This window comes from Patiria miniata, unplaced genomic scaffold, assembly GCF_015706575.1.
Source record: "Patiria miniata isolate m_02_andy unplaced genomic scaffold, ASM1570657v1 HiC_scaffold_25, whole genome shotgun sequence".
Classification (NCBI taxonomy): domain Eukaryota; kingdom Metazoa; phylum Echinodermata; class Asteroidea; order Valvatida; family Asterinidae; genus Patiria; species Patiria miniata.
Window position 1 is genome coordinate 2582878 of NW_024037064.1, and position 272274 is coordinate 2855151.

Below are 272274 nucleotides of genomic sequence, written 5' to 3' on the forward strand. Positions count from 1 at the left end.
CGAGCCATCTGATCATGGTATTTTCTGCCTCTTTCGGTAGACTTGGATGCATGCTGAGCTGCAATGGAGTAGGCCTCTTCCATTTGCACCTTCCATTTCCTCACAAAGTGGTTGTGGTCTTCAGCACCTGGTGGTCCAAGTTGTGGGTTCAACCCAAAGGCAGTGTCAACTGGTAAACGGGGAGATCGTGCATACAGGAGGAAAAATGGGGAGAACCCTGTAGCTGCATTTGTTGTGCAATCGTATGCATGAATGGCTTTCTGGAGAGAAATTAGCCTTCTATTCCATGGTAAGGGTCCTCAACATGGCCAGTAGTGTCCTGTTCAGTCTTTCGCACTGTCCATTTCCCTGGGGGTGGTATGGTGTTGTTCTCGACCTTGCCACACCGGTGAGTTGATGAAGGCGTCTGAAAAGTCGGTTCCCAAACTCTTCCCCCTGGTCATGATGAATGCGACGTGGATAGCCAAAGCGAAGGACAAAATCGTGGAAAATTTTGTCAGCTGCAGTTCTGGCAGATTTGTCTTTGGTTGCATATGCCTGGGCGAATCTTGTGAAGTTGTCAACAACCACCAGGATGTATTCAAATCCACCCTTACTCCTCTCGAGATGAACAAAGTCAATGGAGATGACCTCGAATGGTGCCGTGGTGACAATCGTACCCAAGGGTTCTCTGGTGTGTTGTGCAGGCTTTCGGTCTTTGAGGCATGGACACACTTTCATGCAGCAATGTTCAATGTCATGCTGCATAATGGGGCCAGTAAAAACGATCTCTGGCAAGGTCGATGACACGTCTTGCACCAAGATGTCCCATGTTGTCATGGAGCTCTCTGTATGCAACTGGTCGCAGTTTTTCTGGAAGGATCATCTGGGCCCGCATTCCCTTCTTCCTAAAGGGGAGTCCAACTTCAAGGCCGAGATGTTTCCAGTCGCGGAGTAACGCAACCACATCTGGAGGGTCCTTGGCCAGTTCCTTCTGCATTGGGCGTGTTCCTCTCTGGAGGTACCGGATGTGGCCTTTGTCCATCACTTGGCCACTGGTAGTAGGAGTTGACAAATCAGGGTTCACATTGATTGCTGCAGCCCAGGTGACTTCATCCATGTTGACAGCTTAAAGAGCATTGACGGTGGTCCCAATCTCATCCCGGGAGACTTCACTTGTGCATGCTTTGATGTAGCTATCTATGTCAAGGCATTCTGGACAAGGTGTCTGCATCCGCCTTGCTTTTCCCAGGGTGGTAGTATCTGCTGATACAAGTCGTCCAAGGTAGCGTACCTCTGATGTAAGTCGTCCAAGGTAGCGTACCTCACTCTGGAACAGCTCGCACTTGTTTGGTCGTAGCTTGACACCATGGATCTGCATACGCTGCAGCACCTTCTGTAGATGTTCCAGATGATGTTTGAAGTCGTCACTGAAGACCAATACATCATCTAGATATGTCATGGCAATACAGAAATCTTTGAAAGACTGCAGGTGCATTGGTGAGACCAAAGGGTGTTCTGACCCACTCATAAAGCCCCCAAGGAGTGATGAAAGCTGTGAGGGGGCGACTCTCTTCAGACATGAAACCCTGGTGGTAGGCTTTCTCTTGGCCAAGGGTTGAGAACCAGCGGTTGCCCCCAAGGCTGTCCAGCTCATCCTTGACCCTGGGAATTGGTTGGCGATCGGGATAGTTTTCCTATTCAGCTCCCTGTAGTCAACCCACAGTCTCAGGCTTCCGTCCTTCTTATGGACACAAAACACCAGCCATGAGTAGGGTGAAGTAGATTTGGCGATGCAGTTACAGCTGATCAGGTTAGACAAGTATGTGCGCACCTCTTGGTACAGGGGGCGGGGCGTGGACATGTAAGTCTTTCGGACTGGCATTGTATTGTTTAAGTCGATCTTCATCTTTAGTTCAGGAACACTACCCAGGTCGGAGTCATGCTTTGCAAAAGCTGCTGAATTTTCTTTAAGGAGGTTTTCCACTGCAGCCTTCTGGGGAGGTGGTACATGTAGGTGAGTCAGGTCCACTGGTGGTATCCATTGGTCATCTATACTCGAAACTGTAGCTTTTCCGCTGTTGGTGGGGCAGTTGCGGTGGGATGTTGTCCACTCCTTGAAAGTGGATGGCTCTATCGGGTATTATTATTATTATTATGATTAATATTATTTTACTAACAGCTAGGATAGGGCGACAGATTTTGCTAACTCCGTCCACAATAGGGCGACACACCTTATTAAGGCGACATATAACTGTCGCCCTTTTGTGAAAACGACCCTTAGGACAAGGAATGTTGCTGTCGCAAACCATCTAGATCGATTCCTCGTGGTCCAATTAGTATAAATACTAAATTTCATGGAAAAAGGATAAGGTAAACTTGGGTTAGGTGACAGTTTAGGTTTGTGCACACGTCTATGGGAAAGTCGCCCTAGTGTAGCAAAAAGAGTAATTATTATTATTATTATTATTATTATTATAAGATTTGAGGCTTTGCATGGTGGGGTATCGGTATCGTTTCGGTTTTGCGGTAACACCATGTGGTAATAACTACTGCTTAGAAGATATTAGTTCTGAGAAGAACTTGTCCTGCTTATTATCAACTTGCTAAAGGGTTTTTGTTTTCCTGACGATTTTGTTTTCCTGACAGTCTCCTGACGATGACTAGAGCAGGCTAGTCGAAACGTTGAGACCAAAGACAAGTTCTTTTAGAACTTAAAGCAGGACTGTTCTAAACAAAACAAAAACCAATTAGCAAGTTGATAATAAGCAGGACAAGTTCTTCTCAGAACTAATATCTTCTAAGCAGTAGTTATTACCACATGGTGTTACGGCAAAACCGAAACGATTATTATTATTATTAATGGTTTATTTTATTAAACTTTCACGGCCATAAGGCCGAATTGCAGTTTAATTTACACACATTAAAAATCGTTACATATTAAAATTACACAGAATTACATCGTGTAAAAGATACAATAAAAAGGTAAATCACAACAAAATGCAAACAAGTAATAAAAATTAAAATCATTCAAATCCGACTGCGTAAAATACGCAGTCGCAGTCCCCCCACAGAGATGGCCGTCATTGAGTGAGCTCTATACGTTCATATACGTATATTCATTCGGTAGACAGAATGGACCAGCTGAATATGGCCACAGGCTCCGTCGTCTCAGGGTGATGTCTCTGTCAGTGGTGTTCATCACTCCAATGATGACGGCACAACCGGTACCTGGAGTTAGACTGACTACTGACTCTTCAACTTGAAGACCTTTAGGCCACTGACGTTCATCATCTAGCTCGAGCAGTCCTGTAATCTTGCAGTCTAGTGGTCCTGCACGGGTCCGACACTGCACACCGACACTGCTCTGTTGGGGTATTACGATGTCTTGTCGTCCCGATTTGACACTGCACACTTCTTCCGGGTCATTTGTCTGGATGAGTTAAACTAACTTTTCGGCTCTACTCTGCTGCAAGTTCTTCATTGCACCACCAAGAATACAGCTCGCATCTTTGCCGGAATGCTGCACAACCATCTCGATCACATGGTAGCCTTTAATGGGATGCTGTAGCTGGTTCTTGGTAACGAGAGCGGGGAAAGCTACTGGAGGGCACATCTGTAGTGTCTTCATCTTTAACTCAATTTCTACCCATCCTTCAAACGGGATCTGTGTGCCATTAGCAGCTCGTAGGTCAAGCTTGCTCTCATGTTCCAGAAGTTTGGAAAGTGGATGGACAGATGTACCGGGTAGGTTGTCCTGAAGCCAATCAGTACTTATCAGTGAAACTTGGGCTCCAGTATCCCATAATACTGTTGTGGGCAAACGGTTCAGGAGGCAATCAACGGTACATCTGGGACCGATAAGGTTTGTCACTTTCTGATGTTGTCTTGGGGTAATGTGACAGATGAAAGTTCTGTTATGGTCAGGATTCTGTGAGATTGGTTGGGACATTGTTACAGACCTGGTAACACCCTGTCCCGTGATTGCAACCCATCATCATTTCCCTTGCGACGCTGTGTGTTTCCTTGACGACAGCCACGTACGAAATGGTCTGGCGATCCACACTTTAAGCAGTGGTCACAGGATGAGCCAGTGCCATCTTCTTGGCACTTGGCACTTCCTGCAACCGCGACTAGTGGAGGGTCGGAGTGAGGGGGCTCGTCGTTGGGGATGTCTTGTCGGGGCCGTCTGTAGCGTTTCATTCAGGGCCGCGACGTGTGTTTTCAAGGCCGTGAGCTCTGCCATCCCAGCCTGTAACTCTGCTATCTGTGATGTCAGTAGGCTTCGGTTGAGATTTTGGTGCAGGCTCGTTCTCCTGAAGCTGGTTGACAGCGACGGGCCTTTTGGGATGAAGTTTCTTTCACCTTTCTGCTTCGAAACTCGAGCTAACGTTCAACTTTTCAAAGAGAGTTTCATCAGTCAAATCTGGATTATCTAGATAAGGGCGTAGCTCAGCTTTGATACTGACGCTCCTGACGAGGGTGGGGTCGTAACACAGCCCATACTCTGCCTCTTGACTGGCAAAGACCTTCTGTCTTAGGTCAAGCGCCTTTAAGAGAAATGCCTGAGATGACTCCTTTGGGTCCTGGGCAAGTTGTGCCAGCTCTTTGTACAATGCCGTGGCGTCCCTCTCTAGGTAATGGCATCTCAGAATGCAGCGAAGACTCGGCAATGTGATTTGTCTGTGTCCCTCCAGGTAACTCAGCAGCGCCGGTCCCGGCACAATAGCTCGGATTACACCTTGGACGACGTAATTGTCCCGGTACCCCTTCTCACAACCAACCTCAATTTGGTGCGCCAGCCTGTCATTCTGGCCGGGTTCTCTGATCTGTCCAGAAATTTTGAATTCATGACGCATTAGACTCAGGACTTCTGGTCCCATGGTTGGTTGCTCGGATTTAGCGGGGACCAACTTCAAAGGGGCTGGCTGGGCTTGCAAAGGTTCGTCTGAAGAGTCGGGCTTTGCACTTTTGGCTGAGACAGCAGCCTCATGTGGAACAACCTTGGGGCCAGCAATTCCATCAATGAATTCGTCCAGTCCTTGGAGCAGCTCAATTCCTCCATCAGCGCGATCTAGGACTTCATCACCGTATGTGTGACTAATCACTTTCTGCACCAGCCTCTGATGACCGTTGACTTACTCCGCTGTATATCCGGTCTCCAGCCACAGGTGCTCGCAGACTGTTGGAGCTGTTGAGTGGAAAGGCCACGTATTCTGGCATTGAGCTTATCGACATCTTCCACGATATCCATGTTGTTCACTTGATAGACAGCACGATGGTCGTGGTCACGTCACTGGGGGCTGAGTCGTGTCAGCGGCTTGAGGCGATCCCTCCTCTCGCTGGTGGTACACCCTGGTCTCGCACACCCAGTCAACTTGCCAGTCCCGTCGGCTGTCTAGATGCTGTTTACTGTCGCAACTGGTTTCGGTTTGTTTCACTGGATAGACGCATTTCGTCTACTGCAATTCTCGTCCGACACGCCTATCCCTCTCGTGCCTCCAAATGTTACACCCGTGTAATTGACAGAGGTGGCACTTACGAAAGTTACATTAAAATGATGAAGTTGGTGACCCTGTAAGAAATAATGGAGAGTCGTCAGCCAAAAATACAGCAATACATCAGGACAACTTTATTGCAGATGTTGGCAGTGGCAGGGTCATTGCTTGTAAGAACAACGAAGCCAACTCCCTATCCCTTGCTGATGTGGCAACTCTTGGATCAGTCCATTAGTTTAAGAGGTAAAGCAAAGTCTGGACCATTACATTATAAAAGGGGAGGGGGCAAAATTGAAAAAGGGGTTGACCAATTTCCATGGCCTCTACAATAAGACCAAAACAAGACGTCATAATTTTACGTCCAAAAATTGACATCTTTAAGTAATCAGAAAAAAATATCTTTTTGGTGTCAGAAAAAGACGTTTTGTAGTCAGAAATAGACATATTTTTATCGTCAGAAAAAGATTTCTTTTTGTCGTCGGAAAAAGATGTCTTTTTGGAGTAAAAAAAAGGTGTCATTTAGGAGTAAATAAGACATTTTGTCGTCAGAAAGAGACGACCTTTTAGTTGTCAGAAAAAGATGTCTTTTGGTGTTGCATTTAAGCACAAAATAAATACAAAAAACAAGACTTAAAAAGCAGGGAGTGGTGGGGCGGATTCTGCGCCCCCAAGATCTCGGCCATCAAAAGACAAAAAATTATGAAACTCGGTACATGCATCGAACAACTAAACATAAACAAACCCAAGACATTCCATTACCAGAGGTCAAAGGGTTTAGGAATTACGGCCAATTAATTATGCATATGCAACAATGGTAATTTTGCTTTGTGTACACTACATATACGAGAAAATTCAGTTTTCACGGCGCGACAACACCTGTTCCGAATTTTATGTTTTGGTATCAAAAGATGTACAAGACCCTAGGCTAAAAAGTCAGGACAGCTCGGAACACGAAAAAAAGTTGAGGGGGGGCGGATCTGCCCTCGGCCCTTTTTGGGTTAAAGACGTCGTGTGCCCACTGGGTTACAACAGCTTGGTCAGAGTATTTTCAAATGTTGCACTACTTCAGCTTTGGAACCGTTGGTCACATGAAAGCATAAAACCTTTTACACAGAAACTTAAAACAAATCTTTTTATGCTGGCTTTTTCAAACAACTGAGGTTTTTTCTTTACATCTACACCAGCACCTTTGATTGCTTCCAGGGGATGTGCATGTTACAAAATTTGTGCTTTTATAACTGTTATTATTATTATTGTTATTACCCACAGATCCACGGTCAGTTGCAGCCATCCACTATCCTGAGGAACGCTTGCTTGTGTTGGAGTATGGAAGCAAGTATGTGAAGTCGTTTAACATGAAGGACAACACTCTTGTTATGCAGATCCCAACAGTGGAAAAGAGTCGTATTGACAATACACAAGTGGACCTCCGTAGTGTAGTTGTCAAAGACAAGTACAATAATAGTACAATCTTAGTGGGTGATTTCAAGAGGATGGTGTGGACTGAACACATACCCAATGGTGAGATCCTACGGACCATATCTGTGCAAAATCCACCTTGCTACCTGGCTCCTGATAATGACACTGATAGAGTTGTGGTCAGTGGACTTGGCACAAAGAAAGTAGACGTTGCTGATAGCAAAGGTACAACAATCTTCACCATCAAGCCAACCATTAATGGCTACCCAGTGAAGTACTGTATGGGTGTATGCTGTGACAGCACAGGCATCTACCTTGCAGTGGACCAAGATACGTTTCTGCAGTATTGCACTGGTCATATTCACCACTATGACCTAGATGGCAGGTTTCTTGATTGCCTGGCTCAGGGTCTACATGACCCACGTGCAATAACTCTTACATCAGATGGGCAGCTGGCAGTGGCTGACGGCTATTCAATCAAAATGTACCACAAGGTGTGATTTCATTCAACGTGACATTGACTAGCAATCATCATTCCAACAGCAAAGGACGAAATTGTCCAGTCATGACAGAAAACAACTTCCTGTCCCACTTTAGTACAGGCGAACCTCAAACAAATTGCAACAGATTTTTTTTACCACAGTGCATTTCTATAATGTCCCTAAAATGACATACTAAAAGTCTCAAGAAATCCAGGTGGTGGAAATATGCCTAATTTGCATAAATCCAAAGTGGCCGGATATTTTAGGACTTTCGCACTGATTTGGTCGTATTTCATATACTAGGTAGCTTTTGAGATATTTTAAACAACAATTTTAATCCTTTTACATTGATTTACTCATTATTCTAGACCGTGGTAACTTTCAATATCCTTGTTTCCCAAATATGCGTTATGCCGATAATTTGCGTAAATGCCATTTATTAATTTGCATGGATTAAAGTTAAAATTATGGCTGTCACGTGTGGACATGTCACAATTAAATTTTCCCTGATAATCTAAGTCATGTACATAGAAAAATTTCACACCATGGTGTATTGCTATAATAAGGTTCCTTAAAAAAGGGAAGAAATCCAAGTGGTGGAAATATGCCTAATTTGCATAAATTCAATATGGCAACTAATTACATGATTTCTGATTTGGCCATAACTCTCGTCCTGAATTGCTTTTTGGGGAACTTTGAACAACCATTTGTCCTTTGGCATTGATTTCATCATCATTCCAGTCCTGGGTACCTTTTGAGATCCTATGTTCCTTTGGGGTATAATATTTTTTGTTAGGTTTCTAGCTCTTGTCAAAGTTGATATAAGTGTTGGAAAATGTGATATCCCTGTGTTGCAGAGCGAACCCTTGCGCCGCTCTACTCAGACTTAAAATCAAAGAATAACTCAAGAGAACAGATGATTCAACACAGGATTTATCAATCACAAAAACCAATTATATATTACGGGAAAGACATAACCAAAACCACAAAACTCAATTCGAAAATACGTGGGCGAGGGTTTTATACCCATCCCACATGGGTGCAAGCCCGGATTTGGTATGCAAAGGGAAGGAATTATGATTAGCATAATTCACCTAGCATCTACCTCCGAAGTTACATAACACTTTACAGTCGTACAAATTTAGTGATTAATAAATCAAATCAGAAATGAAAAGGAATAATTTCAGCAGTCTTGTGACACCCTGTGCATGAACTCATTTCAGGGACAAAAATCCCTACTTTAAATCCACTAGTACACTGCATAGGGAAATCACATTTTGCAACACGTTTGCCAACTTTGAGATGAGCCAAAACCAAACAAAAAATATTGTACCCTACTTTTTGATATTTTGTAGAAAACATATGTTGGGGTTTAATTTTCATCCAAGTTTGTCTCAATGTCGGGTGATCCACTAGATCAAATTCAAGGTCAAAGCAAAGGTCAAAATGTCATTATACTTCAAATAACCCCGACATGAAAAGCAATGGTAAATTTGGATTTCTCATGATGTAACCTTTCAAAAGAAATCAAGATTAACAAATTTGGCTCACAAATTATAGAGATATGGTCATTTAAAAAATGGCAGTGCCATTTTGACCAAAATTGCCTAGGCGGTAGCTCAAAAACTGTTTGTCGATGGCGCTAAAACTAACAATTTCGGCTTTTCAGCTGAAATTTCCCCATAAAATAAATATGAACCAATATGAACCAATTTTTGGCCATTGCACTTTTCTTTGATAAAGAAGGAATTTTCTCATATTTGGATAGAGTTTACCTTCCTAAGCTGGAAATCCATTAGTAGCATTTTTTTTTCCATCTACCATGTGGCAGCCGTGTTGGAATTTATAATGGCCGCCATTTCGGGCCTAATTTGTATCTAACTTCGGATCTGATTGTCATATGAAGTTCATTTTGATGGCAAACCCTATGTTTTTGATACCAAGGAACCCGAGAAAATCATTGTTGATGGGGTATACTCCCAGTGGAGTACCCCATCAACAATGATTATAACTTGGCATCTTTGGTATCAAGAACATGCAGTTTGCCACCAAATGGACTTCATACGACATTCAGATGCCACCTTATTATTTAAATGAAATCCAAGATGGCCGCTATTTTTGAATATCCAATATGGCTGCCATCCATTTGGGATACCTTAATGTGTTAATTGGATTCCTTGGTATCAAATTTATGGGGTTTGCCACCATTAGTGATTTCATACAACATTCAAGTTAGTTCAAAATGGCGGCAATTATGAAATATCCAAGATGTCTGCCATCCATTTGGAGTACATCGTAAACAATAAAGTACTCGGGTTCCTTTGTATCAAAAACATGGGGTTTGCCATCAAAATGAACTTTATGTGACAATCAGGTCCGAAGTTACATGATACAAATTAGGCTCGAAATGGCGGCCATTTTTAAATCCAAGATAGCTGCCAATGGTAGCTGGGAAAAATGTCTCCAATGCACATCCGATCGACTAAGGGAGGTAAACTCTTTCCAAGTATGGCAAAAATTCCTTCTTAAAGCCAAAAAAATGCAAAAGTACATAACAGCCTATACTATATGGCCAAATCATATGAAAATAATGTAATTAGCGGCCTTTTGAATTTATGCAAATTAGGCATATTTCCATCACTTGGATTTTTAACAACTTTTAAGGGACCTTATAGCAATGCACACTGTGTTGTGAAATTTGACTTGGATTATCAGGGAAAATTCAATTGGTAGATGTCCACATATGGCATCCATTATTTTAACTTTAATGTAGGCAAGTTGACATAAGGCATTTATGCAAATTATACTGAATTTGGAAAATTTCGGAAACATAGGGATCTTGAAATTTACATAGGACTAGAATAATGAGTAAATCAATGTATAAGGACTAAAACTGTCGTCTAAATTACCTCCAAAATCTACCTAGTATGAGAAATATGACCAAATCAATGCAAAAGTCCTAACATATGCGGCCATTTTGAATTGATGCAAATTATGCATATTTCCACCACCTGGATTTCTTAAGACTTTTAGTATGTCATTTTAGGGACATTATAGAAATGCACTGTGGTGAAAAAAATGTTGTTTGTTTGAGGTCAAACCTTATATTTCCTGTACTACAATGTACTTATTCAAAATCTCCATTCAAAACTGTCGATCCCTCGAGAGCCATTTTGATCCGTATCAGCAAATTTTTAATTTTATGATTGGAAACTATATTTGAGTGAGCGAGTACAATTTTGACATGTGCTAGTACGAGTACTTTGCTGCTCCAATTTGAGTACCGTCATATCGAGTACGAGTATTTTGACATACGAGTATGAGTACGAGTACAAATACGGTACTCCAAATAAAAGTACTCATACGACTACTGAGTACGAGTACTACAAGCAACACTGCTTGTACCATATAACAAAGATGTTATAAATTTTGTTACGTCATCAAGATGTCATTAGGTATCAAATTACGGTACAAGCGATTTCAGGGCACAATTTGACGAAATAGTTTGAGCTATATAAGGGACTTTAGCGGGTGCTGAGCTGTTTAAAGTTAGTGAACCCCCGTCTCTCCACCCCAACACATTTTCCCCACCCAGTACGAGCTATCCAATACTTAACAACTTTTTGTGGTGTTTATGAAACCCTGGCTTCACATATGGCTTCCACTTCATCTCCAGCCCCAAATTTGATGTGTAGCACATTCAAACCCAGTGAAAATACACCAACCATCCCTTGGCCTTGTGTGATAGGGTTTGGTGTCTTGAACCAGTATCGTACTGGACTGAGTGGCATGGGACAGAGGCCTGAAGCCTGAAACTAGGGACAAAGCCAGGTTTTCATAAACTCACTAAAGATTCTTTGTTCCTTATTTGGAACTTGCTGTACATGGTGTATATATGCGGCCTCCTTTTATAACAAAGATTTGAGAAACATTTTAAGATAATTCATTCTTGAAATGCATTATTCCTTAATGGGACAACTGAATAATTTTAACTTTACCAATGAATTACTGTTAAATTGAGTTTTACAATAAGGCCAAAAAAAAAAGTCTCCGGTTTCTGGTATGGAGCTTGCCCCAAAAGTGGTGCGGCGACGCGGCTTTTTTTTTTTTTTTACCTGTTTTTTTGTTTGTTTTCGGCTTCAAATGTCGGCTGATGACTGCAAATGGTGCCCGACTAAACTTAGTGCAAATATATGGGAGTCCAGAGAGGCCACATAAATCTTATTCTCGATCATAACCCCATCTAAAAACACGTTAAAATTGTGCAGCAGCAGAATTCCAGTCAAACCAGTGAGTTTGGCGGTTTTGAAACATCATCTTGTATTGAAAAAAAAACTTTTTCATTTTGCCGACGCGCATGGCTACAGCGACGCGCACGCATACCAGAAACCGGAAACTTTTTTTTTTTGGCCTAAGGGTCCCAGACAATCCTTTAATATTTACTCAGTTCCTTTTCAGTAACTTTTCTTGCAGTTTGCATTTACACATTACAATTGATGAAACTTTAATCTTCAAGAAAATGCACTTGTCCAAATGCATCCTAAAGATGAGTAACAAAGCTCATTCTATTAATGTGGTTTAAAATGTTCATTGACAGAATGGAGAATTGTGTGGACAGTGTTCGTAAGGTTTATATCTTGAACTCATAGCCAAAGCTGGAGACAACACCAAGATTTTCTAAACTCCCTGAGATTTTGTAATTTGCTCCTTATGAAATGTACATGTAATTCATTATATGGAACTTTTGGTAAAAGCACCTTTGAGAAAGTTTTGCAACCACTTCATCCTTGAGATGTAACCATACTACAAGTATTTTGTGAAATAATATTGTTTAAATTCATTTTGAGCATACGCATAGTTACATGTAGTACTCAGATTACTGTTCAATATAAGCCTTTGTTTACTGAGTTTTTACTTTTGACAGTTTCAGTTTACACATTTGATTTTATGATACACTAATACATGTATACTGAAGATAATTTACTCACTGAAATGTTTGCCAAAGATGAGAGAAAATTAATTTGGTTTCTGTCTTAATTCACAGAATGAGACTCATGTTAAAAAGAATGAAGACTCATAATTAAGATTCATGTTTATAAGAATGATTACTTCAAGAAAACTTGAAAATGAAAAAAAATATCATCACTTTAGTTTGGGTTGCAGCAAAATTAATTAATTTGTTTGTAAAGTATCAATGTTAATGTAAAAGATTAAATGTTCAAGTAGAATTTTAAGTATTCAACAATTTACTACTGTATCTGGATCTTAGTAGTCACAACTAGACTTTGTAAACTCTCATTATGCATATTCTTAAATGTGTTCCTAATAGAACATATGCCCTACATCTACTCAATGAGTGAGTTCGATTACTTACCCCAATTTACTAGCGCCTGGCGTCTCGTCTTATGACTGACATGCGCAGTAGAGCTAACTCAATGAACGATTTCAGGTAAAGTTTCCTGCAAGAGCTAGAAAGTTGAACTTTGACATGACAAACCTGCATCCGAATCAACTGTATAGAGCTAGGTCTAGGTCAACGCCCATTGAAAATATACAAGGACGCGCTGACAATAGACCCGTAGCCGAAGCTCTGGAAGCCCTTTTCAGTCACGTTGGCAGCCATGTATATTGCATGGCCTTATGGGATACTTACCCAAGTAACCAGCTCAGCGAGTCGGTTACTTGGGCCAGGCTAGAGTAAGCGCAATAAGTCACAAAAGAGGTAAATGGAATGCTTTCGAACTTGCATGAGTAAGCCCGGGGGAAGTAATCGAACGTACTCATTATACAGGGTGTATCAAAAAAAGTATACACTTAGAGAAATGTGTCAGAAACGAATGTTTTATAATTTTCCAAAAATCTGTTGCTAATGATTGATGGACCAAGGTCTTATGCTTTAATTGCCACCATGTCATACCTCAGATGTTCCGCATGAGTGAATACTAGCTATTTACTTTTGCCAGATTTGAATTGGCTTGTGCACAAAAGTGAAAGGGTTAAAACAGAATCAAACACCGCGGTAGGCAAGTTTAGGCATGTGATTTGTTGCTCACAAATTTTCAAGGAAAATGGATAACCCTGAGTCCTCCACAAGCCTACCAAGTTTGGACTCAGGTTGCGCCTTCCTGAAAAAATTAACAACAGCATGACCTAATAAGTCAATGATTGGGCCTATTGGTAATCGTCATGAGGGAATGCAACGTTTGCACTTCATGCATGCACGATTCAGTCTTCGACGTGGCCACCATTTCTTTGCACACAGACTTCTGCCCTCCTCAGCATGTCATAAACAGCGCGCCTATTTTCATTGCGGCATCCTGCCTCACAACAGCAACCTCAGCAGTAACAAGGGAGTATCAGCCACGTGGACAAAAACCTGTTGATTTTGACTACCAACGAAATAACGACAGGCACAAACTGACAGTCTGGATTTCTTCTTCAGGAACAACATCAGTGGTGATCAATACCTGCACATGATTAATGAAGATGACGTGCCAGCCATCAATGATTTTCGTCGTTATCGTCCTGTCAGAAGAAATGGACAGTTTAGGCGTGTCTGGTGGGTGCAAGATGGGGTACCACCGCACAGGAGAAGGATCGTGACTGAACTGTTGGCAATCGCATCATCGCATTGAACCGGCCCGTCGAGTGGCCCTCAAAATCGCCCGATCTTACCCACTGGACTTTTTATTGTGGGGCCATCGTAAGTCTAAGGTGTACACCACTCCACCAAGAGACCTGGATGACCTGCAAGAATGTACTGCCGAGGTTGCTGTTGTGAGGCAGGATGCCGCAATGAAAATAGGCGCGCTGTTTATGACATGCTGAGGAGGGCAATAGTCTGTGTGCAAAGAAATGGTGGCCACGTCGAAGACTGAATCGTGCATGCATGAAGTGCAAACGTTGCATTCCCTCATGACGATTACCAATACAATAGGCCTAATCATTGACTTGTAAGGTCATGCTGTTGTTAATGTTTTGAGGGAGGCGCAACCTGAGTCCAAACTTGGTAGGCTTGTGGAGGACTGAGGGTTAGTCCAATTTCCTTGAAAATTCGTGAGCAACAAGCACATGCCTAAACTTCCCTACCACAGTGTTTGATTCTTTTTTAACCCTTTCATTTTTGTGCGCAAGCCAATTCAAATCTGATGAAAATGAATAGCTAGTGTTCACTCATGCGGAACATCTGAGGTATGACATGGTGGCAATTAAAGCATAAGACCTTGGTCCATCAATACTTAGCGACAGATTTTTGAAAAATTATAAAACCGTTTTTGATACATTTCTCTAAGTGTATACTTTTTTTTGATACACACTGTATACTGTGGTATCTCTTAATTACACTTTCTGATAAAAGAAATTACCAGTTTTGGAGGTCTTAAGACCACCGTGGGTCTCAAGGCCGGCCCAGTACTGAACTGAAGTTGCATCAGAGGACAAAAATCATGCAGCCTGACACAAAAGCCAGGGACAAAGCCAAAATTTTGTAAACATAATTAAGATTCTTAAATTGTTCCTTATGGAGCTTGCTGTACATGCTGCTATCTCTTCTACCAAAGATAAAAAACTTTCAGGATCATTTAGTTCTTGAGATACAACAGTCTTAAAATTTAATTTGAATAATTATAACTTTACAAATGCATTACTCAGTTCAATTTAGTGTTACGATTAGTGTTCAAGATATTCCTTTATTCACTCAGTAAATTTTTTGTTACTTTTTACTCTTCAAGCAATGGACTTGTCCAACTGTATCCTAAAGATAAGTGACAAAGCTAATGTTTTTAATGTGGTTTCAGATCTTCATTCACATAATGGAGAATTGTTTTGACAGTGTTCATGAGGTTTATTTCTTGATCTCATCAGAGGCTTTAAATAGTAGAAGCCAAAGCTGGAGACAAAGCCAAGATTTTGTAAACTCCCTGAGATTTGAAATTTGTTCCTATTGAAATCTACATGTTATATATTATATTATATATTGTACTTTTTATATTAGAAATTTTGAGTTTTACAAACACTTCATCCTTGACATGTAACCATACTACAAGTATCTTGTGAAATAATATTGTTTAAATTCATTTTAAGCATACGCATAGTTAGTACTCAGATTACCATTCAATATATATTTACTCAGTTTTTGTATTACTCTTTGCAGTTTCTGTTTACACATTTGGAATTACTTAAATGTATATTGAAGATAATTTACTCATTGAAATGTTTGCTAAAGATGAGTGAAAATTAATTTGGTTTCCTGTCTTAAGTCACAGGAAGACTCATGTTTTTAAGAATGTTTTATTTTGATTTTATCTTTTTTTATAGACTATCAAATATCCTTCAATTTGAATAATTAGAAGTCAATTTGACCGAAGCTGAATTTCAGAAAGCTATACGGCCTGAGTGGCCTTGATTTTGGCCCGACTGCCACCTTGAAAAGGTCCCACACGTACAAATAACAACTTTCTAATTCAATTTTTTCCTCAGCAAACCCAAAAGATTACCTCATCTTTTCACGAATTTAATTGCAAACCCTTGTTTTCAAATTCATTGATTTGCATTTTTGGTTGCACATTTCAGAAAACTTGAAAATGAAAAACAAAATCACTTCAGTTTGGGTTTCAGCAAAACATATGAATTTGTTTGCAAAGTATCAATCTTATTGTAAAAATTAAATGTTCGGTAGACTTTTAAGTGTTTAACAATTCACCACTGTATGTAGATCTTAGTAGTCACAACAAGACTTTGTGAACTCCCAAATGTATATTTTTCAATTTGTTCCTAATGGAAAATACATCCACTCATTGTATTCTGTGCTATCTCTACATTACATTTTCTGATAATAGAAATTGAAGCCTGTACAATTTTAGTTATTCTGTATTTCTATTAACTTCACTTTTTAAAGCCACAAGGAATCATCTGCAATTACCCGGATAAGTACCTACCGATTTAATGACAGAAAACTCAAAAGCAAGATAGGACTGGTAACAAATACCCTGCAAAATAATTCCACCTGAAATTGTTATTGTCAGAAAACAAACATTGAAGGTGGTTTCAAAATGGGGTGCCCACAGATTCCAGTTAGGAGATCCAAAGATGTGTGTATTCTGTTTTCTCTATTTCCTCCAAAATGTATAGTAGCTACTCAGCTAAGACCAGAAAAGAATGCTTGTTTTGCACCGTACTTAAAATATTGAGCACTTCTGTTGCTTCGGGAAAAACCTGCAAAAAGCAAATGATCCTATGTACAATGCACCTTTACTGAAGTAAACACATCAGTCTAAAAGTTAATCAAGATTACTGTAAAAATTAGTCTTTTAATATTCACTCAGTGTCTTTTAAAAACAGAAAAGCTTTTTGTAACTTTGTTCACTTTGCGGTGTTTAATAGAAATCATCTTTATTGTTATTATTTACAAGCTTTGTACATTTGCATTCATATCAATGAAACTATAATGTTGACTGTAGTTTAATCACCAAAATGTCTGCTAAAGATCAGCCACAATACTTTTCCTGTTAAGTTGGTTTCCTGTCTGAATTCACAGAATACAAACATATTTTAACTGTAATCATCAGCTTTTATCTTAATTCTAATTTCAGAAGAACATTACTGTCAATTTCCGAAACCAAAATGCAAAGTGTGACTTTTTAGATACCCTGGTTACTCAAAAATACCCCCAAAATCCATTTCCACATGATTTTTCACTTATATATGAAACTGCAGGCACTGATTTCTGAAAACAAGGTTTTGGGAGACATCCCTCATTTAGCCTCAGCAGGTCACATTTTGTCTCCAAAGGTTAAGAATTTGTTCAAGTGTAAAATTGTAACAAATGTTCAAAATCAATTGTATTGAATTTCAGGAAGCCATGGCCTCTGTTGCCTTGATTTTGGCCTGACTGCCGCTTGAAAATGTCCTTGCCTTTCAAAGAATTAAATTCCATACCTCTGTTTTCATTGTTTTACAAGTTTGGTTGCAATTTTAGAAGACTTGATAATAATTTAAAAATTATACCCCTCACAACAGTTTGAGTTTCAACAAAAATTTGTTAATTTGTTCATGAAACATTTCAAATATATTCACACAGACTTTTAAAATTATATGTTTTGAAATGAGCAGAAATAAATTTATTCATTTATGATTTGGAAAAAGAATAACTCTGTTTGTAGTTCTTTGTTGTCGCTCTTTTCTTCAGCTAAAAATGATGCCTCAAAAAAACTATAATTGTTATTCCACTAGGACTAACAATATACACTGAAGTTATAACTGAACATAAATGGTCAATGTGTGACTAATTAAATTTTCTACACTGAGTTTTGGCAATTGCAAAATTCATCACTTTATTATTTTTTGGATTACCTTTGCTGGATACATACAGATGACGACAATTTTATGAGTGGATTCCAGCCGGCCAAATAAATTCCAGATTTCTTGGACCAGTCTGCAAGTCTTCATAGCCCCATGACAAAGTTAATGGTTTCACCTTTACATCAGACCCCCAACAATAAAAGTTGCACAGCGCCCTCTATTGACAATGACTCTCACTCCCTTCATTATTGAGTGTCTGTTATGTTGCTCACAATTAGTATATTAAATACTGTCAAGGGCGGATCCAGAACACAATTTTCTTGGGGGGCCAAAAACAAATTTGGTCCCCCCAAAAAATCAGAAGTGGGGTTCAGGGCCCGGTTAACGCCCTGAAAAAAATTTGGATTCTAAATGATCTGTGGTGCGATCTGAGGCATTTTCTGACCACTTTAACCAAATCTTTTTTAAGGAAAAGATGGTGTGTATGCAGTGCCTGCCTTTTTGAGATGTCACTTAAAAAAAAATTGTCTGTTTTCTTTGGGGGGGGGGGGGGGTTGGAGGTGGGGGCATGGCCTCGGTTGGCCTCGCCCTGGTCCGCCCTTGAATACTGAAATGAAAAAAAAAACAAGTGGTCCGCGGACCACATGTGTTGCCCTTCTCCACGGTCAATCCCTATAATTATGATTTGTGTTCTTAAAAAAAATGTTACAATTTGGGCATTTTTAAACGATGTGAAATTACCCCTAGATGACCTTTGACCTCCAATTTTGAAAGACTTGTGATAAACCCCCACCCAAGGTACACTCCATCAAAGTTACATTAAAATCCATCAAATTATGTAGAAATAGAAACATTTGAAGCATATTTGAACAATACGGATGTCAGTCATATGGACATTACGCTCACACAGAAAAGTTAGGACTGGTGATACGAGTGTCTCCTGATTTATTCGGTTAGACAACACAAACATTGCCAATATTTTGTTTGTCTTGTATCATAGAAATTAGAACAAGTTTCTTGAAGGGCTGATATTTTATTTCCTTACAAATTATTAAATATGGTTTAGGAGGTAGGGATGACTATTATTCTAAATTTGCCTACAACTTTGGCTGTAACATGCAATTTGCCAGCTGGAACCCTGACCATGCAATAATGACTTATGTAGCGGCAAGTTGTGAAATTTAATTTGGGTTTAATCATAGTTGTTATTTCAAAGTGTTTTCTAAACTTTAATTCATGATCACGCATACCTTTGAATGGAAATAAGTTTGTTGCGGTAAAACTGTTCATTAATTGTTCCCGTACTTTCGTAATAGCGCCCTCTTGTGATATGGTGCATTTTGTAAGGTGAAAGTTTAAACTCCTCATGAGTCCGATGATTCGTATTAATAAACATGCACCAAATTCATCTCCCCAAATAAATGTAAAATTATCAGGTTTTCTAAGTCCCAAATGTTGTAGTTTTGGATCCAACACAATCGGTAAGCCTTGTTGATTTATTCAGGATTATAATTTATCGTATTTTGAGTGATTTATTAAGATTGTTTGCAGCTTTTCAAAGTGAAGATTTATATGTTTTGGGGTGTGTTTACTTACACGTACAGGGATAATGTACGCACTATGTCAAGTGAAGGCTCAAGCTCAATCGCATATATTTGACTAATTAATCTAAATGGTTTATTATGTTTTTCTGTAATTGTTAATACTAAAGTTAAGTATTGTAATTTGTCTAATTGCAGTGAACCACCACCACCGTAAGCACCAAAGCACCAAATACAACAGCACTGAAGTACTACTGCCTCAGGGTGTGTTCAGAAAGGGACCGAATACTTTAAAATAAAAACACTTGTGTGGCAAATGTCGTTTCCAAGGCTACAACTTATATCCAACTTCAAAAGATTGGGCATGCTGTACGTAGGCCTATATCAGCAATACATTTAAAGTGGACTTCAAACGTTTTACAGTAGTTATTAAAGGTACACGTATAGAGAAAATATGGAAGATTTTAAGACCGTCTCGCAATGGCTACAGCCAGGGATGTAGTTAAGTCCCTCCTAAGTCTTTCACAAGTCCAGTCACAAGTTACGAGATGAACAATGACAAATAAATGCTTTTGCAACGGTACATTTGAAAAGCTTGTGATTTGACTCGAGACTGAGGGACTTGTTAAGGACTTGACAATGAAAGCAGCTGAATCCGCATCCCATAGACAACTGTTACTGTCTATGACTAGCAATAACACATGTGTCTATGAAATTAGCTGAATCTGCATCACATAGACACGTGTTACGCGGCCAGAAATAACACGTGCCCCTATGAAAGCAGTTCAATCCGCATCCCATACACACGTTACTGGCTACGGCTAGCAATAACACATTTGTCAATGAAAGCAGTTGCATCTGCATACCATATATGTGTTACTGCTAATCATAGCCCAATTATTGACACGGACTCCAGATTCAAGACAAGACCTACCTTTGGATCGGTGCAATGAAGTTGCATGGTGTCTACAGGGTTTCAGAACGTTCCTGCCATTCCATGAGCTGTCACCCCTCCCACATCTCCCATGGCCATGTTATGATGCATGCCAGACATTGGCTCATTGCTCAGCAAACTGGCTGACAGGTGTCTGTAGGAAATAACCAGGGGAATAAAGTTATAGCTCGCAAGCATGATGATGTTTCAATAGTGTCTTGAGATACACAATTAAGGTACCTCTTTATGAGGTGTTGATTTCTCTTTTGATTTTCTCAATGATCGCTGTTCAGTTTTTGCTGGTCCCAGAGGGCCAGCCTACAGTCCTCTGTACCTCACGGATCAACTCACTGTCACTTGTGAGCTGGGCAGTGCTGTTGTATAGGATTACCCTGTAACACCAATGAATGGGCTAAATCAATTGAATGGGACTGTGTGTACTCTGGAACCAACTTGAATTGCCTTGTGTTATTGTAAACTGTTTTCAAGTCCTGAACTCATGCTGATTGAGTGTAGTGGGGGTGGTGGAGGGGTGAGATGCTTACTTGTTCATTTGGAAGCCATCCTCTCTTGACAGTGTCTTGATGGGGGAAGTTAGGCATCCTGTTAGCTGCTGTGCCTGGTATGTCCTCTGAGTTGCTACTTGGGATCCAGTCACCGCTGCTCCCGGGGGGAAATTTCAGAAGAAGCAAGAAGTTTGTTTTAAATCTGCCATTTATAGGAAAATATATTCTCTTGAATGGATGACACCTAATATTTTGCTAATCCGCATGTCCTGTATGTCCACTGGGTATCTTAAAAATCACAGTTGTCTATTTTTAAATTTCATTTTCATGCCTGAACTGAAATGTTATATCCTTCTGAGTTGATTTTTTCAGCATGTTTTAATCAACAAGGATCTTTTAGCTAAGTTCTTCAATTAGGATCTTAAAGTACCGAGCCGAGAAAATATGAGACTATTTCACACTCCTATTATCTTGATGCTCCAGATATAGTCAGTTTCCATGCATCTAATGAAAGTGTGTGGTAAATGAAAACTGAGCTTACCTGGTGTATAAGCCCAGATGCTACTCCCTGGTGAACCAACAGGGTAACCCAGATCACTGACAGGTACAACAACAAAGCTGACAGGTGTCTTGCGTTGCCCTCGACTATGCTCATTGCTGATTGGAATTGGTAAGCGACGATCTTGACCAATGGCTGCTGGAGGCCGGGCCGGGGCTGTTCAGTTGCCATGGTGACCAGACTGGACGTGATGGTTGATCAACAAAGTGAGCCTCCATGAACTGCTCAAAATTAAATTGAAATGAAAACAATCATGAGAAACAACACATTAATACAATGTCTTTTTTTCATAATTTTGAAGGCTTTTGTAATTGAGTACAACTTGCAAGTACACACAAGGAGACAGTTTACAAGGCACACCGTTGTTCCAAGGTTTATGTTCAAGTTTTTCTTTATTTTGTTGCCGGATTTTCTGTACACCGAGTGAAGTGACTGTCTAATAATAAGGGAATAAATATGTGCTTGTCTGGTTTTAAACAAGTCCGTTTAAGACCAGCTGGAGGCTTGGGCACTGATAATGGCGATGCGAAAAGTCCAGCATATTTTTATTCCCATTCATAAATAGGTTTTCAGTCAAAAAGTCAAATAAGTAAAAAATACATATATTCCCTACGATTTTGGTCAACAATTTAAATTAACTTCATGTTTTTTAAACACCCCTCTAGCTTTGTCATGGTATGTGCCTCTCGCAAGTTAGTGGTAAACAACATCTTAGATGGAGATTGGCGCGTGATGCGTGTACTGCGTGATATGGTGCAGGATGCGCAGTGTTGGTGTAGTGTGAATTTAGTACTGTGATAAATACGGACTCATTGGTAGTATTGCGCATTCCTAAGGGAAAATTGTGAACGTTTTACAATAAAAGGTTCAAAAGTGCAGACCACATTTCATGGGAGTTACAATTTCATGCGACACCAGATAAGTATTTAAAACCAGCCAGCCGGTAATTAAGACCGGGCTCTCAGAATGGGTAAACTGTTGTAATTAGGTACATGTATTTATTCGTTAAAAAAACACACTTTTAATCCATGATTTTTATTTTTCTTTAAAATATCTGAACCGTACTAGACATATCAAAAATGACCAAATTCAATAAATCTAAAAAAAAAAACTCCCTTCATCGTTATATTTTTTTGGGGGGGGGGGCGCCATTTTTCTCCACTACAGTCTGTGCCCACTTCTGTCTCATTTTGCCAGAACAGCCATGTCAAAAGACATTTTACGTTAAAACTAGGCCTGCATCAACAATTTGTGAAATTCTCGGGGGGGGGGGGGCAAAAGTTTGTACTCACAGTCTGGATGCGGCCTCTGTCATGCTCTCATCCCCTTCAATTCTGTACACAATGCCATACATGACGTACTCAAGCTGTCTGTCATAGTGGTTGTGCTGTCGTCAAGGGGTGTGTACTCCCCATCGTCAGGGTAACCATACCGTTGTTGCCAGAACAGGGCGGAATTTATCACCTGTTTTTTAAGAGAAAAAAATACAAAGAAATTAATGAACTGCCTTGGGCGTCGCCAAGATTTTTTCCAGGGGGGGCGGGGAAAGCAAATTTTCCCCAAAAATTCTTTAACTTTTTCATTATATTCTCAATTTATCATTTTTCCAAACATGAGCAGGGGAGCATTTGCCCTCCCCCCATCAAATAAACAGCAATATGGCTTCGCACTTCTTTTTCCTTTTTTCCCTCTTTTTTTACTTTTCTTCTTGTTTTCCAGGGGGGGGGTGGTGGGGCCCAAGCGTCCACCCTTGCCACGCCCCCTTGCGACGCCCATGTGAACTCCCCTTGACTTACAAGTGCTGGTGGTGATGTACATTCAGATTATTCCATGCGCACATTTTGTACATCAGTACAGTCGAGTCTCGTTAATACAAACTCGTTAGGACCTAGCCAAATGGTCTGTTATATCAGAATTTTGTATTAAGAGGAACATCAGTCCCATTCATTGTGCACATAAATGCACAGTCGGACCAAGGCTTTATGTTTGTTATAACCAGAATTTAATTGTATTAACTCTGAGTTTGTAATAACGAGATTTGACTGTATGTTTGAATCCTCTTGTCTGAGAAGGAACTTGGGTCTTACAAAACAGCTGTGTGAAGGAACACTAAAAAGTTCCACCTGAAACACCAGAATAAATATACTGACATTCAAAGCAAGACATGCTTACATCCATGTACATGTACATGTATGTACCAAGTTTCTCAAATATCTTTTGAAATAATTAAAACATTGCAAATGATTCCAGATACTGGCCATAACCTTAACCCTCCTCAATCCTTCAAAATCTTCCGGTGGTTTTGGAGAATTGGGGAGGATTGAGGCTTAATTGCAACAAAATGTCGGTTGATTTTGGAGCAACATTGTGTTGAATTTGTAGGCTGTATTGCTGATGTTCAGTCATGCATATTTGAGCCCTGCATTATGCTCCATATCATCCTCAATGCTATGTCTTCGGCACTGCCTCAACCCATTATCAGTAAATTGTGGGAAGATTTTGAAGGATTGAGGCAATGGTTACCCCTCCACTGAACAAATTTAAAAAAAATAAAGGATGATTTTGGAGGATTGGGGCTGCATCTAATTTTACATGGTGGCAATTGGAGGATTTTGAAGGATTGAGGATGGATCCTAGCCAAAAAGGCCGGGGGGGGGGGGGTGTTAATGCAGTCATCCTCCAAGAGTGATTATGAATAGCAAAGTTTAACCTACCCCCCCCCCAAAAAAAAATTGTTTGAAGTCATTCATAATGATATGTGGTGATCTAGCAAGGTAACGGGGACAGGGAAAATGTCACACTTTACCTAAATGTATTGAATGACACACATACATGCACCAGTACATATAAAGTGGGTAGGGGTTGGGCTCGCATTGTTGTAATTAAATAAAAAAAATACCACCCCCCCAAAAAAAAAAAATCCCCCCCCCAAAAAAAAAAGGGAGAGAGAAAAAGCAAAGGAAACTTTGGGTAATGAAACACTTTGGTGGATCATGTTTTTCCACAAAAGTTAACAAAAAAACAAGATACATGTACAGACATATAAACGCATAGACCGCCAGTCGTGCGCGTTAAACCGTGATTTACAAAAAAGTGTAGACAAAACGCTTGTTGACAGCGCACGTAACCGTGCGACGCGCGTTCAATGCAGATACGCGCTTAGGACAGCACACATTTACATACAGAACATAAATTTTTGAGTTAAAAAAACCTGTTTTACTCACAATCCGAGTGAGAAAAGTTGTGCACATTATTGTTTTTAATTTACCTGAAACATAAGTACACAAGGGATTTTTTTTTACAATCAAAAAATAACTTCAAAGATTTTTTTTACTGGAATAGTTCAACTGTGTGTAAAAGCCCTATACTGAGAGGTGAATTTGCCCATAGTTTAGTTAAGTTTTGAATAGGACCTGGTGGTCTACGTGTTTATAATGTCTGTGGATACATGTACATGTACATTGACCAAAAAAAATCCATCACGCCACTTTCCAAGGTGAAAAACTACATAAGCCAAGAGAAAGATAAGCTACATCTGACGTGGAGGTTTGGAAAGTGAATTACTTCCTACAAGGAAATTATAATATTAATTAAAATATACAAAGGGTTTTTCAAAATGAAAGTGTTTAAACACTCATTCATGTACTTTCCTGTACATGTGCACTTTCATTTCTACTTTTGCACATTTAAAAATCTTGTTTTTAGTCAGATGATGTTCAGACCCCCCCCCCACTCAAATAATATTCAACATTGTTCACATTGAACATTTCCCCAATAGTCAGATGGTGTTCAGACCCGCCCCCCCCCCACTCAAATAATATTCAACATTGTTCACATTGAACATTTCCCCAATAGTCAGATTGTGTTCAGCCTTCCTCCCCCAAACATCAGCATAAAAGTGAGATTTCACAAGTTCAAACTTGAAGCAAATTATTCTTTTTTTTCATTGTTTGGTCCAAGTTTCAGTATTTGTATTTCAATGTCTTGCGCTCAGAATTGGAGATCTGGACTATATCGCTGCGTAGAGATCATGGAAAATGCTACCCCTTTTTAATTTTTGCCCCTGCCCTTTTATAATGTATTAGTCCAGACTTGTTTTACCTTTGAAAAAAAATAATGGACTGACCCAGAGCCAGTGAGTTGCAAGGAGGAAGTTGGTCTCATTGTTCTCCAAGCAATGACCCTGCCAATGCATGTATTAAAGTTGTGCTATATTCCTGTATTTTTGCCTGACAACTCTCCAGTATTTCTTACAGGTATGTTTATTTGGACTTTCATTTCTTATAACTAACATTCATAGATTTCCTTTGATTGACGCAAATTTGTATTGTGTTAAGTTATTTGAATACTTTATACTGTTGAGACTTGAGGAAATAAGTTGTTTAGTCCAATATACATTCACAAACAAAGTAATGCTTCAAATGAAGCAGATATTTCAGGTCAATGCTCTTCCAGCTTTGGAGTTTTCAATGGCTTTTCCAGGCTTCCAGCATGCAAGTTTGTAGTTGAAACAGAAGAGGAAATTGCCAAGCACATAAAACTTTTGTATTTAAAATGTCTCAAAAGTGGTGTAAAGACCTTGGGGAAATACCCGACAAATGCAACAATCACTGTCAAGCAAAGTCACTTACATGTACTGGCTGACAGTCAGGCATTGACTGGCTTGTTCATCAGGCTATAGTTCCAAACCACTCAGTTGGGTTTCACATTCAGTTGGCTTGTAGGACTGCACTGGCTGGCCAACTGACTGACAGACTGACAGACAGGTAGTCATCAATGGTCAGAAAAGATGAACGTCTGATGTTGCTCAACTGACATCTATTCAATTCTGAAAAACAAAACTCAACCCACAAACTTATCATTGGCGGTTTTGGAAGTTTATAGTTTGGAAATGATGATTTGGCTGGTACTTCGGCACATTGCTGGCTGTGACTTAGCCTGTACATGTACATGTACATTTCATCTTCACTTCTGCTGAGAACTGCTTGCTCATCCAAACTCAAAATTTCCAACCAATTAAATATAAAAATTCTGGTTTGTCTGGCCTGGGAAATCTGAATCCTATTCAGTAAAAGAAATGGAAAAGCACCTTGCATACAGTTTTGTCCATTTCAATATCTGAAGACATTTCAGAAGAGAATTAAAGATGTACTCTCAGTGCTCTTCAAAACCTGAACAGGAATTCCAAAGAGATTATTTTATTTGATGTCTCGTTCAAAAGTGGATATCTTTTGTCTGGCAACAAAATATCAATTCACAAGAAACGTTATACATGTACTTTTTATCCAGATGAAACACCAACGGACAGTGCATCTTTAATGTATAAGAGTCACATCTTTTGGTCAAGCTTTTTTAATGCTCTTACAGTAACCCTTCCATTTTATTTTTAAATACTATTTGAATACAGATAAAAATGGCTACAGCTTTGAAAAAGATAAGCCCCCATCTAGAGTGTGACATTTGTCAGGAGAAATACAAACGGCCCAAGGTGCTGGACTGCCAACACAGTTTTTGCGAGACATGTCTGGAGAAATACTACACCAGCAGGTATGCAGGTCAGCCTAAGATTCCTTGCCCTGTATGTCGTCGGGAGATGGTACTTCCAGAGACACGCATTCAAGGCCTGAAAGCAAATTTCCATTTGATGGGAATAGTTGAGGAGGTCTCACTCCAAGAAAAGGTGGCTTGTTCAGAAAACACAAAGGTCATCTGTGAGATTTGTGATGAGGGAAATGAGGCCATGCATCGTTGTCTGGACTGTGCCCAGAATATCTGCCCAAACTGTCGCAAGACACACTTGCGATTTGCTGCTACATCAAACCACACAGTGGTTACTTTGGAGGACATTCGTCAGGGGAAGGTAACGGTGAAAAAAACACCAGAAGAAGATGAGTCTAAATGCCAGAAACACAAGGGTGAAGTGAAACGGTTTTACTGTGAGACATGTGAAGAGTTAATCTGTCGAGATTGTACTGTAGTAGACCACTGTAAACCAAAACATCACTACATTGAGTCTGGAGAGGCTTCTCGTAAATACAAACAGTCACTGAAAGATACGTTTCCAGATTTCACCACAGGCATCAAAAGACTTCAAAAAGCTTTGGCCACTTCATCACAAGCTAAGCAGAAGTTCACACAGAACGTCACAAAGACTGTGAAAGCTGTAAAAAACAAAGCGGATAAAATGAGAGCTGAGATAACAACTCAAGAGACAAAGATGATTGCAGAAATCAAACAACTCCAGCAGGATCGCAACAAAACATACGATAAGCATCAGGAAACAGTGACAATGATGCTACAAAGTAAACAACATTCCTTCAGTACAGCTCAGGATGTCATAAACACTGCATCAGACACTGATTTGCTTTCCCTCTATCCTATCATCAGCAAAGACTTGAAATCACTCAAGAGTCAAAATCCTCCCCAGATTGATCCCAAGCTTTCATATCTGAGCTTCACCCCGGGTCAGAGGATTGGTGACATCAATCTGGGCAAGCTGGCAGTCAAAGGCAAGTGGGAGACGTTGCGTGAGTTTGGTAAAGTGGGAAGTGGTCCAGGAGAGTTCAATGGGGCTGTAGGTGTTACTGCCACTCAACCTGGTGAGATTGGTGTGGCAGACTGGATGAACAACCGAGTGGTCATCTGCAGCAATGAGGGACAACACAAGGGAACCATTCCCCTACGACGTAAGTTTCTTTCATGCACATGTTCATCAACACAAACTTTCATAATTGTGTGGAAATTATAAGTAAGTCTTCCATGTGCACATGCAGATCTGGGAACTGATGAGAAATCCCACACAAACACACTCAATTCTGTTCCGTAGTTGTGGGGACATACACGTCTCTAGCTCTACGCCGTACTGGTGGGGACCGAAAGCGCTATGGGGACAGCAAAAAGTCCCCACAACTTGGTCCTAATTAACTTAACAATGAGAAACCTCCCAATAATGTGGTGTGGGCCAGAGCACGTACACACACAAAAAATTAAAACAAAACTACAACAAAACTTATATTTATTTCACAACTGATTTCAGTTGGTATAATATGGAAGAATTGTTTTTATTTTGGGGTCGTAACTTTTAGAAAAGAGCAAATTTGCTTTTAGGTTGTTTTGCAAACAAACCAACCTGTCCTGTGCGTAGAATGTTCTACACCTGATCCCTATATTAGTGGGTGAGGGGGCTGCATGAGCCCCCATCAAGATCGACCTTTGGTTTTGTGATTGTTCTTCTGTATGTAGTGTTCCTGTTTTGCTTTTTTTTCTGGACAATAAAGCTCCATGGCTTATATTTTTAAAGATACAACGCAGGAACTTTATAATTGGTATGAACATATAGCCCTGACACTGAGGTGTGCATTCAAATCTGAAGTCATGATGACATCAGCAGGTATCAAATTACAACAAATTCTAGTTCAAAAAGTGACCATTTTGTTTCATTCATAACTTCTGAACAAAGCAAATATTCTTGTTCACATTTTGTGATCTGATGGACCATCCGTTGATGAACCATTTTTTTTTGTCCTGTGTACACGTGAAGTTGCTTGACCTGCTGGGGTTGACGGTCAAATTAAAGTTAGGTGAATTCAAAATACTTAAAGCAGTATGAATAAAACAAAATGGATTTACTCCGTAACGGGTCAAGGTATGAAGAAAAAACCTTGTACAAACATGCACTGTTGTACAAAGATGTGACAAAAATGGTTACATCATACATGACACCACCATAATCAAATTACAAGTGATTTAAAGGGACACTACATCCTGAAAAGCACCCAATTGGGCTACAAAGAGCATTTAAATGTAGGATATAAACGTCTACACAACCATCCTTGACAAATTGCCTGTTTGTGTTATTCTTGCAAGAACAAATTTTGGGAGTCAAAATTTTGACTCTCAAAAATGTGTCATTCCGTGTCAATTCAACACGATTTTGGACTTGACCCTCACAGATTGAAACGATTTGGTGTGATGATTGGCCTGTATGAGAAACCCCCAGAACTGATTTTTTTGTAGTTTGTTAGATTCTGAGATACGGGTCAACAAACTTTTGACTCATTAGCATGACCTCCGAACTTTAATTACTTGTATCTCCAAAACTATAGCAAATACAAAGCCAAATTGTACATCATATTAAAGCTCTTTGAATGGCCTCCAATTCATAAAATAAAACAAAAAAATCATACCATGAAGCACAGAGAAAATGTGCTACAAAATTACCTTTGACCTTAAATTACAAAAAAAAAACAATGCTAGTTTATGATGTAAGCACCAATCTTGGAACATTTTGTGAAAGGTGTCTTAAAGTTTGTAAGAACTAAATTGTTATTATACAGTTTGTTATTATACAATTATTTGATGACTAAAAATGGGGTTTATGTCACTTAATGCTTCATTTGAAAATTGAACAACCTTATTATTGCTTTAAAAAAAAGCAACACGATTAAATATAAGACTAATCTATTTTGATGTTTGAACAATGAGAATAGCACAGAGAGTGCATCAACTTTATAAAAGACTTTGCAAAACTGTATCTCCAAGACATTGCAGTTATTCACAATTAAACATGTATATGGTGCCTGAAGACTGCACAATGTTCATGTATAGCCCTATTAATTCTACATGAACAGGCTTTAAGGCAGGCCATGTTTTCATTAATATAGGTAGGTTATCATAGGTATTTATATTTCATGAGGACTCAGAATAGTGACAGTGCATTTATATACTGTGCATATGTTACATTTGAGTTCTTCTTTACCCACAGATCCACAGGCAGTTGCAGCCATTCACATTCCTGAGCAACGCTTGTTTGTGTTGGAAGAGGGAAGCAAGTATGTCAAGGTGTTCAACATGAAAGACAACACTCTTGTAAAGCAGTTCCCAACGGTGCACAAACATCAGGTAGACAAGACAGAAATGAACCTACAGAGTCTAGCTGCAACAAAGAATAGCATCTTAGTAGGCGACACCAAAAATATGGTGTGGACTGAACACAAAGCCACTGATGGTGAGATCCTACACACCATACCAGTGCAGACTCCACCTTGCTACCTGGCTGTTGATGACGACACTGATATAGTTGTGGTCAGTGGAGGTGACACAAAGAAAGTGGATATAGCAGATAGCAAAGGTACAACAAATGGCACTATCAATCCGACCATTAATGGTAAGCCAGTGAAGTGCCGTGGTGTATGCTGTGACAGCTCAGGCATCTACCTTGTAGTGTACCAAGGTGTGACTGGCACTGGTCATATTCACCACTATGACCTAGATGGCATGTTTCTTGATTGCCTGGCTCAGGGTCTGTATATCCCACGTGGAATCACATTCACATCCGATGGCCAGCTTGCAGTGACTAACTGGAACAAAGTCAAGATGTATCACAAGGTGTGATGTCATCCAACATGACATTGACTAGCAATCATCATCATCCCAACAGCAAATTTTGAGGATGAAATTGTCTAGTCATTACAGCACCAATCAACATTCATGTCCCACTCATATCACATCTCTCCTCAAAAAGCCAAACTGCCAGATCCCTCTTAAAAATTCATACAAATTCTTAAATAAACAGTGCATCAATTACATTTTGTTACTACAAAAACTGTATAGAAAGTCGTATATACAGTGTATTGACTGCAGTTGCATTTTGATTTGATTGGGGGGACAATTTGTTTTAATCTTACTTGTACAATGACTGGAATCTGAATTAAATGGTAAATTTGAAAGGAGAGGAGAGTTTAGTGGGTGTTGAGGTGTTTGAATGTAATGACCCCCGCCTCCTCAACCCAACACCCCTCCCTCACCCAGTACATGGACTGCCATCAGTCTATCCAATACTTACCAACTTTTTGTGGTGCTTATGAAACCCTGGCTTCATTGTTGCTTCCGCTTCATCTCTGGCACTAGATTCCTAAGAATCCTATCACATTCAAACTCAGTGAAAATGCACCAACCATCCATTGGCCTTGTGTGACAGGATTTGGTGTCTCTAAAGAAGAAAATGGACCAATATTGCACTGGAGTTACATCAGGGGACAAAAATCATGCAGCCTGAGGCCAAAGCCAGGGACGAAGCCAAGATTTCAAAAACACAATTAAGACTGTTAAATTGTTCCTAGTGGAACTTGCTGTATATATGCTGCTATCTTTTATAACAAAAACTTGAGAAATGTTTAGGATCATTTCGTTCTTGAGATGCAACATTCTTAAAATTTATTTTGAGTAATTACAACTTTACAAATGCATTACTCAGTTCAATTTAGTGTTAGGATTAGTGTTCAAGATAAGCCTTTATTCACTCAGTTAAATTTTTGTTCCTTTTTTTGCTGTTTGCATCTGCCTATTTAATTAATAAAACACTACTCTTCAAGTAAATTGACTTGTCCAAATGCATCCTAAAGATAAGTGACAAAGCTCATTCTATTAATGTGGTATCAGATCTTCATTCACAGAATGGAGAATTGTGTTGACAGTGTTCATGAGGTTTATATCTTGACCTCATCAGAGGCTTGCAATAGTAGAAGCCAAAGCTGGAGACAAGCCAATATTTGGTAAACTCCCTGAGATTCTGACATTTGTTCCTAATGGAATCTACACGTAATCCAGTATATATTGCACATGTACTTTTGTTAATTGCACTTTTGAGACAGTAAATCCACTTCATCCTTGAGATGTTACCATACTACAAGTAGTTTGTAAAATAATATTTTTAAATTTATTTTAAGCATACGCATCACCACGCTAGGTAGAACTCATTACTGTTCAATATAAGCATTAACAATGTACATGTAATTGCTCAGTTTTTATATCACTTTTTTCAGTTTCTGTTTACACATCTGAACTAACGATGCACTTACATGTAAATTGAAGATAATTCACTCATTGAAATGTTTGGTAAATATGAGTAAATATTAATTTGGTTTTCTGTCTTAATTCACAGAATTAAGACTTATAAATGTTAATTGGAAAGTTTTAATCTTGATTTGAAATTTTGTTTACATTTTTTTTCAGACTGTCAAATATTTCCCTTTAGTTTGAATGATTAGGAATCAATTCGACTGAAGCTGAATTTCAGAAAGCTATACGGCCTCAGTTGCCTTGATTTGGGCCTGACTGCCACCTTGAAAAGGTCCCACACAAATAGCACATTTCTAATTCAATTATTTTCCGTACAAAACAAATAGATTTCTTTGTCTTTTCAAGAATTTAATTGCACATCTCTGTTTTCATTGTTTTGGATTTTTTGGTTGCCATTTCAGAAAACTGGAAGATGAAAAAAAACCAAATCATCACTTCAGTTTGGGTTTTAGCAAAAATCAAGAACTATGCATTTGTTTGCAAAGTATCAATCTTATTGTAAAAATTAAATGTTCAAGTAGACTTTTTAGTGTTAAACAATTTACCACTGTATGTAGATCTTAGTAGTCACAACAAGACTTTGTAAACTCCCTTTATTGTATATTCTTCAATTTGTTCCTAATAGAAAAAAAAATCTATTCTGTGCTATCTCTACATTACATTTTTTGATGATAGAAATTACAGCCTGTACAATTTTAATTATTGTTTTTCTGTTAACTTCACTTTTTAAAGCCATGTAAGATCATTTGCAATTACCCAGATAAGCACCTACCGATATAATGACAGAAACCTCAAAGTGAAGATAGGACTGGTAACAAATACCCTGTGAAATAATTCCACCTGAAATGGTATTGTCAGAAAACAAACATTGAAGGTGGTTTCAAAATGGCGTGCCTACAGAATCCAGTTACGAGATCCAAAGACTTGTGCATTATGTTTTCTTTGTTTTCTCCAAAATGTATAGTAGCCACTCAGCTAAGGCCTGAACAGAATACTTGCTATCACCGCACTTAAAATTTGAGCACTTCTGTTGCTTCGGAAAAAATCTGCTAAAAGCAAATGATCCTATGCACAATGCACCTTTACTGAAGCATACACATCACTATAAGAATTAATCCAGATTACTGTAGAAATTAGTCTTTTAATATTCACTCAGTGTCTTTTAAAAACCAAAAATAGCTTTTTTTGTAGTTTTTTTTCACTTTTGTAGTTATAGAAATCATCTTTATTGTTAATGTAGGGAGACCAAGTGCGCCCTCGGTTGTTGTTCGTCCAAAGTTTGGCAAGGTGAATTGCATAGTGTGACCTTTGTGCTTCCCGCGCGAAGGCAACTCCTGTGGGCTTCGAACAGAGAAGACCAACATATATTTTCTCTAGAAAATTCTCTCGTTTTGTAGGGAGCATGGATCCTGCCATGCTCCTGAGATATATCACTGTGGTAGGTTAATTTCATAGAAGATTCCCTGTGAGTATTGCTCTATTTTATCATCATTTTGTGAGAGAAATTGTGTATTTTCGGGCTGAGAGTTGAGACATGATTCATTGCATTTTAGTTTTGTACTTTGATGTGTAGCATATATACCTATACAGACATGTGTTGAACTCTGACACACACTTTGTATTGACATTTTATTGTGCACACGGGCTTGAATGCTTGAAGTGTTGTAATGTAAGAATAAATGTATTGTAGTTAGGAAATCATAGTCGTCACATCATCATAATGGTATATTTTGTTTGAACACTTGTCCACTTTAGTTAGAGGACCGTTCCTCCTTCCTTAATTGACATGGGAGCTGGTTCACTTCATTAATATTTACAAGCTTTGTACATGTGCATTTATATCAATGAAACTATAATGTTGACTGCAGTTTAATTATCAGAATGTCTACTAAAGATCAGCCCGGAATACTTTTCCTGTTAAGGCAAAAAAAAAAAAAACCACTCGGTCTCTGGTAAGCGTGCCCGTGGATTTTAATCATGCATGTCAACCATTCTTTTATGTTGAAATTAACACGGAAGCTACAACAGCGCCCTCTATTGCCACGCCTCCTCAAATTTTTGTACCAAGGAGCACCAAGGAATGGGGAAATTGCACTAAGGCAAATGATAAAGGGCACCAAGGCAAATTATGGAGGACACCAAATCATCACTTCAGTTTGGGTTTCAGCAAAAATCAAGAACTATGCATTTGTTTGCAAAGTATCAATCTTATTGTAAAAATTAAATGTTCAAGTAGACTCATTATAATGGTATATTTTGTTTGAACACTTGTCCGCTTTAGTTAGAGGACCGTTCCTCCTTCCTTAATTGACATGGGAGCTGGTTCACTTCATTAATATTTACAAGCTTTGTACATGTGCATTTATATCAATGAAACTATAATGTTGACTGCAGTTTAATCATCAGAATGTCTACTAAAGATCAGCCCGGAATACTTTTCCTGTTAAGCCAAAAAAAAAAAACCACTCGGTCTCTGGTAAGCGTGCCTGTGGATTTTAATCATGCATGTCAACCTTTCTTTTTTGTTGAAATTAACACGGAAGCTACAACAGCGCCCTCTATTGCCACGCCTCCTCAAATTTTTGTACCAAGGAGCACCAAGGAATGGGGAAATTGCACTAAGGCAAATGATAAAGGGCACCAAGGCAAATTATGGAGGACACCAATGTGTAATGAGGACACAAAAAAGCAAAAATAGTGCCCACCTTGTCTGTACAATACAAGCTTGGAAAAAAAAAAAAAAAAAAACCAAAAAACCCCAAAAAACCGCGTTGCTGCGTCAATTACGGAACTTCGGTCTGACCAGAGACCGACTAATTTTTTTTTTGGCCTTAAGATGGTTTCCTGTCTGAATTCACAGAATACAAACTCGTTTTTACTGTAATCATCAGCTTTTGTCTTGATTCTAATTTCAGAAGAACATTACTGTCAATTTTCGAAACCAAAATGCAAATGGTGAATCTTTAGATACCCTGGTTACTCAAAAATACCCCCCCAAAAACCAATCCATTTTGACATGATTTTTCACTTATATATGAAACTTCAGGCGCTGATTTCTGAAAACAAGGTTTTGGGAGACATCCCTCATTTAGCCTCAGCAGGTCACATTTTGTCTTTGAAGGTTAAAAACTTATTCAAGTGTAAAAGGATGCCAGTCATTTTAACAAATGTTCAAAATCAATTGTATTGAATTTCAAGAAGCTATGGCCTCTGTTGCCTTGATTTTGGCCTGACTGCCTCTTTAAAATTTCCTTACCTTTTAAAGAATTAAAATTCCATACCCCTGTTTTCATTGTTTTACATATTTGGTTGCCATTTTAGAAAACTTGATAATTATTTAAAAATTATCCCCCTCACTACAGTTTGAGTTTCAACAAAAATTTGTTAATTTGTTCATGAAACATTTCAAACTCTATTCCAGCAATAAAATATTCACACAGAATTGTAAAATTATAAGTTTTGAAATGAGGAGAAATAAATTTATTCATTCATTATTTGGAAAAAAATTAACTCTCTTTGTAGTTCTTTGTAGTCGCTCTTTACTTCAGCTAAAAACTATGCCTCAAAATAACTATTATTGTTTTTCCACAAGGACTAACAATATACACTGAAGTTATAACTGACCATAAGAGTTCAAATGTGTGACTACTTAAATTTTCTACAAGTTTTGGCAATTACGAAATTCATCACTTTATTTTTTTGATTACCTTTGCTCGATACATAAAGATGAAGACAATTTTATGAGTGGATTCCAGCCGGTTAAATAAATTCCAGATTTCTTGGAGCAGTCTGCAAGTCTTCATAGCCGCATGACAAGGTCAATGGTTTCACCTTTTATCAGACCCCCAACAATAAAAGTTGCACAGCGCCCTCTATTGACAATGACTCTCCCTCCCTTTATTATTGAGTGTCTGTGATTTTGCTCATGCTTTATTGTTGTATTAAATACTGACAAGGACGGATCCAGAACACAATTGTTTTGGGGGGGAGCCAAACAAAAATTAAGTCCCCAAAAAGTGGGTCCCAAAAATTCTGACGTGGGGTCCAGGCCCCGGTTAAGGGCCTGAACATTTTTTTGATTCTAGATGATCTGTGGTGCGATCTGAGGCAATTTCTGACCACTGTAATCAAATCCTTTTTAAGGAAAAGATGGTGTGTACGCAGTGCCTGCCTTTTTGTGATGTTACTTTTAAAAAAAAAATCTGGTTTTTTTTGGGGGGGGGGGGGTTGGGGGCATGGTCCCGGTTGGCCTTGCCTTGCATACTGAAATTAATAAAAAATAAGTGGTCCGCGGACCACACGTGTCGCCCGTTTCCACGGTCAACCCCTATAATATATTTTGTGCATTTTTAAACGATGTGAAATTACCCCTAGATGACCTTCGACCTCCAATTTTGAATGACATGTGATAAGGTACACTCTATCAAAGTTACATTAAAATCCATCAAATTATGTAGACATAGAAATATTTGAAGCAAGTTGAACAATACGGATGTCAGTCATATGAACATTATGCTCACACAGAAAAGTTAGGACTAGTGATATAAGTGTCTCCTGATTTCTTCGGTTAGAGAACACAACCATTGCCATTATTTTGTTTGTCTTGTATCATAGAAATCAGAACAAGTTTCTCGAAGGGCTGATATCTTATTTCCTTACAAACTATCAAATATGGCTTTTGAAGGTGGATGACTATTATTCTAAATTTGCCTACAACTTTGGCTGTAACTTGCAATTTGCCAGCTGGAACCCCGACCATGCAATACAGGCCTTGTTATCATCTACAATGGATTCGCAAGAGAAGATTCTCCATTTTTAAAACATCAAAAACTACTAGTTTGGAAAAACTTTATGCAATAAGGAATGTCACAATCGTTTTTAATTCGCTTCGTTTCTGTTACGTAATTGTATTTATTACGCGCGCTACGGCTATCGCGCCACCCCCGTATTGTAAAGTAGATCATGCCAAAAGTTTTTCACCAATCGTGTACGCACATTTTCCCGGTAGTTTCTTTTCCAGCCACTAAAAATTAAGGCATTGATTTGGTCAACCTGCTAAAACGCCGTGCGTCGGGTTACGTAATTATTATTGTCCGTGTGGCCATGGTTATTGATGTCCGTTTGTTTCTGTGAATGTGAGTATTGTGTGAAAGAATGTTGGTTGTTGTCAAGTAGAGTTGTGTGCGTTTTCTGAGGAGTGCATTCTCTGATCGAGAGAGAAGAGACACCAACAAATTTGAGAGATCTGAGCTGAGTGTGACAGAGACCGGTACCATCTTGCTAGGAGACGCCTGATACAGCAGGTTTTCGTCAGAAAATCGGTGAAATCTGCCACCGATCTTGTCTGATCCGCCAGTTTGGCAAAATCAGTGCCAAAATAGTCTCGGCAAGGCTAAAAGCCACCTTCCCGGTCCTGTAGACCACGCTCATAGCAACACTCAGCCTTCACAAGCATCATAATGAAGAAATAACCGTAAGTGTTGTATTTAATATTATTTCTCAACTTCCAACAATTAGAATCTGTAGTTTATACCAATTGATTGTGATTGTTAAGAATAATAATTTTCTTGGTAAAAAGTGCTTGAAATGATACCTTGAGATGAAGTGCAACCCTTGACACGAAGTCTAACTATATACTTGACATCTTGAGATTTATGGATATACTGTAATTTTAGAACAAAATACTGGATGGGTTTCGGTAACTGTTTTATATTGTAGATGGCCGGAAACCTCAAAGTACGAGTTGGGTTCATGCATGATGAATAGTAACGACTGCAGAACGACTACGATGTCAGTCTGTACATAGTGTGTCCCGTGCCGATTGACCCGTCAGCTGGAAAGGTGCACGGAGACGAGACCCTCTACTAAGGAAAGTGCCTCGGTTAAAATTGTAAAGTTTTAAATTTGCAGAAAGCTGTGATTTTGTTTTTGGAATAATCATAAGAAATATAACCGAAGTTGATATAGCTGTTTGAAGGAATTAAGTGTGAACAAAATTGTGATTGAATTGTCGAATTGAGCGTTCTAATCCGAAAGGTTGATTACTTTGATTTAACCAGTTTTATCAGAACCAAACAGAAGTATTGATATTTGATTGAAGTGAATTTTAAATTGTGGTATAGTCACGGTGGGATTCTAGATCCAAAGTAGTTATATTTGATTGGACTGAATTTTGAATTGAATTTTGGAGCTAAGGCTGAATTTAAACAAGAGTTACGGCTGAATTTTAGAGCCATATTCTACAGTTGGATTTGATTTTGAATTGTGTCGTTGTACACTCAGTAAGAGATTTGTGATTTTTAGAAATTTACGAGTTAAGCTTAAGAAAATTAAATTTGTAGACTAAGTTGTTGAAGTAGAAAGTAAAACTCCTAACTGAGATTGATTATGAGAAGTTTGATCCACGAGTCCGGATCTTTGTAAATATTGTAAATAGTTTGAGTTTATGAATATAATTAATTGGTGAATTATTTCCTTGTTTCTCGTCGTCAGTTCTTTCTGTCTTTGTACTTTAGTTTCTTTTTGACCGGGGTCATCACTTTAAAAGTCAAGTTTCATAGTTAGTGGTGACAAGGAAACCTTGATGTAATTCTTTGACAGGTTAGCTTTAATTTGAACCCAGTTATTATAATTAATACAGTGGTTAATTACCCACAATTAATTAGTGAAGATGCCCGTCCCTTCATTAAAACGAAAATTCAACTGTTCCACATTTACGCCCTTCTTGTTTAATGTGCTTTTCCATAGGCAAAGGTGTGCGTGTTCGATAACGCACGCACAGCTGAGAATGTAACAAAGATGCCCGGCCTTTCCTTCATGAAAATGAAAATTTCTATTTACCTACTTTTACCGACTTTCTGTGCGTTTGGTACGTGTTTAAGGTGCAGGCATGTTCGCGTCTCTTCGTGAAATTGCAAAATGCAATAATCGAGATGCCTGCCCCTGACGTCATTAATGTTATTCAGGAATTAATGATGTTTTGCTTACGGTAACATGTGAGAATGCTTAAGTACCATGTTTTAAAGCAAAATAGCGAAAAAAACTTGAAATCGAAAAATGTCAATTTTGACATGCCCGTCCCAACGGTGACGTTATACATATGCAACTTCAAAAGATTGGGCATGCTGTACGTAGGCCTATATAACATTTAAAGTGGACTCACAATGGCTACAGCCGGGGATGAACTTAAAGGGAAGATACAACATTTGCAAACATCAAAACACAAAATTATCACGAAATACCTTACTGAACTGTTAGGGACTGACAGTCCAAATCATCCTTAAAAATGGCTCCTGGTGTGCTGACATTTTCAAGAAAAACTGTATTTTTCCAACGCTGGTTGGCTGACCAGCGTTGGAAAAAACTGGGGTTTTTTTTCATAAACTGTCCCTAAGTTTTCATATTTAGTTATTCTGACTTTTCTTTGCAAATTGATTACACACCTGTGAAGGGGTACAAGCCTGCTAGACTGATTCTCTGAGCCTACAATTCTTTAAGTGTATTAATTGCTCTGTGTCATTTTAAGTGGGGTCAGGGAACCAGACTACAAGAACATGATAAGTTTTCTTGGTTTTTCCAGCGTCTACAAGCCCAAAACGTGAAACAAGTCAGTTTAACAATATTTTCTATAGCATACTAATCCTCCAAATCCATTTATTTCTGAAAATTACAGCAAAAGCAAATGTTGTACATTCCGTTTAAGTCCCTCCTTAGTCTTTCACAAGTCCAGTCACAAGTTACGAGATTCGAACAATGACAAATAAATTGCTTTGCAACGGTACATTTGAAAAGCTTGTGATTTGACTTGAGACCGAGGGACTTGTGAAGGACTTGACAATGAAAGCAGCTGAATCCGCATCCCAAAGACAACTGTTACTTGCTATGACTAGCAATAACACATGTGTCTATGAAATTAGCTGAATCTGCATCACATAGACACGTGTTACGCTGCCAGCAATAACACGTGCACCTATGAAAGCAGTTCAATCTGCATCCCATACACACGTTTCAGCTGGGCTCGGCACATCATTCCTGCAACAGCACGGCGAATCACCTCCCTGTCTTGTCTGAGAATGTCAATTTCACGAGTTATTCTTTCCTAGAGGTCATCCAGATTTGCCTAATGAAACTCTTGCAAGCAAGATCCACAAATTTGAACTGATTATGCATTCCGTGACCAGAACTAAGACAATGGTTGTGTTTTCTTTTAAATTGTCTCATTCTTATCCAGCCCTGAACAGTTGGCGCAAGTCAGATTTCACCTGACCCGTTTAATTTTCTCCTGTGCAGTCATGCATGAAAACTAATCCTGTGAAAATGTCACCAAAAGAAGCAGAAAGAGAAAAATGGCCATCTCTAGCCCTCACAGGTACCAATTTACTCCAGGGTGGGGTGAAGCAATTAGTGACAAAGTGCCTTGCCCAAGGGCACACGCACCATAATCCCAGGCTGGACTCGAACCCATAACCCGCAGAATTACATGCACACCATGAATTCAATGACCCCAGACCACGAGGCCATGGCACTCCACAATAACACATGCGTCTATATGAAAGCAGCTGAGCCGCATCCCATAGACATGTGTTACTGCAGGTCGTAACCCAATAATATTGACAAGTATACTTAAGCTTTGAGACAGGACTCACCTTTGGATTGGTGCCAGGAAGTTGCATGGTGGCTACAAGGTTCCAGACCATTCCTGCCATTCCATGAGCTGTCACCCCTCCCCATCTCCAAAGGCCATGTTATGATGCATACCAGACATTGGCTCATGTTGCTCACCAAACCGGCTGACAGGTGTCTGTAGGAAATAAGCAGCGGAATAAAGTTAGAGCTGAAGCATGATGGCATTTCAGCAGGTACATCTTGATGAGGTTTTGATTTCTCTAATTGATTTTCTAAATGATCGCTGTTCAGTCTTTCCTGGTCCCAGAGGGCCAGCCTACAGTCCTCTTTGTACCTCATGGATCGACTGTCACTTGTTAGCTGGGCAATGCTGTTGTAAAGGATTACATTGTAACACCAATGAATGGGCTAAATCAATTGAATAGGACTGTATGTACCCTGGAACCAACTCTAATTGTCTTGTGTTGTTGTAAACTGTTTTCAAGTCCTGAACTCATGCTGATTGAGTGAGATGCTTACTTGTTTAGTTGGAAGCTATCCTCTCTTGACAGTGTCTTGATGGGGGAATTAGTTAGGCATCCTGTTAGCTGCTGTGCCTGGTACGTCCTCTAAGTTGCTACTTCAGATCCAGTCAATACTGATCCGGGGAAAAATTCAGAAGTAACAAGAACTTTATTAAAAATCTGCCATATATAAGGAAACAAATATTCTTTTAAGTGGATGACAACTAATATTTTGCTAATTCGCATGTCCTGTAAGCCCTTGTGATAGACTTGCAATGACTTGCAATGGACTTGCGATGGACTTGCAATGGACTTGCGATGGACTTGCGATGGATTGCAGTGACTTGTGATGGACTGCTGCTAGGCAGAGGTCGTAATGAGGGTTTGCTGGTATTAGGAAAGAGAGTAAAACTCTTCCTACAATACTGTTTGTTGCATCTCCATCAGACATTCCATTGACAATTTATGGCTGCTTAAAGTTTGCATTTATCGACATGTCAAAACAGTATACATTGTACTGACAAAACAGCCTTTAAAGTTTCGGGGTTTGTACAAGTCATCAAAATGAACATGCAAATATAGTTTTTTCATTAAAAAACAACACTTTTAGTCAACGATTTTTACATTTCTTTCAAACATCCTAACCGTACTAGACACGTCAAAGATTACACATTTCAATAAATCTGGAAATCGAGACAAATAACGTCCTTTCCTTTTTATATTATTTTGGAATTGTTTTCCACTGCGGCCTGCATGTGCCAACTTCTATCATTTTGCCAGAACTCCTCACATATATGTGAAGAAACTTCACTTCTCTTCCCATAAAAAATATGCCTACATGAACAATTTGTAAAACTCTTGGGGGAAGAAGCAACAGTTTGTACTTACAGTCTGGATGCGGCATCTGTCGTGCTCTTGATCCCCTTCAATTCTGTACACGATGCCATACATGACATACTCAGGTCCGCCTTGGTGGGTGTGCCGTCATCAAGGGGCATGTACTACCCATCGTCAGGGTAACCATTAACATTGTTGCAAGAACAAGGTGGAATTCATCACCTGTTTTTACAGAAAAAAAATTAATAAAAGAAATTAATAAACCCTAGATTTATAAGTGCTGGTGTGATGTAAATTCCACGCACAAATTTTATACATCAGTTTATTTTAATCCTGTCTGAAAAAGAGCCAAGAATTTGGGTCCTTTCAAAACGACTGTGTGAAGGGAACATTTGAAAGTAATTCCAGCTGATTACCAGAATAAATATCTTGTGAACACAATGCAACATTACTGCCATTCAAAGCAAGAAAGGCGCATATACATGTACAGGTATATAAGATTTCTCAAATATCTTTTAGTTAAATATTAGTCAAGATACTGACGATTAATTAACCCTAACCCTCCTGAATCGTCCAAAATACTCCAGGTAGTTTTGGAGGATTTGGGAGGACTGAGGCTGAATGGCAAAAAAGAATCCAGAATTCAGTTAAATTCGAGATCCAAAGAAATGCATAAGATGATAACCACTCAGCTAAGACTTGAACAGAATGCTTGTTATGCACCATACTAAATATTGAGCACTTTTGTTGCTTTCAAGAAAAAGAATAGTTATGTACAATGTACCTTTAAGCTGACATTGGAAAATATTACTTTTCAAAATAGGCCTATGCCTTTTAGTTTCTTTTAAAACATTTCTTTGGGTACTCTGCATAATATTACAAACTTTGTACAAAGTATTTGCATTTTTATCAGCGTAGCACTAATGTTGATGCTAATCATCAAAGTTTCTGCTAAAGATGAGCTACAATTAATACTTCAGCTTATTTGGTTTCCTGTCTGAATTCACAGAATAAAGACTTGCATTGATTGTACTCATCTGATATTGATATTATGTTTTATACATTTCCCATAAAAAAAGTTTTTAAACTTCTTCAAATGTGAAAGCTAGGTTGCAAATCATTTTAACAAACGTTAAAATGTACTGTATTGACTTTCAGGAAGCTATATGGCTTCCGTTTCCTTGATGTCAGCCTTGAGTCTTGATCCTTGACATTTCCCGCTTTTCAAGAGTTAAATTCCATACCATCTGTATATGTATTGCTTTACCTATTTGGTTGCCAGTTCAACAAACTTGAAAATTAAAGAAAAAGGAGCTTCACTGCAGTTTGTTTTTCAACAAAGAATTATACAATTTTCATGAGACTTTTCTAATTCTATTGTTGCAATTAAATACAGTGTATTCAAATGGACTTGTAAAACCTGGTTTGGAAAGGAGTAGAAATAAATTCATTCATTTATTCAGAATAAGAATTAACTCACCACTCTTTGTAGTTCTTTGTAGTTGCTCTTTTCTTGAGCTAAAATTAAACACAAAAAAGATATGCCCGGAAATAACTGTATTGTAAGACCACTTGGAATGCAAGTACTTGTCCTGCTGGCCTATCCACTCCGTTCACAAGTTCCCCCTCACCGGCAAAGGAAGTGTGACCGACCGACGCCATCTTGGGCCAAGTTCGGGCAAGGACCATTAGTCGACTAGTGGTTGATTTGTGACGTACCTTATGCCTGCGCATAATAGCAAATAGTGCAAACGTCTCTAGTCGAACGCTGGTCAAAATGTCATTGCAAAATGTCTGGATCCTGGCTCCCTGCTGTACGTTATGAACGCGCGCGGCTATGGTTACCAGCGAAGCAACCAACCCCAGTAGGTTGGTTCCAAATAGTCGACTAGCGTAGTTAACCATCGTCGACTAGACAGAGTTCGGGCAAGCGTTAGTCGACCAATGGTTAACTATAGTCCTTGCGCGAACTTGCCCTTGCCTGACTGCAATTCATTTGCTGCATAAGCGCGGCCACTGCGTGTACATAGAACAATTAAATCCCCTGGTGTACGCGCGTCACATACAAGGAACGGTGCGCATCAACCAGCGAAATGTCCCGCCCATGGGACGTCGTTGCTAGGTAAAAGGGCGCCCTCTTTTGGTAGCGCACGGAGCTCATAACCATGTGAGTTGAAATGTGTCAATAACTGTGTCAATCATACCATAGTTGTGCAATGTGCCCAAGATCATCCTTTATTATTGATCATGAGTGATCAGTGCCCCCAATAGTCAAATGGTAGATACCCCATTTCCCCAATACATTGTAGCCAGATTGTGTTCAGCTCTCCTCCCCCAAACATTATCACAAAAGTGAGATTTCACAACTTCAAACTTGAAGCAAATCATTCTTTTTTTTCATTGTTTGGTCCAAGTTTTGGTATTTGTACAATGTCTTGGTCGCAGAGTTGGACTACGTCACTGCATACACTGTGTAAAAATCTTGGAAAACGGTCACCCTAGCTCTTTTTCATTTCCCCCCTGCCCTTTTGAAATGTGTTAGTCCAGACGTTGTTTACCTTTAAAAAATAATGGACTGGCCCAGAGCCACATCAACAAGGAAGCAGGAAGTTGCATGGTCTCACTGTTCTCCAAGCAATGACCCTGCCAACACATCTTGTAAAGTTGTGCTTTATTCTTGCCTGGCAACTCTCGATTATTTCTTACAGGTATGTAGATTTTATATTTCATTTCTTATATTATAATTCACATTCATTGATTCCCTTCAGTTTACGCAATTGTATTGTTTGGAGTATAAGCCTACTGTTAATACTTGAGAATAAGTTGTTTAGTCTTGACACTTTCGTTTCTCTGAGTTTGTGAAGATGTTCCGCATTAATAGTACCCTCCTATGCAAACATGCATTCGGTGCCAAGTAATTTTTTCAGTCAAATAAAACAAGTGACTGTTTCAACAATTCCCAGGTCACATAAAGCAGGTTTGACTGGCTGGGACTGTTTAAGTGACTTGATATGCTTTGACTCCGGGTGAGTGATAAAACAGCTGTGACCACAACTTGCCTGTTTTGTCTGTTTAGTCACAGTGCTTGCTTGACATGATCTGACTGCTGGTCACGTACGGCTAGCCTTTTATGATATCTGACGAAGACTAAATGAATTATAAATATCGGAGCCGAAATGAATGGACAAGGGAGACACGATGTGCAGTATTGATACCTCGTGTGAGAGTGTGTAATTTAGTACATACCATTCAGGTCAAGGGTCATAAGCATATACTGCTCTAGAACACATGCAGTAGAAGATGACTATACTAATGCACTGCAATAATGTAAACATTACACCTTTGTTAAAGGTAAAGCAGGGGAAAAGGGAAGTGAAGATTGACTGTATGTGACTGTTTAAATAGCAAAAGGGTTAAGATGCCATTCAGAATAACAGTCAGAATTTCAATTTCTAAATGTTGAATGATGTCCTATACACTTAAGAAAGTAATGTCTCAAATGAAGTGCATAGTTAAGCTCATTGCTGTGCCAGCTCTGGAGTTATGGCATTTCCAGAGCTATACAGGCATGCAACTTTGCAGTTTGCAGTTGAAACAGTAAAGAAAGTTTCCAAGCACACAAAACTTTGTACAATGTTTTCCAGTTTTGTATGACACTATAGAATATGTTTTTAACTAGAAAACCAAATCACCTTATAGCTGGAAAGTTGCATGCCTGTATAGCTCTGTTTTTTTTCTGCTGGCATTTTGCTTTTTTTATTTGCCATTCATAAATACCTGAGACAGTTTACCCATTCCCATTTGTCGAGAGCTTGTCACATGGCCGGTCTTAAAGGAATGATAAAGACATATGCATATGGCTGCATGGCTGCAGTCTTAAACACTTTTCCAGTGTCACATGACATTTGGACTCCTATGAAATGTTCACAATCCTCACATAGGCATGTGCAACACTACCAGTGAGCCAGTGTTTAGTCCTAAATTCACCAAAGCTGCATCTCTGTGTCATCGTGCAGAAGGCGCGATGTGCGAGCCATAAAAGGATTGTCTACAATGTATGTCTTACTTGTGAGCTGGACACTCCATTATATAGCTAGAGGGGTGTTTCGAGGAAAAAAAACTTTTACTTGTTTTGACTTTTGGTCCGAGAAGTTTTGATTTTCTGACCGAAATTTAAGATTGGGAATAAATGTGCTTGGTTGGTATTGAACACTATGTTCAAGACTGGTTGGATCGGTCTGGAATGCTTCGCCTTGGGTCAATGGCGAAGCCAGGAATTTTTCAGTGGGGGGGGGGGGGCGCTGGGGGGGGGGGCTGGAATATTTCATGGGGGGCGTCATGTAGATCAATGATCAATCAATATTTGTTTTAGAAACTAAAAATCTCAGTGGGGGGGGGGGGGGGCTGTCGCACCCCCCCCCACGCCCCCCCCCCCCCCCCCCCAGTTGAATCAAGGCAGTGTGTAATATACATGTATGTACAATGTACCAGTATAATATATGCATTACGGGCTTCATGCGTACGATCAGATCGAGGTTTGCCGTGTGCAACCGATTGCACGCAAGTTGATAAAGCACGTAGTCACATCCTTGTATTCAAGGCCAGTAAGAGAGCAAGGCTTAAACAAAAAGTCTTCTTTTTTCATTGTTTGGTCTGACTTTTAATCTCGGTATTTTAAATGCCTATAGAATGTGGTGCAAAGATCTTTGGAATATGAGGCATCAGATAAAATCATATGCAATGATCACCGTCAGGCAAAGTCACTTACATGTACTGGCTGACAGTCAGGCATTCACTGGCTTGTTCATCAGGCTTTGGTTCAAAATGATTCAGTTGAGTTACACATACAGTTGGCTTGTAGGACTGCACTGGCTGGCCAACTGACTGACAGACTGACAGACAGGTAGTCATCAATGGTCAGAAGAGATGAAAGTCTGATGTTGCTCAACTGACATCCATTCAATTCTGAAAAACAACAATCAACCCCATAAAATTATCAAACACTTACGTTAAATGGACACCGTAACTAACGTTAAACTTACTTAAATTTTCTCCAAAACTGCAGGCAGCTTGATAATATCAAACATTACTTGACAATTAAGAACAGCCCATTAAGACAATTCTGTAGCCCGATATGATGCTTTGCATTTTTTTTACTCTCTTAAACATCACAGCATGCCAGTTTAACGTTAGTTACGGCGTCCACTTATTGTTAGTTGCGGTGTCCACTTATAACAACAAACCTAGTTCTCCTGAAGCTTTTTTTCGCAATTTGATTTGAATAAGAAATGGATACCATGACAAGATAGCCCACAATTGCCTTGTTTGATACTTGCAGAAGAATGCACAAACTGTGGAGGGTGGACACCGTGTAATTACATTAACTGTCCAAACATTATAATCTGCCTTGCAGTGAAAATATTTGGCCTATCGTCTTTTCAATGTTGTTTGCCACTCAGTGGGATGCTTCTCCCAACAATATAAGAGAAAAGTAACAGCATGCAGTTTTCAGATTAATGTCCCACTTTTGGTTGCATGGGCGTCGCCAGGATTATTCCAGAGGGGGCAAAGCACATTTTTCCCCCAAAATCCATGTCTTTTGCCAGCGTATTCTCGATTTATCATTTTTCAAGGCTGGACAGGGACATTTGCCCCCCCCCTATAAACTTAATAGAAATACGACTTTTATTTGCACCTCTTTTTCTTTCCTCTCCCTTTTTTCTCCCTTTGTGTGTGTATGTGTGTGTTGCTTTTACAGGTGGGGGAGGGGGAGGGGGCAAGCGCACCTCTTCCCCCCTCGCATCACCCATGTTTGGTTGCCAGTATTGTGTCCCTACACATTTATTGAATTTCTGGACTCAACAGCCGTGTGGTTGCGAAGGCCGATTTCTAAAGATTACGTAATACTTCATTTTGAATGGAACAACATGCACAAAAACATGTTCACGTTGGCGGGCGAACTCTTTGAATATCAATTTATCCCGTTTAAAAGACCCTATCTTCATGCAAGTTTCAGGGTTTATTTCCGTTATACTGATAAACCTATGTGCTAAAAATCGTTTTGATATGTTCAGTCCTTTTTGTTCAAATTGGGGAAAAAAGGCCTTGTTATGTGCAATTTTACAAGTTGTATCACTGGTGTTTGCAATATCTGCCAATCTTTTCAAGCCTCATGAATATTAATAAGGTTCCTATCCATATACATTGTATATATTCCGCAAGCCGCGGTCGGTCAGCTGGAGGCCCGCCGGTGGCACCGGCGAGCGGGCGGACCTTTGCACCAGCGGTCTGCCGGTGGCAGCCCTTGAACGGTCTGCAGTTAGACTACCAAGTGCGGACCGACGGTGGACCACCAGCGTCCCTCCAGCGGCCCTCCGTAGGCTGCTCATGGCGGACCACCGGCGAGCGGGTAGACGTTTGTACCGACGGTCCGCCGGTGGCAGACCTCTGGTGGCCCGCCATTAGCCTACCAATAGGGGACCGACAGCGGGCCGACAGGGGACCTACAGCGGGCCGACAGCGGACCACCAGCAGCCCTCCAGTGGCCCTTGGTAGGCTGCCGACGGCGGACCACCAGCGAGCAGGCGGACGTTTGTACCGGCGATCCACCGGTGGCAGACCTCTGGTGGCCCGTCAACAGACTACCAATAGTGGACCGACAGCGGGCCACCAGAGGCCCTTCAGCGAACCGCTGTATGCTGCCCACGGCGGACCCCCTGGGCGGACGTATAAACCGGCGGTCCGCCGGTGGCAGCCCCCTGGCAGTCTGCCGTTGGCCTACTGACAGCGGACCTCTGGCGAATGGGCAAACGTTTGTGCTGGCTGCCGACGATGGACCAACGGCGATTGGGCAGCAGTTTTTACCCTCAGTCCGCCGGTGGCAACATGGCAACATACATGTCCACCCACTCTAAAAATACTGCCACGCGAGAACCACTGGTGGGCCGACGGGCGGAGAGCCATCATCAAGGGGGTGCATTCAGACGAGAACCAACCATCAACTAGCGATCAGCTGGGGGCCAACGTTGGGCCATCGGCTTGTGTGTATTCAAATATAAATAACTGTATTTGCTTATTAAAACTGAGGATACACCGATTATACTACGAAACATTTGTTGAGTGGGGCAAGACGAATATTAAACATAGCGACAATATTATATGAAACCAGTAACACTGACAAAAACTAATACTTCATTATACATTATAGTTGCATTATAATATGATAGATAACAAACCCTTGGTGCATATAATACAAAATGTACTTACATATAATAAGGGCAAGACTACACGTACAAATGCAACATTTTGTTTCACCAAAACACCTGATAACAATGTTTGAGGTTGATCTGCACTCTGCAGCGGTTAGGATGTTCTTCATACACAAACATCACAGTAGCATGCTGCAAAATCGAATGTTGCAATATCATATACATGTAAATACAACGGAAATTATATGTTAAGTATCATAGCTAATGCTTATTTTCAAGTGATTCAACGTATATATTAAGATGTGCAGCTGTTATATAAGGAACGTTTTGGGGTGCAAGGACCAGCTTTGCCATACTGTGTACGTAGTGGGTATTCTGTGTACTCTGGGTACTCTAAAAACCAATTTTGATGAAATTTGGCAGGTTTGTAGGCTCATGGTAAGAAGTTCCCCATATGTGAATTAACCCCCGAGGGTACATTTTATTAGGGTAACAAGTCAACTTGGGGTCACACACAAAACTTTTGAAAAATGTTTATCACTCACTGACGTACATAGTACTAATAGGCAGAAAAACTTTAGCTGAATACGTCCACTGGTACAGTACTGCATGTTACCTTACAGAGTATGTACACCACTGTTACATAGGGCAGAAAATGATTTCAGCGACTTTTTAATTACAATCTTCCTCTGAACTTGATGATGGGTTTGAATCAAACATTCAACGACATTTTCCCCTCTGACAAATGTTACTTTAGAAAAACTTTTAGAAAATACCATTTAAGCCCTAACGGTAAACAGTTTACATTCCATCATTAAAGAGTTGACAATAACAAAAAGTGAACAAATCCTCCCCATCAGGTCCTGAGCAGTTGGATTATAAAAACTCAACTTAAATGTGCTCTAGTTCTTGCTTTATAGCTGCGTCTGTCGCACTTAAGGTTGGACGGAGTTCTTTCTGATAGATTCTGAGTGATCAATGAGAAGAAAACAATGTACATTTGACATTAAGATGACCTAGAACAGGAAATTGAGGAAGAGTACACTCGGTTACAGTTGAAATGAAGCAGAATTTATTAAAACGTTCCGGTATTTTCTGGGCACCCTGCAGGGAAACAAATGATGCAAGAGGTAATAAGCATATTATACATGTATGTGCCCGTATGTAAGTCGTATCATCTTTTTTGGATATTTCAGTTTATAGTTTTTACTCAATATTGTAGTTTGTTTTTACTCAAACTAATCAACTATGAGACTGCCGGTTCACAACACATTAAATATATTAATACACGAAACTTGAGTTTTGGCACTCCTGAATAACCGAGCACATGCATCGGCTGCAATTTCTGGAAGTTCATACAATTTCATGCAGGCTTCTGAGTTGATAACAAAAATAACTGACAGATTATACAAAAGTGCATATATGTACTTGACTTCCAGGCAACGCAATTTGAGTAAGTTTTGAAAGTTCAAACTATTTTCGAGTTATTTTCGAACAAAAAACCCCGACGTTTAGTTATTGCATTATTTCCTCATAGATCGATTTATTACCCGCCGGGGTTGTGCTCTAATTTTGCACGTAAAGCCCTTCTTCGGAGAGTTACAGAAGCCAAAAATCGGGAAAACATTTTTTTTGGTTAAAGGGAATGTACAACATTTGCTTTTGCTGCAATTTTCAGAAATAAATGGATTTGGAGGATTAGTATGTTCTAGCAAATATTGTCGAAATGACTTGTTTCACGTTTTGGGCTTGTAGATGCTGGAAAAAAACATGAAAACCAATCATGTTCTTGTAGTTTGGTTCCCTGACCCCACTTTAGATGAAACGGAGCAAGCATGACTTTAGGAAACTGTAAGGTCAGAGAACTTCAGTCTAGCAGGCTTGTACCCCTTCACAGGTGTGTAATCAATTGCAAAGAAAACGCAGGATAACTAATTTTGAAAAATTAGCAGCAGTTTTTGAAAAAAGCCAGATTTCTCCAACGCTGGTCGGCCGACCAGCGTTGGAAAAATACCATTTTTCTTGAAAATGACAGTACACCAGGAGCCACAATTTTACAGGATGCTTTAGACTGTCATTCCCTAACAATCTAGTGAGGTATTTCGTGATTGTTTGATCATTTCGTTTTGTGATGTTTGCAAATGTTGTATCTGCCCTTTAAAGCAACAAAATTAAAAAGTTGTCAGGGGATAAAATGAATCTGTTTTTTTTTTAGAGTGCATGAGGCACGCATCCTTTTTTAAGAATGACTGCAAAATAATACGCTTTAAACGCTAATCCTTTTTAACGAATGACTGCGAAATAATACGCTTTAAACGCCAATCGAGTGGCATTGTGAAATGGCTACAAAACATGTCGAATATGATGGATTGGGGTATATGTTGAACATGTATTGGGTTTTCTAAAAGTTCACTGTATAGATTTACCGACATGGGAGATATATGAAAAACCTATACAGAATGAATATGCACTGATTAATCACTTCACGCATTTCGACCAAATTACACTTTTAACAGTTTATTTAATCCCCTTAACAGAAATACTTGTACAAAAGGTCACGTGTATGTTGAATATTAGTACTTATTATGGCATCAACCTCGAAGAGGGGGTGGTCTTTAGACCGATCTTCCCACACAGGCTGTATGAAGTCCGAAGTTTAAACATGCCTTAGCTTGCCACCAAATGCACTCATGTAGCGTACCTAGCTGCTGAGTATAACCATTACGTTTGGGGGAAATAAGAAAATAACAGATATAACGATATTGTTTAATTAAGGTAGAGAAATATGTTTAGTTTTACTTATCAATTTGAACACAATGTATGTTTATATTCGTTGTTCCTGTGCTCTTCAACCCAAACATATACATGTATGTCTCATATTTTATCGGGGCAAAATTACCCTCTTTAGAAAAGGCTCCCTCTTTTTTTATTCATCTTTTATCAACGCTGACCTCACCCTGAACCTTACCCCATTACACACTATTTACACACTACATTTATATAAAATGAAGAACTATGATCAAACTTCTGTAAGTCACTCCTAACCATGAAGATAGCCCGAGAGCCGAGGGATTGAAATTTTATGTACTTGTACATACCAACAAAACCCAGATGACCTTTTATACGTGTACGATTGCGATGTTGTGGATATGAACTTTAGGCCTGACCCAAGAGACTCAAATACTACGCCCGTAGGTATGGTAACGAACTCGTTAATACACAAACCATATGGCTGCAGGTCTTTGGATGGGAATTTCTTAACGGTTAAACTGTATAATATAGTTGCCTCAAAATGTACATCAAACTTAATTTTACAGCAATTCTAGTAACAAGATCATGGGCTAATTTTAAGTTAAAAGATAACTGAGCTAACAATTAACGTTCTTGGCTAGTATCTTGACAATATTGTTAAATTTTGATTATTTAATCAAATTGAAAATGGCACATGAATATACGCAAGTCAAAGCTCTCCTCGGATTTTACAATGTCACATTTTGCCATTTGCAAACAGTCTTCTCGCACAAATTTACCGAACTTTCCAACATAACCTATACCGTTGTTAACAAAACTCTAAATTATATGATTTCGAGAACAGTCTAAAACTCTAAAACTCTAAATTATATGATTTTGAGAACAGTCTCTCATCGGATTGGTTTATAATCTTTTTCAATATAAGAATACACAAGTTTTACGCCTACTACCAACAATATCACACAAGATTATAGGATGGTAAAGAAAAATTCCACTCCTACCTTCTAAGCAATGCCGCAGTGTAAAGCTGTATGTGGAGCTGTACTGGAGCATGGCTTCACTTGACATTAACTGGACAGCGTCCGTTATAGTTGGCTGCTAGCTTGCTGACCGAGCACAGCGATTCAAAGAGCTATCACGTGGTCAGGACGTAGAATTTGGGGTGTGACACGCATGCGCCCATATTAACATTTGTTTTTAATGGGAAACATTCACATTTCTGTTCGCTGGTGTGTGCAATGCACATTAAGAATTACTAAACCGCGCCTATTGGATAGAGGGGTTAATGAAAACACCTTGCAGCAAAACAATCCGAGATGTTGGTATCATTTCTTTTAAAAAGATTCTCCATTTAATTGTTACAGGCATGTGGCTTGAGTCTCAAGGTAGTGGACGTATTTTTCTCTTTTTTTTGGAGGGGGGGGGGGGGGGGCACCTAGCTGTTATGTGGCATGCTGCCCGACTAACAGCTGGTGGCCCACTGTCGGTGCTGGAACACCAGGCCTCTGGTGGTATATGTCACTGGCTACCGCTGGTTCTCTGCTGGCGGATTTGGAGGGGCAGGCCACTGGTGGTATGTCGCTGATTGCTGCTGGTAATCTGCTGGTTGATTTGTAGGGGCAGGCCACCAGTGGTATGCAGCTGACTGCCGCTGGTGGTCCGCTGGCGGTTTTGGAGCAGCTTGCCACTGGTGATATGCTGCTGACTGCCACTGGTAATCCGGTGGCAGATTTGGAGCGGCAGGCCACTGGTGGTATGCCGCTGATTGCCGCTGGTAATCCACTGGCGGTTTTGAAGTGGCAGGCCGCTGGTAGTATGCCGCTAATTGCCGCTGGTAGTTCCGCTGGTGGTTTTGGAGTAGCAGGCCGCTGGTGGTATGCTGCTGACTGCCGGCTACCATTGGTCGACACTGAGACCCACGCGAAGTCACGCCAAATGACGCTAATGAATATGCCAATTTGCCGCTGGTAATCGGCTGGCGGTTTTGAAGCGGCAGGCCGCTGGTAGTATGCCGCTGATTGCCGCTGGTAGTTCCGCTGGTGGTTTTGGAGTGGGAGGCCGCTGGTGGAATGCTGCTGACTGCCGGCTACGGTTGGTCGACACTGAGACCCACGCGAAGTCACGCCAAATGACGCTAATGAATATGCCAATTTGCCCTTCGTCAATATGCCAATATGCACTGTTGCCCTAAGATCAGCCAACCTGAAAACCATGCACATGAGTTAATTTGTCCTTGTTAAAATCCTCGTCAAAATTCCCCTTGGAGATAGTTCAAGGTGTAACACAAGCGTTTGCAACAACAGATTAAGCTGAAATGCGGACTATACTTAGATGATATAAGTGTTCAACTACTTGTGAAATAACAACTTGAGGGTATGCTGCTGAGTGCCGCTGGTGGTCCGCTCACGGTTTTGGAGAGGCAGGTCGCTGGCGGTATATGCCGCTGGTAGTGCGCTAGCTGTTCGGGAGCGGTATGCCGCTGGTAGATAGTATGCCGCTGATTGCCTCTCGTGGTCTGCTTGCGGTTTAGGAGCGGCAGGCCGCTGGTATGCCGCTGACTTCCTCTGGTGGTCTGCTGGCAGTTTTGGAGCGGTAGGCCACTGGGTGTACACCGCTGACTGCCTCTGGTGTTCCGCTGGCGGTTTTGGAGCAGTAGGCCGCTGGTAGTATGCCGCTGGTGGTCCGCTGGCAGTTTTGGAGCTGAAGGCGGCTGGTAGTATGCCGCTGATGATTGCCGCTTGTGGTTCCGCTGGCGGTTTTGGAGCGGCAAGCCTCTGGTGGTATGCCGCTGATTGCCGCTGGTGGTCGGCTGGCAGTTTAGGAGCGGCAGGTCACTGGTGGCATACCACTAGCCTACCACTGGCGGACCGCTGATGGTTTGGGTCGGCATGCCGATGCCGACAAGCCACTCCCCAGCCACTGGTGGTCCGACGGTAGCTTCCGGACTTGGATTATGGTGTGCAGTAAAAATTTGCAGAATAGCCTCCTTCACAAGTTATTAATTAATAAATATCACCCTTTTTGCCGGCTACCATTGGGCGACACTGAGACCCACGCGAAGTCCTGCCAAGTGACGCTAATGAATATGCCAATTTGCCCTTCGTCAATATGCCAATATGCACTGTTGCCCTGATATTAGCCAACCTGAAAACCATGCACATGAGTTAATTTGTCCTCGTTAAAATCCTCGTCAAAATTCCCCTTGGAGATAGTTCAAGGTGTAACACAAGCGTTTGCAACAACAGATTAAGCTGAAATGCGGACTATACTTAAATGATATAAGTGTTCAACTACTTGTGAAATAACAACTTGAGGGTATGCTGCTGAGTGCCGCTGGTGGTCCGCTCACTGTTTTGGAGAGGCAGGTCGCTGGCGGTATATGCCGCTGGTAGTGCGCTAGCTGTTCGGGAGCGGTATGCCGCTGGTAGATAGTATGCCGCTGATTGCCTCTCGTGGTCTGCTTGCGGTACTTCCCTCATACTAAGTATCTAATTCCTAAAAATTTACATAAATACATAGATTTGGGGATGTTTGCGAACGATTTCTGGCCGACTTGAAGGTAGGCTTTACCAGTTTCGTCATCCACGACGGCGATTTTTTTTTCACTGACATGAAGCTTAGACGTTCTCCTTCCATTACAATTTTTATCATTTCAATCACACTAAGCATATTCTCTGAGAAACACAACGTTCAAAAGACCATTTTTGGGGGGGCTGCATGAATTTCACTGCTCTGTTTTAGCGTCCATGTGCGTAATCAGATTATCTTTTTTAACAACGGCGACGCTTAGGCCTTCGCAACCACATGGCTGCAAGACCAGGGGAATTACAGTTTGCTACAAATTAAGCCTACTAGCCTACAAAGTAACAGGATCCATGGGGAAAGTTAGTTAACTCAAATACCTGAGTTCCGATCAATAAGTGCAAAAATCAAGTCAGAAGGCAAGTATGAACTCTTTGCAGATACCATCCATAATTCCAAATTATTACTCGGTTATAATCATTTTTTATTTTTATAATTGTTTGTGTACAGACGTGAAAGATAAAATGGCTTTAGCTCCAAAGCAAATCAACCCCCATTCTGAGTGTGATATCTGCCAGGAAAAATACAAACGGCCCAAGGTGCTGGATTGCCTGCACAGTTTTTGCGAGAAATGTCTGGAGAATTACTACTACTCTAGTAGGTATGAAGGTCAAACAAAGATTCCTTGCCCTGTATGTCAACGGGAGACGGTACTTCCAAAGAAACGCATTCAAGGCCTCAAAACAAATTTCCATCTGATTGGAAAAGTTGACGAGGTCTCACTCCAAGAAAAGGTGTCGTGTTCAGAAAATTCAAAGGTTATCTGTGTGGTTTGTGATATGGGAAATGAGGCTATGCATCGCTGTCTGGACTGTGCACAGAATATCTGCCCAAACTGTTACAAGACACACCTGAGATGTACTGCTACATCACACCACACAGTGGCTACTCTGGAGGACATTCGTCAGGTAAAGAAAAGACCAGAAGAAGATGAGTCTAAATGCCAGAAACACAAGGGGGAAGTAAAACGGTTTTACTGTGAGACATGTGAAGAGTTAATCTGCCAAGATTGTACTGTAGTAGACCACTGTAAACCAAAACATCACTACATTGACTCTGGAAAGGCTTCTCTCAAATACAAACAGTCACTGAAAGATATGTTTCCAGATTTCACCGCAGGCATCAAAAGACTTGAACAAGCTGTGGCCACATCATCAGATGCAAAGCAGAAGTTGACACAAAACGTCACAAAGACTGTGAAAGCTGTGCAAGGCAAAGCGGATGAAATGAGAGCTGAAATAACAACTCAAGAGACAAAGATGATTGAAGAAATCAAACAACTCCAGCCGGATCGCAACAGGACATATGATGAGCATCTGTCAACAGTAACAATGATGCTACAGAGTAAACAACATTCACTGGCCACATCTCAGGATATCATTAACAATGCATCTGACATTGATTTCTTGTCCCTATACCCTATCATCAGCAAAGATTTGAAATTACTTAAGAGTCAAAATCCTCCCCAGATTGATCCCAAGCTTTCATATGTGAGCTTCACCCCCAGTCAAAGGATTGGTGACATAAATCTGGGCAAGCTGGCAGTCAAGGACAGGTGGGAGATGTGTTGTGTGTTCGGGAAAGCAGGATGTGGTCCAGAAGAGTTCAATGGGGCTCGAGGTATTACTGTTACTCAACCTGGTGAGATTGCTGTGGCAGACTGGTTAAACGACCAAGTGGTCATCGTCAGCAATGAGGGACAACATAAGGGGAGGATTCCGAGACAACCTAAGGGAAAGACTCCTCTACAACGTAAGTTTCTTTCAGTGTACATGTTCATCAAACAAACTTTAATTTCATAACTGAGGGGAAATTACAAGTTAAGTCTTCCATGTGCATATGCAGAAAATCTGACAACTGAGAATGACAACCAATAAAATGCTGGCGAGGAATTGATGTGCTGGCAGTGATTTCCAACAAGTTTTAATTTTGTTCTCCCAACAAATGTTCAATTGTTTTATTAAAACACACACAAACAATAGAACAAATCAAAACTCTTTCAATTTTTTCATTACTGATTTCAGGTCGTTTGGAAGAAAAAAACCCACATATACATGTATATATTTTGGGGGTCTGTAACCTTTAGAAAACTGTGCCCTACAGTAGAATTTTGTTTAGGCTTGATCCCTATACAAGTTGATGATGGGGGCCGATCATTCCCCATCTACAAGTATTGTGTAAGTAAAAAAGTATTTTGACATCTATCAATCACTGAAAGGGTGCATATTTGTTCAAATTCCTAAATGCTTCAACCAAAAATGCTTGAAAGTCCATGTTTTTTTCCCCCAAGGCAATGTGAGAACGCGCCGTGAGCCACGTACGTACTTGCTATGTTTGTGGTTGAGTGGGTGGGCTGGTTGGTGGGAAAATGGGTGGGTAAGCGGGTTGGATGACAGTTTACCGGCCCATTCTATTTGGGTGCATTATACTGTTTCCATGCCATGCGTGTATCACAGCTCTGCAAGTGACTTTCGTTTTGATGAGACTGATGCGCATGCGTCTAATTTGCATGTTAGATCATGTCCCATTGCATTGCACAATTCGCGGTAATACTGTTCAGTTGTCGTTGCGAAGGCTGTGATCTCATGTACACCGAGTGACAAGTTTCAAAACACGCTACAAATTACTCTGTTTGATTGACTTTGGGACAGTGCCATTTTATTGTTTTTGCAAAGTTTCACAACATATTTTTTGGCGTAAAGGGTCGGCCAATGTGACTTGTCGCGATATCCAATTTGTCTATGACTGCATTGATTGCAAGATGAAAACACTTATAACCAAGGGGGTTTTTTTGGCAGCAAATTTTTAAAAAATCATTGGACACTACTAAAAAAAACACCAGGGCTACAATTGAAGGTTCCTCTGTATTTTCGGACGTAACCTGGTTAGGATTAGGGTTTGGGTTAGGAGTTAGGGTTCAAATAAATGTCATTCGTGCAGTCTCATACCTCATTAAAAAATGATTTCAGGGCCATTTTCAATGCGCTCCTGAGTCGAAAAGTTTGATGTATCGTGAGCGCGATGCTTAAACTAGATCCGATGCGAGGGCATCAGCTGGGTTACCCGCTGTGGGTTGTACCAGTTGGTACTTGTTATCAAAACATTTTACTATCAAATGCAATAGTTGTATGCCCCATTACCCTGCATTTGTTACACAGACAAACATCTAGTTAATTCTGATGCGGGGGCAGGAACCTGTGTTATACTTATTATTATACAGTTTTTAATTACTTTGTTCAATGCTTCATTTGAAAATTGAATTACTATTAATACTCTGTATTGCTAAAAAATAGCAATATAAGAATAAATCTATGTTTAGGTCTGAACCATGAGAATAGCACAGCGAGTATAAAAGTATTTCCGAAACTGTGTGTCTTACAAGTATTTGCAAAACTGTATCTCCAATTAAGACATTGCAGTTATTCACAATCATACATGTATGGTGGTTGAAGACCGCACATTGTTCATTTAATTCTACCTGACCGGGCTTTAAAGCAGGCCATGTATTCATTAGGTATTTATATTTAATGGGGACTGAGAATAGTGACAGTGCATTTATATACTGTGCATGTGTTAAGTTTGAGTTCTTTACCCACAGGTCCATGCAAAGTTGCAGCCATCCACAATCCTGAGCAACGCTTGCTTGTGTTGGAACTTGGAAGCAAGTATGTCAAGGTGATCAACATGAAGGACAGCGATCTTGTTATGCAGTTCCCAACAGTGGAACAGAGCCAGGTTCGCAAGACACAGATGGACCTACAGAGTTTAGCAGTAACAAAGAACAGCATCTTAGTAGGCGACATCAGGAGAATGGTGTGGACTGAACACAGACCCACTGATGGTGAGATTCTACACACCATACCAGTGCAGACTCCACCTTACTACCTGGCTGTTGATGACAACACTGATAGAGTTGTGATCAGTGGATGTCACACTAAGGAAGTGGAAGTTGCAGATAGGAAAGGTACTGCAATATCTACCATCAAACCAACAATCAATGGTAAGCCAGTAGAGTGTCATGGTGTATGCTGTGACAGCTCAAGCATCTACCTTGCAATTCACCAATCTAGGGAAGGCACTGGTCATATTCACCACTATGACCTAGATGGCAGGTTTCTTGATTGCCTGGCTCAGGGTCTGTCTGGCCCATATGGAATCACATTCACATCATGTGGCCAGCTGGCAGTGGCTGACCGCCACTCCATCAAGGTGTATCACAAGGTGTGATGTCATCCAACATGACATTGACAAGCAATCATCATCATCCCAACAACAAATGTTGAGGATGAAATTGTCCAGTCATTACAGCACCAATCAACATTCATGTCCCACTTATTCCACATCTCTCCGCAAAAATCCAAACACCAACACAAACTGCCGATCCCTCTGATGTAAACCATTTTACTATACAAATTCTTAAATTAACAGTGCATCTTTTGTTACTATACCAAGTCTTATATAAACAATGTATTGACTACAGTTACATTTGATTTGATTGGGGGACAGTTTGTTGTAATCTTACATGTACGATTACTGGAATCTGAAATTAAATGGCAAACTTGAAAGGAGAGGGGAGGTGTTGAGGTGTTTGATTGTAACGACCGCCGCCTGCTCAACCCAACACCCCTCCCTCACCTCACCCAGTACATGGATTGCCATAAATCTATCCAATACTAACCAACTTTTTGTGGTGTTTCTAAACCCTGGCTTTGTTGTGGCTTCCGCTTCATCTCTGGCACTAGATTCCTAATTAGAATCCTACCACATTCAAACTCAGTGAAAATACACCAACCATCCAATGGCCTTGTGTGACAGGATTTGGTACCTCTAAAGAAGAAAATGGGCCAATATTGTACTGGAGTTACATCAGGGGAAAATAACCATGAAGCTTGAAGCCGAAGCCAGGGACTGAGCGTCGATTTCACTAACACAATTAAGATTCTGAAATTGTTCCTTACAGGGACAATTAAGATTCTTATTTGTTCCTCATGGAACTTGCTGTACATGCTGTTATCTTTCATAACTAAGATTTGAGAAGTCTATAGGATCATTTCGTTCTTCAGATGCAACATTCTTAAAAATGATCTTGGATTAATTATAACTTAAATGTATTACTGTTGAAATTAGTGTTATAATGTACATTATTAGTGTTCAAGATAAGCCTTTATTACTGAAACACTGCAAGTTGACTTGTCCAAATGTATCCTAAAGATGAGTGACAAAGCTCATTCTATTCATGTGGTTTCAGATCTTCATTCACAGAATAGAGAATTGTGTTGACAGTGTTCATGAGGTTTATAACGTGACCTCATCAGAGGCTTTTAATAGCAGAAGCCAATGCTGGACATTTCGTAAACTCCCCACGATTCTGATATTTGTTCCTAATGAAATCTAAATGTAATCCACTATATATTGTACTTTTGTTAATAGAAATTTTGAGACAGTTTTAGAACCACTTCATCCTTGAGATGTAACCATACTTCAAGTAGTTTGTGAAATAATATCGTTTCAAGTCACACATCACCATGATAGATAGTACTCAGATTACTGTTCAATATAAGCCTTTATTTTACACAGTTTTTATACTTCTTTTTTTTGAATTTACAATACACTTTCATGTATATTGAAGATAATTTAATCATTGAAATGTTTGCTAAAGATAAGTGGAAATCAATTTGGTTTCCTGTCTTAATTCACAGAACAAGATTCATGTTTAAAAGATCGTTTTATCTTAATTTTACATTTTTTCTCAGACTGTAAAATATCCCTTCAGTTTGAATGATTAGAAATCAATTCGACTGAAGCTGAATTTCAGAGCGCCATACGGCCTGAGTTGCCTTGATTTTGGCCTGACGGCCACCTTGAAAAGGTCCCACACAAATAGCAACTTTCTAATCCAATTTTTTTCCTCAACAAACCCAACAGATTGCCTCATCTTTTCATGAATTTAATTGCACACCTCTGTTTCATTGTTTTGCATTTTTGGTTGCCATTTCAGAAAACTTGAAAATGAAAAAAAAAAATTCAGTTTGGGTTTCAGCAAAAAATATGAATTTGTTTGCAAAGTATCAATATTATTGTAAAAATTAAATGTTCAGTAGATTTTTAAGTGTTTATCAATTCACCAGTGTATGTAGATTTTAGTAGTCACAACAAGACTTTGTAAACTCCCTTTACGTAAATTCTTCAATTTGTTCCTAATAGAACATGCATCTACTCATTGTATACTGTGTTATCTCTACATTACATTTTCTGATAATAGAAATTACAGCCTGTACAATAGTAATTATTCTGTATTTCTGTTAACTTCACTTTTTAAAGCCATGTAGGATCATTTGCAATTACCCAGATAAGTACCTACTGATTTAATGACAGAAACCTCAAAGTGAAGATAGGACTGGTAACAAATACCCTGTGAAATAATTCCACCTGAAATGGTATTGTCAGAAAACAAACATTGAAGATGGTTTCAAAATGGCGTGCCTACAGAATCCAGTTACGAGATCCAAAGACTTGTGCATTATGTTTTCTTTGTTTTCTCCAAAATGTATAGTAGCCACTCAGCTAAGACCTGAACAGAATGCTTGTTATGCACCCTACTTAAAATTTGAGCACTTCTGTTGCTTCGGAAAAAAACCTGCTAAAAGCATACACACTATAAAAGTTAATCAAGATTACTGTAAAAATTAGTCTTTTAACATTCACTTAGTGTCTTAAAAAAAAAAAAAAAAAAGCTTTTTGTAGTTTTGTTCACTTTTGTAGTTATAGAAATAATCTTTATTGTTAATATTTACAAGCTTTGTACATTTGCATTCATATCAATGAAACTATAATGTTGACTGCAGTTAAATCATCAAAATGTCTGCTAAAGATCAGCCACAATACTTTTCCTGTTAAGTTGGTTTCCTGTCAGAATTCACAGAATACAAACTTGTTTTTACTGTAATCATCAGCTTTTATCTTAATTCTAATTTCAGAAGAACATTACTGTAAATTTTCGAAACCAAAATGCAAAGTGTGAGTCTTTAGATTCCTTGGTTACTCAAAAATACCCCCCAAAAAACCAATCCATTTTGACATGATTTTTCACTTATATATGAAACTTCAGGCGCTGATTTCTGAAAACAAGGTTTTGGGAGACATCCCTCATTTAGCCTTAGCAGGTCACATTTTGTCTTTGAAGGTTAAAAACTTGTTCAAGTGTAAAAGGTTGCCAGTCATTTTAACAAATGTTCAAAATCAATTGTATTGAATTTCAGGAAGCTATGGCCTCCGTTGCCTTGATTTTTGCTTGACCGCCTCCTTGAAATTTCCTTGCCTTTGCTAGAATTGCATTCCAGACTTCTGTTTTCATTGTTTTACATATTTGGTTGCCCTTTTAGAAAACTTGACAATAATTTTAAAATCATCCCCCTCACAACAGTTTGAGTTTTAATTTTCATTAAACATTTCAAACTCTATTGCAGCAATAACATATTCACACAGCCTTGTAAAATAAGTTTGAAAATGAGCAGAAATAAATTAATTCAGTCATTATTTGGAAAAAGAAATAACCCTCTTTGTAGTTCTTTGTAGTCGCTCTTTTCTTCAGCTAAAAATTAAAAAGAAAATGATGCCTGGATATAACTATATTGTTATTCCAATTGGACTAACAATGTACAATGAAGATATAATTGACCACTTCCGAGTAAGGAATTTGCTAGAAACTATCACAAGTGGTCAAATGTGTGACTAATTACAATTTTCTACAAGTTGTGGCAATTACGAAATTCATCACCTTCTTATTTTTTTGGATTACCTTTGCTCGATACATAAAGATGAAGACAATTTTATGAGTGGATTCCAGCCGGCCAAATAGATTCCAGATTTCTTGGACCAGGCTGCAAGTCTTCATAGCCGCATGACAAAGTCAATGGTTTCACCTTTTCATCAGACCCCAAACAATAAAAGTTGCACAGCGCCCTCTATTGACAATGACTCTCCCTCCCTTCATTATTGAGTGTACTGAAATAAATTAAAACAAATTTGGTCCCCCCAAAAATTCCGATGTGGGGTTAAGGGCCCGGTTAAGGCCCTGAAAAAAATTTGGATTCTAAATGATCTGTGGTGCGATCTGAGGCATTTTCTGACCACTTTAACCAAATCATTTTTAAGGAAAAGATGGTGTGTACGCAGTGCCTGCCTTTTTGTGATGTCACTTAAAAAAAATTGTCTGGTTTTTTTTTGGGGGGGGGGGGGCATGGCCCTGGTTGGCCTCGCCCGGATCTGCCCTTGAATACTGAAATCAATAAAAACTAGTGGCCCACGGACCACACGTGTCGCCCTTTTCCACGGTCGACCCCTATAATTATGATTTGTGTTCTTAAAAAAAAGGTTATATTTTGTGCATTTTTAAACGATGTGAAATTACCCCTAGATGACCTTTGACCTCCAATTTTCAAAAGACTTGTGATGAACCCCCATCCAAGGTACACTCCATCAAAGTTACATTAAAATCCATCAAATTATGTAGACATAGAAACATTTGAAGCATATTTGAACAATACGGATGTCAATCATATGGACATTCCGCTCACACAGAATAGTTAGAACTGGTGATATGAGTGTCTCCCGATTTATTCGGTTGGACGACACAAGCATTGCCACTATTTTGTTTGTCTTGTATCATAGAAATCAGAACAAGTTTCTCGAAGGGCTGATATTTTATTTCCTTACACATTATCAAATTTGGCTATTGAACGTAGGGGATGACTATTATTCTACATTTGCCTACAACTTTGGCTGTAACTTGCAATTTGCCAGCTGGAACCCTGACCATGCAATACAGTTCTTGCTACCATCTACACTTGATGACTTATATGCAACTCCAAATGATTAGGCATGCAGTACGTAGGCCTATATCAGCAATACATTTAAAGTGGACTTCAAACGTTTTAAAGTAGATATTAAAGGTACATGTACAGAGAAAATATGGAAGATTTGAAGACCGTCTCGCAATGGCTACAGCCAGGGCCGTAGTTAAGTCCCTCATAAGTCTTTCAAAAGTCCAGTCACAAGTTACGAGATGAACAATGACAAATAAATGCTTTTGCAACAGTACATTTGGAAAGTTTGTGATTTGACTTGAGACTGAGGGACTTGTGAAGGACTTGACTGTGAAAGCAGCTGAATCTGCATCCCATAGACAACTGTTACTGGCTATGACTATCAATAACACATGTGTCTATGAAATTAGCTGAATCTGCATCACAGACACGTGTTAAGCGGCCAGCAATAACACATGCACCTATGAAAGCAGTTCAATCCGCATCCCATACACACGTTACTGGCTACGGCTAGCAATAACACATTTGTCAATGAAAGCAGTTGCATCTGCATACCATATATGTGTTACTGCTAATCATAGCCCGATTATTGACACGGACTCCAGATTCAAGACAAGACCCACCTTTGGATCGGTGCAATGAAGTTGCATGGTGTCTACAAGGTTTCAGAACGTTCCTGCCATTCCATGAGCTGTCACCCCTCCCACATCTCCCATGGCCATGTTATGATGCATGCCAGACATTGGCTCATTGCTCAGCAAACTGGCTGACAGGTGTCTGTAGGAAATATTTACCAGGGGAATAAAGTTATAGCTCGCAAGCATGATGATGTTTCAATAGTGTCTTGAGATACACAATTAAGGTACCTCTTCATGAGGTGTTGATTTCTCTTTTGATTTTCTCAATGATCGCTGTTCAGTTTTTGCTGGTCCCAGAGGGCCAGCCTACAGTCCTCTGTACCTCACGGATCAACTCACTGTCACTTGTGAGCTGGGCAGTGCTGTTGTATAGGATTACCCTGTAACACCAATGAATGGGCTAAATCAATTGAATAGGACTGTGTGTACTCTGGAACCAACTTTAATTGCCTTGTGTTGTTGTATATTGTTTTCAAGTCCTGAACTCATGCTGATTGAGTGTAGTGGGGGTGATGGAGGGGTGAGATGCTTACTTGTTCATTTGGAAGCCATCCTCTCTTGACAGTGTCTTGATGGGGGAAGTTAGGCATCCTGTTAGCTGCTGTGCCTGGTATGTCCTCTAAGTTGCTACTTGGGATCCAGTCACCGCTGCTCCCTAGGGAAAAAATTCAGAAGAAACAACAAATTTGTTTTAAATCTGCCATTTATATGAAAAACATTTTCTTGAATGGATGACGACTTATATTTTGCTAATCCACATGTCCTATATGTCCATTGGGTAATAGAAATCACAGTGGTCTATTTTATAATTATATTTTCATGGCCTGAACTTAAATGTTATCGTTTCCTTCTGAGTTTGATTTTACAGCATTTTTTTTAACCAACAAGGATTTTTAGCTAAGGTCTCCAATTAGGATCTTTAAGTACCGAGCCAAGAAAATATGAGACTATTTCACACTCCTATTATCTTCATGCTCCAGATATAGTCAGTTTTCATGCATCTAATGAAAGTGTGTGGTAAATGAAAACTGAGCTTACCTGGTGTATAAGCCCAGATGCTACTCCCTGGTGAACCAACAGGGTCACCCAGATCACTGACCGGTACAACAACAAAGCTGACAGGTGTCTTGCGTTGCCCTCAACTACGCTCATTGCTGATTGGAATTGGTAAGCGGCTATCTTGACCAATGGCTGCTGGAGGCGGGGCCTGAGGCTGTTCAGCTGCCATGGTGACCAGACTGGATGTGATGGTTGATTAACAAAGCAAGCCTCCATGCACTGCTCAAAATGAAATTGAAATAAAATATTTTTTTGCGGAAAAACACATAAATATAATGTCTTTTTTTCATAATTTCGCAGGCTATTGTAATCGTTAATTGGCTTTACGTACATGTAGCTGTGAGGACAACTTGTGAGTACACACAAGGAGACAGTTTACAGATACACCAAGTGAAGTGACTGTCTAATAATAAGGGAATAAATATGTGCTTGTCTGGTTTTGAACAAGTCCGTTTAAGACCAGCTGAAGGCTTGGGCACTGATAATGGCCCGATGCGAAAAGTCCATTTTTATTCCCATTCATAAATACGTTTTCAGTCAAAAAGTCAAATCAAGTAAAAAAAAATATAAATTTCCCTACGATTTTGAAGTAAAACACGGAGTATAGCATGCTGGATTCAGGACAATTTTCATTGTATACTTGATTTTAACTAAAAAGAAAGGCAAACACTCGAAGTACATTTTGATATTTTTTGGAGTGGGGTTTGAAATTCACCATTTTTGAAGCGATGTTTCAGAAAGAGAATACAATTCAACAATGACAACATGAAAATGACTGTTTTTGTTACAGTTCATTTGAATGGCTAGCGATTTGACTTGAGACTGGGGGACTTGTGATGGACTTGTGATGGACTTGTGATGGACTTGTGATGGACTTGTGATGGACTTGTGATGGACTTGTGATGGACTTGTGATGGACTTGTGATGGACTTGTGATGGACTTGTGATGGACTTGTGATGAATTGCAGGGACTTGTGATGGACTGGATTACAAGACTGTTAAGCAGAGGTCGTAATGAGGGTTTGTGGGTATTGGGAAAGAGAATAAAACTCTCCCTACAATACTGTTTGTTGCATCTCCATCAGACATTCCGTTGACAAGTTATGGCTATTTAAAGTAAGTTTACATTTATCGACATGTCAACTGGGAAAAAGACCTTTAAGGTTTCTAGGTTTGTATGTGAAAATGAATATGCCAATTGTTTTTTAATAAAAAAAACACTTTTAATCCATGATTTTATATTTCTTTAAAATATCTGAACCATAGTAGACATATCAAACATTATCAATTTCAATAAATCTGAAAATAAAACTTCCTTTCGTCGTTATATTTTTTTGGGGGAGGGGGCATTTTTCTCCACTACAGTCTGACGTGCCCAGTTCTGTCTCATTTTGCCAGAACACCCATGCCAAAAGACTTCACTCCTTTTCCGTCAAAACTATGCCTGCATCAACAATGTGTAAAACTCGCGGGGGGGGGGGGGCAAAAGTTTGTACTCACAGTCTGGATGCGGCCTCTGTTGTGCTCTCATCCCCTTCAATTCTGTACACGATGTCATACATGACGTACTCAAGCTGTCTGCCTTGGTGGTTGTGCCGTCGTCAAGGGGTGTGTACTTCCCATCGTCAAGGTAACCATTAACATTGTTGCCAGAACAAGGCGGAATTTACCACCTGTTTTTACAGAAAAAAAAATTAATAAAAGAAATTAATAAACTCCCCTAGACTTATAAGTGCTGGTGGTGATGTAAATTCCATGCAAAAATTTTGTAAATCAGTTTATTTTAATACTCTTGTCTGAAAAAGAACCAAGAATTTGGGTCCTTACAAAACGACTGTGTGAAGGGAACACTTGACAGTAATTCCAGCTGACCACCAGAATAAATATCTTGTGAACACAATGCAACATTACTGACATTCAAAGCAAGACATGCACATGCACCGGTATGTAAGGTTTCTCAAAAATTTAGTAGAATAATTGAAATTGCAAACTATTCCAGATACTGGCCATGAACCCTAACCCTCTTCAATCCTCCAAAATACTCCAAGTGGTTTTGGAGGACTTTGGAGGATTGAGACTGAATGGCAAAACAAATGTCAGTTGATTTTGGAGAAACACTGTATCAAGTTTGTAGGCTGTATTGTTTATGTGCCCTGCATTATGCTCAATATCATTTGTTGGAGGACTGAGGCAATATTCACCCACTGAACAAATTCAAGAAATAACAGATGATTTTGGAGGAATGAGGTTTTATCTAATTTGTACAAAGTGCCAATTGGAACATTTTGAGTCCTACCCAACAAATACAAAACAAATGTTTGAAGTCATTCTTAATGATAATTGAATTGTAAAGTACTGGGGGTGTAATGGGGACAGGGAAATTAAAAATGTCACACTTTGAACAATAAATTTATTGAGTGACATAGATTTTACATATGAAGTGGGTAGGGGTTGAGCTGGTATTGTTGTAAGTAAAACAAGAAATACACCAAAATATAAAGGGAGAGAGAAAAAAAAGAGGAAACTTTGGGGAATGAAACACTTTGGTGGATCATGTTTTTCCACAAAAGTTAACCAAAAAAACAAGAAATTTACTAAAAAATTCCATCACGCCACTTTCCAACAACGATAGAAAACTGAAACTATATGGTACACATGTAAAACATGCACAAGAGAAACATAACCCAACATCTGGTGTGGAGGGTTGGAAAGTGAATTTGCAGTTTTGCTTTCATTCTGAACAAAGGCTATGAAATTGGAACAAGGAAGTAATATACTTTATTGTTATACCTCTTTGAACTCTCCCCCATGAGCACACATACCTGTCCAGCATGTGACTGTTGAATACATGCATATGTACACCATGTCAAATATGCCACAGTGCTACATGTACCTGATGTGCAATGTGCCCATGATCATCATATTGATCAGTGCCCCCAATAGTCAGATGCTGTTCAGACCCCCCCCCCCAAAAAAATAATATTCAAAATTGTTCACTTTCAAGTTTCCCCGATAGTTTGATGGTTTTCAGCTCTCCTCCCCCAACCATCAGCACAAAAGTGAGATTTCACAAGTTCAAACTTGAAGCAAATTATTCTTTTTTTTCATTGTTTGGTCCAAGTTTCGGTAAATTGTATTTCAATGTCTTGGGCTCAGAGTACATGTACTGTTGGAAAATGGTCATCCGCTTTTTCATTTCTTGCCCCTGCCATTTTATAATGTATTAGTCCAGACTGTGTTTTACCTTTAAAAATAATGGACTGACCCAGAGCCAGTGAGTTTCACATCAACAAGGAAACAGAAAGTTGGCATAATTGTTCTTCAAGCAATGATCTTGCCAACACATGTATTATAGTTGTTCTGTATTACTGTATTCTTGCCTGACAAACTCTCCATTATTTCTTACAGGTATGTATAGATTCTAACTTTCATTTGTGATAATTAACATTCATAGATTTCCTTTGATTTAAGCATTTGTATTGTGTTTATTTTACACTGAAGAACAAAGTACTGCTTCAAACAAAGCAGATATTTTAGGTCAATGCCCTTCCAGCTCTGGAGATTTCAATGACTTTTCCAGGCTTCCAGCATGCAAGTTTGTAGTTGAAACAGAAGAGCAAATGGCCAAGTACATAAAACTTTGTACAATGTTTTTCAGTTTTCTATGACACTAGAGGCCTTTTCACACTAGACAAAATCTTGGGGGTGGCCCCGGGGTGACGCGGAGGTGAAAATAAGCCATGTTAATTTCACACTCGAAAGTTTCACCCCTGCGTTACCCCTGTATCACCCCCTAGATTGCTCATCCCCCTAGATTTATCCCCGGGGCGAGACACTTTCCCTGGGGCGAAAACTGTAGTGTGAACAAGCAGGGGTGAGTTTGCCCCAGGGCGAGCATCAGAGGGTTAGAATAGACTCTAAAGTTTGATGTAATTGCAACAATTCATCTGAAAATACGGTACCTTGCGAACAATGAGCACTTTTTTGGTGGCTTTCGGTCGTGGCTTGTCAACCGAAGCAAATCCAACCATCCAGGCAAGAACAAACGGCTCGATCAATCGTTGTCATACTAGACCGCAAGTTGTAAAAAATCCAATAAAAACGTCAGGAAATTTACCGATTTTTTTTACATAAAAATCCCCACTGGGTTTTATTCCTTTCACTTCTAATGTATTTACTTGTTTTCGGGCGCCGGAACAAGGAAATTCATGCTTGCGCGCGGTGGGGAAATATATCAGAGTTTCAACGATGCAATGCAATACAATTTTAAAAAATTAAAAGTGGAACCTGTCAAATTTAAATTGCTAAAATAATATCTGAATGCTTTTACAAATACTCTGCTTTTATTTGGTAGATTATCAATTTTATGCCGTCTTTTTTAATGGTTCGTCGCATGCACGATGCATGATCGAAGCACATGTAAAAATAGGGCCAGGGCTCACTGTTCATGTACATTTCGAGGATTTATTGAGGCAAGTTTTGTCGCATATTTTATTTTTTTTTTTTAATATCTCTATTCGGCAATGAAGACTCAACATTTTTCATAAGTACGTTGCCTTAGAGTTTGCCCCGAGTTTGAAATCTCGAGTGAGAAACGGTCATGCAAATACCTGGGGACGAGATAAACACTGTTTGCGCAAAACGAGTCTGAAACGGCGCAAGGTTGAACTCGAGGGTGAAAAATCAAAAATCACCCCGTGGTGTCCCCGGGGATGGGTGTTCTAGTGGGAAAAGGCCTTATAATTAAAAAATTTTTTTTAAGGAAATCACCTTATAAGTTGGAAAGTTAAATGCTTGTATGGCTCTGCTTTTCCAAAGTGCTTGATATTTCTTTTTCATTTGCCATTCAGTTATCATTAAAAAATGACTTTTAATAAGGGAATAAATGTGTGCTTGGGAGGTGTTAAACACTATGTTTAAGACTAGTTGGAGTCTGGAATGCTGATAAGGGTAATAATCAGCATCAAACCAGTCTTAAACATAGTGTAAGATTCCAACCAGTCTTAAACATAGTGTTTAATACTGACTAAGCACATATTTATTCCCTTTCACAAATACCTTTTCAGACAAAAAATGAAACTGTTCAGGTAGTTTGTTTACATAATCACTCTTGACTGTATAAAGAAGTGCATGCACAATCAAAAAATAAAATCATGTCTTAGGTGTAACAGGGAAAGGAAAAAGTGGACCCTACACTGATTGAATGACCCATGCATGTATTGATTGAATAACCCATATGTGCATGTATGTGCATGTATTGATTAAAGGGAAGATACAACGTTTGCAAACATCACAAAACGAAATGATCAAATTATCACAAACTACCAAACTGGATTGTTAGGGAATGACAGTCTAAAGCATCCTGTAAAATCATGGCTCCTGGTGTGCAAACATTTACAAGAAAAATGGTATTTTTCCAACGCTGGTCGGCCGACCAGCGTTGGAGGAAACTGGCTTTTTTTTCAAAAACTGCTCCTAATTTTTCATAATTAGTTATTCCGCGTTTTCTTTGCAATTGATTACACAAGGGGGTACAAGCCTGCTAGACTGATTCTCTGACCATACAATTCCCAAAAGTCTATAAATTCTCCATTTCATTTTAAATGGGGTCAGGGAACCAGACTACAAGAATATGAATGGTTTTCTTGGTTTTCCAGCATCTACTAGCCCAAAATGTGAAACAAGTCATTTTAACAATATTTGCTTTAACATACTAATCCTCCGAATCGATTTATTTCTGAAAAGTGCAGCAAAAGCAAATGTTGTACTTTCCTTTTAAATGACCCATGTGCATGTATTTATGAATGAGATTTCATTTAATTTTCTATTCAGAATCCCATGCAGTGGAAAAGAGGGGGCAGTTGGTCCCTCCCCCAACCTTTTTTTTAAGGGAATAAAATCTAGGGCTTGGGACTCTCATGGGGCCAGTGCGTGTGAGTATTCAGTACAGTGTATATTAGGTGCAAACAAAAACTTGTTCCATTGTTTGGTCCAAGTTTCGGTCTCTCTATTTAACCAGTTGAGGCCAGGTTTATTTTGACATTTGATATTTTGGGCCTCGCTCACTGCGAGCGGGTCACTGACAGGTATTTCCGGCCTCGCTCGAAAGTGGTGCAAAGACCTTGCAAATATGTTTGCCATATGCAATAATAGCTGTCAGGCAAAGTCACTTACATGTACTGGCTGACAGTCAGGCATTCACTGGCTTGTTCATCAAGCTATAGTTCAAAACCACTCAGTTTGGTTTCACATTCAGTTGGCTTGTAGGACTGCACTGGCTGGCAAACTGACAGACAGACTGACAGACAGGTAGTTATCAATGGTCAGAAGAGATGAAAGTCTGATGTTGGTCAACTCACATCTATTCAGTTGTGAAAAAAAAAATCAATCCCACAAAATTATCTTTCGTAGCTTGGAAGTTTATCCTAAACAGTTTGGAAATGATCATTTGGCTGGTACTTTGGCACATTACTAATTTACAGGCTGTGACTTAGCCTGTAATTGTATGTAAGCAAAAGCCATGAGGAGTACCCCTGATTACAGGTACCCGATTCCATTTTAACAATTTTTTTAACCGAATCTGTCTTTGTAAATTTCGACACAAAGGCAACAATAACTTGCCGATAAATTGCAAAAAAAATATCCCAGTAAAACACCCTTGAGTCAATTTATACCAACAATTTCCCGATGTCTAGATTGTGGATGAATCAATGAAGAGAACATCAGTGAACATCACTAACTTTGCCACAATAATGACTCAACATCAGGTTTACTGTATTATTTTCCACACTTAGAAACTTACAATTTATTCACCGAGTCTCTTAAATAAAAAGGAATGTAGTTGCAAAGCGGGGCCATTTTCAGTTGTCGAACGCAGGGCAAGTTCAGTCGCTTCAGCAGCTTGGCAGGAGAGTGGGCGGGGAGGCGGTAAAAAATACTTTACTTCCGGGATTTTCAAAATAATCACGGGTCTTCGGGTACCTGCTCATTATGGGTAACCAGTCCCAACAAAACGCACACCCCTAAATGTAAGTCATGGACCATTCGCATGGTTTTGAATGTTTCTCTGTAATGTGGCTGGAGTTACATCCTTCCTGACAGAAATGAATGGACATTGTGAGATGACATATATATAAGGCAACTTCATATTCACTTCTTGAAATGCTTGCTCATCCAACCTAAACATTTCCAAAGAATTAAATACACAAAATTCTGGGTTGTCTGACCTGTGAAATCTGAATCCTGCTCAGTAACACAAATGGAAAAACAACTTGAATACTGTCCATTTCAATATCTGAAATCATTTCAGAAGAGAATTAAAGATGTACTCTCAGTGCCCTTCAAAACTTGAACAGGAATTCCAAAAGGAAATAAAAGAGACATTTTCTATTTGATGTCTTGTTCAAAAGTGGATATCTTTTGTCTGGCTACAAACTAGCAATTCAAAAGAAAAGTTATACATATACTTTTTATTCAGATTAAACTCGCATGGACAGTGCATCTTTAATGTATAGAAGTCACACCTTTTAGTCACGTTTTTTCATTACTCTTATAGTAACCATTCCATTTTCTTTTGAAATACTATTTAAATACAGATAAAAATGGCTAAGGCTCTTGAAAAGATAAGCAACCATCTTTCCTGTGACATATGTCAGGAGAAATACAAACGGCCCAAGGTGCTGAATTGCCTGCACAGTTTTTGCGAGACATGTCTGGAGAAATACTACACTAGCAGGTATGGAGGTCAAAAAAAGATTCCTTGCCCAGTATGTCGACGGGAGACGGTACTTCCAGAGACACGCATTCAAGACCTGAAAACAAATTTCCATTTGATGGGAATAGTTGAGGAGGTCTCACTCCAAGAAAAGGTCGCTTGTTCAGAAAACACAAAGGTCATCTGTGAGATTTGTGATGAGGGAAATGAGGCCATGCATCGTTGTCTGGAGTGTGCACAGAATATCTGCCCAAACTGTTGCAAGACACATTTGCGATTTGCTGCTACGTCTAACCACACAGTGGCTACTTTGGAGGACATTCGCAAGGGGGAGGTAACAGTTAAAAATACACGAGAAGAAGAAGAGTCTAAATGCCACAAACACAAGGGGGAAGTGAAACGCTTTTACTGTGAGACATGTGAAGAGTTAATCTGCCGAGATTGTACTGTAGTAAACCACTGTAAACCAAAACATCACTACATTGAGTCAGGAAAGGCTTCTCGCAAATACAAACAGTCACTGAAAGATATGTTTCCAGATTTCACCACAGACATCAAAAGACTTGATCAAGCTTTGGCCACTTCATCACAAGCTAAGCAGAAATTTACACAGAAAGTCACAAAGACTGTGAAAGCTGTGCAAGACAAAGCGAATAAAATGAGAGCTGAGATCACAACTCAAGAGACAAAAATGATTGAAGAAATCAAACAACTCCTACAGGAGCGCAACACAACATACGATGAGCATCAGTCAACAGTGAAAATGATGCTTGAAAGTAAACAACATTCGCTAGGGACATCTAAGGATATCATTAACACTGCATCAGACAGTGACTTTTTGTCCCTATACCCTATCATCAGTAAAGACTTGAAATCACTCAAGAGTCAAAATCCTCCCCTGATTGATCCCAAGCTTTCATATCTAAGCTTCAACCCGAGTCAGAGGATTGGTGACATCAATCTGGGTAAGCTGGAGGTGGAAGCAGTCAAGTGGGAAATGTGTCACAAGTTTGGTAAAAAGGGAAAAACGTCCAGGAGAGTTCAATGGGGCTTGCAGTGTTACTGCTATTCAACCTGGTGAGATTGCTTTGGCAGACTTTTGGAACAAACGAGTGGTCATCTGCAACAACAAGGGACAACACAAGGGAACCATTCCCATAAAATCATGTAAGTTTCTTTCATGCACATCTTCATTGATAACACAGACATTCATAATTGTGTGGAATTTGTAAGTAAACTTCCATATGCACATGCAGATCAGACAGCTGAGAATAAAAAAGTAATAAATTACTGGCAAGGAATTGATGTGCTGGCAGTGCTCTTCGACAAATTTGATTTTGTTCTCCCGATCTTCAAACCTTCAAATTGTTCTCTTTACATGTAGGCCTATCATACCAATACAAAACCAAAACTACAACAAAAATCTATTACTTTCATTACTGATTTCAGTATGTTTGGAAGAAAAATTATTTTTAATTTGGGGGGTTTGTCCTTTAGAAGGGAGAGGGGTTGTTTTATGGTGTCTTTGCAGACAAACAAAATCACCCTTTGGTTTTGTCTTCGTTCTTCTTTAGTGTTTCGGCTCTGCTTTTTTTTTTTAGACAATAATGCTCCAGGACTTTAATATAAATGGAACAACGCATGAACTTCAAAACTGGAATGAACATATCCACCCTGACACTGAAGCGTGCATACAAATGCCTTGTCATGATGACTGGAAATATGTATGAGTATGCCACAAAATATTTGTCTTTCTGGGGGTCTTTTGTTTTAATTGGATGGGTAAACAGAGGTCACCCTCTAGCGGTACTTCCAAAAACTTTTTTTCTATATATAAAATTCTAGTGCCAAAAATTTACCAAATTGCTCGTAAATATTCTTTGTACAATAAAAATGTACTTAATCCCAAAGTTTCATAATGATGACCTCATCAGACCAGAAGTTATTGTAGGAAGACTTTGAAAATACACATAATAATTTTTTAATTTTGAATTAATCATTGCTACTTTTAGTGATCATCGTTACAAAAATAATGTCAGCTTCATTATCAATGATTGCCATCCTAATGCTGTGACGTCATCAAACTGGAAGTCAGGTGTCATACGTTTTTACAAACACATATCAATGTATGTTCCTATTATATTTATATTTCAGAACTTCTTTTTACTATTTTGCATAACCTGTCTAAACTACATCAACGTCAGTAGTCATTGTGCACATTTTTACTGATGAGGTCATCAAACTGGAAGTATTTTGAAACCTATCAATCTCTAAAAGGATGCATTTTTGTTCAAATTCTTAAAATGCTTGATCCAAAATGTTTGAAGTTAATACGTTTTTCTGCCAAAACACATTTACAACTGTGAAATATACCATAGTGACACACCCCATCACCCTGTGTTTGTTACATAGACAAACGCAAACCTTTAGATACATAATTCTGATAATGCAGGAATCAGTGCACTTTGCCAGATCTGAATAATGAAAGGTTTGCGGAAACACCATGTGCGAATAATTTCTTAACTAAGAGAATGGTTCTGAAAAGAATCAGAGGTATAAACTCGACGTTCCAGTCAGTATGCTCTGACCGTCTTCAGGAGAGTGCCTAAACTCTAAGAAAGTGAATACTTAAGTAGCAAAAGGCGAAATCAATGAAGTGCAACACAGAAGAGGATCTCCGCTCCACCTTGGAACCAGTCCACTTCGACAGGATTTGTTCTCTCACTACTTCTTCTAGCCAGTTTGTGTTCTCCACCACTCGTCAGAAACAACTTAGGTAATTCTACCGCCTGGAACGCAAGGAACGGAATACTCCGACTCCTTTCCACCGTAACCGTAGCCCGCCAACTGGATCAGCTATATCCTGGCGTCGTCTATCTCGCCTACATAGCCCACCAACTGGATCTCCTATATCCTGGCGTCCGTCTTCTCGCATGCGTAACCCGCCATCTGGATCTCCTATATCCTGGCGCCATCCACCTCATCTCCGTAGTCAAGACACCTTCACCAAGCATACGGTAGTCAACCTCAGCTGTCGACAGCTGAACAGTACAGAAACGAAAGTTCTGTCCCTTGGCATGAACTTTGCTGTTCCTCCAAAGTCCGTACCGATCGAGAGCATCATCCAGTCGACGGAGCCAGCCCTCAGACACCTCACCAAGACAGCAGCCAACGACGTCTGCATCAAGATGAATGAAGTCCTCCGCAAGGCTCGCCCAGCTAAACCTAATCTGACCAAAACAGAGCGGTTTGCTGTCAGTGACCTTCGCCGAGACAACTCCATCCACATCCTCACAGCAAACAAGGGCAACGCCACCGTCGTCATTGACAGGAGGACTACAGCAACAAGGTAAAAGGCATACTTTCTTTTGTTTCATACCGCTTACTCCCCAAGAACCCCATCCCCGCCATCGATAAGCGAGTTGCCAGCCAACTTCTCCTCTTGCATCGAGCAGATGCATTATCCACCCCCCTCTACAGACGACTCAGACCCTCCAGTTCGATCTGTCCCAGGTTCTTTGGTCAACCAAAGATTCACAAACCTGAGATCCCTCTGCGCCCCATAGTTGCCTCTCGAGCTTCCCCCACTTACCACACAGCCCAACACTTAGCCAAAATCCTCAGACCCTTGGTGGGTCAGACACCACACCATGTGTCCAACTCTCCCCAGTTTGTCAGCATCACCAGAAACCTCACTGTCCAACCCACTGACTTGCTTGTCAGTTTTGACGTCGTCTCAATCTTCACCAATGTTCCCACAGGCACGGCCTGCCAACTAGCTAAGGAAAGACTTGAACATGATACCACTCTTGCTGAACGCACAGACCTGTCCCCCGACCAAATTCATGATCTGTAACTAACATGTATTTCTTCCAGTTGTTTTCAGTGGCAAGGCAAGTTCTACGAGCAAACGGCTGGGATCTCCATGGGATCTCCTTTATCCCCGGTCCTAGCCGACATCTTCATAGAGGAGTTCGAGTCTTCCTCCCTACTCAAAGCAGATCTTCAGCCGAGCCTGTGGCTACGCTATGTTGATGACACCTTCGTAGTGTGGCCCCATGGCCCGGACACACTCCAAGATTCCTCTAGTACCTCAACAAGCAACACACCAGCATCAGCTTCACCTTCACCATGGAACAAGAACAGCACGGCACGATTCCTTTCCTGTACGTCAAGATCTCCAGGAATCCAGATTGCACCCTGGGACATAGCGTCTACAGGAAACCCACCCACACCGACCTCTATCTCCACCAGCGGTCATTTCATCACCCCAGCATCAAGTCATCGGTCAACCGCACCCTAGTACAGAGACCCTTTGAGGTCTGCGACCAAGACAACCTCAAGCGTGAACTCAAGCACATCCAGGCGTCACTACAACAGAACGGCTACAAACCCAACCGCGTCAAGATCAGCAAATCTGACCAACGGGTCTCCTATACCCAAGGTCCTTCCACTGTATCGCCCTCAGTCACTCTTCCTTACATAGGTCCAGCTTCTCATCATCTGCAACACATCCTACGACAAGCCGGCGTCAAGGTGTACCACTCATCTGGCAACAAGCTCCAAGGCAGCCTCCATACTCACAAGGACAAGCAGGACTCCTCTTCCAAGCCGGGAGTCTACCGCATTCCATGCGAATGCAGCAAAGTCTACATCTGCAAAACCGGTCAGAACCTTCCCACTAGGCTCAAGGAACACAGAGCACATGGACGGCGAGGGGATTTTGACAAATCGGCCATTGTCAAACATTCCCACATCAACGACCACAAAGTTGGTTGGGATGCGGACGAACTCATCACACCGATCCAGTTCTGGCATCCAAGACACATACGGGAAGCCATCGAGATCCGCAAGCACAACACAGTTCCGCAAGACATCGGGTTTCACCTCAACGACATCTGGCTCCCACTTCTCCAGACTGATGGGTCTCCTATACCCTAGGTCCTCAGCTACTACCTTAGACTGATGGGTCTCCTATACCCTAGGTCCTCCCTCTACTGACACTGCAACCCTACTGTTCCACTTCAGTGGGCACTAAGCTTGCTCAAGGATCCTGTCTACTTGGCATCCTCACAGGATGCAACTTCACACTTCATTGATTTCGCCTTTTGCTACTTAAGTATTCACTTTCTTAGAGTTTAAGCACTCTCATGAAGACGGTCAGAGCATACTGACCGGAACGTCGAGTTTATACCTCTGGTTCTTTTCAGAACCATTCTCTTAGTTGAGAAATTATTCGCACACAGTGTTTCCGCAAATATTTAGTATCTTCACCATGCAAAGCCTCAAATCTTACTTGCCAGATCTGATTTATTATTTTAAAGTTTACCATTCTTTAATCGCTAAAAAGTTCTCTATATTTTGTTCAATGCTTCATTTGAACATTGAATAACTTTGTATTGCTGAAATAAATAACAACCCACTGACTTGCTTGTCAGTTTTGACGTCGTCTCAATCTTCACCAATGTTCCCACAGGCACGGCCTGCCAACTAGCTAAGGAAAGACTTGAACATGATACCACTCTTGCTGAACGCACAGACCTGTCCCCCGACCAAATTCATGATCTGTAACTAACATGTATTTCTTCCAGTTGTTTTCAGTGGCAAGGCAAGTTCTACGAGCAAACGGCTGGGATCTCCATGGGATCTCCTTTATCCCCGGTCCTAGCCGACATCTTCATAGAGGAGTTCGAGTCTTCCTCCCTACTCAAAGCAGATCTTCAGCCGAGCCTGTGGCTACGCTATGTTGATGACACCTTCGTAGTGTGGCCCCATGGCCCGGACACACTCCAAGATTCCTCTAGTACCTCAACAAGCAACACACCAGCATCAGCTTCACCTTCACCATGGAACAAGAACAGCACGGCACGATTCCTTTCCTGTACGTCAAGATCTCCAGGAATCCAGATTGCACCCTGGGACATAGCGTCTACAGGAAACCCACCCACACCGACCTCTATCTCCACCAGCGGTCATTTCATCACCCCAGCATCAAGTCATCGGTCAACCGCACCCTAGTACAGAGACCCTTTGAGGTCTGCGACCAAGACAACCTCAAGCGTGAACCCAAGCACATCCAGGCGTCACTACAACAGAACGACTACAAACCCAACCGCGTCAAGATCAGCAAATCTGACCAACGGGTCTCCTATACCCAAGGTCCTTCCACTGTATCTCCCTCAGTCACTCTTCCTTACATAGGTCCAGCTTCTCATCATCTGCAACACATCCTACGACAAGCCGGCGTCAAGGTGTACCACTCATCTGGCAACAAGCTCCAAGGCAGCCTCCATACTCACAAGGACAAGCAGGACTCCTCTTCCAAGCCGGGAGTCTACCGCATTCCATGCGAATGCAGCAAAGTCTACATCTGCAAAACCGGTCAGAACCTTCCCACTAGGCTCAAGGAACACAGAGCACATGGACGGCGAGGGGATTTTGACAAATCGGCCATTGTCAAACATTCCCACATCAACGACCACAAAGTTGGTTGGGATGCGGACGAACTCATCGCACCGATCCAGTTCTGGCATCCAAGACACATACGGGAAGCCATCGAGATCCGCAAGCACAACACAGTTCCGCAAGACATCGGGTTTCACCTCAACGACATCTGGCTCCCACTTCTCCAGAGTGATGGGTCTCCTATACCCTAGGTCCTCAGCTACTACCTTAGACTGATGGGTCTCCTATACCCTAGGTCCTCCCTCTACTGACACTGCAACCCTACTGTTCCACTTCAGTGGGCACTAAGCTTGCTCAAGGATCCTGTCTACTTGGCATCCTCACAGGATGCAACTTCACACTTCATTGATTTCGCCTTTTGCTACTTAAGTATTCACTTTCTTAGAGTTTAAGCACTCTCATGAAGACGGTCAGAGCATACTGACCGGAACGTCGAGTTTATACCTCTGGTTCTTTTCAGAACCATTCTCTTAGTTGAGAAATTATTCGCACACGGTGTTTCCGCAAATATTTAGTATCTTCACCATGCAAAGCCTCAAATCTTACTTGCCAGATCTGATTTATTATTTTAAAGTTTACCATTCTTTAATCGCTAAAAAGTTCTCTATATTTTGTTCAATGCTTCATTTGAACATTGAATAACTTTGTATTGCTGAAATAAATAACAATAAAATAATTAAATATAGGAATAAATATATTTTTAGGTTTAGATCATGAAAATAGTACAGAGAGTACATGTACAACTTTACCCGTATTTGCAAAACTGTGTGTATCCAAGACGTTGCAGTTATTCACAATTATACATGTATGGTGGTTGAAGGTTGAAGACTACACAATGTTCATGTATTAATCCTACATGAATGGGCTTTAAGGCAGGCCTTACTGTATGTTTAGAAAACCCCTCCAGGCGTTTTCATACAGTTAAATTTCTGAAGGTTCTGAAGGCCATGTTTTCATTAAGTATTTGTATTCCATGAGGACTGAGAATAGTGACAGAGCATTTATATACTGTGCATATGTTACATTTGAGTTCTTCTTTACTCACAGATCCAATGACAGTTGCAGCCATCCACAATACTGAGCAAAGCTTGATTGTGTTGGAACGTGGAAGCAAGTATGTCAAGGTGTTCAAAATGAAGGACAACACTCTTGACTTCCAATTCCCAACGGTCGCACCGAGTGAGTTTGAGGAGACACAAGTGAACCTATGTAGTGCAGCAGTAAAAAAGGGAGGAACGATCTTAGTGGGTGATTACAAGAGAATGGTGTGGACTGAACACAGTCCCACTGATGGTAAGATCCTACTCACCGTACCAGTGCAGACTCCACCTTACTTCCTGGCTGTTGATGACGACACTGACAGAGTTGTGGTCAGTGGATATGACACAAAGAAAGTGGATGTTACAGATAGCAAAGGCAAAACGCATGTCACTATCCAACCTACTATCAATGGTAAGCCAGTGGCGTACTGCCGTGGTGTATGCTGTGACAGCTCAGGCATCTACCTTGCAATGCACCAAGGTGATGATGACACTGGTCATATTCACCACTATGACCCAGATGGCAGGTTTCTTGATTGCCTGGCTAAGGATTTGTATGTCCCAGGAGGAATCACATTCACATCAAATGGCCAGCTGGCAGTGGCTGACGGCCACTCAGTAAAGATGTATCGCAAGGTATGATGGCATCCAACATGACATTGACTAGCAATCATCATCCCAATAGCAAATGTTGAGAATGATATTGTCCCGTCATTACAGCACCAATCAACATTCATGTCCCACTCATATCACATCTCTCCTCAAAAACCCAAACACAAGCTGCCAATCCCTCTGATGAGAATCATTTTATACTAACAAGTTCTTAAATATAATCTGAATTGGTCACATTTACTCGTACTCTGTCCTTTTTTTTTTTTAGAGTAGTAGTACTCGTACTCGAATGTCAAAGTACTCGTACTCAACATGACGGTACTTGTACTCGGGCAGCAAAGTACTACTACTCGACATTGTACTGGTACTCAAATAGCAGTACATGTACTAAAAAAAACCGTATAGCTTGACTTACCATGGCCTTATTTTATCGATACTTTCTGTTTGAATGGTTGATTGGCTTGCGGAGAAATCACAGTTTCCTGATTTTCCTCTGGACACGTCCAGATAAACACTATTAACAGCTAGCTGTGAGTAGGTCTTTACATCGGTCTGACTGGGCCTGGGCCAATCACGCACAATGACCCATTTGCCGTATGTAGGCACAATGGCCAATCATGTACGTGAAATGCCGAAATGTTCCTCAAAATGGTCGTTCAATTAACTTGGTGATTGGAGCAAGGCCGTTTTCTGAACCACGGTTCCGGCTCCCTATCCGGGTCCAGCCCCATTGCCAACCTGCATGAATGGAGAAAGAGACGGAGCTGAAGCCAGGGTTTGGAAAACGGCCCAAAGTCTGGTTCTGGCTCGATCAGGCCCACAAACATAAACATAGGCCTAGGATTGTCATGCCAGGGAAGCAGACTATATGCTTAGTACACGTACATTTCCGCGAATCTGCCACATTGCACATTGTACTGTCCACATTCGCTTGTCCAAAATTGTCGGCCTCTGAAGAATTTGTAGCACTTTTGCACCTTACCTGTTTGTACGTTATCCGTATTAGGAAATATATGTACTCGTACTCATACTCGGATGTATAAGTACTCGTACTCGTATTCGGCAACCTAAGCACTCGGCAGTACTCGGTACTCGGAAAAAAGTACTCGACTACAACACTGGTTTTGATACAGGGATGTAAGTTGGAGTTGACATGTTCGTTTGAATGTAATGACCCCCCCCCCACACCTCGCCCCAACCCAGTACTATATATGTTTTCCTGTTGTTCAGTTTAATAGATTTGGCAGCCAATTTGATGACGAATCACCCATTTTCGCTCAAACTTGGATGAACGTTTAGATCAACATTCAATTAAATTAATAAATCATTTAATTTAATTCTTGATTAAATTAAATGATCTTTTCAGAACCATTCTCTTAGTTGAGAAATTATTCGCACACAGTGTTTCCGCAAATATTTAGTATCTTCACCATGCAAAGCCTCAAATCTTACTTGCCAGATCTGATTTATTATTTTAAAGTTTACCATTCTTTAATCGCTAAAAAGTTCTCTATATTTTGTTCAATGCTTCATTTGAACATTGAATAACTTTGTATTGCTGAAATAAATAACAACCCACTGACTTGCTTGTCAGTTTTGACGTCGTCTCAATCTTCACCAATGTTCCCACAGGCACGGCCTGCCAACTAGCTAAGGAAAGACTTGAACATGATACCACTCTTGCTGAACGCACAGACCTGTCCCCCGACCAAATTCATGATCTGTAACTAACATGTATTTCTTCCAGTTGTTTTCAGTGGCAAGGCAAGTTCTACGAGCAAACGGCTGGGATCTCCATGGGATCTCCTTTATCCCCGGTCCTAGCCGACATCTTCATAGAGGAGTTCGAGTCTTCCTCCCTACTCAAAGCAGATCTTCAGCCGAGCCTGTGGCTACGCTATGTTGATGACACCTTCGTAGTGTGGCCCCATGGCCCGGACACACTCCAAGATTCCTCTAGTACCTCAACAAGCAACACACCAGCATCAGCTTCACCTTCACCATGGAACAAGAACAGCACGGCACGATTCCTTTCCTGTACGTCAAGATCTCCAGGAATCCAGATTGCACCCTGGGACATAGCGTCTACAGGAAACCCACCCACACCGACCTCTATCTCCACCAGCGGTCATTTCATCACCCCAGCATCAAGTCATCGGTCAACCGCACCCTAGTACAGAGACCCTTTGAGGTCTGCGACCAAGACAACCTCAAGCGTGAACCCAAGCACATCCAGGCGTCACTACAACAGAACGACTACAAACCCAACCGCGTCAAGATCAGCAAATCTGACCAACGGGTCTCCTATACCCAAGGTCCTTCCACTGTATCTCCCTCAGTCACTCTTCCTTACATAGGTCCAGCTTCTCATCATCTGCAACACATCCTACGACAAGCCGGCGTCAAGGTGTACCACTCATCTGGCAACAAGCTCCAAGGCAGCCTCCATACTCACAAGGACAAGCAGGACTCCTCTTCCAAGCCGGGAGTCTACCGCATTCCATGCGAATGCAGCAAAGTCTACATCTGCAAAACCGGTCAGAACCTTCCCACTAGGCTCAAGGAACACAGAGCACATGGACGGCGAGGGGATTTTGACAAATCGGCCATTGTCAAACATTCCCACATCAACGACCACAAAGTTGGTTGGGATGCGGACGAACTCATCGCACCGATCCAGTTCTGGCATCCAAGACACATACGGGAAGCCATCGAGATCCGCAAGCACAACACAGTTCCGCAAGACATCGGGTTTCACCTCAACGACATCTGGCTCCCACTTCTCCAGAGTGATGGGTCTCCTATACCCTAGGTCCTCAGCTACTACCTTAGACTGATGGGTCTCCTATACCCTAGGTCCTCCCTCTACTGACACTGCAACCCTACTGTTCCACTTCAGTGGGCACTAAGCTTGCTCAAGGATCCTGTCTACTTGGCATCCTCACAGGATGCAACTTCACACTTCATTGATTTCGCCTTTTGCTACTTAAGTATTCACTTTCTTAGAGTTTAAGCACTCTCATGAAGACGGTCAGAGCATACTGACCGGAACGTCGAGTTTATACCTCTGGTTCTTTTCAGAACCATTCTCTTAGTTGAGAAATTATTCGCACACGGTGTTTCCGCAAATATTTAGTATCTTCACCATGCAAAGCCTCAAATCTTACTTGCCAGATCTGATTTATTATTTTAAAGTTTACCATTCTTTAATCGCTAAAAAGTTCTCTATATTTTGTTCAATGCTTCATTTGAACATTGAATAACTTTGTATTGCTGAAATAAATAACAATAAAATAATTAAATATAGGAATAAATATATTTTTAGGTTTAGATCATGAAAATAGTACAGAGAGTACATGTACAACTTTACCCGTATTTGCAAAACTGTGTGTATCCAAGACGTTGCAGTTATTCACAATTATACATGTATGGTGGTTGAAGGTTGAAGACTACACAATGTTCATGTATTAATCCTACATGAATGGGCTTTAAGGCAGGCCTTACTGTATGTTTAGAAAACCCCTCCAGGCGTTTTCATACAGTTAAATTTCTGAAGGTTCTGAAGGCCATGTTTTCATTAAGTATTTGTATTCCATGAGGACTGAGAATAGTGACAGAGCATTTATATACTGTGCATATGTTACATTTGAGTTCTTCTTTACTCACAGATCCAATGACAGTTGCAGCCATCCACAATACTGAGCAAAGCTTGATTGTGTTGGAACGTGGAAGCAAGTATGTCAAGGTGTTCAAAATGAAGGACAACACTCTTGACTTCCAATTCCCAACGGTCGCACCGAGTGAGTTTGAGGAGACACAAGTGAACCTATGTAGTGCAGCAGTAAAAAAGGGAGGAACGATCTTAGTGGGTGATTACAAGAGAATGGTGTGGACTGAACACAGTCCCACTGATGGTAAGATCCTACTCACCGTACCAGTGCAGACTCCACCTTACTTCCTGGCTGTTGATGACGACACTGACAGAGTTGTGGTCAGTGGATATGACACAAAGAAAGTGGATGTTACAGATAGCAAAGGCAAAACGCATGTCACTATCCAACCTACTATCAATGGTAAGCCAGTGGCGTACTGCCGTGGTGTATGCTGTGACAGCTCAGGCATCTACCTTGCAATGCACCAAGGTGATGATGACACTGGTCATATTCACCACTATGACCCAGATGGCAGGTTTCTTGATTGCCTGGCTAAGGATTTGTATGTCCCAGGAGGAATCACATTCACATCAAATGGCCAGCTGGCAGTGGCTGACGGCCACTCAGTAAAGATGTATCGCAAGGTATGATGGCATCCAACATGACATTGACTAGCAATCATCATCCCAATAGCAAATGTTGAGAATGATATTGTCCCGTCATTACAGCACCAATCAACATTCATGTCCCACTCATATCACATCTCTCCTCAAAAACCCAAACACAAGCTGCCAATCCCTCTGATGAGAATCATTTTATACTAACAAGTTCTTAAATATAATCTGAATTGGTCACATTTACTCGTACTCTGTCCTTTTTTTTTTTTAGAGTAGTAGTACTCGTACTCGAATGTCAAAGTACTCGTACTCAACATGACGGTACTTGTACTCGGGCAGCAAAGTACTACTACTCGACATTGTACTGGTACTCAAATAGCAGTACATGTACTAAAAAAAACCGTATAGCTTGACTTACCATGGCCTTATTTTATCGATACTTTCTGTTTGAATGGTTGATTGGCTTGCGGAGAAATCACAGTTTCCTGATTTTCCTCTGGACACGTCCAGATAAACACTATTAACAGCTAGCTGTGAGTAGGTCTTTACATCGGTCTGACTGGGCCTGGGCCAATCACGCACAATGACCCATTTGCCGTATGTAGGCACAATGGCCAATCATGTACGTGAAATGCCGAAATGTTCCTCAAAATGGTCGTTCAATTAACTTGGTGATTGGAGCAAGGCCGTTTTCTGAACCACGGTTCCGGCTCCCTATCCGGGTCCAGCCCCATTGCCAACCTGCATGAATGGAGAAAGAGACGGAGCTGAAGCCAGGGTTTGGAAAACGGCCCAAAGTCTGGTTCTGGCTCGATCAGGCCCACAAACATAAACATAGGCCTAGGATTGTCATGCCAGGGAAGCAGACTATATGCTTAGTACACGTACATTTCCGCGAATCTGCCACATTGCACATTGTACTGTCCACATTCGCTTGTCCAAAATTGTCGGCCTCTGAAGAATTTGTAGCACTTTTGCACCTTACCTGTTTGTACGTTATCCGTATTAGGAAATATATGTACTCGTACTCATACTCGGATGTATAAGTACTCGTACTCGTATTCGGCAACCTAAGCACTCGGCAGTACTCGGTACTCGGAAAAAAGTACTCGACTACAACACTGGTTTTGATACAGGGATGTAAGTTGGAGTTGACATGTTCGTTTGAATGTAATGACCCCCCCCCACACCTCGCCCCAACCCAGTACTATATATGTTTTCCTGTTGTTCAGTTTAATAGATTTGGCAGCCAATTTGATGACGAATCACCCATTTTCGCTCAAACTTGGATGAACGTTTAGATCAACATTCAATTAAATTAATAAATCATTTAATTTAATCAAGAATTAAATTAAATTGAATTAAATTGCTCTACATAAGTAGAGTGACACAGTCTATTAATTTCATTACTGATGTCAGTTTGTTTGGAAGGAAAGTTGTAAATCAAAATGATCTCGAAAGCTGCGGACCCCAACCATACCAATTAATTTGTGTTGCACTTTATGTGGAATGTGTACATGCAGGCATCCGTTTTCTATGAATGAGATTTCGAGAGCTGCTATAAAGCAGAGCTGCGGTTACCGCCGTCAGCACTCAGCCGGCCCATAAAATCCTGTGCTGGACCGTTTGTTACTAATTAACTAACTAACTAGCAGAGAGGCACGACGATTTGTTGAGCTGCAATCCACAGCAATGGGTGTATATTTTTGTTCAATGCCTCGTTTGATAATTGAACAACTTTGCATTGCTAAAAAACAGCAATAAAACAGTTAAATATTAGAAAGAATCTTTTTTTCGGTTTATACCATGAGAAAAGCACAGAGAGTACATGTACAAATTTAAAAGTATTTGTAAAACTGTGTGTCTCCAAGACGTTGCAGTTACAATTGTAAATGTATGGTGGTTGAAGACCGCACAATGTTCATGTATTTATTCTACATGACCAGGCTTTTTTAAGGAAATCCATGATTCATTAGCGTATATTTCATGAGGACTGAGAAAAGTGGCAGTGGTTTATATACATGTACTTGTGCATATATATGTTATATTTTAGTTCTTCTTTACCCACAGGTCCACTGGCAGTTGCAGCCATCCACAATCCTGAGCAACGCTTGCTGGTGTTGGAACGTGGAAGCAAGTATGTCAAGGTGTTCAACATGAAGGACAACACTCTTGTTATGCAGTTCCCAACAGTGGAACAGAGTCACATTGACGAGACACGTGTAGACCTACGCAGTGTAGGCTTCAAGAATGGTACAATCTTAGTAGGTGATACAAAAAGGATGGTATGGACTGAACACAGACCCACTGATGGTGAGATCCTACACACCATACCAGTGAAGACTCCGCCTTACTACCTGGCTGTTGATGACGTCACTAATAGAGTTGTGGTCAGTGGAGGTAACACAAAGAAAGTTGATGTTGCAGATAGTAAAGGTACTTCGCTCGCCACCATCCAACCAACCATGAATGGTGAGCCAGTGGAGGGCCGTGGTGTATGCTGTGACAGCTCAGGCATCTACCTTGCAGTGTTCCACGGTGTGACTAGCACTGGTCATATTCACCACTATGACCTAGATGGCGGGTTTCTTGATTGCCTGGCTCTGGGTCATTTCACCCCACGTGGAATCACATTCACACTGGATGGCCAGCTGGCAGTGGCTGACAACCTGTCAGTCACGATGTATCACAAGGTGTGATGTCATCCAACATGACATAACTAGCAATCATCATCATCCCAACAGCGAATGTTAAGGATGAAATTGTCCAGTCATGCGACAGCACCAATCCACATTCATGTCTCACTTATTCCACAAATCTCCTAAAAAATCACAACACAAACACAAATTGCCAATCCCTCTTACTAGAACCATTTTAATATCCGAGTGTACAAAAACTCTGAAAGTAATCAGTGTTCATTTTATGACTGGAAACTATATACTTCTGCAGTAAATTTGAGAGGGGAGGGGACTCCAGTGCGTGTTGAGGTGTTTGTTTGAAGAACCACCATCTCCCCACCCCATCAGCCAGAATGGGCTTGCCTTAAGCCAACACTAACAAACTTTTTGTGTTGTTTACAAAACCCCAACTTCATCTAAGGCTTCTGCTTCATCTCCACCCCAAGATTCCTCAGAATCCTACCACATTCAAAATACACCAACTATCCTTTGGCCTTGTGTGACAGGATTTGGTGTCTCTAAAGAAAAAAATGGACCAATATTGTACTGGAGTTACATCAGGGGACAAAAAAACATGCAGCGTGAAGCCAAAGCCAGGGACAAATCCAAGATTTCACAAACACAATTAAGATTCTCCAATTGTTCCTTACGGGGACAATTAATATTCTTATATGTTCCTCATGAAACTTGCTGTACATGCTGCTATCTTTCATAACAAAGATTTGAGAAGCTAATGGAATCATTTTGTTCTTGCGAGATGCAATATTCTTTAAAGTGATCTTTGATAAATTATAACTTAAATGTTGAATTTGGTGCTATATTATTAGCGTTCAAGAAAAGCCTTTGTCACCAAAACGCTGACAAGTCAAGTGACTTGTCAAAATATATCCTGAAGAGGATGACAAAGATCAGTCCATTAATGTGTTTTCACATCTTCACTCAATCTTAACAAACTTTGTTGACAGTGTTCATGAGGTTTATATCTTGACCTCATCAGGTAGTGGTGGGGCATAGCCCTAATATTCTAAAGGATTAAAGCATGAAACTTCGCATGGTGGTTCTTCATGCACCTTTGAGAGGTCAATGAACTTTACACACTGTATTTATAACTTTTGTTCTTCAAACCTTCACTTTCCTATGACCCAAGTCTATGACATAGGTCTTCATACAACATGTACAATGGAAATAATGATCAGATGTTGGAACAATTCACATCTGACCAATTCATGCTATTAAGAGAATTGTCATATACATGTATAGAACATGATATATTCAACTCCTGGTGACCTTACGAGAGTCATGACCTGTGTAAAACAATAGCCTACCTATGGATATTAATACGATTAACACGATTGTAAATGTCACTTTTTCATGACCCAACTCTAAAATTTCACTTTCTGTGCAATGAAAAGAATTTTCAGATGTGGGGATATCATATTTGACATAGTGATACCCTCGAAGAGGTCAATGAACTTTGTATGCCTTATTGCCGTTATTTATCATATTATTCATCAAAACGCCATTTTTTTCATGACCCAAGCCTCAATAGTGCCAAAGAATGGTACTGCACCAATCAGTTTCATGTCGTGATGAATTCAGACCCCACAAACAATTTTGAGGTGACCTCTGACCTCGTTTCTCCTTGTTTTATTGGCAGACGCAATATGGTGAGATTGGAACTTACATTTGTCAGTCTGTTTTGTAATGGAAAATGTACATGTGTCAAGCAACATTCACTCTTGTGTATTTATTACACCCTGCTGTATCCAGATGGACTTGGATAACCACGTTTTTAACCTTTTAACCAAGTCCAATGGTCACTGTTAGAGAGTGATGCTTGTCCGATGTGCCTCTTTTATTCTGTTGCACCTGCGTTTGCCCTTATAAAAAGGAAAATTTAGATCAGAGGTCATGCAAAAAATTCTTTGGGGTAAGACTTCATGAAATGTTGTAGAATTATTATTTAAAAAACACTTTTTTGGCTCTAAATAGACTTTGGTCATGAAAAAGTGCCATTTGCAAGATTAAACATGATAAATAATGGCAATCAGAGTATACAAAGTTCACTGACCTCGTAAAGGTCATCAGACGTCAATTATGAAATGTCTACATATCTGAAAATTAATATTATGGCAAGAATACCCAAAATGTCGATATGGGTAATAAAAAGTGGTGTTTTGAATAGTTTATCCTCTTATTATCTTTACATAGGATGCACAGAGTTTATTGACCCCTTGAAGGTCAACAGAGGTCAGACATAAGATTCCCTTCATATGAAATTCTTTCATAACATGAGCAACTTAACATTATGACTTTGGTCTTGAAAACGTTGGGCCTTAAAGGGGTAAATGGTATAAATAACTATAGAGTTAGTGCAGTTAATACAAAGGTCGTTGACCTCTGGAAGGTCATCAGAGGTCAATTGTGATTTTTTTTCTGTATTTGGTTTTATCTACATTGTATGAATTAGACTATACATAAACTTATAGGAAAGTGATTTTTGAGAACAATAGGTATAAATAAAGTATTCAAAGGTTATTGACTCCTTAAAGGTCACCAAGGTTCAGATATGAAATGCCTCAATATCTGAATTTTTTGGCATGGTATGAAGACCTCACATGCCAAGTTTCACGCTTTTATCACAAATTGCACAATTCTGTCTCTATTGTTCATTCCGCACCTTAAATAAGAGGCTTTTAATAGTAAAATAGAAATAGAAATTTTGAGTATTACAACCACTTGAGATGTAGCCATACTACATGTACAAGTATTTTGTAAAATAATATCGTTTAAATTCATTTTAAGCAGAAGCATCACCATGATAGTAAGTACTCATATTACTCCTCAATATCAGCCTTTATTTACTCAGTTTTTGTACTACTTTTTGTAGTTTCTGTTCACACGTTTGGATCTACAATACATTTATACTGAAGATAAATTACTCATTCAAAGGTTTGCGAGAGATGAGTGACAATGCTCATTCTTTTGATTTAATTTCCTGTCTGAATTCACAGAAAGAAGACTTGTGGTGACTGTGTTTATAAGAATGCTTTTATCTTGATTTGAAATTTGGTACTTATTTTTTTCTCGGACTGTCAAATATCCCATCAGTTTGTATATCATTTTGAGCACAATGTACAAATCAGTGTACAAGCTATGGCCTCCGTTGCCTTGATTTTGGCCTGACCGCCACCTTGAACAATTGAATGGTCCCACAAATTGGAATTTCTTAATGCAAGCTTGTTTCTAATTAGCAAACAAAAAAACATTTCCTTGCCGTTTCACGAATTGAATTCCATACTGATGTTTTAAATGGTTTACGTTTTTGGTTGCAATTTCAGTAAACTTGGAAACAACGAAAAATCCTCACTTCAGTTTTAAGTGCCAACCAAAAACAATATCATTTGTGTGCATAGTCAATCTTATCAGTTACAATACAGTTTAAATTTAATTTTTAAGTGTTTAACAATGCACCACTGTATGTAGATCTTATAAGTAACAAGACTTGGTAAACTCCCTTAGATTCTTACTGTGCTATATGTACATTACATTTTCTAATAATGGATAAGTTTAATTATTTGTTCACTTTTTGCAGCCACGTCGGATCATTTGCAATTACCCAGATAAGTACATGTACCTACAGATTTAATGACAATACCCTCAAAGTGAAGATAGGACTGTTAGCCTGTGAAAAAAACCTGTGAAATAATTCTGCCTGAAACGGTATTGTCAGAAAAAAATCATTGAGGTTGGTTTCAACATGGGTACCTACAGAATCCAGTTTACGAGATCCAAAGAATTCTGCATTACGCTTTCTGTTTTTTCCAAAATGTATAGTAGACACTCAGCTAAGGCTTGAACAGAATAATAAAGTAATACTTTAAATGTTGAACACTTTTGATGCTTAAAAAAACCTGCCAAAGGCAAATGATCCTATGTACAATGTACCGTTAAGCAAATGTATCACTATGAAAGTTGATAAAGATTACTTTCAAAATGAGTCTTTTAATATCCACTAAAAAGAGGATTCTTGTAGTTTTTGCATTTACAAGCTTTGTCCATTTGAATTTACATTAATGAAACACTAATGTTGATAATAATTTAATCATCAAAATGTCTGCTAAAGATGAACAAAAATACTTATCTAATTTGCCTACCTGTCTGAATTTACAGAATAAAGACTGCTGTGAACTATAATCACAATTGGATTGTCTTGACGAAATGTTTTATTTTTCTTTAATGGTAAACACATTCTTGGTTGCAAATTATTGTAACACATGTTCAAGTCAATTGCTGTATTGAATTTCAGGAAGCTGTGGCCTCCGTGGCCTTCACTGTGGCCCGACTGCCTCCTGAAGATTCTCTTGCCTTTTCGAGAATTAAATTCCATACCTCTGTTTTCATTGTTTTACCTATTTGGTTGCCATATCAAAAACTTGAAAACACTCAAACAAAAAATCATTCTCACTGCAATTTGAGTTTCAACAAAGGATTATTAAATACATGAAACTTTTCAAACTCTCTTAAGAATTAACTCACCTCTCTCTGTAGTTCTTTGCAGTGGTTCTTTTCTTCATCTAAAAATTAAAAACAAAAATCATGCCTTAAAATAACTATACTGTTATTCCACTTGGAAACCTCAATCCCCAAAGAAACCCACAAAGTGAAGTCTCCTGAATCCAACAGAATCCCACAACTCAGATACATACAAAAAACTGCTACTGTGGAATCGGGTTGAAACTATCACACGTGGTTAACTGTCAATGGCTGTGTTACGAACTATTTTCTACAAATTTGGGCAATTACATATTCATCAATTTTTTGGGATAACCTTTGTTTGACACGTAAATATGCTGACAATTTTATTAGTGGATTCCAGCCGGACAAGTAAATTCCAGATTTCTTGGACCAGTCTTCATAGCCGCATGAAAAGGTTAATGGTTACACCTTTTCTTCAGACCCCCCCCCCTTTACTGCGCCCTTTACGATGACTCTCCATCCCTCCATTAAATATTGAGTATCTGTAATTGTGCCGACACCTGTTATGATTACTTAAAAACTGAATATGATTAAAAAATAGTGCCGCCTTGTGCATTTTTTTCATAGAAAATTATCTTCTTGAAGTTGGCTTTTAGGGGTTGGCTGTTGAAATATGTATGTTCCTACAACTTTGGCTGTAACTTGGAATTTGCCAGCTAGAACCCTGACCCTGCAATACAGTCCGTGTTCTTAATCTTCACTTGATGACTATTATGCAACTTCAAATTTCACACAGTACATCAGGAATACATTTAAATTGGACTTGCATGTATTGCAGTACATATTAAAAGTATAGAGAAATATATAACAGACTTTAAGACCATCTCCAAATGGATACGGCTAGCAAAACACATGCATCTATGAAAGCAGCTGAATCCGCATCCCATAGACACATGTGTTATGGTACAAGCTACTACCAATAATATTGAAGACATGAAGCTCTAATTGAGACAGGACCCACCTTTGAGTTCATGCCATGAACTTGCGTGGTGGCTACAGGGTTCCAGACTGTTCATTCCATGAGCTGTCATCCCTCCCCATCTCCAATGGCCATGTTGACTCGCTGTCACTTGTGAGCTGGGCAGTGCTGTTGTATAGGATTACCCTGTAACGTACATCAATGGGTAAAATCAATTAAATAGGACTGTGTGTACTCTGGAACCAACTTTAACTGCCTTGTGATGTTGTAACCTGTTTTCAAGTCCTGAATTCATGCTGATTGAGTGTAGTAGAGGTGGTGAGCAGGTGAGATGCTTACTTGTTCCTTTGGAAGCCATCCTCTCTGGACACTGTCTTGATGGGGAAGTTAGGCATCCTGTTTAGCGGCTGTGCCTGGTATGTCCTCTAATAAGTTGCTACTTGGGATCCAGTCACTGCTGCTCCCTGGGGGAAAAATTCAGAAGACAAAGTTGTTTTTTTTAGGAAAACATTCTCTTAACTGATACTGCTAATTTGAACATCCTGCATGTCCACTGAGTTTAGAAATCACAGTCATCTATTTTCAAGTTAAATATCATGGCTAGAACTTAAATGTTATCATATCCTCCTGAATTGGTTCAACAGCATTTTATGATCGTATCGGATCTTTTAGCTGAGTTCTTCAATTACAATCTTTAAGTACCACGCCGAAAAAATACTTCACACCCCCTTTATCTTGATGCTCCAGATATTATTAATTTCCTTGCATCTAATGAAAGTGTGTGGCAAATGAAAACTGAGCTTACCTGGTGTATAAGCCCAGATGCTACTCCCTGGTGAACCAACAGGGTAGCCCAGATCATTGACAGGTACAACAACAAAGCTGACAAGTGTCTTGCGTTGCCCTTGACTATGCTCATTGCTAACTGGAATTGGTATGCGGCGATCTGTTCAGTTGCCATGGTGACCAAACTAGGTGCGGTGGTAGGTGCATGAAGCATCAAGCTCAATGAAATATGGGTGAGCTGTGCAAATTAAATGAAATTGAAATTATAAAAAAAACTCACAATATGACATTATAATGATCAACTGTTTTTCATTATTTGGTAAGCTTTTGTAATTTTGGGGGCATTGTGTAGCTGTGAATACAACTACATGTATATAATAGGAGAGGGTTTGCAGATACACCAAGTAAAATGACTGTCTAAAAATACTATTTAATAATTGATTAAACTAATATTGCGCTCTCTCCACAAATACTGCATCAGACAGTTACTCCCTTTCCCTGTATCCTATCACCAACATTTGCTGAAATGCTCCAATTTTTCAATTATTTGTAATTATAATATTTTTTTACAGCTGAGATACAGACGGAACTCGGAAGTTCCGTCATTTCGAGTGCGACATTTTGACATCTGAGTACTCGTACGAGTACAAGTACGAGTATGAGTACTCTAAAAAAAAAAAAAGAACTCGAGTTCAAGTAGTACTTGAGTACCAGTACCGAGTACGAGTACTACATATACTACACTGGAACAAAGAGTATATACACAACTGTACATATTATTACACCAAATATGAAAAGACCAATTAGATTCCTCATCTGGCTCATTTTTATAATTCTAATCCTAAATGAAACTATAAATTTTTTACCTGCAACCTTTTTGAATGTCTTTTATAGGTTTTAACGCAATTTCAATGCCCCCTTTTTAAAGTAAGATAAATTGATTGCAACACAGTCTGTAACAATAATATGTATTTCTCTATATAGACAATTTTCTTTAGTCAGATCTGTATGCACAATGTTTAAACCTTTTCTAATATTAGTATTTAATGTCGTATTTTGTTTTTTAACTCGGTAGGCCTTTAACTTTTTTAAAAACATATTTTTTTAAAATGTAAATCACGTGCAATTCAGCTGTGGCTGCCATTTCGGATTTGTTAATAAACCATGTTGAATTGAATTGAATTGAATAGATAATTAGTTAAAACAAAATGTAAGAGTCAGTTCATATAAATACTTCATATCAGTGTCCACGGTAAAACAAAACGAACTCTTAAAAAAGCAAAGGAAATCTGAATTTGGTGGCACTTGTCTGAAAGCAATTTACAAATTATTTGCGCTTGTAAAAATATGCTAGCTTTAGAAAGTTTTTTGTTTCCTGAATTTTAACTTAAATCAAAGAAAAAACACAAAATAGTTTTCTCTATTATCATTTCTTGATTGATGCTGCAGAAAGAGCTACAAACAGTTGCCTGAAATTTTCTCATCAAATATTAAAAAGACAAAGTTAAAAAAAAAATCATCACAGCCAACTGAACAGTACTCTGCGTTCCCAGCTGGCAAGTTGCTTTTTATTGTTTAGAGGGGAAAGGTTTGTGGGGTGGTAAAATAGCATTAAATGCATGTTTTTTTCTAGTTGTGAAAACAAATGGATTTTAAAAAGTACATATAACATGAGGCTGTGTACCGTAGTGATATAGTTAACTGTGTGATGTTGTTTAGCATTTTGGCTGGGTGACCTTTAAAGAAAGCACAAATATACATTTGTAACGAGCCCCAAAATTTGCCGAAAATTACAAAACATGTGACCTCTTACCATGGGAATGGGCCTTATACATATTTTAAACGACTATGTTTGGTCAATTTTTGATCATGGACACTTGGCAACTCGTATTCAACAAGTGGTCAATTTTACGACTGAAAATTCTGAATGACGCTAGTTTGTGAGCTAAGTCAAAGGAATTATAGAGATTCAAACTTGTTCATTTGGGGATATTATACCAACAGAACTACAAAAAAGAGAGATTAAATGAGAACATCATGTCACAGAATGGAAGGAAAAAGTAGGTACAGGTACATTATTACCTCATTTGATGAAACTAGTTTACAAGTTAAGAATGACATGTACAATGCACAGATGTATGGACACTGATGGTTGCAGGCCAGTTAAGAGGCCAAAAATACTGGCCTACACTGGCCAAATCAGGATTAGCACGCCCTCTTTTTTGGTGCTGTTAGAGCATTTTGTATTTCCCCTCAATTTTGGAAGGGGGGGTGTCTCTATCACTGGGGTCTATGGCAGTTTATTCAGTGGTCTGCAACCTGACGGTGTACGTGTACATGTGTGCAAGTATTTAAAATTAACTCAGGCCCAAGATACAAAAACTCAAGTGTAGAGTAAACATGTCAGCAAACAAACAAAATAATGAACTTTACAAGTCTCATATCTGGGAAAAGGCTCCCTCTAACGGTTACGACTATGCACACTCTAATCTAAGTTGAAAACATTTGACATTGTCTTTCATTGACTTGACTCCTAAATTCCTTCAAGGGTAACCAATGTCACACCTGGGAATAAACAGGAATCTAACCAGGGGCCATCAGAAATGAAGACACACAGAAGGATCTGACAAAGACTCCTCAATTCCTTCCAGGATAACTCAGGTCACACCTTGAAATAAACAGGAATCGAACCAGGGGTAAACAGAAAAGAAAACAAGAAGAAGGATCTGAATAAAAGATTCACATGCTTCATACCAGACAGCCCCACCATGCAGTACACCATTGCACTTCCCACGGTAGCACGTTAGTATTAAGCCTATATGTTGACAAGTTTAAAACTAAGAAGAATTTTTTTGTTGGTCAAAATTAAACTTCAAATTGATTGAACATTTCTCATCAGTATAACACAGGAGAAACAAAAACTGCAATAAGTGCGTGGAGTATAAAAAGAAATTTGAGGGACATATTTTGCTGGGGTGTATATGCAATTGAAATTTAGCCAAGTACATAATGTACATGTAGATAGAATACACGAAACTATCTAGGGTCCAAAACTCAAGTGTAAAGTAAATATGTACCTACGTAGATAAACAGATATATATAGACTGTGCATGTGTGACATACATGTACATGTATGGAGCAAAACAAAAATCCCAAGCTCTATATATAAACCATGTCACATGGCTTGATGACGATGCTGTGTTTGTCCAGCGCCATCTTTACCAGATCTGCCTTATCAAAAAAATCAACTGTGCTCATACAGGGGAGAAAAAATACTTCAGTTTCAAATAAAGAACCTTCTATAAGTGATTTGCCTTGCATTATAAAGAGGTAAGAAAATATTGTCAGTTATTTTGAACGAGGTTAAAGGCTAGCTGTGTACTGTGAAATCACAGTGACGTAAAGTGAGTTCCAACAAAGCCTTCATGTATGCAGTAATAAGAGCAGGGAGAATCTACGGTGATCTAAAATAGACTTTGTCCATTTCAATATTTGAAATCAGTTCAGAAGATCATTAAAGATGTACTCTCAGTGCTCTCCAAAACTTGAACAGGAATTCCAAAAGGAATTAACAGGGTCATTTAACAATAAAAAAGTGGATATCTTTTGTCTGGCTACAAAATTGCAATTGAAAAGAACATATTCATACATATTCACTTTTTCCAAGATAGAACTCAAAACACCTTTTAGTCAAGTTTTTGTTTTCATCATTTTTAGTAACCATGCCTTTTTCTTCTTAAATACTATTTGAACACAGATACAAATGGCCACGGCTCTTGAGAAGATAAGCAACCATCTTGAGTGTGACATTTGCAAAGAAAAATATAAACGGCCCAAGGTGCTGGACTGCCAGCACAGTTTTTGCGAGAAATGTCTGGAGCAATACTACAAAACTACGTATGGAGGTCAACGAAAGATTCCTTGCCCGGTATGTCGACGGGAGATGGTACTTCCGGAGACACGCATTCAAGGCCTGAAAACAAACTTCCATTTGATGGGAATAGTCGAGGAGGTCTCATTCCAAGAAAATGAGCTTTGTTCAGTGGTCAAAACACCAGAAGAAGCAGCTACTTTGGAGGACATTCGTCAGGGGAAGGTAACAGGGAAGCAAACACCAGAAGAAGATGAGTCTAAATGCCAGAAACACATGGGGGAAGTAAAATGGTTTTATTGTGAGACCTGTGAAGAACTAATCTGCCGAGCTTGTACTGTAGTAGACCACTGCAAACCAAACCATCACTACATTGACTCTAAAAAGGCTTCCCACAAATACAAAATATCACTGAAAGCTTTGTTTGCAGATGTCAGCACTGACATCACAACACTTGAACAGGATTTTGCCACTGCATCACAAGCTCAGCAGAAATTTACACTGAACGTCACAAAGACGGTGAAAGCTGTGAAAGACAAGGCGGATAAAATGAGGGCTGAGATAACATCTCAAGAGACAAAGATGATTAACAAAATCAAACAGCTCCAGCAGGATCGCAACAGAACATATCATGAGCATCAGAACACACTGTCAATGATGCTACAAAGTAAAAAACGCTCGCTACAGACATCTCAGGATATCACTAACGCTGCATCTGACAATGACTTTTTGTCGCAATTCCCTATCATCAGCAAAAACTTGAAATCACTCAAGAGTCAAAATCCTCCCCAGATTGATCCCAAGCATTCATATCTGAGCTTCACCCCCGGTCAGAGAATTGGTGACATCAATCTGGGTGAAATTAAGGAAGAAGCAGTTAAGTGGGAAATGTGTCGCGAGTTTGTTAAAACGGGTACATTTACGAGAAAGTTGGATGTGGTTCACGGTATCACTGCTACTCAGCCTGGTGAGATTGCCGTGGGAGACTTTCTGCACAAGCGAGTGGTTCTCTGCAGCAATGAGGGTGAACGTAAGGGACTCATTCCCCTAACATCACGTAAGTTTCTTTCATGCTCATATTCATCAACACCAAACTTCCAGAGTTGTAACGAGTCACTGATTTTTGTGAGTAGAGTCAAGTTGAGTCATTTTAAAGAAGTGACTCAAGTCGAGTCAAGTCATTAGGTCAAGCAGGTCGAGTCGAGTTGAGTCGAGTCACAGTGTGTAGTGGAGTGGAGTGGAGTGGAGTCCAGTCAAGTATTTAGCTCGAGTCAATTCGAGTCACAAATATTTGAGCACTAAACAATAAAAAAACACAAAAGAGAAAGTCATTTTTTGGCTTTTCAAATATTGCATTTGGGCTACTACATGTGGCGACACCACATTTGACTCTTAATGTAAATAAAAAGGGGGTGCCAGCTGATCGTCATTCAACTAATGGGGACACTGATCAAACCACGTATGTATACTGTACGTATACAATATTCACGACCATTTAACGTGACGTGAACAAAAACCGGCACCGACGTTAAGTCATTGTTAAATTTTTTCGCAAATTTTTGATTTTATTTTTGGGACTCGAGTCTTATTAGCCTTCTTCGAGTCGAGTAGAGTCATTCTGATGAGGGACTCGAGTCGAGTCGAGCCATTTGCTTGCAGTGATTCGAGTCGAGTCGAGTCATTTGCCCTTAGGGACTTGAGTCGAGTCGAGTCACCAAGAATTGTGACTCAGTCAATGACTCGAGTCGTTACAACTCTGCAAATTTTATAATGTTGTGGTACACGTAATTACAAGTCAGTCTCCCATGCGCATATGCAGATCTGACAACTGAAAATGAAAACCAATAAAATACTAGCAAAGAATCGATATGTGCTGGCTGTTTTTATTTCCTGACAAATGTTCATTTTTTTTACATGTACGCCTACATGTATGTTAATGTGACGAGACAGGGAGCAAGTCTGGTTCATTGAATGAGAGGTCTAGACATGACCTAATTGTTTTGTCTATCCTAATCATAAAGTAACGGGTAGCCCACAATGTGCTCTAGGGGCTTATGTTATTTCAGTGTTTTCAGAGTAGAGACTGTGTAGACTGAGAGCAAGTCTACGCGGTTGTGATTAAATCTGTAGTGCGTATGCTGTCGCAGGGCGGGGCTTTTACCCATGCCTTCTATTTGTGGCCACGGTTTAAAAAGCTGTGCACAGGGCGGAAAAATTAGCTTGTTCGTATTCATGTTTTTTTTAGGAAGTTCAAAGTCATTCCAGTGCGAATTTGGTCGGTTGTGCCGAGGCCGGTGTGGGGCTTGACCTCGCGTGTAAACAGTGGTGTTCTGGCTAGTGTGAGACTGTCGGTTAGATAATTATTTTATAGAGGTTCTTCAGTCATTCTATTTTATACGAGTTTTCAGTTGTGTCAGATTTGTGAATGAACCAGCCATAATCTTTCAGAATCAAAGAAGATTGTGGTCGCTAAGAGTTTATTTCACAGGAATTCAAAGTACAGACTATCAGTAACCAGTCGGAAGTTTATTTCCTCCAATTTGAGACTAAGGCCTTTAGATTGCTCAAGTACTTTCTAGGGTCTTGGGTACAATTTGGGCTGGGTATCAGCATCAGGGATGCTGATACCCAATTTCCATTATTGATGTGCAAACCCCATCTGAACTGAAACCGACCCGACCTGAAACCGACTTCAGGTCGGGTCGGGTTGTCCATCTTTTCAGTCGGGTCGGGTCGTTTTTTGGTTTTGCATTTTCATTTTCGGGTCGGTTTGGGTCAGTTCAGCCATCTTTGAAAAAAAACCGAAATAAACCAAAATTACCGAAACAGTTGAGAAATTTAGGTGATGCAATTTTTTTGACAGTCACTGTGACCGCAGCCCTAGTGTGGTGTGGCCACCGAGCGCACTTTCAAGTTTCCACGGTATTAATTTTTCCAGTCGGATGGGACTGACAGTGAAATAGATACATGTACATTGTAAAAGTTTTCATGATACCACGTTATGATACCATGCGTTTGTTCAATAAGCGGAGCTACTCTCGATCAACCCACTGAGTGTGACAGAGAGAGAGAGAGAGAGAGAGAGAGATGATGGTTTTGCAAAAAAATTCATGCCACCTGGGTAAGGGCAGGCACAAAAAAGTGATCACTTTGTCCAAGCGAGGTATTTTTTTTTGGTCGGGTCGGTATTACCTTATTTGTCGGGTTGGGTCGATTTTGTTTTGAGGGAGTTAAGATCGGTTTCAGTTTGAATTCGGTTTATATCTCTAATGTTTCGGGTCAACCCGACACGATGCACATCATTAATTTCCATGGCTCCAGGCTTGAAATCGACTCCCAGGAAAAATTTGCCACAAATGGTGTCAGACGAGGTATGATTGGTACTGATTAGGTGAGAGTTGCTCGGAGAGAAAACTTATAATCAGAGTAAAGCAGAGTTAAATAAAGAGTGAGTGAACAGTACAGAGAAGATGAGTAAAGAGACATTTTTGCAAAGGGACAAAGACCTCAAGGCTAGGAAAATTAGAGATGAAAAGTGCACAATTGATCAGATATCAGCTTGAGGTTGCCAGTAGAGAGTTCAGGTTATCTTTCCACAGGGGAGGCAAGTCCCTTGGCGATTACAAAGTCGCCTGGACCTGCCGCCATTCCGGAAAGACAGTACACTTTGGGGAAAGTAACCACTGCAGAGAACCATTTCAGGCATTCCCCAAATGAATAAGTAAAAGAATGCAGTGCAAAAAAGTCCAGTCTTTTCGGTCGACTCCGAGTGGCATTGCAGACGAAAAGAGTGGTCAAGGAGACTATTTCTCCGAAAAGATCACATAGTGACCTTTTGGGTTTTGCAATCATCCAGTGTGCACAAAGGTGAAGAACCCGACACAGAGTACACAGGTACAGACCATGGCAGTGTCAGGACAGTGCACCAGTATCTTCTGTCCTGCATGGCAGTCCTCAGATCTGATGCTTCAAGCCCCGTGTCACGTTTCAGTGTGTCAATGTTTGTAGAGTCCATCCTACTCTATGGCTGTGAGGCATGGACCCTTACTACAAGGCAAGAGGCTCAACTTGATGGCTGCTACACTTGCAAGCTGAGGATGGCTCTAGATGTGAGTTGAAGAGACAAAGTCAGGAATGAGGTGCACTTTGGCAGCCTGCCAAGGATCTCTACAACTATCAGGCTTGCATGGTCACTGCGTTCGGCATCCAGAGATAGCTGTAAGCCAACTCATCTTATGGGAACCCACTCATGGAGTAGTCTCTTGAGGTGGGCAGACGCTAACCTACATGGACCACCTGCGTCGTGATACTGGACTAGACTCCGCATCCGATATCAGGACGGCCATGGGAGACCTTGATATGTGGCTTGCCTTTGATGCAGTCCAACGAGAATCAACTTGATGATTTTGTTTGTGGTGGGAGGTCTACCTTTGCTCTTGTGGCCGTGTTTCGGTGCTGGTTACCCATGACCCCAGATATTGAAGTCTTCGTCTCGCTCAAGCTTTGTTCTGTTATTTGTCTTGATGGTGATTGGTTGCTCGTGGTTGTAGGTCATGAATTTCGTTTTTCTGGCATTCATTTTCAGACTAACTTCTCCCACAGATGTTTCAACCCTTTGAAGTAGCTCCTGAGAGAGAACCAAGAGTTGTCAAAGTGAGTGGGGAGGGTTTGAAGTGGTCCAAAAGACGACCATTTATTACCACAGATACATATAACTGCAAAGTGTTATGGAGAGAGTACTTCCTGCACTTTGAGTCCTGCAAAGTGGTGAATCAATGAGTGAGCAACAGGTTGCTAGCTATCTGCATGGGAGCGCCCTTAGATTGTTAGGGACATTCCTGCAGGACAGAGACAGGTGTAAAGTGAGCCATTCAAGTTTGCTGGAGAGAAGATTTGGTTCAGGCAGGCAGCGGAAGAACTATTTTGTCAAGCTGAGGTACCACTGACAAGGACTTAAATAGAGCCTACAAGAGTTGGGTCAAACTATACAAAAGCTGACTGCAAAAGCATATCCTGACATACAGGAAGAGTCACGTGACCATCTAGCACAAAATCATCTCCAAGACATAGTAGAGAGTCCGACACTGAGAGAGGGCATCAAAAGAGCCTGTCCGAAGAATCTATATGAAGCCATATTTGAGCTGCACTAGAAACAGAGTACTTCGAAAAGGTTGAACAACAGACAGCTCTCAACGGCAGGAGCAGTAGATACTGGTTAAGAGCAGAATAGTGCTGAGTGGGCTGAGAGATGCTGGGCTAAAGTTTAAGCCTAGCAAGTATCACCTTTTTGAGAAGTGGGTGGCCCACTTAGGCCATATAATTTCTTCAGATGTTGCCACAGACCCAAAGAGAGTCGAGGCCATCAGAGATTGGCCATTGCCTACATGTAAGTGTGTCCAGGATGTAAGGAGCTTTGTAGGCCTTGCATCCTACTATAGAAAGTTCATCAAAGGGTTTACAGAGATAGCTAGTCTTCTGGATGCCCTGACAGGAAGTTGCGAGAGTTTCAGTAATGCAAATCAGCTTGTGTGGAAGACAAACTATTTTGTATGTTTTGGGGGTCTGTAACATTTAGAAATACTGGTCCTTCATAGCAATAGCAGGAATCCTTCAGGGAGACACTTTAGCTTCATTCCTCTTTGTGATTGTGGTGGACTACATCCTTAGGCAAAGTCTGGATTCCATCCACGACAAATTAAAGGTCTACCCATCGAGCAGAAGAAATCAAGACGTCATCAAAGCCTGCATCTCACTGATCTTGACTACACGGATGATCTGGCCCTCATGCACGGCTGATCAACTGTATGATGCTCAAGACCTGTTAACATTTCTCGAGAATGCTGCAGCCTAGGTCGGCCTGTTTTCAAAGCAAAGAAGACCGAGTACATCACCATCAATGAGTGTGAGAGCCACTACCCCATATACACCAGTGACAACACCCAACTTAGAGAGGTCAGTGATTTCAGGTACCTTGGGTCCTATGTTGCCGACAGTAAGGACTTCTTCACTCGCAAAGGAATAGCCTGGAGTGCCTGTAACAAGCTTCATGACAATCTGGCAATCAAGTATAGCACAATCGACAAAGCTGGCCTTCTTCAGAGCCTGTGTGGAGAGCATTCTTCTCTATGGAGCCAAAACTTGGACAATGAAGGAGCTTCATGATCACCTTGATGGCACATACACCTGGCTTCTTATGAGGGTGCAGAACATCTCATGGCGTGAGAACTGGAGATAAGAACGATTTACGGAGACATTCCACCTATCTCTGTTATTGTTGCTCAACCGAAAGTTCGCTTTGCTGGCCACTGCTACCATGCTGTAAACCAGGTCATATCTGATGTATTATGTTGGAGACTTCCATGCCCTAATAGAGGACGAAGACCCTTCAACTACATGTGATTGGCAGAGACACCCAATGTGAAATTGAAGACCTTCCGTACATAATGAGGGATAAAGACACCTGGCGTGGCATTGTGAATGAGATCTCGGTTGCACCCGCTAGATGATGATGATGATGATGATTATAATACATTTATTATTAGTCGAACACTTCTAGGCTAAGGTCCTTGGGACTTTACAAGTTACCTTGCTTGACAGGTACCTTGTGTTAAAACAGGTACCTTGCATTATCAGTAATGGAAAACAACAACAAAAAACCCAAAGACTTGGGGTCGAACATTTTCCCTGATAATAGCAGAATGTTGTATTGACAGTGCTCTTCGTTAACATCAGGATGCTGCTGTATTACTATTATTATTGGGCAACAGTTTTGACTCCCGGGCACAAAACCATTTGCCCTTAACTTCTGAGGTTAGCGAAGGTGCAATATGACAAATGAACAACTTGAAAATGGAAGCATTTCACAAAAGTAATAATTCTAATATTCAGAATATATTCAGTGTCTAAAAGTGAACTTAATAAAACTCATGATGATGTAATTGTAAAAGAGGGCATCCTTTTTCTAGCAGCATGTCAAAAAGTTGATATTTGTTTCAATATTTAAAGAATATTTGTCAAAAATCTACCAAATTGCTCATAAATATTCTTTGCACAATAAAACGAATTTTCCAAAGTTTCATAAGGATAATCTCAACAAACTGGAAGTTATTGTCAGAAAACTTTGAAAATGATCCATTTTTAAAATCGAAATTCATCTTTCGCTATCTTTCAGTGATCATTGTTGTAAAAATAACAATGTCAGCTTCATTATCAAAGATTAGGCCTACCACCCTAGTACTGTGAGGACATCAAACCAGAAATCGGGGTGTCATAATTGAACAACTTTACATTGCTAAAAAAAATTGTAAAAAATAATCAAGTTAGATATAAGAATACATCTATTTTTAGGTTTGAACCATGAGAATAGCAGAGAGAGTACAAATACAACTTCAAAAGTATTTGCGAAACTGTGTGCCTCCAAGATGTTGCATTTAATCACGTTGGCAACTGCACGATGTTTATCAATACTAGACAGGTCTAAATAAGCAAGTCATGTGTTCATTGGGTATTTTATGAGGACTGAGAATAGTGACGCTGCATTTATATACTATGCATATGTTACATTTGAGTTTTTCTTTTAATACCCACAGGACCACAGGCAGTTGCAGCCACGCACAATCCTGAGAAACGCTTGATTGTGTTGGAACTTGATAGCAAGTATGTCAAGGTGTTCAACATGAAGGACAACACTCTTGTTATGCAGTTCCCAACGGTGTCTAACCATCAAGTAGACAAGACACTTGTGGACCTACAGAGCACAGCAGTCAGGACAAATGGAACCATTTTAGTAGGCGACACAAGAAGGATGGTGTGGACTGAACACAAACCCACTAATGGTGAGATCCTACACACCATACCAGTACAGACTCCACCTTGGTTCCTGGCTATTGATGACGACACTGACAGAGTTTTCATCAGTGGACGTGAAACAAATCAGGTAGATGTTGCCAATAGCAAAGGGACTACGCTCTTCACCATCCAGCCAACCATTGATGGTCAACCAGTGTTGCGCACCCAGGGTGTATGCTGCGACAGGTCAGGTATCTACCTTGGAGTGACGCAATCTCGGTTTGGCACTAATCATATTCACCATTACGACCTAGATGGCAGGTTTCTTGATTGCCTGGCACAGGATCTGTATCTCCCACAGGCAATGACATTCACATCGGATGGGCAGCTGGCAGTGGATGACTGGCATTCAGTCAAAATGTATCGCAAGGTGTGATGCCATCCAACATAACACTGACAACAATGCATGTACAGACATGTAGCAGTTATCATCCCTACAGCAAATGTTGAGGATGAAATTGTCCATTCATTTCAGCACCAATCAGCATTTTAAAGAATTAAATTCTATACCTTTGTTTGTATAGTTTCAAGTTAGATTCAAAACTTTGCATGGTAGCCATTTCAGCTAACTGAAAATGGTGAAAAAATTCTCATTGCAGTTTCGGATTCAACAAAAAAGTATTAATTTGTTTGCAATAAATAATCTAATTGTAAAATTTAAATGTTCAAGTAGAGTTTTAATTGTTTAACAGTTCTCCACTTTACCGGTGTGTTATGGTCACAAGACCTTGTAAATTCCCTTTATGTATTGTTCCTAAAAGTACATGTACATCTACTCATTCTATACTGTGCTATCTGTACATTACATTTGTTTCATAAAACATCATTCTGTTTTACTGTTAACTTCACTTTTTAAAGCCACGTAGGATCATTTGCAATTACCCAGATAAGTACCTACCGATTTAATGACAAAAACCTCAAAGTGAAGAAAGGACTAGTAACAAATACCCTGTGAAATAATTCCCCCTGAAATGGTATTGTCAGAAAACAATCATTGAAGGTGGTTTCAAAATGGGATGCCTACAGAATCCAGGTACGAAATCCAGAATTGTGCATTGTTTTGTTTTCTTCAAAATGTATAGTAGCCACTAAGATTAGACTTAAACAGAATACCTTAATATGCACCGTACTGGTACTTAAAATATTGAACACTTTTGTTGCTTCGGGAAAAAAACCCTGGAAAAAGCAAATGATCCTACACAAAATGTACCTTTAAGCATACACATCACTATGAAAGGTAATCAAGATAATTTTAAAAATTAGTCTTTTAATACTCATTCAGTTTCTTTAAAAAAAAAAAAGCTTTTTGTATTTTTCCCCCATTTTTGTAGTTTTTCCATAGAAATCTGTTTACTGTTATTATTAAAACCTTGCATTTATATCAATGAGACACTAATGTGGATGATCATTTAATCATTGAAATGTCTGCTTAAGATGAGCAAAATACTTATCCTATTAATTTGGTTTCCTGTCTGAATTCACAGAATAAAAACTTGTGTAAACTTTACTAACAAGGGATTATCTTGAAGGAAATTTTTATTATTTTTTTTGTAAGGTAAACAAATTCCTCAAGTGTGAAAGGTTGCCAATCATTTAAACACATGTTCAAATCAATGGTATTTAATTTCAGGAAGCTATGGCCTCCGTTGCCTTGATTTTGGCCTGACAGCTCCTTGAAATGTCCTTGCCTTTTCAAGAGTTAAATTCCAGACCTCTGTTTTCATTGTTTTACCTATTTGGTTGCCATTTCAGAAAAACTTCAAAACAATGAAAGAATTACCCCCTCATACAGTTTGAGTTTCAGCAAAGAATTATTGAATTTTGATGACACTTTTCAAACTCTGTTGCAACAATTAAATATTCAAATTGACTTGTAAAATCAAAAGTTTGAAACGAAATGAGCAGAAATAAATTCATTCATTTATTCAGAATAAGAGTTCACTCACCACTCTTTGAAGTTCTTTGTAGTCGCTCTTTTCTTCATCTAAAACTATATTGCTATTCCACTTGGAACCCTCAACCCCCAAAGAAACCCATAAAGTGAAATCTCCTGAATCCAACAGAATCCCACAACTCAGATGAACCATACAACAGAAATGGACCACTGTTGAATTTGCTTGAAACTATCACATGTGGTTCAATGTGTGAATAACTTTAATTTTTCCCAAGTTTCCGCAATAAAAACATTCATCAATTATTTTTGGATTACCTTTTAAATTTTTGTTTGATACATAAATACGCAGACAATTTTATGAGTGGATTCCCAGTTGGCCAAATAAATTCCAGATCTCTTGGACCAGTGTGCAAGTCTTCATAGGCGCATGACAAGGTCAATGGTTTCACCTTTTCATCAGATTCCCAACATTTAATTATGCCACAGCGCCCTCTATTGGTGATGGCTCTCCCTTTCTTAATTATTATTATGCCACAGCGCCCTCTATTGGTGATGGCTCTCCCTTCCTTAATTATTAAGTGTCTGTGATTTTTCTGCATTTATATTAAAAACTGATGATATAAATAAGAAAATTATTGCCTCTTTGGCCATTTTTCATAGAAATTCCAACAAATTTCTTTCAGAATCTGTTCTGTGAAAAGGATTTTAAAAACCACTTTTTCGTTTCCCTACAAATTAACTTTGGCTGTACCTTGTAATTTGCCAGGCTGGAACCCTGACCATGCAATACGGTCCATGTTAGTCATCTTCACCTGATGACTAATATGGGTCATTCTAGACATTGAGGGTCCAAAGTGTGACATCATTCCTGTGCCTGTTTCCTCTGAACTTTGTAATTTGCCATTCAAGTATCATTACAAATGACTTCCATTGTTTATTTGTTGGGTGCAGGTAGTTTGTTACATAATCACTCTTGAAAACTATAACTTCATTAATTAGGTAGTGCATGCAAAATTATAAAAATACATGTCAGGTGGAAGAGGGACAGGAAAAGTTAGCCACAAATGTATGGAATGCCCCATATATGCGAGTATTGATGAATTGGATTCAATTTTATTTCTTTTAAATTTTCAGCTGATAGTAGACCATCCACTGGGGCAGCAGGGGAAGGCTTCTCCCTCAGATATTTTGCTTTTTCATTTTGAAAGTTGATGCCAGCTCCTCACAGCTGCTATAATGAGCGCCATTTCTGGTGTTTTTTTTATGAAATCATTGTCCAGCTGCTGGCCAAATCATGCATCGTTGAATGCAGTGCTACCTACCTATGTGATGTGCACAAAATTATGCTTACTGAACAGCGCCCCAAATAGTCAGATGGTGTTCAGCCCCTTAACTCCCCCCAACATCAAACAAAAGTGAGATTTCACAAGTTCAAACTAAAACAAATCATTCCTCTTTTCTTCATTGTTTGGTCTACGTTTCGGTCTCGATAAATGTCTTGGTCTCAGAGCTGGAGGTCTAGACAAATTTTGTTCATCGGGTCGGGTTAGCAGGCCAAACTTGGCTGAAACATTACAGATATAAACCAAAACTGATCCAGACTCCCCAAATCTGACCCGACCTGTGACCTGACCCGACCTGATCCGACCCGACCCGAACAACTATTCAAGGAAAAATTGCTTTGAACCGAAATGAACCAACCAAACTTAACTTAACCTCTCCCACCAAAAGATAGGAAATCAATTTGACTGAAGCTGAATTTCAGAAAGCTATACAGCCTCAGTTGCCTTGATTTTGGCCTGACTGCCACCTTGAAAGGTCCCACACAAAAAGCAAATTTCTAATCCAAGTTTTTCCTTACAAACAAACAGATTGCCTCGTCTTTTCAAGAATTTAATTGCACACCTCTGTTTTGCATTTTTTGTTCCAATTTCAGAAAACTTGGAAATGAAAAAAAAATCATCACTTCAGTTTGGGGTTTCAGCAAAAAATTATGAATTTGTTTGCAAAGTATCAATCTTATTGGAAAAATGAAATGTTAAAGTATACTTTTAAGTGATTAACAATTCACCACTGTATGTAGATTTTAGTAGTCACAACAAGACTTTGTAAAGTACCTACTGATTTAATGACAGAAAGCTCAAAGTGAAGATAGGACTGGTAACAAATACCCTGTGAAATAATTCCACCAGAAATGGTATTGTCAGAAAACAAACACCGAAGGTAGTTTCAAAATGGGGTGCCTACAGAATCCAGTTACGAGATCCAAAGACTTGTGCATTATGTTTTCTCTGTTTTCTCCAAAATGTGTAGAAGCCACTCAGCTAAGGCTTGAACAGAATGCTTGTTATGCACCCTACTTAAAATATTGAGCACTTTTGTTGCTTCAGGGAAAATAAACCTGCAAAAAGCAAATGAAACCTTTAAGCGTACACATCACAATGAAAGTTAATCAAGATTACATTGTACTTTGAAAATTAGTCCTGTTTTTAGTATTCACTCAGTTTCTTTAAAAAAGTTTTGGTAGTTTTTGTTTCATTTTTGTAGTTTTTATAGACATCATGTTTATTGTTATTATTTACAAGCTTTGAACATTTACATTTATATCAATGAAACACTAATAATGTGGATGATCAGTTAATCATCAAAATGTCTGCTAAAGATGAGCACTGATATTTATCCTATTAATTTGGTTTCCTGTCTGAATTCACAGAATAAAGACTTGTGTAAACTTTACTCACAAGGGATTATCTTGATGGACATTTTTATTATTTTCTTTGAAGGATAAAAATTCTTCAAGTTTGATGGGTTGCCAATCATTTTAACAAATGTTCAAATCAATTGTATTGAATTTCAGGACGCTGTGGCCTCCGTTGCCTTGATTTTGGCTTGACAGCCTCCTTGAAATTTCCTTGCCTTTTCAAAAAATAAATTCCATACCTCTGTTTTCATTGTTTTACCTATTTGGTTGCAATTTCAGCAAAGAATTAATAAATTTTGATGACACTTCCAAACTATGTTGTAACAATTAAATATTTATATTGACAATCAGATATTTTGAAATGAAATGAGCAGAAATACATTCATTCATTTATTCAGAATAAGAATGAACTCACCACTCTTTGTAGATCTTTGTAGTCGCTCATTTCTTCAGCTAAAAAAAATACTGTATTTTTGTTCCACTTAATTGGAACTCCTAACCCCCCCAAACCCACAGAGTGAAGTCTCCTGAACCGAAAAGAATCCCACAACTCAGATGAACCACACAGATATTGACCACCATGGAATTGGATTGAAACTATCACCTAGCTGTGGTTAAATGTGACAAACATTAATTATCTACAACAAGTTTCCGGAAACTTATTATTTCGGTATTACCTTTGTTTGACACATGAATATGCAGACAATTTTATAAAGGGATCCCAGCTGGCCAAAGAACTTCCAGATTCCTTGGACCAGTTTGCAAGTCTTCATTGGCGCACGATGAGGTCAATGGTTTCACCTTTTTATCCGATCTCCTACAATGGAAAATGCCACAGCACCCTCTATTGAGGATGACTCTCCCTCCCTTGGTGTATATCAAGTCCATCATTTGTAATTTGTGCATTATGTTCGTTTGAAGCAACAAAAGTGCTGACAATCTTAAGGCCCTGTCACACTGTCAAGTTCTGGCATGGCGTTTGTACCACGACCAAGAAAACTGACTAAAACGTGGTGGGAATGCATATGATGCAAACATTCGCATAGATGGGCTATACAAACAAATAAATGTGGCTGCAATGCATTTTTAATAATCATAATTAAAGGTATAAAAAAAGACCAGGCTGGTCATCCTTCTGACTTACCTATCAGACTGATTAAAGAATTTGCTCCCGAATTAGCTCTTCCACTTACATGTGTATTCAATTCTTTCTTGAGGGAGGGTAATTTTCCTGAATTGTGGAAGACTGCCACTATCATACCAGTTCATTAAACTAAGCTTAACAACTAACCTGATGATTTTAGTTCTTGAATGCTGTATATTCTGAGAAAACAACATTTTAGGATCTTCATTTCAAATCAAAAGTTGCTGAGTCATGTTTTGAATTGCGACGGAATTCAGCGTTTTCATTCTTTTCATTTTTGCAGCTGAATCCGCAACCCATAGACACGTGTTACTGGCTACAGCTAGCAATAAGACATGCATCTATAAAAGCAACTTAAACCACATCCCATAGGAACGTGCTACTGGCTATTGCTAGCAATTACACATGAGTCTATGAAAGCAGCTGAGTCCGCATCCCATAGGCACGTGTTACTGGCTATGGCTATCAATAACACGTGTCTTTGACAGTAGCTGAATCCCAGTCCCATAGACACATGTTTTGCTATGACTAGCAAAAAGACATGCATCTATATAAAGCAACTTAAACCACATCCCATAGAAACGTGCTACTGGCTATGGCTAGCAATAACACACAGGTCTATGAAAGCAGCTGAATCAGCACCCCATAAACACGTGTAAATGGCTACAGCTAGCAATCACATGCGTTACTGCTGGCCATAGCCAATAATTATGGCCAATAATATCTACACATCCTTAAGCTGTGAAACAGGACCCACCTATGGATTGGTGCCAAGAAGTTGGATTGATGCCATGAAGTTCCATGGTGGCTACAGGGTTCCAGGCGTTCTTGCCATTCCACGAGCTGTCACTCCTCCCACTGGCTCATGTTGCTCACCAAACCAGCCCACAGGTGTCTGTAGGAAATAAACAGGGGTATAAAGTTAGCGCTCGCAAGCATGATGACACTTCAGTAATGTCTTGAGATACACAAGGTACCTCGCGATGAGGTTCTGATTTCTCTATTTAGTTTTCTCAATGATTGCTGTTCAGCATTTGCTGGTCCCAAGGGGCCAGCCAACAGTCCTCTTTACCTTACGGATCAACTCACTGTCACTTGTAAGCTGGGCAGTGCTGTTTTAAAGGATTACCTGTAACACATATGAACAGACTTAATGAACAGAATAAGACTGTGTGTACTCTGGAACCAACTTTAATTGCCATATGTTGAATGTAAACTATGTCCTGAACCAATGCTGATTGAGTGTAGTGGGTGTGATGGAGGGGCGAGATGCTCACTTGTTCATTTAGAAGCCATCCTCTCTTGACACTGTCTTGATGGGGAAGTTAGGCATATCCTGTTAGCGGCTGTGCCTGGTATGTCCTCTAATAAGTTGCTACTTGGGATCCAGTCACTGCTGCTCCCTGGGGGAAAAATTCAGAAGACAAAGTTGTTTTTTTGAGGAAAATATTCTCTTGAGTGGAAGACAACTGATACTGCTAATTTGAACATCTTGCATGTCCACTGAGTTTAGAAATCACAGTCGTCTATTTTCAAGTTAAATTTCATGGCTAGAACTTAAATGTTATCATATCCTTCTGAATTGGTTCAACAGCATTTTATGATCGTATCGGATCTTTTAGCTGAGTTCTTCAATTAGAATCTTTAAGTACCACGCCGAAAAAATACTTCACACCCCCATTATCTTGATGCTCCAGATATTATTGATTTCCTTGCATCTAATGAAAGTGTGTGGCAAATGAAAACTGAGCTTACCTGGTGTATAAGTCCAGATGCTACTCCCTGGTGAACCAACAGGGTAGCCCAGATCATTGACAGGTACAACAACAAAGCTGACAAGTGTCTTGCGTTGCCCTTGACTATGCTCATTGCTAACTGGAATTGGTATGCGGCGATCTGTTCAGTTGCCATGGTGACCAAACTAGGTGCGGTGGTAGGTGCATGAAGCATCAAGCTCAATGAAATATGGGTGAGCTGTGCAAATTAAATGAAATTGAAATTATAAAAAAAACTCACAATATGACATTATAATGATAAACTGTTTTTCATTATTTGGTAAGCTTTTGTAATTTTGGGGGCATTGTGTAGCTGTGAATACAACTACATGTATATAATAGGAGAGGGTTTGCAGATACACCAAGTAAAATGACTGTCTAAAAATACTATTTAATAATTGATTAAACTAATATTGCGCTCTCTCCACAAATACTGCATCAGACAGTTACTCCCTTTCCCTGTATCCTATCACCAACATTTGCTGAAATGCTCCAATTTTTCAATTATTTGTAATTATAATATTTTTTTACAGCTGAGATACAGACGGAACTCGGAAGTTCCGTCATTTCGAGTGCGACATTTTGACATTTGAGTACTCGTACGAGTACAAGTACGAGTATGAGTACTCTAAAAAAAAAAAAGAACTCGAGTTCAAGTAGTACTTGAGTACCAGTACCGAGTACGAGTACTACATATACTACACTGGAACAAAGAGTATATACACAACTGTACATATTATTACACCAAATATGAAAAGACCAATTAGATTCCTCATCTGGCTCATTTTTATAATTCTAATCCTAAATGAAACTATAAATTTTTTACCTGCAACCTTTTTGAATGTCTTTTATAGGTTTTAACGCAATTTCAATGCCCCCTTTTTAAAGTAAGATAAATTGATTGCAACAAAGTCTGTAACAATAATATGTATTTCTCTATATAGACAATTTTCTTTAGTCAGATCTGTATGCACAATGTTTAAACCTTTTCTAATATTAGTATTTAATGTCGTATTTTGTTTTTTAACTCGGTAGGCCTTTAACTTTTTTAAAAATGTATTTTTTTAAAATGTAAATCACGTGCAATTCAGCTGTGGCTGCCATTTCGGATTTGTTAATAAACCATGTTGAATTGAATTGAATTGAATAGATAATTAGTTAAAACAAAATGTAAGAGTCAGTTCATATAAATACTTCATATCAGTGTCCACGGTAAAACAAAACGAACTCTTAAAAAAGCAAAGGAAATCTGAATTTGGTGGCACTTGTCTGAAAGCAATTTACAAATTATTTGCGCTTGTAAAAATATGCTAGCTTTAGAAAGTTTTTTGTTTCCTGAATTTTAACTTAAATCAAAGAAAAAACACAAAATAGTTTTCTCTATTATCATTTCTTGATTGATGCTGCAGAAAGAGCTACAAACAGTTGCCTGAAATTTTCTCATCAAATATTAAAAAGACAAAGTTAAAAAAAAAATCATCACAGCCAACTGAACAGTACTCTGCGTTCCCAGCTGGCAAGTTGCTTTTTATTGTTTAGAGGGGAAAGGTTTGTGGGGTGGTAAAATAGCATTAAATGCATGTTTTTTTCTAGTTGTGAAAACAAATGGATTTTAAAAAGTACATATAACATGAGGCTGTGTACCGTAGTGATATAGTTAACTGTGTGACGTTGTTTAGCATTTTGGCTGGGTGACCTTTAAAGAAAGCACAAATATACATTTGTAACGAGCCCCAAAATTTGCCGAAAATTACAAAACATGTGACCTCTTACCATGGGAATGGGCCTTATACATATTTTAAACGACTATGTTTGGTCAATTTTTGATCATGGACACTTGGCAACTCGTATTCAACAAGTGGTCAATTTTACGACTGAAAATTCTGAATGACGCTAGTTTGTGAGCTAAGTCAAAGGAATTATAGAAATTCAAACTTGTTCATTTGGGGATATTGTACCAACAGAACCACAAAAAAGAGAGATTAAATGAGAACATCATGTCACAGAATGGAAGGAAAAAGTAGGTACAGGTACATTATTACCTCATTTGATGAAACTAGTTTACAAGTTAAGAATGACATGTACAATGCACAGATGTATGGACACTGATGGTTGCAGGCCAGTTAAGAGGCCAAAAATACTGGCCTACACTGGCCAAATCAGGATTAGCACGCCCTCTTTTTTGGTGCTGTTAGAGCATTTTGTATTTCCCCTCAATTTTAGAAGGGGGGGGGGTGTCTCTATCACTGGAGTCTAAGGCAGTTTATTCAGTGGTCTGCAACCTGACGGTGTACGTGTACATGTGTGCAAGTATTTAAAATTAACTCAGGTCCAAGATACAAAAACTCAAGTGTAGAGTAAACATGTCAGCAAACAAACAAAATAATGAACTTTACAAGTCTCATATCTGGGAAAAGGCTCCCTCTAACGGTTACGACTATGCACACTCTAATCTAAGTTGAAAACATTTGACATTGTCTTTCATTGACTTGACTCCTAAATTCCTTCAAGGGTAACCAATGTCACACCTGGGAATAAACAGGAATCTAACCAGGGGCCATCAGAAATGAAGACACACAGAAGGATCTGACAAAGACTCCTCAATTCCTTCCAGGATAACTCAGGTCACACCTTGAAATAAACAGGAATCGAACCAGGGGTCAACAGAAAAGAAAACAAGAAGAAGGATCTGAATAAAAGATTCACATGCTTCATACCAGACAGCCCCACCATGCAGTACACCATTGCACTTCCCACGGTAGCACGTTAGTATTAAGCCTATATGTTGACAAGTTTAAAACTGAGAAGAATTTTTTTGTTGGTCAAAATTAAACTTCAAATTGATTGAACATTTCTCATCAGTATAACACAGGAGAAACAAAAACTGCAATAAGTGCGTGGAGTATAAAAAGAAATTTGAGGGACATATTTTGCTGGGGTGTATATGCAATTGAAATTTAGCCAAGTACATAATGTACATGTAGATAGAATACACGAAACTATCTAGGGTCCAAAACTCAAGTGTAAAGTAAATATGTACCTACGTAGATAAACAGATATATATAGACTGTGCATGTGTGACGTACATGTACATGTATGCAGCAAAACAAAAATCCCAAGCTCTATATATAAACCATGTCACATCATTTTTAGTAACCATGCCTTTTTCTTCTTAAATACTATTTGAACACAGATACAAATGGCCACGGCTCTTGAGAAGATAAGCAACCATCTTGAGTGTGACATTTGCAAAGAAAAATATAAACGGCCCAAGGTGCTGGACTGCCAGCACAGTTTTTGCGAGAAATGTCTGGAGCAATACTACAAAACTACGTATGGAGGTCAACGAAAGATTCCTTGCCCGGTATGTCGACGGGAGATGGTACTTCCGGAGACACGCATTCAAGGCCTGAAAACAAACTTCCATTTGATGGGAATAGTCGAGGAGGTCTCATTCCAAGAAAATGAGCTTTGTTCAGTGGTCAAAACACCAGAAGAAGCAGCTACTTTGGAGGACATTCGTCAGGGGAAGGTAACAGGGAAGCAAACACCAGAAGAAGATGAGTCTAAATGCCAGAAACACATGGGGGAAGTAAAATGGTTTTATTGTGAGACCTGTGAAGAACTAATCTGCCGAGCTTGTACTGTAGTAGACCACTGCAAACCAAACCATCACTACATTGACTCTAAAAAGGCTTCCCACAAATACAAAATATCACTGAAAGCTTTGTTTGCAGATGTCAGAACAGACATCACAACACTTGAACAGGATTTTGCCACTGCATCACAAGCTCAGCAGAAATTTACACTGAACGTCACAAAGACGGTGAAAGCTGTGAAAGACAAGGCGGATAAAATGAGGGCTGAGATAACATCTCAAGAGACAAAGATGATTAACAAAATCAAACAGCTCCAGCAGGATCGCAACAGAACATATCATGAGCATCAGAACACACTGTCAATGATGCTACAAAGTAAAAAACGCTCGCTACAGACATCTCAGGATATCACTAACGCTGCATCTGACAATGACTTTTTGTCGCAATACCCTATCATCAGCAAAGACTTGAAATCACTCAAGAGTCAAAATCCTCCCCAGATTGATCCCAAGCATTCATATCTGAGCTTCACCCCCAGTCAGAGAATTGGTGACATCAATCTGGGTGAAATTAAGGAAGAAGCAGTTAAGTGGGAAATGTGTCGCGAGTTTGTTAAAACGGGTACATTTACGAGAAAGTTGGATGTGGTTCACGGTATCACTGCTACTCAGCCTGGTGAGATTGCCGTGGGAGACTTTCTGCACAAGCGAGTGGTTCTCTGCAGCAATGAGGGTGAACGTAAGGGACTCATTCCCCTAACATCACGTAAGTTTCTTTCATGCTCATATTCATCAACACCAAACTTCCAGAGTTGTAACGAGTCACTGATTTTTGTGAGTAGAGTCAAGTTGAGTCATTTTAAAGAAGTGACTCAAGTCGAGTCAAGTCATTAGGTCAAGCAGGTCGAGTCGAGTTGAGTCGAGTCACAGTGTGTAGTGGAGTGGAGTGGAGTCCAGTCAAGTATTTAGCTCGAGTCAATTCGAGTCACAAATATTTGAGCACTGAACAATAAAAAAACACAAAAGAGAAAGTCATTTTTTGGCTTTTCAAATATTGCATTTGGGCTACTACATGTGGCGACACCACATTTGACTCTTAATGTAAATAAAAAGGGGGTGCCAGCTGATCGTCATTCAACTAATGGGGACACTGATCAAACCACGTATGTATAATGTACGTATACAATATTCACGACCATTTAACGTGACGTGAACAAAAACCGGCACCGACGTTAAGTCATTGTAAATATTTTTCGCAAATTTTTGATTTTATTTTTGGGACTCGAGTCTTATTAGCCTTCTTCGAGTCGAGTAGAGTCATTCTGATGAGGGACTCGAGTCGAGTCGAGCCATTTGCTTGCAGTGACTCGAGTCGAGTCGAGTCATTTGCCCTTAGGGACTTGAGTCGAGTCGAGTCACCAAGAATTGTGACTCAGTCAATGACTCGAGTCGTTACAACTCTGCAAATTTTATAATCTTGTGGTACACGTAATTACAAGTCAGTCTCCCATGCGCATATGCAGATCTGACAACTGAAAATGAAAACCAATAAAATACTAGCAAAGAATCGATATGTGCTGGCTGTTTTTATTTCCTGACAAATGTTCACTTTTTTTTACATGTACGCCTACATGTATGTTAATGTGACGAGACAGGGAGCAAGTCTGGTTCATTGAATGAGAGGTCTAGACATGACCTAATTGTTTTGTCTATCCTAATCACAAAGTAACGGGTAGCCCACAATGTGCTCTAGGGGCTTATGTTATTTCAGTGTTTTCAGAGTAGAGACTGTGTAGACTGAGAGCAAGTCTACGCGGTTGTGATTAAATCTGTAGTGCGTATGCTGTCGCAGGGCGGGGCTTTTACCCATGCCTTCTATTTGTGGCCACGGTTTAAAAAGCTGTGCACAGGGCGGAAAAATTAGCTTGTTCGTATTCATGTTTTTTTTAGGAAGTTCAAAGTCATTCCAGTGCGAATTTGGTCGGTTGTACCGAGGCCGGTGTGGGGCATGACCTCGCGTGTAAACAGTGGTGTTCTGGCTAGTGTGAGACTGTCGGTTAGATAATTATTTTATAGAGGTTCTTCAGTCATTCTATTTTATACGAGTTTTCAGTTGTGTCAGATTTGTGAATGAACCAGCCATAATCTTTCAGAATCAAAGAAGATTGTGGTCGCTAAGAGTTTATTTCACAGGAATTCAAAGTACAGACTATCAGTAACCAGTCGGAAGTTTATTTCCTCCAATTTGAGACTAAGGCCTTTAGATTGCTCAAGTACTTTCTAGGGTCTTGGGTACAATTTGGGCTGGGTATCAGCATCAGGGATCGGTCGCCTCAGATGGTGTCGTATTTCCATTAATGATGTGCAAACCCCATCTGAACTGAAACCGACCCGACCTGAAACCGACTTCAGGTCGGGTCGGGTTGTCCATCTTTTCAGTCGGGTCGGGTCGTTTTTTGGTTTTGCATTTTCATTTTCGGGTCGGTTTGGGTCAGTTCAGCCATCTTTGAAAAAAACCCGAAATAAACCAAAATAACCGAAACAGTTGAGAAATTTAGGTGATGCAATTTTTTTGACAGTCACTGTGACCGCAGCCCTAGTGTGGTGTGGCCACCAAGCGCACTTTCAAGTTTCCACGGTATTAATTTTTCCAGTCGGATGGGACTGACAGTGAAATAGATACATGTACATTGTAAAAGTTTTCATGATACCACGTTATGATACCATGCGTTTGTTCAATAAGCGGAGCTACTCTCGATCAACCCACTGAGTATGACAGAGAGAGAGAGAGAGACGATGGTTTTGCAAAAAAATTCATGCCACCTGGGTAAGGACAGGCACAAAAAAGTGATCACTTTGTCCAAGCGAGGTATTTTTTTTTTTTTTTTTTTTTTTTTTGGTCGGGTCGGTATTACCTTATTTGTCGGGTTGGGTCGATTTTGGTTTGAGGGAGTTAAGATCGGTTTCAGTTTGAATTCGGTTTATATCTCTAATGTTTCGGGTCAACCCGACACGATGCACATCATTAATTTCCATGGCTCCAGGCTTGAAATCGACTCCCAGGAAAAATTTGCCACAAATGGTGTCAGACGTGGTATGATTGGTACTGATTAGGTGAGAGTTGCTCGGAGAGAAAACTTATAATCAGAGTAAAGCAGAGTTAAATAAAGAGTGAGTGAACAGTACAGAGAAGATGAGTAAAGAGACATTTTTGCAAAGGGACAAAGACCTCAAGGCTAGGAAAATTAGAGATGAAAAGTGCACAATTGATCAGATATCAGCTTGAGGTTGCCAGTAGAGAGTTCAGGTTATCTTTCCACAGGGGAGGCAAGTCCCTTGGCGATTACAAAGTCGCCTGGACCTGCCGCCATTCCGGAAAGACAGTACACTTTGTAACCACTGCAGAGAACCATTTCAGGCATTCCCCAAATGAATAAGTAAAAGAATGCAGTGCAAAAAAGTCCAGTCTTTTCGGTCGACTCCGAAAAGAGTGGTCAAGGAGACTATTTCTCCGAAAAGATCACATAGTGACCTTTTGGGTTTTGCAATCATCCAGTGTGCACAAAGGTGAAGAACCCGACACAGAGTACACAGGTACAGACCATGGCAGTGTCAGGACAGTGCACCAGTATCTTCTGTCCTGCATGGCAGTCCTCAGATCTGATGCTTCAAGCCCCGTGTCACGTTTCAGTGTGTCAATGTTTGTAGAGTCCATCCTACTCTATGGCTGTGAGGCATGGACCCTTACTACAAGGCAATTAAGAGGCTCAACTTGATGGCTGCTACACTTGCAAGCTGAGGATGGCTCTAGATGTGAGTTGAAGAGACAAAGTCAGGAATGAGGTGCACTTTGGCAGCCTGCCAAGGATCTCTACAACTATCAGGCTTGCATGGTCACTGCGTTCGGCATCCAGAGATAGCTGTAAGCCAACTCATCTTATGGGAACCCACTCATGGAGTAGTCTCTTGAGGTGGGCAGACGCTAACCTACATGGACCACCTGCGTCGTGATACTGGACTAGACTCCGCATCCGATATCAGGACGGCCATGGGAGACCTTGATATGTGGCTTGCCTTTGATGCAGTCCAACGAGAATCAACTTGATGATTTTGTTTGTGGTGGGAGGTCTACCTTTGCTCTTGTGGCCGTGTTTCGGTGCTGGTTACCCATGACCCCAGATATTGAAGTCTTCGTCTCGCTCAAGCTTTGTTCTGTTATTTGTCTTGATGGTGATTGGTTGCTCGTGGTTGTAGGTCATGAATTTCGTTTTTCTGGCATTCATTTTCAGACTAACTTCTCCCACAGATGTTTCAACCCTTTGAAGTAGCTCCTGAGAGAGAACCAAGAGTTGTCAAAGTGAGTGGGGAGGGTTTGAAGTGGTCCAAAAGACGACCATTTATTACCACAGATACATATAACTGCAAAGTGTTATGGAGAGAGTACTTCCTGCACTTTGAGTCCTGCAAAGTGGTGAGACAGGCGTAAAGTGAGCCATTCAAGTTTGCTGGAGAGAAGATTTGGTTCAGGCAGGCAGCGGAAGAACTATTTTGTCAAGCTGAGGTACCACTGACAAGGACTTAAAGAGAGCCTACAAGAGTTGGGTCAAACTATACAAAAGCTGACTGCAAAAGCATATCCTGACATACAGGAAGAGTTACGTGACCATCTAGCACAAAATCATTTCCAAGACATAGTAGAGAGTCCGACAGTGAGAGAGGGCATCAAAAGAGCCCATCCGAAGAATCTATATGAAGCCATATTTGAGCTGCACTAGAAACAGAGCACTTCGAAAAGGTTAAACAACAGACAGCTCTCAATGGCAGGAGCAGTAGATACTGGTTAAGAGCAGAATAGTGCTGATTGGGCTGAGAGATGCTGGGCTAAAGTTTAAGCCTAGCAAGTATCACCTTTTTGAGAAGTGGGTGGCCTACTTAGGCCATAATAATTTCTTCAGATGTTGCCACAGACCCAAAGAGAGTCGAGGCCATCAGAGATTGGCCAGTGCCTACATGTGTGTCCAGGATGAAAGGAGCTTTGTAGGCCTTGCATCCTACTATAGAAAGTTCATCAAAGGGTTTACAGAGATAGCTAGTCTTCTGGGTGCCCTGACAGAGAAGTTGAGAGAGTTTCAGTAATGCAAATCAGCTTGTGTGGAAGACAAACTATTTTGTATATTTTGGGGGTCTGTAACATTCAGAAATACGTGGTCCTTCATAGCAATAGCAGGAATCCTTCAGGGAGACACTTTAGCTTCATTCCTCTTTGTGATTGTGCTGGACTACATCCTTAGGCAAAGTCTGGATTCCATCCACGACAAATTAAAGGTCTACCCATCAAGCAGAAGAAATGAAGACGTCATCAAAGCCTGCATCTCACTGATCTTGACTACACGGATGATCTGGCCCTCATGCACGGCTGATCAACTGTATGATGCTCAAGACCTGTTAACATTTCTCGAGAATGCTGCAGCCTAGGTCGGCCTGTTTTTCAATGCAAAGAAGACCGAGAACATCACCATCAATGAGTATGAGAGCCACTACCCCATATACACCAGTGACAACACCCAACTTAGAGAGGTCAGTGATTTCAGGTACCTTGGGTCCTATGTTGCCAACAGTAAGGACTTCTTCACTCGCAAAGGAATAGCCTGGAGTGCCTGTAACAAGCTTCATGACATCTGGCAATCAAGTATAGCACAATCGACAAAGCTGGCCTTCTTCAGAGCCTGTGTGGAGAGCATTCTTCTCTATGGAGCCAAAACTTGGACAATGAAGGAGCTTCAAGATCACCTTGATGGCACATACACCTGGCTTCTTATGAGGGTGCAGAACATCTCATGGCGTGAGAACTGGAGATAAGAACGATTTACGAAGACATTCCACCTATCTCTGTTTTTGTTGCTCAACCGAAAGTTCGCTTTGCTGGCCACTGCTACCATGCTGTAAACCAGGTCATATCTGATGTATTATGTTGGAGACTTCCATGCCCTAATAGAGGACGAAGACCCTTCAACTACATGTGATTGGCAGAGAAACCCAATGTGAAATTGAAGACCTTCCGTACATAATGAGGGATAAAGACACCTGGCGTGGCATTGTGAATGAGATCTCGGTTGCACCCGCTAGATGATGATGATGATGATTATAATACATTTATTATTAGTCGAACACTTCTAGGCTAAGGTCCTTGGGACTTTACAAGTTACCTTGCTTGACAGGTACCTTGTGTTAGAACAGGTACCTTGCATTATCAGTAATGGAAAACAACAACAAAAAAACCCAAAGACTTGGGGTCAAACATTTTCCCTGTTAATAGCAGGATGTTGTATTGACAGTGCTCTTCGTTAACATCAGGATGCTGCTGTATTACTATCATTATTGGGCAACAGTTTTGACTCCCGGGCACAAAACCATTCGCCCTTTACTTCCGAGGTTAGGGAAGGTGCAATATGATAAATGAACAACTTGAAAACGGAAGCATTTCACAAAAGTAATAATTCTAATATTCAGAATATATTCAGTGTCTAAAAGTGAACTTAATAAAACTCATGATGATGTAATTGTAAAAGAGGGCACCCTCTATCTAGCAGCATGTCAAAAAGTTGATTTTTTTTTCAATATTTAAAGAATATTTGTCAAAAATCTACCAAATTGCTCATAAATATTCTTCGCACAATAAAACGAATTTTCCAAAGTTTCATAAGGATGACCTCATCAAACTGGACGTTATTGTCAGGAGACTTTGAAAACGATCCATTTTTAAAATCAAAATTCATCTTTCGCTATCTTTTAGTGATCATTGTTGTAAAAATGACAATGTCAGCTTCATTATCAAAGATTAGGCCTACCACCCTAGCACTGTGAGGACATCAAACCAGAAATCGGGGTGTCATGATTGAACAACTTTACATTGCTAAAAAAAATAGTAAAAAATAATCAAGTTAGATATAAGAATACATGTACATCTATTTTTAGGTTTGAACCATGAGAATAGCACAGAGAGTACAAATACAACTTTTAAAGTATTTGCGAAACTGTGTGCCTCAAGATGTGGCATTTAATCACGTTGGCAACTGCACGATGTTTATCAATACTAGACAGGGCTTATTTTAGGCAGGTCATGTGTTCATTGGGTATTTTATGAGGACTGAGAATAGTGACGCTGCATTTATATACTATGCATATGTTACATTTGAGTTTTTCTTTTAATACCCACAGGACCACAGGCAGTTGCAGCCACGCACAATCCTGAGAAACGCTTGATTGTGTTGGAACTTGATAGCAAGTATGTCAAGGTGTTCAACATGAAGGACAACACTCTTGTTATGCAGTTCCCAACGGTGTCTAACCATCAGGTAGACAAGACACTTGTGGACCTACAGAGCACAGCAGTCAGGACAAATGGAACCATTTTAGTAGGTGACACAAGAAGGATGGTGTGGACTGAACACAAACCCACTAATGGTGAGATCCTACACACCATACCAGTACAGACTCCACCTTGGTTCCTGGCTGTTGATGACGACACTGATAAAGTTTTCATCAGTGGACGTCAAACAAATCAAGTAGATGTCGCCAATAGCAAAGGGACTACGCTCTTCACCATCAAGCCAACCATTGATGGTCAACCAGTGTTGCGTACCCAGGGTGTATGCTGCGACAGGTCAGGTATCTACCTTGGAGTGACGCAATCTGGGTTTGGCACTAATCATATTCACCATTACGACCTAGATGGCAGGTTTCTTGATTGCCTGGCACAGGATCTGTATCTCCCACAGGCAATGACATTCACATCGGATGGGCAGCTGGCAGTGGATGACTGGCATTCTGTCAAAATGTATCACAAGGTGTGATGCCATCCAACATAACACTGACAACAATGCATGCCCAAACATGTAGCAGTTATCATCCCTACAGCAAATGTTGAGGATGAAATTGTCCATTCATTACAGCACCAATCAGCATTTTAAAGAATTAAATTCTATACCTTTGTTTGTATAGTTTCAAGTTAGATTCAAAACTTTGCATGGTAGCCATTTCAGCTAACTGAAAATGGTGAAAAAATTCTCATTGCAGTTTCGGATTCAACAAAAAAGTATTAATTTGTTTGCAATAAATAATCTAATTGTAAAATTTAAATGTTCAAGTAGAGTTTTAATTGTTTAACAGTTCTCCACTTTACCGGTGTGTTATGGTCACAAGACCTTGTAAATTCCCTCTATGTATTGTTCCTAAAAGTACATGTACATCTACTCATTCTATACTGTGCTATCTGTACATTACATTTGTTTCATAAAACATCATTCTGTTTTACTGTTAACTTCACTTTTTAAAGCCACGTAGGATCATTTGCAATTACCCAGATAAGTACCTACCGATTTAATGACAAAAACCTCAAAGTGAAGAAAGGACTAGTAACAAATACCCTGTGAAATAATTCCCCCTGAAATGGTATTGTCAGAAAACAATCATTGAAGGTGGTTTCAAAATGGGATGCCTACAGAATCCAGGTACGAAATCCAGAATTGTGCATTGTTTTGTTTTCTTCAAAATGTATAGTAGCCACTAAGATTAGACTTAAACAGAATACCTTAATATGCACCGTACTGGTACTTAAAATATTGAACACTTTTGTTGCTTCGGGAAAAAAACCCTGGAAAAAGCAAATGATCCTACACAAAATGTACCTTTAAGCATACACATCACTATGAAAGGTAATCAAGATAATTTTAAAAATTAGTCTTTTAATACTCATTCAGTTTCTTTAAAAAAAAAAAAGCTTTTTGTATTTTCCCCCCATTTTTGTAGTTTTTCCATAGAAATCTGTTTACTGTTATTATTAAAACCTTGCATTTATATCAATGAGACACTAATGTGGATGATCATTTAATCATTAAAATGTCTGCTTAAGATGAGCAAAATACTGAATTCACAGAATAAAAACTTGTGTAAACTTTACTAACAAGGGATTATCTTGAAGGAAATTTTTATTATTTTTTTTGTAAGGTAAACAAATTCCTCAAGTGTGAAAGGTTGCCAATCATTTAAACACATGTTCAAATCAATGGTATTTAATTTCAGGAAGCTATGGCCTCCGTTGCCTTGATTTTGGCCTGACAGCTCCTTGAAATGTCCTTGCCTTTTCAAGAGTTAAATTCCAGACCTCTGTTTTCATTGTTTTACCTATTTGGTTGCCATTTCAGAAAAACTTCAAAACAATGAAAGAATTACCCCCTCATACAGTTTGAGTTTCAGCAAAGAATTATTGAATTTTGATGACACTTTTCAAACTCTGTTGCAACAATTAAATATTCAAATTGACTTGTAAAATCAAATGTTTGAAACGAACTGAGCAGAAATAAATTCATTCATTTATTCAGAATAAGAGTTCACTCACCACTCTTTGAAGTTCTTTGTAGTCGCTCTTTTCTTCATCTAAAAATTAAAACTAAAATCATCCCTTAAAATAACTATATTGCTATTCCACTTGGAACCCTCAACCCCCAAAGAAACCCACAAAGTGAAGTCTCCTGAATCCAACAGAATCCCACAACTCAGATGAACCATACAACAGAAATGGACCACTGTTGAATTTGCTTGAAACTATCACATGTGGTTCAATGTGTGAATAACTTTAATTTTTCCCAAGTTTCGGCAATAAAAACATTCATCAATTATTTTTGGATTACCTTTTAAATTTTTGTTTGATACATAAATACGCAGACAATTTTATGAGTGGATTCCCAGTTGGCCAAATAAATTCCAGATCTCTTGGACCAGTGTGCAAGTCTTCATAGGCGCATGACAAGGTCAATGGTTTCACCTTTTCATCAGATTCCCAACATTTAATTATGCCACAGCGCCCTCTATTGGTGATGGCTCTCCCTTTCTTAATTATTATTATGCCACAGCGCCCTCTATTGGTGATGGCTCTCCCTTCCTTAATTATTAAGTGTCTGTGATTTTTCTGCATTTATATTAAAAACTGATGATATAAATAAGAAAATTATTGCCTCTTTGGCCATTTTTCATAGAAATTCCAACAAATTTCTTTCAGAATCTGTTCTGTGAAAAGGATTTTAAAAACCACTTTTTCGTTTCCCTACAAATTAACTTTGGCTGTACCTTGTAATTTGCCAGGCTGGAACCCTGACCATGCAATACGGTCCATGTTAGTCATCTTCACCTGATGACTAATATGGGTCATTCTAGACATTGAGGGTCCAAAGTGTGACATCATTCCTGTGCCTGTTTCCTCTGAACTTTGTAATTTGCCATTCAAGTATCATTACAAATGACTTCCATTGTTTATTTGTTGGGTGCAGGTAGTTTGTTACATAATCACTCTTGAAAACTATAACTTCATTAATTAGGTAGTGCATGCAAAATTATAAAAATACATGTCAGGTGGAAGAGGGACAGGAAAAGTTAGCCACAAATGTATGGAATGCCCCATATATGCGAGTATTGATGAATAGGATTCAATTTTATTTCTTTTAAATTTTCAGCTGATAGTAGACCATCCACTGGGGCAGCAGGGGAAGGCTTCTCCCTCAGATATTTTGCTTTTTCATTTTGAAAGTTGATGCCAGCTCCTCACAGCTGCTATAATGAGCGCCATTTCTGGTGTTTTTTTTATGAAATCATTGTCCAGCTGCTGGCCAAATCATGCATCGTTGAATGCAGTGCTACCTACCTATGTGATGTGCACAAAATTATGCTTACTGAACAGCGCCCCAAATAGTCAGATGGTGTTCAGCCCCTTAACTCCCCCCAACATCAAACAAAAGTGAGATTTCACAAGTTCAAACTAAAACAAATCATTCCTCTTTTCTTCATTGTTTGGTCTACGTTTCGGTCTCGATAAATGTCTTGGTCTCAGAGCTGGAGGTCTAGACAAATTTTGTTCATCGGGTCGGGTTAGCAGGCCAAACTTGGCTGAAACATTACAGATATAAACCAAAACTGATCCAGACTCCCCAAATCTGACCCGACCTGTGACCTGACCCGACCTGATCCGACCCGACCCGAACAACTATTCAAGGAAAAATTGCTTTGAACCGAAATGAACCAACCAAACTTAACTTAACCCCTCCCACCAAAAGATAGGAAATCAATTTGACTGAAGCTGAATTTCAGAAAGCTATACAGCCTCAGTTGCCTTGATTTTGGCCTGACTGCCACCTTGAAAGGTCCCACACAAATAGCAAATTTCTAATCCAAGTTTTTCCTTACAAACAAACAGATTGCCTCGTCTTTTCAAGAATTTAATTGCACACCTCTGTTTTGCATTTTTTGTTCCAATTTCAGAAAACTTGGAAATGAAAAAAAAATCATCACTTCAGTTTGGGGTTTCAGCAAAAAATTATGAATTTGTTTGCAAAGTATCAATCTTATTGGAAAAATGAAATGTTAAAGTATACTTTTAAGTGATTAACAATTCACCACTGTATGTAGATTTTAGTAGTCACAACAAGACTTTGTAAAGTACCTACCGATTTAATGACAGAAAGCTCAAAGTGAAGATAGGACTGGTAACAAATACCCTGTGAAATAATTCCACCAGAAATGGTATTGTCAGAAAACAAACACCGAAGGTAGTTTCAAAATGGGGTGCCTACAGAATCCAGTTACGAGATCCAAAGACTTGTGCATTATGTTTTCTCTGTTTTCTCCAAAATGTGAAGAAGCCACTCAGCTAAGGCTTGAACAGAATGCTTGTTATGCACCCTACTTAAAATATTGAGCACTTTTGTTGCTTCAGGGAAAATAAACCTGCAAAAAGCAAATGAAACCTTTAAGCGTACACATCACAATGAAAGTTAATCAAGATTACATTGTACTTTGAAAATTAGTCCTGTTTTTAGTATTCACTCAGTTTCTTTAAAAAAGTTTTGGTAGTTTTTGTTTCATTTTTGTAGTTTTTATAGACATCATGTTTATTGTTATTATTTACAAGCTTTGAACATTTACATTTATATCAATGAAACACTAATAATGTGGATGATCAGTTAATCATCAAAATGTCTGCTAAAGATGAGCACTGATATTTATCCTATTAATTTGGTTTCCTGTCTGAATTCACAGAATAAAGACTTGTGTAAACTTTACTCACAAGGGATTATCTTGATGGACATTTTTATTATTTTCTTTGAAGGATAAAAATTCTTCAAGTTTGATGGGTGGCCAATCATTTTAACAAATGTTCAAATCAATTGTATTGAATTTCAGGACGCTGTGGCCTCCGTTGCCTTGATTTTGGCTTGACAGCCTCCTTGAAATTTCCTTGCCTTTTCAAAAAATAAATTCCATACCTCTGTTTTCATTGTTTTACCTATTTGGTTGCAATTTCAGCAAAGAATTAATAAGTTTTGATGACACTTCCAAACTATGTTGTAACAATTAAATATTTATATTGACAATCAGATATTTTGAAATGAAATGAGCAGAAATACATTCATTCATTTATTCAGAATAAGAATGAACTCACCACTCTTTGTAGATCTTTGTAGTCGCTCATTTCTTCAGCTAAAAAAAATACTGTATTTTTGTTCCACTTAATTGGAACTCCTAACCCCCCTAAAACCCACAGAGTGAAGTCTCCTGAACCGAAAAGAATCCCACAACTCAGATGAACCACACAGATATTGACCACCATGGAATTGGATTGAAACTATCACCTAGCTGTGGTTAAATGTGACAAACATTAATTATCTACAACAAGTTTCCGGAAACTTATTATTTCGGTATTACCTTTGTTTGACACATGAATATGCAGACAATTTTATATAGGGATCCCAGCTGGCCAAAGAACTTCCAGATTCCTTGGACCAGTTTGCAAGTCTTCATTGGCGCACGATGAGGTCAATGGTTTCACCTTTTTATCCGATCTCCTACAATGGAAAATGCCACAGCACCCTCTATTGAGGATGACTCTCCCTCCCTTGGTGTATATCAAGTCCATCATTTGTAATTTGTGCATTATGTTCGTTTGAAGCAACAAAAGTGCTGACAATCTTAAGGCCCTGTCACACTGTCAAGTTCTGGCATGGCGTTTGTACCACGACCAAGAAAACTGACTAAAACGTGGTGGGAATGCATATGATGCAAACATTCGCATAGATGGGCTATACAAACAAATAAATGTGGCTGCAATGCATTTTTAATAATCATAATTAAAGGTATAAAAAAAGACCAGGCTGGTCATCCTTCTGACTTACCTATCAGACTGATTAAAGAATTTGCTCCCGAATTAGCTCTTCCACTTACATGTGTATTCAATTCTTTCTTGAGGGAGGGTAATTTTCCTGAATTGTGGAAGACTGCCACTATCATACCAGTTCCTTAAACTAAGCTTAACAACTAACCTGATGATTTTAGTTCTTGAATGCTGTATATTCTGAGAAAACAACATTTTAGGATCTTCATTTCAAATCAAAAGTTGCTGAGTCATGTTTTGAATTGCTACGGAATTCAGCGTTTTCATTCTTTTCATTTTTGCAGCTGAATCCGCAACCCATAGACACGTGTTACTGGCTACAGCTAGCAATAAGACATGCGTCTATAAAAGCAACTTAAACCACATCCCATAGGAACGTGCTACTGGCTATTGCTAGCAATTACACATGAGTCTATGAAAGCAGCTGAGTCCGCATCCCATAGGCACGTGTTACTGGCTATGGCTATCAATAACACGTGTCTTTGACAGTAGCTGAATCCCAGTCCCATAGACACATGTTTTGCTATGACTAGCAAAAAGACATGCATCTATATAAAGCAACTTAAACCACATCCCATAGAAACGTGCTACTGGCTATGGCTAGCAATAACACACAGGTCTATGAAAGCAGCTGAATCAGCACCCTATAAACACGTGTAAATGGCTACAGCTAGCAATCACATGCGTTACTGCTGGCCATAGCCAATAATTATGGCCAATAATATCTACACATCCTTAAGCTGTGAAACAGGACCCACCTATGGATTGGTGCCAAGAAGTTGGATTGATGCCATGAAGTTCCATGGTGGCTACAGGGTTCCAGGCGTTCTTGCCATTCCACGAGCTGTCACTCCTCCCATTGGCTCATGTTGCTCACCAAACCAGCCCACAGGTGTCTGTAGGAAATAAACAGGGGTATAAAGTTAGCGCTCGCAAGCATGATGACACTTCAGTAATGTCTTGAGATACACAAGGTACCTCGCGATGAGGTTCTGATTTCTCTATTTAGTTTTCTCAATGATTGCTGTTCAGCATTTGCTGGTCCCAAGGGGCCAGCCAACAGTCCTCTTTACCTTACGGATCAACTCACTGTCACTTGTAAGCTGGGCAGTGCTGTTTTAAAGGATTACCTGTAACACATATGAACAGACTTAATGAACAGAATAAGACTGTGTGTACTCTGGAACCAACTTTAATTGCCAATTGTGTATGTGTGATGGAGGGGCGAGATGCTCACTTGTTCATTTAGAAGCCATCCTCTCTTGACACTGTCTTGATGGGGAAGTTAGGCATATCCTGTTAGCGGCTGTGCCTGGTATGTCCTCTAATAAGTTGCTACTTGGGATCCAGTCACTGCTGCTCCCTGGGGGAAAAATTCAGAAGACAAAGTTGTTTTTTTGAGGAAAATATTCTCTTGAGTGGAAGACAACTGATACTGCTAATTTGAACATCTTGCATGTCCACAGAGTTTAGAAATCACAGTCGTCTATTTTCAAGTTAAATTTCATGGCTAGAACTTAAATGTTATCATATCCTTCTGAATTGGTTCAACAGCATTTTATGATCGTATCGGATCTTTTAGCTGAGTTCTTCAATTAGAATCTTTAAGTACCACGCCGAAAAAATACTTCACACCCCCATTATCTTGATGCTCCAGATATTATTGATTTCCTTGCATCTAATGAAAGTGTGTGGCAAATGAAAACTGAGCTTACCTGGTGTATAAGTCCAGATGCTACTCCCTGGTGAACCTACAGGGTAGCCCAGATCATTGACAGGTACAACAACAAAGCTGACAGGTGTCTTGCGTTGCCCTTGACTACGCTCATTGCTAACTGGAATTGGTATGCGGCGATCTGTTCAGTTGCCATGGTGACCAAACTAGGTGCGGTGGTAGGTGCATGAAGCATCATCAAGCTCAATGAAGTATGGGTGAGCTGTGCAAATTAAATAAAATTGAAATGATTAAAAACTCACAATATGACATTATAATGATAGACTGTTTTTCATTATTTGGTAAGCTTTTGTAATTTTTTGGGGCATTGTGTAGCTGTGAATACAACTACATGTATATAATAGGAGAGGGTTTGCAGATACACCAAGTAAAATGACTGTCTAAAAATACTATTTAATAATTAATTAAACTTATGTTGCGCTCTCTCCACAAATACTGCATCAGACAGACTTTCCCTCTATCCTATCACCAACATTTGCTGAATGTTCAAATTTTTCAATTATTTGAAATTATAATATTTTTTTTACATACAGACAGAAAAGTTTAGGCCAAATTGCACCACAGAGTATACAGAAGACATATTTTGTTGTTTTAGTCACGAACAAGTTACAACTTAGGCAAAAAAGTGCCACAAATTCTTCACAAGCCAACACTTTTTGACAAGTGAACATACGTGTACTACATACTTAGTCTGCTTCCATGACATGATAATCCTAGGCCTATGTTTAAGTCTGTGGGCATGACGCTGCAACCAGTCTATGCGCCATTTTTGAAACCCTGGTTTCGTCCCCGTCTCTTGGAGTGAGGGAGCCAAAACCGGGGTTCGGAAAATGGCCTTGCTCCAATCAGCCAACTTAATCTTAGGATCATTTTGAGGAACACCTCAGTGTTTCACGTACATGATTGGCCATTGTGCCTGGACACGGCAATTGGGTTATTGTGCGTAATTGGCCCAGGCCCTGCTAGACCGATACATGTACAGACCCACTCACAGATAGCTGTTAATTGTGTTTGTCCGGACGTGCGCAGAGGAAACATTGGAAAGTCAGGGATCTTTGATTTATTCGCAAGCCAATCGACCATTTCAAACTGAAGTATCGATAAAATAAGGCTGTGGTGAGTCGAGCTATACCTATTTTTTTAGTACTGCTATTCGAGTACAAGCTAGTACCTTGATGATCGAGTACAATTTTGACATTTCCAGTATGAGTACTTAATTAGGTGCCTCAAAAATTTAGTACTCGAATTGACGGAAGTTCCGTCATTTCGAGTGCGACATTTTGACATTTGAGTACTCGTACGAGTACAAGTACGAGTATGAGTACTCTAAAGAAAAAAGAACTCGAGTTCAAGTAGTACTTGAGTACCAGTACCGAGTACGAGTACTACATGTACAACACTGGAACAAAGAGTATATACACAACTGTACATATTATTACACCAAATAGGAAAAGACCACTTAGATAATTAGTTAAAACAAAATGTAAGAGTCAGTTCATATAAATACTTCATATCAGTGTCCACGGTAAAACAAAACGAACTCTTAAAAAAGCAAAGGAAATCTGAATTTGGTGGCACTTGTCTGAAAGTAATTTACAAATTATTTGCGCTTGTAAAAATATGCTAGCTTTAGAAAGTTTTTTGTTTCCTGAATGTTAACTTAAATCAAAGAAAAAACACAAGATAGTTTTCTCTATTAACATTTCTTGATTGATGCTGCAGAAAGAGGTACAAACAGTTGCCCGAAATTTTCTCATCAAATATTAAAAAGACAAATATAAAAAAAAAAAATCATCACAGCCAACTGAACAGCACTCTGCGTTCCCAGCTGGCAAGTTGCTTTGTTGTTTAGAGGGGAAAGGTTTGTGGGGTGGTAAAATAGCATTAAATGCATGTTTTTCTAGTTTTGAAAACAAATGGATTTTAAAAAGTACATATAACATGAGGCTGTGCACCGTAGTGATAGAGTTAACTGTGTGACGTTGTTTAGCATTTTGGCTGGGTGACCTTTAAAGAAAGCACAAATATACATTTGTAACGAGCCCCAAAATTTTCCGAAAATTGCAAAACATGTGACCTCTTACCATGGGAATGGGCCTTATACATATTTTAAACGACTATGTTTGGTCAATTTTTGATCATGGACCCTTGGCAACTCGTATTCAACAAGTGGCCAATTTTACGACTGAAAATTCTGAATGACGCTAGTTTGTGAGCTAGGTCAAAGGAATTATAGAAATTCAAACTTGTTCATTTGGGGATATTTTACAAACAGAACCATAAATGAGAACATCATGTCACAGAATGGAAGGAAAAAGTAGGTACAGGTACATTATTACCTCATTTGATGAAACTAGTTTACAAGTTAAGAATGACATGTACAATGCACAGATGTATGGACACTGATGGTTGCAGGCCAGTTAAGAGGCCAAAAAAACTGGCCTACACTGGCCAAATCAGGATTAGCACGCCCTCTTTTTTGGTGCTGTTAGAGCATTTTGTATTTCCCCTCAATTTTGGAAGGGGGGGGGGTGTCTCTATCACTGGGGTCTATGGCAGTTTATTCAGTGGTCTGCAACCTGACGGTGTACGTGTACATGTGTGCAAGTATTTAAAATTAACTCAGGTCCAAGATACAAAAACTCAAGTGTAGAGTAAACATGTCAGCAAACAAACAAAATAATGAACTTTACAAGTCTCATATCTGGGAAAAGGCTCCCTCTAACGGTTACGACTATGCACACTCTAATCTAAGTTGAAAACATTTGACATTGTCTTTCATTGACTTGACTCCTAAATTCCTTCAAGGGTAACCAATGTCACACCTGGGAATAAACAGGAATCTAACCAGGGGCCATCAGAAATGAAGACACACAGAAGGATCTGACAAAGACTCCTCAATTCCTTCCAGGATAACTTAGGTCACACCTTGAAATAAACAGGAATCGAACCAGGGGTCAACAGAAAAGAAAACAAGAAGAAGGATCTGAGTAAAAGATTCACATGCTTCATACCAGACAGCCCCACCATGCAGTACACCATTGCACTTCCCACGGTAGCACGTTAGTATTTAGCCTATATGTTGACAGGTGTAAAACTGAGAAGAATTTTTTTGTTGGTCAAAATTGAACTTCTACTTGATTTAACATTTCTCATCAGTATAACACAGGAGAAACAAAAACTGCAATAAGTCCATGGAGTATGAAAAGAAATTTGAGGGACATGCATGTATGTTGCAAGTTATTTATTCGGCATTTGAAAAACTGAGTGGAATTAAACGGATGCTGAGGTGTATGCAATTGAAATTTAGCCAAGTACATAATGTACATGTAGATAGAATACACGAACCTATCTAGGGTCCAAAACTCAAGTGTCAAGTAAATATGTACACGTAGATAAACAGATATATAGACTGTGCATGTGTACCGTACATGTACATGTATGGAGCAAAACAAAAATCCCAAGCTCTATATATAAACCATGTCACATGGCTTGATGACGATGCTGTGTTTGTCCAGCGCCATCTTTACCAGATCTGCCTTATCAAAAAACTCAACTGTGCTCTTACAGGGGAGAAAAAATACTTCAGTTTCAAATAAAGAACCTTCTATAAGTGATTTGCCTTGCATTATAAAGAGGTAAGAAAATATTGTCAGTTATTTTGAACGAGGTTAAAGGCTAGCTGTGTACTGTGAAATCACAGTGACGTAAAGTGAGTTCCAGCAAAGCCTTCATGTATGCAGTAATAAGAGCAGGGAGAATCTACGGTGATCTAACATAGACTTTGTCCATTTCAAAATTTGAAATCAGTTCAGAAGATCATTAAAGATGTACTCTCAGTGCTCTCCAAAACTTGAACAGGAATTCCAAAAGGAATTAACAGGGTCATTTAACAATAAAAAAGTGGATATCTTTTGTCTGGCTACAAAATTGCAATTGAAAAGAACATATTCATACATATTCACTTTTTCCAAGATAGAACTCAAAACACCTTTTAGTCAAGTTTTTGTTTTCATCATTTTTAGTAACCATGCCTTTTTCTTCTTAAATACTATTTGAACACAGATACAAATGGCCACGGCTCTTGAGAAGATAAGCAACCATCTTGAGTGTGACATTTGCAAAGAAAAATATAAACGGCCCAAGGTGCTGGACTGCCAGCACAGTTTTTGCGAGAAATGTCTGGAGCAATACTACAAAACTACGTATGGAGGTCAACGAAAGATTCCTTGCCCGGTATGTCGACGGGAGATGGTACTTCCGGAGACACGCATTCAAGGCCTGAAAACAAACTTCCATTTGATGGGAATAGTCGAGGAGGTCTCATTCCAAGAAAATGAGCTTTGTTCAGTGGTCAAAACACCAGAAGAAGCAGCTACTTTGGAGGACATTCGTCAGGGGAAGGTAACAGGGAAGCAAACACCAGAAGAAGATGAGTCTAAATGCCAGAAACACATGGGGGAAGTAAAATGGTTTTATTGTGAGACCTGTGAAGAACTAATCTGCCGAGCTTGTACTGTAGTAGACCACTGCAAACCAAACCATCACTACATTGACTCTAAAAAGGCTTCCCACAAATACAAAATATCACTGAAAGCTTTGTTTGCAGATGTCAGAACAGACATCACAACACTTGAACAGGATTTTGCCACTGCATCACAAGCTCAGCAGAAATTTACACTGAACGTCACAAAGACGGTGAAAGCTGTGAAAGACAAGGCGGATAAAATGAGGGCTGAGATAACATCTCAAGAGACAAATATGATTAACAAAATCAAACAGCTCCAGCAGGATCGCAACAGAACATATCATGAGCATCAGAACACACTGTCAATGATGCTACAAAGTAAAAAACGCTCGCTACAGACATCTCAGGATATCACTAACGCTGCATCTGACAGTGACTTTTTGTCGCAATACCCTATCATCAGCAAAGACTTGAAATCACTCAAGAGTCAAAATCCTCCCCAGATTGATCCCAAGCATTCATATCTGAGCTTCACCCCCGGTCAGAGAATTGGTGACATCAATCTGGGTGAAATTAAGGAAGAAGCAGTTAAGTGGGAAATGTGTCGCGAGTTTGTTAAAACGGGTACATTTACGAGAAAGTTGGATGTGGTTCACGGTATCACTGCTACTCAGCCTGGTGAGATTGCCGTGGGAGACTTTCTGCACAAGCGAGTGGTTCTCTGCAGCAATGAGGGTGAACGTAAGGGACTCATTCCCCTAACATCACGTAAGTTTCTTTCATGCTCATATTCATCAACACCAAATTTCCAGAGTTGTAACGAGTCACTGATTTTTGTGAGTAGAGTCAAGTTGAGTCATATTAAAGAAGTGACTCAAGTCGAGTCAAGTCATTAGGTCAAGCAGGTCGAGTCGAGTTGAGTCGAGTCACAGTGTGTAGTGGAGTGGAGTCGAGTCGAGTCAAGTATTTAGCTCGAGTCAATTCGAGTGACAAATATTTGAGCACTAAACAATAAAAAAACACAAAAGAGAAAGTCATTTTTTGGCTTTTTAAATATTGCATTTGGGCTACTACATGTGGCGACACCACATTTGACTCTTAATGTAAATAAAAAGGGGGTGCCAGCTGATCGTCATTCAACTAATGGGGACACTGATCAAACCACGTATGTATACTGTATGTATACAATATTCACAACCATTTAACGTGACGTGAACAAAAACCAGCACCGACGTTAAGTCATTGTAACTATTTTTCGCAAATTTTTGCTTTTATTTTTGGGACTCGAGTCTTATTAGCCTTCTTTGAGTCGAGTAGAGTCATTCTGATGAGGGACTCGAGTCGAGTCGAGCCATTTGCTTGCAGTGACTCGAGTCGAGTCGAGTCATTTGCCCTTAGGGACTTGAGTCGAGTCGAGTCACCAAGAATTGTGACTCAGTCAATGACTCGAGTCGTTACAACTCTGCAAATTTTATAATCTTGTGGTACACGTAATTACAAGTCAGTCTCCCATGCGCATATGCAGATCTGACAACTGAAAATGAAAACCAATAAAATACCAGCAAAGAATCGATATGTGCTGGCTGTTTTTATTTCCTGACAAATGTTCATTTTTTTTACATGTACGCCTACATGTATGTTAATGTGACGAGACAGGGAGCAAGTCTGGTTCATTGAATGAGAGGTCTAGACATGACCTAATTGTTTTGTCTATCCTAATCATAAAGTAACGGGTAGCCCACAATGTGCTCTAGGGGCTTATGTTATTTCAGTGTTTTCAGAGTAGAGACTGTGTAGACTGAGAGCAAGTCTTCGCGGTTGTGATTAAATCTGTAGTGCGTATGCTGTCGCAGGGCGGGGCTTTTACCCATGCCTTCTATTTGTGGCCACGGTTTAAAAAGCTGTGCGCAGGGCGGAAAAATTAGCTTGTTTGTATTCGTGTTTTTTTTAGGAAGTTCAATGTCATTCCAGTGCGAATTTGGCGGTTGTGCCGAGGCCGGTGTGGGGCATGACCTCGCGTGTAAACAGTGGTGTTCTGGCTAGTGTGAGACTGTCGGTTAGATAATTATTTTATAGAGGTTCTTCAGTCATTCTATTTTATACGGGTTTTCAGTTGTGTCAGATTTGTGAATGAACCAGCCATAATCTTTCAGAATCAAAGAAGATTGTGGTCGCTAAGAGTTTATTTCACAGGAATTCAAAGTACAGACTATCAGTAACCAGTCGGAAGTTTATTTCCTCCAATTTGAGACTAAGGCCTTTAGATTGCTCAAGTACTCTCTAGGGTCTTGGGTACAATTTGGGCTGGGTATCAGCATCAGGGATTGGTCGCCTCAGATGGTGTCGTATTTCCATTAATGATGTGCAAACCCCATCTGAACTGAAACCGACCCGACCTGAAACCGACTTCAGGTCGGGTCGGGTTGTCCATCTTTTCAGTCGGGTCGGGTCGTTTTTTGGTTTTGCATTTTCATTTTCGGGTCGGGTTGGGTCAGTTCAGCCATCTTTAAAAAAAACACGAAATAAACCAAAATAACCCAAACAGTTGAGAAAGGTGATGCAATAGGTGATGCAATTTTTTTGACAGTCACTGTGACCGCAGCCCTAGTGTGGTGTGGCCACCGAGCGCACTTTCAAGTTTCCACGGTATTAATTTTTCCAGTCGGATGGGACTGACAGTGAAATAGATACATGTACATTGTAAAAGTTTTCATGATACCACGTTATGATACCATGCGTTTGTTCAATAAGCGGAGCTACTCTTGATCAACCCACTGAGTGTGACAGAGAGAGAGAGAGAGAGAGAGAGATGATGGTTTTGCAAAAAAATTCATGCCACCTGGGTAAGGGCAGGCACAAAAAAGTGATCACTTTGTCCAAGCGAGGTTTTTTTTTTTTTGGTCGGGTCGTTATTACCTTATTTGTCGGGTTGGGTCGATTTTGGTTTGAGGGAGTTAAGATCGGTTTCAGTTTGAATTTGGTTTATATCTCTAATGTTTCGGGTCAACCCGACACGATGCACATCATTAATTTCCATGGCTCCAGGCTTGAAATCGACTCCCAGGAAAAATTTGCCACAAATGGTGTCAGACGTGGTTTGATTGGTACTGATTAGGTGAGAGTTGCTCAGAGAGAAAACTTATAATCAGAGTAAAGCAGAGTTAAATAAAGAGTGAGTGAACAGTACAGAGAAGATGAGTAAAGAGACATTTTTGCAAAGGGACAAAGACCTCAAGGCTAGGAAAATTAGAGATGAAAAGTGCACAATTGATCAGATATCAGCTTGAGGTTGCCAGTAGAGAGTTCAGGTTATCTTTCCACAGGGGAGGCAAGTCCCTTGGCGATTACAAAGTCGCCTGGACCTGCCGCCATTCCGGAAAGACAGTACACTTTGGGGAAAGTAACCACTGCAGAGAACCATTTCAGGCATTCCCCAAATGAATAAGTAAAAGAATGCAGTGCAAAAAAGTCCAGTCTTTTCGGTCGACTCCGAGCGGCATTGCAGACGAAAAGAGTGGTCAAGGAGACAATTTCTCCGAAAAGATCACATAGTGACCTTTTGGGTTTTGCAATCATCCAGTGTGCACAAAGGTGAAGAACCCGACACAGAGTACACAGGTACAGACCATGGCAGTGTCAGGACAGTGCACCAGTATCTTCTGTCCTGCATGGCAGTCCTCAGATCTGATGCTTCAAGCCCCGTGTCACGTTTCAGTGTGTCAATGTTTGTAGAGTCCATCCTACTCTATGGCTGTGAGGCATGGACCCTTACTACAAGGCAAGAGGCTCAACTTGATGGCTGCTACACTTGCAAGCTGAGGATGGCTCTAGATGTGAGTTGAAGAGACAAAGTCAGGAATGAGGTGCACTTTGGCAGCCTGCCAAGGATCTCTACAACTATCAGGCTTGCATGGTCACTGCGTTCGGCATCCAGAGATAGCTGTAAGCCAACTCATCTTATGGGAACCCACTCATGGAGTAGTCTCTTGAGGTGGGCAGACGCTAACCTACATGGACCACCTGCGTCGTGATACTGGACTAGACTCCGCATCCGATATCAGGACGGCCATGGGAGACCTTGATATGTGGCTTGCCTTTGATGCAGTCCAACGAGAATCAACTTGATGATTTTGTTTGTGGTGGGAGGTCTACCTTTGCTCTTGTGGCTGTGTTTCGGTGTCGAAACTATCAACTTGGCTACAGATTCATTCTTGCTCCTGTAGCAGTGAACAGCAAGGCGTGTTCTTCATTTGCAAATTCTGTCAATGAGTTTTGGAAGGTCTCCATACAGCTTATTGTTTGTGATGTGTTGTTTCCAGTGGATATTTAGAACCTTCCTGAGCATACCGGTGTAGCATCCACCAAGCTCTTTAGCGATGTCGGAGGCGACTGTCCAAGCTTCGCAACCGTACATCAGCACAGATTCCACTGTTGCACAGAAGACCCGCAGCTTGATTTTCGTAGAGCTGACTTCCAGTTTTCATCCAGGCTGTTGCAAGCTCTCCAAGCTGCAGCTTCCTAACTTTGACATCTTTTCCAGTGCTGGTTACCCATGACCCCAGATATTGAAGTCTTCGTCTCGCTCAAGCTTTGTTCTGTTATTTGTCTTGATGGTGATTGGTTGCTCGTGGTTGTAGGTCATGAATTTCGTTTTTCTGGCATTCATTTTCAGACTAACTTCTCCCACAGATGTTTCAACCCTTTGAAGTAGCTCCTGAGAGAGAACTAACAGTTGTCAAAGTGAGTGGGGAGGGTTTGAAGTGGTCCAAAAGACGACCATTTATTACCACAGATACATATAACTGCAAAGTGTTATGGAGAGAGTACTTCCTGCACTTTGAGTCCTGCAAAGTGGTGAATCAATGAGTGAGCAACAGGTTGCTAGCTATCTGCATGGGAGCGCCCTTAGATTGTTAGGGACATTCCTGCAGGACAGAGACAGGCGTAAAGTGAGCCATTCAAGTTTGCTGGAGAGAAGATTTGGTTCAGGCAGGCAGCGGAAGAACTATTTTGTCAAGCTGAGGTACCACTGACAAGGACTTAAAGAGAGCCTACAAGAGTTGGGTCAAACTATACAAAAGCTGACTGCAAAAGCGTGACCATCTAGCACAAAATCATTTCCAAGACATAGTAGAGAGTCCGACAGTGAGAGAGGGCATCAAAAGAGCCCATCCAAAGAATCTATATGAAGCCATATTTGAGCTGCACTAGAAACAGAGCACTTCGAAAAGGTTAAACAACAGACAGCTCTCAATGGCAGGAGCAGTAGATACTGGTTAAGAGCAGAATAGTGCTGAGTGGGCTGAGAGATGCTGGGCTAAAGTTTAAGCCTAGCAAGTATCACCTTTTTGAGAAGTGGGTGGCCTACTTAGGCCATAATAATTTCTTCAGATGTTGCCACAGACCCAAAGAGAGTCGAGGCCATCAGAGATTGGCCAGTGCCTACATGTAAGTGTGTCCAGGATGTAAGGAGCTTTGTAGGCCTTGCATTTTTCTATAGAAAGTTCATCAAAGGGTTTACAGAGATAGCTAGTCTTCTGGGTGCCCTGACAGAGAAGTTGAGAGAGTTTCAGTAATGCAAATCAGCTTGTGTGGAAGACAAACTATTTTGTATATTTTGGGGGTCTGTAACATTCAGAAATACGTGGTCCTTCATAGCAATAGCAGGAATCCTTCAGGGAGACAATTTAGCTTCATTCCTCTTTGTGATTGTGCTGGACTACATCCTTAGGCAAAGTCTGGATTCCATCCACGACAAATTAAAGGTCTACCCATCAAGCAGAAGAAATCAAGACGTCATCAAAGCCTGCATCTCACTGATCTTGACTACACGGATGATCTGGCCCTCATGCACGGCTGATCAACTGTATGATGCTCAAGACCTGTTAACATTTCTCGAGAATGCTGCAGCCTAGGTCGGCCTGTTTTTCAATGCAAAGAAGACCGAGAACATCACCATCAATGAGTATGAGAGCCACTACCCCATATACACCAGTGACAACACCCAACTTAGAGAGGTCAGTGATTTCAGGTACCTTGGGTCCTATGTTGCCAACAGTAAGGACTTCTTCACTCGCAAAGGAAGAGCCTGGAGTGCCTGTAACAAGCTTCATGACATCTGGCAATCAAGTATAGCACAATCGACAAAGCTGGCCTTCTTCAGAGCCTGTGTGGAGAGCATTCTTCTCTATGGAGCCAAAACTTGGACAATGAAGGAGCTTCAAGATCACCTTGATGGCACATACACCTGGCTTCTTATGAGGGTGCAGAACATCTCATGGCATGAGAACTGGAGATAAGAACGATTTACGGAGACATTCCACCTATCTCTGTTATTGTTGCTCAACCGAAAGTTCGCTTTGCTGGCCACTGCTACCATGCTGTAAACCAGGTCATATCTGATGTATTATGTTGGAGACTTCCATGCCCTAATAGAGGACGAAGACCCTTCAACTACATGTGATTGGCAGAGACACCCAATGTGAAATTGAAGACCTTCCGTACATAATGAGGGATAAAGACACCTGGCGTGGCATTGTGAATGAGATCTCGGTTGCACCCGCTAGATGATGATGATGATGATTATAATACATTTATTATTAGTCGAACACTTCTAGGCTAAGGTCCTTGGGACTTTACAAGTTACCTTGCTTGACAGGTACCTTGTGTTAAAACAGGTACCTTGCATTATCAGTAATGGAAAACAACAACAAAAAACCCAAAGACTTGGGGTCAAACATTTTCCCTGTTAATAGCAGGATGTTGTATTGACAGTGCTCTTCGTTAACATCAGGATGCTGCTGTATTACTATCATTATTGGGCAACAGTTTTGACTCCCGGGCACAAAACCATTTGCCCTTTACTTCCGAGGTTAGGGAAGGTGCAATATGATAAATGAACAACTTGAAAACGGAAGCATTTCACAAAAGTAATAATTCTAATATTCAGAATATATTCAGTGTCTAAAAGTGAACTTAATAAAACTCATGATGATGTAATTGTAAAAGAGGGCACCCTCTATCTAGCAGCATGTCAAAAAGTTGAATTTTTTTTCAATATTTAAAGAATATTTGTCAAAAATCTACCAAATTGCTCATAAATATTCTTCGCACAATAAAACGAATTTTCCAAAGTTTCATAAGGATGACCTCATCAAACTGGACGTTATTGTCAGGAGACTTTGAAAACGATCCATTTTTAAAATCAAAATTCATCTTTCGCTATCTTTTAGTGATCATTGTTGTAAAAATGACAATGTCAGCTTCATTATCAAAGATTAGGCCTACCACCCTAGCACTGTGAGGACATCAAACCAGAAATCGGGGTGTCATAATTGAACAACTTTACATTGCTAAAAAAAATAGTAAAAAATAATCAAGTTAGATATAAGAATACATGTACATCTATTTTTAGGTTTGAACCATGAGAATAGCACAGAGAGTACAAATACAACTTTAAAAGTATTTGCGAAACTGTGTGCCTCAAGATTTTGCATTTAATCACGTTGGCAACTGCACGATGTTTATCAATACTAGACAGGGCTTATTTTAGGCAGGTCATGTGTTCATTGGGTATTTTATGAGGACTGAGAATAGTGACGCTGCATTTATATACTATGCATATGTTACATTTGAGTTTTTCTTTTAATACCCACAGGACCACAGGCAGTTGCAGCCACGCACAATCCTGAGAAACGCTTGATTGTGTTGGAACTTGATAGCAAGTATGTCAAGGTGTTCAACATGAAGGACAACACTCTTGTTATGCAGTTCCCAACGGTGTCTAACCATCAGGTAGAAAAGACACTTGTGGACCTACAGAGCACAGCAGTCAGGACAAATGGAACCATTTTAGTAGGTGACACAAGAAGGATGGTGTGGACTGAACACAAACCCACTAATGGTGAGATCCTACACACCATACCAGTACAGACTCCACCTTGGTTCCTGGCTGTTGATGACGACACTGATAAAGTTTTCATCAGTGGACGTCAAACAAATCAAGTAGATGTCGCCAATAGCAAAGGGACTACGCTCTTCACTATCAAGCCAACCATTGATGGTCAACCAGTGTTGCGTACCCAGGGTGTATGCTGCGACAGGTCAGGTATCTACCTTGGAGTGACGCAATCTGGGTTTGGCACTAATCATATTCACCATTACGACCTAGATGGCAGGTTTCTTGATTGCCTGGCACAGGATCTGTATCTCCCACAGGCAATGACATTCACATCGGATGGGCAGCTGGCAGTGGATGACTGGCATTCTGTCAAAATGTATCACAAGGTGTGATGCCATCCAACATAACACTGACAACAATGCATGCCCAAACATGTAGCAGTTATCATCCCTACAGCAAATGTTGAGGATGAAATTGTCCATTCATTACAGCACCAATCAGCATTTTAAAGAATTAAATTCTATACCTTTGTTTGTATAGTTTCAAGTTAGATTCAAAACTTTGCATGGTAGCCATTTCAGCTAACTGAAAATGGTGAAAAAAATTCTCATTGCAGTTTCGGATTCAACAAAAAAGTATTAATTTGTTTGCAATAAATAATCTAATTGTAAAATTTAAATGTTCAAGTAGAGTTTTAATTGTTTAACAGTTCTCCACTTTACCGGTGTGTTATGGTCACAAGACCTTGTAAATTCCCTCTGTATTGTTCCTAAAAGTACATGTACATCTACTCATTCTATACTGTGCTATCTGTACATTACATTTGTTTCATAAAACATCATTCTGTTTTACTGTTAACTTCACTTTTTAAAGCCACGTAGGATCATTTGCAATTACCCAGATAAGTACCTACCGATTTAATGACAGAAACCTCAAAGTGAAGAAAGGACTAGTAACAAATACCCTGTGAAATAATTCCCCCTGAAATGGTATTGTCAGAAAACAATCATTGAAGGTGGTTTCAAAATGGGATGCCTACAGAATCCAGGTACGAAATCAAGAATTGTGCATTGTTTTGTTTTCTTCAAAATGTATAGTAGCCACTAAGATTAGACTTAAACAGAATACCTTAATATGCACCGTACTGGTACTTAAAATATTGAACACTTTTGTTGCTTCGGGAAAAAAACCCTGGAAAAAGCAAATGATCCTACACAAAATGTACCTTTAAGCATACACATCACTATGAAAGGTAATCAAGATAATTTTAAAAATTAGTCTTTTAATACTCATTCAGTTTCTTTAAAAAAAAAAAAGCTTTTTGTATTTTCCCCCCATTTTTGTAGTTTTTCCATAGAAATCTGTTTACTGTTATTATTAAAACCTTGCATTTATATCAATGAGACACTAATGTGGATGATCATTTAATCATTGAAATGTCTGCTAAAGATGAGAAAAATACTTATCTTATTAATTTGGTTTCCTGTCTGAATTCACAGAATAAAAACTTGTGTAAACTTTACTAACAAGGGATTATCTTGAAGGATATTTTTATTATTTTTCTTTGAAGGTAAACAAATTCTTCAAGTGTGAAAGGTTGCCAATCATTTAAACACATGTTCAAATCAATGGTATTTAATTTCAGGAAGCTATGGCCTCCGTTGCCTTGATTTTGGCCTGACAGCTCCTTGAAAAGCCTTGCCTTTTCAAGAGTTAAATTCCAGACCTCTGTTTTCATTGTTTTACCTATTTGGTTGCCATTTCAGAAAAACTTCAAAACAATGAAAGACTTACCCCCTCATACAGTTTGAGTTTCAGCAAAGAATTATTGAATTTTGATGACACTTTTCAAACTCTGTTGCAACAATTAAATATTCAAATTGACTTGTAAAATCAAATGTTTGAAACGAACTGAGCAGAAATAAATTCATTCATTTATTCAGAATAAGAGTTCACTCACCACTCTTTGAAGTTCTTTGTAGTCGCTCTTTTCTTCATCTAAAAATTAAAACGAAAATCATCCCTTAAAATAACTATATTGCTATTCCACTTGGAACCCTCAACCCCCAAAGAAACCCACAAAGTGAAGTCTCCTGAATCCAACAGAATCCCACAACTCAGATGAACCATACAACAGAAATGGACCACTGTTGAATTTGCTTGAAACTATCACATGTGGTTCAATGTGTGAATAACTTTAATTTTTCCCAAGTTTCGGCAATAAAAACATTCATCAATTATTTTTGGATTACCTTTTAAATTTTTGTTTGATACATAAATACGCAGACAATTTTATGAGTGGATTCCCAGTTGGCCAAATAAATTCCAGATCTCTTGGACCAGTGTGCAAGTCTTCATAGGCGCATGACAAGGTCAATGGTTTCACCTTTTCATCAGATTCCCAACATTTAATTATGCCACAGCGCCCTCTATTGGTGATGGCTCTCCCTTTCTTAATTATTATTATGCCACAGCGCCCTCTATTGGTGATGGCTCTCCCTTCCTTAATTATTAAGTGTCTGTGATTTTTCTGCATTTATATTAAAAACTGATGATATAAATAAGAAAATTATTGCCTCTTTGGCCATTTTTCATAGAAATTCCAACAAATTTCTTTCAGAATCTGTTCTGTGAAAAGGATTTTAAAAGCCACTTTTTCGTTTCCCTACAAATTAACTTTGGCTGTACCTTGTAATTTGCCAGGCTGGAACCCTGACCATGCAATACGGTCAATGTTAGTCATCTTCACCTGATGACTAATATGGGTCATTCTAGACAATGAGGGTCCAAAGTGTGACATCATTCCTGTGCCTGTTACCTCTGAACTTTGTAATTTGCCATTCAAGTATCATTACAAATGACTTCCATTGTTTATTTGTTGGGTGCAGGTAGTTTGTTACATAATCACTCTTGAAAACTATAACTGCATTAATTAGGGAGTGCATATGCGAGTATTGATGAATTGGACTCAATTTTATTTTTTTTAATTTTCAGATGAGTAGACCATCCACTGGGGCAGCAGGGTGAGGTTTCTCCCTCAGATATTTTGCTTTTTCATTTTGAAAGGAGATGCCAGCTCCTCACAGCTGCTATAATGAGCGCCATTTCTGGTGTTTTTTTTATGAAATCATTGTCCAGCTGCTGGCCAAATCATGCAACGTTGAATGCAGTGCTACCTATTATGTGATGTGCACAAAATTATACTTACTGAACACCGCCCCCAATAGTCAGATGGTGTTCAGCCCCTTAACTCCCCCCAACATCAAACAAAAGTTCAAACTTAAACAAATCATTCATCTTTTCTTCATTGTTTGGTCTACGTTTCGGTCTCGATAAATGTCTTGGTCTCAGAGTTGGAGGTCTAGACAAATGTTGTTCATCGGGTCGGGGTAGCAGGCCAAACTTGGCTGAAACATTACAGATATAAACCAAAACTGATCCAGACTCCCCAAATCTGACCCGACCTGTGACCTGACCCGACCTGATCTGACCCGACCCGAACAATTATTCAGGGAAAAATTGCTTTGAACCGAAATGAACCAACCAAACTGAACTTAACCCCTCCCACCAAAAGAAAAAAAAAGAAAAACCGAATATATCTGTCTTTGGCAATCTCAAGAGCACTGCTCTTTGTGCCTGAACTTACCCTCGTTGGGTGAATTTTTATGCAGTCGTTTTGCAGTTACGAAATATACTGTACAGTATGGTGAACACTCCTAACATGACCTACTAGTAGACCTGCATGTTGTATACCGTGTGTGATGGAACTGTTTTGTTGTTTTGCAGTTTATTTCAGGTTTTTCACAAGATGGCTCAACCGACCCAAAGTCAAAATCGCTAATGCATCACCAACTCACCTGACCCTACTGAACTGATCGAAAAACCGACCCGATTGGAACCTCAGTCGGTTTCGGGTTGGGTCGGTTTGGGGTTGGGTTTGCACAAAGTTAGTCTGGACTGCATCACTGAATGCATCGGGGGGGGGGGGGGGGGGGGGGGAGCTAGCTTGCAGGAAATGCATGGAGATGAGGGCAGTGTGGTTACTAAGTGCATATGCCCATGCTTTAGGCGGTCTGGGGGCATGCACCCTTCCTCATTCCAAGGCAATTTTAGAATATATTTGGGAACTTTGGGCAAAATTTCATTACTTTTGGCCTCATTCCACTAGTATCATAACATTTTTCAGTAGCTGAATGAGTTGGGTGGGGGGGGGGAGGGTTTTGTGACCCCGTCCCCCCAAGATCCACCACTGTGCATCACCCCCTGATTACATTCCTCGACTGAAGTTGTACTTACATGAGATTGTTTATCTGCAGTAGATTGACAAAGATGGCTGGTAGCAGGCTGGCTGTATCTGCCTTTCTCCCTGGCTGGGTGAGTACGGACTGTTGAAAGGTTGCCATCATCTAGGATGTAAGGTTCTGATGTCTCTCATGGAAATCTCTTCAGAAATCCACTGTCAAAGCCCAGCTCAATGGGTTATCATTCTCCATATGAATTACTCCCAACCCTCAATGGACTGGGCGCTGTTCCCAAAGTGTGGACAGAAGCACACTGTCAAATAAAATTAGACATGTTTCAAGTGTTTCATTATGCAGAGTTTCATTTAGATCACATGATGCATTCTTATTACATTTTCCTATGTCACTGTTCTGGGCTTTCATCAGGCAGCTTGGGTTCCTACACTCTAGCTGCCTTGACTAGCCTCATGTTGAACTTGAATACAGAAAATACAGGCAAAGTCTTGAAACTGTGAAAACACAGACAATCAAGAACAAAAGTGACATTGGTGGCATTTCTACAGCTCTTTATCAAGGGTAGCATCTCTGGGTATGGACTGCTTGCACAAGTACCCCCTCAACGGTTACAAGGGAGAGTTGGGGGAGACCACTTGAATGCATCACTTATAACACCTGGCACTCAAGTGAAGATGTTACAGGTTTGATAATGTCGGGAAATGAAAAATAGGTGTTATTCATGTTACATGTAATTGGCTTCTTTATGTTGCTTCCTATCCTCAAGGATACATGAAGCCTTTCACCACCAAAATGAGCTGGTAATTGGTATGACCTCCTGGCAGACCACTGTCTCATTCTTGGGTCTAACCAAACGCTTTGTTTTAGAGAGATCTTCCCATGCCCTTGTCTAGCTATTTTTGGTAGCAAGAATGTCACTTTCACTAGCTTTGGAGACAAATCAATTAGGGTTTGGAGGTTGTTGGGACCTGGAAGAAATCTTGCTGATCAGCAGATTCACCCAGGACTCCCTGAAAAACTAGCCAATCAAAAAGTTTATATTCAAATTATTTCACGGGGAAGGAGTAGTCAATTTAATATCTAGCCAATCGGCAAATGGATGTAAGTATCCATCCATTTAAGATCCCGCATCAGGGCCAAAAGACCAGTCTGCACCCACACCCAGCAGGAGCTGAAGCCAAGCCAATGTCGTAGCCATAGAGGGGTTTGTTCCTTGTTATTTTGAGTTGTAATTTTGAGACTCAGTTTCTAGTTGAGAGCTATTTGTGTTCTGTAGTTGAAATGTTGTTTGAAGTTCATTCTTATATTTGTGGTTCATGGTTTCAATCATTTGTTTGCATTTCTGTGCACGAAGTTATCTGCAGCCTGAGCCATTATTGTGTGAATAGTTGTTGCACTTTTATTGACTCTAACCATCCTTGAACTTAGAAATTTACAATAATAAGTTCGGCAGTCAACTTCAATTGATAATGTGAATTGAACATGTATCTTAATTAGTGTATCATTGATAATATTATGGATCCATTTGTTCAAGCATTATGTCATTATTTTGTATATAGCTTCCAGCTACGCAACTGGAGTTGAAGTTGATGTACATGATGTACATGTAGCTGTGCAGGCTGTTCTTTAACTTTATCCAGGTTAGCTCTTGATTCGTTGTGTTCTTGATCCACAATTAAATCTCAGATATTGAGTACTGTATTTTTGGAAACGATGTTTACTCAATTGATAAGTCAAGACAGTGTATTTATTTGTTTCTGTTTTCAAAGTTGTGCTGTAGCTAATGCACTATGTTATTCTGATCTTATGGCACAATCAATGTTTTGCTCCTGGCACTTTAAATACCTTGAATTGAGGACAAGGACAAATCTCTGTCTAGCCCAAACAGTGTTATGTAACCTGTCATATTCCATCTATTAAGCACCAGCTGTTGTACTGTTTTATAAATTATAGTGTTTTGGTTACCAGTACTATGACCTTTGAACTGTGTGTTGTGGTCTATTGTACAATGACTGTAGTAGTAGTATTTTAAACCCATGTTTTGCATTATTTCTTAATGTACAGAGGTCTGTCCGTCAAGGAACGTCCGTAAAGTCTGTCAAGGACCGTCCGTAAAGTCCGTCAAGGACCGTTTGTAAACTCTGTCAGGGACCGTCCATTAAACGTCTGTAGAGTCCATTAGACTCTAGGTCCATCAAATTTCCTGTCAGCAATAAAAGTTCATCGGAGAGACATCGCAGAACTGTACCGTTGTCCGTTAGTTGTTGTATCTCGGTCTCAAACTTGCGTTCTAACGAATGCTAAACTGTATCCGCTGCGAGGATAATATGTTAATAAGATTCAGAATAAAATAAGTCATGCATACTTTACGCAGTCCGCACATGAACGCGTGTAGGCAGTATGTCCCTCCCACTGGGGCTCTCAAAAGAGCCGCAAAGATCTTGAGAAAATGAGGCATCAGATCAAATCATATGCAATGATCACTGTCAGGCAAAGTCACTTACATGTACTGGCTGACAGTCAGGCATTCACTGGCTTGTTCATCAGGCTATAGTTCAAAACCACTCAGTATGGTTTCACATTGAGTTGGCTTGTAGGATTGCACTGGCTGGCAAACTGACTGACAGACTGACAGACAGGTAGTCATCAATGGTCAGAAGAGATGAAAGTCTCATGTTGGTCAAACGACATCTATTCAATTCTGAAAACAAAAATCAACCAACAAAATCATCATTGGCAGTTTGGAAGTTTATAGTTTGGAAATGATCATTTGGCAGGTACTTTGGCACGTTGCTGGCTGTGACTTGTACATGTACATGTAAGCCATAAACCATTTGCACAGTTCGGATTGTTTCTCTTTAATATGGCTGGAGTTACATACAGGCTTCTTGACTGAAATCAACATGAATGGGCATTTTGAGATGGAATAGAAATCGTGTGACTTTCATGTTCACTTCTGCTAGGAACTGCATGTTTATCCAACCTCAAAATCTCCAACCAATTAAATATAAAATCTCCTTGTTGTCTGGCCTGTGAAATCTGATTCACACTGAATTTTATCCCTGAGATGAAAAAATCTATTACGCAAAATTGTCACTGCTTGACCAGAAAAATTGTCAAGGAATGTAGTTGGGTTTGTTGACCTCACCAAGTACAGAAAGCAAAACAATTATCACATGACACAGGATCGTAATGAGAATGAAGGACTAGGCTTATCAAGTCAAGGGAAAAAATGGGCTGTGTGAAATAGCAGAAAGCATTATAATTTACAACCTATTGAAAATATTGCCGATTGATGATTATTGCAAAAATCTGACCTCAACTTCTGTTTAATCGGTGGTGCATATAACTATTGAGTCAATTCTAACACAGGAGTCTGTGACTCCAGTATTTGGTGCCATGAACGTGAACCAGGGATACCTAGGGATACCATTGACTTGGCACTCAACAGAACCAAACTGTTTGCTCAGTCAGACGGAAATCACTACAGCAGGAAACAAACTCACTTTTTTCAACCTAGATTTGCACTGTCAAGGAGTGATTAAAATCAAAGGCGTTGTGTGTAAAGTTTGTTCCTCAGAATTTACTCTTTCATGTGATACCAAAATCAAGACTGTATGTTCCAAGATAAGAAAATTATTATGTCTGTTCTTTTATCTGGTTCCTTTTTATCAAACTGCAAGCCATTTCACCACACGACCAAAGGCACTCCATACCTCAAATTGAACTCTGAAGCAGTTCACTCAATGTTTTGTAAAGGGACCAATCTGAATACACCACAATGGATTGAAAAACTCTCTTTCAGTTGGTTGATGACGTATGCATGGGTGCGGCAAACCTACCAGCAATGCCAGCTTGGTGTAACACAGTGAATATCTGTGTTGAGGGTGTTTAGTATGTTATTTCCTCGTCAACTACATAGTCGCCTGTGGTAAGAAAGGGTGAAATCAGAGTGAACAACTTGACTTGGAGGAATTTGTTGGGATTTGAAAGGAAAAATCTGCAGTTGTGAGGTGAGCTGATTAACTGATATTTATTGAATGTGCAGCCTCAAGACCAGAGGAATTGCAGTTTGCTATACACTGCTGATTGTGCAGTATTTGTTCTACAAAGTAATTTGATTCATGGGGAAACTTACTGATCTCAAATATTTGAGTTCCAATCCAAAAGTGCAAAAATCAAGTTGGAAGGCAAGTACGAACTGTTTGTTCAAAAATTAAATACCATCCATTTTTCAAAGTTTTTTACTCTATTATATAATTCATTTTTGTTTTAAAAATTATTTGGGTCCAGATAAAAATGGCTACAGCTCTGACGAAAATCATCAGCCCCATCTTCAGTGTGACATCTGCCAAGACAGATAGACTCAGCCAAAGGTGCTGGATAACCAGCACAGTATGCCTGGAGAAATTACTAAAAAATTACGCATTAATAAAAAAAATTGAAGTTTCAATACACTGTTGAGTGTTTCAACATTATCCGGACTTCCCACTGTCCTTCTGATGGCTTTGGTTTGGGTAACTTTTGGCAACTCCTCTCATTTGATTTGTGATGGTTTCCAACTGAGGACATAGTGTCCTCTTATGTACAGTCAATTATGACGTTCATTGTCCTCAGTGTACTCCATTACACCTAAATGTACTTCCCCGTAGCATATATATATGTTTCATTTGCATTGATAATTTCAACACAAAGTTGAAACTTTTTTGGTTGGCCGAAATTATAACTTCAAATTAATGAACTGAAAATTCTTCATCAGTAATTATAGCACAAGATAATAGAAACTTTTTGTGTATGAAATATGAAAGATTTGATGAAAATATTTTTACAGCTTATTTTATTTGATGGTTGAAAATAAATCAAGTGGAATTAAAGGTACGGTGAGGTGTACATGTTTGCGGCAAAACAAAAAATCCCAAGCTCTATATATAAACCATGTCACACGACTTGATGACGATGCTGTGTTTGTCCAGCGCCATCTTTACCAGATCCGCCCCATCAAAAGCCTCAACTCTTCATGCTCTTTGCGTCAAATTGGAAAAACTTTGTTTTTAAGTGATTTGGTTGAAATTTTTAAAAGTTAAGAAAAGAGTGTCAGTTATTTTGAATGAGTTTAAATGCTAGCTTACCGGTTCAAGTAATTTGACAGGAATTCTAAAAAAGAAAATTGATGTCTTGTTTGAAAGCGGATACATGTAACTACAAAATAGCAAATGAAAATAACATTTGGTTTTTTTTCAGCCCAGATGAAACTCACACAGACAGTGCAGTATTAAAGAAGTTACATCTTTGTATCATAACCATTTCAATTTCTTTTTAAATACTCTTTGTATACAGATAAAATGGCTACAGCTCTAAAGAACATCGGTCCCCATCTTGAATGCGACATATGCGCAGACAAATATAAACAGCCCAAGGTGCTGGATTGCATGCATAGCTTCTGCCAGAAATGTCTGGAGAAATACTACACTAGCAGGTATGCAGGTCAGCCTAAGATTCCTTGCCCTGTATGTCGACGGGAGACGGTACTTCCAGAGACGCGCATTCAAGGCCTAAAAACAAATTTCCATTTGATGGGAATAGTTGAGGAGGTCTCACTCCAAGAAAAGGTGGCTTGTTCAGAAAACACAAAGGTCATCTGTGAGATTTGTGATGAGGGAAATGAGGCCATGCATCGTTGCCTGGACTGTGCACAGAATATCTGCCCAAACTGTCGCAAGACACACTTGCGATGTACTGCTACATCAAGCCACACAGTGGCTACTTTGGAGGACATTCGTCAGGGGAAGGTAACAGTGAAAAAAACACCAGAAGAAGATGAGTCTAGATGCCACAAACACAAGGGGGAAGTGAAACGCTTTTACTGTGAGACATGTGAAGAGTTAATCTGCCGAGATTGTACTGTAGTAGACCACTGTAAACCAGAGCATCACTACATTGACTCTGGAGAGGCTTCTCGCAAATACAAACAGTCACTGAAAGATACGTTTCCAGACTTCACCACAGGCATCAAAAGACTTGAACAAGCTTTGACCACTTCATCATAAGCTAAGCAGAAGTTTACACAGAAAGTCACAAAGACTGTGAAAGCTGTGAAAGACAAAGCGGATAAAATGAGAGCTGAGATAACAACTCAAAAGACAAAGATGATTGACGAAATCAAACAACTCCAGCAGGATCGCAACAGAACATTTAATGAGCATCTAAACACATTGACAATGACGCTACAAAGTAAAGAACGTGCGCTTCAGACATCTCAGGATATCGTTAACGCTGCATCTTACAGTGATATTCTGTCCCTGTACCCTATCATCAGCAAAGACTTGAAGTCACTCAAGAGTCAAAATCTTCCCCAGATTGATCCCAAACTTTCATATTTAAGCTTCAACCCAGGTCAGAGAATTGGTGACATCAGTCTGGGAAAGCTGATGGAGGTAGCATCATTTAAGTGGGTAAGGTGCCATAAGTTTGGTCCAGGAGGGTTCAATGGAGCTGTAGGCATTACTGCTACTCAACCTGGTGAGATTGCTGTGGCAGACTCGAGGAACAACCGTTTGGTCATCTGCAGCAATGCGGGACAACACGAGGGATCCATTCCTCTACAATGTAAGTTTCTGTCATGTAAATGTACATGTTCATCAACTAACACAAACACTCATTACAGTAGGGAAATTACAAGTAATTTTTCCATGTGAACATGCAACAAGTCTGTCAACTGAGAATGAAAACCAATACACAATACTGGCAAGGAATTGATGTGCTGGCTGTGCTCTCCAACAAATATAAATTTGTTCTCCTGACAAATCTTCAAATGTTTATCTACACCTACGTAGGCCTATAAAATCACACAAAGAGACACACACCCACAGGTGTGAATTTACCTGCAATCGTGGATGTATACCCTATTGTCCCTCTTTTGTTTGTACAGGATACTTCATCAGGTAAGTTGTTCAGGATACTGAACAACTTACATGATGAAGTTTCAGCTCAGCTTCAGCTTCATATTCCGAGAAAAACAGCATTCTAGGATCTCAATTTAAAATCAAAAGTTGCTAAATCATGTTTTGAATTGTTTTGAATTGCATTTTTTTCGCGATGTCGGGCACTGATCCGACAAATTATAGCAACCGCGCGCGTCTGTGCGTCGTTCCAATGCTTGTGCGCACTGCGCTGAATAACAAAACGAACAACTAATTTAAATTTTCCTACGGTGCTTCTTAAGAAGCATCGTTGGAAATGCCTTCTTTCGTTGATTTCTTCATAATGAGAGCTTGCCAGAAAGGATAATTTCACAGGGAGTTTAGTCCCCTTACTATCTTTCAACCAGTATGTTTTTCAACAATAATTACGCCAGTTACTTTTTTGGATAGCTGCAAATGATGGACTCGGGCTTTAAAACTCTTAGCGTAAATAACTGCTGTTATATGGGGGATATGCATAAGTGAATTAAATTGCTCTACAGGTAAGTAGAGTGACGCAGTCTATTAATTTCATTACTGATGTCAGTTTGTTTGGAAAGAAAGTTGTAATTTTGGGGGGTCTGTAACCTTTAGAAAAGAATTACAGCTCAAAATGATCTCGGAAGCTGCGGACTCCCAACCATGCCAATTAATTTGTGTTGTACTTTATGTGGAATGTGTACATGCAGGCATCCGTTTTCTATGAATGACATTTCGAGTGTTGCTATAGAGCAGACATGTGGCTATTGTTCCCCGAGTTATTACCTTTTATTGAGCTGCGGTTACCGCCGTCAGCACTCAGCCAGCCCATAAAATCCTGCGCTGGACCGTTTGTTACTAATTAACTAACTAACTAGCAGAAAGGCACGACGATTTGTTGAGCTGCAATCCACAGCAATGGGTGTATATTGTTGTTCAATGCCTCGTTTGAAAATTGAACAACTTTGCATTGCTAAACAACAGCAATAAAACAGTTAAATATTAGAAAGAATCTATTTTTAGGTTTATACCATGAGAAAAGCACAGAAAGTACATGTACAAATTTAAAAGTATTTGCAAAACTGTGTGTCTCCAAGACGTTGCAGTTACAATTGTAAATGTATGGTGGTTGAAGACCGCACAATGTTCATGTATTTATTCTACATGACCAGGCTTTTTTTAAGGAAATCCATGATTCATTATCGTATATTTCATGAGGACTGAGAAAAGTGGCAGTGCTTTATATACATGTACTTCTGCATATATATGTTATATTTTAGTTCTTCTTTACCCACAGGTCCACGGGCAGTTGCAGCCATCCACAATCCTGAGCAACGCTTGCTTGTGTTGGAACGAGGAAGCAAGTATGTCAAGGTGTTCAACATGAAGGACAACACTCTTGTTATGCAGTTCCCAACAGTGGAACAGAGTCACATTGACGAGACACGTGTGGACCTACGCAGTGTAGTCTTCAAGAATGGTACAATCTTAGTAGGTGGTACAATACGGATGGTATGGACTGAACACAGACCCACTGATGGTGAGATCCTACACACCATACCAGTGAAGACTCCACCTTACTACCTGGCTGTTGATGACATCACTAATAGAGTTGTGGTCAGTGGAGGTAACACAAAGAAAGTTGATGTTGTAGACAGCAAAGGTACTTCGCTCGCCACCATCCAACCAACAATGAATGGTGAGCCAGTGGAGGGCCGTGGTGTATGCTGTGACAGCTCAGGCATCTACCTTGCAGTGTTCCACGGTGTGACTAGCACTGGTCATATTCACCACTATGACCTAGATGGCGGGTTTCTTGATTGCCTGGCTCTGGGTCATTTCACCCCACGTGGAATCACATTCACACTGGATGGCCAGCTGGCAGTGGCTGACAACCTGTCAGTCACGATGTATCACAAGGTGTGATGTCATCCAACATGACATGACTAGCAATCATCATCATTCCAACAGCAAATGTTAAGGATGAAATTGTCCAGTCATGCGACAGCACAAATCCACATTCATGTCTCACTTATTCCACAATCTCCTCAAAAATCATCTCCCCACCCCATCAGCCAGAATGGGCTTGCCATAAACCAACACTAACCAACTTTTTGTGTTGTTTACAAAACCCCAACTTCATCTAAGGCTTCTGCTTCATCTCCACCCCAAGATTCCTCAGAATCCTACCACATTCAAAATACACCAACTATCCTTTGGCCTTGTGTGACAGGATTTGGTGTCCCTAAAGAAAAAAATGGACCAATATTGTACTGGAGTTACATCAGGGGACAAAAAAACATGCAGCGTGAAGCCAAAGCCAGGGACAAATCCAAGATTTCACAAACACAATTAAGATTCTCCAATTGTTCCTTACGGGGACAATTAATATTCTTATATGTTCCTCATGAAACTTGCTGTACATGCTGCTATCTTTCATAACAAAGATTTGAGAAGCTAATGGAATCATTTTGTTCTTGCGAGATGCAATATTCTTTAAAGTGATCTTTGATAAATTATAACTTATATGTTGAATTTGGTGCTATATTATTAGCGTTCAAGAAAAGCCTTTGTCACCGAAATGCTGACAAGTCAAGTGATTTGTCAAAATATATCCTGAAGAGAATGACAAAGATCAGTCCATTAATGTGTTTTCACATCTTCACTCAATCTTAACAAATTTTGTTGACAGCGTTCATGAGGTTTATATCTTGACCTCATCAGGTAGTGGTGGGGCATAGCCCTAATATTCTAAAGGATTAAAGCATGAAACTTCGCATGGTGGTTCTTCATGCACCTTTGAGAGGTCAATGAACTTTACACACTGTATTTATAACTTTTGTTCTTCAAACCTTCACTTTCCTATGACCCAAGTCTATGACATAGGTCTTCATACAACATGTACAATGGAAATAATGATCAGATGTTGGAACAATTCACATCTGACCAATTCATGCTATTAAGAGAATTGTCATATACATGTATAGAACATGATATATTCAACTCCTGGTGACCTTACGAGAGTCATGACCTGTGTAAAACAATAGCCTACCTATGGATATTAATACGATTAACACGATTGTAAATGTCACTTTTTCATGACCCAACTCTAAAATTTCACTTTCTGTGCAATGAAAAGAATTTTCAGATGTGGGGATATCATATTTGACATAGTGATACCCTCGAAGAGGTCAATGAACTTTGTATGCCTTATTGCCGTTATTTATCATATTATTCATCAAAACGCCATTTTTTTCATGACCCAAGCCTCAATAGTGCCAAAGAATGGTACTGCACCAATCAGTTTCATGTCGTGATGAATTCAGACCCCACAAACAATTTTGAGGTGACCTCTGACCTCGTTTCTCCTTGTTTTATTGGCAGACGCAATATGGTGAGATTGGAACTTACATTTGTCAGTCTGTTTTGTAATGGAAAATGTACATGTGTCAAGGAACATTCACTCTTGTGTATTTATTACACCCTGCTGTATCCAGATGGACTTGGATAACCACGTTTTTAACCTTTTAACCAAGTCCAATGGTCACTGTTAGAGAGTGATGCTTGTCCGATGTGCCTCTTTTATTCTGTTGCACCTGCGTTTGCCCTTATAAAAAGGAAAATTTAGATCAGAGGTCATGCAAAAAATTCTTTGGGGTTAGACTTCATGAAATGTTGTAGAATTATTATTTAAAAAACACTTTTTTGGCTCTAAATAGACTTTGGTCATGAAAAAGTGCCATTTGCAAGATTAAACATGATAAATAATGGCAATCAGAGTACACAAAGTTCACTGACCTCGTAAAGGTCATCAGAGGTCAATTATGAAATGTCTACATATCTGAAAATTAATATTATGGCAAGAATACCCAAAATTTCGATATGGATAATAAAAAGTGGTGTTTTGAATAGTTTATCCTCTTATTATCTTTAAATAGGATGCACAGAGTTTATTGACCCCTTGAAGGTCAACAGAGGTCAGACATAAGATTCCCTGCATATGAAATTCTTTCATAACATGAGCAACTTAACATTATGACTTTGGTCTTGAAAACGTTGGGCCTTAAAGGGGTAAATGGTATAAATAACTAGAGTTAGTGCAGTTAATACAAAGGTCGTTGACCTCTGGAAGGTCATCAGAGGTCAATTGTGATTTTTTTTTCTGTATTTGGTTTTATCTACATTGTATGAATTAGACTATACATAGACTTATAGGAAAGTGATTTTTGAGAACAATAGGTATAAATAAAGTATTCAAAGGTTATTGACTCCTTAAAGGTCACCAATGTTCAGATATGAAATGCCTCAATATCTGAATTTTTTGGCATGGTATGAAGACCTCACATGCCAAGTTTCACGCTTTTATCACAAATTGCACAATTCTGTCTCTATTGTTCATTCCGCACCTTAAATAAGAGGCTTTTAATAGTAAAATAGAAATAGAAATTTTGAGTATTACAACCACTTGAGATGTAGCCATACTACATGTACAAGTATTTTGTAAGATAATATCGTTTAAATTCATTTTAAGCATAAGCATCACCATGATAGTAAGTACTCATATTACTCCTCAATATCAGCCTTTATTTACTCAGTTTTTGTACTACTTTTTGTAGTTTCTGTTCACACGTTTGGATCTACAATACATTTATACTGAAGATAAATTACTCATTCAAAGGTTTGCGAGAGATGAGTGACAATGCTCATTCTTTTGATTTAATTTCCTGTCTGAATTCACAGAAAGAAGACTGGTGGTGACTGTGTTTATAAGAATGCTTTTATCTTGATTTGAAATTTGGTACTTATTTTTTTCTCGGACTGTCAAATATCCCATCAGTTTGTAAATCATTTTAAGCACAATGTACAAATCAGTGTACAAGCTATGGCCTCCGTTGCCTTGATTTTGGCCTGACCGCCACCTTGAACAATTGAATGGTCCCACAAATTGGAATTTCTTAATGCAAGCTTGTTTCTAATTAGCAAACAAAAAAAGATTTCCTTGCCGTTTCACGAATTGAATTCCATACTGATGTTTTAATTGGTTTACGTTTTTGGTTGCAATTTCAGTAAACTTGGAAACAACGAAAAATCCTCACTTCAGTTTTAAGTGCCAACCAAAACAATATCATTTGTGTGCATAGTCAATCTTATCAGTTACAATACAGTTTAAATTTAATTTTTAAGTGTTTAACAATGCACCACTGTATGTAGATCTTATAAGTAACAAGACTTGGTAAACTCCCTTAGATTCTTACTGTGCTATATGTACATTACATTTTCTAGTAATGGATAATTTTAATTATTTGTTCACTTCACTTTTTGCAGCCACGTCGGATCATTTGCAATTACCCAGATAAGTACATGTACCTACAGATTTAATGACAATACCCTCAAAGTGAAGATAGGACTGGTAGCCTGTGAAAAAAACCTTGTGAAATAATTCTGCCTGAAACGGTATTGTCAGAAAAAAATCATTGAGGTTGGTTTCAACATGGGTGCCTACAGAATCCAGTTTACGAGATCCAAAGAATTCTGCATTACGCTTTCTCTGTTTTTTCCAAAATGTATAGTAGACACTCAGCTAAGGCTTGAACAGAATAATAAAGTAATACTTTAAATGTTGAACACTTTTGATGCTTAAAAAAAACCTGCCAAAGGCAAATGATCCTATGTACAATATACCGTTAAGCAAATGTATCACTATGAAAGTTGATAAAGATTTCTTTCAAAATGAGTCTTTTAATATCCACTGAAAAAGAGGAGGATTTTGGTAGTTTTTGCATTTACAAGCCTTGTCCATTTGCATTTACATCAATGAAACACTAATGTTGATAATAATTTAATCATCAAAATGTCTGCTAAAGATGAACAAAAATACTTATCTAAGGCCAAAAAAAAAAAAATATTCGGTCTCTGGTCAGACCAAAGTTCCGAAATGGACACGGGGACGCGGCTTTTTTTTTTCTTCAAGCTTGGATTGTACAGACAAGGTGGGGTACTATTTTGCTTTTTTTTGGTGTCCTCATGTACATTGGTGTCCTCCGTAATTTGCCTTGGTGCAATTCCCCATTCCTTGGTGCTCTTTGTTAAAAAAATTGAAGAGGTGCGGCAATAGAGGGCGCTGTTGGAGCTACCGCGGAACATTTTGGAAAAAAAACACATTGACGCGCATGATTAAAATCGACGCGCGCGCTGACCAGAGACCAACATATTTTTTTTTGGCCTAATTTGCCTATCTGCCTGAATTCACAGAATAAAGACTGATGTGAACTATACTCACAATTGGATTGTCTTGACGAAATGTTTTATTTTTTTTAATGGTAAACACATTCTCGGTTGCAAATTATTGTAACACATGTTCAAGTCAATTGCTCTATTGAATTTCAGGAAGCTGTGGCCTCCGTGGCCTTCACTTTGGCCCGACTACCTCCTGAAGATTCTCTTGCCTTTTCGAGAATTAAATTCCATACCTCTATTTTCATTGTTTTACCTATTTGGTTGCCATATCAAAAACTTCTTTTCTTCATCTAAAAATTAAAAACAAAAATCATGCCTTAAAATAACTATACTGTTATTCCACTTGGAAACCTCAATCCCCAAAGAAACCCACAAAGTGAAGTCTCCTGAATCCAACAGAATCCCACAACTCCGATACATACAACAAAAACTGCTACTGTGGAATCGGGTTGAAACTATCACACGTGGTTAACTGTCAATGGCTGTGTTATGAACTATTTTCTACAAATTTGGGCAATTACATATTCATCAACTTTTTGGGGTAACCTTTGATTGACACATAAATATGCTGACAATTTTATTAGTGGATTCCAGCCGGACAAGTAAACTCCAGATTTCTTGGACCAGTCTTCATAGCCGCATGAAAAGGTCAATGGTTACACCTTTTCTTCAGACCCCCCCAAACAATTAAAATGCCACTGCGCCCTTTACTATGACTCTCGATCCCTCCATTAAATATTGAGTATCTGTAATTGTGCCGACACCTGTTATGATTACTTAAAAACTGAATATGATTAAAAAATAGTGCCGCCTTGTGCATTTTTTTCATAGAAAATTATCTTCTTGAAGTTGGCTTTTAGGGGTTGGCTGTTAAAATATGTATGTTCCTACAACTTTGGCTGTAACTTGGAATTTGCCAGCTAGAACCCTGACCCTGCAATACAGTCCGTGTTCTTAATCTTCACTTGATGACTATTATGCAACTTCAAATTTCACACAGTACATCAGGAATACATTTAAATTGGACTTGCATGTATTGCAGTACATATTAAAAGTATAGAGAAATATATAACAGACTTTAAGACCATCTCCAAATGGATACGGCTAGCAAAACACATGCGTCTATGAAAGCAGCTGAATCCGCATCCCATAGACACATGTGTTATGGTACAAGCTACTACCAATAATATTGAAGACATGAAGCTCTAATTGAGACAGGACCCACCTTTGAGTTCATGCCATGAACTTGCGTGGTGGCTACAGGGTTCCAGACTGTTCATTCCATGAGCTGTCATCCTTCCCCATCTCCAATGGCCATGTTGACTCGCTGTCACTTGTGAGCTGGGCAGTGCTGATGTATAGGATTACCCTGTAACGTACATCAATGGGTAAAATCAATTAAATAGGACTGTGTGTACTCTGGAACCAACTTTAACTGCCTTGTGATGTTGTAACCTGTTTTTAAGTCCTGAATTCATGCTGATTGAGTGTAGTAGAGGTGGTGAGCAGGTGAGATGCTTACTTGTTCCTTTGGAAGCCATCCTCTCTGGACACTGTCTTGATGGGGAAGTTAGGCATCCTGTTAGCGGCTGTGCCTGGTATGTCCTCTAATAAGTTGCTACTTGGGATCCAGTCACTGCTACTCCCTGGGGGAAAAATTCAGAAGACAAAGTTGTTTTTTTTTAGGAAAACATTCTCTTAACTGATACTGCTAATTTGAACATCCTGCATGTCCACTGAGTTTAGAAATCACAGTCGTCTATTTTCAAGTTAAATTTCATGGCTTGAACTTTTAGCTGAGTTCTTCAATTAGAATCTTTAAGCTCCACGCCGAAAAAATACTTCACACCCCCTTTATCTTGATGCTCCAGATATTATTAATTTCCTTGCATCTAATGAAAGTGTGTGGCAAATGAAAACTGAGCTTACCTGGTGTATAAGCCCAGATGCTACTCCCTGGTGAACCAACAGGGTAGCCCAGATCATTGACAGGTACAACATCAAAGCTGACAAGTGTCTTGCGTTGCCCTTGACTATGCTCATTGCTAACTGGAATTGGTATGCGGCGATCTGTTCAGTTGCCATGGTGACCAAACTAGGTGCGGTGGTAGGTGCATGAAGCATCAAGCTCAATGAAATATGGGTGAGCTGTGCAAATTAAATGAAATTGAAATTATAAAAAAAACTCACAATATGACATTATAATGATTATAACTGTTTTTCATTATTTGGTAAGCTTTTGTAATTTTGGGGGCATTGTGTAGCTGTGAATACAACTACATGTATATAATAGGAGAGGGTTTGCAGATACACCAAGTAAAATGACTGTCTAAAAATACTATTTAATAATTGATTAAACTAATATTGCGCTCTCTCCACAAATACTGCATCAGACAGTTACTCCCTTTCCCTGTATCCTATCACCAACATTTGCTGAAATGCTCCAATTTTTCAATTATTTGTAATTATAATATTTTTTTACAGCTGAGATACAGACGGGACTCGGAAGTTCCGTCATTTCGAGTGCGACATTTTGACATTTGAGTACTCGTACGAGTGCAAGTACCAGTATGAGTACTCTAAAAAAAAAAAAAGAACTCGAGTTCAAGTAGTACTTGAGTACCAGTACCGAGTACGAGTACTACATATACTACACTGGAACAAAGAGTATATACACAACTGTACATATTATTACACCAAATATGAAAAGACCAATTAGATTCCTCATCTGGCTCATTTTTATGATTCTAATCCTAAATGAAACTATAAATGTTTTACCTGCAACCTTTTTGAATGTCTTTTATAGGTTTTAACGCAATTTCAATGCCCCCTTTTTAAAGTAAGATAAATTGATTGCAACACAGTCTGTAACAATAATATGTATTTCTCTATATAGACAATTTTCTTTAGTCAGATCTGTATGCACAATGTTTAAACCTTTTCTAATATTAGTATTTAATGTCGTATTTTGTTTTTTAACTCGGTAGGCCTTTAACTTTTTAAAAAATGTATTTTTTTAAAATGTAAATCACGTGCAATTCAGCTGTGGCTGCCATTTCGGATTTGTTAATAAACCATGTTGAATTGAATTGAATTGAATAGATAATTAGTTAAAACAAAATGTAAGAGTCAGTTCATATAAATACTTCATATCAGTGTCCACGGTAAAACAAAACGAACTCTTAAAAAAGCAAAGGAAATCTGAATTTGGTGGCACTTGTCTGAAAGCAATTTACAAATTATTTGCGCTTGTAAAACTATGCTAGCTTTAGAAATTTTTTTGTTTCCTGAATTTTAACTTAAATCAAAGAAAAAACACAAAATAGTTTTCTCTATTATCATTTCTTGATTGATGCCGCAGAAAGAGCTACAAACAGTTGCCTGAAATTTTCTCATCAAATATTAAAAAGACAAATATTAAAGAAAAAATCATCACAGCCAACTGAACAGTACTCTGCGTTCCCAGCTGGCAAGTTGCTTTTTTTTGTTTAGAGGGGAAAGGTTTGTGGGGTGGTAAAATAGCATTAAATGCATGTTTTTTTCTAGTTGTGAAAACAAATGGATTTTAAAAAGTACATATAACATGAGGCTGTGTACCGTAGTGATACAGTTAACTGTGTGACGTTGTTTAGCATTTTGGCTGGGTGACCTTTAAAGAAAGCACATATATACATTTGTAACGAGCCCCAAAATTTGCCGAAAATTACAAAACATGTGACCTCTTACCATGGGAATGGGCCTTATACATATTTTAAACGACTATGTTTGGTCAATTTTTGATCATGGACCCTTGGCAACTCGTATTCAACAAGTGGCCAATTTTACGACTGAAAATTCTGAATGACGCTAGTTTGTGAGCTAGGTCAAAGGAATTATAGAAATTCAAACTTGTTCATTTGGGGATATTTTACAAACAGAACCATAAATGAGAACATTATGTCAAAGAATGGAAGGAAAAAGTAGGTACAGGTACATTATTACCTCATTTGATGAAACTAGTTTACAAGTTAAGAATGACATGTACAATGCACAGATGTATGGACACTGGTGGTTGCATGCCAGTTAAGAGGCCAAAAATCGCCTACACTGGCCAAATCAGGATAAGCACGCCCTCTTTTTTGGTGCTGTTAGAGCATTTTGTATTTCCCCTCAAGTTTAGAAGGGGGGGGTGTCTCTATCACTGGAGTCTATGGCAGTTTATTTACTGGTCTGCAACCTTACGGTGTACGTGTACATTTATGCAAGTATTTAAAATTAACTCAGGTCCGAGATACAAAAACTCAAGTGTAGAGTATGTCAGCAAACAAACAAAATAATGAACTTTACAAGTCTCTGGGAAAAGGCTCCCTCTAACGGTTACGACTATGCACACTCTAATCTAAGTTGAAAACATTTGACATTGTCTTTCATTGACTTGACTCCTAAATTCCTTCAAGGGTAACCAATGTCACACCTGGGAATAAACAGGAATCTAACCAGGGGCCATCAGAAATGAAGACACACAGAAGGATCTGACAAAGACTCCTCAATTCCTTCCAGGATAACTTAGGTCACACCTTGAAATAAACAGGAATCGAACCAGGGGTCAACAGAAAAGAAAACAAGAAGAAGGATCTGAATAAAAGATTCACATGCTTCATACCAGACAGCCCCACCATGCAGTACACCATTGCACTTCCCACGGTAGCACGTTAGTATTAAGCCTATATGTTGACAAGTTTAAAACTGAGAAGATTTTTTTTTTGGTCAAAATTAAACTTCAAATTGATTGAACATTTCTCATCAGTATAACACAGGAGAAACAAAAACTGCAATAAGTGTGTGGAGTATAAAAAGAAATTTGAGGGACATATTTTGCTGGGGTGTATATGCAATTGAAATTTAGCCAAGTACATAATGTACATGTAGATAGAATACACGAAACTATCTAGGGTCCAAAACTCAAGTGTAAAGTAAATATGTACCTACGTAGATAAACAGATATATATAGACTGTGCATGTGTGACGTACATGTACATGTATGGAGCAAAACAAAAATCCCAAGCTCTATATATAAACCATGTCACATGGCTTGATGACGATGCTGTGTTTGTCCAGCGCCATCTTTACCAGATCTGCCTTATCAAAAAACTCAACTGTGCTCTTACAGGGGAGAAAAAATACTTCAGTTTCAAAAAAGAACCTTCTATAAGTGATTTGCCTTGCATTATAAAGAGGTAAGAAAATATTGTCAGTTATTTTGAACGAGGTTAAAGGCTAGCTGTGTACTGTGAAATCACAGTGACGTAAAGTGAGTTCCAACAACGCCTTCATGTATGCAGTAATAAGAGCAGGGAGAATCTACGGTGATCTAAAATAGACTTTGTCCATTTCAATATTTGAAATCAGTTCACAAGATCATTAAAGATGTACTCTCAGTGCTCTCCAAAACTTGAACAGGAATTCCAAAAGGAATTAACAGGGTCATTTAACAATAAAAAAGTGGATATCTTTTGTCTGGCTACAAAATTGCAATTGAAAAGAACATATTCATACATATTCACTTTTTCCAAGAAAGAACTCAAAACACCTTTTAGTCAAGTTTTTGTTTTCATCATTTTTAGTAACCATGCCTTTTTCTTCTTAAATACTATTTGAATACAGATACAAATGGCCACGGCTCTTGAGAAGATAAGCAACCATCTTGAGTGTGACATTTGCAAAGAAAAATATAAACGGCCCAAGGTGCTGGACTGCCAGCACAGTTTTTGCGAGAAATGTCTGGAGCAATACTACAAAACTACGTATGGAGGTCAACGAAAGATTCCTTGCCCGGTATGTCGACGGGAGATGGTACTTCCGGAGACACGCATTCAAGGCCTGAAAACAAACTTCCATTTGATGGGAATAGTCGAGGAGGTCTCATTCCAAGAAAATGAGCTTTGTTCAGTGGTCAAAACACCAGAAGAAGCAGCTACTTTGGAGGACATTCGTCAGGGGAAGGTAACAGGGAAGCAAACACCAGAAGAAGATGAGTCTAAATGCCAGAAACACATGGGGGAAGTAAAATGGTTTTATTGTGAGACCTGTGAAGAACTAATCTGCCGAGCTTGTACTGTAGTAGACCACTGCAAACCAAACCATCACTACATTGACTCTAAAAAGGCTTCCCACAAATACAAAATATCACTGAAAGCTTTGTTTGCAGATGTCAGAACAGACATCACAACACTTGAACAGGATTTTGCCACTGCATCACAAGCTCAGCAGAAATTTACACTGAACGTCACAAAGACGGTGAAAGCTGTGAAAGACAAGGCGGATAAAATGAGGGCTGAGATAACATCTCAACAGACAAAGATGATTAACAAAATCAAACAGCTCCAGCAGGATCGCAACAGAACATATCATGAGCATCAGAACACACTGTCAATGATGCTACAAAGTAAAACATGCTCGCTACAGACATCTCAGGATATCACTAACGCTGCATCTGACAGTGACTTTTTGTCGCAATACCCTATCATCAGCAAAGACTTGAAATCACTCAAGAGTCAAAATCCTCCCCAGATTGATCCCAAGCATTCATATCTGAGCTTCACCCCCGGTCAGAGAATTGGTGACATCAATCTGGGTGAAATTAAGGAAGAAGCAGTTAAGTGGGAAATGTGTCGCGAGTTTGGTAAAACGGGTACATTTAAGAGAAAGTTGGATGTGGTTCACGGTATCGCTGCTACTCAGCCTGGTGAAATTGCCGTGGGAGACTTTCTGCACAAGCGAGTGGTTCTCTGCAGCAATGAGGGTGAACGTAAGGGACTCATTCCCCTAACATCACGTAAGTTTCTTTCATGCTCATATTCATCAACACCAAATTTCCAGAGTTGTAACGAGTAACTGATGTTTGTGAGTAGAGTCAAGTTGAGTCATTTTAAAGAAGTGACTCAAGTCGAGTCAAGTCATTAGGTCAAGCAGGTCGAGTCGAGTGGAGTCGAGTCACAGTGTGTAGTGGAGTGGAGTGGAGTCCAGTCAAGTATTTAGCTCGAGTCAATTCGAGTCACAAATATTTGAGCACTAAACAATAAAAAAAACACAAAAGAGAAAGTCATTTTTTGGCTTTTCAAATATTGCATTTGGGCTACTACATGTGGCGACACCACATTTGACTCTTAATGTAAATAAAAAGGGGGTGCCAGCTGATCGTCATTCAACTAGTGGGGAACCTGATCAAACCACGTATGTATACTGTACGTATACAATATTCACGACCATTTAACGTGACGTGAACAAAAACCGGCACCGACGTTAAGTCATTGTAAATATTTTTCGCAAATTTTTGATTTTATTTTTGGGACTCGAGTCTTATTAGCCTTCTTCGAGTCGAGTAGAGTCATTCTGATGAGGGACTCGAGTTGAGTCGAGCCATTTGCTTGCAGTGACACGAGTCGAGTCATTTGCCCTTAGGGACTTGATTCGAGTCGAGTCACCAAGAATTGTGACTCAGTCAATGACTCGAGTCGTTACAACTCTGCAAATTTTATAATCTTGTGGTACACGTAATTACAAGTCAGTCTCCCATGCGCATATGCAGATCTGACAACTGAAAATGAAAACCAATAAAATACTAGCAAAGAATCGATATGTGCTGGCTGTTTTTATTTCCTGACAAATGTTCATTTTTTTTACATGTACGCCTACATGTATGTTAATGTGACGAGACAGGGAGCAAGTCTGGTTCATTGAATGAGAGGTCTAGACATGACCAAATTGTTTTGTCTATCCTAATCATAAAGTAACGGGTAGCCCACAATGTGCTCTAGGGGCTTATGTTATTTCAGTGTTTTCAGAGTAGAGACTGTGTAGACTGAGAGCAAGTCTACGCGGTTGTGATTAAATCTGTAGTGCGTATGCTGTCGCAGGGCAGGGCTTTTACCCATGCCTTCTATTTGTGGCCACGGTTTAAGAAGCTGTGCGCAGGGCGGAAAAATTAGCTTGTTTGTATTTGTATTTTTTTTAGGAAGTTCAAAGTCATTCCAGTGCGAATTTGGTCGGTTGTGCCGAGGCCGGTGTGGGGCATGACCTCGCGTGTAAACAGTGGTGTTCTGGCTAGTGTGAGACTGTCGGTTAGATAATTATTTTATAGAGGTTCTTCAGTCATTCTATTTTATACGGGTTTTCAGTTGTGTCAGATTTGTGAATGAACCAGCTATAATCTTTCAGAATCAAAGAAGATTGTGGTCGCTAAGAGTTTATTTCACAGGAATTCAAAGTACAGACTATCAGTAACCAGTCGGAAGTTTATTTCCTCCAATTTTGAGACTAAGGCCTTTAGATTGCTCAAGTACTTTCCATTAATGATGTGCAAACCCCATCTGAACTGAAACCGACCTGACCTGAAACCGACTTCAGGTCGGGTCGGGTTGTCCATCTTTTCAGTCGGGTCGGGTGGTTTTTTTGGTTTTGCATTTTCATTTTCGGGTTGGGTTGGGTCAGTTCAGCCATCTTTAAAAAAAACCCCGAAATAAACCAAAATAACCGAAACAGTTGAGAAATTTAGGTGATGCAATTTTTTTGACAGTCACTGTGACCGCAGCCCTAGTGTGGTGTGGCCACTGAGCGCACTTTCAAGTTTCCATGGTATTAATTTTTCCAGTCGGATGGGACTGACAGTGAAATAGATACATGTACATTGTAAAAGTTTTCATGATACCACGTTATGATACCATGCGTTTGTTCAATAAGCGGAGCTACTCTCGATCAACCCACTGAGTGTGATAGAGAGAGAGAGAGAGAGAGAGAGAGATGATGGTTTTGCAAAAAAATTCATGTCACCTGGGTAAGGGTAGGCACAAAAAAGTGATCACTTTGTCCAAGTGAGGTATTTTTTTTTTTTTTTTTTTTTTTTGGTCGGGTCGGTATTACCTTATTTGTGTCGGGTTGGGTCGATTTTGGTTTGAGGGAGTTAAGATTGGTTTCAGTTTGAATTCGGTTTATATCTCTAATGTTTCGGGTCAACCCGACACAATGCACATCATTAATTTCCATGGCTCCAGGCTTGAAATCGACTCCCAGGAAAAATTTGCCACAAATGGTTTCAGACGTGGTATGATTGGTACTGATTAGGTGAGAGTTGCTCGGAGAGAAAACTTATAATCAGAGTAAAGCAGAGTTAAATAAAGAGTGAGTGAACAGTACAGAGAAGATGAGTAAAGAGACATTTTTGCAAAGGGACAAAGACCTCAAGGCTAGGAAAATTAGAGATGAAAAGTGCACAATCGATCAGATATCAGCTTGAGGTTGCCAGTAGAGAGTTCAGGTTATCTTTCCACAGGGGAGGCAAGTCCCTTGGCGATTACAAAGTCGCCTGGACCTGCCGTCATTCCGGAAAGACAGTACACTTTGGGGAAAGTAACCACTGCAGAGAACCATTTCGGGCATTCCCCAAACGAATAAGTAAAAGAATGCAGTGCAAAAAAGTCCAGTCTTTTCGGTCGACTCCGAGCGGCATTGCAGATGAAAAGAGTGGTCAAGGAGACTATTTTTCCGAAAAGATCACATAGTGACCTTTTGGGTTTTGCAATCATCCAGTGTGCACAAAGGTGAAGAACCCGACACAGAGTACACAGGTACAGACCATGGCAGTGTCAGGACAGTGCACCAGTATCTTCTGTCCTGCATGGCAGTCCCCAGATCTGATGCTTCAAGCCCCGTGTTACGTTTCAGTGTGTCAATGTTTGTAGAGTCCATCCTACTCTATGGCTGTGAGGCATGGACCCTTACTACAAGGCAAGAGGCTCAACTTGATGGCTGCTACACTTGCAAGCTGAGGATGGCTCTAGATGTGAGTTGAAGAGACAAAGGCAGGAATGAGGTGCACTTTGGCAGCCTGCCAAGGATCTCTACAACTATCAGGCTTGCATGGTCACTGCGTTCGGCAGCCAGAGATAGCTGTAAGCCAACTCATCTTATGGGAACCCACTCATGGAGTAGTCTCTTGAGGTGGGCAGACGCTAACCTACATGGACCACCTGCGTCGTGATACTGGACTAGACTCCGCATCCGAGATCAGGACGGCCATGGGAGACCTTGATATGTGGCTTGCCTTTGATGCAGTCCAACGAGAATCAACTTGATGATTTTGTTTGTGGTGGGAGGTCTACCTTTGCTCTTGTGGCCGTGTTTCGGTGTCAAAACTATCAACTTGGCTACAGATTCATTCTTGCTCCTGTAGCAGTGAACAGCAAGGCGTGTTCTTCATTTGCAAATTCTGTCAATGAGTTTTGGAAGGTCTCCATACAGCTTATTGTTTGTGATGTGTTGTTTCCAGTGGATATTTAGAACCTTCCTGAGCATACCGGTGTAGCATCCACCAAGCTCTTTAGCGATGGCGGAGGTGACTGTCCAAGCTTCACAACCGTACATCAGCACAGATTCCACTGTTGCACAGAAGACCCGCAGCTTGATTTTCGTAGAGCTGACTTCCAGTTTTCATCCAGTCTGTTGAAAGCTCTCCAAGCTGCAGCTTCCTAACTTTGACATCTTTTCCAGTGCTGGTCACCCATGACCCCAGATATTGAAGTCTTCGTCTCGAATTTCCAGTGCTGGTCACCCATGACCCCAGATATTGAAGTCTTCGTCTCACTCAAGCTTTGTTCTGTTATTTGTCTTGATGGTGATTGGTTGCTCGTGGTTGTAGGTCATGAATTTCGTTTTTCTGGCATTCATTTTCAGACCAACTTCTCCCACAGATGTTTCAACCCTTTGAAGTAGCTCCTGAGAGAGAACCAAGAGTTGTCAAAGTGAGTGGGGAGGGTTTGGAGTGGTCCAAAAGACGACCATTTATTACCACAGATACATATAACTGCAAAGTGTTACGGAGAGAGTACTTCCTGCACTTTGAGTCCTGCAAAGTGGTGAATCAATGAGTGAGCAACAGGTTGCTAGCTATCTGCATGGGAGCGCCCTTAGATTGTTAGGGACATTCCTGCAGGACAGAGACAGGCGTATAGTGAGCCATTCAAGTTTGCTAGAGAGAAGATTTGGTTCAGGCAGGCAGCGGAAGAACTATTTTGTCAAGCTAAGGTACCACTGACAAGGACTTAAAGAAAGCCTACAAGAGTTGGGTCAAACTATACAAAAGCTGACTGCAAAAGCATATCCTGACATACAGGAAGAGTTACGTGACCATCTAGCACAAAATCATTTCCAAGACATAGTAGAGAGTCCGACAGTGAGAGAGGGCATCAAAAGAGCCCATCCGAAGAATCTATATGAAGCCATATTTAAGCTGCACTAGAAACAGAGCACTTCGAAAAGGTTAAACAACAGACAGCTCTTAATGGCAGGAGCAGTAGATACTGGTTAAGAGCAGAATAGTGCTGAGTGGGCTGAGAGATGCTGGGCTAAAGTTTAAGCCTAGCAAGTATCACCTTTTTGAGAAGTGGGTGGCCTACTTAGGCCATATAATTTCTTCAGATGTTGCCACAGACCCAAAGAGAGTCGAGGCCATCAGAGATTGGCCAGTGCCTACATGTAAGTGTGTCCAGGATGTAAGGAGCTTTGTAGGCCTTGCATCCTACTATAGAAAGTTCATCAAAGGGTTTACAGAGATAGCTAGTCTTCTGGGTGCCCTGACAGAGAAGTTGAGTTTCAGTAATGCAAATCAGCTTGTGTGGAAGACAAACTATTTTGTATATTTTGGGGGTCTGTAACATTCAGAAATACGTGGTCCTTCATAGCAATAGCAGGAATCCTTCAGGGACACTTTAGCTTCATTCCTCTTTGTGATTGTGGTGGACTACATCCTTAGGCAAAGTCTGGATTCCATCCACGACAAATTAAAGGTCTACCCATCAAGCAGAAGAAATCAAGACGTCATCAAAGCCTGCATCTCACTGATCTTGACTACACGGATGATCTGGCCCTCATGCACGGCTGATCAACTGTATGATGCTCAAGACCTGTTAACATTTCTCGAGAATGCTGCAGCCTAGGTCGGCCTGTTTTTCAATGCAAAGAAGACCGAGTACATCACCATCAATGAGTATGAGAGCCACTACCCCATATACACCAGTGACAACACCCAACTTAGAGAGGTCAGTGATTCCAGGTACCTTGGGTCCTATGTTGCCAACAGTAAGGACTTCTTCACTCGCAAAGGAAGAGCCTGGAGTGCCTGTAACAAGCTTCATGACATCTGGCAATCAAGTATAGCACAATCGACAAAGCTGGCCTTCTTCAGAGCCTGTGTGGAGAGCATTCTTCTCTATGGAGCCAAAACTTGGACAATGAAGGAGCTTCAAGATCACCTTGATGGCACATACACCTGGCTTCTTATGAGGGTGCAGAACATCTCATGGCGTGAGAACTGGAGATAAGAACGATTTACGGAGACATTCCACCTATCTCTGTTATTGTTGCTCAACCGAAAGTTCGCTTTGCTGGCCACTGCTACCATGCTGCAAACCAGGTTATATCTGATGTATTATGTTGGAGACTTCCATGCCCTAATAGAGGACGAAGACCCTTCAACTACATGTGATTGGCAGAGACACCCAATGTGAAATTGAAGACCTTCCGTACATAATGAGGGATAAAGACACCTGGCGTGGCATTGTGAACGAGATCTCGGGAGCACCCGCTAGATGATGATGATGATGATTATAAAACATTTATTATTAGTCGAACACTTCTAGGCTAAGGTCCTTGGGGCTTTACAAGTTACCTTGTTTGACAGGTACCTTGTGTTAAAACAGGTACCTTGCATTATCAGTAATGGAAAACAAAACAAAACAAAAAACCACCAAAGACTTGGGGTCAAACATTTTCCCTGTTAATAGCAGGATGTTGTATTGACAGTGCTCTTCGTTAACATCAGGATGCTGCTGTATTACTATCATTATTGGGCAACAGTTTTGACTTCCGGGCACAAAACCATTTGCGCTTTACTTCCGAGGTTAGCGAAGGTGCAATATGATAAATGAACAACTTGAAAACTGAAGCATTGCACAAAAGTAATAATTCTAATATTCAGAATATATTCAGTGTCTAAAAGTGAACTTAATAAAACTCATGATGGTGTAATTGTAAAAGAGGGCACCCTCTTTCTAGCAACATGTCAAAAAGTTGGGTTTTTTTTTCAATATTTAAAGAATATTTGTCAAAAATCTACCAAATTGCTTATAAATATTCTTTGCACAATGAAAAAAATCTTTCCAAAGTTTCATGAAGATGACCTCATCAAACTGAAAGGTATTGTCAGAAGACTTTGAAAATGATCCATTTTAAAATTAAAATCATCATTCGCTACCTGTTTAGTGATCATTGTTGCAAAATGACAATGTCAGCTTCATTGTCAATGATTAGGCCTACCACCCTAGCACTGTGAGGTCATCAAACCAGATATCGGGGTGTCATAATTGAACATCTTTACATTGCTAAAAAAACCGTAAAAAATAATCAAGGTAGATATAAGAATACATCTATTTTTAGATTTGAACCATGAGAATAGCACAGAGAGTACAAATACAACTTTAAAAGTATTTGCGAAACTGTGTGCCTCCAAGATGTTACATTTAATCATGTTGGCAACTGCACGATGTTTATCAATACTAGACAGGGCTTACAGGTAGGTCATGTGTTCATTGGGTATTTCATGACTGAGAATAGTGACACTGCATTTATATACTATGCATTTGTTACATTTGAGTTCTTCTTTACCCACAGATCCACAGGCAGTTGCAGCCACGCACAATCCTGAGAAACGCTTGATTGTGTTGGAACTTGATAGCAAGTATGTCAAGGTGTTCAACATGAAGGACAACACTCTTGTTATGCAGTTCCCAACGGTGTCTAAACATCAGGTAGACAAGACACCTGTGAAGCTACAGAGCATAGCAGTCAGGACAAATGGAACCATTTTAGTAGGCGACACAAGAAGGAATGTGTTGACTGAACACAAACCCACTAATGGTGAGATCCTACACACCATACCAGTACAGACTGAACCTTGGTTCCTGGCTGTTGATGACGACACTGATAAAGTCTTCATCAGTGGAGGTCTAACAAATCAAGTAGATGTCGCCAATAGCAAAGGGACTATGCTTTTCACCATCAAGCCAACCATTGATGGTCAACCAGTGTTGCGCACCCAGGGTGTATGCTGTGACAGGTCAGGTATCTACCTTGGAGTGAAGCAATCTGGGTTTGGCACTAATCATATTCACCATTACGACCTAGATGGCAGGTTTCTTGATTGCCTGGCACAGGATCTGTATCTCCCACAGGCAATGACATTCACATCGGATGGGCAGCTGGCAGTGGATGACTGGCATTCAGTCAAGATGTATCGCAAGGTGTGATGCCATCCAACATAACATTGACAACAATGCATGCACATACATGTAGCAATTGTCATCCCTACTGCAAATGTTGAGGATGAAATTGTCCAGTCATTACAGCACCAATCGGCATTTTACAGAATTAAATTCTATACATTTGTTTGTATAGTTTCAAGTAAGATTCAAAACTTTGCATGGTAGCCATTTCAGCTAACTGAAAATGGTGAAAAAATTCTCATTGCAGTTTCGGATTCAACAAAAAGTATTAATTTGTTCGCAATAAATAATCTAATTGTAAAAATTAAATGTTCAAGTAGAGTTTTAAGTGTTTAACAGTTCTCCACTTTACCGGTATGTAATAGTCACAAGACCTTGTAAATTCCCTTTAATTATTGTTCCTAAAAGTACATGTACATATACTCATTCTATACTGTGCTATCTGTACATTACATATGTTTCATAAAACATCATTCTGTTTTACTGTTAACTTCAGTTTTTAAAGCCACATAGGATCATTTGCAATTATATAAGAGAACCTACCGATTTAATGACAGAAACCTCAAAGTGAAACAAATACCCTGTGAAATAATTCCCGTGAAATGGTATTGTCAGAAAACAATCATTGAAGGTGGTTTCAAAATGGGATGCCTACAGAATCCAGGTACGAAATCCAGACTTGTGCTTTGTTTTCTCCAAAATGTATAGCAGCCACTAAGATTAGACTTGAACAGAATACCTTAATATGCACTGTACTGGTACTTAAAATATTGAACACTTTTGTTGCTTCGGGAAAAAACCCTGCAAAAAGCAAATGATCATTATACAAAATGTACCTTTAAGCATTAAAATTACTATGAAAGTTAAAGGTATAGTCCATCATTTGTAATTTGTGCATTTTGTTCATTTGAAGCAACAATAGTGCTCAAATTCTAAAGAAGGGTGCTGAACAGCTAATCTAATGAAGTTTCAGCTCAGCTTCAGCTGTATATTTCGAGAAAAACAACATTCTAGAATCTCGATTTCAAATCAAAAGTTGCTGAATCATGTTTTGAATTGCGCCTAAATTCAGCGTCCGAGACACGTTCTCACTGAGCCGATTGCAGCTACGCGATGTCGCGCAGCGATCCGACAAATTATAGCAACCGCACGCTTGAGCGTCGTGCCAACGCTTGCGCGCACTTTGCCTATTGAAAAAAAACGAACTACTAAAGGAATTTCCAACGGTGCTTCTTAAGACGCACCATTGGGAAGGCGTTCTTTCGTTGATTTCTTCAAAATGACAGCTTGCCAGAAAGAATAATTTCACAGGGAGTTAATAGTCCCCTTACTATCTTTCAACCAAGTATGTTTTTCAACAATAAATACGCCAGTTATTTTTTGGATAGCTGCAAATGATGGACTCTGGCTTTAATCAAGATTATATTAAAACTTAGTCTTTTAATATTCACTCAGTTTCTTAAAAAAAAACAGGCGTTTTCGTATTCCCCCTCATTCGTAGTTTTCATAGAAATCATGTTTATTGTTATTATTTACAAGCTTTGTACATTTGCATTGATATAAATGAGACACAAATGTGGATGATCATTTAATCATCAAAATGTCTGTTAAAGATGAGCAAAAATACTTATCCTATTAATTTGGTTTAGGCTGTGTGAATTCACAGAATAAATTCCTGTGTAAACTTTACTCACAAGGGATAATCTTGATGGAAATATTTACTTTGTTCTTTGAAGGTTAAAATTGTTCAAGTGTGAAAGGTTACCAATCATTTTAACAAATGTTCAAATCAATGGTATTGAATTTCAGGACGCTGTTGCCTTGATTTTGCCTTGAATGCCTCTTTGAAATGTCCTTGCCTTTTCAATAATTAAATTCCATACCTGTTTTCATTGTTTTACCTATTTGGTTGCAATTCCAGCAAACTTCAAAACAATGAAAGAATTACCCCTCACATACAGTGTGAGTTTCAGCAAAAAAAGATTACCAAATTTTGATGACACTTTCCAAACTCTGTTAACAATTAATTATTTAAATTGAATTGTTAAATTGAATTTTACAGTTGAATGTTCTGAAATGAAATGAACAGAAATAATTTCATTCATTTATTCAGAATACTTTTGTTTTCTACAAGTTTCCGCAATTACAAAATTTATCCACTAATTTATTATTTTTTGGATTATCTTTTTTTGACACATAAATACAGTGAATGCAGGCAAATTTATGATTGTCTTCCTGAAATGACATCACAGTGACAGTGCCCTTAGTTGTACGGAAAAGCATAGAACATTTTAAATGTTTAAAAAAAAAAACACATTTCAAAGAAATTAACCAAAAAGGGATTTCAAATAGTTTTCATAAATCTAAGAGTAGAAAGTTGCACAACATGGGTTACTCACAAAATTTCATCACTGAACATTACAATTGTTCCCTGAACTTATTTTTTAAGCATATGCGTCACAGTGACAGTTAGTAGTAAGATTACTGTTCAATATAAGCCTTTATTTACTTTAATTCCATGTATCAATCTACGTTACACTTATACTGAGGTTAATATACATATTGAAATGTTTGATAAAGATGAGCGACAATGGTCATTGTACTGATTTGGTACCTGTTTGAATTCATAAAATAGAGACGACTGTGTTTATAACAATGTTACTATCTTGATTCAAAATTGTGTATTTATGCATAAACATGTATATTTTTGTCCCCGAACAGTCCAATATTTTTTTCAGTTTGAAAGATTGGAGATCATTTTGAACATTTGAAATTCAGGATGCTATGGCCTCTGTTGCCTTGATTTTAGCCTGTTTGCCTCCTTGAAATAGTCCCACAAACATTTGATCAAATTAATTGTTTTCCTCCTTTTAAAGAAATAAATTTTGTACCTTTTTTTTTATTGCTTTGCAATGTTTGATTGTCATTTCAGCAAACTTAAGAATAATGAAAACAAAATCCTGACTTTAGTTTGGGTAAAAAAAAGTGTTTGTAACTTGTCAGTTATTCAATGTTTAAATTACCACTACATGTAGATCTTATCAGTCACAAGAAAACTCCCTTAAATATTAATTCTTCCAATAACTTCACTTTTTCAAAAGCCACATAGGATCAATTGGGATTACAAGTAAAACAAGATATGTATGGCCACATTCCTGTTTTCTCATTGGCTATTTGCCACAATACGTTCACAATTGATTAGTTGAGATCTTTGTAAATAAGTTGAATATAAGGCGTAAGAACAAGAATAAATTGGTTGAAGTCATCTCAAGCTTCATGTGCTGTTATTCGTTTCTGTGTCCCTTACTACCTTACAGCAATGAACCCAGATGAGTACCTATTATTTATCGACAGAAACCTGAATCAATGTCAGTAATTCTTTTTATTTCAGACGAGTGGAAGAACACGCTTTTGAAGTTATACTTCATGGGCGTTTCTTTTGAAGAAAAAAATTTATCCAGATTACTTTCTTTCACTCAGCTTCAATCGGTCATTCCATATGAACTCAACCAGTGGTCTCATGATGACCAACACAGATTTGGCTAAAAAACGCTATAAGTAGCTTTCTAAGTATAATGAACTACGAGGTTCCGGCGGTTCCCCGGTTTGAACAAGTTCCAAGATGGGAACCGAAACCACAAGTCCAATCTTTTCAAGAACCGGGTACCAACTCGAAAAGAATTGGTTCCAGAGTAAATTACCCATTCTCTGTGCACAAAGCCCAGAGCCGAGAATCAGCCTCACAATTACTACAAGGAATTCAATTGCGCGAAGGCCCCGGACATTCACTCTGGCTAGTCAAAGCAACGGCAGAAAAAACACACAGACTCTCCCACGCATCATGGAGTGTCGGAGACAAACCACTCGACTGAGCGCTTTTCGGTCACGACTCACAAGGTATAGAGCATAGAGCATTGAACCCAATACTGTACTGGCCCTGTACCATGGATAATAAACGTTTTGAATTACCCAATAATTGCATGGGGCGAGGCCAGACTGATCGGGGTTACTCGGACAAGCGGTGGTGTGAATTTAGGTTTGATGAAATACGGACTCATTGGTGGTATTGCGCATGCTCATGCATAGATAATTAGGAAAAAGACCAATCACGTGAGAGGGTTTAACCAATCAAACGTAAAGGAGTTCGATTTTCACAGGAGTCCGATTTTCATATCACACCAACTCTGCGTGCTGGAATAGGATCTGTTGGACCCAGCTCCGAGTGCCGCAGGAATTGGCCCTACGAACCCTCACCCGAGTAAAAATGTACGTACAGCTCCAAAATACCCAGCTCCAAACGAGTCATGATTCACGAATCTACCTTTGCATGAAAATGTATTAATCCCTTGCTTCGGTTCGTTCTGATCGGTGCACATGGTTAAGAATGAACATTTGCGCAGTTGCGCACTACAATACGTGGGCTGCTAGATAACAGCACTTCATGTCCATATGCAACTTAAGCCCAGTAGATACGGCCCGTCCGCGACTCATTCGGATCGGAGCCGGATATTTTGTACCCAGGTCCTTCAGTGCCGATTCCAGCACTCGACCGGTTCAACTCTACATGCAATGTACATTCAAGGCAGGGTACTAGTGGACGTGTTTACTGCGTGCACGTGTAATTGTGCAGTGAATCATTCTATTCTCTGCGGCACGGCGGTTGTTGCGGTATATAAAATCATAGGCAAGGAACAGAGAATAAAGAAACAAACAGCAAAGCTAAGTTTGCTTTTAATAACACAATATCCGTAGTTTCACAGGAAAAAGAGTACGGACACACATTTGAAACCAAATACGTAGTGGAATAACATGTATTGCACGTCAAAATCCAAGGAGCACAAGCCTCACAAGGTGACACTGTTATTCTTTACATGTAATTTCAAGAGTTTATGTTTTTCATTGAATTTTCTGGGAGCCGGTCCCGACTCGGAACCAGTTCTTTTTTAGAGAACCGGAACTGGCTCAAGAAATTTTGAACCCCCCCCCCCCAACCTACAGAGTACCGAACCACTCATGTTAGGAACCGTAACCAACTTTACATGTTAATGCTGAGTAACTTCGCAGACAATGAAAAAAAAATGTTTTGAATGTCATTTGTGGAGAATTTTCAAAATAAAACCAGACTTCGTTCAATACATGGAAACACAAGACAGATTCATGTTTATGACGCTTGCGAAAATGCCATTTACACCGTAAAGCTACATGCATTGAGCTCACTGTATGGAGCATTTTCGAAGTATTTTCTCACAAAATTTGACACATTTTTCAGTCTTAAATTCTTGTCTTTTCAACACTTTTTTTTTTGCAATGACTCACCTTCACTGAGATAAATTATATGATGAAAAAGTGGTGTCAGGATGCAAGATTCTTTCCAAAATATAATACTTTGCACGATATGCGTGCTACCCTTAAAATGAAGCCTTTTAAAGTGGTCATATAGAGCCCCCTCTACTGTCCGTGCATGGTGTCCATATTTAATACTTGCCTGAAACATTTGCATCATGTTGTAAGAGATGAAACTGGCATATGGCAAAAAAATCGGAAAATCGGCCGAACAAAAATATGTGTTCGAAATCTGGGCCGCACAGCAGTTACACACATGTATGCATGTGCAATACACTTCATGCCCAATTTCGGGACACCAACTGCTGCTATATTTTCGATTCAAACAAAATTTTACGATGAAAAAAAAAGGTCAGTGTTTTCATTGCATAACACGCCTGAAGTACGGTTAGAGTAATGGAATCATCAACAAAGAAGTTCACTTCTTACTTGAGAAAGTCGAGGAAAAAGTCCGAAAGACAAGGGCACCGTTCATGGTGCTTCATGATTCAACCACACAACTCCACTACTCCACTTGCATTCGTACGTGGGGAAAAATCAATCTTCCAACAAATGCCAGTGAAATGTTTCGCTAATGCTCTCTTTGCTATCCTCGAGATAATCATCATGATTTTTAAAGCTGCTTGCATTTTGTACAACTAAATCTGAAACCTCCGAAAATCGCACAACATAATGATTTTATCCACTGGATCGTTAACAAGGCTGCCCGTTCCCGATCCCGACCGGCCATGTGCTATCGGACGGTACGGTACGGTATCTTCTTTGTACAGTACAATGCACGCATGTGCGACACAGCGATATTTCCATGTCACCTGTCAATGTTTAACCTTTTGTCCAGCCGGTAAAAGGCTACGATCCGTGTTATGGCCTGTGTTTCTACCGTTGAAACACTCCAATAACGACTGGTGAAAGAGATTAAAACTACTTTTGCAATGATTTTAACGTGCAATTTCCATCGACTTTTCATCGACTTTTCTTCGAAATTATTATTGAAATAAAATGACATTTTGTGAAAAAATCGCTACAAAATCAAATTTTGTGGGACACATTGCAAAAAAATCGGAAACTTCGTTGGAAAATTCAAAAAGTCGGATTTCCGATTAAAATCGGAACAGTTTCATCTCTATGTTGTAAACTCGCCGATGCACAAGCAAGCATTAGTTCCGCCGAAACCAAACGAGTTCGTCAGAGCTATTCTTCTTGTTTTGTTCGTCAAGTCCCAGTTCTGAGCACGATGCGGCACATAGTTCAAATCGTAATCCTCGGTTGTTGTATGCAAATTTATCGTCGGTGGAAGAGTTTTCTAAGGACACAAAGAAAGAGAGACATCTTTTAAAAGCGAATGTTGGCTATGGTTCTGTGGTTACGGTGTTTGACTCATGTACGATGGTGTGTGGGATCAAACCCTGCCAGGAACATGGTGTTTGTGCCCTTGGGCAAGACACTTAACTACAATTGCCTCTCACCAACCAGGTATCTGTGAGGGTAGAGGACTGAGTGTCGATACAGCAAGATACAAGTGTGTACAGTGAGCTTAAATCTTGACGGTGTCAACTGCAACCTTCCGCAATAGTCATTAACGTGAACAATTTGTTTGTTTTCCTATGAGGCCTGGTTTTCATTTTGAAAATTCGCCATAAATCACATTCAAAATCTTTATTTTTCAGAGTCTGAGAAGTTCCTAAATACTTTGTAAAGTTGGTTAAGGGTACCTGATTCCATAGTCTGGAACCGGTTCCTGACATCAACGGTCAGACACTCGGGCACCCGGTTCCGATGCACAGCCCTACGCACATCATGATGGACAACGGGGCGCCAGGAGTTTTGTCGATCGTTTACCGAGTGGCGCTGACACGTTGCTATTAGTGCACAGCCCTAAGTTACGCCACGAGCCAACCACCAATTAACTAATGGTCCACACCAAACTAACCCCTATAATAGGCCCTGCCTTTAACCTTTGACCTTGGCACATGTGATCAATGGCACTCCACCCGACCAAAAGTCATGATCGGATTGGTTAATGATTGATTGAAAAAAGTCCGGATAACTACTCACCGTTTTGCAAGCCATGACCATGAAGACAGCTTCCAACGACCCAGCCGCACCTAACAGATGACCAGTAGCACCTTTGGTGGACGATACCGCGAGATTGTTAGTCTGGTTCCGGAAGAGTCTCTTAATGGCATGGTTCTCAGCTGCATCACCTTTAATAGAAAAAAAAACACAAAATAGGGAAATTCCAACATAGGAATGGTGGCTTAGTTGGTAGAGCACCGGAACGGTATTCCGGAGGACGCAGGTTCAGCCCTAATCTACCAAATATCGCCTTGCACAGCAAGGGTCTATGATATGTGAGCAGATTTGGCGATTAATCATGCAAAACAAGACAGCTGCTTGACCTCGAGATTCTGACCATTCAGCAGGCGCCTTCTATATCGGGTCTTCCGTAACCTGTTGTTGTGTTACACAACATAGCATCCAAATTGACCAATCAATAGATTAGTCCACATTTCCTATTAAAATGATGTCACAGTTTCTAAAGTCGACTCCGATTGGATGGCTGGCACGCGGGTGACATAAAATTGGCATGTTAGGATACATCATACGTTTGACCATGGCTCTGCACACGTGAATATCTGATCCTCAGTTAAATCAAATCAAAATTTGTGTGGAAGAAATGGACTCAATGCAAGATTTTCAGTTGTTTAACTTAATGGATACAATTTACCATATTTACATGGCTACTGTGGTCAGGAACAGTCACACATGAAGTGTATTTTAAACAAGACTATATCATTAGTTTTATATTTACCATTATTACACAACTTTTTATGGGAATTTCACATAAACCTTCACCAACCCCTTTAAAATCCAACTGCATGTTTTGTGGGAATCTGTTGGTGTGAGGACTGTACTAGTAAACTGACTATGGGTTACGTGGGGTCAAGCATACCACCATAATCAGAGTCCAACAGTTTGGGTGTAGAGTTTACCATAATATTATGGTGTTGGATTTTACACCAGGCTTCTTATGAGGGTGCAGAACATCTCATGGCGTAAGCACAAGACTAAAGAACAGATTTACGGAGACATTCCACCTATCTCTGCTATTGTTGCTCAACGACGAGTTCGCTTTGCTGGCCTCTGCTACCGTGCTGTAAACCAGGTCATATCTGATGTATTATGTTGGAGACTTCCATGCCCTAATAGAGGACAAAGACCTTTCAACTACATTGATGTGATTGGCAGAGACACCCAATGTGAAATTGAAGACCTTCCGTACATAATGAGGGATAAAGACACCTGGCGTGGCATTGTGAATGAGATCTCGGTAATGACCGCTAGATGATGATGATGGATTTTGCAAGAGTGAGGGAGGTTCCAAGTAAATCACTCAAGGGGCGAGGGTTAAGAGGAAATTCTTTAAATATTAGATTTCCTTGGTTTTCACTGTTGTATTAATGACCATTATATGTGATGCGATCAAGCTAAATGAGTCGTTTGTCGGGAAGTTTTATTTGTTGATACAGGCCAAAATAGGGCCACTTCATCGCATCACTTCATCACATCTCTTAGTTATCCAACTTCAATAATTTTTTTTCCTAAAGATGGTATCAGCATGTGGTTTTCACAGCAGTAATGCTGAGATTGTGCTCTTTTCAAATCTATAATACGCTTTTTTTTTTTACCAGGGTCGACAAATGACTCATGTACCGGTAGCTTGATCACATCACATATGCTCAGTGCTCTTCGAGAGCACACAAGAAAGTATTTCACAACCTTAAGTAGCAAGACGAGACTCTAACTACGACCTCATGCTAACAATTTGTTAAGCGATTGTTTTCCCCGCTTACCAAGCGGCGTTGAGGTTGCATGTGCATTGATGTACGTCACTTCATCTGCAGCTATCCCAGAATCCCTCAGGGCAGCTCTCATACACAGCTCGGCTCCTTCACCGTCATCACGTGGTGCGGTCATGTGATTGGCATCACCTATTATATGAGCATGACATCATACATATTTATGAGCAAATGCTCCTCTTTCATTGGTCAATTGAATACATGTACAATTGGACACTCGATGCCAAAAATGACAATGAGCATGGGCGTCGCCTGGGAGGGGGGGGGGATGTTGACAACCTTATAAGTTATATTTATGAGAATTGTATCTTGTAAGCTATCCATGGGGATTGTCAAATGAGAAAAAAAAAAAAAAATAAGTCATCAACAAAATAGCAAAAATATATCACTGTTTGCTATATCATGTCAATATAACCTAGTGTCGCGTGATGTCGAGTACTGTCCAGATTGAAGATAATGTCCAGTCCCTCCCCTTTCCGCAATGTTGCACAAGTTTGGGAAATTCCGTAAAATCAAATTCTCTGCGTACGTCCGACCGCATAATGTACAAGGTCGTTGAAGGTGGTGGTATCTAATTAGTCTGTACCTGTTTTCTACTCATTAGATGTCACATATAGTACATTCCCTTTTCCAACAGCAGCTCATTAAAGTGTTTGACATGTACATCCGCATTTAAATAACAAAATTGCCCAGTTGAAAGATAACCAGGTCGTAGTTTCTGGTTATGTTACTAACGGTAAACAGTCGTTTGTTGGCAATTTCGTAGACACAACCCCAGAATTAACCTATCACGGTAGAATTGCGTCAATGAAGCTTGTGAAATGTTGTCCAATGACATGATACACAAATGGACGTCGATCGCACAAAAACTGAAACAAATAAAACTTAATGTAGACAATTCCATAGGGTTGTCTAAGGGGCATGGCTAACCTGCAATTGGCGATAGGTCGATTGAATTGAATGGGAATAAAACAGAAGTTTTGGAAAGGACTATGGCTAAGAACTAATTTCACTCAAACACAGGATAGTTGGACTACTCTAGTCGAATATTTGGAACTGGACCACAGGGCACGTTTGCATCACTGGTTACCAATAGCCACGCATCATAATACACAGCAGGGAGCCAGGATCAAGAGGTTTCGGGATTACGTTTTGACTAGCCTTTAATCAAGTCCCACGCGCCTATACCCGGACCATCCGGACGCGTAACGTACCCCGGATGCTGGCACGTAAAAAGACAAGCACGATCGGCGAAGCCACGAGGGCCTTTACTATCTCATGGAACTAATCACTTATTCATTTATTCACGTAATATAAATCAAGCAGTATAAACCAATCATCTAACGGTGGTTTGCGGTTACCAGCAACAGCACACGCGCCATGGCACCAGACGACGTCTGGCGCCAGACGACGGCTGATTTACGTTAGTAATTCTGCATTTTCATTGGTCAATTCACAACGGGTAATGCATTATGCATGTCTACCAAATCGGTAGACAAATGTAAAGAAAAACATAAGCGTTCTCCACGAGATGGTAAAGGTCCTCGCGGCTACGCCGCTCGTGTTAGTCTTTTTACGTGTCAGCATCTGGGGTGCATCACGTGTCCGGGTAAGCGCGTGGGACTTGACTAAAGGCTACGTTTTGACCAGCGTTTGACATGAGGTGTTCACATGTTGCTGTTAGTGCACACGTTTAATACGTCACAAATCAACTACAAGTTGTCTAATGAACTTGGCATTTGCGGACAAGATTGCTCAACTGACCTGAGAGACCATAGCCAAGGATTTCGGCAAGAATCGTCGCACCACGATTACAAGCATGTTGATACTCCTTGGAAAAAGAAAAACAGAAAAAGATTAGGACAACATATGAAAGATTGCACAAAAATTATTTAAAATATTTATAGCCGAATCAATTTATTGTGAGTCACAATAAAGTGTACCATTATGAGACAAATTTTCAACTTTCTAAATGAGCAAAATTACCACTTCAAAAAGGGATTCGCACAATAGCCACTAAAGGGCACAGTGACTGTTGTACAGACCATGTAGCGTGATCACTGTATATATCCCCCTCAATGGTGAAAATGCTGTGCTGGCTATTTTACAAACCCACTGCCTTAACCGCCCTGAATCCTTTAAAATCTTCTTTGCCAAAGTGGAGGAATTTGGAGGATAGAGGTTACAAGGCAAAAGTGCGTTACTGATTTCGTAGGATGCACTTTGTCAAGGTCTTGGGCCAGACCTTGTGTTGCTTTTGCTCAGCCATGCATAAATATAGGCCTGGATTATACTTGAAATCCTCACATTGTTCCAGGATGTCACTGGCCAAGCCTCAACATATTGACAGTCACTGCTGCAGGATTTTGCAGGATTCAGGCAGTGGTCACCCTTCCATGGACCATATTCAAGAAATAATGGGAGGAATTAGCAGCATTGAGGCTATACATTGTACATGTATATATGCTACTTTTCCATTAGGCCAATTGGAAGATTTTGCAGGATTGAGGCTACATCCTAGCAAAAAAGGCCTAGGGAGTTAGGGTTAAGATGGATTATCTAAATAGCTAGCTCAATGCTTTGGCCATTGATGGGGGCCTTCGTGATAGAATTGACAGCATGCACAATTACCCCCTCAACGGTACAAAGGAGAGACTTTAGGGGAGATCACATGGACAGACATTAGAACGCATTGCCGAAAACGCCTGGTGCTGACGTAAAGACGCTGGGGCTTTGTGCACATTCAGAATAAAATACATTGGCGTACTTTGTGCAATAAAAGCGTGAACAAACACGCACAAGTAGTATGTCCCGTCTATGGGGCTCTCAAAAGTGGTTAAAAGCGCCCTCTATTGATTGCACGTTCAGCCCATAAGAATACTTACCTCCAATACTACGATGGCTGCTCCTTCAGACATAACAAAACCATCCCTGTCCTTATCAAATGGTCTTGAGGCAGATGAAGGCGTCGCATTGAAATTCTTACTTAACGCTCTAGCCCTGAAGAAATTAAAAAAATATTGCCATTTCGAAATTGGGTATTTTGGATCTTTGGCTTTGGTTTTTGCCATTGGCATAATACAGTAGCTAGCCGAAGCCATACAAAGACCATCTTGGACATGGCCTGAACCATGGTTCGACTTAACAGGTTTTTTTCACTAGCCAGCCGGGCTACTGAAACAGACTCTTAACTAGCCCGCGGGCATTTTCACTAGCCCGCATGGTTTTTTCCCTTTTATAGAGTGTCTCAAACAACAATGTGCAATGTCAAGTGGTAAGATGTCTGCACTAGAAAGCAGGAGGTCGTGGGTCCGAGTCCCGCCCGAGTGATTATTTTTCCAACTTTCACTCGGGAGGTAACACACTCAGTATGTACAGTGTTTTTACGTCGGTGAAGGGCAAAACCTAATATTGATTTACATGTACATCACCCCGACACAAATTCCATCTTATGAATAGACTCAAGAGTCAGTATTGGGGGGGGGGGGGTGTGACTTTTTTTTAAATTCTAAAATTTGGCCAATATGTCTTGTCTTTGTCAAAAAAAGGATTTTTCGGCCAAAAAATAATCCAACCGTTGAGTGGTTCAGAGTCTGTTACTTACCTCGCAAATCCAGCGATGGCGATCGGGCTGATGCAAGCTTCAGTGCCACCGGCGACCATCACATTAGCGTCTCCGTTTCTGATAAACCTGAATGCGTCACCGATGGCATGGGCGCCGGTCGTGCACGCTGTGGATACTGCATGATTGGGACCCTAAAAAACAAAGTAAGCATTGAATGGTTGTTTACAAAATGCGATTTATTCAGTTGAAAAAAAAGTGACAAATTTGCACCACCTTATGAATATAACAGCAGTTTTTTAAACTTCATTTTGTGCTTGATTGTCATCTGAAATTGTGTTTAACTATCATAAAACCCATATACAGGGTGAGTAAAGAAAAACGAAACCCAAATGTTGGGACCATTGTTTTAGTGAAGTTCTGCATGTAGCACTTTCAAAATCTAGGATATGAAAGCCCAATTCATAAGCTTTCTTTTAGTACCTGAATCATTCAAATCACTTCTGTATATTTCAAGTTACGGAGTTTTAAACACAACCGCTGTTTCAAGGTTCTGTCCACCGCACACAAAGAAGCTAAGTGTTCTTTCGGCAAAACGAAAACAAATCACATTAGGATGTGTGTGAATTGTTTTCGTTTTGCTGAAAGAACACACACTTTTTTGGTGATCTGTGGACAGACCTTTAAAACGGTGGTTGTGTTTAAAACTCCGTAACTTGAAAAGTACATGAGTGATTTGAATGATTCTTGTACTAAATGAAAGCATATGAACTGGGCTTTCATATCCTAGATATCCTTTCATATCCATGCTACATGTAGAACTTCACTAAAACAATGGTCCCGACATTTGGGTTTCGGTTTTTTGTTTACTCAGCCTGTATATCCAAACTGACTTTGGGCAGCCAAAAGAGAGTTCGATTCTAAAAGGTAACAAAATGGCGTATATTGGTTTTGGAAATTGGCCCAAAGTTGCTTAAACTTTCCGCAACAATTCCGTAATCAAATTTGTTGATTGTTTCTGAACAGTCACCTTTAAGTTGTACCTGATGCTGATGTGTCCGGCGGCCATGTTGGTCAGAATACGAGGAACAAAGTAAGGGCTAACCTTCCGGTAACCCTGTAAACAGATAAAAACCATCACAAAATTCCATAAATAAAAGTGGACCACAGAGTAAAAATTTAAAATGTTCCAAGCAACAAGACCAGTGAAGTTAAGATGACCCCCGAGCGCACAAATTCCATTCTATCCATTCAGAATGACTATTCACAGAAAGTCTTTTCATGTATCTGGTCCACACATTGGCCATATTGAGTCCATTATGGGGTAATCCTATACAATAGCACTGCCCGGTTCTCATCATCAGCTAACAACCAGGCTGCATCACAAGAGAGAGTGTAAGTTGACCTCAGAATCCTGCGAGATTTTATGACAATACCATGTACAGGATCTACAACGTGTGTAACATCCTTTTTTTTTTGCATTTATTTTGTATCCTGAAGGGGCCAATCCAATCAAGGGAAATAAATTTTCGGTATTTCCAAAGAAAAGAAAGCATTACGATTTACAACATATTGAACATTTTGCGAATGATGACAATTATCAAATTACAATTGTTGACCTCAACTTCCATGCAATGGATCACGCATACAACAATCGGGTAAGTTCAAACACGGGAGTCTGTGACTAGACTAGTCAGTGTTTGGTACCAAGACATTCAAAGAAAAAGTGAACCTTGATCTGAAGCACGTTTTGGCGCTGTGACCGTAAACATGTTTCTGGTTCGCGGTCGTTTTGCCGCTTCGGTTACACTGAAATTACGTCATTGTTTCGACCAAAGTTGAACCGAGGTTTCCGGTCGGTTCACTTATGTTTCAAGATGGCGGAAAGGTAAACAAGCTTAGCAGACGACGTTACTTTTTACCATAAACAGGGTTTAAATAGTGGGTTTTTACCTTCAATTGGTACGAAAATTGATACAGAATATCAGGCCGACTCTTTTTAGAACTTTAGGGGTAACGCTATAAAAAAAAACAAAAAAAAACTCCCACTTTTGCCTTGAATGTTATTGTCACAATCATGTCCGGTCGCCGCGTGATTTTTTGGGGGTTGTGTGCAGTCACGTAGGCAGTAACATGACGTCATGAACGATTTTCCGGTCAGTCGTTTTCGCGGTGCACAGGAAACATGTTTCAGTTCACGGCTGTGACGTCAGAAACATGTTCCAGTTCAAGGGCCACCAAAACGTGCTCCCGGTGAGACTCGCACGCTCAAGTGACAGTCTTTTCGTCAGTCAGTCAGTCAGTCAGTCAGACAGTGAAGTACATTTTTTTCTTACCTTATTTTGGAGAGTTATTCCTGTGTTTACAATATCTTCTAGACCGACCATTCCCATACCAACAGCAACACCCTGCACAGAAGAAAAATCAATAATGTGTATTAAAATCACATACATGTACAACTTTCTATCAGTTCTTCTCATGCAATGTAGAGGGTGCTGTTTTGCGTACCTAGCATATTCGAAACCTTGGACTCCCTTCCAGCTATGGCTTCATTTCTGACTTCTGAAGTATTTACAAAACTTCAATAGCATATTGAATGGGAGTACATATGTGACCCGCTCTGCAAAAATGAGTCTGATGTTGCATAGCTTGAATTCCAGCTTTTACCACTTTTAAATGGAAACAGTGAAAATGTGCTCAAAATTTGGATTGTTTTATTTTGTTTTATTTTGGTTGTTTTAGTTCAGATATCTTACACAGAAATTTAAATATTGTAAGAAAAAGACTAACAAATTTATGATTTTTGGTGCTTTTCTTGGTTAGTTACAGTGTATTTGTAATTTTTCAACCCTTTTTTCTTCATTGAGACATTTCTTGCTTTTCAAAAACTTGACAGAATTAAAAAAGGCACAACAGTGCAACCAAACGCCCTAGAGAGGCCCATGATATACCAAATGAAAGCTTATTTCATTCCCATTTTATATGTAGTTAACTCAAAATTTCAGTTTTGCCACAACAGACTCACTTTTGTGGAGCGGGTCACATATACTCCAAACTTCGGCCTAATAATGCACGATTGAATGTTACAGGAAGAAGAACATCCATGTTGAAAACGAGTCCCTGAAGCCACAGCTGAAAATGAAGCCATGGTTTCAAAAATACAGCTTACTTATTCTCATTCCCTTATGTCAAAGAAAATGTAACTAAATAACTGACAGTTTGATGAACCCTCCTGCTATCTGAGCAGTCACAGACAGTCAAGCAATCAATCCTGTTCCCTGCCATGCCTTTCACGCAGGCTAGTCACCAACAGTCAGATCAGATTTCTTGTAGGCACTGTGACAGTCAAATTCAATCAACAGACAAAAGCAGGTGACTGGTAGGCACAGTTGGCAAATCGATCTCCTACAGTCAAAGCGTAGCTATATCAGGTTTCATAATAATCATCACAGACAGTCAATCCTGCTTTATGAAGGCAGGGCGCACTCAACTGTTAGAAATAGTCACTTGATTTATTTGAACTGCTGGGCTGGCCTCGTTGAAATTGCCAGCCAGAGAGGGAGGGTTAATAAAAGATAACTGTCTATTTGTGGCAAGGCCTAGCAGAATCTTTTATCGAAACTCAAATTTCTTTTTCAACATTGGGTTTTGCCCATAAGTACGAAAGCCCATTAGCGCCACTGCAAGTATATAAGTTACAGATTATGTAATTCGTTGGTACGGATTATTAATTCGTTATTACCGATTATTAATTCTTTATTACGGATTATTTAATTCGTTATTACGGATTATTAATTCGTTATTACGAATTAGGTCTGATGTTCTCACACGTGGAGAGCACGTGACCAGGGGCCTGTGTATATAGGGCCGCTAGGCGGCGCTATATCTTTGTATACAACGTTTGCACCCCTGTGCCATACTTGCCAAGTAATGACTCAGAACATATGAGTAATTCGTAATAACGAATTATAATCCGTAATAACGAATTAATAATCCGTTAAAACGAAAATAATCCGTAATAACGAATTAATTAATCCGTAATAACGAATTAAATAAACCGTTATATCGAATTAGTAATCCGTAATAACGAATTAATAATCCGTAATAACGAATTAATAATCCGTACTAATGAATTAATAATCTGTAATAACGAATTAAATAATCCGTTATAACGAATTAGTAATCCATAATAACGAATTAAATAATCCGTAATAACGAATTAATAATCCATTATAACGAATTAGTAATCCGTGATAACGAATTAATAATCCGTAATAACGAATTAAATAATCCACAACTTTATATACTTGCAGTGGCGCTAATGGGCTTTCGTACATAAGTGATCAGTGTTCTCCTACTTTAAAAATTAAAGGTCAGTGCGCCGTCAAAAAGCGAAGGGGGCATTATAGGTGCGCTATTTGCAGTCATACATTTCTTTATACTACGGCGCGCTACTTGCAGATGAACATGTAATTTATGTATGGATAACAGCTTTTGCTCAGCATCATCTTTTTTTAATACATCAGTGTCCAGGGACTCTGAGGCAGTTTGGCCTTGAGACTCTTGACCTGATAGACTGCTACAATGGGCAGGCTTGTGATTTTGACAAGTGTTGCATGTTACTGCTTTTGGCAGAGTTTCTGGCCAAAATATACCCTGGAGGGTAAGGTTGTCCCACTTACAGTTTTTTTTTTTTAATTATTTTTTCACTTTTTTTTTTGAAAGCATGGCGGCAACTTGAAGCTTGGCGGGTGCCTCAGAAAGCATGGCGGGCACCAGGTTATTTTTACAGGTTGGAGAACACTGAGTGATGTAATTCTATAGGCACATGTTGTCCAAGGCTTTGTGAGAAACACTTCACAAGCTTACTCGGGTGGGACTCAAACCCACGACCTCCTGCTTACTAGCGCAGGCTTCTTCTTCCTCGACCACCGAGCTTGCCGGGGTCGGCTGGCTGGTTCGAATCTGATGATTCTGATATATAGTTCAAATCTGATGTAACAGCAGGTACCGCAAGCAATATTGATTTTACACCCTCTATCCAAAATGGCATCAAATGAAAAGGTTTGCTTGAAAATCTGCTCACTGATTCTCGTTTGTCGTCTTCGTTTGTTGGCGTCCATTTTGCTTGCGTCAAGGCTTCTTCGGCTGCTGCTAAGGCGAATACGGAAGCATCACTCATTGTTCTCTGCTCCTGAAAAACGCAAATTTGAATTGATATTTTAGTTTGGATAATAAAAGGACCTGACTGCAACACGAAAGGCCTGCTAATTTCATCTACTGACCAGAAAGTAATAGTCTGAGTATCTTCCATCTTCCTGTCTCCAGTCAAACGTGTGATATATCTAGAAATGCAAATTTATGCGATGCCACGCGTCAGCCAATTGGAGTCAACATTACTACTTCATGATATCATTTCATTCCCAAATCAGGACTAAAACTGTGATTGGTCGATTCAGGTGCAGTATTTTTAAAATACATCAACCGCATCTAGAAATCTAGAATAGACATGACCTACTAAAACATAGACATGACCGTGATCAGGCGGCTCTATTATTGCCCACATATCGCGCTACATATCGCCACAGAGCGCATGACTGTAGACTTTTTTCTCCAATCCACAGCGTGTCTCAGTTTTATTTACATTTAGATAACCTGACGAGACCCCGATACGGAGAGCGCCCGCTGATTGCTCAAAATCTAGAGGTCCAGAGGCGGTTATCTTGTATCATTAATCAGCAAATTGCAAATCAGCTCACACATGATAGTTCGCAAGGGTCTATTTCATAGACAAGAAACTTAGGGCCCCATCTCAATTCATATCTGGGATGCGTTCTGGATAGGTTTAAGACATCATATTGGGTAAAAGTTGCAGGATTCTGAACAACTTCCCCGCAATCTTCCTGCAATGAAGTTATCAGTATTGGTTAGTCAAGCAGTTGCTAATGAAAAATACCACTCTTTTTAAAAATTACCGAGGAAGACACAGTCTTCGATGCTTGGAATTGTCCGACTCCATCCCCTTTAGGCACATATCCAGCTGAAAAAAAAAAAAATAACACATAACAATAAAAAATTGCCAATGAGTGGCGTACATTTTTCTTAGTCATTCTAACGAAACTGGGAATTTGGTGGTCTGTACAGTGAAGTCAGTTATGAGAGAAATTTGCTGTCGTATCGTATGCAAGGATCTCTTTTTGTGAGTTATACTGGTGGGAGAAAACACAGATTTCAAAATGCTCATTTTTTTTCCCAACCCGAATAACAGTTATCTGATTAACGGGAAGTTCAGCTCAAGGTCATGCCAACAAAAAGTGACGAGTGAGGTGCTGCATGCAATGCTCCCCACAATTAATGGGTAGGCCCTATAGTTTGCAGGATTGAATGACCACTTGGCCTTGAGAGAACTGTAAAGTTGAACCCCAAAAAAAACAAATAGAAATTCTCTGATCAGACGAATGGGCAGGCTATTCATGAACCAAGAAGACTGCTAGAGAGTGATGATGCAGTTTTTATCAGAGACCATGGAGTGAATTGGGGGATGTTCCAGTTGTTTTCTTTAGCCATAAAAAAGACATGGAAGGCTGAATATTTTAAAGGTTGGTTTCGAATATCCAGTTTCAAAAATTTAAACTGGAAAGTGCAATTCAAACTGAATTTTAAAAAATCTGGATTTTAACCCTAATCCTCCTCAATCCTCCTTAATCTTTCTGGCGGTTTTGAAGGATTTTGGAGGATTGAGGATCAATGGTGATTGAAGCACAGGAGGATTTGGAAGGATTGTGGATGACCAGTGTTTGAAGAAGTGGAGGATTTTGGAGGATTAATTGAGGATGAATGCATTTTGAGAGGCAGTACTGTCAGAGGATTTTGAAGGATTGAAGCGCTGGGTATCCTTCATTTGAACATAAAGTGCAAAATTTTTGGAGGAAAAGGGCCTACAGGGTAATACGCTTAATCCCAGGATTAGTGAGATTACTTGGTTTTGAGAACAACTGACACCCACTCCATGTTACAAATCCCTAACCCTGCTCAATCCAACAGGATCCAACTATTTGACATACCCGCTGGGTCCTGTTAGATTGAGCAGTACTAGTAAGGCCAAAAAAAAAAAATATTCGGTCTCTGGTCAGACCAAAGTTCTGGAATTGACGCGGGGACGCGGCTTTTTTTTTTTTCTTCAAGCTTGGATTGTACAGACAAGGTGTGGTACTACATGTATTTTGCTTTTTTGGTGTCCTCATGTACATTGGTGTCCTCCATAATTTGCCTTGGTGCAATTTCCCATTCCTTGGTGCTCTTTGGTAAAAAAAATTTAGGAGGTGCGGCAATAGAGGGCGCTGTTGGAGCTACCGCAGAACATTTTGGGGGAAAAAAAGATTGAAGCGCATGATTAAAATCGACGCGCGCTGACCAGAGACCGACTTATTTTTTTTTTGGCCTAAACCCTTTAAATATTCCTGTTGCAATCTGTTGGATTCAGTAGGCAACTAAAAACATTCAGAGTCGGCTTCTGTTGGATTCTGGTAAATATCACCAAGTTGGACTCTGTTGGATCCAGCAGCAAACAGAAAAATAAGGCACAGTTGGATTCAGTTGGAATGAGCATGCCAGTCGTGTTAGCGTTTCAGGTACCCAGCAACTTGGCAAGTTGGGTTGTGTGGGACTGTGTCAGATTGTGCAGGGAACTCACATGGGTAACCGTTGGACTCTGTTGGATTTAGCAGGGTGGTCCTGGGGCACTACTAGGGGGTTAGGGTAAAGTTTATTAACCCTAACCCACTAGGCCCTTTTGGCTAGGAACCATCCTCAATCCTGCAAAATCCTCCAATTGCCACCATGTAAAAATTGGATTTATCCTCAATCCTCCAAAATCATCCCATTTCTTGAATTTGTTCAGTGGAGGGGTGACCATTGCCTCAATCCTTCAAAATCCTCCTCCATTCACTGCTATGGGTTGAGTCAGTACCGATGACATTCAGAAGCAGTGCGGATGATATCCAGCATAATGCAGGGTTCCATTATGCATGACTGAACATATTAAAAAGAATGCTGGGTAGACGTACAGCCTACCTCGAGCCATTGCATTCTCCAAAATCAACTGGCACTTTTTGCCATTCATCCTCAATCCTCAAATATTCTCCAAAACTGCAATGAGGATTTTGGTGGATTGAGGAGGGTTACATGTGGGGTTAAAGGGAATGTACAACATTTGCTTTTGCTGCAATTTTCAGAAATAAATAGACAGGAGGATGTTATAGCAAATATTTTTAAACTGACTTGTTTCATGTTTTGGGTTCGGAGATGCTGGAAAATCCAAGAAAACCAACCATGTTTTTGTAGTCTGGTTCCCTGACCCCACTATAGATGAGACGGAGCAATTTATAGAGTTTAGGGAATTGTAAGGTCAGAGAATCAGTCTAGAAGGCTTGCACCCCTTCACAGGTGTGTAATCAATTGCAAAGAAAATGCGGAATAACTAAATATAAAAAATTAGGAGCACTTTTTGAAAAAAAGTCAGTTTTCTCCAACGCTGGTCGGCCGACCAGCGTTGGAAAAATACAACGTTTCTTGAAAATGTCAACACACCAGGAGCCATGATTTTACAAGACGCTTGAGACTGTCATTCCCTAACAATCCAGTAAGATATTTTGTGATAATTTGATCATTTGGTTTTTAGATGTTTACAAATGTTGTATCCTCCCTTTAAGCTGTGCCCATCTTCAGGAGAATTGGAAACGATTTTCAGTTCACAAGCTTTCGTGGTTTTCTTCTTTTTTTTTTATTTTGGCAACGGCTGCCAATCACCGAGTTCATCGATACTGACAAAAAAGCCATCATTATATTGCATTCTATTTGAACTTCAAACAAGGCCAAATCTTACCAACTTGACACGGGATCTTCTCGTAACCGGGACCTTCGACTTCCGATATTCCGCAGTTTCCATCAATAAGTTTGGGCCAAATGTGCTGCACCCCAACACCCAGAGGGCACACAACACCTGAAACATGCAAACAACTTCATTATTGAGTTTTGCTGGCCAAAGCAAAAGCAATATTTGGTCCCTGTAACTTTCTGACAAATTATAGAGTCCAGCAAATATATTTTTTTAAGAAATGTTATAAAGAGAGAATCACACAGCAAAGTCAATGGCATTTTAAAGCAGCTTTATAGGTGTTTGCATTTTGGACAACAATTTACATGTATGCAAATTGCCAAATTATGCAAAAGTTTCAATTCTGTAAGATTTGCATTAGGCCATATTACTTCCAATAATATGTTTTAAACTTCATAGAAATCCATTTTAAATAAGGGAAAAAATGCGTGTTTGGGAGGTATTAGGCCTATAACACTCTGTTTAAGACCGGTTGGAGTCTGGGGTGGGTGATAATTACCATGGAGCTATATCTCCATGTAATTACAGAGTGTTTAATACCGACCAAGCACATATTTATTCCCTTTCATAAATACCTTTTCGGTCAAAAAACAAATCTTTTCGGTCCAACCATTTTGCTCAACAATTTTACTGCATGTTTTATGAAACACCCCTCGGACTCAATATGGAATGTCCCTCTACAACTCCTTACCTTTTATGAAGATTGGCGCACGCATCGTGCGTACTGCGCGATGTCGCGCAGAATGCACCTGGGGCGTTGCGTTGTGAATTTAGGACTATAAAATACTGACTCACTGGTAGTATTGTGCATCCAATAAAATGGTTGAGGCACTGGATTTTTAGGAGTCCAAATTTCATGTGACACCATGAGCTACATGTAGCCATGTCTTTATCATCCGTTTAAGACTGGCCACGTGACGGGCTCTCAACCAATAGGAATGGGTAAGCTGTCTTAGGTATTTACAATATATGAATAAACAATAACTGGACTTTTGAATCAGATTTTTATCGCTCACAGTCACAATATAAAAGTAAATGATTTTTCCCCCCGGTCCTTCGCACTGTCCAGGCATGCACTGGGCCCTCTCAGCGATGCGACCAGACAATGTCAGATGGCCCGCCGTCACAGCATGAACAAAATAGGCCTACAGTTCCTATCCCGCTCCACACAATGCAGTAACACGGAACATGTACTGTGTGCACGCGTATAATCACTATTAACTATACAGTGTTAGTTAGGCCAACAAAAAAATAAAACTTCTGCTTCCGGTTACCCGACCGACCCTATTTTTAGGCTGCGACCCTAAAAAATTTATCGGCAATTCCAAAAAAAAAAAAAAATAATGATTGAATAAATAAAAATAAAAACCTGTTGTCTTTTCTGTCTTCACAAAATACCTCTCAACAAGCCTTTTGCATAAAAAAAAATGTTTGTATTTATTTGTTTTCTTACTTACATTCGCTACTATTTTCAAAAGAAACCTCCATTATTTTTACATATTCGCTTCGCGATATGTATAACTACTTCGCAATTCGATGTCACGGTGACTATAATCACGTGCATAAACCTCGCTCAATGCAGCGACGACTGGTTCCCGCTGTGCCGCGCAGGGGCCGATTTAGAAGACATGATGGAAATGCGGTTACTAGTCTGTGCACGGCTATGCGATTGATAGCGCTAGCATGGCTATGCATTGGGCACGTGCACTGTCAACTGGTTGGATTCGACATTGTAGAAATGCCAAGAAAACACCGATGGAGAAAGAACAATTTTGCAAGTTAATTCACAAAATTAATCTAGCTTGTCTGTGTATGTATTTTCAGTGTTCAAGAGTTCATTTTGAGATCGCACTACTCGTATTTGGAGTGATACATGCAGCATGTTTCCCGAAATTTTCGACCGTAAAACGAAGTCTGTTGGCCGTGGGCCACACATGCACAGTGCATCACATACTTCGGAGTTTTGGCCAGCTTCCCGTCTTGACTAGCGTTGTGCATATGGTGCGAACGACCTGAATTTTCCATCATTGTTTACGAATTATCGAACGCAAATATATTGACAATAATTAAGGTAGGTTTTATTCACTTTTTGTGGCCACCCATTCAATCTGCATAAAAAAAAAATGGCAAAAAAAAGAAATTTCCGACCGACCGACCCTATTTTTGAAAGGCATGTCATCGGAAGCAGAACTATTTTTGGGGGGCCTTAGTACATGCCATTACTAGTCCGAGTAACTAGGACTCTACAAACCTCATGTAAGTGCATGAAACAGTCGTCGGGTGTTACGCTTCCGCATGACGTCATGCGCCAACTAGTACCAGCGCGCTGTGCATGGTAATCGACCGCCATTCATTGTACACAAAGTTTGTTTGTGCACAAATCCAATTGCAGTCCTCACCATGCCTGCAAGGTTGTCGGTTATTCCTCTTTTTTTCACTGCAATTGTAGGCTGAATCTTTATCGTGGATCGTTTTTTACTTCGAGGACCTGTGTAATGGTTATTCCAGGCAAGGTTTGGGTGAGTTGCAGTTGCAATTAGTGTGTAACAGGGACAAAATTTTTTTTGGACCTGCCAATGCTGCTGGTTCGAGTGAAAAACTTCCTCCAGCCCTAAATGACAACCCAATGATAAAATTTAGGGCTGGGTAACTCCAGCTACCTGATTCTACTAAAATAAAAACCAACCCACACTAAACGCCTTCAAAACCCAACTAGACAAGATAAATATCGGCCAACTTTCCACCCATGCGCACTTCAAAATTTAGTGATCGACCAGCACCATATAGTCGTGTTCCCTAACATGGCGTACTTCGAAGCTTACCCAACTTTCCTTGTGTAGTGTTGCCAAATCTCTTTGTTGAGCAACCTCAAATTCATGCAGTGAAATACTGGTACTTTTACCTTTTTAATGCTTGCTATTAAACCTCTGTGAACAATTTCGGTTTCATAAAATTTAATCCGAAATGCAAAAAAGGTCGCGTCCGGAAATTGGGCACAAATTGGCGGAGTGTTCCCTAACTTGGGGCACTTGAAAAGATCTCGGAAAATTCCAAATTAACATTAAAATTACATAAGAATTTCTGTAAACTTGATAAATTCTGATAAATCATTATTATCTTTACTTACAAACCCTGCCAGATGTTTGTCAGAAAATTATTTTCTTATTTTTTCGGGGCATTTTCAAAGGGTTCACTTTGCACTTGAAAATAAAATTGCAAAATCACGCCAAAATTATTTTTTCTTTTAACTTTGTAACAGGTAAATAAACTCGCGATTTACAAACGGGAGTGTTTAGAACTTGATGAAATTTCACTTTCTGTGGAATTTCAGTTAAAACTTTTGCTCTAGCAAGGCGCTACCGGCGAAAAATCAGTGCGCCACGTATAGGGGCCGCGCCATGTTAGGGTACATCAACAATATGTGTAGCTTACACAACAGATACAGACACTACAGTCATGACAGTACTGACATCTGCACAGCTGCACACACATGAACGATTGACGCTATGTTAAACGTTCGGTAACAGGTCATCTCGTACCTTGGGCAACTCGTACCTTGGACAACTCGTACCTTCGCCAAGTCGTACCTTCAGTTAAGACAACTCGTACCATCACGCATAAGTCAAGTCGTACCGTCAGTCAGGATAATGATCCGAGGCTGAATGAAGTGGACCGTAACTCATTGAAAGTGGCTTATTTAAATAAAGGCGAATCTCTTTTTGGTATGGGCTCTCTTTCACCCCCAAAAGAGGAATTTATTTAGCGCGAAGCCGGCCGCGGCAGGTTACACGCACTGTGTGCGCGGCATGCACAGGCCCACGCGGTACGTTTGCGGTCAACCTACGGCAGCCATCCGTGCAAAGTGACACGGTTCTTGCGCCGCACAGACCGGTCAAAATATGGACGTCTGTGCACGGTGACATTGATGCAGTCTGCTGTTACATTTAGAGACTTAGGCTACGTGCAAATATTATGGAACTGATGTTTTTATCCAAGATTCACGTCTTACCATCATTTTTGCAATGAATGACCATCATTGAGATATAATGAAGAAAAAAGTGGCGTCAGGTTGCAACATTGTTCCTATTATTGATCCCTATAAATCACCTGAACTACTTTTTTCTTCATATATATTATCACCGCAAAAATGATAAGACGTGAATCTTGGACTGACAAATATTTCCAATTTTGTTAGGAAATACTAATTTTCATCCCAAACTATGTGTTTACCGCAATTTTTTTTTTTTTTTTTACAGATGAACCTGCGGGTTTCTGATGAACCATTGCGCTGCTCAAGAGATGATTGCTTGTCTGCAGTTCATCGTGAATCGATTTCATTTCAACAAGTCGAACTATGACGAAACCTCTGGCTAAACCCCCGCCCCCACAATTTGTAAATATTTCGAATAAACCAGTTGATGAATAAACCAACTCTGATTTTTTTTTTACATTTTAGACTTTCAGACTTATAGCTAGCTATAAATAAAAAATTCCCCGCCCCCCCCAAAAAAATTATGAATCCTTCTGTTAAAAAAGGTAACCCGAAGAAAAGTACCAAAAAATAATATTGAAATTTTAACAAATTCTGATGATAAAAAAAAAAAAAAAATTATTTTGCAAAATAATCGCTAAAACTTCGTGGCAGCATAAGTAATAAGTATATCTGCCAATTCATGTTACCACCAGATTTTCTGAAAATGATCACGAATAATGATTCTGAATAATCACTGACGACGTCACCACGCCAAATCCAGAACCTAAAAAGAACAAAAAAGTATATTACATTTTTGGATATGACCAAATCAAACGGTAATTATGCAGAGTATGAACAAAATTACATTTCTCCGTTAATAAAAAACAACACAAGGACCCGCCCCAAAAAAAAGACTTAAAGAAAACAAACATTCCCAATAATATTGAATGATATTGATAATGACCTCTTGTTTCCTACCTCCATGCAATAACCAAATATACAACCAAGCCTATGCCAGTAATCAGTTCACACTCAAACTAAATAATCACTTTTGATATCACCTGGTCCTTACCAAATCCAGAACCTAAAAAGAAAAGAAAGAAAATAATATGATTTAAATTTAGATAACAATTTAAATTCATAGTTTGATTAATTATGCTAGACTATGTACGAATTTGTATGCCCCGGCCCGACACGGAAAGCACGTGCAAAGCCATTGCAATATGGTTCTTTGGAACAAAAATTAAATTGCAAAACATCGTATCATGTGGGAGTCAAGGAACCATACACTAAAAGAATAAACCGTCGATGTCATCTGGTCCTTGCCAAATCCAGAACCTAAAAAGAAAAAAAAAAGTATATTAAAATTTACTTCACAAGTTATCTTACTTCTTAGTTACCGAATCAAACGAATACAGGTCAACTCGTACACGAGCCAACTCGTACGCGACCAACTCGTACGCAGGACAACTCGTACGCGGACCAACTCGTACGCGAGTCAACTCGTACGCGGGATAACTCGTACGCGGACCAACTCGTACGTGGACCAACTCGTACGCGTGAGTATAGACTAGCAGCCGTAGCACAAGGGATTTTACTGAAACCGTATGTTCGGGCGTGTACATGTAGGAAATGAGGGTCAGTCAGTTGTCCGGCACATTCTTTTTTCCTTAAGTTAAGGGGATTATTTTGTGTTACTGAGTAGTCCCAATTAGTTCATCTTTAAATCAGCTTGTTTTGCTCATAACAAAAAGGTTATGATTTGTTTTCCTGGACCCGCACTCGCACACTGTCGATGTCCGGTCCGTTCCTTGCTCACACACACCGTACGCTATACAAGATAATGCCACGTAGTGAGAATTTAAATCGTATAATGTCCGCTGCATTTGTAGACTTCCCAACATAACAATACACTGTTATAGTGGCCCCGCACTATGTGTAAATCAAATCGTTGTATATCTTGACAAATTCTCCACACTAGCTGCGTGGTTGGAAGTGCATGCCGCGGCATTGCACTACACATCGATCGCAATTAAAATGGATCATGCTTTTTTTTAATTTATCATTGAAACTTTTGAACCTGAACCTGAACATCATTGCATTTATGGAATTTAAAATTGTTGAAAATACATAAGGCTACAATCCCAGTCTTTCAGTCGTACAATCAGACCACTGTGATAAATCGTTAACTTTGGCGTGTGTTTTGGGGTAAACTTCAAGTTGGCGATCGTCCGTGTACGAGTTGGCTGGCGTACGAGTTGGTTCGCGTACGAGTTGGCCCGCGTACGAGTTGTCTGGCGTACGAGTTGGCTGGCGTACGAGTTGTCTCGCGTACGAGTTGACCAATCCGCGTACGAGTTGTCTCGCGTACGAGTTGGTTCGCGTACGAGTTGACCTGTTTCCAATCAAACGTTGAATATGCACAAGGAATGTACAACTACAAGTACATGTAATTCCATTAAAAACAGAATATCAGTGCCACGCCCGCCGCGCAGGCCGGCCGCTTCCGAGTCACCTGCATTGGTACCGCGCCCGACCGACCGCTGCTCGCGCCCTCGGAGGTCGGCTCAGCCTTCAATTTCATTGCCCTGCGCCAGGCCCAACGCGGAAAATCACGCTGCCTGGCAAAGCCATTAGATCTTGAATGTAGTTCTGTGGAATAGAAATTAACTTTGACTTGAAAAGAATCGTATCGTTTCGGAGTCAAGGAACCACACTGTGCATACTTAGTCACGCACGTACTCTACTTTTTATTCTGATGGTACTACGAGTCGTCTTAATTGAAGGTACGAGTTGTCCAAGGTACGAGTTGTCCAAGGTACGAGATGTCCAAGGTACGAGATGTCCAAGGTACGAGTTGTCCAAGGTACGAGTTGTCCAAGGTACGAGTTGCCCAAGGTGAAGGTACGAGTTGACTCGAATTTTAAGTCGAAAGCAACTTTTTACGGCAAATTACGGGCATACAAAATTCTTACCAACGCCAGTGACAACAACTCGTGTACTGCCCGTAGAATAACTTCTTCCTCTGGAAGCTTTCACAGACTTAAACAACGACAAAACTTTCCCTTTCTGCTGAACTGTCAGGAGTTTGATCCAGCAGAGCATTTTTATTTCGAAGTGGCTATCGTTACGGCACTCGTTGTTTAGCGCCCTCTACGATATTTTTTTGGTACGCACGCAGGTATATAATTATTTGTTTCCACATGTTTTATCGAGCAGTGCGCCAGCTCAGCCGATAGAGGGTAGGATTTTGCACCGCGAGGTTGCGGGTTCGGATCTCAGTTTTGCACTCGAATTTTTTTCCTTTTCTAACCTGAGGCTTTGGAGGATTTTTTTTAAAAGGGAAATAAAGTCCGAATTTCATAAAGTTCAAATTCACTTTTTTCCTTCTAATTTTATATTTTCTTGTCATGTTTTTTTTATAAAAGTTGCCAGGTTGCAGTCTACCGTAACGATAGAAAATGGGAAATGCGTTACGGCTGCCGTAACAATAGCCACTGCGTTTTTATTTACTTTCTCTCGATGGAAAAGCTGCGTGCCGCTTTATTTAGAAAATTGACTTGCGCCCTCTGCAGTTAGACATAATTAAAAGTCTCACGTTTGAGGGCGCCCTTCTCAATTAATGGTGAGTAAAAGATCGATATAGGTGCACTGAACTAATTCAAGCCCCATTGAAAACAGTGTAAAATCAACAAAGTTCACTTAATAACATGCAAGCCGACATCACTGGGGTTTCTCAAACAAAAATTAAATTATTGTCTTGTACTTCATCTTTTCATTTCTTTTCAATTTTGGGTGGATTATAGCTGACTACATTTTTAAATATTCACACCAAAACAAATCACCTCCCGAAAGTGATAGTTCCCAAGCCTGCATGTAGCCGTTTTACAAGTGGCATCCTTCCACTTTCTCAGGCAAATAGGACCCATTTTTCAACCGTAATTTTGTCAAACCTGCCCTCAGATGGAAGCCTAAAAACCAGGGAGTTGATCCATGGCTACATTTACACAATTCCACCGTTTTTAAAGCCAACTTGGTCTCCGTTTTCAAAAGAAACTGTGGGGTCACTTTTTATGCTAATCAGCTCAATCAGCTCGCGTAGAAATTCTCACTTGAATAAGTTCACTGAACCCCGATGTACAATTACTGGGGAAACAATTATCTCCAAAGCTGCAAGCCAATGCATGAGTGACGTTATGCCATGTAATTTCTGGAAGGAGTTGCATTTTTAATACAAAAATCAGGCTTTTGACCCTACATGACCCCATGCTGACCTTGCACCCCATACAATTTGGTGATGTGACATACAGTCATGCGGTTGAAAAACGAAGGCGATTTCTAAAGGTTACGTAACACTTCATTTTGAATGAAACTACATGTGGACACACATGTTCACGTTGGCGGGCGAAATTTAATCTTTGAAATTAATTTCTCCCGTTTGGAAGACCGTATCTTCATGCAACTTTCGGGGTTTACTTTCCTCATAATGATTCAAGTATGTGCTAAAAATCGTTGTGATGTGTTCAAGACTCAAACAATATCACTAAAAATAATATTCTCTCCGAGTCTCAATTTGGATTTAGACAAAATCGTTCAACTGAATTAGCGATACCGTATGTAATTAGTAAATTATGTAATGCACTTGATCAAAATAACTTCTCCATAGGCATTTTCTTGGACTTATCTAAAGCATTTGATACTTCACGATATTCTTATAAGTAAATTAGAACATTACGGAATGCGGGGAACAGCTTTGGACCTACTGAAAAGTTATGTGTGTAACAGAAAGCAGTATATGTGTCATTTAACTCTATAACTTCAACCAGCCGATTCATTACGTGCGGGGTACCTCAGGGTTCCGTATTGGGTCCTTTACTATTTCTTCTCTATATTAATGATATATGTAATACTTCAGACACTGTAACATTTTGTTTATTTGCAGATGATACAAGTTTGTTGTATACTTACGATAATGTAGATGAAGCAATTAGTAACCTAAATGTGGAACTTGAAAAAATCAGTACATGGCTTCTCGCAAATAAATTATGTATTAATGTCGTCAAGTCAAATTATATGATTTTTTGTGCCAATCAGTTTAAGTACACACAATCTGTTCCTCTGATTTTGAATAACTCAAGGCTTAATCAGGTTAAGATAACTAAATTCCTGGGTGTAACTATTGATGAAAATCTCACTTGGAAAAATCATATTGATGAAGAAGCAACAAAAATTTCAAAGAACATTGGAATAATGAACCGTTTGAAATATTACCTTCCGAGTAAGATTTTATTAACATTGTATAATTCATTTGTTTTACCATACTTAAACTACTCAATCTTGACCTGGGGTAGTTCGCCATCTAAGTGTAACAAATTACTTACTTTACAGAAACGAGCAGTTCGTATAATTTCGAATGCTGGCTATCGTGATCATTCTGCTCCATTATTTGCTAAATTAAATATATTACAATGTAATGACTTATATTACCTTAATTTAGGAAAACTAATGTATAAATGTATGCATAATTTACTTCCGTCATGTTTTAATTCTTGTTTTACCTTAGCATCTAGCGTTCATGTATATAATACTCGAAGTAGTGCTAGGGGAAATTTGTTTGTCCAATTTAACAGAACGTCAATGTCAAAAAATAGTGTTATTCACCGAGGCACTTTAAATTTGTACTGGAATAGTTTAGATGATACTCTAAAATCGTTACTTTCACTATCTGTCTTTGTCAAAAAATTTAAAAACTCATTTTCTCGAATCATATTCATAAATTGAAATTCCATTATTTTGTGTATTAATATTTAGGCCTTGTCTCACGCTTGTCCTGTCTGTCTCACGTATTGTTTTGTTTGTCCTTTGGTCGTATGTTTGTCCATAGGTAAGGGCACAAAAGCGTTCTGCTTAACCTTATACCTAAATGTTGTCATTTAATTTCACACTTTATAATTAATCACTGTGTACATATTGTTGCGTTCCCTAATAGCAGCTCGTGAAACATTTATTAGAGTCAACAATAATTCAATAAGTTGGAGGGAAACAGAGCTTTGGGGTGACAGTCACACATGTCAATACACTGATTTATTCATCTCTTCACTTTGCATAACTTTGTTAGATTTCATCAACCTATAGGGTTTCTCCTTTTGGTAGTCTTTGGTAGCGTTATAGAGATAACAGGTTGGCGTCTACAAAGTCTATACATGTAATATGTACAATGGCAAAACCATGTCAACCAATACGAACTGAGTGGGCACCGGCACGGTACGGGTTATCGACGGTCAGACCGAAGCGGGAGCGGTCCGCTACGGTGACCGGGGAGGCAACGGCAACTGGACGGGGCCAGCAAGTGTACCAGGCCGCACTACAGTTCGAACCAAAGTGTGCATGTGGCGTATCGGGTATCCAAGGTCAATCGAGGCACTATGCACCAAGGATAGTGTTTATGACAAGACCGGGCTAGCATAGCTGAACTACGGGGGAAATGGCTACGGGGAGCCGGCTGGCCACAGCGGGAGCGGTCCGCTGTGGTGACGGGGATGAACTAGCTCTGGCTGGGCTAGAACACCAGACAACCGCACAACATGTTCAAGCTAAGACTAGCAGTCCAATGGCCATTCGAAACCGCACAGCACCATTGGGACTAGTGTATTACTATTTCACCAGCTTCTACACACTCCTCGAGGGATCTAGGAGAAGGATGCTTCATAATAACACTAGTACTAGTGATTGCACTATTACTTCACCGCGCCTCAACCACCGAGGGAGGCCGATGCTTCGTAGTGACTAGAGTCGCACAACAATTGGTCATTGGTCTGTCAGAGTCGAGTTCGCCGCACATCATACGATTTACCACACAACATATAAGTTGATCGCCGCACAACTTTGGGTTTAGGGTTCGTTCGCACTACATTGGTTTCGTGGTTCGCCGCACTGCCGAAAGTGAGGAAAACCTCCGGTATTTATAGGCAGTAGAAGTATCGGGATTAAATAATGCATGATCACTGATTTAGGAATTAACCAATAGTAATCTTCCATGTCTAAGGGTCACATGTCTAGTCACATGATTTACTAAGAGTGCCTAGTGCAAGAGACTAGAAACGTGTGCATTTACATGAGGGAAAACATGGAGAGAGAAGTGTGCAAATACAGAGAGAGATGTGTGCAAATAGTGCGATCAGAGTGCAAAAGTGTTTACACAACATCTCGAGCAACCTTGATGGAGTGAGTGACAAGCTAAAAGGTTACTATGTCACAGGTTATTTACATCACAGGATGTCTTACCACGCCCAGCTACGCGACCACGCAAGGGTAACATTCCATTCCCTCGAGCTAAGTACGGGACTGGGAAACTGGACCGAGAACTCCAGTTAGTGTTCATGGGTAACGCACGGGGGAGAGAAATGCTCCGTGCCGCTGAGCAGTCTCTCGGAGATCGCCAAAGCACGCATGCTATGGGAAAAGGAACTTAGCTCGCTGGGGCGAAGGGAGGTGTGGTCAGTCGCGCACATGTACATCGCTACATGAATAATGCATACAGTAGCGCGCGTGGTATTGCATCATGCGCTGTGTGTGTTCTTATTCCTCCATGGTAAGAGACCCTGGGAATAAAAGTGCAAGTTGGCAATTTACGATAATTAGGTAACATAAATGAACAGCAAAAGACAACAATAAGATTGTGTACTTCATGGACAGAGTGAATCCAGAGGGCGCTAGATTTCCATAATCAAGCATTCTGGGTTCGTAACACTATTCCCCCTCAAGTTTTTACAACGTCCTCGTTGTAACCAAGAGGAAAACAGTAGAGTCAATACAGTTATTTGAAGGTGGCTCGTAGAAACTCCAGTTCATGAGTTCAGATCGAGGTAGAGTAGTGAACACAAAAAAACACGAATTACGCAGGGCACAGCATATAATTCGTTGAGCAAAGCCTAGAGTTCTTCTAGAGTTCGTGGTGACTGTCACTTTTTGATGTTTTGTATCTAAACTACTTGTAATAGAACTAAATTCTACGGAGACTAAAAGCTACTAATTCGGAAATACAAGAAGGAAAATAACATAAACAAAACAAGAGTACACTGTTCGAGTTCTTCGAGTGTCAGCGACATTGTCCTTGGTTAGACACACTGTGATCGCAAACACAGCTGTTGCGTCCGGATTTATGAATGGACGGTCACTGCATTGTTTACTTCCGCATTCCTGACCTTAGCGGGTTCAACAGAAAACGGACTCGTAGAGGGCTAGTTGAGATCTACGAATCTCGCTGGTGTACGCTGAGTGCGAGAACTTCGGCGGATGGGGGAAGTGTTCGTTGCAGTTTTTGTGGGGGGGAGCGTTGACTGCAACAGGTAGTTCTGGGATGTTGTTCTGGGCTGTCGAAGGAATGGACGGTGTCTCAGGCGGAGGACAGTTTAGGCGCAAAGTCTTTTGCAAGTCTGTCATCCATTTGGGAACATCATCGCTGTGGTACTGTTTCAGTCGGTCACGGTGGTCGATGGGGTGATTGGTCTAACCAATCAAGTACAACTTTCAGTCCGGGGTCTGCTCGTTGCATTGCAGCAATCTCCTCTGATGTGTAACCGTTAACCCAAGATGAGTGATGTCCAGCACTGGAACCGGTGTTAGCGACCATAGGGGCACGATCACTTGAACCATCATTTTCTTGGTCGTTTTGCTCGTCAGTAAGATTAGATAGTTCTGCACTTTGCGATCCGGCACTTGAACCGGATTCTGCATCTTTATCGGGGACACAGGGCGAGTCGCAGTTCTTTTCTTTTCTCACTGAGTCAGGGGAGTTTTTAGCACGTTTTGGTCGTGTTGCCCGAATGGCGGCGGACGTGGGGTGTCCGGGAGTTTCTCCAATAGGGATGGCTGTGTGCGTAAAACGACTATTGAACTTTCCATCGTCAAAGTCGCCGGTAAACTCACTGCACGAGCGCCAAATGAGTTTACCTAAGCTGCACACAGGAACCAGTAGGAGGGTTACCATCGTTGCCATCAGCACGAGGACTGTCGCAAAGGATACGGGCTTGACCGTGTCGGAGATGACGTCACTGCACGGGGGCGGGACATCAGTCGGCTTGGTTCGAGGGATTTGAACTTCAGCAGAGTCAGTTTTGATGGTTCGGGTTGATAGGGGGATTACGTTGTCGACTCGGAAGGACACGGTCCGCCGTGGAGCACTATGGTCGGTGCGTACTCCTTGGTGACACGCCGGTTGACGACTGGGGTGTTCCTGGCGATGGCATAGAGGGCGTGCTTGCCTTAAGCAGTGACGCTGCCCGTTGCTCTGCCTCAACAGCACGCTTTTCTGCCTTCTTAAGTTCTCGTTTCAGAGTGTCCAGCTGGTCTGCTTCATCAGGCCGCAATGATACGGAGCCGAATGACAGCTCAAGGTCATCTGCTTCTGCAGAGGCATTAAGCCTACGCGACTTACGATATTTTTTTGGCATGGTGTATACAGGGGTATGGCACCACGAAGATAACGTGTATAACCTCGGTCGAGCTGTAATGGCTGGCTAAGTCGAAGTTACTAAAGGTGTAACTCAGAGTTCAGTGTTCAAAGGTTTGAAAAAAATCAGATAAACGATTTTTCATATATCGGCGGAGTGTATCAGTCTGTATCTCACCGCTGCCACCAGTGTTGCTGTGACCGGATAGCAGTTCGTGAAACATTTATTAGAGTCAACAATAATTCAATAAGTTGGAGGGAAACAGAGCTTTGGGGTGACAGTCACACATGTCAATACACTGATTTATTCATCTCTTCACTTTGCATAACTTTGTTAGATTTCATCAACCTATAGGGTTTCTCCTTTTGGTAGTCTTTGGTAGCGTTATAGAGATAACAGGTTGGCGTCTACAAAGTCTATACATGTACTATGTACAATGGCAAAACCATGTCAACCAATACGAACTGAGTGGGCACCGGCACGGTACGGGTTATCGACGGTCAGACCGAAGCGGGAGCGGTCCGCTACGGTGACCGGGGAGGAAACGGCAACTGGACGGGGCCAGCACGTGTACCAGGCCGCACTACAGTTCGAACCAAAGTGTGCATGTGGCGTATCGGGTATACAAGGTCAATCGAGGCACTATGCACCAAGGATAGTGTTTATGACAAGACCGGGCTAGCATAGCTGAACTACGGGGGAAATGGCTACGGGGAGCCGGCTGGCCACAGCGGGAGCGGTCCGCTGTGGTGACGGGGATGAACTAGCTCTGGCTGGGCTAGAACACCAGACAACCGCACAACATGTTCAAGCTAAGACTAGCAGTCCAATGGCCATTCGAAACCGCACAGCACCATTGAGACTAGTGTATTACTATTTCACCAGCTTCTACACACTCCTCGAGGGATCTAGGAGAAGGATGCTTCATAATAACACTAGTACTAGTGATTGCACTATTACTTCACCGCGCCTCAACCACCGAGGGAGGCCGATGCTTCGTAGTGACTAGAGTCGCACAACAATTGGTCATTGGTCTGTCAGAGTCGAGTTCGCCGCACATCATACGATTTACCACACAACATATAAGTTCGCCTCACAACTTTGAATTTTGGGGTTCGTTCGCACTTCATTGGTTTCTTGGTTCGCCGCACTGCCGAAAGTTAGGAAAACCTCCGGTATTTATAGGCAGTAGAAGTATCGGGATTAAATAATGCATGATCACTGATTTAGGAATTAACCAATAGTAATCTTCCATGTCTAAGGGTCACATGACTAGTCACATGATTTACTAAGAGTGCCTAGTGCAAGAGACTAGAAACGTGTGCATTTACATGAGGGAAAACATGGAGAGAGAAGTGTGCAAATACAGAGAGAGATGTGTGCAAATAGTGCGATCAGAGTGCAAAAGTGTTTACACAACATCTCGAGCAACCTTGATGGAGTGAGTGACAAGCTAAAAGGTTACTATGTCACAGGTTATTTACATCACAGGATGTCTTACCACGCCCAGCTACGCGACCACGCAAGGGTAACATTCCATTCCCTCGAGCTAAGTACGGGACTGGGAAACTGGACCGAGAACTCCAGTTAGTGTTCATGGGTAACGCACGGGGGAGAGAAATGCTCCGTGCCGCTGAGCAGTCTCTCGGAGATCGCCAAAGCACGCATGCTATGGGGAAAGGAACTTAGCTCGCTGGGGCGAAGGGAGGTGTGGTCAGTCGCGCACATGTACATCGCTACATGAATAATGCATACAGTAGCGCGCGTGGTATTGCATCATGCGCTGTGTGTGTTCTTATTCCTCCATGGTAAGAGACCCTGGGAATAAAAGTGCAAGTTGGCAATTTACGATAATTAGGTAAAATAAATGAACAGCAAAAGACAACAATAAGATTGTGTACTTCATGGACAGAGTGAATCCAGAGGGCGCTAGATTTCCATAATCAAGCATTCTGGGTTCGTAACAATATCTATCTAATATTATACTAGTGACTTTTTGTAATGTATACATGTTTGTACATAATTGTAATGAATGACATCATTGAAATAAATGTTACTACTACTACTACTACTACTACTACTACTACTACTACTACTACTACTACTACTACTACTACTACTACTACTACTACTACTACTACTACTACTACTACTACTACTACTTTTCGTTGAAAGTGGAAAAATAGTCCAGACTACGTGTATCATTGAAAGTTGTAACACTGACGTTTGCAATAGTTGTCAATCCTTTCAAGCCTCAGGAATATTGAAAAGGTTCCTATCCATTATGGTGTGCAGTAAACATTTTGAGTATTTTAAGCCTCCTTTGCGAGTTATTAATTGATAAATATCACCTTTTTTTGCGGGCTTCCATTGGTCGATACCGAGACCCACGCCAAAACACGCCTAGTGACGCTAATGAATATGCTAATCCACAATATTGTGTGGCTTGGCCGAAATCGATCAACCGACGTATAGCGCCTAAGGTGCTTTGCTGAACAATGCAAGTGACTTGGCTCGGCAGAAATCATCGTCGAAATTTTCCATGGAGATGTTTTAAATTGTAACACTAGCGTTTGCAACAACAGATTAAGCTGAAATTCGGAATATATTTCGATGATAAAGGTAAGGTGTTCAACTACTTGTGAAATATAAATTTTGAGAAATTCCTAGAAATATATATAAATACAGAGAGTTGGGGAAGTTTTCGAGCGATTTCTTCCAGACTTGATAGTCAGCTATAACAGTAACCAGCCCAGTGACGGCGATTTTTTTTCACTGACATGAAGCTAAGAATTTCTTCTTCCGTTATAATTTAACTTTTCAATCATGCTAAGCATATTTTCCGAGAAACACAACGTTCAAAAGGCCATGTTCTAAGTACGTAATCGGATTAGTTTTGCTTAACAACGGCAGACGCTTTGCCTTAGCAACCACATGACTGTATAGTGGGGCTGCATGGATTCGTGGTTTGACAAAGAAATTGGTGAAAATATGTAGGAGGGCAAGACAATGTCATCAACGTCTGTAACTGACCGATCGACCGACCGACCGACCGCCGACCGACCGGGCCGACTGACCGACCAACCGATGTACAGTGTAATAAGTTGTAATCCGTCCCTTGAATTTCTCCATATTGATAATGTCGATCAACTTCAAGAAGAATGTTTTTCTCCGAGTCCAATTTTAAAACACATTTTTACATCGACAGTTTTGTTTCTCTAGCTTTGGGGTCCTTTTCAATGACGCTGGCTGGTTAAACGAGGATTTCTTTACTAATCATTTGCTTACATATGAAGTTTTGTTAAAAGTAAGTGAGTTACATGGGGCGTGCGCAGCAGGTTTTACTCATTACGCCGACAACCCTCTAATTAGTCCTTAAATAGTTCTGCTATCGACACTGTATTTGATTACACAAAATAGGAATTCCCCAAGTTAGCCAGAACATTTTTTTCACAATGCTAAATAAATGTAACCCCTGCAAATTAATAGCAAAGTAATCACGCGGTTTTGATCTTGTTTATTTTTGCTGTGTTTTAACAAATGTATTCAATTTAAATTAGAAATGGAAACAGAAGTTGGCCTATTTTAAGTGGAGGAGTAATTATTTTACAACCTTAATTTTGAATCATCCCCCGGGATGACTCACTTAAAACACTTTTCAGTACGGCACCGAAGGTGCATGTACCTTTCTTTTCTTTTTCTTTTTTACCTAAAACAGTTATTCCTGTAAATAGGATATCTCAGCTAGAGTGGTTATGACTTCCATTTTTAATTAAACCTTTCTTTTTAAATATCCATTTCTAATTATTTCTTATTATGTGTCACCATTTTTAGTGCAATCTGGTTCTCAAAAACCAATATGCAATTCCTGAAAATTGGGGGTTAGGTAAGAAAGGAAACACCGCAGACAAATACATACTCTAAACAAAAGCTGAAAATGATTCTGACGACTGCCAGCATAGACGCAGTTTTAACAAAACAATTATTACCACAAAATGTCACCGCAGTTTTTCCTTTATGAAATTTCGCATGAACAATAACTTCTCATACAACATTATACTCCAATTCTATGACCCTTTAAAAGCTGAAGTGTTTCTTTAAAAGATCACGTCGATAGAATGTTGATGGAATTCGTTTACTTTCTGCTTTTAATTTATTAGCAGTAAATACAAACATTGGAAACCAAGGTCAGAAACACTTAATTATGACAACACGAATTTTATGAACTGAAAAAAGAGGGAGCAATTAAGGGAGAGTAAAAAAAATTGAAACAGAGTGGTCAACAAGTCATCACATGTCAGAAATTACATTTACATTTCCCTTTCTGGAACTGAATATCTAGCGGGCATGATATAGTCAAATGCATACGCCGACACAATTAATTTTTACCGGTTATACGCTTGTGTATTTTGCTTGAAACCAGTGAGTTTTATTTCATTTCCGGCTAAAAAGGGATAAGATTTTAAACGTTGCATATCTAATATAAATATCCTCAATAAAGAATATCTATATTACAAAAAGAAAACCCAGGGTTCTAATAATTACAAAACAATTAATACAATTAATGCAATGAATAAAAAAGGGGAGACTAAAGGTCCTTTCTTGATCCGTTGTTGTAGACTTGCTTGACGGGACTTGCTTGACTTGGCGGAACTTGCTTGACTTGACGGAACTTGAAGGAACTTGACGGACTTGCTTGACTTGACGAAACTCGACTTGGAGACTTGACTCGACTTGAAGACTTTTACTCTCAATGCATGAATACATGCCCCTTCTGCACTGGCTGCCATGCAGTTGATGAAGTAAAGGGGGCTCACATATCCCTTTTCGGGCACGTCGATGACTCCGGTTTTAAGAAAAAAGGAAAATTTCCGGATGCATAATATATACCGCCCTCATTGTTTTAAAGGCCGGAGGTACATTCGAACCCTCCTACCCCCTCCCTAACACATCTATCCCCCTGCCCCCAACCCCCCTTTTCGAAAAAAAAAATCACTGACAATTAATAGATTTTAAAACATAATATGTCTATACAAACAAATGGACATTGGAAAATTGCAAACATATTGAAAAGTTTAGGGCCCAACTGAATACGCAAAAGATCAATGTGCGAGTGAGACAGCTCCACAGCTTGCCCACTTGACCAAGCGATTTGCATATCACATGCAACACGCTGGCCACGTGCACTCACACAACTGACCTCTGCAAGAAATCCAGTCATTGGGGGAAAACTTTGACGAAAAATGATCAGTGGTTTCTTATCCAATGAAATCGAGTCTTATATGAATGGAAAGAGAACTTCATCCTCTTTACAAAACCGTATACCCCCAGTGTGCTCTGACATTGGGTTCTCGATAAACAACCAAAGGCCTGTCACAAACGGTCATTTTCTGTTCTGCTCCACAGGCAATTGCCTCATACCCCACATTTTCAATAAAAACATGATCAGTGGTTTTTTTGTCTTTCCAAGCCAAACATAAATAAATTTAAAGCCAGAAGAACGAAATTTCATAATATGCAACCCCCAGATTTGTGCGACCGTCCGTTCTGAAGATACAAGGAATTTAATCTTCGTGTTCATTTCCCCACGTTAAAGCTTGTGTGGACATTTCCGGCAGATGCGCGCTACTTCTCATTATAATGGATATTAAAAAATGGTAATAATGTAAAAAAAGAAAGGAAAAAAAAGGCAAAACCTAGGCCTACTGAAATACTTTTTTTTAAAGTTAATATAATTCCGTTTTGTAGAATGAGATGGGAAAGTACGGAAGCGTTAAAGGGACATAATACAAACTAAAAAAAAAAAGAACTAAGTCATAATTATGACTTATATCTCATAATTATGAATATTATTAAGTCATAATTATGACTTATATCTCATAATTATTATTAAGTCATAATTACGACTTATATCTCACAATTATGACTTATTATTAAGTCATAATTATGACTTTTTATTAAGTCATTATTACGATTTATATCTCATAATTATGACTTAGTATTAAGTCATAATTACGACTTATATCTCATAATTATGACTTAATTATTGTTAAGTCATAATTATAAGATATCCTAAGTCGTAATTACGACTTAATACTAAGTCGTAATTATAAGATATAAGTCATAATTATGACTTAATACTAAGTCACAATTATGAGATTTAAGTCATAATTATGACTTAATAATAAGTCATAATTATGAGATATATAAGTCATATTTTGACTTAATAATAAGTCATAATTATGACTTAATAATAAGTCATAATTATATGGCTTAAATAATAAGTCATAATTATGTGAGATATAATTATGACTTTTTTTTTTAGTAGGCCTTATTGCCTTTAACGCCTCAGTAGTGATTCCCTCGTGCAGATCGCGAAGAACATGTTGAACAGTTGGTCGCAACCTCGTCCCCAGTGATTACTTTATTTCCAACCGCGTTTCCAATAGTAAACCCTGGATAGGAAACTTTCTTCCTCATACCGCAATTGGCTAGTAATGGATTTTTATCGTGTACGTACTTGGTGCTATATATTCACAACGTGCATGCAGTACGTGTTTTCGCGATCATTCGTCCACGCCTTCTCGAAAATACTAATTTCCTTTCCAATTTGCTCATATTAATATGAAATATGATACTGCATGTTGTCTCGATAAGATCGTAACAGTTTGATTTCAAAAATCGTGTTTTCGTAACTCGATCACGCCGTGCTCGCGCTGCTACGAATTGACTCTGTTTTTTACCCCAGACACCCCATACAAAAACAAACGCTAATGTGTAACGCATATCCAGTCACCAGACTGTTCCTCATTTGCATACGTGTGCAAAAATCTTGCACATGCAAATGATCCAATACCAGGGTGAGAGAGCAGGTAGTGGTGGGCGCGTACTGCTCGAGACCCTGGGGACGAGGTTGAGTTGGTCGCGAACATGATCTACTAGCTGTGCAGAGTCGACGTACCCAACAACCAGAAGCACACGAAAGCGCACAGGGCGTGCTGTCTCTTGGAGGCGCTCTTCATGTATACTTTTCCACGTCGACTTCCACTTCCGTGTTACTGCTTAGAGGAAACCAACCGAAATATTCGCTTCTTCCTACTCATCAGCAACTCTCAAATTGTTTACCATACAAACCAGAAACGTCAGAAAAATGTGAGCAAACAATATTTATGTAATTGAATCATGGAGAAAACATTTTGTCGTAAAATTCTCATGTGATCGTTCTGGGTAGCTGGGGGTGTAGCATGTACTGATGTAGGCATACAGATGTATTGTTATTGTTAGTGTTATTTAAATTTGTTATGATGCCATTTCGGCCTACTGGACATGCTAGCTGTATCGAGTGACATGCTGGCTGTATCGAGTGACATTACTCGATGCAAACTTGCAAAATACGGCGATCGTGTAGTGTAGGGCCGACGATCCCCCAACTATTACTAGCGATATTTTGATGGACGTATATGGCAGATTGGATTAAACCTTTAAAATGTCTGTGAATTCGCTTCTTCACGTGGACACGGCCTCATGGCTTCTCTTAATTTTACCTTTTTTTGTGTGCCGTTTTCGTTTATTAAATGTTAATTTGGCTGCTGAGGTAGACTCATGTCTTGCAAACTAGCGTATGCTAAAAGAAAGTACATGTATATGACACATTTTATGAAAAAGTCTGTGTATTTGTCTTATTCCTCCATGTTAAGACTTAACCTGGCTACTGATTTTTTTTTTTTAGAAGGCAATACGTGTATAGTCCTATTTGGCCCGCGCCGTTTTGTTTGTTTTAGTACGTTAATTGGCAAAGGTGGTCTCAGATTCCTCCAGGAAAAGCCTGTGCATCCTCCTAATTATTTTTAGCCAACTGGGAAAATCTTTCTCAAAATAACGTTCACCCACTGCCGTTTTATTATTTTTACTTATTTTAAAAACAATTAAATGACAGCTTAAACAAAAGTAATCCGATGAAAATTAAATCATGGTAAAGAGGAAACCATGTCATGTTATCTCAGAAAATTGAATTAGAGAGAAGGTAGTGTCTTGGAAGACGAGATGCGAAGCCATATTAGTGTTAATTTGATGGAGGGGGGGGGGAGGGGGAGGGCAAATGCTCCCTTGCTCACGCTCGGAAAAATGATAAATTGAGAATATCATGAAAAAGGTAAGGAATTTTAGGGAAAATTGCCTTTGCCCCCCCCGGAAAAAAATCCTGGCAACGCCCATGAGTGTGACACTTCTTTTGACAGTATAGGCCTGTGGAAAGCTGTTACACAAATTGATGTCTGTAAACTAGAATGTACGTGTTGTTAGCTCAATAAATGTGTCACAAATACTGGCCTTCCTCTGATTCCTCCGATTGTGCTAAATTTCATCCAACGATGTGTTTCTTGAGTTTGAAATGTAGACTGTTTTTTAAATGGTGCCATGGAAGCTACTTACCTGCTAAATTACAAGGACAAATAAAAAGGTCAAAGGTTCATGTCTATGACCTCGAGGAAAACCATGCAGTTATTCCGGACAAACACACTCCAAATTTCCCCTGGTTATTAACTAGCAAAACAGTTTCCTCAGTTAATTTCCTTTTCACGAAATGTAGCGTGATAATTTGTGTGGCTCTAAAGAAGAAAGTTCAGTATTTGAGGCACATAAACATGTATATGGGAGCACTATTTAGCATCGTACATCTCTTAACTTTTACAAAATTGATAAACCAACTGGTTCTTCTCAGAACCACGCCACTCACGAATATATATCATTGATCACATTGTGTTACCGCAAACCTCCCATTCATTGAAGTAAATTGATATTTAGCATTTAGAAACTGGACGTGAATGATGAATTGCAACAATATATGACTAAAGTCAATTCCATATTTCTTTGCCTTCCCGGATTAACCCACAGTGCAAACAAATCCAATGAAGCATCACTGATGAATAAAAGTTATAATATTTTGAAGAGGCTGTGCAGTTTATTGATAACGATGTGATTTTGCACTTCTTTTTTTAAATTCACATCTGGAGAGCCCTGTACCTGTCGATTCGTTTCAATGCAAAAACACACCCTGCCAATTACTATTGGTCCCCACCCATATAAGAAGACATGTGAATGATAAACTTATGTTAATTTTTTATCACTCTTGTTAGACAAACATGGCAACTGGACCTGCGGTAAGTTCAGCGCTAGAGACGATCAGCAGACATCATCTTGAGTGCAGCATCTGTCAAGAGAGATACCAACAGCCCAAGATACTGGAATGTCTGCATAGCTTCTGTGAGCAATGTCTGCTGAAATATCGTAGCACGAAGCACGAGGGCTCTACAGCGATTCCTTGCCCTTTGTGTCGACAGGAGACGAAACTTCCTGAGACGGGGGTGAAGGGTCTGAAAACCAACTTTCATCTGATTGGTCTGGTTGAGGAGCTTGAACTTCAGGAAAAGATAGTGGGATCGAGTGATACTTGTCTTTTGTGTGATGTATGTGAGGGGGGCAACGAGGCAACGCAGCGATGTCTGGATTGTGGCCACAATTCGTGCTTAGTCTGCAGCAGAATACATCTTCGATTCCCTTCCTCATCCAATCACAATGTAGTTCCTTTGGAGGAAATTCGTGAGGGAAAGGTTACAGTGACAAAGAAACATCAGAAACAACATCCAAAATGTCTGATCCATGAAGGTGAAGTGACACGGTTCTTTTGTACGACGTGTGAAGTGTTGATCTGCCGAGATTGTACTGTCATTGACCACTGTAAGCCAGAACACTCGTACATTGACAGAAATCTGGCAACATCAACGTACAAGCAATCGTTGGCTGAACTGTTTTCTCCGCTGGAAAACACAATGAAGGAACTCCAGAAATCACGAGAGAAAGTCTCAAGAATGAAAGAAGATTTAGGTGTCACAGTTAAAAGGGTCATGACAGAAGTGCAAGACAGAGCAGCTGAGCTCCGAGCAGAGGTTACGGCTCAAGAAACTCGCATCCTTAATGACATCAAAAACATGCAAACAGATCGTGAACAAAAACTGGATGAATGTGAGAAAGATATGGGCTTGGCAGCGGAGAGATTTCAGTATTCAATAGACACAGCACGAGAGGTGACAAAGACTGCATCAGATAGTGACTTTCTCTCACTCTATCCCACAATCAGCAAAGACTTAAAATTGTTGGCAGGTCAGAGTATTCCTAGAGTTGACAACAGGCTCGCTTTTCTGAATTTCAAGCAGAGTGAGGGGGTTGGTAGCATCAGTCTGGGTGAGGTGGTGACAGAAGGCAAATGGGAGCTGTGTCGGGAGTTTGGTAAAAAGGGAAGCGGTCAAGGAGAGTTTGATGTTGCTTGGGGCATTGCTGTTCGTCAACCCGATGAGATTGCAGTGGCTGACTCCAACCACACACAAGTTGTAATCTGCAACATCGATGGCAACCAGAAAAGCACAATCCCGATGCCAAGATGTGAGTTAAATATCCATGCAACATGCCGAATTATTTACACAATCAACATCTAATTAAAATGAATCACATAAAATTGTGAGACGAAACGTTTTGAAGAAAAACCAGGTACATAAATGTATTCTTAACATGCGATGTTAATATAAACTGCATATTGTTGATATAAATGCATAGACCGCGTCACAAACCCAATTTATTTCATTCTTTAATATTAAGTGGACTGCACAAGAAGAGTATTAACCCAATAAATTTCGTTTGCTTTTTTTTTTTCGAAAATGAAAGTAAGATTAGAAAAATATTATTGTGATTTGGGTCGAGTAATAAAATATTTATTGGGGGGGGGGGAGTACAATACAGGAAGTATTATGTTTTAGGATTAATGAAGTTGTCATCCAAACAAAACGTTGATCCCGATTTTTTTTCTTTTACATATTAATTCCTACAGGTCCACGCTGCATCGCAGCTACACGTGGCGACAATCGTTTGGTGGTTGTTGAGATGAACAATCCCACCGTGAAGGTGTTTAACAGCGACAACACACTGGCATACGAGTTCCCAACGGTGCCACCTATTGAGGCCGGTAAGACCGCAGTTGACCTCCACAGTGTAGCTGTCAAGAATGATGATACCATCGTAGTGGGTGATATCAAGAGGAGGGTGTTGACTGAGCACAGCCCCACTAATGGTGAACTCCTTCATACCATACCAGTCAAGATTGATCCTTACTTTCTGTCCGTGAACAGCAATGATCGAGTCTTAATCAGTGATTTTTCACAGCATGTAGTACATGTTGCTGATGATAATGGTGCTACAAAACGCACAATTAAGCCCACCATCCATGGGCAACCAGTACAATACTGCAAAGGTGTGTGCACTGATGGCTCAGGTATCTATGTTGCAATGCATAACATTGAGAACACGGGTCATATCCACCACTATGACCCTCAAGGTGGCTTCCTAAAGTGCATCGCACAGGGTCTGCACTGGCCCATGGATATAACATTCACATCAAAAGGGCAGCTGGCAGTGGCTGACAGACAATCTGTCAAGATGTATCACCAGGTGTGATACAAAATTGTAATCAGTCATGTCAATCATTGGAGGCATGTCGTTAAAAAATGAAGATAGAGCGGTTAATCTTACCTGTAAAATTGCACTAGATTAATTTACCTGTTGTATTTGAATGTTTTGATGAAGCGATCCATTCGGGTCACAACTGTAGTGGGTTGAAGATTGTGTGTCTTAATTTCATCGTGTATTTACAGGTACATACATGTATATTTGGAGCTGTCAATGTGGGGCTTTGATTTAAACCTCATGATAATAAAATGATCAGTTGAAAGAGAGGAATTAAGAATTAAAAAAAACCTATTCAATACGGATACATGTACATGTACATGTAACATTTTTACTGTACTTCAAGCAGTTTATATTTCCTGTGGCTGTAGGTGCAGGGGTTGGAATAAGTTGGCGTGTATTCTAACGGGTGCCGTCACTAAGTTGGTAGGTGCTAGGACTGAACCGACGAGCGATTTGCTTCGGCTGTGAGAGCGAAGATGCCAGCTTGTGACTGCGGTTTGGGCGTTTGATTCTGACCCAGTCACCGGTCTGAAACTGTGGCATTCGAGCACGACGCTTAGTGTCGGTGTAGGACTTGGTCTTCTGTTGGCATTTTGCGATTGCAGATGCTTGGGCGGTTACCTTCACTATAGGTTTGGCTGGAGGTTTGAGAATGTCCAGTGGGAGGCGAAGGTTGCGGCCGATCATGAGTTCTGCAGGCATCTTCCCTGTCAGCGAGTGTTGGGTCGAGCGGTAAGTGCGAAGAATGGTTTGAATGGCCTTGTCGAATTTTTGGCCTGCTGCAAGGTTGGCTTTCAACCCGTCCTTGATAACGCGGTTAATAAAGCGCTCAATGCCACCGTTACTCTGTGGATTGTATCGGGCAGTGAGATGGTGCTCGATACCGTGGCTGGTGAGGAAGTCAGCAAACTGGTCTGACACAAAGTGTGGACCATTGTCAGTTATGATGACTTCTGGAAGGCCCCATTTCGTGAACATTCGCTGAAGAATGTTGATCACTGTGGCAGAGGTGACTGTACTTGTTGTAGCGATCTTTGGCCATTTGGAGTGCAGGTCATGAACCACAACGAGGAAACGCTGGTTGGCTGGGGCTGCCTCAACTGGGCCGAAGATGTCCAGCTGAAGTTGTTGCCATGGTTTCTGTGGCCATGGGATGGGTTGCAGCGGAGCTGGTAGGATGTTGATGGCCTTTTCGCTCAAGTGGCATGCTTCGCAAGTGGAAACAAACTGTTCGATGCGAGTGTCAATTCCAGGCCACCATACTGCATCGCGACATCATTGCTTCATACGGACGATGCCTGGATGTCCGTCGTGTGCGAGTGACAGAACGCGTTGCTGCAGGGAGCTGGGATTACTGCTCTGTCCCCACTTGCTAGGCAGCAATCGTTCCACACTGAGAGTTCATCCCGAAGTCTGTGGAAGGGCTTGAGTTCTTACGTGAGTTGTTTTGGCCACGCTGTCTGGAGGAAGTGGCATACCTGCTGTAGTGTCACGTCGTCTTGTGATGTGGCTTTGAGTTCCTCACAAGACACAAGGTTGCTGAGGGAACCGGTGATGAGCGACATGACATAAGCGTCATCATCAGTGTAGAGGTCAGAGTTAGAGTCTGAAGCAGGTGTCAGGCGGCTGAGCATGTCGGCAACATGGTTACGGTTGCCAGCATTGTACTGCACTGTGAAGTTATACTGGTGAAGACGGTCAGACCAACGGCTGATTCGTAGTGGTCTGTGGCCGGATTCAGTTGTTGCGAGAATTGTAGTCAGCGCCTGGTGATCTGTACGCAGAGTGAATTTTCTGCCGTACAGGTAGACATGCCAATGTTCACATGCGTAGATGCAAGTGAGGGCTTCGCGTTCTCCTGTGGGGTACTTTCGTTTGGCTGGGGAAAGCGTGCAAGAAGCGAAGGCTACTGGGCGTTCTTTGCCGTTGATTTGTTGCAAAAGCACGGCCCCAATGGCAGTGCCGGATGCGTCGGTATGTCATGGCAGCGGGATCAAAGTGTGCGAGGACTGGTGGAGAAGTGATTTTCTCCTTGAGCATAGTGAAGGCTTGGACTTGGGGGTCACCCCACTCCCAAGGCGTGTCCTTGCGTAGTAACTTGCGCAATGGCTCTGCGATGTCCGCGTAGCATGGTACGAACTTCAGGTAGAAGTTGCAGGAGCCGAGAAACGAGGCAAGTTCTTTGGTGTTGGTTGGAGCCTGTAGTTTCAGGATAGCGTCCATGTTTGCGAGCGTAGGCATGACTCCTTCGGCTGAAACTCGGTAGCCGAGGAAGTCAATCTCTTTGGCTGCGAATACACACTTGTCTGCATTCAGTGTGATGTTGTGCTTGGCAAGTCGAGCAAGCGCAGCATGGAGTCGCAAGTCATGTTCGTCCATGGTCCGTCCATGGACAACAATGTCGTCGAGTTGATTGATGGCTCCGTTGATCCCTGTGAGCATACTGGTGACGATCTTTTGGAACGCACTTGGTGCTGAGGAGAGTCCATAGGGCATTCGGCGATATTGGAATACCCCGTCATGTGTCACGAATGCTGTGAGCTGTTTACTGTCCTCGGCGAGTGGAATTTGCAGGTAACTACGACGCATGTCGACTTTGGAGAAGACTGTGGCGCTGTGGAATTTGTTGGACAACTCGTTGATGGTGGGAAATGGGTACTTGTCTGGAATGACAGCCTTATTCACCTCTTTCAGATCAACGCAGAGGCGAATTTCTCCATGGAGAAGAGTTGATCCAGGGAGAAGAGTTGATGCGCTCGATGATACCCTGTGATTCGAGTCTGCGAAGTTCTGTGGAAACTTGGTCGTGAACCACGAAGGGGAGACAGCGAAGGCGTTGAGAAACTGGTTTGACAGCTGGGTGGCAGAAATGCTTGATTTCTCCAAAGCCGTTGAAAATGGTGGGGTACTGCTTGTCAATGTCCACCATGTGCATGGGAGTGCCAGTAGGATCGAACACCTTGAAGCCGAGCTTGTCAAACAGGTCAACACCCATAAGACTTCTGCCTTTAGCGACGTGAAAGGAGAAGTTATCCAATGTTATGTCCTTGTACTGAACTGGAACAGAAATGACCCCACATACCTCGATTTTGGAGTCGGAGTATGAGTGAAGGGTGGAGGTTGCTGGACATAGCGGGTGGTGTGCGAAATGCTGCTTGTATGTAGCCTCGCTCAGGATGGAAACCTTTGCCCCGAGATCAATGAGGAGGCGTGTAGGTTTGCCATCGATGATGAGTGCACAGTCCTTGAAGTTACCAGAACCAGTGTAGGTAGGGTCGCTAACTGTGTAAACCATACTGGATTCGTCACTGTCGGGGTTGTCCACATGGCGAATATGAGTGTTATCACGTTGCGATGAGCGGCAGACGCTGGCAAAATGGTTCAATTTGCCACATGCGGAGCACTTTTTCCCGCACTTGGAGCTCTTTGCCGAGTGTGATTTGTCCCCACAGTTAAAGCAATGGAAGTCTGGTCCGCGAGCAGTAGTGGGTGGTTTTGTAGCCTTGGGTCGACGCTGTGGTTGACGCTTTGGGCGAACACCTTGTACTTGAGCCGTAGCTGTAGTGGTCTGCTGTTGAGTAGGGGCGGGAGATCTGATGGCTTTGGAATCGGTAAGTGCTGATTCGATTTGGATAGCCAGTTTAGTGGCTTTGTCCAGTGTCATCCTCCATGAGTAGGCGTTCTCTAACGCAAGGGATGGACGTTTTCTCAATGATCTGATCCCTGATCATGTCTTCATGCAATGCCCCAAAGTTACAAGTGGATGCAAGTTCAGTCAAAGCTACAACAAATTGCTTGATTGGCTCACCGTTGCCTTGTCCCCGTTTGCGAAATTTATACCGTTCCATCATGACGCCCTTCTTTGGGCCGAAGTATTTCTCCAAAGCTTTCACAGCTTTATCGTAGGTATCTGTGTCTTCGAACTGGCTGAAAACACGCTGGCCTTCGGTGCCGAGACAGTGGATCAGTATCGCTCTGCGCCGAGCCGATGTCACGCTGTCGCTGTCCAAAGCACTCGCGGTGATGTACGTTTTGAAGCTAATTTTCCACCTGGTCCACGGGATTGCAGGATCCCCAGGCGTTGGAAGGAAAGCCGGAGGTGTAGGGAGGTTAATCCCTACACCTCCGGTGCCGAGACAGTGGATCAGTATCGCTCTGCGCCGAGCCGATGTCACGCTGTCGCTGTCCAAAGCGCTCACTCGCGGTGATGTACGTTTCGAAGCTAATTTTCCACCTGGTCCACGGGATTGCAGGATCCCCAGGCGTTGGAAGGAAAGCCGGAGGTGTAGGGAGGTTAATCTGATTAATCCTCGTCGCCAAATTATGTTAGGTTTGTGAAATAAATGGACATAAAATACGAGCTTAAACTGTCGTGTTACTTCATATTGTAATCCGAAGACCAACATGGATGCCAGAAGCGGCAAGGTTACAGTGGGTATGAACAGCGCCCTCATGAGAGCTTAACTGGTACATGTAAACAAGTTTAAAGCAAGTTACAAACACAACACTCCGCATAGTGAATCAGATTTTGCGACAGAATTATGACCATACAAAATATGTCACATGTAGACTGTCGAGTTTTAAGACGGTTGTTAGAAATTCGGTGGATTTAAATTAACAGCAAGAAACTAATGTGTTTGATCTGTGTTAGAAGAATATTTTACTTGCTTATTGTATCAAATGAGGGTTTTTGATTTCCCTTAAACTGCATTTATCGTAGCTTTGCACACACTATTTTTGCTTGTTGAGTACTAGGCTATATATTACAATTATTAGGCTATACATTGTTTTTAAATTATTAATATACTATGTTATAATTTGTGTTTTTTATAACTTTTGGTTTAATTTCATTAGAGCATGGATTTCTTCAGTATTCGTGACCTTAGATTTGATTTCTGTTCTAATTTAATACATGTAAGTATTTATTGAGTTATGGCTACGTAAAAAGAAGTACATGTACCACTTTTTGTCCACGTACGGCGCACGATTGATAATTTGACTGCCGCAACAAGAAGAAGGACCGAGACTAACATTTGTGAAAAGGGCCACAGAGTAGATGCAAATGAACAAAGACAAAGTACATAACCTAAAGAAAGATTAAAATACTGCGACCGTGGACAGATTGAAATTTAAAATCGGCACTTATTTTGAATTGGCCATAACAATAATAAATACTTACCAGATTAGAAAGATTCTCTTAATAGGTATACTATTTGCGATGTATTTTTTTAAAGCTGTGAAAAAGAGGACGCTTTGAGGGTTCGGATTTTTGTTGACACACACATCCTATTCCACTGATTCTGCACCTCCTGCTTCCTGCCTCTTGGCCCCTTGCCCAAGGCTATAGGCTCTGGCTTCTTGGTTTTTGGTACTGGCCGTTGGCACATGGCATCTGCTTCCCGGAATCTTGCTCATATGCTTTTTGTTCCTGATTCGTTTCCCCTGGCTCATGTTCCCTCTAATAAGCTGTGATTAGAGCATGCGAATTACGTAACTTTTCCTCAATAACTAGTCAATAACATAATTATGTACTTTTTCTTATGTTATTTTATTGTTGTTAAATGGGGTGACTGTGAGCCACATGTCCAATCACCCTAGCGGAAAGAAGCATTATTATAGTCCAGCGGATATGTAAGAAACATTGTGCGTTTGTGGCAGGGCCCACAAACTTCTGGCCCGGTCTCCACAATGAAACAATGGAGTACATGAGACTGCACAAGAAGCGAGTGAGGCAACACTGTGGGAGGTTGTCCACCAGAGATTCCCCTCCAGTCGAGTTTTGAGATACCAAGTGACGAGATAACAGCCCTTATGACAGAAGATGTTTGTGTCATCCCACCTCCCTTGCATTCCAGGATGTGGAAGGGTCCTACCAGTGTGGTTGATTGCCAGGTAGTTCATTGTCATTAATTATTTATTGAAGTGTTTTGTTTATTTTTTTTCCATGTTTGTTGAAATCATTTTAATTGTATAAAGTCTTGTATTTGCCATTGCTGGGGACAGCAATGATTTTAAGATGGCGTGAATGTGGCAGGGCCCAGTTTTAGTTGTATATTTTCATGTATTTAAGGTATAGTGTATTAAATAGGAGAAGCTCCCCTTACAAAAAGAAATAATTTTAGTTTCTCAAGATCCCCCCCCTTTTTTTGTTGGTAGTGTGTTCCTCTGTTTGTTTACTTTAGCCCACATGTTCCAGTTCACATTCAGTTTACCCAGCAGACCAGCAGAGTTATATATACATTTATGTTCCTCCTACCTGGAGAGTGTTTTCTGCTTGAAGTTAATCTGCTGTTGGAGTCATTTGATATTGTCAGAGCGTATACTTTACGAACACACACTGTGCAGGTTTCAGTCTTTCGATTTAAGGTTTTATTCTTTGCTCTTAGTTTCTGGGTTTTTTTTTTTGGTTTCAAGGTAAATAAATTCTTTTTGGTCGTTTTTGGTTTGAAATCTAGAATTGTGTCCCTTGTCTCTATTAATTCAATTTCCTCACGACTTTTCCTTTCAAAGATCCTGAGTTTAGTTTAGTTTGGTTAATTAATCCCCATTGAGTCTGTTGAGTGCGAGTTCTACGCTACCACACGCTCCTTCCCATCATGTTCTTGTGCAAGTACTGCTCCCAGGCCACTGCGAGATGCATCAGTCTGCACAACAAACGGCTTCGGCGTAAGCCAGGATAGGTGCCGTCGATAACTTTGAGATCAGGGTCTGACGCATCTTCGCACTCAACCGTCCATGCAAAAACGGGGTCTTTGGCACCTCTTTCCCCTCCTTTCAGAGCGAAGAGTGGGCGAGCAATTTTGGCATAGTCCTTGACGAACTTACGGTAGTAGCCGGTTATACCGAGAACGCCACGAACGTCTTTCTTGCACTTGGGCGTTGGCAAACTCCTTACCGCCTCAACATTCTCTGTACTGGTAGCAATTCCTTCGGCTGACACAACGTGGCCCAAGTACTGGACACTCTTCTTCAGAAAGTAACACTTTGAAGGTTTCAACTTCAAGTTGTGCTCACGGAGTCGATGGAACACTTGAGACAGCCGGGTGACAATGCGCTTCTATACTGGAACTGAATACAATAATGTCATCAAGGTAGAGAAGGACGCTCTCGAAATTCAGGTCGCTGACACAGTAGCCATCAATCGCTGGAACGTGGCCGGCGCGTTGACTAGGCCGAACGGCATCCTGTTAAACTCGAATAACCCCATTGGTGATGTAAAAGCTGTCTTGGGCTGATCTCCGTCAACCTCGACTTGAAGATACCCAGAACTCAAGTCTAAACAGGAAAAATACTTGGCCTTGCCTAGCGCATCAAGTGCCTTCTCTATCCTTGGCAACGGGTAGGCGTCTCGGACTGTTTTGGAATTTAGACTCCGGTAGTCAACACACAGTCTAATATGGTGCCATCCTTCTTCCAGACTACAACAATGGGCGACGCAAAAGGACTCTGAATTGGCTTGATGATGTCAGCTTTCCGAAATTCTGCTTGGGGAATACGTCTGTATGGCATACGGAAGGGTGTCGGGTCTACTAAGGGGATTTCGTGTGCCACTGTCTGAGTTGATCCTATGTCGAAGGAATTCGTGCCGCCAACGTCCGTGTCTGAGTTGATTTCGGTGCGCGTGCCCGGGCAGACACAACCACCTCTTCTCCAGGTCTGACCCTCATGCTGTTTCTCCCGACATAGCGCAACTGGCCGATTTCTCCATCATGTCTAGCCAAGTCCAAGCCATCATCATTCAGGTACTGGAATGCCGAATACCATATAGATTTAACATCTTCCTAACCTTGGACATAAATCCCCATCTGTACTTGGTGTGCAAATTACCTCGAACTGCAAGATTGGATTTGGCACCAATCAGGAGAGGACTAGACTGCCTGAAGTTTGGGAGTACGAGGGTTGGGACATTTTCCAACAACTCGCCAATACAAGGACCTTGATGTTCAGCAGAATGTAACCCCTATGAGGGACAGCATGACCTCCAGCTCCATATATGGTTACGTCCGTTTCTCTCGGGACTTGATGTTGAAGCTCAGGGTGTGTGGACACAAACTCATCAGTGATGGTGGTTACCTGCGAACCAGTGTCTAGCAGTGCTTTGCAGCTCTTTCCCGAGACGTCAACAACATGGTGCTCACCGGTCCCACTAGCTGCTCCTCTGTTTCACTTTTCTGGCTTAATTATGTCGCACTTGTACCTAGATTGTCTACACAATTAGGGCTGTCCTCCAATTTGCCCGCTGAATGCCCAGTATCAGCAGGCTTCTCTAGTTTAGCTGCTGCATTCTCTGCCCTCTGCGCATCTGTGCTCTACGTTCTGGTCGTGCACACTGTCTGGGGAAGTGGCCAATCTCTCCGCAGTTGTAACATCTTATCTCCGGATTGGAAGGGGGGCAGCGTGACAACACCTTTCAGGTACTGTATGCGCCGCCGCTGCCCCTCCATGATGACGTGGTCCATTGTTGACAGCTGCCGTTGGACCAATGTAGACAACTCTGCAAGCTGACTGGAAACATCTCCTGTAGTCTCCTGGTTCGCCTGGGTAGATGTGATCTTTGGTTCCGGTTGGACTTCAGTCTTAGGCTCGGTTGGTAGTTCAACTGGTGAAGTAGAGTGTTGCTGGATTCTATATGTGTTGTGTTGTCGCCTTTACTCTCGTGCTTGACGAAATTCCTCGGCAATGATGTGCAGCTCTTTCCGCAATATCTTGAAGCTCATTGTCCTGGGCTTCATTGGGGGCCAAGCGTTGCCTCACCCCATGTTCATGTAGGCCCGACATGAATTATGTGGTAAGTAGCATGCTAGCTAACATGACAAGCAAGCTAGCACAAATTCAAAATGTCAATTAAATGTTATTGTCTCTTTTTAATAACCTTTTCATGTCAATTTCATTTTGTGCGAGGTAAAGTGTTGTTTGCCTGAACAATGTATATGTCCTAGGTTGTTAATTTCAGCCTTGCATGTAGTTTGCAAAATCTGAAGAAAGTAAAAACATTCAACATTCTGAAACACATTACATGTATTGAGAATTTATTTCAATGTTTCACCAGTTTATCATGTCACAGAAAATATAACTTTCTGTCTGAAATTTTAAATTGATTATTTGCTATTTGCACAATAATATTGGACGGAATTGGACATAAGGCAGGATACGGTTGCATGGATTACAAAGTAAAACAAAATATTTGTCGTATCTGTTACTTGTCTTTAGAACAAAATTAGGTTGTATACTGTGAAACATTCCAATTTAATACATTTAAAATGTCCTCCACAGTCCACACACAACACCACAAAAGCTGTAGTCTCATATTTAAAGGGAAGATACAACATTTGCAAACATCAAAAAAGAAAATGACCAAATTATCACAAAATACCTCACTGAATTGTACTGAATTAGGAATTGACAGTCTAAAGTATCCTGTAAAATCGTGGCTCCTGGTGTGCTGACATTTTTGAAGAAAAAAAATGTATTTTTCCAACGCTGGTCGGCCGACCAGCGTTGGAAAACGCTGGCTTTTTCAAAAACTGCTATTTTTTTCATATTTAGTTATTCCGCATTTTCTTTGCAATAGATTACACACCTGTGAATGGGTACAAACCTGCTAGAGTAATTCTTTGACCTTACAATTCCCCAAAGTCTTTACGTTTTTCCGTTTCATCTTAAATGGGATCAGGAACCAGACTTCAAGAAAATGATTGGTCTGCTTGGTTTTCCAGCAAAAACAAGCCCAAAACGTGAAACAAGTCAGTTTAACAATATTTGCTATAACAAGCTAATCCTCCAAATTCATTTATTTCTGAAACTTGCAGCAAAAGCAAATGTTGTACATTCCCTTTAACCTAAATTTGTGAAGATAACAACTAGCACATTGGTATCAGAAATCATAGTTAAAGGTCGACATAATCGACATAATAAACGCAGAGAGCAACGTAAATGAGACCCAAACTGCAATGCAGACACATGGAAACATTTCATTTGACGGTCACCGACCATCCAGACAGACGCAGGCTACCGTGCACCCCGTCGGCAAAGTTGAACCTGGTTCAACCTTGTCGACAGTTTTCGTACACTGTCTGCATAAGCTTAACGTCGATATGGAAACTAGGCTTAACTATTTAGTGTCTTTGCAACACAGCACAAAAATCTCAACTAGTCAAAATATAAACGTCAGCAAGTATCAAAGCCAAAGTAATGAAATGTCAAATCTTCATACCTCTTATACTGGTTTCTGAACTATAAATTGGAAATGCTGGAACTGGAAGCTTAAGTTAAAAAAGAAACACATTGTTCAGTGTAAAGACAAGCCTTTGGACGGCCAGCGATGGACGGATTTTAAAATGGCACCTTGGATGTTGTTGAACAAGAATGTTGAACAAAGAGCATACAATTCCCAAATCGTGTTTTTTTATAGAGGGAGGGGGGCCAGTTACTGCTATTTTTTTTACAGGAATTATAAAAACTATACCCATTTCTTCTTGCCCTCCGGTACATTTAATGTAGTATATTTCAAACAAGTTCAAAATATCTGTAATTAAAAGACCATGAAATGAATGTTCACATATGAAAATATTATGTGCAAATTTCCACGACTCTGAAATGTATGAAATCTATGTGACATCCCTTCAAGCAAGGATAATGTCATTAAATTCGTGCATGTGGATCATTTTATAGGAAATTGCAAATGATCCTTTGTAGCTTTTAGAATAGTCTGGTTTCCAGTCAATGTGGAAGAATCTCTTTTGAGAAGATGTGCGGCGAAACTCTTTTCTTTTCTTTTCAGAACCACACATCTTTACAAAGGCAATTCTTCCACATGGTGTTACCATTAAACCCAGGTTACACTACACTATGTTCATCCCTTGGAAATTCATTAAAAGTCCTCTTCTCCGTGAAAAGAATCTTTAAGAGATGTTTCACGGACATTTACATGGGGCTTATAATTATATAGGACTAATCCTGTAAAGGTATTTTCACATTTTTTTAATGACCCTGGCCACTGAGGATTATCATTGGTTATAAAGGTACACTGGGTCTATCTCCATGGGCAAACAAAGGACTTTCTTAAGGGTGTTTTCACGGACTCCTAATCTGGCTTAATATGTTGAAAAATCCGTGAAAAATTAGTTAACTGTAATTTCAAGGGAAAATGGCTCTTTAAAGAATTCTTAAGGGATGAAGATGTTCATAGTGATATACCGCCATGCAAAGTTTCAGATCTTATTCAATTTCAAACAACTTTGGTTGTTACATCATGTTCTCTGTCACACATTTTGCCCCTCTTAACACAAAGTAAAACCTTTTAAAAATGTACACATGTTAACAATTCCCTTAAATACAGGTACTTGTATATTAGTTTAAAATGCTTTAATGGTAAATTTCATTTACAAACATTCCAGAACATTTTTTTTATACAACCAATATTTTACTTAATCATTATGGACTGGTTAAATCACCTCCTAAAACAGTTTACACAAAATATAATATTTCTTTATAGGTTGCAAGCACTCGATTCTGGCTATGTACAAACAAAAACAGTGCAATGTAGGCAAACATTTCAGGTGCATGTAGGCAAACGAAACGGCAAAACTTTACAATAAATGATATCTTCTTTATACAAAAAATTCCATCAAGAAATGTATCTGATTCAAATTGGATGACATGTACATGTATATGTATCCCCTAACTCTATTCAAATTTCAATAATAAGATGACCATGATGTTTGCAAATAGTGAAATTCGGTTGGAAAAGAGTTCACAAATGGACGGAATTCTTCAGCAAATTGAAAAAGAGCAAATACAGGAAGCATCACTTTGCAACACCGCAACAAAATACTTAAGAAGAAATCAAATTTTCCTTTGATTTCAGAAGCACTTTCGACCAGAAAGCATTTTTTTTTTTTACTTTAAAACATGTGAAAGATCATTAACCCTAGCCTTCACAATTCTCCAAAATCCTCCTTAAAAAAATGGAGGATTTTGTAGGATTGAGGCTACCAGTATATGGCAAAAACATGTAGTTAATTTTGAAGGATTCCCCGTGTCAAGGTTTTAGGCCGGACCTTGTGCTGTTTATGCTCAGCCAGGCCTAGATTAAACTTGTAATCATCCACACTGCTCCAGGAAGTCACTGGCTCTGCTTCAACATATTGACAGTAATTGCCGGATGATTTTGCAGGATTGAGGCAGTGGTCACCCTTCCAAGGACCACATGCAATAAATAATGGAAGATTTTGGAGGATTGAGGCTGTATGCAATTTATACATGGAGGCAGTAGGAGGATTTTGCAGGATTAAGAGTGCATCCTAGTAAAAATCCCTAGGGAGTTTGAGTTAAACAGCTGAAAATAAACATGCACTCAACTATCTCCTGGAAATCTGCACTTTGTTTTCATCACGCTAAGGAATTTTGGGATGCACATATTTGGTGCTCGAAAACAACCCGTTAGAGTGCTAGACTTGATTCAAGTCACGTGTATCTTTTCGCTTTAAACACATGATCTCATTATCATGGGACCTGAATTCCTGCACTGTATTTACACTTGCTTGGTATGCATGAAATGAAGAGCAAGTTTTTCTTTCCTCAGCCTGATGTCTTAAGTAGGTCATTCTTCAAGACAGTGCCTCCATCTTCAGTCTCTCCACTTCTTCCTTCTCCTTCATATGACGAGCTCTCAGCTCCTCGAGCCTGGCCATCTCAGACGCCGCCCTCTCCTCATGCTCCTCCTCCTCCTGGGCCTGTTGCCGTGAGGATGCTCCAAGTTGCCGTGAGGATGCCCCATGTTGCCGGGACAAGGCCCCGTACATGCGCTCATGCAACACCTCAGGCGGAGTGGGCATGCGAGGCTTAGGGATCTTCTTGGAATACTCCATGGCCTGCAACAGAAACAAATCATTGAATATACGCCAATCAGGTATTTCATTCCAGCACGCCGATGAAGTACATTGTACACGTATGTACATGTAGTTCAAATCAAAGCTCACTGGGGATAAAGATGTCCAACAACCGACAAAAAACAAAGGTTGCTGAGTACCGTACCTTTAATGAATTTGTTAAATGTGACACTTGACAAAATCAATTGCAGAAAGTACCACAAAGAACCAGTAAGGTTCCATTATCATGGAAATTGCAGTTATGCTCATCCCAAATGACCTTTGCACCATATTAAATGCATGCACAGTTTGAATACCAAATTGGCTTATTACATTCGTAGCTGCAGCAAAATCTGACTTTACGAAGGGTTCAAACACCAAAGTTGTTTACAGCATGTTCTTTATTTTCCAAGGTCAAGCCTGAGCTACTAGGACCTTGGATTATAGTACATGTGCTTTATTACTAACTGGAGCCCAGCACAAAGCAGTGTTTTAGCCCATCACAAATCCTTTCACAAATCCTTTCACAAGTCCTTATAATAAGTCCAGTCACAAGTAGCAGGATGAACAATGACAAAGGAATGCTGTTTTTAAACAGTTCGTTTGAATAGCTAGTGACTTGACTTGAGACTGAAGGACTTGTGATGGACTTGTTGGGGCTTGTGATGGACTCGACTACAACACTGGCACAGATTTATCATTTTGTTTACGCAATCTTAATACTAGTTTAATTTTGGGTGTTAATATTTAAATTAATTGTAAGTCAAGACTGCTGTCTCAAACTTTAAATTCTGACACACCAAAAACAAATTGTACAAAAAGAAAAAAGGTACACTGTCCCAAATTTAAAAGTTAATCTTTAAGGACTTATTTGTCAATTCCTTGGATTAACAAAATTTTCCTAATGAGCCAATATTTATTCTTTCAGGATGTTGTTAATGAGGGACCAACAATTGTTGTATATTTCCTGAAAAAAAATCATAATATTGGCTTATTTGGAAGTTTTCTTAATCTGTGGAATCCACCATTAAAGTTAAACCTATTGCGTGACAACTGGCAAAATTCACAGACGTTGGAGGGACAGAAAGTTCCTGAGGTAAGAGCCAACAATTTTAAGGAAAAAAAGGTTTAGTCATGTAACTCATTCATTGTAGTTTACTGTTAGTGTTATTCAATGTAGTACGTGCACTGATGGTGTATTGTTTTGAAAGGTTAGAGAAAATTTCAAAAAGTGCATTAGTGCTCACACATTCAAACAAACATGCAAACTAGGAAATAGGGACACAAGGTAGGTCATTTTAATAAAGTTGTCCATGACTTTCAAATGTGTAAGTATTGAATTTTATTTGAAAGGTATTAGCTTCATAATTTGCAAGTAATTGTCTTTGTATCTCTCAAATGCATGTGAGCTACATGTAAACAGTGCCCCCAATAGACTCCACAAGGAGGTGTCTAACTTGTCTATTAAAACTCACCATTAGTCACAACAAATCATATGGGCCAATTTTAGGAAGCTGCTCAGAGCCTTAGTACAGAATTATCTACAAAGCCGATGTCTCAATAATTACCGTGGAAAGGTTGCTGAAGTCGCTGAAGGCCTGAGCCATTATTTTCGACCAGAACCCTAAGAATTTTCCTCTGAGATTGGGGTAGAGGTGGCAGCTAGGGTTCATCAGGTGCGGATCAGGAAGTCTGAGTGGAGGGATGGAAGGAGAGCTTGGAAGTGTTCCTGCCAGCTTCTGGTGCAGTCTGCTTCGGATGAGGTCATTTGCAGCGTTATCCTTGAGGAAGTGTTTATTTTGGGGGACAAGCCTTGGTTTGCAGACCTCAAGGAGGAACGGCTCTGGTCATGGCTTTATTGTCCCTGAATTTACCTGGTCCTCTGAGATGGCCGATCTTCAGAGAGCATTGAGGCATCTATACTCTGTCAAGTTCAGACAGGCTAAATGGCATTGCAATATGTTGTCGAGTGTGTGCTTCCAAGGTTTACGAGACTGTCTGGTGGTGGAACCAATGACTGCCTAAAATGCCACTACATGTAGAACGTTGGTCTTGAATACATCAAAATTGGTGGTGTTCTCCAGCCCTAGGGCACTGAAGCCATTTGCTACCTCACAGCATGCGATGGAAGAGACAGTTGGAACCTGCAGGCGGATGGAGTCCATCCACTCTACTCTGGTACTGCGGGCTTCAGTTGAATGTGGGTAACAAGTAGGCAATGGTGGGTTTTGCCTAATTTAGCTCCACAGTAAATGCAGCATGATGGACAGAATCTAGCCAGTGTCTTTAGATGAACATGTGATCTAAGGCTTTGTTTGCTACCGTCAATGCTATACCATGTCAGCTTGTCATGCTTGTGAATGCTCTTCTTTAGGAGTCAGCGTTCAGTTTCATGATAGAGCAAGATGGTAGGCTAACCACTGTCTTTGGTGTAGCCTTTTAAGGATATGCCGACGTCATTGCTCTAGTCCTCCCGCTTGTCCCACGCTTGAGGCATGGACTACAAAGCAAGAGGCTCGACTCTATGGCTGCTATACTCGCATGCGGAGGATGGCTCTAGACGTGAGTTGGAGAGACAAAGTCAGGAATGAGGTGCTCTATGGCAACCTGCCAAGAATCTCCACAACTATCAGAACTAGGCGTCTGCGATTGGCTGGACACTGCGTACGACATCCAGAGGAAAGCTGCAAGCCAACTCATCCTATGGGAACCCACACATGGAGAAGCCTCTCGAGGTGGGCAGATGTTAACCTACGTGGACCAGCTGCGTCGGGACGCTGGACTAGCCTCTGCAGCCGAGATCAGAACGGCCATGGGAGAGCGTGATGTATGGTGTGCCTTTGTTGCAGTCCGATGAGAGTCAACCTGATGCTTGTCCCACGCAAAGGTTGAGTTGGCATCCGTGAGGACCAAGGAGCTCATGTGTAGACAGACCGTAGAATGAAATGATTGAGTTTTGCGTCATCATCCACCAGGTCTGTAGTGTGGCACACTGTGATTCTCAGCCTACTGGATCCCAGCTGACAAGGACCCGACATGCCAGTGGCATAATAGCAAGGATGACCCAACCTCGGGCCAAGTTGTTAAGTGACCCAGATCAGAGGAAGATGTGGTCACCAGCCCGACATTCCCTACTGCTGGCCCACCTGGACTTGCACAGACTTGCGATGGTGATGCCATACCAAGTGAGTGCACAGGACAAAAGACATCCCCGATGGCAATGCATGTTGACTGTCGGAGGTTCATAGAGTCCAGCAGCCCATTTAATTTAGTTCATGACTGCTCATAACAGGTACTGGCACATGCAAGTCCCGACTGGCACTCATCAGAATTTAGGCATGAATGTAGTATTTTCAAATATACAACTATTCAATTGAATGCAACGTTAACTGAATTTGTACAGATGCACAGCACTGGTATTTAATTTCTAATGATGGTGGAATGTAGGATTCGGAATCACTAAAGTTGTCATTAGATTCAAGATTCGAGAAACCTCATATCTCAGTAGTAATTTCCCACATGCATGTATCACTGCACCTCAAGAGGGTTTTAGTAACAGGTGCGATAAACATAGAGTCCCCTTAATACAATCCTGCGAAAGGTGCAGATAAAATTTCCCCTATCTGCTTCCTTTTGTGTCGTACAAACTCTTCATAGCTTGTGGAAATCTCAAAAGGATAATCTTTATCATCCGCTTCTTGGCTGAGCAGCACTATTTGTGCAACAGAACTCCCAGATATCACTGATCGAGATCCAATCAGCCAATTAGAGAAAACTTCCCTGCAAAATTCCCCAGATTATTATTGAGATGACTTTTTATTTTGGCATTTTATCATTTTAAAGCATTTTATTATGAAAATTATTTTAAAGCAGCTCCCTGAAAAGTAGGCCCACGATTGAAGGGTGCTCAGGGCAGTGAGGGAAAAAATGAACTTTCAACTGACCAATGTCCGTGAATCTTTGGGCCAGTCGTCTCCGTCAGTAGGTGAATCGGACCTGACCTGGGGCTTGGGAACCCTTTGGGAATACGCCAGGGCCTGGCTGGGTCCAGGCAGGACAGATAGATACAACAAAATTGGGAGGCGGGATGGGGATGAAGTAGGGATAAAAATGGGTACAAGGATGGTGAAATTGAATTATTTAAACACGGGTTGAAAATGAACGGACGTGCACCGATTTCACAAAGCGCATCTGAACTCTATGTATTCAAGCTGAAATATCTGCAAATTGGTACCTACGCTTGAATGTTATAGTCCATTGTTTTTAATTCTGTTTTATAAAGGCAATTAATTCTATCAACAAAAAATGTCTGTAATGCATGGCATTTCAGTTTTAACTTCCTGTAAGGGCTGGCATTGCTGGTTTATACATGGCACAAATGTGAACATGGATGCTACTTTCTAACGCCAACAAATTCATAGATGTCCGAGCCCACCTATTACCCTAAAGCTGCATATACCTGAGAAGCTGGTAGATCATATCCAGTCTTGGGAACTACGGCAGCGCTACCCACGAAATTCCGAGCATAACTCAGAATTTCATGGGTAGCGCTGCAAAAGTTACCAAGACTGCATATGATTCATCTTGTTGACAGCAACCTCAACTCCAATGGTAGGTCATCTGCACTTGCAGTATGAGAGGAAAACCCAGATATTTCGTGAGATAACTCCCAGTCCCATAACTCCTTCCTAGAGGTATATTATACTTACAATGTCTCTCTTGGAGGGTGAGGCATCTTTAGGCGTGACAGACTCCTGGGGCCACAGTCTCTTTGTCTGTTGCAGCTGCTTCTTATTCTGCTGCATGACAGTCTTAGCATAGTCTCGCTGACGGTTCACCTTCTCTTGCTGTTGAGCAGGGAAATTCATATTTCATTGGACTTAAGTGCAATACTAGCCCTCCAATGGCGACAATGAGAGAGATACCGGTACTGAATGATTACAGTCTATGAGCTCCGTGCGCTAACAAAGAGGGCGCCCTTTTACCTAGCAACAACGTCCCATGGGCGGGACATTTCGCTGGTTGACGCGCACCGTTCCTTGTGTGTGACGCGCGTACACCAGGCAGTGGCCGCGCTTCGCAGCAAATGAATTGCAGTCAGGCTAGATGGCGTCAGTCGGTCACTCCCAACTGTACTTCCTTTGTCGGTGAGGGGGTACTTGTGAACGGAGCGGATAATAAATCAATACACATGGACTACGTGCATGACCAGCAGATATGACCACTAGTAGTTCCATGTGCGGGACACAACGCATTGGCACACTGGTTCCCTAGCAGTGCCCTGTAATAAACCCATTGGCCCTCATACCACCCTAAACCGCCCTGTCTGGTACTTCTCATACAACTTCAAACCGCTCCCTAGCACTCTATGGTGTTATTGATTTATGAAGGAGTAAATACAATGTAATACAATAGGACACTTTTGGAATGTTGGTGGCAACAAACACACCGGCCCTTTTTCGATTGTTTGCGTCATATTGAGCATGCACGCTTTAGCTTAAACATGACGTAAACAATTGAAAAGGACCGGTGTGTTTGCTGCCACCAACGTCTCAAAAGTCTCCCATTTAATACAAGTGATGAAGGAATAAATATGTGTAAAGCCACTATAATTTTTTTGTAGATGCACATGCTGTTCCTTTTTTACATATTCCATGTGACAATTTCAATGAAGCGAACTGGAGAAAGCGATGGATGTGAGGGTAAATAAGACTCTCAATCACAAAGGCAAGTGTGCAAATCACATCAAGATCAGAGTAAATAACCACGTTAATACATGGTCAATCTACCGAAAGATGTTTTGGGGTGTACAAAGGGCAACGTACTAATAGTTTCAAGGCATTATGCGGCCACACGTATGCAGGTATTAAGAAAACCCTACAAACTCGAAACAAAACAAAAACCTGACATCATCAGGGAGGTGTGGGGGTGTGGATGCCCGTTCCAATCCCCCATGGGCATGGCACGTGTGTGTTGTTTGCAACAAGCTAAATGAAACTCTATTTCCCGATATTGTTTGCAATATGAGGACTTTTTTGGTAGAGAAAACCCCTCGCACCTTTTCTGTGATGAGATCTGGGTCAGGTCCCAGTCCGCCCAGCCTGATGTCGCTCTTAAGGTTGCGATAGTCCTTGATGGTGTACTCTTTGTACTGGGGCGGCTGCTTCTGTTTCAGGAGCCGGGCTGTGTAGCTGTCTGGATCACTCTTGCGCAGTGGCGAGGTGCCATCTGTGTGGGAAGGTGTGAAGGTACAGGGTCAGATAATGCAATTAGTCGGCAGATACCTGTAGGTGATGGGATTGTGCCTTTAATGATACAAGAATGGCATTTGGCACACAGTCAGAGTATGTCATGAGAACAATGTTTGGTTATAGGGCCATCGCAGATTTGTCCTTCGAAAAAAAATTGGAGAAATACATGTAACAAGCAATGGCAGCCATTTTAAAAATTTGGAAAAATGCTTGTTATTCTACCTGTAGATATTTTTTCAAAGGACAAACCTGCGATGGCCCTATAGCCAAAGATAAGCACAATTCCCCCAAATATTTCCCCTATCTGCCCCACTAAATGGTTTGAATGCAAGTTTAATCTCGTCTTGGCCCAAGACAGGCTTTAGAGTTTCCCCCAATGCAGCCAATCTTTGGCAGGCGTAGCCAAGCCACACAGACTCTAACAACAATATGAATAAAATCCAGTCATGAGAATCTGGGCACTTGGACTAGAGAAATTCTGAGCACATCTCACATGCACTGGATGAATGCTAAATTACGTGCTTGAGATTTTCTGGTGTGAGCTCCCAGATGAAAATTCCAGTTGAAACCAGTTCAAATGGAAATTGGTGACTGGTTTAAATGGTTTTCAACTGGTTTAAAACCAGTTAAACCAGTTCAAAACCAGTCACCAATTTCCAGTTATCAGGTACATGTACCAGCTGAAATTAGTTGAACCAGTTGAACTGCTTTCAACTGGAATTTTCATATGGGAGTGCAGAGATTCTGGAGATAAGCCTTCAACCATTGTGATGGCTTAGCTACACTTTTCTGGAAGGGAAAAACAACCCAAACTTCAGTCATGGACATAGACTTAGTTAAAGCAGAGATTCAGAGGAATCAAGCAGACAAGAAAGTCAGATCACAATTCTAATCACAAGGTAATCACAATTAAGGTCACAAGTAACAGGGGAGGAACAAAGAAATGCCACGTAAAAATTAATTTGACTATGATTTGTGATGACTGGTCAGGACTAGGTAACAACTCTGGGTTTCAGAGACTCTTGTGCTGCCTTCTTGTAACTGAACATAGCTTCTGTGACCCTGTTTTGGAACTCAAGATTGACACATTAGGTTAGTCGTCTAGAGCCACTGTGGTCATTTCATCTATGGCCACTGAAAGGTTAACCCCAACAATCCACAACCTGAGATTTTGAACATTTCAAACTCGATTTCAATTGTACACTTACCCTCTCCAGGTTTGGAATGTCCAGGTATATCAGGCAGCACGTGGTATGGGCTTGTTCTCCTGGTTGCATGCTGGTACCCTGCGCCTGTCCCTTCATTAGCATAAACCATGGGGTTCATGTCAGAATCAAAGCTGTCGTGGTAGTCATCTGCGAAAGCTACTCTGGCCCTAGGAGGCCCACTCATCTGAGGACGTGCAAACCCATTGTTCCGGGCAATCTGGGTAGCATGATCGGCCGAGTAGCTGTAAGGTTGGCCATTCATGCTGCGAAGGACCTGTGGGTAGGTCTGATTGTATCCAGGCTGGAAGGCTTGAGGAGCTTGGGTGTATCCTGGACCAGATTCATTGTATCCAGACATGGCAGGTACTCCCTGTGGATAATACCCTTGTGGGATGGGACCAGGTCCTTGGTTCTGGATGTACAGGTTGGTGTCTGAGTGCCCACGTCTCAGAGGTAGGTTTCGCTGATCTTGGATCAGCTGATGGGTCCAGTCTTCATGAGCCCATGTCTGGGCACTTCCTGGATAATGTGCATCCTCCACCAAAGGGTCATCATACTGTGAACTCTCCCTAGAAATGTCTGGCAAGGGCTTCTTGGGGTTGATGCGAGTCGGAGTAGGAACCTTCTTTTGCATCTCTGAGTATTTCCGCCTAGGTGGACCGCGGGCTAGGTTGGTCTTGTTCAGGTCGATGAAATTTGGCTTTGTCTTTGGTGGGCCACGTTGCCTTGGTTGTTCATTCTGTGCTGGTAGGCCTGGATTAGGATACTGCCCCGGTGCAGGTTGCATGCCCTGATTTGGGTATACCCTGCTTGGGTTTTGGGAATGGTTGATGTAGTCTTGAGGACCTGGAGGTCTTGCCTGTTGTGTGGCAGGACCTGGGTTATTTTGGTAACCTGTATCATATGGATGCTGCTGATCATAGTATTGTGCTTGGTCTTGATATGGGACATCCGATCTCTCCATTGGAACATTGTAACCCGAGTACTGCTGATTATAGAAGTATTCCTCTGGAGGGTTGTGGCTTCCTTGCTGGGGATTATACTGTGGTGCTGGCTGAGCCCCGTAAAACTGCTGAGGCACTTGTGATGGATGGGCATTACTCCAAGGAACACCAGGAGCCTGCTGCTCCCAGCCTTGCTGCATCCTAAAGCCATCTGAGTTACCCTGGCTATGTTGTGGTGCAGCACCAGGGAATCCTGGCTGCTGATTCATGGTACTCTGGCTCTGGGGATTTGGATACAAATGCTGATGCTGGTTATTGAACTCGTCCTGATGATGGACTGGATGGCCTTGTTGTGCACTGTAGGGTTGTTGAAACATAGGATCCTGTGTGCCCTGGGATTTAGACGAAGTCTGCCGCTCCCTGTTCTGACCTGCCTGAGGTGTATATTGGATGCCCCTATCCTGGTAGCTTGCTCCAGAAGCACCCCTTGACACAGATGGGTAATCTTCTGGTTTTTCAAAGTCTTCCTTCTTATACGTGCTGCTTAGTGGCTTCCTGGTCTTCGGAGGAGTGTGATTTGTTATGCTTTTCTTCTCCTCAACTTCCAAATCATTGTTGATGGCTCTCTGAACAGCAGATTTGTTATCTCTACCATGCTTTTGGGCAGCATCTGTTTCAAACCTCAGATCCCTGTAAGGGTCTCCCTCTTTGGTCTCTGAAACAGGTGGAGTCCTACCCCGACCCATGGATTTTCCAGACATTACTGTGCCAACACTTCTAAGTCTCACCTCTCCAAAGGGTGTCCTTGATTTTGAAGCACTGCTGCTAGGACTCTCTGTCTTATCTTGAAAGGGAGGAGGGCGAGTTGATTCATTAACCCCTTCTTGCTGTGCAGCAGTTTTCTGTATCATAGGTTCTGAGATATGTTTTGGTGTGCTGTGCCGTGGTGGAAGTGTTTCATTTGACAGACCATTTTGATTTCCCACTTCATTTTTTACAATTGGTTCCTCCACTGGAAAGGGCTTAGCAATTGTAATTTTTCCACCATGGGATTTCTTGCCACTGGGACTTCTTCCATCATCAGCAGATGTCCTTCTGGCATTGATGGTTTGTAACTCAAGCGGGCTTTTCTCCTTTGGTGGTGTTGGCTTAATCCGGAACTCAACTTTTGGTTCTTCAGGTTTCGTCTGCGTTCCATGGAGATCCCTGTAAAGAGGTTTGCCAAAGTGATCAACAGGGCTTCCCTTCTCATCAAGGAAGTGTTCTCCTTCGTCTCCACTATCATCAGATATGTAAGCCACCCGGACCTCTTCTCCGTTCTTCCTGACAATTTGAGAGTCTGAGTGTTCAACTCTTGGCACCTCAACTGCAGCATCTGATTTAGACCTTGTTCTCTTAAGGAGCTCCTTAGCAGAAAGCTCATCAGCAGGGATGGGTGTTGCCTTTATCCTATTACTCAGACTTCTGACACGGGTTTGATTTCCTTGCACCGTGTTCCCTTGACTTTGAGGATTTTGCTGTGGTGATCTCCTTTTGTTGCTACTGTTTGACCCAGCAGACCCTTTTTGATTTGCTGAACCACGCTGTCTTGCAAGGTCCGAGTAATTAGGACGATTGGATCCTCTTGATCCCAAGCCACGACTTCCAGACCTTGAGGGGGTCTTCCTTCTACCTTGAGGAGGAAGGTCTTTCAATCCTGCAGATCCCCCAGCACTAGGAGATCCATGTGAATTTGAATGCTTCCCTGATCCCAAGCCACCGAGAATCTCCCTACTAGAATTGGCTGACGAGTTATTACTACTGTGACCACTCCTTAGAGCTACATCACTATGTAATGGCGAGATGCTAAGTGGCTGCTTATTTCCTGGCCGTTCTTCCTGAGGACTGTTTTGTTTTGGTGCATGAGCATTAGCCGACTCATCTTCTCTTTGAGGCGGGATAGTATTTGGCACATTGTACGACTCCTCTTCTTCTAAGGAATCATAAGGTGCATCCTCGGCACCGTTGTCATCTGTATCATCTTTTTCATGAGTATCATTAGGATGTGTTGGCTCACGTGCCTGTTCTGGATACCCATCATCTAATGAGTCTTGGGGATAAGTTTCAGAAACTTGGGTGTTTGGGAAACCTAGGGCAGTACGATTTATTGCAGCATTATCAGGCTCCTCAAAATCCAATGAATCGGGTGGTACAGCATTATTTGAATCCCTAGTGGGTTGTCCATAATCAAGCGAATCATTTGGTGTTTGATCAAAGGGTTCCTGTTGCTCATGTGGTGCCTGATTTCTGTCATCATATTGTTCCTCATCATCTGCATAATCTTGATTATCATATCTCCTGGGGTAACTTGAGGAGATCGATGGGGTTTGACCTTTTGGGTAGTTATTTTCGTCTTCTGGCATGTAGGCATTCTCACGAGGTACATTGTCATGAGCATCCCCTTTGGGGTAACTACCTCCTTGAGGATAATTGCCTTCTTCTGGATACCCACTCTCTTCTGGATACCGAGCATCCTCATGGTATCCGTCTTCGTTGGGATAACTATCCCTTTCAGGATAGTTTCCACCTTCCGGATAGTTATCTTCTTTAGGATAACTATCCGCCGTGGGATCTACACCAGGTTTAGAATTGTTCCTTATGCCTTCATCTTCAGCAGGATTATTCTCATACTCAGTATCCTCAAATTGGTCTTGATCTGGATAGTTTACAGGAGCTCCATTGTTTTCAACACCTGTGACTTCCTCTGGCTGTCTTATGGGGGACAGACCAACCTGGCCTGCAGTGTTGTCATTTGCATGGTCTCCTTCCTCTGTGGGTTCACTGTTTACTATATCCCCATATGGGTGTGATATCTGATCATCATCTCCATTGGGATATGCCCCAGTGAGGTTGTCATTCTCTTGGCCCCTATCATCAGGATATCTGGTTGGTGTGGCTTGATCTTCATATGCACTTTCTGGATCAGGATAATTACTTGCAATTGGATCATTTGAACCATTAATAGGTTCACTTTGTCCTTGGGGATCCTTGGAATAGGCATTTGTCTCATCTCCATACGCGGCAGGCTCATCTGCATAATTGGCAGGTTCATTACTGTGATCAGATGCCACATCTTCAACACTCCCCCCTCTGGTATCGTCCCGAGATCCACTGCTTCCAGATTTGTGAGAAGTTTGTCTCTCTGACGCTGGCTGTTTTTTCTTTCTTTTGGCACTCTTATTGGTTTCCTCAAGGTTTTTTCTATTAAGGACGCCTTCAGGCTCCATCCCAAGGTCCTTGAAGGATTGCCGGACCCGCTCCTTCAGGTCATCCTGATACTGTTTTTCTGCATTGAGACTATCCTGAGAATCCGCAGGTTCGTCAATAGGAGAGTCATCCATACCTCGACTATCAGCTGACGAGTTGCTTGCTGGACGCTCATCTAAGGAGTCTCTGAACTGATCCGGGTAGCCCCTGCCTTCATCATCAGGCTGGTCGACGCCCGGCAACTCCCCTCCCATGTTGTTATTTACCTCCATTGCTCCACCGCGATTGGACAATGGGTCTTCCTGGCACAGTGCATCACAGAAAGGCTTCTGCTGGTTAGGGAGGCTTCCTGTTTCTTGATCATCATTGTTGTTGAGATGGAAATTGATGCGACAATGAGATGATGCGACCAGAGCTAGGCTTGGAAGGAGCGGCGGTGGCTAGATCCCTGGAGCGGTGTGGTGGCTGTTGATACCATGGATCACAATTTGTAGACTTCTACTTGACAGTAAGCTGATAACCTGTGTGATGCTGACAATACTGTGGAAAAGAAAAAAGAGACAGAAATTAGTACGAACAAGATTAGTACAAGAACTAAGTACCTGCACTTGTGGTGTACATTGTCTTCTAAACTTTACATGCAGGGAAACATGTACATTCACATGCATCTGAAACTATATTTTAACACTTTAATCACAATGGAACACTAAGCGATCAGAGAACAAAAAACTGTAATGAGTGAAATGCTAACTGGCAAGTTCCATGAGAATGGAATTTTTAAAAATTAGAAAGTCATCAAAAATTACACCATAACATCAGGGGTACTGGTATAAAAGGGGGCGTCAAGGCCATTCATTTTAAAGGGAATGTACATCATTGGCTTTTGCTGTAATTTTCAGAAATGAACTATTTGAGAGGTTAGTATAATAGATCGAATATTGTTACACTGAAATTTTTGAAGTTTGGTGTTCGAAAAGGTTGGAAAAACCAAGAAAAACAAAAATGTTCAAGTAGTCTGGTTCCCTGACTCCACAAAAGATAAAATGGATCAATTTATAGATGATGGAAAATTGTAAAGCAAGGGAACCAGTCTAGCTGGCCTGCACCCGTTAATGAACATGTAACCAAAAGCAAACAAAATTTGGACTGAACAAAATGGTAAATTTGGAGCAGTAGTTGAAAAATAGTTTTTCCAACGCTGGTCGGCCGACCACCGTTGGAAATGTTGCAAAAATACCATTTTCTTGAAAATGACTTCACACCAGGTGCAATAATTTTACAAGATGCTTGAGACTGTCATTTACCAACATCCTAGTTTTTCGTAAAAACTGGGTAGTTTTATTTTTCGATGTTTGCAAATGTTGTATATTCCCTTCAATGATGTGCCAGTGTGAGATGGAATAGCTATGGTCGAATGTATTTTTTTTGGTTAAAAAACACTTTAAATTATGAATTTATTTTTACATGAACAATGTACAATGCAAGTGTTATTGTAAGTTTTTTTGTTTTTCAGGAAGAGAAAAAGTAAATGTACATTGTATTCTATGGCAAATGAGTTTTTTTGTTTGATTATTAGTTTTTTAAAAGTTTAAAGTTTTACCCAAGATGGGCGGACAAACTTTAACATGAGCTACCAAAATATATCTAGAAATCTATGATGAACTATTTTCAATAATTATAATGGCAGACTATGACTTGTACCCTAATGACGGAAGGGCACAAAAAGATTTTGCACAGGCTTTAGTGCAAAAAAATGCCAAAAAGCGAAAGGGGATAATTTTTTCCTCGTTTTGGGGGTTTATTGACATTTGTAATCTTTGATAAACACATTTGAAAGAAATAGTATCAAAATCGTGGAATAATGTTGTTGTTGTGGGAAAACAATTGGCATCTTTCAAAATTTTCCCAAATTTTACTTTTGTTGACACGTCAGTGGGCCTATAAAATACAAACCTTTAATAGCCATAACTTGTCAACGGAATGTCTGATTGAAGTGCAACAAACAGTACTTATTGTAAGGAGCATTTTTTTTTCTTTCCTAATACAATACAAACCCTGGTTTCTACCTCTGCTCGCTTCCGTCACATTTTGCCAGAATGCCTCACATATACAGGGTGAGTCAAAAAGAACTTGACCGGGATTGGTGATGTTTTTCAAAACAAACAAATGACACCCAAAAGTTCAGTAAAGCATATATTTAACAAGCACTCTCTCCTGCTTATTAGAAAAAAAAATGAAACAAATTGATCATTCCTAAGAGGAGTTATGTCTATTTTAATAAAGGTACTCATTTTGCAAGCTGTCCACGGAATACTTGAACAAACAAATGTAAAGTAAGCATTTTAGCTGTGTACATTAACATTCAATGGACAGTTACAAACATGAGTGCTTTCAGTAAAACAGGCATAACTTCTCTTAGGAATGATCAATTTGTTTCATTCTTTTTTTCAGATAAGCAAAAAAGAAGGCTTGTTTAATATGTGCTTCACTGGGGTTTTGAGTGTCATTTGTTTGTTTTGTAAAACATCACCAATCCCGGTCAACTTCTTTTTGACTCACCCTGTATGTACTTATGCACACACTTGTAAACCTGATTTTCCAAAGCAATACCTTTGTACACTGTCTGCATTCATTATATGCTGACTACTCATACATTGTATACATGTAGTCCCAAGGCAACAATATTGACGTTTCAAACTATTAACAAACTGTTGTCATTCAGACTCGTCCAGCTTTCAGGATTGGATGAAATACACTGCAATTAATAATTCATGCTTGTACATTGTTAAGTATTGGGTCAATATGCATGTGTAGGTGGGCTGAGCCTAAAGTGGGCAGGATCATCAGCATGTAAAGTATGGTCGAGGGCAATTCCACTGTTAGGTCCAAAAAAAAAAAATATTCGATCTCTGGTCAGACCAAAGTTCCGGAATTGACGCGGCCACGCGGCTTTTTTTTTTTTTTTGGCTTTTTTTTTTCTTCAAGCTTGGATTATACAGACAAGGTGGGGTACGATTTTGTTTTTTTGGTGTCCTCATGTACATTGGTGTCCTCCATAATTTGCCTTGGTGCTTTCGATCATTTGCCTTGGTGCAATTTCCCATTCCTTGGTGCCCTTTGGTAAAACAAAATTGAGGTGCCGAAATAGAGGGCGCTGTTGGAGCTACTGCGGAACATTTTGGAAAAAAAACAAGATCGACGCGCATGATTAAAATCGACGCGAGCGCTGACCAGAGACCGACTTATTTTTTTTTTTGGCCTTACTCACATTACATTTTTGTAACGTGAGTAACTGATTTTGTGTGTCTTGTTTATCATACATAACACATTTTTCTGGATGTCATCTTTGGTGCTTAGGTACATTATTATGTAGGTCTAGGTCTACTCTATCTACCATGGGGATAACAGTTATTAAAGTATGGTAATTGCTGCCCAAGAAAATTCAAAAGTACATCAAAAATGTAACGCGAGTAACCATGGAATTGCCCTTATAGTGATGACATGCATGACTAAATACAGGCAGGAGTTAAAAAGCCAATTAAAACAAGGAAAGAGTTTTCTAACAAACATTTATTAGGCCTAATGTATGCACATTTGTATGGGGGAGGAAATAATTTGTCAAAATAGCTCAACTTCAAAGAAATTGTTTATTTTCACTGGAGAGTTTCTCAGATTTGTTCAAGTGCACTACAGAGAACACTACAGTGGATTTTGTGCCATGATGAGGCGACCATTTATTGGGTAACTTTCCGACCAAATTTCTGGACAATAAAATGTTTCACTGGTTTCAACAGCAAACGTTATTGAGGTAATAAGCCTTACACGTAAACCAATCAGCCAGTACATGTATTATTTAAATGAGTGAATTTGAACCTTGTCAACAAAGTGGTTTGGCAATTGCATTCACTAGCGCAGTGCCCGTCTAAAATGTGCATGTTCGGGAAACGCAAATTGCTGTGCCACTGGTATAGGTTGCATACTTGCAGAGTTTTGGAGAACTGCTCTAAAAAACAACGCACGCGATTCAATGGTGTTGTTTTCACAGGTTGAACGCACACTTACGTCAAAGTTTGTGCCAAGTTTGAAGTTCGACCACCTACAATGGTCGCTCAGTCGACTGCAAAAATAATGTGCCCTTGTACATACGAAAACATGGTATGCAGTGCTATTCACCCATACTGGACAATGTATTGCCCTACAATGCACGTGCGCGTGCCCGTCCTTTATGCATTGTTTGCGTCATATTTAGCATGCGCGCTTTAGATTAAACATGACGTAAACAATTGAAAAGAACGGCAGTGCGTGGTGTTATGTTCAAAGCTATACACTACCACGCTAGGCTTCAGAAAATACTGCTTTTTTTGCAGCTTTTTCGAGAACCGCTCATCCAAACCACTTCAAACTTGACACTGCACATTCTGTGGCCCCGAGCAATACACCCGCCGATTTTCAACTCCATACAGTGCCCGGTTTTGGAGATAATCAACGGACAGACAGACAGACAGACAGAGATTCCTGGAATTATAGTAAGGATGAGGAACTCTGAAGTGCACTTTAAAATCATTGGACCAACCAAACTAGTTGGCGACATTCTCAATAAATACCCCTGGAACTATGGGTATTACTTGTAATACCCATAGGTAGGCATATCAACGCAAACATGCTGTATAGTGCACGAATATTATTCAATCAATCTGCCAGAATGAAGTCCTCTGAGTTTTGGAGTGATCGCAGTATATTTGTACCCCAAGACCTATGCCCAGTACTTCTTGACATACTCATGCTCAAAACGCTAAAACTAAAAGGGTTGAAATCGATCCCGATGGTGCAAAAAAATGATGAAAACAGTCTCTGTTCTGTACCGAAGCTACAGCTTGAGTTTTAACGTTCTAACGTGCTCACGAAGCATTGTTGGCGGGACGTCAGAGTCTTTCAGTCTGGGAACCGACCACAGACCCCGAATCGCAAGGCCCAAACAAACCGTGCAGGAAAATCATGATTTCTACCCCAAAAATCTGTCCAAAATTGCAAACCGGGTATTATTAGAATTGAGAAAAGTCTGCTTTTGATTGTATAGAAGTTGATTTTGAGCAATAAAAAAATGTTTCAAAATTTTGAGTCAAAAACATTTTTTTATTGCTCAAAATCAACTTCTATACAATTGTAGTGCTTCACGGTGTATCTACACATGCGTCAGGAGCGTGAACCGAGACGGTGCTTGCCGCGGCCGACTTCACTTCTTACGGGTCCGAATTCCTCGTAAAAAGACAAGCCCGCAGGATTACTGTTAATCCCAGGCTTGAGTCCGATCCGGCAACTTGGGTCTCGAACGCAAAGGAGACGGATTGGTGCAGAAACACGAGAACACTAGAAGTTCTAGAAGAGTTTTGGTAACAACCATGTGACAATGTTTATCATACAACAACGACTGATCTAAGATGGCGGCGCCCACGAAAAACGATAAATTGATCATCGGTCACGTGACCGCATAATTCTGATACATTGATTAGTACGGGTGAAATATCAACTGGCACTACACTCCTCCCACTTTTCTTCTTTGGATGATGGTGTGGGGGGCTCTTAACATAAGTTAGTGAAAACTACAAGTATTACAAATACTAAACATGGAAAAACACTACATAAAAAACCCAACACTAAATAAGTGCCATTCCTCCTAACTGAAGGAAAGCATTGGTAGAGGTTCATATTGCTCCCTATACAGCGGCAAAGGCTGAGAGAGTTCTATGTCCTGTTTCAGTGGAAGAATGCCCTCGCGTTTGTTTCGGTTAGTTCAAGAACTTCTTCCGGTGAGATGTCTCCCAGAATGGTGGCCACCGACTCAGCTGTGTAGTCAAGTAGAGATGGGGCATTCAGTTTCTTGCCAACTGGGGGGCAGTAAGGCGCATCGGTCTCCAGAAGCAGCTTGTTCCTTGGAACTGACTTCAGGGCAGCCCTCTGTCGACTGTTGAAGTTGTTCGCCATGTTACTTATGCTGAAGTGGGTACTGGGGAAGGACTCCAGCCACTGCTGGACTACCTCTGTGGTGCTGGAGAAACAGTGCAGCTGGATCTTCTGACTTCCCTTGATGATTGGTGTTATGACGTCCAGGCATCGCATAGCCCTTGTCTGGCTGTTGGGGAAATGCCTGTTCAATAGCCGCCAGATTAGTCAACGGAATCCTGGAACCTCTGGCCAACAATCTGTCAAGATGGAAGTGGCTATCGAAGCTGCGGATGAGAGTCTTCTCCGCCTTCTTGTATGGGGCACTTCCTGTGGATCCCGAATGCGGGATCTGTTTCTCGTCCTGCTGCAGGACTTCCTGTCTGGGGCTGGGGGGAATTTGCTCCAATGATGCTTGGATGCTAGTGGATGTCTCCGAAGAACAGCGGAGTCCGGTAGATGGATACCGTCGTCTAAGCTCCCCCATCCCTTGAGGCGATATTTCTCCTGCCAATACCAGTAAGCACCTCCAGTGAGACAATGCTGCTACACTGTTGACGGGGTGCAGGGAAAATTCCACCGGCACTGGCCACCCTGCCACTCGGCACATTCCTACCATGGCACTCCTTTGTTCTGGTGTGATGTGCCACCCCGGCTTGATGACATCTCTGTTTCTAGACTATGTTCTAGACTATGGCTATGTTCGACGCATCAGTGTCCAGGATAAATTCATCGTGCGTGTTAGGTAGAGCAAGGACAGGCGGTTGCATCATCTTGTCTCTTAGGGCATTGAAGGCTGTCTCCTGCTCCTCCTCCCAACGGAATTCTTTGCGTCCTGTGATGGCATACAATGGAACCGCAAGTTCCGCAAAGTCGGGGATGAAGGCTCTGTGGTAATTCACAAAGCCTAGGAATCGCTCGACATCCTTGGTGTTTTGAGGTGTTGACCAGGACTTCACTGCACTTATATCTGCGTCTGAGATTGCAATGGAGTTTTCGTTGACAATTCTACCCAAGAATTCCACCTTTTTTGAACAGAAGGCACACTTTTTGGGTTTGAGTTTAAGTCCGTGCTGTCTGAAGCGCTCTAGTGCCTCAGCTAGATTGTGGAGATGTTCCTGGAAGTTACTTCCTAGGGTGACAATATCATCTAGGAATGCCAAGGCAGTTTTCCAATTCAAGCCTCTGAGGATTAGGTTGATTACTCTGGAAAACGTGGAAGGACTATTGCAGAGGCCAAATGGCATTTTGGTGAACTCAAATAAGCCATATTTGGTGATGAATGCCGTCTTTTTGCGATCCTCTTTACGCAAGTTGACCTGCCAGTATCCCCAGATAGCATCAAGTTTCGAGAACCAACGGTTTCCCGATAATGTGTCAACACAGTCCTCGACCAGTGGGAGAGGGTAAACGTCCTTAACAGTTATGTTATTGAGGGCCCTATAGTCAACGCAAAAGCGGACTGTACCGTCCCTCTTTCTAACTAGAACCGGCGGAGATGCCCATTCAGAGACCGAAGGTTGGATGACTCCAGCCTCTAGCATTTTGTCCAGCTCTTTCTCCTCCTCTCCAGCAAACTGAACTGGCGTTCTTCTCATTCGTTGCTTGATTGGTGGTGCATCTCTAGTGTCAACGCCATGTTCAATCTCTTTGACTGTCCCGATGTCATAGATATGAGATGCAAATCATCAGAAAAGTTACAGATGACATCTCTCAGCTGACTGAACTGTTCTTCTGTAAGTTCTCCCTTGGACCTTTTCAGCATGTCTCTCAGGTGTGCAGGTACATTCGCACATGGGTCATCAGCTAGCCCGAATGCGGAGCTAGTATTTCGAATGTGTTGATCACCTACCGGTGCATGTGCGGCACTGGTTCCTTGTGAGTCTGTTTCTGACCCAGAAGCGGTGTCATGAATTTCGGGAAGTACATCAGCTTCCACAGCTTCTCCTACAGCCTGCCCAGGCTTCAACACCACAAAGCTGTTTGTGACGTTGGCAACATATAATGTCGGCCTGGCTTTGCTGCGGTGTGCAGATCTTGGAATTACAAGATGCGTGTTTGGGAGTGGTTCTAGGACATAGTCCGGCATTGTCCCTTCTAGCTTACCAACAACCACAGTGACAGAGTTTGGAGGGATAACTCTCCTCTTTCCTACCATCACTCGGGAAACCCTAGTTTCCCTGGGTTTGTTCCCAAACTGAATAGACACTGTGTCCTCTCCCAGCATCATGAGATTTGTCCCCATATCCATTTTCATAGTTCGGCTCCTGAAGAAATCAACCCCTAGCAACATATCATCCTCAATTGGGGCGACATGTATTATTTCATGATGTACCGTGGAGCCAATCCTGAAAGACACTGGGCCTATTTTGTACCCATTCATTGTTAAGTCTCTCCCAGCCATGTGAAATTTCATGTTAGAGAGTACCTCTGGTTTAGGATGTAATTTATTGAAAATACGATCCGACAGTATGGTAGATTCCGCCGCGGTGTCTATTACTGCCTCGATATGCTGGTCCTCTATTTGTACTGGTACATGGTAAACTGCACTTGACTGGATTTGGTTGACAGTGACGATGTCTTCTATTGTCTCTGTAGGTGTCTTTGCAAATCCCGTATTGGCAGGGCATTCATCCTCTGCCATCTCGAAAATCGCATTTTCCCTTTCTTCTCTGATAATATCCCGATGCGGATATTCTACCTCTGTTGTGTCCCGATGTGGTTTTTCTGTACTTTGATGTGCATGGCTAACAACCTGGTGCGGTTGGTTATTTACTGTGGCAATAAGCGTGTAGCATAGTGGGGGGCTCAACAGATGCGGTGAGTCCTCCTGGCCGTAATCTACTGGGGCGAAAACCCGGCCTCCGTCTTCGTCCCTTGAGATTTTGGCTGCTCATCTTCGAAACGAAGAACCTTGGTTTCTTTTCCCTTCAGGTCCTTTGTTGGGCACTCTCTTGCAAAATGCTTCTCGTCGCCACACAAATAGCAGGCTCGCCGACTCGGAGATGTGCTCCTCTGTCGTCCCAGCTCCCGGAACATTCCCTTGATCTCTGTAGTAAGATCAGAGATAGAAGCAGCTACCTGCTTGGTCAAAGCTGATGTAGCCACTGTCATCTGTGACATCTGCTTAGCCAACCCTGCTATCCCTACATCCTGTGTAGGCTCTGGTGTTTTGTTGCCACTTTCTCTTTTAAGGATAGGCTGGGGAGTCGACTGCTTCCTTCTCACTTCCATTTTCCTTATCCTTAGATCTTCTTCTTCCTCTTCCTCGGAACCAGGGTCGTTTTCGCCGAACTCATACGATGCGCATTTATATGCCCTAACTGGGGGTGCTGACTTGGTTGGCTTTTGTGGAGCATGTCTGGCACCTGCTGATTTGCTGATGCAGCGGAACCACTCCATCTTGTCCATTGCCTCGTCAAATGTTTTAGGTTGCTGTATGCAGGCATGCTGACCAGCTTCCTTGTCCAGGCTTCCCATGCAAAACCTGATGATCGCATTCTTCCTGATCCACGCCTCGGGCAAATCCTTGTAGGCCTTGGCTGCCAAGGAGAGGATTTTATCGGCCCAGTCTCTTAGGGTCTCGCCTTCTTCTTGGCATTCCAATTGGAAACGGGCCTGTAGGGTCTCGGGAAGTTCTTCCCTCTTAAACCTCTTGTTAAATTCTGAGATGAGGTGGCTGTAGGACAAGTCTTCGTTCATCTTACTTAGAAGGACGTAGAAGTCTGCAGCTTTCCCTGTCAATCCCCAAATCAACATATCTTTTTTCTGACTTTCTGTCCAACCAACAGACATTGCGTAGGTCTCAAACATCCGTTTGTAAAGAGACCAATCGAGTTTGCCATCAAACTCCAGCGTCTTGGGGAGCACTCGTGGTTTCCGGTCCTCTGGCGTCACACCTCGAGCCTGGGGTGCGCGAGCAGCCGACTGCGGGATTGCCACTGGACGGTGCCTATACGGAAGTGGTGGTACCATATCTGGTGACGGATATGGAGGTTGACCATACCATTGCTGTGGTGGGTCAGGGCGGTATGCCACCGACTGCGGTGGTAGGTACGGGTAAGCACCTACATCTGGGTTTTGGGGTGGAATTGGTGGGTATGCATACATGTACGTGGACGGTGGTGCGTATCTGTCCGAGTAAAAAGACCATGGGGGCATGTCTTGCGACACCGGCCTACCAGGTTTGTGTGATACATAACCCTGAGGTCTGCATCGTGCTTGAGCAGTGTCAATGTGGTGCGACATGTTCTGCACGAAGGCCTCTGTGGAATGTGGAGGGGGTTCTGATGGCTTTGGTTGACTGGACGACCTGTTGCGGTTGTCCTGTTGCGCGGGTGCCACCGGCTCCCTAGTCGGACTTTGATCTGACTGCATGGTTGCCTGCTGACAGGTGGGGTCTGTGGTGAAGTCGATTGACCTATACAACCTCTCCGAGGGTTTTAACCTGGGTATGTGTTCAATGTTATCGGGAGTTATTGGAAAATTCTCCTCCCTGTATTGGACGATATTTCTAGCAATCCTAGACCCTATCCCGTGAAGTTGTTGCAACTCAACCTCCCCTGCAAAATTTATCGGAACTAATCTGGACATGAGGAACAAAGAAATCTTCCCTCAAAAGATTTACGGCGTACAAAGTTGCTCTCGGTAGCACGACAAATTACATGTACACAGCTCCAGAATGCTCCAGTCATGAACAAAAAATTATCCCAAACAAAAATACAACAGATGCGTTGTTTTCACCAAGAAATAAATTGGAAAAAATTAACGCAAAACAAAATTACAATGGCTGCCTAGCTTAAATACCACAGAAATACAACGGATGCGTTGTCTTCACCAACAAAAAAACAGGCTGAATGCGTTCTAGGCATAAACGCTTTCTTGTTGTTGCTTTTTATTTTGTTGTGTTTAAATTATTTATTAACACAAGCAACATGCATTGACTAAAACAGGAATCACAAAAAAAAAGGAAAGTAATTGAGGAATATTACTTATATAATACCTGTTACGGTATTAAGTTACCCAAGATACCACAGACGTGCTTTATTTGTTTAGTGCAATAGACTGCAGAGAACACACACATGTATCTCTAACCACAGTCCAACAGTATATAGTCCCCAAAATCAGCCCCGTCTATTTCTATATTCAGATGCGAAATAAAAATAGACAGTAGTAAACATGGTAATTTATGTTGAAAACTGTAAAGAGGGGCGTCCCACTAGCTGACTGTATGCTAAAGTGACCCAAGGTCTCAAAATTGTAAACGGCCAAAGTACCCAAAGTGAGGGGCTAACCAGTTGTTAATTTGTTTTGTGGACGGTCATGACACTGACCATGCTGACAGTACTATTATCTTTAACCACTTTCCCTTCCGCTTATTTTTCCCCCTTTTATTTTTTTTTTATGTTGTATTTTTCTCTTTGTATTGGTTTAATTCCTTATCAAACCCAATACTGAGGTCAAGAGATGGCCCAACAATAAGCTCTAAATGTACTGAAGGCTACTTGCTGTGCCGCTCCGAACTATCCTCGTCGCCAATGTAGTGCTTCATGGTGTATCTGCACGTGCGTCAGGAGCGTGAACCGAGACGGTGCTTGCCGCGGCCGACTTCACTTCTTACGGGTCCGAATTCCTCGTAAAAAGACAAGCCCGCAGGATTACTGTTAATCCCAGGCTTGAGTCCGATCCGGCAACTTGGGTCTCGAACGCAAAGGAGACGGATTGGTGCAGAAACACGAGAACACTAGAAGTTCTAGAAGAGTTTTGGTAACAACCATGTGACAATGTTTATCATACAACAACGACTGATCTAAGATGGCGGCGCCCACGAAAAACGATAAATTGATCATCGGTCACGTGACCGCATAATTCTGATACATTGATTAGTACGGGTGAAATATCAACTGGCACTACACAATCAAAACCAGACTTTTCTCAATTCTAATAATACCCGGTTTGCAATTTTGGACAGATTTTTGGGGTAGAAATCATGATTTTAGACTTTAGTCTAAATAATTTAAACAAAACAGGGGCCCTTCACTTTCATGACTTCACGATCGCCGTGGCCTCGGTATTGCTGCACTGTACGTTAGGCCAATGAACGTACAGCGCAGCAAATACCGAGGCCACACAAGTGAGGCTAGCCTAAAAAAAAATCATGAATTCAGTGTTTAGAAATAGAAAAGTGCGTCCCAAAACTGGGCACACAAATTTCGGCCGAATTTGTCATGTCCAAAAAAATTCTGCAACCACTTACCGAAATGAGTTGAAAATGAAGCGAGTCTGAAGTTTCGGCTTAGGCCCCTACTGTGCAAAGGCACTGTGAACTGATTGCCTCAGAAATATGACGAAAAATCATCTCAACATCCCCAAAAGCATGAAAAGTCATGAAACAGAAAGTTAACTCCTCCGACATGTCCGATGTTCTTGCACGCAAAATGGCGAATCTCCCACAATCCACTTCACTGTTTACATCATTTGCATTTCGTCACCGTAGATATATGAATAAAGAATAGCAAATTATGAATATTTATCTTGACCTTTGAGACTGAGGCACGGGTCATCAACACTTGAGGGCGCACTATTCTCCCATCGGTGATCGGACGTGGTTGCGAATGCGATTTTAACTCGAAATTCTAGCTTTATTTGTCGTCTAATTAAAAGTCAGCATGCCAGTCATGAAAGATCTGATCAGAGGTCTGTATCGAGGAGCAAACAGACACAAAGAGATGACCAGCAAACGGGCTAATAAACACTTTCACCCGAGTAAGTGAAGCAGAAATTTGAGAAACTATGGGGCGGCCGGGGGGGGGGGGGGGGCGGAGCCCAGCGGCGGCGGGGGGGGGGGGGGGGTGTCACTAGTTAAGATAGACCTGACATAATTAAGGCACCCCGTGTGCCTTCTAGCACAATATTACTCATTATCAGTATCAATTTTAGTCCGAGTAACTTGGACCCAACTTATCGCCTTTTTAAAAATTTGGACATGGTCTGGCGATAGTAGGGTCCAAGCCCATTCCTCGACCTAGACAACACAGTCACTGACAGTCCCAAAAACCAACATTTTCCAACAAAAAACATCAGATTTCACCTTCAAAACGGCCTCCAAATTACTATATATGCCACCTGAGGTACAAGTAGACATCGATAATTAAGATAGTTGTACTGAAGTTTACTTACGATCCGGAAAAAAAGTGAAATTTTCCGTTCATTTCGGAGAGCTCCCCTCGCGATCTTGAACACGTTAAATTTGCGATCGTGTTTAAAGTTTGAACGACGCGATTTCTTCTACATGCCCAGCGTACATTCGATGGTCCCCGTATCCCGAGTGCGATTCCGTTACCGAGCGCGCGCGATGCATCGATTATGATAATGAGTAGACTGGATCACGTTTGTAAACACATGTGCATTTCAAACGATAATAGGGAGTCGGGAACTAGCGCAGCTTTTATAGCGGGTACCAGTTCAAGCTGGTTCCCGATTCCCTTTTACAGTTCGAAATGCACATGTATGTGTTTACAAACGTGATCATTATCATAATCGATGCATCGCGCGCGCTCGGTAACGGAATCGCATACGGGATACGGGGACCATCGAATGTACGCTGGGCATGTAGAAGAAATCGCGTCGTTCAAACTTTAAACACGATCGCAAATTTAACGTGTTCAAGATCGCGAGGGGAGCTCTCCGAAATGAACGGAAAATTTCACTTTTTTCCGGATCGTAAGTAAACTTCAGTACAACTATCTTAATTATCGATGTCTACTTGTACCTCAGGTGGCATATCTAGTAATTTGGAGGCCGTTTTGAAGGTGAAATCTGATGTTTTTTGTTGGAAAATGTTGGTTTTTGGGACTGTCAGTGACTGTGTTGTCTAGGTCGAGGAATGGGCTTGGACCCTACTATCGCCAGACCATGTCCAAATTTTTAAAAAGGCGATAAGTTGGGTCCAAGTTACTCGGACTATATCAATTTACCATCTTTGGGGTCTTCGTAAATGGATGGGATTTGGTTGGGCGCGCTGTGACTGATTTTTTTGATAGACAAATTTCCAGGCCTAGGGCTAGGCCTAGGCCTAGCCCCCCTACATAAATATCAAGTGTATTCTTACTTCAAGAATTCCACTTTCTCAAACAAAAATCCCCCCCCCCTTCCCCCAAAAAAGAAGCTTCCTTTATAAGTTCACTTGGTTTAGGCCTAGTTAGGCATTAAAAAAGTGGTGTGGCGATGCAGGGTTTTTGTTCCATAAGATTTCGGCTGATGTTTCAGGTAACTGATTGTAACTCTTTGATCCCCCTAAACAGCTTAAACTCTATAAAAAAATATCCTTCAGGTGACCTCAGTAAGGCATAAGGTTTGAGAATTCTGCACCCAATTACAAATTGAAAAATGCTGTACAAATGGTGTTACCCGCAAACTTTTATAATTGATCAATATCGGCCATGCAAAGCATCAAGTCAAAGATACTTTTCAAAGTCTTGTGTGGTTTGGAATTTCCTTGTTGTTTTTCTCCAAAATTCCAGTCGGATGCTTGTGTTCTGTTTCTGATACCTTATGCTGAAACTTGCACCCTACATGTAGTTAAACACATTGGCAGATCAAGGGGGGTGCTACGGGGGTGTGCGCCCCCCTCCCCCCTCCCCCCTCCCCCTCCCCCCTCCCCCTCCCCCCTCCCCCCCCCCCCCCCCCCAGTGTCCACAATTTGGTAAAGAAAGACCATTTTTCACTCGAATGAGCTGTTGGCCCCCCCCCCCCCCCCCCCCCCCCCCCCCCCCCCCCCGGCACAAACCTCTCTGGATCCGCCACTGAAACATACATTATGTAAATGCCTATATTTTGGCCCTTGGAAACCTTTTAAATTAAACCTACATGTACATGTATGTCATGATTTTTGAATTTGCATGTACACTTATTACTATCAAAACCTATAAGAGGGGCACTGTCGGGCCTGAAAGTATCTCCATCCAAATATTTTACTTATATGAAACCCAACTTTTTGTGTTGTTACAGGTCGGGGAATACAACCTACAGGAATAAAGGTCGGCTGTAAGTATTAAACCAGGTCATTACAATACATCTCATGCATATTCATGAGCCAAAAGCCAGTCAGTGACAAACGAGGTCGCTATCAACAAGATGAGTCAAATCAGTCTTGGCAATATTGGCAGCTCTACCCAGGAAATTCCTAGCATACATCACATGCTGTATTTAACTAATACGTGGGATTTGATGTCATATCTGAAGATGTCAAAATTGTCCCATTTTTTCACCTGCGTTTACTTTCCAGTTGTAGAAAACATTTATATTCACAAAGAAGTTACAATTACATGTACATATTAACAGAAATCAGACCTAAGAGTCTAAGGCAACAAGATTCTTCAAAGTCAAAGGTGTTTTTTTTTCCTTGATCACTTTGCAGTAAGATTCAAGAACGTGAAGGAGATGATTCCTGAGATTGTCGTTCCAAATCTGGACGGATTCACGGTAAGTGGGGATGTTTTGGTCAATTGTTTCCTTGGCATGCATATGCCAAACATACCATCACCCCAAACAGACAACATTTTATTCAAGTGATTCCAAATGGTTATTCACTGATAACTTTCATTCATGTGGCCTACATGATGGGCTGTGGTCCAATGGTTACGGGGTTGGACTTGTGTGCCGTGGTACACGGGTTCGAATCCTGACGGGGGACAAGGTGCTTGTGCGCTTGGGCAAGGCACTTTACTACGATTGCCTCTCTCCACCCAGGTGTAGTAAATGGGTATCTGGTAGGAAGAAGTTCCTTTAGCCCTTACCCCACCTTAAGCTCCAAAATACTACTGAGTAGTAACCTGTAGTATGCATATTTTTTTCCATACAAGTGTGCACAACACATGTAGCATTCTGTAGTATTTGGTCCTTGACCCCCAAAGAGCCCTTAGGACGTTAGGTAATGGCAGCCGTGCTAAAGTCGGGTAATATTGGAGCGCCAGGAGTGTTGATCAATTTCAATTCCCCCTCCCCCCTCCCCCTCCTGGATGGGATGCCAGTCCATAGCATTTTTTCACCAGCCTATACATGTACAAGTACACATTTAACTTCTGGCGAGAGAGAGCAAATACTGGTTAAGTAGGTTGCCCAAGGACACATCATATGGCCAGTTGCAGGATTTAAACACCCTTTGTTCATGAGTCATAACCTAAATCACTAGTCAGGTTAAAACCGAGTACTCGTGCACTGAATTGGGATAAATGCAAATGATCCTCCTTTGAACTGATGCAGGTAACATCCCCATTGGGGGGAGTTGGGGCCGGGGGAGGGGGGGGGGGTGGGTTACCCACCCAACCCCCATGGGGATGTAACTTGCATCAGTTTAAAGGCTTTTGTAGGATCATTTGCAGTTATCCCAAAAGTATTTACCAAATTATTATCAAGAGGCTTGCTTGGATTAAACACTTCGTGAAATTCTTTTGTCTGGCTTGCTGTCATTCACTAAAACTTCAGAAGAAATCGAGACGTGTAGGTGATTTCCAATGATCAGTCAATTGACTGATTTTTGGAAATACCGAGTGCTATGAAATTTTTTTGCTGACGAAGGTCACACATACTTTTCACCGTTTTCTCGAAAAGTGTTAAATCCACTGAGCTGAAACCTAGGTATTGAACATTCTTCTTTAAATTTTGAGTGGTATTATTATTGGAAACGAACAAAATGCATGAAAAGCAAATGATACTATATACCTTTTTTTTTTGTTAAATCCCTATTTTAACAATTTTTGCTTGACAGTTGAAGCCGTACGTATCCCACAAATGCCCAGACACCGAGCAGCCTGCTATCACTGCGAGGGAGCTCTTTGATGCCTGTATCGCACCGCAGGTCAGGGCCGACTTCAAAGCCGGAAAGTACTCCGACGCCAGCACAGAGACCGACAACAGTCAGGACACAAAGAGCTGATGACTTTAGTATACATATTTTGTGTTTGTAAATTATGCAATGGAGCCAGACGTCTATTTCACGAAACTTTACTGCTATGGTGTAATTCCACCTAAGCCACAGGCACATTTTGTTGTCTCAAATTTGCTTGCAATTTCCTCCTTTACAATGATCAATGGGTGCGTTCGATTAGCTTAGCCGGATCGATTCGGGCTAGCCCCGTGCCGTTCAATTAGCTCTAACGTCATTCTTGGGGCTCACCGGGGTCAGCCACCACAGACCCTACTCGTGGAGCAGAGTCAGTGGTGGAAATCCGTCACACGCATGCGTTGTTCATTCCAAGAAACGGACAAATATGGCGGCCGGACAGCGGCAATCTCAAGTGGACCCAAAAATCAACTTTATTTGAAGTCTAAAGGTAATTATTTATTGAGTTCATTGCAACTTTTGAGGCTGTAATTCCAGCCCAACTTTTTTGAGTTTTGCAATTGACTGAAAAGTAGTTCATCTCAAATTAAGACCCAATTCGAAACGGGCGTTTTGTCAGTGGCTACGGCCGCAGCTAGGGGCGTCACGTGGGGATCGTAATGGCCCACGGTTGAACGTTCGATTAGCCCGGCTGTCGTGGCTAACCCGCCTGCCTTTACCCGAGTCGATCCGGGTGAGCTACTCGAATGCACCCTTTACAAATAAAATATTACACCCACCAAGTTTGATGTCAATATGCTTTGAACCCATTAGCACCTGTACTACATTGTATTACATTGTGTTTATTCACTAATGAATCCATAAAACCACAGAGTGCTTTGGTACTTTCAGGGACTGCATGGAGTAACAAGCAGGGTGGTTTGGGGCGTTATACTGACTTATATGGGTTAAACACCACTTTTGATGCTACTGTATCCCACAAGGTGCACATGTTCAGGATGTGATTGCGAATTCGGGATAAGCTGGGATGTTTCTTCTTGATTTTTCTTTCCGAAGAGGGTACTCTTTCCGTTACGGTAATTGTGTTGCACACTGTGCAATGGACAACCATTACTCAATACATGTGTATAAAGTTGAATTAAACTGTTTGAAGGAGGAATTGAACCTAGGACCTCTGAGTTACTGTACCGGTGCTCTGCCAACTTAGACCCGTTCTACAAATGTAGATGCCGAGCTTCTTCCATGCCGAACTCAATTAATTTGACTTTTTTAATTCGGCACGGCGATGGCACAGCTATAGCACTGCATTTAGAACCATTTGGCTCGGCGAATTGAGTTCGGCATGGCACCATCCTTCAAGGCAACAGGGCTGCTGCCCTATCGCCATTCCGAATGTTAGCGGCACGGCACCTTTCAAAACGCTGCGCCATTGCCGTGCCAAAGTCAATTCAGTTCGAAGTTGGAGCAAACATTTTAGGAATGTGCATGCTCACAATACCCTCTCTCGCGTCTGCAAAACGGGGAGTGAAATTGGCGCGAATAGTTTGATCGTGCTGAACTTTGGACTGCTTTGAATAACCTGGCCCATTACTTCAGATACGTTAAAGTTTTACTATTACATTCGGCGTTTAGAGTACTGCAGTGCTGTAGACAAGCTATTGCTGCACTCATTTCAACATTAAGTTCAGGGCAGAAGTAGCAAGGCATCTAGAACGGGCCCGAGCTATCCAGCCCTATGTAGGTGGTCTCCGAGTTTGTCAGGATTTTGTGTTCAAGGGGTGCTAGTCAGAAGACATAAACTGAAGTGCCATGTAGCCAGGGATAAAGCCCAACATCATGATGTAGGCAATGCTGCAAACCTGAAAATGGTACTCGGGATCATCTGCGTCAACCCTATGTCGGGACTCTTTTTTGGTCTTAAATAATGCAATCAAAGTGTAGCTAAACCTCTGGTACAGTGGAACGCCGCAATAACGAACATCGAGGGATCCACAGAAAGTCTTCTTAATAACGATCGTTCGGTATAGCGATTTTGAACCGCCGGTACCCTCTCTTTTGACCAACAGTGAAGTCACTGAACTGGCATTTCTCACATCCCGCCGCCGCACGAGGAGTTGTCACAAAACATAAGCAACGGGTGGTTTTCCCTTTTATTCCTTGGGAAAATAATAGCCATCTATCGCTCTTCAACATTCAAACACGATGTAACTATGGGTAGTTGGATGTTCGGGAATTAAAAGTGGCCCCAAAAGTGTTTAATACATATACATGTACAACCGGTATGTTTTTTGTTAATCTGCGGACTATTGTCAACAACAACGTTCGGTACGTTTTGTACATTAAAACCGTCCGGGAGCCAAGGATGATGTTCGGTATAGCCGAATGTTTGGTGTAGCGGTGTTCGGTATAGCGGCGTTACACTGTATATCTGCCTTTTTACCATTACTATAAAACTGTGCGTGCTTATTGCAATATGCACGCACCAATATATCTATATGCACGTACCAATATATTGGTACGTAAGGAGTTGCAACATGTAATTACATTGTGGTAATAAAGTCACAACTTTTAAACTGAACTGTTGAATCTTGTTTTAGGTTTTTGCTTGCTGTTTATTCAGACTTGAGATTTGAAGTATAGAAGACATGCAAAACAAAGGCAGGCCAACTGGACTACCCCGGCAGACTTCAATATTCTCCAGTGTCACTAGAAAGTGAAGTCGGATGATTAAAAATATGAAGAATAAGACCAAACATTTATGAAAGAGGGACCATGATAATGTAGTCTGGTGGCATGATTGTGGAAACAATGTATAGGAAATAAGGATTGGGTACCAGATTATGTGCAGTACTGCAGAAGTGTTGAACATTTAATTATTTCATTGAGCTAGTCGATTTTCTTGATTTGGCATATTTTCAAAATAGTTTTGGCACTCAATTTTCAGTTATCTTAGCAAATTGAGTTTCCTCCTGAAGAACTTTTTATTCCGAATGAGTTGAAGAATTACTTTGCAAATTTTGAATTATTTGCGGCCCGACAAAAATTAAGTACTCTTCGAGTAGACTGGTTCCTATCCCCAAAATCCACAAAGAAGTGACCAGGATCATTAAAGAAAAACTCTTTAAAGTCAAAAATCCTTAATTTGGCTAGACATCATCATGGGAAAACATGAGTCGCACAAAAATCAACCACGCCCAGAAAAACAAGTTTTCACGAACATCAAATGGCAGTTGGAACAACTTCTCTTTAATTTAAGTACCATGTACAAACTTTTTACATCTCTAAAACATTAAACAGGACCCCTGTGTACAATGGAATTGCCCATTACAATTAACATATTAGTCTGCTCCCTTTTGCCAGCAATGGTAGACAGAGGCAGGAATAAGACCCAAACTCAAATTTTTGGATCGCTCCATTGTCATGACAGGTATAGGGCTAGTAATCATCAGCAATATTTGCGAGTACTTCATACTGTTTAGAAAATAGCTTTCAAAACTCCATTAGAAATAACTCCTGTATATGGAAGATTCCAGCTTTATATATATTGGCTTGACATCTTGTGCATAATATAATATGCATTATTGTATGCCTCCATAATACATTATACACAATGTACATGTATACATTACTTCAGAAAATTATGTTCATAATGCGTTATGCAGTGAAACACAGCACTATCGAAAAGTAGGAGCTGAATTACTCCATATTTAGGCAACAAATTGAACAATTTCCAAATATCTGTCAACTGAGAATAAACACCATTTTTCTTCAGTCAGTTATTATTTAAAACTTTACATGTGTTATACTTTAAAGTGTACGTATGTAAAACACACTCTTATTTTCTTTCTTCGAATAATATTAACACAAATTTTGGTATTATTTATATTGAATTTGAGTTGCATTTAAATCTCTCCCACTACAATTTTTAACCAGAGTCTCATCCACATCTTGAATTCAAGAATTTCACGTCGCCGTGGCAACCAAGTCAGATTGACACAAATTGGTCATTATCTCACATTTTTTTCTCCTGATTCCCTGAACAGCTGCTGTACACGTACGTCCCTACTTCACCCTTAATATTCATCTTGACACATCAGGTATGTCGCCGTGGCAACGAATGACATCAATGGGTGGCCATATTTTTTTTGCATGTGGTTGCTAAGCAACGCCCACTCTAGGAATGTGGGTGCTTTACTGGGAAGTAATTTTCAGATGGATCTGAATGTCGAATGAGTGAACACTGACTGGTACTCGGACTCCACATCATATAGTGCCAATAAGACCAGTATTCGGACACCAGAGCAGTCAGAGAATATATATATTCTCACCAACATTTTGAGTTAAAAGAAAAGCAAAAAGGGCAGCTCATTAAGAGAGAATTAATTATTGCACAGTAAAGGCCAGAGATGAATGTTGATGGGGAATGAAAGTTTACGCAGTGAAAGGTTTACAGAAAACAATAATAAGAAAACATATATCTAACAAAGATTTTGAAACAGTGGTGAATACATGCGTAATCGAAATTTTTAAAGAGTTTTTCTGTAAGTAATTTATCGAGACTTGACCAACAATCTGTTCATGTGCTTTCCTTACTCCATGTGTATGCTTCAGTTGGCTATGAAATACGGTTAAAAAATTCTTCTGAGGCAAATTAAAAAAAACATCAAATTTGCTCATGTCTTTCCCCTGCAAAAAAAAATTGTTTTGTATTATAAACGACTATCTAATGGGTAGATTTGACTCAATATTTCTTGTCATCATGTGAAACAGTGCAATTGTAAATAATTTTATTTTTCAGGCCACGTGGTTTAATTTGTTTCCCACCTTGTGATTACGTGTTTGATCCATACATTATAAGTAACATTCTTTAATTTCCAGTTATTTCAATACAGGTTCACTAATTATCAATACTGGACCATTTCTTGGTTTTTCCCTTTTTTTTTTAGTAAAGCTATAGAGAGCACAGTGATCAAAGATCTATATTTAACCCTCCTATGCAGTATACATTCTGTACCAAGTAGCCCTTTCAGTCAAAATTAATCAAGTGACTGTTTTCAACAATTAAGAGCTCCCAGCCTACACAAAGTGGGATTGACTGGCTGTGACTGTTTATGCAACTTGATACAGCTGTGTTTTGACTGTATGTGATTGATACAACAGCTGTGTGCCCACAACTTTCCTGCTTTTGTCTGTTGACTGATTTTAACTAGTAAGAGTGCTTGCTTAAAATATATTCCATCAAGTTTAGGGCTGTCCCGATTTTACCGAATGTTTGAATATTCGACCAACAGAATAATCGAATAGCTTTTTGCCAGTTCAAATATTCGAGGAGAAAAAATAATATGCACGTGTAGACACACGCCCGTGATGTTATTTTAATTGCAAAGTTGAGGCGCTTTATTAGCAGATGCCACTTTTTGTCGATGGTAACTTTTACCTTAAAGGTAACTTTTACCTTTATGGTAACTTTTTTGTCCTCCTAACAGCTGGGTTAAGGCCCTTGAGAGTTGTAAAATACTTACTTCAAAACACTCCAGTGGCCCAATATCAATTGCCACACGCAAATTTTGACCAACGCGCTTACATACGTGCAACCTTTCACAGGTGCGGCACGCAGTCAGCTGGCGCGTGTAAAACTTCTTTGGCAAGTTTCGAATATTCGAATATTTGGTGAAATCAAGTTTCGAGTAATCGAATACTAATTATTCGTAAATGGACAGCCCTAGTCAAGTTGGTTCCAAGAACACACACATGAATTCTAAATATATGCATCCAGATGGTACCCAAGTATTCTACACTAGGGAATGAGGAGTAATTACCATGGTATTTGAACACAGCTCCCCAACTGAGAACCTTTTTTTTTTCCTTTGGTTTTTAAATTGTACATGCCAAAGATGAGAACAATGTATACTTTTTCATCCCTTCCCATTATGTCCTTAATATTCCACAGACATCTAGCAGCTCTAGATCCTAAACACAGAGTTGACCGAACGTCCTATCCCATAATGCTATGACAGAATGACATCACGAATGACCATAGGAACTAAAACCATCACAATATTTCTCCAACTGATACATATCATGGGCCAGCCCATGTATATTTATATATGTTACACATTTCAATTTTTTCCCCAATCCACAGCCCAAGACAAAAGACTTGGCCGTTTTAAAATTATTCACACAGATAATTAAACACATGGCTTAATCACTTCTTAAAATTATTACTACATCTTCATTATAAGCAGTCCTGTGGTGCTGAAGTATTGTTCACAAATTCATGATGTGCAAACTGTGAATACTTAAACAAAAATCACTTTTTTGAACGCATGATCTCTGTGATTTAAAAATGAATTCACAAAGTCATAAATGCTACAATGGCTTTCTTTAACTTTCAAGAAGACAGAGCTAGGCCATGTTTTGGAGCAGCTGCACACACATAAACAACAATTGGATGCAATAATGTATAAACTCGACCAACATGAGTTACCATGCCTCTACAGGCTGCACACCGGTGTTATAATACCGGTACTTGGCTCACTACACGATGCTTGAACTTGAGATTTTCCGGCAGTTTCTGTTTTAAAGACCAACACTAAAATGAGCAGTCGAGTTCATCACAAGCCCCACAAGTCCCATGTCACATTCTCAGGCATGAGATTTTTTAGACTTTCATATGAAATCAGACTTTTTAATCTGAGAGAAAGACATTATCCGTATTGAAAGCAATACATCTCTCAGACCTTTCATCCTATTTTCAGACTTAAGTTGACAACCTCATCGGCTCATCCCTGCACATTCTAATGAACTGTGGCAAAGCTACACTGTAATTAAACACAACCTTGCTATCACTTTGTAAACATGTGTCCAATTCCTAAACCTCAAATGTTCAATGGCTAAACACTATCCATCCTTACTCTAAACATGCTTAGTACATTTGTATTTAAACATGTTTACAAACTGATAGCAAGAACAAGAAAGTGTTTAGAAAAGTGTTTAATTGCTAAGCACATTTTTTGCAGTGTATTCAAATGAATTGACCTATCGCGGTAGAATCGCGTTTTAACATCGCGTCAACACAGCTTGTAAATTATTGTCCAATTACATGATATACAAATGGACGCGGAATGCGCAAAATCTGAGACAAACGAAACTGCGAACGGCGATAGGTCAGTTGTGACGAAGGCAAAATATTCCGTTATTCTTCATATCTGTTGCTAAAAATATATGACCGGACAAGTTAATTGACTTGTGTTTTACATGTACTTGTGACTGGACTTGTGATTGACTCTACAACACTGCCAGAGGCATCTGCACTACCTAACTACGTGTCATGGGTTCGATTTCTGACC

General features: G+C 40.4%; 11 protein-coding genes, 1 long non-coding RNA gene and 2 pseudogenes across 13 annotated transcripts; 10 read left to right on the forward strand and 4 right to left on the reverse strand.

The window, feature by feature from the left end:
• Window positions 1–20291: 20291 nt before the first annotated feature.
• LOC119733258 lies at window positions 20292–72459 on the reverse strand. 2 transcript variants are annotated; one of them, XR_005271734.1, is made up of 10 exons: window positions 72280–72459; window positions 67606–67778; window positions 66085–66324; window positions 65580–65701; window positions 40723–40877; window positions 31062–31208; window positions 25849–26045; window positions 22510–22681; window positions 21200–21438; window positions 20292–20306 (listed from the first exon to the last, which is right to left on the reverse strand). It is a non-coding gene; the product is annotated as an uncharacterized LOC119733258 (long non-coding RNA). The 2 variants fall into 2 exon arrangements; XR_005271735.1 differs by lacking the exons at window positions 20292–20306; window positions 21200–21438; window positions 22510–22681; ... (1 more) ...; window positions 31062–31208; window positions 40723–40877 and adding an exon at window positions 65022–65185 and having other exon boundaries at window positions 72280–72447.
• On the forward strand, window positions 26631–30736 carry LOC119733257 (E3 ubiquitin-protein ligase TRIM56-like). The gene is made up of 2 exons (XM_038206844.1): window positions 26631–27903; window positions 29982–30736. The coding sequence occupies exons 1-2, from the start codon at window positions 26631–26633 to the stop codon at window positions 30608–30610; spliced, it is 1902 nt and encodes a 633-aa protein (XP_038062772.1). The 3' UTR covers window positions 30611–30736.
• Window positions 56035–61616, forward strand: LOC119733255 (E3 ubiquitin-protein ligase TRIM56-like). The gene is made up of 2 exons (XM_038206843.1): window positions 56035–57335; window positions 59182–61616. Exons 1-2 carry the CDS (start codon window positions 56048–56050, stop codon window positions 59808–59810), a joined length of 1917 nt encoding a protein of 638 aa, XP_038062771.1. The 5' UTR covers window positions 56035–56047; the 3' UTR covers window positions 59811–61616.
• A 988-nt stretch (window positions 72460–73447) lies between the features above and the next one.
• On the forward strand, window positions 73448–82081 carry LOC119733259 (annotated as a pseudogene).
• A 10621-nt stretch (window positions 82082–92702) lies between these two features.
• LOC119732805 (3-oxoacyl-[acyl-carrier-protein] synthase, mitochondrial-like) lies at window positions 92703–212110 on the reverse strand. Its single transcript, XM_038206408.1, has 29 exons — window positions 211858–212110; window positions 211172–211757; window positions 203731–203742; window positions 198674–198807; window positions 195765–195829; window positions 194876–194983; window positions 192126–192197; window positions 190820–190906; window positions 189832–189983; window positions 189113–189227; window positions 187992–188058; window positions 186222–186359; window positions 184423–184571; window positions 164642–164860; window positions 164235–164358; window positions 163938–164081; window positions 147242–147279; window positions 132894–133115; window positions 132416–132541; window positions 131937–132074; window positions 127357–127394; window positions 114342–114560; window positions 113864–113989; window positions 113344–113481; window positions 108794–108831; window positions 95148–95366; window positions 94682–94806; window positions 94385–94528; window positions 92703–93461 (listed from the first exon to the last, which is right to left on the reverse strand). Exons 1-15 carry the CDS (start codon window positions 212108–212110, stop codon window positions 164320–164322), a joined length of 2196 nt encoding a protein of 731 aa, XP_038062336.1. The 3' UTR covers window positions 92703–93461; window positions 94385–94528; window positions 94682–94806; window positions 95148–95366; window positions 108794–108831; window positions 113344–113481; window positions 113864–113989; window positions 114342–114560; window positions 127357–127394; window positions 131937–132074; window positions 132416–132541; window positions 132894–133115; window positions 147242–147279; window positions 163938–164081; window positions 164235–164319.
• Window positions 98892–107749, forward strand: LOC119733263 (E3 ubiquitin-protein ligase TRIM39-like). The gene is made up of 2 exons (XM_038206846.1): window positions 98892–100056; window positions 106589–107749. The coding sequence occupies exons 1-2, from the start codon at window positions 98892–98894 to the stop codon at window positions 107221–107223; spliced, it is 1800 nt and encodes a 599-aa protein (XP_038062774.1). The 3' UTR covers window positions 107224–107749.
• On the forward strand, window positions 117510–126002 carry LOC119733264 (E3 ubiquitin-protein ligase TRIM39-like). Its single transcript, XM_038206847.1, has 2 exons — window positions 117510–118725; window positions 125178–126002. Exons 1-2 carry the CDS (start codon window positions 117561–117563, stop codon window positions 125810–125812), a joined length of 1800 nt encoding a protein of 599 aa, XP_038062775.1. The 5' UTR covers window positions 117510–117560; the 3' UTR covers window positions 125813–126002.
• Window positions 136979–145854, forward strand: LOC119733265 (E3 ubiquitin-protein ligase TRIM39-like). Its single transcript, XM_038206848.1, has 2 exons — window positions 136979–138149; window positions 145039–145854. Exons 1-2 carry the CDS (start codon window positions 136985–136987, stop codon window positions 145671–145673), a joined length of 1800 nt encoding a protein of 599 aa, XP_038062776.1. The 5' UTR covers window positions 136979–136984; the 3' UTR covers window positions 145674–145854.
• On the forward strand, window positions 153775–158401 carry LOC119733261 (annotated as a pseudogene).
• On the forward strand, window positions 168362–177049 carry LOC119733260 (E3 ubiquitin-protein ligase TRIM39-like). The gene is made up of 3 exons (XM_038206845.1): window positions 168362–168640; window positions 168689–169526; window positions 176414–177049. The coding sequence occupies exons 1-3, from the start codon at window positions 168362–168364 to the stop codon at window positions 177046–177048; spliced, it is 1752 nt and encodes a 583-aa protein (XP_038062773.1). The 3' UTR covers window position 177049.
• A 9140-nt stretch (window positions 212111–221250) lies between the features above and the next one.
• LOC119732806 (tripartite motif-containing protein 2-like) lies at window positions 221251–223612 on the forward strand. Its single transcript, XM_038206409.1, has 2 exons — window positions 221251–222547; window positions 222990–223612. The coding sequence occupies exons 1-2, from the start codon at window positions 221251–221253 to the stop codon at window positions 223610–223612; spliced, it is 1920 nt and encodes a 639-aa protein (XP_038062337.1).
• Window positions 223613–226319: 2707 nt separating this feature from the next.
• LOC119732807 lies at window positions 226320–229075 on the reverse strand. Its single transcript, XM_038206411.1, has 3 exons — window positions 228931–229075; window positions 227433–227858; window positions 226320–227308 (listed from the first exon to the last, which is right to left on the reverse strand). Exons 1-3 carry the CDS (start codon window positions 229073–229075, stop codon window positions 226320–226322), a joined length of 1560 nt encoding a protein of 519 aa, XP_038062339.1.
• A 5664-nt stretch (window positions 229076–234739) lies between these two features.
• Window positions 234740–254124, reverse strand: LOC119732808. Its single transcript, XM_038206412.1, is given in 7 exon segments — window positions 234740–236496; window positions 240438–240530; window positions 241203–241340; window positions 242552–242721; window positions 243953–248528; window positions 248530–248640; window positions 253942–254124. Coding segments are annotated over 7 exon segments (5535 nt in total). The 3' UTR covers window positions 234740–236232.
• A 6538-nt stretch (window positions 254125–260662) lies between these two features.
• On the forward strand, window positions 260663–265334 carry LOC119732903 (39S ribosomal protein L41, mitochondrial-like). The gene is made up of 4 exons (XM_038206489.1): window positions 260663–260847; window positions 263092–263127; window positions 263501–263565; window positions 264851–265334. The coding sequence occupies exons 1-4, from the start codon at window positions 260751–260753 to the stop codon at window positions 265016–265018; spliced, it is 366 nt and encodes a 121-aa protein (XP_038062417.1). The 5' UTR covers window positions 260663–260750; the 3' UTR covers window positions 265019–265334.
• Window positions 265335–272274: the final 6940 nt, after the last annotated feature.

Bases quoted from the DNA above. Each gene is read 5' to 3' on its own strand.
- LOC119733257 (XM_038206844.1), top strand. From the start codon at position 26,631: ATGGCTACAGCTTTGAAAAAGATAAGCCCCCATCTAGAGTGTGACATT. The intron at 27,904-29,981 runs GTAAGTTTCTTT...CTTTACCCACAG, and splicing joins GGGAACCATTCCCCTACGAC to ATCCACAGGCAGTTGCAGCC.
- LOC119733255 (XM_038206843.1), top strand. From the start codon at position 56,048: ATGGCTTTAGCTCCAAAGCAAATCAACCCCCATTCTGAGTGTGATATC. The intron at 57,336-59,181 runs GTAAGTTTCTTT...CTTTACCCACAG, and splicing joins GGGAAAGACTCCTCTACAAC to GTCCATGCAAAGTTGCAGCC.
- LOC119733263 (XM_038206846.1), top strand. From the start codon at position 98,892: ATGGCCACGGCTCTTGAGAAGATAAGCAACCATCTTGAGTGTGACATT. The intron at 100,057-106,588 runs GTAAGTTTCTTT...TAATACCCACAG, and splicing joins ACTCATTCCCCTAACATCAC to GACCACAGGCAGTTGCAGCC.
- LOC119733264 (XM_038206847.1), top strand. From the start codon at position 117,561: ATGGCCACGGCTCTTGAGAAGATAAGCAACCATCTTGAGTGTGACATT. The intron at 118,726-125,177 runs GTAAGTTTCTTT...TAATACCCACAG, and splicing joins ACTCATTCCCCTAACATCAC to GACCACAGGCAGTTGCAGCC.
- LOC119733265 (XM_038206848.1), top strand. From the start codon at position 136,985: ATGGCCACGGCTCTTGAGAAGATAAGCAACCATCTTGAGTGTGACATT. The intron at 138,150-145,038 runs GTAAGTTTCTTT...TAATACCCACAG, and splicing joins ACTCATTCCCCTAACATCAC to GACCACAGGCAGTTGCAGCC.
- LOC119733260 (XM_038206845.1), top strand. From the start codon at position 168,362: ATGGCCACGGCTCTTGAGAAGATAAGCAACCATCTTGAGTGTGACATT. The intron at 168,641-168,688 runs GTGGTCAAAACA...GACATTCGTCAG, and splicing joins AAGAAAATGAGCTTTGTTCA to GGGAAGGTAACAGGGAAGCA. The intron at 169,527-176,413 runs GTAAGTTTCTTT...CTTTACCCACAG, and splicing joins ACTCATTCCCCTAACATCAC to ATCCACAGGCAGTTGCAGCC.
- LOC119732805 (XM_038206408.1), bottom strand. From the start codon at position 212,110: ATGCCAAAAAAATATCGTAAGTCGCGTAGGCTTAATGCCTCTGCAGAA. The intron at 211,758-211,857 runs GTACGCACCGAC...ACTCTGCTGAAG, and splicing joins AACCGGCGTGTCACCAAGGA to TTCAAATCCCTCGAACCAAG. The intron at 190,907-192,125 runs GTAAGAAAAAAA...ATCTGTTTACAG, and splicing joins GAATAACTCTCCAAAATAAG to GGTTACCGGAAGGTTAGCCC.
- LOC119732806 (XM_038206409.1), top strand. From the start codon at position 221,251: ATGGCAACTGGACCTGCGGTAAGTTCAGCGCTAGAGACGATCAGCAGA. The intron at 222,548-222,989 runs GTGAGTTAAATA...TAATTCCTACAG, and splicing joins CACAATCCCGATGCCAAGAT to GTCCACGCTGCATCGCAGCT.
- LOC119732807 (XM_038206411.1), bottom strand. From the start codon at position 229,075: ATGAGCCAGGGGAAACGAATCAGGAACAAAAAGCATATGAGCAAGATT. The intron at 227,859-228,930 runs GTGCAGAATCAG...CCCGTGGACCAG, and splicing joins CAAGAGGCAGGAAGCAGGAG to GTGGAAAATTAGCTTCGAAA. The intron at 227,309-227,432 runs GTGAGCCAATCA...CCCTTGCGTTAG, and splicing joins CAAACGGGGACAAGGCAACG to AGAACGCCTACTCATGGAGG.
- LOC119732903 (XM_038206489.1), top strand. From the start codon at position 260,751: ATGCCAGTCATGAAAGATCTGATCAGAGGTCTGTATCGAGGAGCAAAC. The intron at 260,848-263,091 runs GTAAGTGAAGCA...GTGTTGTTACAG, and splicing joins TAATAAACACTTTCACCCGA to GTCGGGGAATACAACCTACA. The intron at 263,128-263,500 runs GTAAGTATTAAA...ATCACTTTGCAG, and splicing joins TACAGGAATAAAGGTCGGCT to TAAGATTCAAGAACGTGAAG.